This window comes from Microcaecilia unicolor, chromosome 4 (genome assembly GCF_901765095.1).
Source record: "Microcaecilia unicolor chromosome 4, aMicUni1.1, whole genome shotgun sequence".
Taxonomy (NCBI): Eukaryota; Metazoa; Chordata; class Amphibia; order Gymnophiona; family Siphonopidae; genus Microcaecilia; species Microcaecilia unicolor.
The window spans coordinates 1,090,770-1,379,127 of record NC_044034.1 but is presented as its reverse complement, the minus strand read 5'-3'; the positions used below and the strand labels follow the sequence as shown (position 1 = coordinate 1,379,127).

The window sequence follows — 288,358 nt, the reverse complement described above, 5'->3', positions numbered from 1 at the left end:
AGACCAGAGCCCCTGCGCTGTCCTTCCCAAGCAGTGGGCTCCCCAGCCCGACAAAGAGGCGTCCGTCGTGACGACAATCCACTCCGGGGTCACCAGAGGCATACCTGCAGACAACTTGTCTGTCTGCATCCACCAGCTCAGCGCCTTGCGCACTGCTGGGTCCAAGGGAAGGCGCACAGCATAATCCTCCGACGTCGGAGTCCAGCGCTGCAGCAGAGAGTGTTGTAGTGGTCTCATATGAGCCCTGGCCCAGGGCACTACTTCCATCGTGGCCGTCATAGAGCCCAACAGCTGCACATAGTCCCAAGCCCGAAGAGGAGAGGCTACTAGGAACTGGTCCACCTGAGCCTGAAGCTTGACAATCCGATTGTCTGGCAGGAACACTCTGCCCACTTGGGTGTCGAATCGAACTCCCAGATACTCCAGGGACTGAGTCGGGCGCAGCTGGCTCTTCTCCCAGTTGATGATCCATCCCAGGGAGCTCAAAAGAGCAACCACCCGGTCCACAGCTTTGCCGCACTCTGCATAAGAGGGGGCTCGGATCAACCAGTCGTCCAGATAAGGATGGACTTGTACTCCTTCCTTTCGCAGGAAGGCCGCGATGACCACCATTACTTTGGAGAAGGTCCGCGGAGCAGTAGCCAACCCGAAAGGGAGGGCTCTGAACTGGAAGTGTCGGCCCAGGACTGCAAAACGCAGAAAGCGATGATGAGGAGGCCAGATGGGAATATGCAGGTACGCTTCCTTGAAGTCCAAGGAAGCCAAGAACTCTCCTGCTTTCACTGCCGCTGTAACAGAGCGGAGAGTCTCCATGCGAAAGTGCCGCACTTTCAAGGCCCGATTGACCCCTTTGAGGTCGAGGATAGGCCGGACAGAACCTCCTTTCTTTGGTACCACAAAGTAAATGGAGTAACGTCCCTTGCCAGTCTGATTTTCTGGCACCGGAACGACCGCACCCAGGCGGATCAGGTTGTCCAAGGTCTGCTGCACTGCCACAGCTTTGACCGGAGACTTGCAGGGAGAGAGTACAAATCCGTCTCTTAAGGGTCGGCAGAACTCTAACTTGTAGCCGTCTCTGATGACTTCCAGCACCCAAGCGTCTGAAGTTACTTTGGTCCACTCGCCCAGAAACGAGGACAGGCGTCCTCCAATCTGCACTGGGCCATGGACCAAGACCCCGTCATTGGGTACGAGACCCTGGGGGAGGACCGGAGGGCGTACCTCCGGGACGGCGGTCTCTGCGAAAGGAATGCTGCTTGGGGGAGAAGTTCCTTTTGAAGGAAGAGGGGGCAGAGGAGCCCGACTTGCCCGGGTGGTACCGACGGGCTTCTTGAAACCGTCCTCTGGAGATACCGGGGCGAGCACTGGCCCGAGCCCTGACCTCTGGTAACCTCTTGCCCTTAGACGTGCCGAGATCGGTCACGATTTTGTCCAGCTCCACCCCAAAGAGCAGCTTGCCTTTAAAAGGCAACTTAGCCAGGCGGGACTTAGAGGCGTGGTCCGCAGACCAATGTTTCAGCCAAAGCCAGCGCCGCGCAGAGACTGTCTGAGCCATGCCTTTAGCCGAGGCTCTCAAGACATCATACAGTAAGTCTGCCAAATAAGCCAAGCCCGATTCCAGGGCCGGCCAGTCAGCCCTCAAGGAAGGATCGGAGGGGGAAGCCCGCTGCACCAACGTCAGGCACGCCCTGGCCACATAGGAGCCGCAAACTGAGGCCTGCAAACTTAAGGCAGCCGCCTCGAAGGACGACCTTAAAGCCGCTTCCAATCTTCTGTCTTGGGCGTCCTTTAGTGCCGTGCCACCTTCCACCGGCAACGCCGTTTTCTTAGTCACCGCAGTGATTAAAGAATCCACGGTAGGCCAAACAAAGGCCTCACGCTCACTTTCAGGCAAAGGATAGAGGCGGGACATAGCCCTAGCCACTTTGAGGCTCGCTTCCGGGACATCCCATTGAGCCGAAATTAAGGTGTGCATGGCATCATGCACGTGGAAGGTTCTAGGCGGGCGCTTCGTCCCCAGCATAATGGCGGAGCCAACAGGGGCTGAGGGAGAGACGTCCTCCGGAGAGGAAATCTTCAAAATGCTCATGGCCTGCATTAACAGGTTGGGAAAATCCTCTGAGCGAAAGATCCGTGCTGCAGAGGGGTCATCCGCTCCATCCGAGCGGGAATCCGTCTCCTCCAAGGAATCCCCAAAGGACCGTTGGGAGAACTCAGATACGCTGCCCTCATCTACATCAGAGGAAACAGCGTCCTCTAAGGCCTGGGCATCCACCCGAGGGCGTTTACTTCCGGGGGCCTCAACCCCTTTATCGGACAAGGGAGAAGGGGCAGCGTTCTGCATAAGGAAGGCCTGATGCAGCAGCAAAATAACTGGGGGAGAAACCCCCCAAACTGTGCAATTCAGCAGCCTGGGCCACAGCCCTAGACGCACCCTCAACCGGCGCTCGCAAGAGCGGGGGAGAACCATGCTGCGCATCCAAGATGGTGTCCGGCGCGACACTCCGCGAAGGAGCTGCGCGGGAAGAACGGCGCTTAACTTTAGCCGCTTTTTTGCCGTCGCCTAAATCAAGGGCGGCCATGGCAATGAACGTCTCCCAGCTCAAGGGCGGCCCAAGAAGAAGCCGTCCGAGCAGAGTGGCCGGCCAAGATGGCGGAGGCGAGCAGCGGGGGATGGGCGTTTATGGCGGAAAAAACCGCCGCGCCGGAGGAAGACCCGGGACACTGACCGGCCTCCAAACTGACACCCAACAAGGGCGAATCAGACTTTAAAACCCCCACATCCCCGCTAGAAGCGCACACGCGGTCCGGGGAGCGATTCTTCGCGCCCTCGCCCTCCGATGCCATAGGCCACGTGGAGATCAATCGGGGAACCCCCTGCCCGCTATAAAAAGGTAAAAATTACCTGCTTCTCGCTCCGAGCTGTAACGACCTGGTGTCCCAGTGAGTAGCTGCAATAAACGTTTAAATAAACGTCGAAATAAACGCCCTTAAGGACGTCCAAAAAAATTTTTTTTTTTTAACGGAGCCAGCGGGAGGGGGGAGAAAAGGAGGGACCTGGCGCCACCAGGTTTGCACTTGCTCAAGAAGAGCCCTCAACCCCAGGTACTCAACAAAACCTAAAAATTAGGCTTGGAGGCCTAGCCAGAGCTGCTGCTGTGTGTGACCACCACCTGCTGAGATAGAGAACATACTGAGGAGTTTCCAGCAGCACATGACCACATATAGGGAGGCAAAAGTTTGCTCTCTATCTCCACCTACTGGTAGATGGACACAACCCACCAGTCTATGGATTGATCAGCTTGATGATATGGAAGGTAAAATTATGTATCATACCTGATAATTTTCTTTCCATTAATCATAGCTGATCAATCCATAGTCCCTCCCAGATATCTGTACTGTTTTTATTCTGGTTGCATTTCAGGTTCAAGTTTAGTCTTCAGTTACTTCAGAAAGACTTCGTGTTCAAGTTTTTTCACTTGGATTCTTCAAGAGTTGAGACGAGTTTGTGTTACAGTGAGCTGCTGCATTCCTCTCCCCTCCGTTTTACGGGGCTGGATTGAGATTTAAATTCTGCCGGCACTCCCTCCCGCTTCGTGCGGCTGTAGGGCAGCTTTGTACCCCTCCCGCTTCGGCGGTGTTAGGGTCAGTCAGCTCCTCCCGCGGTTGCGGTTGCAGGATAAGCCAGATCCCCCCGCATCGGCGGGTGTGGTGTCCCTCCCCCGCTCCGCGGGGATGAGCTGGACGGATTCCCCTCCCCCACTTGTGTGGGGATGAGCTGGGTTAATTCCCCTCCCCCGTTTCGGCGGTGGTGAGCTGGGCAGAGTGTCCCTTCGTGGGTGTAATTCTCTAAGTGCTGAGTCCTGCGGATGGAGCTTTGATATCGACATACTGAGGAGTTTCCGGCAGCACATGACCACATATAGGGAGGCAAAAGTTTGCTCTCTATCTCCACCTGCTGGTAGATGGACACAACCCACCAGTCTATGGATTGATCAGCATGATGATATGGAATGGGCATTGAGCTTTGATGTATAATAAATAATAAAAGAAGGCGATGTAGTGTTAATTTGAGTAGGATTTAGCACAGTAGAGCCCCAGATTATTCGAATTCAAATCACTATTCGGTCAAATTCGAATAATGTAATTGGAACTGAATCGAATACGAATGTTCAGTACAGCCCTAATTACATTGTTTTCTACTGAAGGATTATATACAGAGAGGAGGCCTAAATACTTGCAAGCAATTTTGGAGGGGGCAGTAATGAAATCAATATTAAGAGCTATTCCTGCAAACACCAAGAGGAGAATTACCTGTGGGGTTTGCAGAGTGTCCTACCCTGTGTGCCTTTCTGGCAGTGTGTGAGGAATATAATATATACTGCCCTTAAAAGGGATGTAACGTATGTTGAAGGCAATATTTAGACCCCTTTCCATGGTTAAACAAGGATTTTACCAGTGGAAATCAGTTAATACAGAATTGTCCAGGGGTGGATGGGTATGGTTGATCATCCGATGCATGCACATGCAGACTCCAATGGTGGCCCCACAGTGGGGACATGCACAATTTGGATTATCTAATCAATGCGCATGGAGAGAAAAGAGAGGTGTATATTGCTGTGTGTCCCGTGTCCTAAGGAATGAAAAAGAAAAGCTCTGGTGCACAGCCCTTGGATGACTCTCAGTGAAAGTATGTAAAAACAAAAAAACAACCCTGTGCTTTGAAAAGCCGGTGTGTGCTTTCCCCCTCTGTGGGCAGCTGTACAATTACCCCTGAAATGTACGTATTTCTGAGGTTCTGTAGAGACTGGTGTAGTGCATATCATGCAGGTAATGTAACACACAAATATTGATTCTTGACTTCATGATGTGTATGTCTGTGTGCTAGTGTGAGACAGGGCCACGTCAAATACATTACAACACTGTGTCTCTGTGCCAGCATGTGTCTACGTTACACTTATACAGCAGAACGTCTGGATGTGTGAGAGTGTTTTATATGCATTCAAATCTGCTGTTTGTGTCCTTTCTCCACTGCAGTACGTATTACCTGTCCCTGTATTTCTTTCTGTGGCAGTGCACCAAGCAGATGATTTCTGAGCGCTTTGGTCGAGGATCTCGCACGGTGGATCTGGAGCTTGAGACACAAATTGAGTTATTACGTGACACAAAGCGAAAATACGAGAGTGTTTTACAACTGGCCCGGTCTCTGACAAATCACTTCTACAACATGGTACAGACGCAGCGAGCCCTTGGGGATGCTTTCTCAGATCTCAGCCAGAAATCTCCAGAGCTGCAGGTATTGACTGAACCCCCTCACCACCACCACCACCTTTTCATCCTCAACTGAGCTCCTTGATAGAAAACTTGGGTTCTGATGGTGGCCTTAATTTTTGTACGAGGATTTTGAGTTTTCTGTTATTACATTACGTACTGAAGCAGGCTGTATTCTACTAGGCCAGTGTCTCATAATTGTACACGTACCACGATGAGAATGAACCTCCCTTATAAGTCAGGGTGTATTAAGTAAGATCTAGCTAGTGGACGTCTTAATACATCTGAAGTTCATCTGGCAGTTGTAGTACGTAGAAGCAACATATCAAGATGTGCTTGAGTAGAGAGGTGTGGTAGCCGTGTTAGTCCACTCTTAAAGGTTATCAATAGAAATCAAACAAAATAAAACATGGAAAAGAAAATAAGATGATACCTTTTTTATTGGACATAACTTAATACATTTCTTTATTAGCTTTCGAAGGTTGCCCTTCTTCGTCAGATCGGAAATAAGCAAATGTGGTAGTAGATAATATATAAGAGAAACATCAAAGCATTACTTTGACAGTCTGACAGAGTGGGAGGGTGGGGGTATGCATGGGGACATCAAGATGTGCTTGGAAATTCTTTTAAACAGGCTGGTGCCCTCCAGTCTGTATCTTTCCACCACATTTTCTTGGTCTCTAATTGCAGTGTTTGGTATTTGAAGGTCTTCTCGTTCTCCACACATAGTACAGAGTAAGTCAATTGATACAGCATTTCTATTATTAATGCCATATATTCTTGTGCTTTTCTTCATTACCACGGTATCTGGGCTTTTAATAACACTGAGCTTTCAGATGGAATGAGAATGGTCCCATGATCACAACTTCATCATTATCCGCAGTTCTCTCTGGGTAGTGCCAGTGGTATTTGGATGTCTTACAGGCTTCATGGTTCTGGTATCAGCCCCCATTCTGGCTGGGAGATGTTTGGGTTCTGATAGAATCCCTGTTCCTTAGTGTCCTTTGAGTCCAACCCAAGTGGATGGCTTTTGCATTCCTTCCAAAGTGTTGGTGGAGACTGAGAACAGCAGGGGCGAGCCTGTGTAGTCTCGATTGGTCTGGTAGGCCTGAGAATTCCTAGTCCTGGGGGAGGGAACGGCCCCCCCCCCCCCCCCAAAATCTCTAAGTGATAGAGCTTTCTTCTTGGAGAGTAGAAACATCTCATTTGCAGCAGCTCTTGCTGTTTGAGGCAGCTGCTTCCTTTGCAGTGCAGTGTTCCTGCACATCATGTGGGATTTTGAATCCATGGCAGAGAAGGGTTAGGGGAGATCTGTTGGCTCTTATTCTATTTGTTAGTTCTTTCTGCTTGTTACGTTCATGGGTCTCACAGGTAACTTATAGTCTCCACCAGAATTCTGTAGTTCTCAGTCTCCACCCACCTACTGGTAAAAGTGCATAATCCTTCCGTCTAGGCCAGTCTGGAGGGACTAAAGGAAAGCAAATTAGCAGGTAAGGTCTAACTTCTCCTTCTTTTCTATAAGGTAGATGTATAGTTTTTGAATAGACTCGGCTCTTCTCTTTGTGAAAGGTAATTGGATAGTTTACAGGCTTCATTTTGTTCTGTGTGGTGCATGCATGGGTTCTGGTGTCAACCCCTGTTCTGTCTGGGAGATGTTTGGGTTCTGACAGAAGCTCTGTTTTTTCTCTGTGGAAGATGTTTGGCCTTTAGCAGCAGGAATGGTTCTTCATAGGAGATGTTTAGGCTGTAGCACCAGCTGCCATTTCCTGTGGAAGATGGTAGATTTTTAATACTGGCCTTTTTTTCCAGGAAGAATTTGGATATAATGCAGAGACCCAGAAGTTGCTCTGTAAGAATGGAGAGACACTCCTAGGTGCTGTGAATTTCTTTGTCTCCAGCATTAACACACTTGTAAACAAGACCATGGAGGATACGCTGATGACGGTGAAACTATACGAGACAGCCAGGTTGGTATTTCCTATATACGGTTTGAAGAGCAGGGAGGGTAGAGAGATGTCCGTGGGGCAGGGATACAGACACACATATTAAAGGGGGATTTGGATTTAGCTCATGTGTTTTGCAGATGTTCACAGCAAATTCTATTCAGGTATAGAAGGTATTTTTCTGTGTCCAGAGGGAGTAGGAATTAATTATTTTCTACACATTCTTATGCCGATTTATAAATTGTGAAATGAATTCATTTCCACAGGATTTACTAAACTGCTGTAACTGAGCATGGCAGTTGTACTAATACTGGACAGCTTATCGCTCTTATTCCAAAGTCACTTCAGTTAATGCAGTAGAAGCAAGAAAGGACAGCTGAAGATTTATCACGAAAAGTCAGCTGTGAAGGATCAATAAAAAGTGTACTTCACATTTTTGTATCTCACGTACATTTACAAGAATATTTAAGGCGCTCTAGGTGCCGTGCACCGTTCTCTTTACATCTATTTTTCTCCCAGTTACTACTTATGGCTCCAGTACACTTTTTCTTCTTGGCACTGTCCCTTCCTAATTTGTTTCTCCATCTTAAAACCACTGTACACTGCAGGAACACAATTTCCACCATCTGTATTCGTCATCTCACCATCTCTTTTTTTTCCTCTTCCTTTTTCTCAGCTCTCAACCTTAAACATTTCCTTCCTTCTATTCCTCCATCTCCTTTCTATCTGAGTACATGTCGGCTTCGTCGCTGTCGTCATACCTCTCCTACTCTTCTCCGTACTCTCTTACTCCTTCTCCTTCTCTCCACTGAGGACATTAATCCCAATCCTGGTCCTCCACACCTGTCCTCGTCCTATCCATGCAAACGATTCCGGGATGTCTCCAATCTCATCTCTATTCTCCTCCTCCCCCCCCCCTTCCCTCCCCTTCTCGTGTGCCCTGTGGAATGCCCGCTCGGTCTGCAACAAACTTCCCTTCACCCATGATCTCTTCATCTCCCGTTCCCTTCAACTTCTCGCCCTAACTGAAACCTGGCTCACCCCTGACGACTCTGCCTCAGTTGCAGCCCTATGCCATGGAGGTTATCTTTTCTCCCACACTCCCCGCCCAGTTGGCCGCGGAGGAGGCGTCGGGTTTCTACTTTCGCCCTCCTGTAGTTTTCAACCCCTTCTCCTCCCGCAGTCTCACTGCTTCTCATCCTTTGAAGTTCACTCCATCCGTCTATTCTACCCGCTGCCACTCAGAGTTGCAGTCATTTACTGCCCCCCTGATAAGTCCCTCTCTTCCTTCCTTACCGACTTTGATGCCTGGCTCTCCGTTTTTCTTGAACCCTCATTTCCGTCCCTCATTCTTGGAGACTTTAACATACACGCTGACGACCCATCTGACTCTTACGCTTCTCAGTTCCTCACTCTGACATCCTCCTTCAACCTCCAGCTGAGCTCCACCACCCCTACTCACCAAACTGGCCATTGTCTTGACCTCGTCCTCTCCTCTACCTGCTCACCCTCCAATTTCTGCGCCTCAGCTCTTCCTGTCTCCGATCATCACCTGATCACCTTCACACTTCATCACCCTCCCCCTCAGTCCCGCCCAACACTAACCACTACTTTCAGGAATCTCCAGGCTGTCGACCCTCCCACCTTATCCTCTAGTATCTCTAATCTCCTCCCTTCCATCATGTCCTCCGAATCTGTCAACAAGGCTGTCTCTGCTTACAACGCCACTCTCTCCTATGCTCTGGACACCCTTGCACTATCCATCCCCCGTCCCACAAGGCGTACTAATCCCCAGCCCTGGCTGACACCTTGCATCCGATACGTTCGCTCCTGTGCCCAATCTGCTGAACGCCTCTGGAGGAAATCTCGCACCCATACCGACTTCATTCATTACAAATTCATGCTATCCTCCTTCCAGTCCTCCCTATTCCTTGCCAAACAGGACTGTTACACCCAATTGACTAATTCTCTCGGCTTCAACCCTCGTCATCTGTTCGCCACCCTCAACTCCCTCCTCAAAGTGCCCTCCGCTCCCACCCACTCCCTCACTCTCTCCTCAATCACTGGCTGACTACTTCCATGACAAGGTGCAGAAGATCAACCTCAAATTCACTAACAAGCCACCTCCTCCTCTTCACCCTTTAACCAACTCCCTCAACCAACCAACCCAGGCCTCCTTCTCCTCTTTTCCTGATATCACCGAGGAGGAAACCGCCCACCTTCTTTCGTCCTCGACATGCACCACCTGTTCCTCTGATCCCATCCCCACCAACTTACTAAACACCATCTCTCCTACTGTCACCGCCCCCCATCTGTCATATCCTCAGCCTCTCTCTCTCCACTGCAACTGTCCCTGACAATTTCAAGCATGCTGTTGTAGTCACACCACATCTCAAAAAACCATCACTAGACCCTACCTGTCCTTCCAACTACCGCCCCATCTCCCTCCTACCCTTCCTCTCCAAGATACTTGAACGCGCTGTTCACAGCCACTGCCTTGATTTTCTCTCCTCTCATGCCATTCTCGATCTGCTTCAATCCGGTTTTCGCCCTCTACACTCGACAGAAACGGCACTCACTAAAGTCTGTAATGACCTGTTCCTTTGCAAAATCCAAAGGTCATCCTCATCCTCCTCGACCTATCCGCCGCTTTTGACACTGTCAATCATAATCTACTCCTTGCCGCACTATCCTCATTTGGATTCCAGGGCTCTGCCCTCTCCTGGTTCTCCTCTTATCTCTCCCACCGTACCTTCAGAGTACATTCTCATGGATCTTCCTCTATCCCCATCCCGCTCTCTGTTCATGTTCCTCAGGGATCTGTCCTTGGACCCCTTCTTTTCTCAATCTACACCTCTTCCCTGGACTCCCTTATCTCATCTCATGGTTTCCAATATCATCTTTATGCTGATGACACCCAGCTTTATCTCTCCACACCTGACATCACTGCGGAAACCCAGGCCAAAGTATTGGCCTGCTTATCCGACATTGCTGCCTGGATGTCCAACCACCACCTGAAACTGAACATGACCAAGACTGAACTCATTGTCTTTCCACCCAAACCCACTTCTCCTCTCCCTCCACTCTCTATTTCAGTCAATAACACCCTCATCCTCCCCGTCTCATCTGCCCACAACCTCAGAGTCATCTTCGACTCCTCCCTCTCCTTCTCTGTGCATATCCAGCAGACAACCTGTCGCTTCTTTCTCTATAACATCAGCAAAATTCGCCCTTTCCTCTCTGAGCACACCACCCATACTCTCATCCACTCTCTCATTACCTCTCGCCTTGACTACTGCAACCTACTTCTCACTGGCCTCCCACTTAACCATCTATCCCCCCTTCAATCCGTTCAGAACTCTGCTGCACGTCTTATCTTCCGCCTAGACCGATATGCTCATATCACCCCTCTCCTCAAGTCACTTCACTGGCTTCCGATCAGGTACCACATACAATTCAAGCTTCTCTTATTAACCTACAAATGCACTCAATCTGCATCCCCTCATTACCTCTCTACCCTCATCTCCCCTTACGCTCCTACCCGTAACCTCTGCTCACAGGACAAATCCCTCCTCTCAGTACCCTTCTCCACCACCGTAGCTCCGCCCTTTCTGCCTCGCCTCACCCTATGCTTGGAATAAACTCCCTGAGCCCATACGCCAAGCCCCCTCCCTGCCCATCTTCAAATCCTTGCTCAAAGCCCACCTCTTCAATGTCGCTTTCGGCACATAACCATTACACATCTATTCAGGAAATCTAGATTGCTTCAATTTGATTGACTGCACTTTTTTGTCTTTTAGATTGTAAGCTCCTTCGAGCAGGGACTGTCCTCTGTGTTAAATTGTACAGTGTTGCATAACCCTGGTAGCGCTTTATAAATGTTAAGTAGTAGTAATTTACAGTACCCTACACTGAAGCAAAACAACAAGCTAACATAGTAAATGATGGTCCATCCGGTCTGCCAATTTCAATTCATGATTGAACCAGCAATGAATGTGGTATAAAATACTTGATCATGGTCTTTGGCATTTCTGGGACATAGACTGTAGAAGTCTGCCTGGCACAGTCCTGTCAAAGCCCACTCCAGCCTCTCTGAACCAGGATATAGACCTCGCATCCCAATTACTGGAGTTGGTGTTGAAAGCCCTCTCCAGACCATCCTGAACCAGATTGCTGTATACAGGTCACAGACCCTACAAATCTGCCCAGCACTGGCCTTAGTTCTTCATAGCTGGAGTTGCCATATGTGCCACTTGACATATCAAACGCACACCCAGGCTATTAAAGTTTGTTTTATATACTATTCATTTTCTAATTAGCGATCCTCTTTGTTCATCTCATGCCTTTTTGAATTCTGTCACTGTTTTTGTCTCTACCAGGAGGGCATTCCATGCATCAATCACCCTCTCAGTAAAAAATAATTTCCTGACATTATTCCTAACCAGCTTATTTTCGAAAGAGAAAAACGCCTATAGTGCGACCTAAATCGGGAGGTAGACGTTTATTTCGCAAAGACGCCCAAATCGGTATAATCGAAAGCCGATTTTGGGCGTTTCCAACTGCACTCCGTCGCGGAAACGAATAAAGTTGACGGGGGCGTGTCGGAGGCGTGGTGGAGGTGGAACTGGGGCGTGGTTATCGGCCGAGGAGAGATGGGCATCTTTAGTTGATAATCGAAAAAAAAAAAGGCGTTTTTACCGCGATTTTGGGTCACTTTTTTTGGACCCTTTTTTTTTTTTCACGAACAAGTCCCAAAAAAGTGCCCCAACTGCCCAGATGACCACTGGAAGGAATCGGGGATGACCTCCCCGGACTTCCCCAGTGGTCACTAACCCCTTCCACCAAAAAAAACCCACTTTACAAACCTTTTTCCCAGCCTGTATGCCAGCCTCAAATGCCGTACCCACCTCCATGACAGCAGAATGTGTTCAATCCTGTCACAGCCTTTCCCTGGGTCAGATGTGGCTCTCGGGTGCAGTACAGGGTCACATCAGCATTGCATTGTGGTGGGTGTAGGGTATTGGGCTCCGTGATTTCATTAGCTTGTGTTACAGTCTCACGATGTTGGTAGTTGGTAGGCTCTTCTGCCATGGTGCTTTTCCCCTTGCCTACTGGATCAGAGTGTGCCCTGTTGTGTTTCCTGTTGTAGTCCATGCGGTAGTGGCCATTTTTGTAAGCTAGTTTTAGTTCCCTTTCCTTTGTTAGCCACGTTACAGAACTTAGTTCTTCCCTTGAATGTGGCTGAAAGAGGGCATTATAGTCTTCAGGTGTCAACTGGTGTGCCAATGTTATATAGCAGCAACCAGTCCTAGAGGCCTGCGTGTATGCAGGTCCCTGGAGCACTTTTAGTGGGTACCGCACTGCACTTCAGCCAGGTGGACCCAAGCCCATCCCCTCCACCTGTAACACTTGTGCTGGTAAATGGGAGGCCTCCAAAACCCACTGTAACCATATGTAGGTGCCCCCTTCACCCCTAAGAGCTATGGTAGTGTACATTTGTGGGTAGTGGGTTTTGGGGGAGGGGGGTTGGGTGCTCAGCACCCATGGTAAGGGAGCTATGCATGTGGGAGCTTTTTCTGAAGTCCACCGCACTGACCTAGGGTGCCCAGTTGGTGTCCTGGCATATCAGGGGGGCCAGTGTACTACGAATCCTGGCCCCTCCCACGACCAAATGGCTCGGATTAGGACGTTTTTGAGCTGGGCGTTTTTAGTTTCCATTATCGCTAAAATATACAAACGCCCAGCTCAAAAACATCCGTTTTTTGGAAAATACGGTTCGGCCCGCCCCTTCACGGACCCGTTCTCTGAGATAAACGCCCATGGAGATAGGCGTTTCCGTTCGATTATGCCCCTCTAAGTCTACCACTTCACAACTCAATTCATGTCCTCTAGTTTTACTGTTTTCCCTTCTCTGGAAAAAATATTAATATAGAAACATATCTTTCAAATATTTAAACATCCAATCTGGGAAAACACAAATATTAAGTCCATAGGAGAGAGCATCTCTTTGCCTAAGACATTAATCATAAGAATAGCCATACTGGGTCAGACCAGTGGTCCATCTAGCCCAGTATCCTGCATACGAGACTAGCAGAATGTTTAGCACTTCAGTTAAATATTTCCTGAAATAGTCTTTGGACTCAAATTATATGTTTTAAGAACATTTATAAATCATACATTCTTCCTCTAAATAATAAAGTTTCAATTTTATTATGAAATACAGCTGCATATTCTATCAAAGAATTCACTTCAACTTCCACTGCTTGTAAGTTTTTACTAAGCTTCCCAGACTCTCTTCTCATAAGAACATAAGAATAGCCATACTGAGTCAGACCAGTATCCTGTTTCCAGCAGTGGCCAATCCAGGTCACAAGTACCTGGCAGAAACCCAATTAGTGGCAACATTCCATACTACCAATCCCAGGGCAAACAGTGGCTTCCCCATGTCTGTCTCAATAGCAGACTATGGACTTTTCCTCCAAGAACTTGTCCAAACCTTTTTTAAACCCTGATACGCTAACTGCTGTTACCACATCCTCCGGCAATGAGTTCAACAGCTTAACTATTCTTTGAGTGAAAAAATATTTCCTCCTATTTGTTTTAAAAGTATAAAGAACCATTACCAGGAAGAGTTTGTAACTGGAAATTGAGCTGGGTATGTTGATCCACAAGTAATTTACCCAGCCCCTCAATCACTGCCCACACAGGGAAAAGTACTTCAGGACATTGCAGTTTAAATTCAAAAAAGGTACCACTTGCTTCACTCATCTTTAACCTGAGCTCCAGATGCTGGACTCATGAACCAAGAACTTCAGGAGTTATAAACCCTTCCATCACAGCTACTAGACATCTCAGCACCTCTGAGTTCCAAAGTGCCACCACTGGGCTGTATATGTACATACTAGCCGTTAAGCCCGTTAAAACGGGCAAGTATTGGTATGCTCTATTTTGATGTATAACTCCCTCCCTCCCTCCCCTCGGCTCCCCGCCCTTCCTCCTTCCCTCCCTCCCAGCTCCAAGGCCCGATTCCCTCCCAGCTCCATGGGCCCCCCCTCCGTCCCTCCCAGCCAGCTGCAAGGCCCCCCTCTGTACATCCCTCCCAGCTCCAAGGCCCCCCTACTTCTGACCTCCTATGTCCAGCATCCTCCCTCCTTCCCTGCCAGCTTCAAGGCCCCCAGTCTTTCCCTCCCTCCCTAGCTCCAAGGCCCCATTCCCTCCCCTCCCAGCTCCAAGGCCCTCCGTCCCTCCCCTCCCTCGCAGCTCCAAGGCCCCCTCCTCCTTCTGAGCATTTATCCTGCCTTCCCCTCCCCCCCCGAGGTCGCTGTTGTCGCCGCTACCGCTCCCCCCCCCCCCCCGAGGCGCCACCGGCCCCTCCCTCCCAGCTCCAAGGCCCGATTCCCTCCCAGCTCCAAGGGCCCCCCTCCATCCCTCCCAGCCAGCTGCAAGGCCCCCCTCTGTACATCCCTCCCAGCTCCAAGGCCCCCCTACTTCTGACCTCCCATGTCCAGCATCCTCCCTCCTTCCCTGCCAGCTTCAAGGCCCCCAGTCTCTCCCTCCCTCCTAGCTCCAAGGCCCCATTCCCTCCCCTCCCAGCTCCAAGGCCCCCCGTCCGAGCCAGCTCCAAGGCCCCCCTCCGTCCCTCCCTCCCTCCCAGCTCCAAGGCCCCCCTCCTCCTTCTGAGCATTTCTCCTGCCTTCCCCTCCCCCCCCCGAGGTCGCTGTTGTCGCCGCTACCGCTCCCCCCCCCCCCCCGAGGTTGCCACCGGCCCCTCCCTCCCAGCTCCAAGGCCCGATTCCCTCCCAGCTCCAAGGGCCCCCCCTCCATCCCTCCCAGCCAGCTGCAAGGCCCCCCTCTGTACATCCCTCCCAGCTCCAAGGCCCCCCTACTTCTGACCTCCCATGTCCAGCATCCTCCCTCCTTCTCTGCCAGCTTCAAGGCCCCCAGTCTCCCTCCCTCCTAGCTCCAAGGCCCCATTCCCTCCCCTCCCAGCTCCAAGGCCCCCCCGTCCAAGCCAGCTCCAAGGCCCCCTCCGTCCCTCCCTTCCCCTCCCTCGCAGCTCCAAGGCCCCCCTCCTCCTTCTGAGCATTTCTCCTGCCTTCCCCTCCCCCCTCCCCGAGGTCGCTGTTGTCGCCGCTACCGCTCCCCCCCCCCCAGAGGTCGCCACTGGCCCCTCCCTCCCAGCTCCAAGGCCCGATTCCCTCCCAGCTCCAAGGGCACCCCCCCTCCATCCCTCCCAGCCAGCTGCAAGGCCCCCCCTCCTCCTTCTGAGCATTTCTCCTGCCTTCCCCTCCCCCCCCGAGGTCGCTGCTATCGCCCCTCCCCCCCCCCCGAGGTCGCCGCTACCGTTCCCCCCCCCCCCCCCCCCGAGATCGCCACCGGCCCCCTCCACCCGGGCCCTCTGTTCTACATTTAACTTACAGCGCCGAAACCGCAGGCAGATCAGCTCCGTCGGCCTTCCTTCTCTGCCTGTGTCCCGCCCTCGTGTGACGTAACGTCAGCGAGGGCGGGGGACACAGGCTGGGAAGGAAGGCCGACGGGAGCTGATCTGCCTGCGGTTTCGGCGCTGTAAGTTAAATGTAGAAGAGAGGGCCTGGCCTGGTGGAGGGGGTTGGCTGCGACCTTGGGGGGGGGGACGGCAGCGGCGACCTGCAGGGGGGGAGCGGCGACCCCCGGGGGGGGGTAGCGGTACCATTAGCGGCAGCGTCGACGTCCGTGTGGCAGTGACTGCACTCCTCCTCAGCGCAGAGTTTCCCTCTCTGTTCCGTCATCACGTCTTGACGTGGGGGCGGGACAGAGAGGGAAGTCTCTACTGCGCATTTGCAGGTGAGTCGGTCACTTGCCATTTATAGGTTTGATGTTTTTATTTGTGAACTGCTTTAATGTGTAGACTTTAGTGGGTTCAATCAGTAAATAAACCAGCCTGTATTCAGAATGCAAACAGTCTTCCTCATGATGATCTGAAAATTTGCTTTTGGCATATATTAACATTATTTTAATCAAATTCTCAGGCATGTTCATTCAATGATCTAAACATTAAACACAGACGATTACGTGTAAGCCAAGCTCTATTTTATTTATATATTCACCAGCACTATCCAATATATCTGGCTGAGCCTATTTTTTCTACTTCCTGCGTCCCCACACTCCGTAGTTCAGCTTCTACCTGACATGTCATCTGCTCTGACATGGCTTCATGCCTGATTCACACCTCTCCAAGCCAGCATAGCTTGTTTTCTTTGTTACTCATTTGTCCCACTTATATGATATGATATATGACACAGTATTTATAGTCTGCCAACTCCCAGCAAAGTTGGTTCAAAGCAGATTACAACTGACTTGAGAAGTACGTAGGTATAGTCTTAAGCTCTAAAGGTAAAGAATTCCAAATCTGGACCACTTGATGTATAAAAGAAGAACTGTAAAGTTTTTTATATTTGACTTCTGATATAGAAGGAAAATAAAGAAGGCGTGAACTTCCAGCTCTGGAAGTAGATGAAGATACAGGAAAAGTGAATAGATAAGTACATAAGTACATAAGTAGTGCCATACTGGGAAAGACCAAAGGTCCATCTAGCCCAGCATCCTGTCACCGACAGTGGCCAATCCAGGTCAAGGGCACCTGGCACGCTCCCCAAACGTAAAAACATTCCAGACAAGTTATACCTAAAAATGAGGAATTTTTCCAGTCCATTTAATAGCGGTCTATGGACTTGTCCTTTAGGAATCTATCTAACCCCTTTTTAAACTCCGTCAAGCTAACCGCCCGTACCACGTTCTCCGGCAATGAATTCCAGAGTCTAATTACACGTTGGGTGAAGAAAAATTTTCTCCGATTAGTTTTAAATTTACCACACTGTAGCTTCAACTCATGCCCTCTAGTCCTAGTATTTTTGGATAGCGTGAACAGCCGCTTCACATCCACCCGATCCATTCCACTCATTATTTTATACACTTCTATCATATCTCCCCTCAGCCGTCTCTTCTCTGGCCGTCTTCAAATCTATGCTAAAAGCCCACCTTTTTGGCGCTGCTTTTAACTCCTAACCCTTATTCACTTGTTCAGAGCCCTTATTTCATCATCCTCACTTTAATATTCCCTTATCTCTTGTTTGTCCTGTTTGTCTGTCCTAATTAGATTGTAAGCTCTGTCGAGCAGGGACTGTCTCTTCATGTTCAGGTGTACAGTGCTGCGTACATCTAGTAGCGCTATAGAAATAATGAGTAGTAGATGTACTTGCTCAGGAAGTCTATTCCAGGCATATAATGCAGCAAGATAAAAGGAGCGGAGTATGGAGTTAGCGGTGGAGGAGAAGGGTGCAGGTAAGAGAGATTTACCCAGTGATCGGAGTTCCCGGGGAGGAGTGTAGGGAGAGATGAGAGTGGAGAGGTACTGAGGAGCTGCAGAGTGAATGCACTTTCAGTAAGAGGAGTTTGAACTGTATGCAGAAATGGTTAGGGAGCCAGTAAAGTGATTTGAGGAGAGGGCTAATATGAGCATAGCAGCACTGGCAGAATATAAGTCGTGCAGCAGAATTTTGAACAGATTGAAGAGGAAAGAGATGGCTAAGTGGGAGAAGCAAGTTGCAATAGTCTAAGCGAGAGGTGATAAGAGTGTGGATAAGGGTTCTGGTAGTGTACTCAGAAAGGAAAGGGCGAATTTTGGTGATATTATAGAGAAAGAAACATCAAGTTTTAGCAGTCTTGAATATGTGCAGAGAAGGAGAGAGAGGAGTCGAAGATGACCCCGTGGTTATGAGCTGATGAGACAGGGAGGATGAGAGTGTCATCCACAGAGATAGAGAATGGGGGAAGAGGAGAGGTGGGTTTAGGGGGAAAGATAAGAAGCTCAGTCTTGGTCATGTTTAGTTTCAGATGGCAGTGAGACATCCAGGCAGCAGTGTCAGACAGGCAGGCTGATACTTTGGCCTTTATTCCTGCTGAGATTTCTGATGTAGAGAGGTAGATTTGGGAGTCATCAGCATAAAGGTGATACTGAAAACCATGGGATGAGATCAGAGTACCAAGAGAAGAAGTATAGATGGAGAAAAGAAGAGGTCCCAGGACAGATCTCTGAGGTACACCAACTGGTAGTGGGATAGAAGTGAAGGAGGATCCACCAGAGTATACACGGTGGGAGAGATAAAAAGAAAACCAGGAAAGAACAGAGCCCTGAAATCCAAGTGAGGACAGCGTATTAAGGAGTAAGCTGTGATCAACAGTGTCAAAAGCAGCAGATAGATCGAGAAGGATGAGGATAGACTAGAGACCTTTGGATCTGGCCAGGAACAGGTCATTGGTGACTTTAGCATGCGCTGTTTCAGTTTAATGAAGAGGGTGAAAGCCAGATTGAAGTGGATCAAGAATAGTTTGAGATGAAAGAAAGTCAAGACAACGGCGGTGAACAAGCACGTTCAAGTATCTTGGATAGGAAAAGGAGGAGGACGATGGGGCGATAATTGGAAGCACAGGTAGAGTCCAATGAAGGTTTTTTAAGGAGTGGTGTGACTATGGTATGTTTGAAGGCATCAGGAACAGTCATAGTGGAAAGTGAAAGATTGAGGATATGACAGATAAAAGGGATGACAGTAGGAGAGATAGTGCTAAGTAGATGGGTGGGAATAGGATCAGAGGAAGAAAGAAGATGTTCAGTTTCCTCTTCAGTAATTTCAGAAAAGAAAGAAAAGGAGGCAGGGGTTGGAGGGTTGAGAGAATGGACTAAGGGAAGGAGAGGTGGAGGTGACTTGATTGAGAATTCAAGTTTAATCTTGTGAACCTTATCATGAAAGTATTCAGCCAGAGTACTCGACCCAATTACCTTTCCCACTATGGATTAGGATCTAACCCATTTTCAACCACCCCACCCAAATATAACTTGCTGTATGCTACATTTCCCATCCTTTTATATGACAACATCTGTCCTGTCTTGTCCAGTTCATTATGACTTGGTGTCTCACTCATTCCTCCCTATCAATTCAAGCATGGCTCAGTTTCTATCTTGCTGTTGATTCTCCCGTGTGTGTTTCTTCATGTCCATTGATGCAGATTTTGTTCTCTTTTAGACTAGAATATGATGCATATCGCACAGACTTGGAAGAGTTGAACTTGTGTCCCCGCGATGCTACCACCTTGTCACGGATAGAACTAGCACAGCAGAACTTTCATACCCACAAAGAGAAGTATGAGAAGCTTCGAGGAGATGTCGCTATTAAACTGAAGTTCTTAGAGGAGAACAAGGTAAGGAACATTGGATGTGGGGGCTCTCAGATGGATGGTGTAAGTTATGAAGGATATAGGATTGGCTATTAAATGTGCTGTATTGGAGTTACTGTCCTGTGAGTTACAAATGCTTGTTAGCACACACTCTATTTCACCTCTCTACACACACTTCCTCTCTCGTTCTAGTTGTTAAAACAGTATAAGCATGATATGAATTTAACTAGGAGAACTTACTATTTGACAACAGTGGGTTTAGAAAGCCCTAACCTCAGAAAGAAGTTTGGATTATTGCATCATAATTTAACATTGTCTCTTTCATCCAGTTCTATTCAGCCCTCTGCTGAGGCGCTGGCTACTTATTTTGCTTCCAAAGTAAACACTATTTATCATTCATTTGATGGTAGCTTAGTGATGAGTTTCATTTTGGTTGTAGAATGGACCCAGCTGATAGATTTTGGGCTACTTTTAATCCAGTTTCTTCATATACTATGCTCCCTTTGATAAACAGACTATCTCGCTCTAATTGCCTTTAGTTAGAATGCCGCACTTTCTGCTGAAAGAGCCTTCTCTTGATTTACTGAATTGATTAGTGACTTTTGTTAATACTATTCTTGCCTTGGGCTGGTTTTCCCATGATATGGGGAACATTGTATTGACTCCAGTTTCCAAGCAGGTAGAAGCTGATTTATCTCTGGCCTCTTACTTTAGACCTGTTGCTAATATCCTATTTCTCACTAAATTGATTTTAGTGTGCGCTAATGATTAGGACATGCTAAATGCTAAGTTGCCCATAGAAACAAATGGGCAGCTCTAGTGTTTAGCTTGAGCTAAAAACGCTAGCTCTTTATTCCCTTACCCTTAATTGTTCTGTCTGTCTGCCTGTCTTATCTAGATTGTAAGCTCTTTGAGCAGGGACTGTCTTTTTTGTGTATGGTGTACAGCGCTGCGTATGCCTTGTAGCGCTCTAGAAATGATAAGTAGTAGTAGTAGAATTTTTAGTTAACTCCTAGCTATCTGATTATATTAATAGATTTGACTTGTTTCATGGTTCTCAACATGGGTTCCGCTCTTTCCACAGTACGGAAACCTTACTATTGTCTCTGACCTCTGTGATCAGGCAGGTTCTTTGTCAAGGTGGTGAGATGGTGTTGTTGCAGTTTGACATCTCTGCTGCCTTTGACACAGTTAACCACAAAATATTATTAAATTTATCATCTGCAAACGAGGCCTCCTCAGTTCTCTTTTTTCCGCATGAGGAGAAGGTGCTGGTTTTTTGCCCTTTCCTCATTTGTCCAGTCTGAGAGCTTTTTTGTGCCTTCTGACTGTAATTTTTCCCATTTTCTTTGTGACTTCTCTTATAGGACCTCTTTTTTTTTTTACCTACCTCTAGTTTCTTAAATTCTTTTTGCCCAGTTTTAGGTTTACTTATTTTTTTCGCATCATCGGGCCATTTTTAGGCCCTGACTTTGGCTGGGCCTTTTTCTCTCTGTGCCTTGCCTCTTTTTTCAGGCACCATCAAGTCATTTGATTTACTACTACTACTACTATTTAGCATTTCTATAGCGCTACAAGGCATACGCAGCGCTGCACAAACATAGAAGAAAGACAGTCCCTGCTCAAAGAGCTTACAATCTAATAGACAAAAAATAAATAAAGTAAGCAAATCAAATCAATTAATGTGAACGGGAAGGAAGAGAGGAGGGTAGGTGGAGGCGAGTGGTTACAAGTGGTTACGAGTCAAAAGCAATGTTAAAGAGGTGGGCTACTGTTTACTACAGGGTCTTGTCTCTAAGAACCAGTTGAAAGCATTGATTTAGCTGACAAAGTTTTCCCCTCCATGTCCATGAAGACTCCCAGTGGCTTCAAGCGCTGTGTCTGGTTCAATCGGACTATCTCGGGAAAGGACACCCATTCTTGGTGTCTGCAGTGTCTTGAGCCTGACCATAGCCCTGCTAACTGTGTTCTCTGTGTTTGCATGAAGAAAAGGACCCAGGTTTCCCCGAGAGGCTCAGCGAGAGAGAATTTTTCGAGCCAAGTCCAGTTCCTCGACGTCTGCATTGAGGTCGGAGGCGTCAGCAATGATGTCGAGCATCACACCAGCATCAGGAGCGTTGGTAAGCATGGCTGCTTCTAGACCCTTAGACACTGGGAGCAGTGAAGCATCAACTGGGTCTCCACCTGTCTCGAGGTCTCCTGCTGTACAGGCCCCCTGGTGGTCGTCCATCGACAAACCCGACCCCAAGGCAACATGAGGATTCGACGACATCCTCATCAGCACCGAAGAGCCTTGGTGACACGCTTCAGGCGAAGACAAAGAAGCATAGTCATTGGTCACCCTTAATGCATGGTGCCGGGAGCTCCTGGGTATTGAGGGATTTGGCACTCAAGAAGCGTCAATGCCAGGAGGATCGCTTCCCCTCCATACAGGAGGTTCCAATGCACCTGTCTCCAAGTAGCCGAGATCCCGGTCCCACATCGACCCCCGTAGTTCTGCAACCTGCATCTCAGCTGGCACCCCAGCTTTTCCCAGTGTCGTCTCTTGATGAGCGCATCTGGCTCCCAGAGCAGCTGGATGGCCTTATGCAATAGTGTGCATTGGTGTCGGGAGTGCTTATGCCTACCCTACCTCCCATTGCGGCCCTGCCTGGCTCTCAGCCTGCGGTGCGGCATCTGATGCTGGCGCCGCTTGTGGCCCCAGTGTCAACTGCCACCAAAGCCGGCACCCTTCCGAAGTTGGTGGAGGAAGCTTCGCCGGTGTTGAGGTTGGAGTTGACTTCTCAACGCCACTCTCAAGAACATGGTTCCTCGGCCTCGAGGCAGGTTCGGTCTCTGCAATCTCATAAGGAGATATATTGTCCGACACTGAGGAAGAGCACTCATGGGATTCAGAGGAGGATCCCAAATATTTTTTCTCAGATGAATCTTATAGGATTCCCTGTGAACCCTCCCTTCCACCTGAAAGGAGACGGTCTACCCAGGAAAGCCTTTCATTTCCATCTTTTGTAAAAGAAATGGCTGAGACTATTCCATTTCCTTTGGAAATGGAGGATGAGCCCAGGGCCAAGATGCTCAAGGTCCTGGACTGCACATCTCCTAAGGATGCTGTGACTGCACCTCTTCATAAGGTACTCAAGGAAGTCCTCATCAGGAACTGGGAGTACCCTCTGTCAGTCCCTGTCATGCTGAAGATTGACACCCAGTATCAGATCCATGGTACATCTGATTTTGATAGGCCTCAGTTGCCTTACAATTCCATGGTGGTGGAGTCTGCTCTCAAGAGAGCCAGGAGTACTAGAGACAATGCCTCGGCACCCCCAGCAGAGAAGCTAGAACCGTGGATTCTTTTGGGAGGAAGGTGTACCAGGCTTCAATGCTCATCTCCCATATACAGTCCTACCAGCTCTTCATGAGTGTCTACTTGCAAAACTCGGTATGACAGCTGTTGGACTTAGTGGATGCACTCCCTCCAGAGCACGCTGAGCCATTTCGCCGGTTGGCAAGCAGCAGAAGGTGTGTTGAAAGTTCTTGGCTAGGGGCACTTACGACAGGATCTCTGCTCAAAGTATAGCAATGCGCAGACTCTCTTGGCTGGTGTTTCTGACTTTGAACACTGTTCAGCAGTGGTTTGCAGATGTCCCTTGCTGGGGGGATAACCTTTTTGGAGAGAAGGTTGAGGAGGTAGCTGACCAAGATACATACGGAAACAATCTCTTCTCTCTTCCACCGGGCGCGTTCTGCATCCACCTCCTCAGCTAGGAGGGTTTTTGGTAAGCCACAGAGCAGTTCCTACTACTATTCTAGGTGTAGGTACACTCTGTCTCACCAACCTACTCAGGCTCAGCCTCAGCACGCTCATTCACATCAACAGTGTGCACCAAAGGCCCCTGCTTCTCCCAGCCAAAACAAGGGACAGGTCTCCTGTATACTTATCCTCCAATACCTCTAGTAGGAAAAACTTTGTTGAAACTCAAGCAAGACCGTGGAACCATGATTCTGATCGTGCCATACTGTCTGCGGCAGATATGCTTCCCTCCTTTTCTGGAATTATCCTCTGAAGAACCATGGAGATTGGAGTGTTTTCCGACCATCATCACAAGGAACGAGGGGTCGCTTCTAAATCCCAATATCCAATCTCAGACTCTCACAACTTGGATTTTGAGAGCCTAGAATTCACTTTCTTGGGTCTTTCGAAGGGTGTCTCCCGAGTCTTGTTGGCTTCTAGGAAAGATTCCGCTAAGAGGTGTTATTCTTTTAAGTGGAAGAGGTTTGCCGTCTGGTGTGAGAAGGCCTTAGATCCCCTTACTTGTCCTACACAAACACTGCTTGAATACCTTCTACATTTATCAGAGTCTGGTCTCCTTAACTCCTTAAGGGTTCACCTTAGTGCAAAGCCCTCTGTCAAACCGCCACTAGTGTCATGGGATCTCAACATCGTTCTCACTCAGCTGATGAAAGCTCCTTTTGAGCCACTGAATTCCTGCCCCATCTGAATTACTTGACCTGGAACGTCATTTTCTTGTTGGCTGTTACTTCAGCTCATAGGGTCAGTGAACTTCAGGCCTTAGTAATAGATGCATCTTATACTAAGTTTCATCACAACAGAGTAGTCCTTCACACACAACTTAAGTTCCTGCCGAAGGCGGTGTCGAAGTTCCATCTGAACCAGTCGATTGTCTTGACAACATGCTTTTCCTGACCTCATGCCCATCCTGGCGAAAGTAGCTTGCACAAATTGAATTGCAAGAGAGCACTGGCCTACTACATGGAGCGGACAAGGCCCCCAAAGTCCACCCAGCGTTTTGTTTCTTTTGATCTCAACAGGATGGGGGGTCACCATCGGGAAATGAACCATTTCAATTTGGCTGGCAGATTACATTTCCTTCACTTAAGCCCAGACTAGACTGGCCTTGGAGGGTCATGTCACGGCTCATAATATCAGAGCCATGGCTGCATTGGTAACCCACTTGAGGTCAACTTCCACTGAAGAAATTTTCAAGTCTGCGACGTGGTCTTCAATCCACACATTCACTTCACACTGCTGCCTTGAGGAGGATACCAGATGCGACAGTCGGTTCGGGCAGACAGTATTGCAGAATCTGTTTGGAGTCTAGAATCCAACTCCACTCTCATAGTCCCGTTTTATTCTGTTCCAGGCTGCACTTTCATTCAGATTGTATATAGCTTCAGGTTAATCTGTGTTATGTCCTCACCGTTGCAAGGCCCTATTGACCAATGTTTGTTGTTTTTGGTGAACCCTGGATGCTAGGGATCCCCCACTTGTGAGAATATAGGAGCCTGTTTGTCCTTTGAGAAAGAGCTATCTGTAGCAGTTATTCTCTGAGGATAGCAGGCTTCATATTCTCACAATCCTTCCCACCTCCCCTTGGAGTTGTCTCCTTGGTTATTTTTTACTTTATTTTTTGCTTTAGTATTAAACTGAGAAGACTGCATTTACGTGACGGGCTGGAAGGCACTCACGTATGCGCGGTGGAGGGCGGCTCATGCTCCACAAAATTCTCTTTTTAGCTTTGACAAAATGCCGGACTAGGTGACGCGGATTGGCGTCACCCACTTATGAGAGTATGATGCCTGTTGTCTCGGAGAATACTCCAATTCTCCCATCTTATGCTTAAGGCTTCTATCATTAGTATATAGACACTTCATATGCTAGAAGTCTTAAACATAAGATGGGAGAATTGGCATAAATAGCATTAAATGAAGAAGTAGATATAATAGGCATTTCAGAGACCTGGTGGAAGGAGGACAGTCAGTGGGACACTGTGTTAGCAAGGTAGAAATTACCACACAGGAACAAGACTGTGGCATCACTGAGGACAGGGCACTGAAATTGTCAGCTCATAATGCAGTGGCAGTCAAAAAAGCAAATGGAACGAGGATCAACAAGATGCAGCCTGATTCCAGCAATGGAATTTTGACACTCTTTATGTGCTGCAGCAGCAAAGACTGTAAAGCTGAGGGATTCCCTGACTCCAGCTGGCAAAGAAAACAATGGTAGTATAACATGTGAAGAACTCAAATTCCGAGGGGAGATCTCCCTTTCAGCAGAACCAGACAGGAACTACTCACCAGCCCGCTTATTGATTTGAAATGATCTGTCTGGCCCTTTTCTTGCAATAGAATATTAGGGATTATTGGCAAATGTTACAGTCTCCTATATAAATGATTGATGTGATTGCATCTTTAATATTGTGTGCAGCTCTGGTCACCACATCTCAAAGATCCTGCAAAAGTAGAAAAGATTTAGAGAAGAGTGATCAAAATGATAAAGGGGATGGACCGGCTCCATTGTAAGCCACATTGAGCCTGCAAATAGGTGGGAAAATGTGGGATACAAATGCAGTAAATAAATGAATTATGAGCAAAAGCCAAACAGGTTAGGGCTCTTCATCTTGGAGAATTGATGGCTTAGAGGAGATATAAAGTGAAGATACATACCTGTAGCAGGTGTTCTCCGAGGACAGCAGGCTGATTGTTCTCACGATTGGGTCATCGTCCGTGACGGCCCAGGAGACCGGCAAATCTCTAAGCAAACAAAAACTTTCTAGAACGCACCGGCTCGCGGGCAGAGCGAACTGCGCATGTGTGAATGGCTTCCTACGTGTGGCGCAAGCATGCCCTCCTCAGTTTAATAAAAAACAAAACAGAGAACTAGAACAACGCCAAAGGGGAGGAGGGTGGGTTTGTGAGAACAATCAGCCTGCTGTCCTCGGAGAATACCTGCTACAGGTATGTATCTTCACTTTCTCCGAGGACAAGCAGGCTGCTTGTTCTCACGATTGGGGTATCCCTAGCACCCAGGCTCACTCAAAACAATGAACATTGGTCAGTTGGGCCTCGCAACGGCGAAGACATAACATAGATTGACCTGAAAAGAAACACAACTAAATGAAAGTGCAGCCTGGAAAAGAACAAAATTGGGCCTAGGAGGGTGGAGTTGGATTCTAAACCCCAAACAGATTCTGCAGCACCGACTGCCCAAACCGACTCGCGTTGGGTATCCTGCTGAAGGCAGTAGTGAGATGTGAATCTGTGGACCAATGACCACGTTGCAGCCTTGCAAATCTCTTCAATGGACTCTGACTTTAAGTGACCCACTGACGTAGCCATGGCTCTGACATTGTGAGCCGTGACATGGCCCTCTAGAGTCAACCCAGCTTGGGCATTAGTGAAGGAAATGCAATCTGCTAGCCAATTGGAGATTGTGCGTTTTCCGATGGCGACTCCCCTCCTGTTGGGATCGAAAGAAACAAACAATTGGGCGGACTGTCTGTAGGGCTTTGTCCGCTCCACGTAAAAGGCCAATGCTCTCTTACAGTCCAAGGTGTGCAACTTGCCTTCACCAGGGTGGGTATGAGGACGGGGAAAAAATGTTGGCAAGATAATTGACTGGTTAAGATGGAACTCCGACACCACCTTCGGCAAGAACTTAGGGTGAGTGCGGAGGACTACCCTGTTATGATGAAACATGATATAAGGTGCATGCACTATCAGGGCTTGCAGCTCACTGACTCTACGAGCTGAAGTAACAGCCACCAAGAAAATGACCTTCCAGGTCAAGTACTTCAGTGGCTCCAAAAGGAGCTTTCATCAGCTGGGTGAGAATGACATTGAGATCCCATGACACTGGTGGAGGTTTGACAGGGGGCTTTGACAAAAGCAAACCTCTCATGAAGCAAACAACTAAAGGCTGTCCAGAGATAGGCTTACCCTCTACACGTTGATGATAAGCACAAATTGCACTAAGGTGAACTCTTACAGAGTTGGTCTTGAGACCAGACTCTGATAAATGTAGAAGGTATTCAAGCAGGGTCCGTGTAGGACAAGAAAAAGGATCTAGGGCTTTGCTGTCACATCAGACTGCAAACCTCCTCCATTTGAGAGAATAACACTCTTTCGTGGAATCTTTCCTGGAAGCAAGCAAGACTCAGGAGACACCCTCTGAAAGACACAAGGAGGCAACTTCTAAACTCTCAACATCCAGGCCGTGAGAGCCAGAGACTGGAAGTTGGGATGTAGAAGCGACCCCTTGTTCTGGGTGATGAGGGTCGGAAAACCTCCAATCTCCACGGTTCTTCGGAGGACAAGTCCAGAAGAAGAGGAAACCAGATCTGACGAGGCCAGAAGGGAGCAACCAGAATCATTGTTCCGCAGTCTTGCTTGAGTTTCAGCAAAGTTTTCCCTGCTAGAGGTATGGTAGGCCTGTCTCCCAATGCAGGAGAAAAGCATCTGACGCTAGTCTGTCGTGGGCCTGAAGTCTGGAACAGAATTGAGGGACCTTGTGATTGATCTGAGTGGCAAAAGGATTCACCGAGGGGGTGCCCCACGCTCAGAAGATCTTGTGGACAACGCCCATGTTGAGCGACCTCTCATGAGGTTGCATGACCCTGCTCAACCTGTTGGCCAGACTGTTGTTTACACCTGCCAGATACATGGCTTGGAGAAACATGCCGTGACGGCATGCCCAAAGCCACATCCAAACGGCTTCCTGACACAGAGGGCGAGATCCGGTGCCCCCCTGCTTGTTGGTGTAATTACATAGCAACCTGATTGTCTGAATCAAAATAATGTGGTTGGACAGCCGATCTCTGAAAGCCTTTAGAGCATTCCAGATCGCTCGTAATTCCAAGAGGTTGATCTGAAGACCCGTTTCCTGAAACGACCAAGCTCCTTGAGTGTGAAGTCCATCTACATGAGCTCCCCACCCCAGGAGGGATGCATCCATCGTCAGCACATTTTGTGGCTGAGTAATTTGGAATGGACGTCCCAAGGTCAAATTGGAGCGAATGGTCCACCACTGAAGGGAACTGGAAAAGTTGGTGGAGAGATGGATCACATCCTCTAGATCCCCTGTGGCCAGGCACCACTGGGAAGCTAGAGTCCATTGTAGGCGTGCCATGGGAGTTACATGAACTGTGGAAGCCATGTGTCCTAAGAGCCTCAACATCTGCTGAGCTGTGATCTGTTGAGATATTCGAGCCATGGACACTAGGGCCAGGAGATTGTCTGCCCTTGCCTGGGGAAGATAAGCTTGAAACATCCATGTGTCCAACAGAGCTCCAATGAACTGCAATTTTTGAACTGAGACAAGGTGGGACTTGGGATAATTGATCACGAAGCCCAGAAGTTCTAGCACCCGAATAGTCATCTGCATGGACTGTAGAGCGCCTGCCTCCGAGGTGCTCTTCACCAGCCAATCGTCAAGATAAGGGAACAACACATGCACTCCCAGTCTGCGTAGCGATGCTGCGACAACTGCCAGGCACTTTGTGAGAACACTGGGCACAGGCGCGAGACCAAAGGGCAGTACACAGTACTGAAAGTGCCGAGTTCCCAACTGAAATCGAAGATACTTCCTGTGAGCTGGGAGTATCGAGATGTGGGTATAGGCGTCGTTTAAGTCCAGAGAGCATAGCCAATCGTTTTCCTGAATCATGGGAACAAGGGTGCCCAGGGAAACCATCCTAAACTTTTCTCGGACTATGAAATTGTTCAGGGCCCTTAGGTCTAGGATGGGACGCATCCCCCCTGTTTTCTTTTGCACAAGGAAGTACCTGGAATAGAATCCCAGCCCTTCTTCCCCTGGTGGAACGGGTTCGACCGCATTGGCCTTTAGAAGGGCGGAGAGTTCCTCTGCAAGTACCTGCCTGTGCTTGGAGCTGTAAGAATGAGCTCCCGGTGGGCAATTTGGAGGTTTGGATATCAGATTGAGGGTGTATCCTAACCAGACTATTTGAAGAACCCATTGGTCGGAGGTTATGAGAGGCCACCTTTGGTGAAAAAATATCAACTTCCCTCTGACCGGCAAGCCGTCCGGCACGGACACTTTTCTGAGGATATACTGCACTGGAGCCAGTCAAAAGCCTGTCCCTTGCTTTTGCTGCGGAGCCGCAGGGGCCTTAGGCGCACGCCGTTGATGGGAATGAGCGTGCTGGGACTGAGCCTGGACAGGCTGCCGAGAAGCAGGAGTGTACCTACGCCTATTATAGGAATATGGAGCACTCCTCTTCCCTCCAAAAAACCTCCTAGATGTGGAGGTGGTAGCAGAAGACGCCCGGTGGAAGAGAGAATCCAAAGCATCATGGTGCTTCTTGATCTGATTGACCATATCCTCTACTTTTTCGCCAAAAAGGTTATCCCCCAGCAAGGAACATTCGCCATTCGCTGCTGGGTCTTATGATCCAGGTCAGAGACGTGCAGCCATGAGAGTCTGCGCATCACTATACCTTTAGCAGATACTCGGGATGCCACATCAAAAGTGTCGTAAGTACCCCTGGCCAGGAATTTGCGACACACCTTCTGCTGCCTGACCACCTGGTGAAAAGGTTCGGCGAGATCCAGAGGAAGTGCTTCAACCAAACTGGACAGTTGCCTCACCGAGTTCCGCAAGTGGATGCTCGTGTAGAGCTGGTATGTTTGAATCTTGGCTGCGAGCATAGCGGCCTGATAAGTCTTTCTCCTAAAAGAATCCAAGGTACTACTACTACTACTACTATTTAGCATTTCTATAGCGCTACAAGTCCTAGACTCTCTGCCTTGGGGCGCCGAGGCATAGTCCCTAGTACTATTGGCTCTTCTGAGAGCAGAATCCAACACCATGGAATTGGGAGGTAGTTGAGACTTCACCATTACAGGCTCTCCATGGACTCTGTACTGGGAGCTTTTCTGGGGACCACTGGATTAGCGTCTGTTTACGCTTTCCAAAAATACTAGGACTAGGGGGCATGCGATGAAGCTACACTGTAGTAAATTTAAAACGAATCAGAGAAACTTTTTCTTCACTCATCGTGTAATCAAACTCTGGAGTTTGTTGCCAGAGAATGTGGTAAAGACGGTTAGCTTAGCGGAGTTTTAGAAAGGTTTGGACGGCTTCCTAAAGGAAAAGTCCATAGACCGTTATTAAATGGACTTGGGGAAAATCCACTATTTCTGGGATAAGCAGTATAAAATGTTTTGTACTTTTTGGGATCTTGCCAGGTATATGTGACCTGGATTGGCCACTGTTGGAAACAGGATGCTGGGCTTGATGGACCTTTGGTCTTTCCCAGTATGGCAATACTTATGTACTTATGAGAGGGAACGACCAGTTTCGCATAAGAACTTCCCTGAGTGTGTTATGCAATGTAGGTGGAGAAGGATAATCCAAGACCTTGAGCATCTCGGCCCTGGGCTCATCCACAACCTCCATAGGGAAGGGAATATCCTTAGACATTTCCAGAACAAAGGAGGAAAAAGAAAGACTCTCAGGCGGAGACATCCTTCTTTCAATTGGAGGAGTAGGATCAGAGGGGACCCCATATGACTCTTCTTCAGAAAAGTATCTAGGATCTTCCTCTTCCTCCCACGAGCGCTCATCATCAGTATTGGACAAAAGCTCTCTAAGAGCAACCTGAACCCGAGCCTGTCTCGACGTCAAGGAACGACGACCTCGAGGGGGATGTCGAGAAGTCGACCCCTGCCTGGACTGCGGCAAAGCTTCCTCCGCCGACGTCAAAGGAGAATCGACCCGCAAGCGGTACCGAGGACGGGGACCTCATCACAGGCGAAGGACCAGATGCCGCTTCAACAGTCCATGCAGAAGGCACAAGCACCTCTGGCACCAAAGTAGACTGGCGCAGCAATCCCTCCAGAACCTCTGGAAGAAGGGCCCTGATGCGCTCGTCGAGAGCTTCCATCAGAAAAGCCTGAGGGGCCAGCACAGGAGTCGATGGCAGAATCTGAGAGGGCTTGAGAGCCGGTACCAGGCTGCCAGAAAACTGACGCATCGGCACCTCCTGTATAGAGGGTGAGCGGTCCTCTCGGCGCCGACGCTTCTCGGGTGCCGAATCTCTCGGCTCCCCAGAGCTCTCGGTACCGCGCATGGAAGCAGATCAATGACGGTGCTTCTTAGCCTTCACTCAACGCCCGTCATCGAGACTCCTCGGTACCGAAGAGGAGGACGTGGAATCTTCAAACCTCCTCAGGGCCGGGTCCGATGCCGCCGACCTCGGTACAGATGCCGACTTCGAAGGACCGGACCGATCCGCAAAAGGTTTTTCACGTTGCGCTTCCCGAGACACTTGGGTCCGTTTTTTCATTAAAGAACACAGCTTACATGGAGCTGGCAAATGATCGGGCCCAAGGCACTAGAGACATCACGTATGGGGGTCGGTACTCCAGATGGCCCGGTTGCGCCGAGTACAACGCTTGAAGCCGCTGGGTGTCCTCGATGACATGGACGGAAAAATGGCAGCTGCGAAATTAAAGGACGCAATTGTGCCTTTTAAAAAGGCACAAAAAAGGAAAATAAAACCCGTTCGAGCAGCCTAAAAGCCGGCCGCGACGAAAAAAGAAGGAAACTTGAACTTTAGTGGGAAAATTAAATTGTTTTTTTTTTTTTTAATTCTACGAAAACACAAAAAGAAGAAAAAAAATAAGAAAAAGGGAAGCGGTAATGCTAGAAGAAGTCTCCTGGGCCAAAAATGAACACAGCGGAACACCGTGTCACTCCAGACATGGATGAAAAAGAACTGAGGAGGGCACGCTCGCACCGCGGGCGGGAAGCCGTTCACGCATGTGCGATTCACTCTGCCTGCGCACCAGTGTGTTCTAGAAAGTTTTTGTTTGCTTAGAGATTTGCCGGTCTCCTGGGCCGTCATGGACGATGACCCAGTCGTGAGAACAAGCAGCCTGCTTGTCCTTGGAGAACAGAGGTTTATAAAAACATGAGTGGCGTAGGTCAAATTAATAAGGAATGGTTAATTACTCTTAGCCCCGTGCAGACTGTGTGAAGCTAAACAGTAGCTGATGTAAAATTAATTTATAAAAGCATTTTTTTAATCAGTTGACATTTTAAGATGTAGAATTTGTTTGCTAGAAGATACTTTCTTTTTTTTTTTTAATAAATTTTTATTGAATAAAGATCAAACATACAAATGTAACTGCAAATATTCAGTCGGGTACTTTCCAACCTAATAGTGTAACATCTTCAAAATAGCTTTAACCAACTGTTTATATCCCCCTTTCCCACCATCCCCCCACCCCTCCCTCCCTCCTATTGAATTGCCAAGGTAGAGTCCGGTTGTGCCAACCACTCCGTGTATGGATCCCAAACTCGATGATAGGGTAGCAGGCGACCCAGTCGCATAGCAGTCAGCTTAGACATCAGCTGAATATTGTCCAATTTCCGCAGAATCGTCTTTAGTCCCGGTAGAGTCTGTTGCTTCCATGCCGCTGACAACACTAGTTTGCTGGCCACCAATATCTGAGTGGCCAATTGATGCGCGTACCTTTTGCTGCCCTGAAGTCTTATCTGTAGCAAGCAATGGTCCATTTTCATGGGAAAAGCAATTTTTGTTATACTAGCAATCAATTTCAGAACCCTCGTTCAATACTGTTGAGCCTGTGGGCAAGCCCACCAGATATGGACCATGTCTCCCTCCATACCACATTGATGCCAGCAGAGAGCAGACCCCCCCTTAAACATCTTAGCTAGTCTCTGTGGTGTGTAATACCAACAATATAGTATTTTATAGCCATTTTCTACTAAAGCATTAGAGACTGACACTTTAAGTAACGATGTAAACACCCTTTCCCACAGTATTTTTTTCCCCACTTTTGTGTATAGTGCAGGATGGGCTGTGACTGTAGTAGGAGTGCTTTAAATAACCTAGATATCCCTCCTCTTCCTCCTCCTCCAGCCAATGCCCACTCCAATTGTGTTTCCTCCATGCTCAGCTCTTCTTTTCTACGTCGCAAAATAAAATCTCTTAATTGACGAAATTGAAAGGCATTGGAGGCAGGAATCCCATATTCCTCCTGCACTTCCTCGAAAGTGAGACGTTCCCCATCCTCCCACACTTGACCCAACTCCCATAGACCCCTCTGCTCCCAATTCCTAAAACATTGGTCTGAGGATCCTGGGCCAAATCCTGGTGCGTATCTAATTGTCGTATGTAAGAAAAATGTGCACCCTCGGAAAAAAATGGTGCAAATTTTGCTCCATATGGTAAGTGGCCACCCCACAATTGGGGGGGCCTCCTTTATTATCTCTTTTATCTCTCTGTCAGGTAGCCAAGGTATAGCTTTCAACGGATCGGACTTACACCAAGACTGCTCCATAGCTTTCCAGGCCTTCGCTGTCCCATGGTGCCACTCAGCTAGTATGCGAAGGTGGGCCGCTTTATAGTATAGCAAAAACGAAGGAACTCCCATCCCCCCATGTGCTCGTGGCTGATGCATTACTGACCTGCGCACCCGTGGTGGCTTTCGCTTCCAAATGAAGGAGAAGACCCTTTGCTGTAGACCTCTGAAAATTTTTTCGGGTAACGAGATAGGGAGCGCCATGAATAAATACAACATTTTGGGTAATAGGATCATTTTAACCGCACTGCTAGAAGATACTGTCAAGGTTAATAATACAAGCTGTGTTTTTTTTTATTTTTTATTTTTTTTTAATTTTTTTATTTATCATTTTTACAATTTTACAAGCATTTTTACTACTTGAATAGGTAACACAGTTAGCAACTTGCCACATAGAAGCAAAAAAGAAAAAATAGGTAAATATTACATAACTTATATTAGACCACCAAATGCGAGGGGCTAAAAGCCGTTAAGTTGAGAAAAAGAATATTTACTTAATATAGTAAAGCTATAGCAGATTATTGTTATATTATTACAAACCCCCCCAAAAAAGTTTACATTCCCAACATCCTAATCTTTAAGACGAGACATAACGGTTTAAGGTCAAAAAGCATTTATAATAATTTTTTCTGAGAAATAAATTGTTTTAAATGTTCGGGTTCAAAGAAAACATATTTTACCCCTAAATATTTCACATTGCATTTGCAAGGATAGTTCAAGTGAAACGAAGCTCCTAAAGACAAAGTTTCAGCACGAAGTGCTAAAAAATCTTTTCTTCTACTTTGAGTTTGTTTTGTAACATCTGGGAATACCCAGATTTTTCCCCCATAAAATGGGGTTTGCAGATTCTTCAAAGCCATTTTCCTGACTGATTCTAAATCTTGGAGAAATATAAATGAGACCAACAAAGTTTGCCGTTCAGTTATGTCAGTTAATGATGTTTCCAGTAATTCTGATACATTTAAATCTGATTGTTCCAACAATTGTGTTGATTTTCTCGTAGGAAGGTAATAAATTTTATTCAGTGGAGGCACATTTTCTAAAGTAAATTTTAAATTTTCTATCAAATACCTTTTGAAGATTTCTAATGGAGAATATATAGAAGTCCGTGGAAAGTTCAAAAGTCGCAAGTTTAGCCTCCTGTTATAATTTTCAAAGTGTTCCATTTTTCTATGTATCAGCATATTATCCTGTATTAATTTAACTGAAGTTTCTTTCAACTTAGTGGTTTCAATTGACAAATTTTGAATCTTTTCAGTCACCTCGTCTTTCATAGAAGCAAATGCAGTTGACAATTCTTGCACATTACCCAATAACGGCTCTATCTTGCTTGTTGATTCCATTACCGTCTGTAGTGTCTCCCATATCTCCTCAAGAGTCACCGCCGGCGAGGAGACTAAGGATTTTTCTGGTCTCTGTGCCATCTGACTCTTAGCCTTTGCTATTGCACTGGCCTCAGCTACAACATCGATGTGGGGGCCCAGTAGTAGCTCTCCTCTTCCGTCACCGCGGTTAGAGGCTACTTCACCCAGATCGATTTCAGCCGGTTGCGGTGGGGGTGGGCGCGCCGGGGGGGACAAAGAAACGTCCTGCCCCTGGAGTTCAACCTCTCCTCGGGTATCGAACTCAGCAGGGCTTCCCGGCGTCGTAACAGGGGTTCTCGCGAGAAAACCTTGGATAGAGAGCTGTGTTGGCGTCGAAGTTCGAACCGGCTGGGATCCAGTTCTCAAAACCCCCTTCCTCTTAGTATGCGGCATCGTAGAAAGAAATAAGGTAAATCTTTAAAAAGGAAAAATCTACCAAGAGGTATAGGTATGGGTTTGACACAGCATTATCCAAAGGTTCATTCGCGGTTTGGTGTTGCTGCCGCCATCTTGCTCCGCCCCCTGGACATCCCTGATTAATTTTTTTGACTGAGTGACTAGAGACTTGGATTGAGGGAAAGCATACAAGCTGTGTTTTAAATATGTGCGGACTAGTTTCTGGAGTATAGATCCAATAATAATTGCATTTATATTCATTGAAGTTTATTATACCACCTTTCCAAAGTGGTTTACACTTAAGACGCAAAAGAAAACTCCATTTAAATTAATAGGAAAGAATAAATACAAATGTTACGAGTAGACAGGTCAGGCTACAAGGAAAATACAGATGTCGTAAATCCTTCCAGCCAAACACCCAGCCAAATAAGTTTAGGGATCATCACATCTTATTTTTAGGCGTGAACAATATGAAATGGATCCCAACCTGTCAGTAGCAGAGATAGGATGTTGGGCTTGACAGACTATTGGTCTGACCGTTCTGGGTGAGCTGAAAGGTTTGTGATGTTCTGAGCCAACCTTTGCAGTGGTGCCTCCCCCTCCCCCACACCCACTACAGCTTCCTTTCAGCCAGCCTGCCCACACCAGCTCCCAACCAGCCTGCCCCCACATACCCTGACCCACCTCAGGGTGACAGGGTAGGAGCAATCCCACTTGCTCTTCCCCAGTTGGCCGCCTTCTTCAAAATGTCACCGCTGGCCCTTAGCGGAAGTCTTGCTATATACTGCTAGGGGTTCAAGCTACCATATAAGACCTCAAGACTCACCTCTTCTGGAAAGCCTAATTCATGAACAATGCATCACATCTATCGAACAAAGAAATGAACAATACCTCTTCCACATAATCCTATTACTTCAAACTGTACGAATTTTACCACTCCAGTTATATTTAAGTGTACTTATACCCTTATCCTACTCTGTATTGCTCACTAGAAGCTGTAGTCCCATCCCTGGAGACTTATCAGCCTCATTGGGATTAATTCTCTCTATATGCCACTCAGGGCTTTTTTTGAGGGGGTACTTGGGGGTACTGAGTACCGGTACCTTTTCCATTGTCTGCTAAAATTGACTCATGGTCCCCAAGTTTTAATGAAAGAGCCTTGTCATAGATTCTATGACTGGTTGTAGAGGGCCTGTCTATTGTGGGGTGGGTCCCTCAGTGATTACCCCACCCCTGAAGGGTGGCCTGCCATTTGAGTACCAACACCTTTTTCGCTAGAAAAAGCACACTGATGCTACTATATATTCGTCCCAGAGTTGTATTCTCTTTTCCGGAACCTTATCAGCTTCCTTGCACCTACTTTTACTCTATATTCAACTCTGTATATATTCCCGGAGTTGGTTCTCTCTCCTCTCCAGAACCTGTAAGCCACATTGAGCCTACTGCTATGCAGGAAAATGTGGGCTATGAATTGATTTGCACTTTTCTGACAACTCAGTTATGACCCATGAACTGCATAGCTAAAAGCTCAAACTTTAAAATGCCTAAGAACTGCATTTTCTGTATTTTTGCTAAGAGCTGTGAAAGCTGTGCATCCTGATCTAACAAGGAGCGCTCTTCCCCTCCCGTGATAGTTGGTGCCACTGACTCTAGCTCAGCAAGGACACAAAGGATATGTAAACAGTTTGAAAGAGAAGATGTGTGGAGGTTTTTAGACAAAACAATGATAAAGTCCTGAGTCTTGGAAAGATTCCTGTAGCAAAGTGGCAACTGCAATCTTCTGTGAAAGGAACCTTGGACTTCTGTTTTTCGTAAATATCGTGTTCTGTATTCCATAACATTCAGATAGTGTTTTTCATTTTATGTAATAAATAAATAAATATAAGGGAAAAAAGTCCTTATATGGCAACTTGAACCCTCTGGCATTAGTAGCATGAGATTACTGCTAAGGATCGGTGGTACCATTTTGAAGAAGGGAGACACTGAGGCAGGAACGAGAGGGGATCACTTCTACCCCCCGGACCCTTGAGTGAGTCAGTTCCTGGGAAGGGTTCACATCAGGCCCACTGGACCACCAGAGATTTAAGGTTCCCTCTCCCCTCCGCTCCCCAGAGAGAGGGGATGCCTGGGGACCTCAGATTTAAATAAGAGAACAGGCAGTAATGGGATTTGATGTACTGCCTTTCTGTGGTACAATGAAAGCAATTCAACGTTTATTATATGCAGATACTTTTCTCTGTTCCTGGTGGGCTCACAATCTAAAGTATTGTACCTGGGGCATTAGAGGGTGAAGTAACTTGACTAGAGTCACAAGAAGCTGTAGTGGGAATCAAACCCATTTCCCCAGGTTCTCAGCCCACTGCCTGTTCTCATGTTTAAACCTCTAATTATGCCAGTGGCAGCACAAGACGGGCACAGCACCCAGACCAGAACACCACACTGACCGCTGTGAAGGGTGACCCAGTGAGGCTGGTTTTTGGGACCTTTGAGCTCATACCTTAAGGCACCCCTGCCTGACATGGTGTCTCTTGCTTCTGCTGGGGAGGAGGAAAGTGGAGGATGGCAATGCATTATAGGTGATAGGGCAGATGTAAGACGAACTCTCTGTCACCACCACTGATCTTTCTCTCTTGCGGCTATTTAGAGGAGGTGGGGGAGGGGAGTTCAGCGCATTGAGTGAAGGATATGGGGTCCTTCTGACGTCTTCCCCTCTCTCTTGCAGATTAAAGTGATGCACAAGCAGTTACTTCTATTCCACAATGCCATCTCTGCATACTTCGCAGGGAACCAGCAACAGCTTGATCAAACCCTCAAGCAATTCAACATCAAGCTGAAAACCCCTGGTTCAGACAAGCCGTCCTGGCTAGAGGAACAATGAGGGGAAAGACTGCCATTGGAGAAATAACAGAACCAAACCAATACGCCATGAGCCTGATGCATCCAAGATCTGGACTCGGGGTTGACCTGCTCTCTCAGTTTGGATGTACGTGTTTATGCATGAATGATTGCCTGGATGTTTGTGTGCATGGGTGTGTGTGTACGTGCACACACATGTGAGTGAGTGTATGTATGTTTGTAAGCATGTGACATAGCAGACATTTGTGTAGGAATGAGTGTATGCAGGCATGTTGGTGCTCTGTGGGACCATGCCTTTACATGTGTATCAGCATCATGCTGTATACAGATATGCAGTGTGTGTAGGGGTACACATTCATACCATGACACTACATACATGGACCTACAAGCATAAATATGGACATGCATTGTGCGCTGTGTTGTATCTGCTGCTGTCTGAGAATGGACATTGCATTTCAGATTTTAAAACAAAGCATTCTCCACTTCTGTAAAGTAAAGCTGATATTTTTGGTAGCCCTAGGACTGGGCCCTCAGAGCCTGAGTAAGTATGGCGTACAGCACTTTTGTGTAAGGGAGAAATGAGCGCACATTTTACTGTGTGAATGTGTGATAGGAAATGCGTTTGTATGCTTGATCTTACTTATGGTGCTGTGTGTTGCTGTAAAATTCAGATATGTACCCTATCATCACTTGGGTGACACTCCTTCAGGGGTTAAAGGGAAGTGTGACCTTAGAACATTTGACCCCTCATTGGGTCTCTGGCACATTCCCGACCTTTGACACTCCGCAGTTTACATCTGTATGAAGGAACACTTCTGCCCTGTCTTGACTTAGACATACACTCCTCTTCTATAAATGTACTGGAGAATAAAATGGTGCAGGGCAGGTTCTGGCAGAGACCAAACAAGTGGATCAACTCCTATGTTACGCAAGATAAGAATTGTACGTGAACAGTACAGTGGAGGTGCCTGGATCATCAGAAACTAGGGAGAAGTACAGGTACGATGATATGATCCTGATTCTGTGGTGGTACGGGGGTCATTGAAGCATTAATACTGAAAGGGACATGGAAAAGCACTAGGAAGTGGCTTCGTTACTGGGGTTGAAGTGGTGGGACGAGAGAGGAAGATACATTAGGAGGGCAGGGAAAGCTGGGCTAAATTCTGCATAAATAACTCATTCACTTTTAGAAAAACAGGACAGAACTGCTGCTTGTCCTTCAATCTGAGGGGAGGGGTGTAGATGAAGGGGAAAGATAGCTTATCTATGCCTTCAGTTGGTGGGGAGGGGGGTTGATGGAAGGGATTGAGGAGAAAATTCAGTCTTAACTCGCTAGTTTGCAAAGACAGAGGAGATGAGCCACACACTTCAGTCAGATGAGCTGAGGGGAAAGAGAGAATTCATGCACATTCCTCCAGTCATGAGGAAAGTGTGGGGGTGTGAAGGGGAAAGACCATTTGTTCTCACCTGTACTTGCAAGAGTTAGGGTTGTAAAAGGGAGCAAGACTGCCTCTCCAAGCCCTTCACTGTGTTTTTGGAAGGGATATTGGTGGAAAGGGACAAATTGTCCATGTTCTCCATTCTATGGGTGGATGGATTTAGATATTTTGAATTTTTATTATTTGTTTTTTCAGAATCTAAGCTTAAGGCATGTTACAAGGTCAGGTACATGAGTTATTTCCCTGCTCACACTGGCTTAACTGAGGCAATGGAAATAATTTGCCCAAGGTGAAATTGTGTCAGTGGGAGAAGTGGGATTTAAACATTCAAATAATGGAAATTGGCAGTACTTGGTGAGGGGGTTCTTGCTCATATGGTTTATCTGAATTGGTAGGATAGTGGGGTGGGGGGTGAATTTTATTGTAAATGCAATTTGAGCTTTTTTGGTGAGGCATAATGTCAATTTAGTAAAGCAACCTTCCTTGGGTTATAACCTGCTTCTCAATCCACTGAGATACTCTCACTTCTCATCCATTCCCTCCAGACTATGGGGAAGGGGAGAAAAGAGAGGAGAGATGAAGTCTGTACACCTTCCTGTCTATGAGTGGATGGGAAGAGAGGTGATGTGCATGCCTTCAAGTCTGTAGGAGAATGGGGAAGAGAGATGGCATGTGTACACCTTCCAGTCTGGTTGGATGGGAGGAGAGCTGGCCTGTCCATGCCCTCCAGTCTGTGGGTGGACGGGAGGAATGACAGCTTGTCCACACCCTCCAGGCGTGGGTCTCATAGGAGAGAGATGGTCTTCCTAGCATTCCATTGTTCTAAGAGAGAAGAGATTGATGATGGGATTGTAAAACCATAGCTCATCCCTAATACTTCATTCTGTGGAAGAGAGAAATGAGAAGACAGAGCCCATATACTGGAAATGGGGAGAGCCAGTTCACGCTAGTACACAGTAAAGGGGCTTGGAGGGATACGTCTCATAACGTATGCACTGGCACAACATGTTCAACATCACAGTGAAACTTCTTAACATAGTAACACAAGTAGATGGTGGCTGATGAGGACCAATTAATTAGCCCACTCAGCCTCAGCCATTGGTAAGGATGTCTCTGGGCTGTCTGTCATACAGTTTTAACTGCTTGCAGGATATTAATCTAGGTTAGGTGGCATTTCCCCTTGATCTGTCTGCAAAGCAACTACAGCCACTGCAGATTTCACTCTAATCCTGATTGACCTTACCGTGCAGAGAAAATGCTTCCTAAGCCTAGGGCTGCTTGAACCCCACCTCCCCCCAGTGCTGGTCCTACATAAGCCCCATGTGTGCAAGCAGAAGAAGGCCCTCACCCAGGCAGAGAGAGAGAGAGAAAGACCACAAGCAATGCTTCTGTAGAACAAGGAGCCTGATAAAGAGGACCAAACTATTAATTTCCAGCTCAGAGCAGGGAAGGACTCAGAGCGTCAGATATCTTTCTGATTTCCATGTCTCTTGTCTACCAGGATCATTTTAAGACACTATTTTCACTCCTGTGTTTGCATATGTTTGTGTGTGTATGTGCGGGTGTACTGACTTATGCACATATGTGTGTGTGTGTAGTAAATGGGAGAAAAACTGTTTTTATTTATAACAATATTTAGAACTGCAATCTTAGTAGAAAAGCCCTCAACATTTCTGTAAAAATCTGCAAAAATTTTAAAAATGATGAAGATAAAATTGTGAGATAACTAAAAGAAATAAATGACATTAAAGAGTATCATCTGTTTCTGTGTTGCTTCACCTCTCAGGTGTTATTGAAATTCTGACAGAATACTGGGTCAGACTAACGGTCCATCTAACCTAGTATCCTGCTTCTAACAGTGGCCAATCCAGCTCACGTCCTGGCAGAATCCCAAATAATAGTAACATTTCATGCTGCTGATGCAGCTGAGTGACTAAAATGTTTTCTTCATTCAACATGTAATTGAACTCTGGAATTCATTGCCAGAGAATGTGATAAAGGCGGTTAGCTTAGCGGGATTTAATAAAAGTTTGCACGGCTCCCTAAAGGAAAAGTCCATAGACCATTATTAAAATGGCTTGGGGAAAATCCACTTCTTATTTCTGGGATAAGCAGCATAAAATGTATTGTATTGTTTTGGGGTCTTGCCAGGTATTTGTGACCTGGATTGGAATAGTTCCCTTCAGAAGGCAAGCCTACTTGATAAGATTCTGTACCTTTTCTAGAATATAGGAGGAGCCCAGGAAGGGTGGGATTGGTAGGAAGCAGCCCTTTACAAACGCCTTTTCCCAAAAAGAGAACAGAAGCCCTCCAAGAAGAATGCCAAGTGACTGATGACGGGACACTAAAGGAAAGGGTCCATAAAGATGGGCTGGAAACCCTGGAGCTTGGACCCCAAAGGAAGATCTCTAAAGAAAGACAAAGTACTTACCAGAAGTCCAGAGTAATGAGGAGGATAAGGAACTTTGATTTGGCAACAGTGTGGTAGCAACACTGAGCCTTGAAATAAGACTAATATCATCAGCTGGGGGTGGAGGACAGGATTGTACAGTTGAGAAATAAAGTCCTATCCAAGGGGTGGTGGCAGTTTTTATCAGAGACCCTCATCTCCCAGTGGAGGGCTCAGTTGAAGAGAGTGTAACAAATTGTTTGTTGAAAGAAGAGTAACCCCTACAGAGTGGTTAGCAGAAGCTAATTGGAGTGGATGTGCATTTAGAATGGTTAATTTGCATATCCTGGGAAACTGGCTGAGTATTGAATAACTGACCCGCATGTTCCCCAGTGGCGGGCTCAGGTCATGAGTGCTTGCTAAACTGGTGCAAGAAGACTACCCCTTCAGAGTAATTAAACATATAGCCTGTGAGAGAAGATTTGCCTTCTGAGTGGTTAATTTGCATATATTGTGAAACCTGTTTTTCAAGTGGTATTCCCAGATGGAGCATCAGGCAGTGCAAGGAGGGTAACAGAGATGTGACATGTTACTGGGGAAAACTATCAGAGGAAGGAATGTTGAACAAAATAAGATGGCTTATGATTATTCACCCTGAGTTAAAGGGGAGCCTTGCAGATTGACTTTGAAAGAGAAATAAGACAAAGTATTGGAAAGCAAATTTTCTTATAGATTTATTTTCTTGTGGAAGAGTTCATGTTCCCTAGCATCTCCTGAAGGGAATGCTATATGGTCATCTCCTGTTAAAAGCAAGGAAAAGCCTATTGGAGTTTCCATCATGTTACTCTGGAGGAGGGGAAGAGTTGGTGGGAGGAACTCAAGACATCACTTTCTCTTGAAAGGGGTGATTTTTAGAGTATGCTAAAAATTAATGGGTGCCTCTGGCATTAGAATGCACTACTCTTTAGTGCATGCTAAAAATGCTAGCGCACCTTAGTAAAGAGGGCCCTAAGTATTTAATTATATCTGTTCCTAATTCAAGTTTTACTGGTCTAACATTATATGATGTATTTTACTTTCTGTTAATATAGTTTGAACATGTTGTGGAAGCCACATGAACCTGAGTTCTACTCGGGCTAATGCGGGATATAAATAAATAAAAATACATCATAATCATTATGTATTTTGGAGGGGCTGCATAACGAAATACCTAGCCACCCACCTGGGGTTACCCTGCAGCCACTTAGAGGGTCTATCCCCAGCAGAGCTCATGTCTACCTGCACCTGCTGCTTGTGCTCTACACTAGCACCCTCCTCCCACCGACTGGGTCACAACTGCCTCTGGGTGAGTCTTCCACTCTCAAATTATCCCCAGTGATTTCTAGGTTACTGGGGCCACACTACAAGTGGTCCCACAGTTCCCAGAAAGCACTCACAGACCCAACACACAAACCACCAGGATTCTTTATCAGTCCAGACCAACAGGGCAAACAATTATGTTTATTCTCTTAAAAATATTGAACAATGGAACAAAATAGTGCAAATAGCAAATAATAGGTAACTGAAATATGGATCAATTATAACACTAACTAAACATCTGTATACTGCCTAAACAGTACCTGGGAAGATCAAGAAATATAATTCACCAAGCCTCAGCAAAGAGGTCTGTCTCTCTTTTCTCCTGAAGTAGCAACCAGCAACAACTGCTGGGTAATTTCAAACTCCAGGTCAATCAGAGCCCAGTCAACAAGTTTTAAAAGTATACTGCTCACAGTACTGTAGATTCACTTCTTCACTAAGTGAAACTAAAAGAGGGCATGCACTTTTCTATAACAGCTTTTTCTATAACAGCTTTAACAAAACATACACCACCTGCTGGCCAAACTAGAGAAATGCACATCAAGAGTTAATAAAGGCAATTTTACAGGTTTAAAACACACCGTTCTGTCACAGGCTAGTTATAGGGAGTCCCTGTATTTGTGAAGAGATGTTTTCACCTAGTAAATTGCCACTAAAACAGAGATGTTATGAGAATCAGGTGCTCAACAATTAGAGTTAATATTTATAAGTACAAAGTATGCTTTTAAACATTAATTAGGTTGAAACCTGGGAGCATGTAACACCTTTTTTTCATGTGTGTACATCAAAAGAAAAACATGGGATATGGGAACTTTCTCCTTTTTGTTTTGTAGAATGTAGTGGTATATTATAAAAATGCACTTGTTTTTTTATTACTAGTATTTCACTGAGAGATATTGAATAATGAGGGAAGAGCTTCCTTAATGCTGAAGTTCTGTCCAGAGTCAGTCTAAATATGCCAACATCGTCCAGTTCAGCACACTATTAGCCACTAAGTTCATACACAGCTAATTATGTTCAGTGGAAAATAAGTCTGTTGGCCCAAGCTGCCTGTTATGTGAATATTCCATCGCTGCTTCATCATTGTTACCAAGTATTACATATTATGGACATTTGCTTTAAACTTTGTTTTAATTAGTTTATCCAGACCTTACATGGACATGGTTTTGCTTTTTAAACTCAAAGGTGAATCCTAAGGGTGGTTGAACAATTAGGTATAAGTTGTGTTGTTTCTGACTACTTTGGGTCTTACTGATATGAACATCTGCTGTCTAGAATTTTGGTCAAAAATATATATGTCTGTGAGAAGAGAATATAACCAATGTAGGCCCAAATACTCTTCACTTAATTCATGTATCATGTTTTGTGATCCATGAAGCAATACATGAAATGAATCTAGAAATTTGGAACATGGAAATGAGAAAATAAAAATTAAGTTTGGATATACTCTGTAGAAGTTGTTTACTTTTGCAATGTGTGTATGGATGCCTATTCTGGTGGGTGCATGTGATAATGTTTAACTGTTTCTACTTACGGCTATGATTTCTGAACATGTGGCATCATTAAAGGACAGTCTTTTAAATGCCCAGTTGGGTATATATGCTAATCTCAACTTTATTAAATGTTTCATATCCATTTAATTGCTCCCATGATATAACTGAATTCTATTATTCTGCCTCACTGTGTTTTCAAATGTAAGCCACATTGAACCTGAGGTTTTTCCTTTATCCTCCACGTTTTAAGACATTGTCTATTCAGCTGGATGGTGATGGCACAAGGAAAGCAAGTTTGGTCCAGTGAAGACTAACTCAAAATAACCTGTTCCTTAGCTGGGCTGTAGTATTACCATATTGAAAATGCAGCCATACCATGCCTCTGTGGTTATGTTTCACTAAAAAGTTAAACGATTAACTGACTTTCTTGAAAGAATTATGGGGCTCATTTTCAAAGCACTTAGACTTAAAGTTCCATAGGTTACTGTGAAGCTTTGCAAGTCTAAGGGGTCCTTTTACACAGGCACGCTAGCGTTTTTAGATCACGCTAAAAATACGTGTGCACTAAACACTAGAGATGCCCATATATTCCTATGGGTGTCTCTAGTATTTAGCACGTGCCAATCAGCACATGCTAAAAACGCTAGCATGCCTTTTGTAAAAGACCCCCTAAATGCTTTGAAAATACACCTCTGTATAACCTTTTGATGCATGACTAGGAATACAAACATCCACTTATTTATTCAATATCACAGTTCCTCATGTACAGCCACAAAACAACCTTTTAGGGTGGATAGCAAGAGAAGCTCACCAATATAGTTCATCAAATGCCTCCCATGCATGTTATCAAAAGGACAATCTCAAAAGATAAAGGCGAAATGGTACTCACACCAATTCCCAAGAACACAACTAGCAAGATTAGTGATCTCATAAACTACAGACCACTGGCCTCAATCTCTGACCAAAACGATAGAGGGTCTGGTAGCACAACAATTAATGGAATACATGCTAAAATTCCCAATTCTCCATAAATACCATTACCAAAACGGTCATAACCACTCTGATAGCGAAGTTCAGAAGCCTAATAAGCCAAAGTCCGAATACAGCACTGCTTACGTCTAGTAGTGCTATAGAAATGATCATTAGTAGTCATATATTATTGCTAAATATGACTTCCTCAGCGACCCTCCAGACCGGTCAAGACGCTTGGGTTATGCTCGCCTACCAGCAGAGGGAGACTGAGAACACTAACTTCAAACTATGTACATATAACCTGTGCCCAGCCCACAATAGCCAGCAGAGGGTAGACAGGCAGCCTGTGCAGCTTGTCCGGTTTGGTAGGATTTAGCTATCCTTTTTGAGAGCTTAGTTTGTCTGTTCCTGGGAGTGAATCCCTGTGCCTGGAAAGCTTGGTGTGCTGGGGCTTGGTGGGGCCTGCCATTGTCCCCTCTGGGGTGTCACACCTGGGTGGCTGGGTCCCTCCCCCTATCTGGCTCTCCCGTTTGGGCAGCTTTGTGCCTCGGCTGCAGTTTTATATTGCAGCCTTGAGTGCCGAGGATTTGATAGCAGCAGCAGGGCTCAAATTAGTGCTGCAGTAAAGTTTGAAAAAAAAAAAAAAGAGAGTAAGACCCAGACGGTGTTGAGAGATTTGGAGCTGCACTCCGGAGTCCGGAGCTGTTCAGCTGTTGAAGGAGAACTGAGAGTGGCTTGCCTTTGGGGAGTTCCCTTTTTCTTTTTTGCTGGGATTTGTGCTTAGCGCTTTGCTATCGGGGAACGAGGATGTCGGGGAAGCTGCTCCGGTGTCGGTCTTGTGCACGTTGGGGGGTCGACGCAGTTGGCGGTTCCTGCCGTTTCTGTGGAGAACTTAAGGCTCAATTCCCCCGCGCCGCCGGTGTTAGCGGTGGAGCTTCCCGCGCCTGCCTTGCAGGAGGTTGCAGGGTCTCAGGGTAGCAGTTCAGCGGCGGTCCCGATTTTGGCGGGAACCACCGCCATCTTGGATTCGGCCCCCGAAAACCCCGGACATGGAGAACCTCAGGGCAGTCTGGTTTCAGGTTTTTCTGCGGGGTACATCTCGGGAAGGATAGGCTCCCCCCCCCCCCGGAATTTATTTGGAGTTTATTCCAGGCCTGGCAGGCAGAGCCCCTTAGTCTGGGGACGGGGCAGGGGCTAGCGCTAAGAGACCACATGTTGAGTGGGCTGATGATTTAGAGTGTTTTTCTCCTCCGGAGTCGGAGGGCAACTTTAGTCCCCTGGAGGAGGAGGAGGAGGGGTCGTTGGCTGGGCAAGATAAGGAGCTTGCGTTGCCCGGGGCGGACCCTTCGGTGGTTCGCATTTTTCACAGGGATGAATTGGCGGATCTTATTGAGCAGGTGTCTGCAACACTCAAGTTTGATCCGGCGGTGGCACCAGACGATAAGCAGGATCTGCTGGTTAAGGGGATCAGACAGGTTTCTCGTACATTTCCTATGAATGCGGATCTCAGAGAAATGGTTACGCAGGAGTGGCATTCGCCGGAGGCTCAGTGTAGAGTGGCTCGGGCCATGGCTAAGCTCTATCCCCTTCCACAGGAGGATAGAGATTCTTTAAAGCCTCTGACCGTGGATGCCGTGGTGACGGCGGTGACTAAGGCTACAGCGATTCCTGTGGATGGGAAGGGGGGGGGGCTGCGTTGCGGGACCCTCAGGACAGAAATGTTTTTGGAACAAAGCTCTCACTGGTACTAAGCCATGTAGACTACTGCAATGGACTATATGCGGGATGCAAAGAACAACTCATTAAGAAACTTCAAACCGCTCAAAACACAGCAGCCAGGCTAATTGGGAAAATGCGATTCGAAAGCACCAAACCCCTCCAAGAAAAACTACACTGGCTACCAATAAAAGAACATATTGCTTTCAAAATATGCACACTGATCCATAAAGTCATCTACGGTGAAGCCCCGGGCTACATGACAGACCTTATAGACCTACCAACAAGAAACACAATCAGATCAACATGAACATACCTAAATCTCCACTTCCCAAGCTGCAAAGGACTCAAATACAAACTAACATATGCATCCAGCTTCTCCTACATCAGCACACAACTGTGGAGCGCACTACCAAAAACCGTGAAAACGACGCACGACCACCTAAACTTCCGGAAATCACTAAAAACTAATCTGTTCAAAAGGCATACCCCGTCGACCCAACCTAGATGCCTAAACCAAAGCCTGAAACAGACATTGCATAACTCTTCCACTCTACGAATCCCCAACGTGTCTAAAACACGTGAACCCTCTTTGACCACTATAACTGTTTGTTTCTCTACCGGAGATGGCGAACGCCTCTACGGTATTATGTAAGCCACATTGAGCCTGCAAATAGGTGGGAAAATGTGGGTTAATACAAATGTAACAAATAAATACATAAAAACTGTTGCTTATACCAGAGATAAACATATTCACCCTCCACTACTCATGGAAGAAAAGGCGAAAGATATAATTCAAAGAATGTCATTTACATTATAATTTGTCTGTGCAAATTGATCTATGTAGGCAAAACAATTAGAAAGCTAGGGTTAGAATGTTGGAGCAAAAAAGTAAATTAGACAGACAAGTGCTGACAGCGCCTTTGCTTCATCACTGCGCATCCTTTAATCGCAGTTTCACTGATTTCATTTTTGGTTTTAAAATGCTGCCCCTCCCTTGGAGAGGAGGCAATTTAGATAGGAGGAACAACATATCATCACCAAATAGTTTAAATAGTGAGATAGATTATTCTTCTTTCTGTGATACGCTCAGTGGTGTGCATTTTTTTGCATGTGGTTTTAATACTTCATTATTTTTTGTAGGGTATGCAAAAACATTTTTGGTAATCTTTGTAGGAATGTGTTTTTTATATACATACATGTCTGATATTTACACTGTTTATACAGCTTTGTAATAACAATTACATATTTGTTCTGTTTTGAAGGAAAACGTATTTGTTACCATTTTGGCTCCGCTCTTGATTTGCTGCCTCATTTACTGTAACAGCAGGTTCACATTGTCTCGGCAGTGACATATATTTATTTATTAGCCTACTTTGGGGCCCTTTTACTAAGCTGCAGAAAAAAGGGACCTGCACACCACAGCGGGTAAAAAGGCTGAAAACAGACATGGTCATGCAGTACGATTGCTCTTACCACGGGGCCATAGGAGAGAAGGACTTACCACCACCCAGTGAGGTGGCAGTAAGGGCTCCTGCGCTGAGTGGGTAGCGCACAATGCTGCCTGATTACCACCGGGTAACTGCTGCATTAGAAAATACTGCCCTAGTTTTCCTAGTGAGAAATAGCATGTGCTAGGACTGAAACCACTGCCAGCGCCAATGTTGGGTTGGCCATAGCTCTGTATTGGCGTGCGGTATGCCTGTGTTGGGCTTACCATCGCTTTGTAACAGGGTCCCTTTGACAGTAATTGCACCTAGTAGCATTCATCATGGGTAGCTGATGTTTGATATTCAATCTAAAGGCTATGATGCCATACATATTTATGGTTTCAGTGCAGATTTTATTTAAGTTTGCCACACTGGGTCAGACCAAAGGTCCATCAAGACCAGAATCCTGTTTCCAACAGTGGCCAATCCAGGTCACCAAAGCAGTGGATTTTCCCCAAGTCCATTTTATTTGAAAACGATTTTTATTGATGAACAGACATTTAAAACAGAATTATTGAAAGCAAATATTCTGTAATCATAATTACATATCTTGTACATTAACTTACATCGTATCTGTATCATCAATTTTTTTTAAACATTTACCCCCCACCTACCCACCCCCCCTATAACCTCTTTACTTTGAGCTTCATACTTCATGGTAGCAAGTTCTTCCGTAATTTATCAGCAACCTTTTACCCAACTAACACAAGGAGTGTATGTCCACTTGGTTCCCAATTTATTAAGTACGGCACTTCTTGCTTTATGAGAGACATTTTGCAAATATAGGTTCCATATATTGATAAAATTCTTTCTTCTCTTTGGGTTACCATAAGCCTCCCTAGCCTCCCATAGCATTAGCTCGTGGAGCCTGTTCCTCCAAAGCCAAACAGAGGGTGGTTCTGCCTGCATCCAGTGTCTCAGTATACATTTTTTCCCCACTGCAAATGCCTTACATAAAAATAACTCCAAATATTTATCTGCGATCCCTTATGCATTGCTTTTATTCACAAGCACTCCTCTCCAAGAGGGGAGTATCCTTTGCCCTAATACTTGTTCTAAGTATTTCTGTGTCGCTTTCCAAAATGATTTTATTCTACCACATCTCCAAAATGCATGTAAAAAGGTATTCCTCTCTCTTTGGCATTTAGGGCATTGGGCTTCAGAGATCCAGCCCGCCCTTGCTGCTTGTGATTGTGTTATGTATCCCCGATGTATAACCCTAAATTGGCTCTCCTGCAGCTCAGCCCCCCCCCCCCCCCCCCCCCCCCCCCCACCACCACCACCACTTGCCTGGGTATATCTTTGATCAGTTTTGCAAAATTTATTCCTTTCAACTCGTATCCCAAATCTTTACTCCATGTATCTTTAAGCTTCTCATATGTACGAGAAGGGCTGAGCGACACCAGAGCTCTATGTAAACTCGATATTGAGACCTGTCCATATGCATCCCCTTTCAGAAATTCACGCATCCTATGACCCAATTTCGTGCCCAAAGCTGCCTGATCCAAACTAAACCAATAATGACATAGTTGTCTGTATATGTAATGATCCTTGTTGGCAAGTGCAAGTCTCTGCTGCAGGGCCTGAAAGCCATATAGGCCTCCATCTTCGTTCATTAAGTGTTCAAGCAGAGTAATTCACATTTCCGACCATCTAGCAATTATCCCTTTCTCTAACCCCGGGGAAAAATCCCTATTCCCCCGCAATGGGAGTTGATGGCTAACATTGGGATCTTGTCTCCAGGATTGCATAAGGAATTACCAAACACGTCGCAGTGGTTGCAGCAGTATGCTTCTCCTACAGATAATTGGCAAGCTTTTTGTTTTAGCCTGCAGAAGAAAATTCAAATGCCAAGGACCAAAGAATGCGTGTTCCCAGCTAAGCGGCGTATGTTGATTTGTATTAAGCAACCAATCCCTGAGATGTCTCAAAAGGCACGTCTGATTGTATCACTTAATACAAGAGAATCCTAGCCCTCCCTGAGCCCATCCATCGTATAGATATTCAAATCGTAATTTAGACTTCCGCCCCCCCCCCCCCCCAATAAGAATTTCCGACTCATCCTATTTAACTTTCGTAAATCTTTACCCAGTATATGTATTGGCAACACCTGTAAAATATAGAGCCACCTCGGGAATATGATAATTTTAATAGGTTGATTCTGCCCATTAATGATAAAGGCAAATGGCTCCATCTCTCAAGAGAGCGTCTGGTGTCCCGTAACAGCTTTTCAATATTAATCTTATAAAGTGTGGTGGTATCCATAGTCAGCCGCACTCCTAGATAACTAAAGGATTCCTCCGCCCATTTCAGCGGGAGCTGTCTTTGCCAAGCTCCAGCTTGGTCTCCCTTCCTCTGCAAAGCTTCAGATTTCTCCAGATTTAGCTTAAAGCCAGAGAAATCACCAAACTCTGCCATACATTCTAAAAGCGCTGTCAGCGATGTTTCAGGATGTCACATGTGTCAGCAAATCATCAGCGAAGGCTGCTATTTTAAAAATATCTGTGCCAATCTTGACTCCTTGTACATTTCCCCAAGTCCATTTTAATAATGGCCTATGGACTTTTCCTATAGGAAGCCAGCCAAACCTTTTTTTAAACCCTGCTAAACTAACTGCCTTTACCACATACTCTGGCAACGAATTCTAGAGTTTAATTACATGTTGTTTTTGTTTGATGCAGAACACAGTGCTGCTTGAGACCAGCAGCACGTATAACTAGCTGCAGGTCTCAAGTAGCAGCATTGGGGTCTTTTTGTTTTGTTTTAATCTATGATGTCATACAAACCCATATTCATGTTTCTAGTGCAGATTTTATATATTTAACAAAATATTTCCTTTTTGGTATTTTGCAACATTACTCTAAAGAATATTATCATGGTTTCTTTTTAGGTGAGCATCATTTGCCGGAGAATGTAGTGACAGCAGCTGGCCTTACGGAATTTAAAGGGGGTTTGGACAGATTCCTGAGGGAAAAGTCCATTGAACATTATTAATTTTTTTTTTTAAGCCTGGATTGGCCGCTGTCGGAGACAGGATGCTGGGCTTCATGGACCCTTGGAGGCATATTTTCAAAGCACTTAGCCTTCCAAAGTTCAATAGAACCCTATGGAACTTTGGAAGGCTAAGTGCTTTTAAAATATGCCTCTTGGTCTTTTCCCAGTATGGTGGTGTTTATGTACTTATTTGTTAGGTTCCTGAGGTGGATTTTATCCACCAACAGCAAAAGTAATGCTTATAGGGGTGCTTTTACTAAGGTGCACCAAAAAATGTCCTGTGCTAGTGTAGACCAGGGGCGTAGCTACATGGGGCCACGGAAGCATGGGCCCCCATAGATTTGGCCCTGCCCCCCCCCCCCCCACCGCCTACTCTCCCCCGCCGCCATCAGGTACCTTTGCTGGCGGGGGTCTCCAACCTCCGCCAGCCGAAGTCCTCTTCTCCAGCGCGGCCGTGTTGCTGATCTGCAAGGGCAGGCTTCTGGTTCTGTGAGTCTGATGTCCTGCACGTGTGTGCCGTACGTCAGACTCACAGAAAATGAAGCCTGCCCTTGCAGATCAGCAATGCAGCCGCGCCGGAGAAGAGGACTTCGGCTGGTGGGGGTTGGGGACCCCCGCCAGCAAAGGTACCCGACGGCGGCGGGGGAGGGTTGGCGGCAGTGGGAAGAGGGGGGGGTCAAAGGTGGTGGTGGCAGCGGCGGGGAGGTCAAAAATGGGGGGGGGGTTTGGCGGTGCCCGGGGGGGGATAAAATGTGCCCCCTCACCTTGGGCTCTGGACCCCCCTCCCGCCGAAGTCTGGCTACGCCCCTGGTGTAGAAGTGTGTTTTGGGTGCGCGGAGGTCCATTTTTCAGCTCGCCTGCAAAAAAGGCCTTTTTTTTTAAAGCAAAATAAAAATTGGCGCACATCCATTTTGGGCCTGAGACCTTACTGCCACTCACTGACCTAGCGGTAAAGTCTCACGCATTAACCAGGCAGTAATCATTAGTGCGCATACAATGCTGATTACTGCCCGGTTAGCGCCACGCACCAGAAATTTTCCAGGGTGTGTAGTGGGCGTGCGTAGAAAATGAAATTACTGCCCAGGCCACAATTCAAAACTGATGCACGCAGGATGCAAATACTCGCCTCTGTGGCTTAGTATAAAGGCCCCATAATTGCTTTTTTTACCCAGCACTGCTGTGTTAGTTGCCCTGTATTTTTCATTTGTATTGTTCACAGATACTGTCATACGGGTGGCCTCCTTGCCATTTTGGTATTAGCTTATTCAAATGATTGTGATGTCAGCACTTAATTTTACTATTTTACTATTTGCAGCATACACATTACGAAACAGGAAGCTGCTATTGCTGTTTGCAGCAATGAGGACATTTTTCCTTGGTCACTCTAATATATTCATATTTTGCTGTTTGAGTGACTCAGTGCTGGTCCTGTTACAAAAGCACATAAGGCCTAGGCTTGTCCAGCGTGCATTAAATCGCCATTACTGCCCAGCTACAGCCTGCCCCAGGTGGTTAGTCTCAATTTGGCATGCGTCTACTTTCTACCCGGTGGTAAACAGCAGTGGGCACACACTGCATGCTTACCACTCAGGTAGCATGTGAGACCTTACTGCTAAGTCTATGGGTGGTGGTAAGGTCTCAGGCCAAAAATGGACACACACTGGTTTTAATTTTGCTCCAGGACGCGGTGAAAACTGGTCCAGCCTGAGCCCAAAAGACGCCCTTGCACTGCCGCAGGCCACTTTTTGCCATGGCTTAGTAAAAGGGCCCCTGAATGCTTAGCTTTGTGTTCCAGCAGTAGCAGTTTGGGCAATTTAAGAAGGTAGCATGTTTCACAATTCTCCACTCCCAGACCCACCTCTCTCCCCTTCAATCTGTTCAAAATTCTGCTCCACGACTTATATTTCGCCAGTGTCGCTATGCTTATATTAACCTTGTCCTCAAGTCACTTCATTGGCTCCCTATCCATTTCCACATGCAGTTCAGACTTCTCTTGTTGACTTACGAGTGCATGCACTGGGCAGCTCCTCGGTACTTCTCCACTCTTATCTCTTCCTACACTCCTCCCCAGGAACTCCGTTCACTGGGTAAATCTCTCTTATCTGCATCCTTCTCCTCCACCGCTAATTCCAGACTCCGTTCCTTTTATCTTGCTGCACCATATGCCGGTACGTCAAGCTCCATCTCTCTGGCCGTCTTCATACCTAGGCTAAAAGCCCACCTTTTTGATGCTGCTTTTAACTGTTAACCCTTGCTCGCTTGTTCAGTACCCATATTTTATCATCCCCAGCTTAGTAATTCCCTTATCCTTTATTTGTCCTGTTTGTCTGTCCTAATTAGATTGTAAGCTCTGGCATGGAGGAACTATCTCATCACGTCCAGTGTACAGCGCTGCGTACGTCTAGTAGTGCTATAGAAATGATAATTAGTTGTAGTAGCATTGAAAAATAAATGTTATTTTTTAGTGTGTAGGTAGCCTGCACCAATCCCAAAATTACCGCGAGACGGCTGAGCGTGCCCCATGGTAAGGCATTTTTTGCTGTGGGAATCTTATGGCAGCTTAGTAAAAGGACCTCTTAATAATAAAGCCATACTAATAATATGTAATGCATCTGTTATTCTCTTTTGTGTTGATGGTTCATCCATAATACAAAAATAATTTTTGTCTTCACAAGCAGATTCCTGCACTTTTTCTTCTTCAAATATCTGGTACATCATTAACTAATTTGCTGATTTATTGAAAGAGGTGTGAGGAGAGAGAGAGGTTGTTCGCATGTAAAGGATCCAGCAAGAATATTGCCTTGAAGCTTCACTACCCATACTTTCTGTTGTTTTGTTTTTTTTAATTTTTTTTTTAGCATGGTGAGATACTCCCAGCATGGTTTGTACAAGATCTGACTCACCTGTTTGTTACAGACTCAGCAGCTCACCCTTCAAGTGGTAGACAGACATGATTCACCAACTCCACAGAAAGCTGGGGAAAGCGGAACTCCAGATTAACCACTCATCCAGGCCAGAGCTTTCTTTAATCATTTGTTTTTTATTTTATTTGCAGCTTTTAATTACATGGCACATCAATTCAGGTGGTACAGTAAAAACTCTTCCACCCAAAACAAAATCCACCCAAACCACCAGTCATGTTCTACTGTTTTTATTTAACTGAGTTTATGATTTGAAATCCCAAATTGTAATGGGGTAGACAAGTAAGACTGAAATAAGTATCCAAGAGTGACATTGCTGATGAGTATAAGAGATGTGTTCTGTCTGTGTAAGAAATAATGGGATGGATAGGGGAGAGAGAAGAAAGGAAAGAGAGTTGCACACTTCCCTTAAAATGATGTAGAAGAAAAAACTGTATAACCCTGGGGAAAGAGGAGAAACAGAAACAAATACATTTCCTCCTCTAATATGTAAAGGCAAAGAGATCAAAGATGCACATTTCCTAAAACTGAGAAGGAACAGTAACTGCTGAGTTCTCAGGGGCAGCAGTCAACATGCCTTTGGAAGACATTGAGACATATTTTCAAAGCACTTAGACTTACCAAGTTATATGGTGGGGGGGCTCATTTTATTCCTAGGGCCCTGCTGCAGATAACTCGAGCTAATCTTTAGTAAAGACCCCCATAGTAGCCTATGGAACTGTGTAAGCGCTTTGAAAATGAGCCCCATCGTGTGAAGCAGGACCTTGAGCATCTGTTTGTTTTAGAAGACTCAGGACCTGTCTGGCCTTGAACATGGATGCTCAGAGCTTCATGGCCTGCCCTGAGCCAACTGTTGCTCTGGCGCTCTCCCCACCCCCTATCTATATCAACATCCTGCCCTGCCCCATCGTTGCCCTCCCTACTCTTTTACATTGCTGAGAGCGTGAAGCTTTGCTCTCATGACTGTGCTCTCCTCCACGCTCGACTGCTGGCTCTGCCTCATGTTTAAGCATGAGAACAGGAAGTACTTGTCCTCATGTTTAAACCTGCGGCAGTGCCAATGGCTGTGCTGAGGACAAAAGGAAAGGAAAGGGGGTGGAATTTAATATACCACTTTTCTGTAGTTACAATCAAAGCACCAACAAAAACACTCTTGTCCTGTCCTGTGAAGTCTGAGCCAGTGAGGCAGGGTTTGACATCTCATCTGGCTCAGGCCTTGAGCGGCTATGGAGGAGTGGGGAAGGGAAGGGAAGGGGAGATGCTGATGTGTATGAGGTTGAGGGGAGGGCCTTGAGCCACCCTGGAAAGCAGGTGAGAGGAACATGGCTGGAGGTTTTCCTAGGGTGTCAGATAAACCCAAGCTGGTCATTGTGGATCCTATCCCTAGGCCAGAAATGTATCTTTACCAGGCAGGGGCATCTCAAGGCAATCTGGTGCCTCCCCTCATGGAACTCAAAAATGAGGGCATCTGCAAGGAGCAGGATGAACCCTTAACGCAGATCATCAGCCAGGCAGTATCCCATGGTGAATCTCCTCATAAAGGTAACTTACTATCTAATCCTATCCCTGTAATCTATAATCAGTCTAGAAAACCCTGTACTAAGAAACACCCTAATTGTAATGTCAGATACCTGCTAGACAACGCCAATATATACCCTCAAAATACTACTACGGTTACAGACCAGAACAAAATAGCTAACATTCAATGTCCTAAAAAACTTCTTTACCTTTCGCAATTAAGACAACTCTCCCCTTTGGAATACAAGTCTCAACTCACTCCTGTCTCAGCCATCTATATCAATGCCGGGTCTGCGGGGAACAAGGCGCTCTTACTCAGGGACCTGCTAGAATCTTCAGATCTGGGTTTTCTGTTTATCTCAGAAACATGGCTCACAGAAGTTGATAGTCCAATACTGCCCCACATCTATCCACCCGGTTATGGTATTCTTCATGCTCCAAGACAGGGTAAAAAAGGAGGTGAACTTGCTCTTACCTTTAAGAATTTTTTTCCACGTGTCTTTAGTTAGTTCTGGGGTTTTCCCTGAACTGGAATATATGCTATGCAAATTCTGTAAGAGACTTGGGGATTTTATGTACATAAAAATTGTTTCTCTTTTTACGTCAGAATGCCCTTTTGAAACGCCTCATCCACTAACCCAACTATCCGACGTTGAGTATCTGCCTTAGGACCCAGAAGGAATCGCTGTATGTTTAAGAACGACACACATTCAAACAAAGTGTAACTTCACTAAGTTAACCATTTCTAATCATTACTATAACATTAAAAACTAAACAATGTAGCTTATCATGGTGGCCATAATTCTGAGTCCGGAATGAAGCGCCTCCTAAACAGGAAATCTACTTACGTCTCTCCGCGCTTCCCAATTTAAACCCAGCACAAGGTTACATGATCCAATGATTTAACAAGACCAATCCCACATCATATCCACTCCACCTCTCTGTTTAAACCCCCAAGATGTGTTGTGCCCCACTGGTAAATGAAACGCTGCTCCTTTGTTGGAAACCACCCCTCTTCCCCACCACTTGAAGTAATACCACATATTGTAAATCAGATAGCTGATGATTATACTGAGTCCAGTGAGTTGTAAGGGAAGCCACCCTTTTCTTAGTTTTGATATTACTTATGTGGTCACCTATTCTTAGTTTAACTTTTCTGGTCGTTTGCCCTATGTAATATAACCCACAAGGGCATTTAATGAAGTAAATAACACCATCTGACTCACAGCTAGTCACTTTATTTGAATGCTTTGTGTCGTTCTTAAACATATAGCGATTCCTTCTGAAGAAGCAATATGGCAAAACTCTGCATGAGTAAAGGAATGCTTTAAAAGAAACAAATGTGCAATGGCAGGAGCCAGAAAAGGAAAAGGGACAACATTTAAGCCTAAACTGTGGGATCAGCACATTTTGAGGAGTTTTTCCCTGTGGACATACATTGTGGAGAACAGAGGTGCAAGACAAGTGCAAGCTTATATGGACCTTAGAAGTGTCCAACAGTGATAGTGCATTACGCCTAGGCAAAGAACTTACATATTTATGAATGCAGGCTGATTAAAAACTGTATCTAAGATTGATTAAGATATTGTAATTTAACCTAGGTGTTTTGTAAGGTTGAACTGATAATGAAACAACATTGTATGTGCTAGGTCATTTCGGTTAAGGCAGTTAATAAATCATGTTTATAACATTTATGTTCATAGTTTCATTCAAATTAAACTAAATTTTCAATATGGCATATAAATAGATATAGGGTTATATTGTTTCAGCGTGTGCTTTGTTAGTAGAGTATAGAAATTGCACACTATTGTGTATTGAATTCCCAGATATTGTGGGATTAAGTTTTACCTTCCAGACCCTTGACTATTCTTCCAACTGCTTATAAATGTTTTCTTCTGTGAACGGTGTAATATCCACCCCATTCCCCCTCAGCAGCCAACCGTGATCCTTCTCCAGGGTTTTCTTCTGTAAACACAGAAGAGAAATATTTGTGTAGCACATTCACTTTATTCTCATCATTCTCTACATAGCTATTCTCAGCATTTTTCAGTCTTACAATTCCCTTCTTATCCCCAATATATCTGAAAAAGGTCTTGTCACCTCTCTTTACATCGTAAGCCATTTTTTCTTCCATCTGTGCTTTCGCTTGCTGTATTTTCCTCTTGGCTTCTTTGAGTTTAAACTGGTAATCTATTCCATGATTCTTCTGTTACATTCTTCTGTATTTCTTGAACAAAGCCTCATTTGCCCTTATTTTTTCAGCCACCTGCTTGGAGAACCATATAGGCTTCCTGTTTCTCTTGTTTTTGTTTACTTTCGTTGTGTAAAGATCAGTTGCCATACTTATAGCAGCTTTTAGCTTGGACGACTGCTCTTTCACTTCACCTGTGCTTACCCGTGCCATCAGCTCCTTCTTCAGGTATTCCCCCATTTTACCAAAATCAGTATCATGATCTTTCACGGCGGTCACGGTGACTGCAGCTGATTGTGAGCCCTTGTGCTGTTCCAAGACCAGAGGTACTAGACCAGATGGTGCGGGTTCTATCCAGAATCAACTGCCGGAAAGTCCAGTGCTTCACTTGTGATGACCACTGTTCCCCAGCAGTTGAGCCCCTGAGTGCTGGCAGCTGACAAGACTTGATGAGGGTCTGGGCAGGTATGGGACGTAGATCTGAGCAGCAGAGGAACAAGGCAGAGCAGCATCCTCAGACAGAGGGCCACTACCAGTGGGTAGAAACGTAAAGGCAGGCAGCAACAGAAGGCAGAGTCGGGTTCAGGCTTACAGGTTCAGGCAAGTGTCTATCAAGAGGCACAGTCAGGTTCAGGCTAGAAAAGACAACTGGGATAAAACGCACCAGTTCAACCACACCCTCACAAGGGAAAGAGCCGCGCATGCTGCAGCTCAAAGACACTCCCCAGAAGAGAAGGCAGGAGACGTGACCAGGAAGAGAGTTGCTCACATCGATGCAGGTGCACTGGGGAAGGAGGAGTTAAGGGCACCACATCATCACGTCAGGGGAATCAGTGGCATCACGGTTGCATTAGCCGGGCACACCGTGGACGATTCTGGGAACTGCGTTGAGATTGTGACAGTCAGCACATCTGAAATCCAGTACTTTGAGTTTTGAGCTTGATCTTATATCAAACCATATCGTGTTATGATCACTATTGACTAGGTGGGTACCCACCCGGACATTCATTTGTGAGCACTAGATCCAGCATCGACCCTTCTCTGGAGGGTTATGTCACCATTCATCTGAACAAGGGACTTTAACAGGCATCCACAATCTCTCTACTTTCTTCTAATTCTGCCAACGGGATGTTCCAATTCACATCAGGCAAGTTGAAATCTCCCAGCAACAACGACTCCCCTTCTTTACCAAGCTTATGGATATCTTCAATCAGATCCTGGTCTAGTTATCTGTAAGACTTTACAAGAGGAGAAGATAATCACTGGAAAGAGATATTACAGAATATAGACTATATAACACCTCATATACCCACAGTACAGACTCTAGAGGAGGAGGGAGATAATCACTGGAAAGTGATATTACAGAATATATAACAACTTATATACCCACTGGGAGACTGGAAGACTGGGTATCTAAATGGCAGATGACGTTTAATGTGAGCAAGTGCAAAGTGATGCATGTGGGAAAGAGGAACCCGAATTATAGCTACGTCATGCAAGGTTCCACGTTAGGAGTCACGGACCAAGAAAGGGATGTAGGTGTCGTCGTTGATGATACGTTGAAACCCTTTGCTCAGTGTGCTGCGGTGTGTTATGATTCTACTCAGACAGGCAGGGGACTGACTGGGACTCGCTTCTGATTGGCCTGTCAGGGATTGAGCTGATGTCTGAGGTAGCAGACATCAGACCTTATTTAAACTTACCTCTCCCTACAGTGGACGATCTAGCGTTATCTCTTGCAGATGTGAGCTCTCATTGTTCTGCTTGGTCTGTGCTTGTGGCAGAGTGTATTCTCTGTAGTTTGCTTGCTCATCTCTTTGTCTGTGGTTTCTGTGTGTGCTGGTTGTTACTAGCTTTTCCCTGATTACTTCACTGCAGTGCAGCTGGGTCTGTTGTCTCTCCTCTGCCTCGTCTCTCCCTGCCCAGCTGTGGAGTTGACTTTTCCCTGGTAAGCTCATTCCTGCTTTGTTTGCTTAGTTTTCCCTCTAGTCTGTTTAACCCTTTCTGTGCAGTGTTTGGTATTTGGCTCTTGTGTAGCCCTGCCTTCTTAGGAAGTCTTTATTAGTATCTGTTTTAACTGTTAGCATTGTGAATGACCTGTGGTCCGTTCCCCGGTTGGGATTGTGACACTGTTTTTGATAATTGGGGTGGAATGGGGGGGGGGGGAGAGAAGAGGGTGGGAGGGAGGGGAGGGGTGGGTGTGGGGCAGATTTGGCTGGAATGGAGTGCGGGAGAGTATGTGTATGCAAGTGCAAGTTTGTAGTAGACTAGAGAGCATGGCTTGGTGGCTCCTCACTTTGGCAGAAATGGGCACATCCCTGGGGGAGGCTGGGCTTCTGGGGATTTCTTTGAGAAGGTTGGGACAGTTTTGTGGTTTCTTTGCCCAGAGAGAGGATGGGTAACTCCAAACTTCGCATAGTGTCTTGGAATGTAGCGGGAATTACCTCTCCGGTAAAGCGTTACAAGATACTATCGCAACTCTAACATCACGGAGCCACTATTGCCTGTTTGCAGGAGACTAAACTGTCAGATATTGAGCATGAGAAATTGCGCCAACAATTCATCTCCTACAGGTTAAAAAGAACAAGTTACACTGCAGATATTACCCTGACCCTGTAATTTCAATTCACCTCCTACAGGAAAAAGAGAACTACTACTACTACTTCTGTAACTAACTTCCGCAAACTACTGAAGACCCATCTCTTTAACAAGGTATACCACAAAGATCAACGAACTCCTCTACCTATATCCAGAATTGTCTTATAATATTTGCTTGTTATACTACTATCATGTTTATCATTATAATATTAACCAAGATCCTTCTATAATACTAAATGTCTATTTTCTCATATAATTCCATTATTCATGATGTATTGTAAGCCACATTGAGCCTGCAAAGAGGTAGGAAAATGTGGGTTACAAGTGCAATAAATAAATACTTATTTCTATAGCGCTACTAAATGTACGCAGCGCTGTACAGTGAACATGAAGAGACAGTCCTTGCTCAACAGAGCTTACAATCTAATTAGGACAAACAGGACAAATAAGGGATAAGAGGTGGGAATCATAAAACATGGGTACTGAACAAGTGACTTAAGGGTTAGGAGTTAAAAGCAGCATCAAAAATGTGGGCTTTTAGCCTGGATTGGAAGACGGCCAGAGATGGAGCTTGACGTTCTGACTCAAGAAGTCTATTTCAGGCATATGGTGTAGCAAGATAAAAGGAACAGAGTCTGGAGTTAGCAGTAGAGAAGAAGGGTGCAGATAAGAGAGATTTACCCAGTGAATGGATTTCCTGGGGAGCAGTGTAGGGAGAGATAAGAGTGGAGAGGTACTGAGGAGCTGCACAGTGAATGCACTTGTAAGTCGATAAGAGGAGTTTGAACTGTATGCGGAAACGGATAGGTAGCCAATGAAGTGACTTGAAGACAAGGCTAATATGAGCATAGCGACACTGGCAGAATATGTCGTGCAGTAGAATTTTCAACAGATTGAAGGGAGACCTGTGAGAAGCAAGTTGCAATAGAGTAAGTGAGAGGTGATAAGAGTATTGCGTTCAGTTCTGGTTGCCATATCTTAAAAAAATATATAGTGGAATTAGAAAAGGTTCAAAGAAGAGTGACCAAAATGATAAAGGGGATGGAACTCCTGTTGTATGAGGAAGGGCTAAAGAGACTAGGGCTCTTCAGCTTGGAAAAGAGACGGATGAGGGGAGATATGATTGAGGTCTACAAAATCCTGAGTGGTGTAGCAGAAGAAAATTGATTTTTAACTAGTTCCAAAATAATAAAGACTATGGGACACTCGAGGAAGTTACATGGAAAAACTTTTAAAACAAATAGGAGGAAATATTTTTCACTCAATGAATGGTTAAGCTCTGGAACTCTTTGCCGGAGGATGTGGTAACAGCGGTTAGTGCTTCTGGGTTTAAAAAAGGTTTGGACAAATTCCTGAAGAAAAAGTCCATCGTGTGTTATTGAGGCAGACATGGGAAGCAACTGCTTGCCCTGGGATTTGTAGTATAGAGTGTTGCCACGATTTGGGTTTCTGCTGAGTACTTGACCTGGCTTGGCTACTGTTTGGAAAACAGGATACTGAGCTAGATGGACCATTGGTCTGACCCAGTATGGCTACTCTTATCAGTGTGGATCAAGATTCTAGTAGTGTGCTCAGAACGGAAAGGATGAATTTTTGTGATATTATAGAGAAAATCTAATCCAAATACTGCTGAGTAAGTTGCTTAATTACAGTGTGCTGCGTATGGAGATATTTCTTAAAACGAGGAAAAAAGGCTTCAGATGCTCGGTCTACTATTGCAAGATATACTTTGCTTTTGCTGGGCGGGCTTCTTCATCAGCCTTTTAAAAACCTCCTGCCTCCATTTTAATATATTTTTTTCTTTTTTATAATGCAGTTTGCCTAATTCATGTATCTTCATTAATAATGTATAACCATATCTGTGTATGTTTTCAAGATACAAAGTTTACAGTTACTTGGCTTTATTTTCTTTATATTCAGCATAGGTTTGCTCACCAGAGCGTCTCTGTTTTGGTTCTTCCTCAGGAGTTAAATCATGCCTTTCAGTTTTTCTAAGTCCTGCAAGTAATAAAACAGACCATAAGAATTCAAGGATTTATCCCGCTATGTTCATAAGCGAAGTTATCAATTCTTACCCTTTGTTTCTCGCCAAACTGTTTTGTGGCAAATGTTTGTATTAATGGCACCAATTTATTTTAAAGGGACGCCTTTATGTTGTGTCCAATTAGCTTGGGGTATTCTACACTCTTTTCCTTTCCCCCCGGTTTTGGCTACCGTAAGTTTTTTAGTTGGAGGGCATTATAAAAAAATGCATTCCATTCTATTTTGATATTTAAGCCTTTTGGAATTAAGGTTTGCAACTTGAATATCCATCGTTGTTCTATTTGTGTCAGACAGTGATCCAGGTATCCTTCTCGTTCTGATTGTTTTATTTGATCAATGACTAGACATTTATAGTCTTCAAATTTTTGTTGATGACAAATACTATGGTTAACTATTGGAGCTTCTGTTTTTTGGTACTTCAAATTGTGTTTGTGCTCACTGAGGCGCTGTTTCAGCGGTCTTACGGTTTTACCCACATACAATTTTGGGCATGGACATATTAGTATGTATACCACACGTGTACTCTTGCAATTTGTTTCTGTTTGTAATCTGTTTCGTTTATGGTCTGCCGGACTGATAAATTCCTGTGTTGTTAGCATATTTGGGCATTCCCAAGGAATGTTTTCCGTAACCTGGTACAATCAATGGTGCTCAGTCATCTAGATTACTGCAACGCACTCTACGCCGGCTGTAAAGAGCAAATAATCAAGAAACTTCAGACAGCCAGAACACTGCAGCTAGACTCATATTCGGCAAAACAAAATATGAAAGTCAGGGCCGTGCCTAGGGTCTCTGGTGCCCCCTGCAGACTATCGGTTGGCGCCCCCCCCCCCCCCCCCCCATCCAGCAGAGCAGGAACAGAAGGGAGCAGGCAAGTAAGCCGGACCTCAGGAAAAAATAGCACTGTATGTATCCCTCATTGATAAGTCTCTGACTCTAAAGTTTAGCAATTTCATTAAAGCAAAATGTATTTTCACATATCACATCCTATCCAAGGAGAATGTTTTATATATGTCACCCGTCTGTGGTAAAACTTCACACAGTATCAAAATACCTCTAATATGTAGTCGTGCCAGCCGAGGAAACTAACTGTGCTCAGCTCACAAGAGACAGAGTGAACATAAAATAAAACTTCATTCTTAAAAGATAATATCGGATGAATGCATGAAGGTGAATATGAATTCCTGTGAATGGAATCAATTTGATTTACAATAAATCCAGATACTACTCCCTCATATATATAACAAAAAATTATTTAAGTGGAATGGAATTATTTGACTGTACTGGTAAACAGAAAGAAATACTAATCTTTGCACCAAAGGATATAATTCAGATCAAACATTTATCTCTGATCAACTATCTCAGATCAAATATTTATTTCAGATCAAATATTAAGGTTTCCTTGCTTACAGTCACTTAAATCTACCTAGCCTTTATATAGCTTATGGGATTTAAACACTCTTAAACTGAAATTCACCCTTTTCTATTCTTCATAAACTTCAAGTAATCCTGAAATATTCAGATCCTTTTCTCACTAGAGAAACTTCAATCGCCACCAATCTCTTTTCACTTATATTTTCTCATTTACCACAATCAGGCACTCTTTTATAACTTCAGTCAACAAACACAGGAAGTCACAGCTGGATGTCTCTCTTGGCAAAGGACAGCTCTCACTCTGTTCACTTCCGGGCAGATTTCTTAACAGAAGCTGATCATCCAATCAGAGAGCTCTATTTGAATGCAGATTAACATACAGACACTCATGGGAATGTTTAGTGAAAAACACCGGACTAATTTGCATATGATTTAAACAAATCTGAGCATATGACAACCAAGTACAGACTCCCAGCACCTGAATTCTGCAATTAGATTTAAGGCAAATACTTTTAAAACTTATTTTTAGCACTTTTAAAATTTCAGGTTCTCTTTAATTTGAATGCTGTTTCAAGCTCTGAAACTCACCCTGACTGAGGAGCTAGCCCCAAACTGAAGCATAAATAGCAATCTGGTTGTATTCTCACGTAACTTGAAGAGCGTGCCTGCCTCAATTAATACTGCTCCTTTGCATGAAAAGGGGAGGGCAGCGGAAATAGGAGAATCACAAGTTCAGGTGAAAGATTTTGCAAGTGAGCAGACGGACGGCAGGGCAGTGGCGCCTGTGCTAAGCCTCTACAAGAAAAACTACACTGGCTCCCACTCAAAGAACGCATCACATTCAAATTTGCTCCCTAGTTCACAAAATCATTCATGGAGATGCACCAGCCTACATGTCAGACCCGATAGACTTACCACCCAGGAATGCCAAAATATCATCCCGCACATTCCTTGATCTGCACTTCCCTAACTGCAAAGGTCTAAAATACAAATTAATGCACGCGTCAAACTTCACCTACTTAAGCACACAGTTATGGAATGCACTGCCACGCAACTTAAAAATGATCTACAAACTAACGAACTTCTGAAAACTATTGAAGACCCATCTCTTTAACAAGGCTTACCACAAAGATCAACCAATGTGAATATACATAACTCCTCCACACATAGTTAGAAGTGTCTTATAAAATCTGCTTGTTATACTACTATCATGTCTTATAATTATCATGTTGCCAAAAATGTTCTGTAACACTAAAGTCTATTTTCTATTATATTTCCACTACCCATGATGTATTGTAAGCCACATTGAGCCTGCAAATAGGTGGGAAAATGTGGGATACAAATGCAATAAACAAACAAACAAATAAATAAATATTTACATGACCCACAGGTTTGATGTCCTGTTGTTTCTTGTTATTAAGATCTGGCCAGGAACAGGTCATTGGAGACTTTAGCAAGGGCTATTTCTGTTGAATGAAGAGGGCACAAGCTAGATTGAAGTGGATCAAGAATAGCTTGAGATGAAAGAATGTCAAGACAACAACGGTGAACACCATGTTCAAGTATCTTGGATAGCAAAGGGAGGAGGGAGATGGAGTGATAGTTTGAAGGACAGGTAGGATCAGATGAAGTTTTTTTCTGTAAATCTGTACAGCGCTGCGTAACCCTAGTAGCGCTCTAGAAATGTTAAGTAGTAGTAGTAGTCAGGAGTGGTGTGAGTACGGCATGTTTGAAGGCATCAGGAACAGTCGCAGTGGAAAGTGAAAGACTGAGAATATGACAGATAAAAGGGATGACAGTAGGAGTGATAGTTCTAAGTAGATGGGTGGGAATAGGATCAGAGGAACAGGTAGTTAGTTTCAAGGAGGAAAGAAAATGTGCAGTTTTCTTTCCAGTGATTTCAGAAAAGGAAGAAAAGGAGGCAGGGGTTGAAGGAGGGTTGAGAGAATGGACTAAGGGAAGGTTGAGAATTCAAGTTTAATCTTGTGAACCTTATCATGAAAGTACTCAGCCATTCTGGGAAGAAAGTGAAGGGGGAGTTGGATGTGAAGGTGCTTTGAGGAGAGAGTTCAGACTCGCAAAGAGACGTTGAGGATTTGAGCCATGAGAATTTGTCAACTTGATGTAGTAGTCCTGTTTGGCAAGTGAAAGAGCAGACTGGAAGGAGGTCAGCAAGAATTTGAAGTGTATAAAGTCAGCATGGGCACAGGATTTCAGCCAAAGGCTGGGGTTTGGTACGTTTTACAGAACGGGGAATGGGAGGTGTGAGAGTATCAAGAGCAGAGAATAGTATTATAGGAAGAGACAGCCTCATTGACAGACTTGGATAACATAGTGGTTGTGAAGAGATTTGAAACACTGGAGGACACAGTAGAAGGGTCAATAGCCTGAAGATTCCTAAATATATTGGGGGTTTTTTTTTTTGTTACATTTGTACCCCACGCTTTCCCACTCATGGCAGGCTCAATGCGGCTTACATGGGGCAATGGAGGGTTAAGTGACTTGCCCAGAGTCACAAGGAGCTGCCTGTGCCGGGAATTGAACTCAGTTCCTCAGTTCCCCAGGACCAAAGTCCACCACCCTAACCACTAGGCCACTCCTCCACTTGAGATTGGACGTGACTTGTGGGGGGTGTTTAAGTGTGAAAGTTATCAGATGATGGTCAGAGAAGGGAAGAGTTGAGGCACTGAAAGTGGAGAGTGAGAAGAAGATAAGATCACCACAGTGGCCATTCTGGTGAGTGGGGGTAGTAGAGCACAGTTGAAAATTGAAAGAGGATGTTAAATCGAGAAACTGAGAAGCATAAGAGTCAGAAGGATCATTAGCATGAATGTTAAAATCTCCAAGAATGAGGGGGTTCAAGAAAGAAGGAAAACCAGGTGTCAAGAAGGGGACTTATCACGGGGTCAATAAATGACTGCTCCTCGGAGAGGCAGAGGAGTGAATAGACGGATGGAGTGGACTTTGAAGGAAGAAAAGAAGTGCGACTGAGGTGGAAGAAGAGGTTGAAATTTACAGGAGGGTAAAAGTAGTAGCCCGACACCACCTCTGCGGATAATCAGGTGAGGAGTATGAGAGAAAAGGTACTACTGCTACTACTATTTGGCATTTTTTTTTAGTGCTACAAGGCGTACGCAGCGCTGCACAAACATAGAAGAATGACAGTCCCTGCTTACAATCTAATAGACAAAAAATAAAGTAAGCAAATCAAATCAATTAATGTGTACAGGAAGGAGGAGAGGAGGGTAGGTGGAGACGAGTGGTTATGAGTCAAAAGCAATGTTAAAGAGGTGGGCTTTCAGTCTAGATTTAAAGGTGGCCAAGGATGGGGCAAGACGTAGGGGCTCAGGAAGTTTATTCCAGGCATAGGGTGCAGCGAGACAGAAGGTGCGAAGTCTGGAGTTGGCAGTAGTGGAGAAAGGGAACAGATAAGAAGGATTTATCCATGGAGCAGAGTGCATGGGAAGGGGTGTAGGGAAGGACGAGGGTGGAGAGATACTGGGGAGCAGCAGAGTGAGTACATTTATAGGTTAGTAGAAGAAGTTTGAACAGGATGCGAAAACGGATAGGGAGCCAGTGAAGCGACTTGAGGAGAGGGGTAGTATGAGTAAAGCGACCCTGGCGGAAGACGAGACGGGCAGCAGAGTTTTGAACCGATTGGAGAGGGGAGAGGTGACTAAGTGGGAGGCCAGCAAGAAGCAGATTGCAGTAGTCTAAACGAGAGGTGCAAGGGTGTGGATGAGGGTTTTGGTAGAGTGCTCGGAAAGAAAGGGGCGGATTTTACGGATGTTGTAAAGAAAGAAACAACAGGTCTTAGCGATCTGCTGGATATGAGCAGAGAAGGAGAGAGAAGAGTCAAAGATGACCCCAAGGTTTCGAGCTGAGGAGACAGGGAGAATGAGAGAGCCATCAACAGAAATAGAAAACCAGGGGAGCGGGGAGGTGGGTTTGGGGGGGAAATGAGAAGCTCGGTTTTGGTCATATTTAATTTCAGGTAGCGTTGAGACATCCAGACAGCAATGTCAGACAAGCACGCTGAAACTTTGGTTTGGATGCAAGGTGAGATATCAGGGGTAGAAAGGTAGATTTGGGAGTCATCAGCATAGAGATGGTAGGAAAAGCCATGGGATGAGATTAATGAACCAAGGGAAGAAGTGTAGATAGAAAAGAGGAGGGGACCAAGAACAGAACCCTGAGGTACGCCGACAGGCAGAGGGATAGAAGTAGAAGAGGATCCACCAGAGTGAACACTAAATGTGCAGAGGGAGAGGTAGGAAGAGAACTAGGAAAGGACAGAGCCCTGGAATCCAAGTGAGGACAGGGTATCGAGAAGTATGCTGTGATCGACAGTGTCAAAAGCAGCGGAAAGATCAAGAAGAATGAGGATGGAATATTGACCTCTGGATTTAGCCAGTAATAGGTCATTGGAGACTTTAGCGCAGTTTCGGTTGAGTGGAGAGGGTGAAAACCAGATTGTAGTGGGTCAAGAATAGCATGTGAGGAGAGAAAATCAAGGCAGCGGTGGTGAACAGCACGCTCAAGTAATTTGGAGAGAAAAGGGAGGAGGGAGATGGGTCAGTAATTAGAGGGACAAGTAGGGTCAAGTGAAGGCTTCTTAAGGAGAGGTGTGACCACAGCATGTTTAAAGGCAGTAGGGAGAGTTGCAGTGGAAAGTGAGAGGTTGAGAATGTGACAGATAAAAGGAATAAGAGCAGGTGAGATGGCATTAAGAAGGTGGGTGGGAATGGGATCAGAGGAACAAGTGGTACATTTTGAGGAAGAAAGGAGAAGTGTAGTTTCCTCTATAGTAACTTCAGGAAAGGAGGAAAAGGATTGAGGGGAAGGAGAGAGAGGGGAACGGACTGTGGATGGAGAGGTGGCGAGGTAGAGAATTCAAGGTTTATCTTTCGAACCTTGTTGTGGAAGAATTCAGCAAGGGTCTGAGGAGATAATGAAGGTGGAGTTGGGGGAGGGGGCACCTTGAGGAGAGAGTTCAATGTGGTGAAGAGAAGTCGAGGGTTAGAGCCAAGAGAGTTGGTCAGTTGGATATAATAATCTTGTTTGGCGCGTAAAAGAGCAGATTGGAAGGAGGTCAGCATGAACTTAAAGTGTAAGAAATCAGCAAGGGCCCGAGATTTCCGCCAGAGGCGTTCGGCGGAGCGGGTACAGGAACGTAGGTAGCGGATATTAGAAGTCAGCCAAGGTTGGGGTTTTGTACGCCTTATATGGTGGGTCATCAAAGGTGCAAGAGTGTCTAAGGCAGAGGATAGAGTATTGTTGTAAGAAGAAACAGCCTCGTTGACAGATGTGGATGGTGCCACAGTAGAGAGGAGGTTTGAAACATGGGAGGATAGAGATGAAGGGTCAATATTGTGAAGATTCCTAGATAAATTAGTTAAGATAGGACGGGACTGGGAGGGAGGAGATTTAAGTGTGAAAGTTATAAGATGGTGATCAAGATGGGCACCATTTTGGGAAACCTTGACCCCAATGGTCCGGAGCCAGATATTGAACCTATAATCCCCGTTGCTGCTGCTCCTGTAACCTCTGCTTGTTATTGGATATATAAGGGAAAAAAGGGAGGGGGAGGCTTTAGGGAGGGAAGGGGGGTAGGGAACAGGGAGGGGAGGGGGAGTAGTTTAGGGGGGGGGAAATCCTAATATCAATAAAAATACAAAATGTGAAGATATGCCAATTGCTGTTATGGAACTTGCTTATGTAATGTGAAATGTTACAGCTGATTATGTTCACTTAATAAAAATGATTGAAACATAAGATGGTGATCAGAGAGGGGAAGATCAGAAGCAAGGAAACTAGAGGGTGGACAGTTGGAGGAGAAGATGAGATCAAGACTGTGACCATTTTGATGAGTGGGGGAGGTGGAGCATAGTTGGAGATTAAAGGAGGATGTTAAAGCGAGTAACATGGAAATATAAGAGTTAGAAGGATCATTAGCAGGAATATTAAAGTCACCAAGGATGAGAGAGGGGGAGGAAGGATCATGGAAGAAGGCAAGCCAGGCATCAAAGTCACTGAGAAAGGATGAAAGGGACTTATCAGGGGGACGATAAATGACCGCTATTCGAAGAGGCAGAAGAGAGAAAAGGCGGATAGAGTGGACTTCAAAGGAGGAAAAACAGTGAGATTGAGGTGGAAGAAGGGGTTGAAATCTGGAGGAGGGAGAGAGAAGTAGTCCAACACCGCCCCCGTGACCAGCAGGGTGAGGAGTATGTGAAAAAATATAACCGCCATGGCAGAGGGCTGCGACTGAAGCAGAGTCATCAGGGCAGAGCCAGGTTTCTGTTATGGCGAGCAGATGGAGGTGACGCGAGATAAAGAGGTCCTGGATATAGGGGAGTTTGTTACAGATAGGGCAGGCATTCCATAGGGCACAAGAGAAGGGCAGAGAAGAGGAGGGGAGTAGAGGAATAGAGATGAGGTTAGAGAGGTCGCGGTGAGATCTATAAAGTTGGGATAATAGTTGGTGAGGAGGGCCAGGATTGGGATTGATGTCACCGGCTGAGAGTAAGAGAAGGAGTAAAAGAGAGCGGAGGAAAGTAGGAGAGGTGTGGCCACGAAGGCATCGAAGGCGAGAGGTATTTAGGTGGAATGAGGAAGGCAAAATGGATGGAAGAAAGAGACGGAGATTAAAAGCCAAGAGGGAGAAAGAGGGTAGGAGAGAAGGTGAGGTGATGAAGTTGATGGATGGGCAGCGAGTTCCTGTAGTGGAGAGAGGTAGGGGGTGAGGGAAAAGATTAGGAAGGGACAGGGCTAGGAAGAGAATGTGACTGAGGTACTTTAGCAACTGGGAAGAAAATTAGATGTAAAGAGAAAAATGCCCCGCACGCCTAATGGCACCTAGAGCGGAGGCCCTGAGTGGATCGGAGTGGACCTGGGTGTCACCCTGGAGAAGGCTGTAAGGATATGACACAGGGCTGCGGCTGAAACACAGTCTTCAGGGCAAAGCCAAGTCTCAGTTGGCACAAGCAGATGGAGAGTACGAGAGATAAAGAGGTCGTGGATGTAGGAAAGTTTGTTGCAGACAGAACGGGCATTCCACAGAGCACATGAGAAATGCAGGAAAGAAGGGGGAGGAGAGGAGCAGAAATTAGATTGGAGACATCACAGTGTGACCTGCACGAATAGGATGAGAGCTGATGTGGTGGACCAGGATTGGTATTGATATTCCCAGTGGAGAGCAGAAGAAGCAGCAAGAGATTACAGAGAAGAGTAGGAGAGGCATGACAACAGCGACGAAGGCGAGATGTACTCACATAGAATGGAAGGAAGGAAATGTTGAAGGTTGAGAGCTGAGAAGAAGGGAGAAGACAAAAGAGATGGTGAGATGATGCAAACAGAAGGTGGGCAATGTGTTCCTGCAATGCAGTGGTTTCAGATACAGAAAGAGATTGGGAAGGGACAGTACCAAGAACAGAAAGTGTACTGGAGCCATAAGAAGTAACTGGGAGAAAATACAAAGTATATAGAGAAAATGTTTTGGTGCGTAGCACCTGGAGCGAAGGCCCTGGGAGTCTCCGGGGTGGACCTAGGAGTTACCGCAGAGAAGGCTGTGAGGATATGCAGATGGTCTGCAAGTACTCCACAGCATCTGGAATGCAGTTGGTGGGACAGCTGGGGACCTCCCAGCCAAGAAAAGGCTTACCAGGGGTTAGGCTGAAGCCAGCATTCCTCCCCCTGAGAGTCACCTGATCTGCAGATATTACCGTGACCCTGTAATTTCAATTCACTTCCTACAGGGAAAAGAGAACATGCTGCAGTGCAGATATTATCCTGAACCTGTAATATCAAATTTTTATTTATTTATTGGGCTTTATTAACCACCTTTATAAAGTGATTCACCCAAGGCGGTGTACATCAGGTACAGTTTAACATAAAACTTACAATTTTGTTAACAGCAAAACAATTGTAAAATAACCAAGAATAAACATAAATACAATAAGTGAAGTAAACTTGAAAACAGTAAATTTTAACCTAATAATAGACCTGCCGTGAAACAGTATCATAAATGTACACATTTAACAGCACTGGAATTCAAATACCAGAGATATAATACAATGATAGCATAATACTAATGATACACCTAATAAGCATGCATTAGAGTATTGAACTAACATAGATACGATGCTGAATAGTTTCTCCAATATGGCTTTTACCTTATAGCTGAGGGAACAAGATGCGTAGTACAGAGTCAGTTGAGATAATTTGATGGTTAGCTAAACTCAAGGCAAGTTCATTGTATAGTTAAGCAAGAGATAAGGAACTGATGTAAGATACAGTGTGTGTAGAGGCTAGTCCAGAAGGAGTGTCTAGTCAGTCACCCTATGTATTAAAGGCTTGGGAGAAGAGCTAGGCTTTCACCTGCTTCCTGAAGTAGAGGTAGCCCCTCAGAGTAAATTCCAGAACATAGGAGCTACTCCTGAGAAGGCTCGCTGGCAGGTATCACATTGTACAATTTCTTTTGATGAGGGTACAGATAGTGATGATCTTTGACAGGACCTTAGAAATCTTAAAGGTAAGAAGCCTAAATTTTTGTTTTGCTAATTTTGTTAATTTCCAATTCCTCTTGGGTTATTCTTTAGGACATCTTGGGTCTCAATACGTGGACTAATTCAGAGCTTTGAGTCAGCTGATGTACGTATTTGAAAATGATTTTTTGAAACTAAGTGTATCATATGCCCTGTAATATTTCCTCAAAGATATTTATCTTTGTAAACCGTATGTTTAAAATAAATTTAAAAAAAAAAAGAAATCTTAAAGGTGTGTAAAGGGTTAACTCATTCTTTAACTTAAATTCACCTCCTACAGGGGAAAGAGAACAAGCTACATGGCAGATATAATCAGGGCTTTTTTTGAGGGGGTACTGAGTACCGGCACCTTTTCCATTGTCTGCTAAAATTGACCCATGGTCCCCAAGTTTTAATGAAAGAGCTCAGGCTCTACACAACAATTCTGCCTTGCCATAGATTCTGTGACTGGTTGCAGGGGGCCTGGCTATTGTGGGGTGGGTTCCTCAGTGATTACCCCACCTCTGAAGGGTGGCCTGGCATTGGAGTACCAGCACCTTTTTTGCTAGCAAAAATGCACTGGATATAATACTGACCCTTACAATGTCAATACACCTCCTTTGAGAAGGATTGGAAGGGATAGAGCAATACTGGACAGCGGGGTGTTGGGGGGGACTAGAAATCACTTATAGCAGAGATGAAGGGCAGAGTGCTATGCTGCCCCTGATTGTTTTTCATTATAGGTTAGTAAATGACAGCAGATTATTTAGATTTGCTCACACCTTTTTCAGTAGTAGCTCAAGGTGAGTTACATTTCTGTACTCTGGATATTTCTCTGTCCCAGGAGGGCTCACAATCTAAGTTTGTACCTGAGGCAATGGAGGGTTAAGTGACTTTGCCCAAGATTACAAGGAGCAGCAGTGGGATTTGAACTGGCCACCTCTAGATTGCCCCACTGGTGCTGTAACCACAAGGCTACTCCTCCACTCCATAAAGACCTGCATGCTCCATGCAGTCTGCTCAACAGTCAAATCGTAATTGAACCAACAATCCAAAAGTATTATTACAACCCCTTTATGATGTTTTCCCCTCTTCCACTGAGATATTTAGCACCCGCACGCATAGTGTACTATATGAATGTGGTATGGGCTTTCTCAAGACTAGACCTTACCAAGTAAAAATGTCTGGAATTACGTCCTCAGCATGATTCCCAGATTGTGGTGTGCTTCAAGGTTCTCCAATCTCCCCTATCCTCTTTAATATTATGATGGCACCATTAGGTTGATTCTTTGGGGCCAAAGGCCTTAAATCCTTTACTTACGCAGATGATGTCACTATCTATTTACCATTTGTGAACCAAATCCAAAGCATCCTAGATATAATCCTGAAAATCCTGGGCCTGATGGAAAATTGGGCTACTACTTTTCACTTCAAAATTCCTAGTCATCTCCAACCCTCATAATACCCTCAAGCACAACATTTTCACTATTGAATAGACAACTTAGTTCCTAGAAACTACATTAAAAATATTAGGAGTCATCATTGACCAACACCTGAATTGTGCAGATCAGGTTAACTCTGGTCACTAAGGCATTTGATACTATCTGAAGACTAAAAAGACTAAGACCATTCTTTGCAACTAATACCTTCCGTTCACTTATTCAAACAATGGTATTAACACAGACTACTGTAATACCATCTACCTAGGGAATAAGGAATTACTAATCAGGAAATTACAAACAAAATACTGCTGCTTGACTGCTTTTCAAAGTCATTAAATTTGAAAGGGCATCACCACTCCTCATTAGACTACATTGGTTACCTATTAAAGCTAGAATCATTTTCAAAACATGCACTTTTATTAACAAAATCATTTACGGGATGGTTCCAGACTACACGTGTGACATGATAGATCTCACAACTCAAAAACTCAACTAACTGCAAGAGGTTATCTCATTCTACACTTCCCTAATTACAAAATTATCAAATACAAATTCATTCTAACTCTAGATGTTTCTCAATTAGGCAGTAAATAGTGGACTTCTATCCTAAGGGAAATAATGCAAGTGAATAACTATCTGACCGTTCACAAATTCCTGAAGGTTTTTCCTTTCAACAAATTCCTTCACTAGATGTTGAGTGGAGGAGTGGCCTAGTGGTTAGGGTGGTGGACTTTGGTCCTGAGGAACTGAGTTGGATTCCCACTTCAGGCACAGGCAGCTCCTTGTGACTCTGGGCAAGTCACTTAACCCTCCATTGCCCCATGTAAGCCACATTGAGCCTGCCATGAGTGGGAAAGCATGGGATACAAATGTAAAAAAAATCAGTTATAGCCAAGATCTTTCTCCTCACACTACTTTTTCAAGAATGCGCCTTTACCTCTTACAGTTTTCATAACGTATTGTAAATTAACTTCTACTGTTTATTATTTATGTAAGCCACATAAAGCTGAATAATTATATTTGGATAATGTGGGATACAAGTATCAAATAAATACGATAAATAAATAATTAAAATAAGCTTATTTGATGCTGATCAGTTCTTGCCATTTTCAGAGCTCATGATGTAAAATTTCTGTCAGCATATGTAACACTATGGCATCTGCACAGATGTCAGATGAAGATCTCTTCAGCTGTCAGTGCTGTATTCTTGCTTTACCTGTAGTAGTGTTGTATCTGCACAGGGCTCTGATGGAGATCTGCTCTCATTTATCCATGCTGTATTCATGCTTTACATGTATCAGTGTAGCATCTGCTTGGAAGTTAGGTGAAGATTTGCTCTTCAATTGTTTATGCTATATTCATGCTTTACATTTATCAGTCTAGCATCTGCTTGGGAGTCAGGTGAAGGTCTGCTCTTCAGTTGTCTGTGCTGTATTCATTATTAGTGTAGCATCTGCATGGGTTGAGTTGAAGATCTGTTCTTCAGTTGTCTGTGCTGCATTTATACTTTATATGTATAACACCTGTTCTTTAGTTGTCAGTGCTGTATTCATGCTTTACATGTATTAGTGTAGCATTTGCACAGGGCTCAGATGAAGATCTGCTCTTCAGTTGTCAGTGCTGTATTGAACTACTACTGTTACTACTTCTTATCATTTATCTAGCACTTACCTGCTCTTCAGTTGTCAGTGCTGTATTCATGCTTTACATTTATTAGTGTAGTATCTGCACAGGGCTGTTAAAGATCTGCTGTCTTCATTCTTTGCATGTATCAGTTTAGCACTTGCTCGGGAGTCAGGTGAAGGTCTGCTGTTCAGTTCTCTGTGCTGTATTCATGCTTTACATGTACCAGAGTGATGCGTTCATGGGGTTCTGATGAGGATCAGTCTAGCAGTTTGTTTAGATTTCTGGATGGAATGACTAAGGACGGAAGAAGCTTAGAATTGCTACTGAGAGTGCAAACGTTTTTGCCTTGCTGTTAAAAGCTTTCTGTCTGCCAGCACTGCAGACTCATCACACTTGTAATGATTGTATGGGGGAGGATTACCCTTCCTTTCTCTGGGTGTGTCTTTGCACAGGTGTGAGAGAGGGAGGGACATTTTTCTTTTGCTGGGGCAGTGAGTGGAGTTTGAAGATTGACTCACTCATATTCGGTAATGGTAACAGAAGGATGAGATTCCAGCATGTTTCCTTGAGTAAGTTGAGTATTTTCTCTGCTTTTCAGTTTCTGGTTAGAGTTTTGCACCCTTTTGGATTACCTGAAAGTTTATGTGTAAGAGGTAGGGCTTTTAACCAGCCCGCATGGCTGGAGGGAGAGGGTTAATTCAATCGTTTACTCAGCATTCAGGGACACTTTGTACTTGCTGAATGATGACTTTCAAAGGAAACAAGCAGACCAAGCTGTAGAGGGTTAACTTGGTCTGAGGGAGAATCATTTCTCCCCTGCTTGAAAAGGGGAGAGGGAAAGAGGTTATGTAGGGTGAATTCCTTTTCCCAACCTATGCTGAGCATGCTGGAGGGGGAGAGAGTGTCCCCCTCTCAGGATGCTGCTTGGGGGGGTGCAGCCTTCATTTGGAAAATTCTCTGTTCGTGTGGATGCTGCAAGAGGCTATTTTGGAGGGATCTGGGGACCAATGAGGAAGTTAAACCTGCCCCGGGTAGGAAATGTCTTACAGCTGGGAGATATTCAGTGTGAAATAAGGTACGTAGGTATTGCTGATGGACTGTTTGTTTTTTTGTGTCATCGTTTACTGCTGTTCTGACAAGTCCAAACCTCTCTCCTATTGTAGCTGCTGGGCTGGGGGAACAGGTGATATGAGGGATTTTCCCTTTTCTTCAGGATAGTAATAGGCTTTCTATGGTGAGGATTAGGAATGGGGCTCTGTTTTTGTCCATGGGAGGGAAAGATATAGACTATTCTGTGTGTATGTGAGATGAACTTCATACGTATTGAGTGTTGGGGGAAGGGCCTATATGAGAGAGTCCTTGTCGGTTGAAGTTTTTGGAGGAGGGGAAGGAGAATTTGGCGTCTTAATTCCTCAACTGGGTTACTGCTGTGTTTATCGGGACAGGGTAGGAGATGGTGCTATTCAATGAGAGGGTATCCTGGAATTTAAAAAGTGTAGTGTATATGGGCAACAGATCAAGCTGTGTTTGGAATACTTTAGGCTGGTGGCACCGAATACACAATTGGGATGTGTATATTTTTCACCATATTTTTATGGGTTGATAGGTAGAGAGAGAAATTCCTTTTATTATTGCCATTTTTTTTTCTGTTCTAATCCATTAACGTTTGATTTTCCTGTATCGAGTTTTTATTTTATTGGTATGAATGGCTGCTTCATTCTTCACAGTCCTGTCTGGGTTTTCATCTTGGTGTGTTTTTGTGCTATGACAATGCTCCACAGTTTGTGCAAATACTGGTGGATGGGATTATGCTACTTCGGCACATCACACCCACTGATGACATGACTGTTTTCCAGTTCAGCCCAGTATAATCTGTATTTGTTTTAACCAGTTTCTGTGATGGCAGTGAACCTGTACTGCAATCACCTCTTCTTAATCATTCTTATTTGCTTTAAGCAGCTTTTTTGTCTTGTTTTGATGGATTCCTTCTGTTCACTGGAATGCTTGATCAGTATCTCCGTTTTTAAAGTTGGACATGCACATTTTCAGTTTTTAAGTCTGATGCTGTTAAAAAGTACCTGGAGGCCTCAGTAGCTCTATTTATGTAATCGGTTTTTATAAGGTTATGCCATGGCACACACTGGATTTTATAGATTATCTGGTGGACATGAAGACATTTTCTTGTTCTTTCATACAATCTGAGACCAGTCTACAATTCCACAGTTATACATAAAATACGAATTGTAGGTTGATAGCTTCTAATTCTGTGCTGTTTAATGCACTTTTTTCAATCACCTTCAGTAGTATACCCATCTTTTCTCACAGTAACTTGTTCTGGATGATTTGCACCTTCTATACACAGTTTCCAGCACAAGCTCTTCCTGGAGGAGTAGCCTAGTGGTTAGTGCAGCAGACTTTGATCCTGGGGAACTGGGTTCGATTCCCATTGCAGCTCCTTGAGACTCTGGGCAAGTCACTTAACCCTCCATTGCCCCTGGTACAAAATAAGTACCTGAATATATGTAAACCACTTTGAATGTAGTTGCAAAAACCTCAGAAAGGCGGTATATCAAGTCCCATTTCCCTTTCCCTTATGACATCACAATATCAGAAGTGAGCCAAGTATTGGGCAATCAAGCCATTGTGACATCACTGATGAGGTTGGCTCTTATTGGTGGAATGAGTGGAGGAGTAGCCTAGTGGTTAGTGCAGTGGACTTTGATCCTGGGGAACTGAGTTTGATTCCCACTGCAACTCCTTGTGACTCTGGGCAAGTCACTTAACCCTCCATTGCCCCTGGTACAAAATAAGTACCTGAATATATGTAAACCGCTTTGAATGTAGTTGCAAAAACCTCAGAAAGGCGGTATATCCAGTCCAATTTCCCTTTCCCCCTTTCCCTTATGACATCACAATATCAGAAGTGAGCCAAGTATCGGGCAATCAAGCCATTGTGACATCACTGATGAGGTTGGCTCTTATTGGTGGAATGAGTGGAGGAGTAGCCTAGTGGTTAGTGCAGTGGACTTTGATCCTGGGGAACTGTATTGGGCAATCAAGCCATTGTGACATCACTGATGAGGTTGGCTCTTATTGGTGGAATGAGTGGAGGAGTAGCCTAGTGGTTAGTGCAGCGGACTTTGATCCTGGGGAACTGAGTTTGATTCCCACTGCAGCTCCTTGTGACTCTGGGCAAGTCACTTAACCTTCCATTGCCCCTGGTACAAAATAAGTACCTGAATATATGTAAACCGCTTTGAATGTAGTTGCAAAAATCTCAGAAAGGCGGTATATCAAGTCCCATTTCCCTTTCCCCCTTTCCCTTATGACATCACAATATCAGAAGTGAGCCAAGTATTGGGCAATCAAGCCATTGTGACATCACTGATGAGGTTGGCTCTTATTGGTGGAATGAGTGGAGGAGTAGCCTAGTGGTTAGTGCAGTGGACTTTGATCCTGGGGAACTGTATTGGGCAATCAAGCCATTGTGACATCACTGATGAGGTTGGCTCTTATTGGTGGAATGAGTGGAGGAGTAGCCTAGTGGTTAGTGCAGTGGACTTTGATCCTGGGGAACTGTATTGGGCAATCAAGCCATTGTGACATCACTGATGAGGTTGGCTCTTATTGGTGGAATGAGTGGAGGAGTAGCCTAGTGGTTAGTGCAGTGGACTTTGATCCTGGGGAACTGTATTGGGCAATCAAGCCATTGTGACATCACTGATGAGGTTGGCTCTTATTGGTGGAATGAGTGGAGGAGTAGCCTAGTGGTTAGTGCAGCGGACTTAGATCCTGGGGAACTGAGTTTGATTCCCACTGCAGCTCCTTGTGACTCTGGGCAAGTCACTTAACCTTCCATTGCCCCTGGTACAAAATAAGTACCTGAATACAGTGGTGGAAATAAGTATTTGATCCCTTGCTGATTTTGTAAGTTTGCCCACTGACAAAGACATGAGCAGCCCATAATTGAAGGGTAGGTTATTGGTAACAGTGAGAGATAGCACATCACAAATTAAATCCGGAAAATCACATTGTGGAAAGTATATGAATTTATTTGCATTCTGCAGAGGGAAATAAGTATTTGATCCCCCACCAACCAGTAAGAGATCTGGCCCCTACAGACCAGGTAGATGCTCCAAATCAACTCGTTACCTGCATGACAGACAGCTGTCGGCAATGGTCACCTGTATGAAAGACACCTGTCCACAGACTCAGTGAATCAGTCAGACTCTAACCTCTACAAAATGGCCAAGAGCAAGGAGCTGTCTAAGGATGTCAGGGACAAGATCATACACCTGCACAAGGCTGGAATGGGCTACAAAACCATCAGTAAGACGCTGGGCGAGAAGGAGACAACTGTTGGTGCCATAGTAAGAAAATGGAAGAAGTACAAAATGACTGTCAATCGACAAAGATCTGGGGCTCCACGCAAAATCTCACCTCGTGGGGTATCCTTGATCATGAGGAAGGTTAGAAATCAGCCTACAACTACAAGGGGGGAACTTGTCAATGATCTCAAGGCAGCTGGGACCACTGTCACCACGAAAACCATTGGTAACACATTACGACATAACGGATTGCAATCCTGCAGTGCCCGCAAGGTCCCCCTGCTCTGGAAGGCACATGTGACGGCCCGTCTGAAGTTTGCCAGTGAACACCTGGATGATGCCGAGAGTGATTGGGAGAAGGTGCTGTGGTCAGATGAGACAAAAATTGAGCTCTTTGGCATGAACTCAACTCGCCGTGTTTGGAGGAAGAGAAATGCTGCCTATGACCCAAAGAACACCGTCCCCACTGTCAAGCATGGAGGTGGAAATGTTATGTTTTGGGGGTGTTTCTCTGCTAAGGGCACAGGACTACTTCACCGCATCAATGGGAGAATGGATGGGGCCATGTACCGTACAATTCTGAGTGACAACCTCCTTCCCTCTGCCAGGGCCTTAAAAATGGGTCGTGGCTGGGTCTTCCAGCACGACAATGACCCAAAACATACAGCCAAGGCAACAAAGGAGTGGCTCAGGAAGAAGCACATTAGGGTCATGGAGTGGCCTAGCCAGTCACCAGACCTTAATCCCATTGAAAACTTATGGAGGGAGCTGAAGCTGCGAGTTGCCAAGCGACAGCACAGAACTCTTAATGATTTAGAGATGATCTGCAAAGAGGAGTGGACCAAAATTCCTCCTGACATGTGTGCAAACCTCATCATCAACTACAGAAGACGTCTGACCGCTGTGCTTGCCAACAAGGGTTTTGCCACCAAGTATTAGGTCTTGTTTGCCAGAGGGATTAAATACTTATTTCCCTCTGCAGAATGCAAATAAATTCATATACTTTCCACAATGTGATTTTCCGGATTTAATTTGTGATGTGCTATCTCTCACTGTTACTAATAACCTACCCTTCAATTATGGGCTGCTCATGTCTTTGTCAGTGGGCAAACTTACAAAATCAGCAAGGGATCAAATACTTATTTCCACCACTGTATATGTAAACCGCTTTGAATGTAGTTGCAAAAATCTCAGAAAGGCAGTATATCAAGTCCCATTTCCCTTTCCCTTCCCTTTATTGGAATTTAATATACTGCTCCAACTAACCACAAGATAATACCAAATCAAAAGAAAAGTAAGAAAGGAACTCACTATAAGACAGGAAAGATGTATCTCATTCATACTAAAGAGGGGTTGGTGGTTGAGAGGCTAGGATGGGGGAGGGCAGACTTATACGGGGTCTGTGCCGGAGCCGGTGATGAGAGGCGGGACTGGTGATTGGGAGGCGGGAAATACTGCTGCACAGACTTATACGGTCTGTGCCCTGAAAAAGACAGGTACAAATCAAGGTAAGGTATACACATATGAGTTTATCGTGGGCAGACTAGATGGACCGTGCAGGTCTTTTTCTGCTGTCATCTATTATGTTACTATGGGGCTCATTTTCAAAGCACTTAGCCTCCCAAAGTTCCATAGAAACCTATGGAACTTAGCCTCCCAAAGTGCTTTGAAAATATGCCTCTATGTCACACAAGAATCAAACAAAATATAAAAAATCATGAGGGAAGGGCATAATCAGGAAGAAGGAAAATAAGATAAAAAGTTGGTCCTGTGAGCAACACCCCCCCCCCCCCCCCCCCCCCCCAAATCTTATTTAGAAGTTTTATGTTATAGGTTTGTTGGTATAACCATTTTCAATGGAATTTTGAAGTTTTTAAAAGATGGTTCAGCCCTAAAAGATGGAGGGAGAGAGTTACAAAGAAGGGGTGGGAAAAAAAAAAGAAAGCACGGTGACAAATTCAAGTTGGGCAGATATAGGGCCTGGGAGTACCAGGCTTCTTTGTTTAGAGACTTATTTTATTGTATAAGCATCTCAAATATATAAAGAGTTTCTGATTTTAACTCGGGACACATTAAAACACCCCCAATGGGGTGTTGGAGACTTCCTTAAGTCTTCATTGGCCTCTTGCACATTTATCTAGATCAAAAGTCAGCTTGTCATCTTCTGAGAAACTTCATTACCTGGAGAGCTCTGCAGCTTCAAATTAGCCATGAAACACTAGGAGCAATCTTTTCTGTATTGAGTTAATGAGAGTATTTTGATTTTAGTGCCAGACAAAACAAGAGTTGTGATGGGGTCCCTGACTGAAATATTCCTCACCTTAGATTTTGATGTTACAAATTATCTTCATAATTCAGAAGGAGCTTGATATTAGGAGTTAGAGGAGTAGGCTGTAGGGAAGGATCTCTCTAGCTGATGATATGGTGGGATAGGCTCTATGTAGTTGAAAATAAAATTGAGTGATGGCACACAGACCTAATGGTCCATCCAGTCTGCCCAACAATCACATTAATTTTCAATTCTAGATTAAAATCAACAATGAACGTGATATTTAACATGGTCTTTCTTTGTTTCTGGGACATAAACCATAGAAGTTCGCCCAGCTCTGGCCTTATAGTAAATGACGGCAGAAAAAGACCTGCATGGTCCATCCAGTCTGCCCTACAAGATAAACTCATATGTGCTACTTTTTGTGTATACCTTACCTTGATTTGTACCTGTCCTTTTCAGGGCACAGACCGTGTAAGTCTGCCCAGCACTATCCCCGCCTCCTAACCACCAGCCCCGCCTCCCACCACCGGCTCTGGCACAGACCGTATAAGTCTGCCCAGCATTATCCCCACCTCCCGCCACCGGCTCTGCCACCCAATCTCGGCTAAGCTCCTTAGGATCCATTCCTTCTGAACAGGATTCCTTTATGTTTATCCCACGCGTGCTTGAATTCTGTTACCGTTTTCATTTCCACCACTTCCCGCGGGAGGGCATTCCAAGCATCCACTACTCTCTCCGAGAAAAAATACTTCCTGACATTTTTCTTGAGTCTGCCCCCCTTCAATCTCATTTCATGTCCTCTCGTTCTACCGCCTTCGCACCTCCGGAAAAGGTTCGTTTGCGGATTAATACTTTTCAAATATTTGAACGTTTGTATCATATCACCCCTGTTTCTCCTTTCTTCCAGAGTATACATGTTCAGGTCAAGTCTCTGCTCATACGTCTTGTAACGCAAATCCCTTACCATTCTCGTAGCTTTTCTTTGCACCGCTTCAATTCTTTTTACATCCTTCGCAAGGTACGGCCTCCAAAACTGAACACAATACTCTAGGTGGGGCCTCACCAATGACTTATACAGGGGCATCAACACCTCCTTTCTTCTGCTGGTCACACCTCTCTCTATACAGCCTAACCTTCTAGCTACGGCCACCGCCTTATCACACTGTTTCGTCGCCTTCAGATCCTCAGATACTATCACCCCAAGATCCCTCTCCCCGTCCGTACCTATCAGATTCTCCCCGCCTAACACATACGTCTCCCGACTACTGGAGTTGCTGTCAAATCCTATCTGAAGCCATCTTGTCATTTGTGGTTCACAGACCATAAAAGTCTGCATGGCACTGTCCTCGCGTTCCAAATTACTGGAGTTTACGTTGAAGCTCTCTCCAGCCCATCCTAAACTGGATTGCTATATGCGGCACTCGGACCACACAAGCCAGCCCTGCACCAGCCAGAGTTGCCAAGAGCATAATGGAACTGCATTGACTATCAATTCAACCCAACCACGAGGTGGAAGAAAACAAATCTTGGATTTGTTTTCTTCCACACTGTGGTTGGTTTGCTTGTGTTTCTGTGGAAGAAGTGGACCCCCCTTTCTCCTTTATTTACATTGACTATCAATTCACCATCATGGAGGTGGAAATGTGACTCTAAGGCCTATGTTGTCTGGCCAATGTACTCCTGTTATGAAATGTTTTTGCCTCATTTGAGATGAATTTTAAGAGGTAAGTCTGGTTTAAAGACTTACTACTTCTCCCTGGTATTTTCTGATATGTAGTTCAGGGTTCTTTTGCAGAAATTTTACTGGTGTACACTGGAAGGCTTGTTTCAGACATGGACTAATGACATCGCCATCTTTCATTAGTAGCTGTTCCTTTTTCTGGTAATGCTTTTGATTTTTGTTTTGAAGATCAGTATAGTGTATCAAACATCAACATTTATTACTTTAGGGCTTCTGTTTTTTTTTTAGATGTAAAAATAGGTGCTTGTCTATACCCTTAAGTACCTCCACCCCCCTCCCCCTAGTTAGATGAAAAAATAATTTGCGGTTTTCATGGAGCAAATAATATGGACACCTTTTTTTCAGTTAAACCAAGTACATACACTTTTTAATTAAACATATTTTATAACTCGTCAATCACTTTGGGCCCTTTTACGAAGTGCCGCTAATGCATGCTTACCACACGCTAAAATGCACTACGGTGGGGCATGTGAGCTAGTTCTGGGATCAGCACATGCTAATCCTGCACTAAAAAATATAAAACCTTTTAGCATGGGGGCACATCCTGCACTAACTGGAGAATGCAGGGAAATCGGCGTGGGGTTAGGGTAGGAGCCTTACCACCTACTAAATACGTAGCAGTATGGACTCGTTTGCTAATTGGGGGAACTAGCGACATGCCATTAAGGGGAAAATAGAAATTGTGACTGTAAAAATAGCCTCGGTGCATGGGAAACCCATAAACTACAAATTTACTAGTGCAGCTGCACTATCGGTTCTAGGGAGCTTCCAAGAAATATGAAATGTGAGGAATAATACAAACATAAAACCTAGACTTACTCAACACCTTCGGAAACATCATCCGAACACTGTGAAAATCTGTGCTCATCTATTGAATCACTAATCCATGTAAGTTGTGTATAAAATAAAAGGTCTTCAGGGGAGGGGAGAGAATTAGGCCAATGGATATGTATGAGAGAAATCTGCACATAGTAATCTCATGCATTTTCATTAGGGGAATCCTGAAAACCCGAGTGGCAAGTGTGCCTCCAGGAGAGGGTTGAAAAGCAGTGCTTTAGGGTAATCCAATAAATGTGGGTGTTTTATCAGTGTCCTGAGTTAAAATCTGAAACTCTCTAACTATATATTTGAGAAACCATAAACCCCAATTCATCTCTGGCTTTCTCTTCACCACTTCTGCCAGGGCAACATTTATTTTTTTTTTTTTTTCATCTTCAGTTGTCTGATTTTTGCCTCCAGCCTTCCCTGAAAGGCTGTTCCCAGAGCTAAAAAAATGTTTGGAAAATTGAAAATGCCACCAATTGTATTTATTTTTATTTTTAGGAGCCAGGTTACAAGAACAGGCTTTGTAGCAATTTTTGCCATTTCCCCCCTAGTGGGTATATGTGTTAGTGTATAGTATTGGAAGGCATTCCTATCCGGCAAAAGGGAGATAGTAACATAGTAGATGACGGCAGAAAAAGACCTGCATGGTCCATCCAGTCTGCCCAACAAGATAAACTCGTATGTGCTACTTTTTGTGTATATCTTACCTTGATTTGTATCTGTCATTTTCAGGGCACAGACCGTAGAAGTCTGCCCAGCACTAGCCCCGCCTCCTACCACCGGCTCCGCCACCCAATCTCGGCTAAGCTTCTGAGGATCCCTTCCTTCTGAACAGGATTCCTTTTTGTTTATCCCACAAGATATTGGGTAACACACCAAAAATGAAATCTCCACTAATCACAAAGATTACAAAATTAGTCATGTTCAACTCTTGTCAAAGGAGGAAAAGGGATCTCGGGGAACCTTACAGACTTTGCATTTCAAACTGGTAAGAGTCTGTGCCGCCAGGTTCAGGTCTCAATCATTGATTCCTAATGTACTTAACTTGTTCTAACATTTATCCAACAGAAAACTTCAAGTAATTGAAAACTTAAAAGCAGGTACTTGGCTTTCAGCAAAAACCTGATCTGATGGGACCCGTTTCACCAGCATAAACTGGTTTCTTCAGGGTCCATGGCATTCAATGTGCTGAGCATAGCTTCACTGCAGGCTGTTGACTTGAAAATGGTGCCACCAAGTGTTTTTTAGGAGGCAGGTTATGAAAACAGGCCTTGTAGCGTTTTCTCTCTCTCCCCCCCCCCTCTTCCCCCACTCTGCCTCCTCTCCCATCTAGAACCTTCCCTTTGGTGAGTAGACCACAGAAGCTGCTCAGTCAAGCCTCTCTTACCACTTCTTTTCCTGCCTGTGCTGTCCTGATCACTTTCCTCTGTATTGACTCCAATCGCTTTCTCCTTGGCAAGATATGGCATCCAGAACTGCACACAGTGCCATACTCCAAGTGAAGTTATGCCTCTCATTATATAGCCTTGTATCCTTGCTACAGTCACTGCCTTGTCATATTGTTTTGTCAGCATGAACTAGTATCTGACAGTGATCCCAAGGTCTCTTTCCTGGTCTATGCTTATCAACCCTCCCCCTCCTATTTGCATATAGTTTTGGGGTTTGTTGCACTTAACATTTAGTGCATCTGACCCGACACCATAGTGTCTCAAAATTTCTTCTCATATTTTTGCCTCCTCCTTCCGTACTGTCTGCTTTGTTGCAGATCTTTGTGTTATGTGCAAAAAAAGGTGAACTTCCCTTCTAACCCTTCAAAGGTATTTTTCATGAATATATTGAACAAAATCAGGCCCCAGAACCAACCCATGAAGCTGATTCTGCTCAACATCTTCATGAGCAACACTTCTGACGTGTTAGGGGAAATGATGATGAAAGAATCTACAACAGAGCAGACACTCCGGAGGGAATAGACAAAATATGAGAAGTGATTTTGAAAAACTAGGTCTGGCCGGATGCATTTCAGGTGCTTTACTTCTTGGGCTCCTGAAGCTTTATTTTGGTTTTCACTTAGAGTATTTTCCAAGCTGTGATGAGACAAGCAGCAGGAAAAGGAAGGGGGGGGGGGGGGGCGCTCTTGTCCTACCTTGTCTGGCTGCTCGTGGTTATACTTGGATTTTTATTTGCTCTGTGTAGGAGGTTATTGATATTTGGATAATTTTGAACATTGGATACTGTTTTTGGTTGCTTTATTTAATCATTTTTAGCTTGTTCCTTTAATTTCTTGTTAAATAGTACATACCAGCAAGGAGTCTAGAGTTGTACGTTTAGGATTGTGCAGGTTCATTCTTATTTGATCCATCTTCTGTGTGTGTGTGTGTGTGTATATGTATGAGACCTTACAAGATTGGGAGACTGGGCGTCTAAATGGCAGATGACGTTTAATGTGAGCAAGTGCAAAGTGATGCATGTGGGAAAGAGGAACCCGAACTATAGCTATGTAATGCAAGGTTCCATGTTAGGAGTCACCGACTAAGAAAGGGACCTTGGCATCATTGTTGATATGTTGAAACTCTCTGTTCGGTGTGCGGCAGCCGCTGCTAAGAAAGCAAATAGAATGTTAGGGATTAGGAATGGAAAATAAAAATGAGGATGTTATAATGGCTTTGTATTGCTCCATGGTACAACCGCACCTTGAATATTGTTACGTCTGGTCACTGCATCTCAAGAAAGATATAGTGGAATTTGAAAAGGCACAGAGAAGCGTGATGAAAATGATAAAGGGGATGGGATGACCTTCCTGTGGGGAAAGGCTAAATTAGCTAGGGCTCTTCAGCTTGGAGAAAAGATGGCTGAAGGGAGATATGATAGAGGTCTATAAAATAAGTGGAGTGGAACAGGTAGACATAAATAAACTACTAGACACCACTCCAATCACTGCAACCAACACAGACATCCCATCCGCAGACAAACTTGCAAATTACTTCAATGAAAAAATAATTAAATTGCGTAACACACTTCTTCAACACAATATCCACTGCAAACTGGATACCTGTCCCAGCCATCTATTTAAATCTGCCCCCGACTGCTTCATAGCAGACCTCGCATCCCACCTAAACTACATGCTCCAACAAGGTCTCTTCCCTGAGGATTATGGCAACATCCTACTCATCCCAATACCCAAAGACACCAAGAAAAAAAACAAATGACCTCGCCAACTACTGCTCAGTTGCATCTATCCCACTAGTAGTCAAACTGATGGAGAGCCTGGTGATCAAACAGCTTACCGACTACATGGACAAGTTCTCAATACTACATGAGTCACAATCGGGATTCCGCCCCCTCCATAGCACTGAAACTGTCCTAGTCACCCTCCTGGCCAAATTCAAGCAGGAAATAGCTACAGGTAAAAGTATACTTCTCCTCCAATTCAACATGTCGAGTGCATTTGATATGGTAAACCACAACATACTACTAAGACTCCTAGACCACTTTGGGATTGGTGGAAACATACTTAACTGGATCAAGGGTTTTCTTACCACCAGAAAATACCAAGTAAAATCAAATTCAAACATATCACCACCGTGGAAAGCAGCCTGCGGAGTACCTCACGGATCACCATTATCACCAATACTCTTCAACATAATGATGATCCCACTGGCCAAGTCCTTATCAAGGCCTCAACTCGTTTATCTACGCAGACGATGTCACAATTTACATTCCCTTCAGATACGATCTGACAGAAATCACCAATGAAATTGAGCTTGGCCTGAACACCATGGACTTATGGGCAAACTCATTTCAACTGAACACTGAAAAAACACACTGCCTCATCCTCTCTTCTCAACACAATAAGTACAAACCCACAACCATAAACACCCCAGACCACACCCTCCCTATCTCAGCCTAAAATTAGTCGGTGTCCCAATCGACCGCAACCTTACTCTTGAGAGCCAAGTAAACTCCACAACAAAGAAAATGTTCCACTCAATGTGGAAACTTAAACGTGTCAAACCTTTCTTCCCAAGGGAAATATTTTGTAACCTAATACAATCAATGGTTCTAAGCCATGCAGACTACTGCAACGGAATCTATGTGGGATGTAAAGAACAACTCGCAAAGAAACTCCAGACTGCCCAAAACACAGCAGCCAGGTTGATATTTGGTAAAACATGATTCGAAAGTGCTAAACCCCTCTGAGAAAAACTGCATTGGCTCCCAATCAAAGAATGTATTAGCTTCACAATCTGCATTCTAGTCCACAAACTTATCTATGGAGAAGACCCACAATACATGAGACCTCATAGATCTACTAACCAGAAACAGAACCGAATCATCACGAACATTCCTGAACCTCCACTACCCAAATTGCAAAGGTCTCAAATACAAAGCAACCTATGCATCCAGCTTCTCCTATATAAGTAACAATTTACAACCATCTAAACTTCAGGAAATCATTAAAAAAACCAACCTGTTCAAAAAAGGTATGCCTTATCGACCCAACATAAATGCCTACACTCAGCAACACATCAAAAACAATGATCGTACTGGACTATACACAACCTTCCCTCTCTTAGACCCCCCATTGTGCTTGAAACACACCTACCTTACCCGACCATAACATAAACTTGTATTTTTTTCTCTACCGGACTTGGCGAATGCCTTTACGGTACTATGTAAGCCACATTGAGGCTGCAAATAGGTGGGAAAATGTGGCATACAAATAAATATACATGGAAGAGTGATCTGTCCAGGAATCATCCTGCTGTTAAGCGCCACTTCACCAGTGTACTGATTGTCTCTGCTTTCACCCCTCTTCCTGGCCACTTGAGAAAAGGCAACAGGCATCGAGACCCCTGATGCAGGCGCTGTGTGCGGAAACACGGCTCATGTTGGGTCCACGTTGGAAAGTTGGTTTTTATAATAAAAGGAACTGTCACGTTTCTGAAGGCTCTTGGTGCTTTTTGTTGTATCTTGGACTTTGTTCTGTACTTTTGACCCTCTCTTTGTTGTTGAACCAAAATGTTAATTAAGGTGAGAGGGAGACCCTTGAGGCACACACTGCATCCCAAGGGTCAGAAAGTTCATCTTGCATCTTTACCTTATATGATCTAGCTAGAAAGCCCTGGAACCAGGATAATACAAAGCCCTGAATCCTCAGTGAATCAAGGAGTGACAACAGAATACCATGATCCACCTGGTCAAAGGCACTGGACAAGTCAAACTGAACAATAATGCGACTTTGACATTTTTTATTTATTGCATTTGTATCCCACATTTTCCCACCTATTTGCAGGCTCAATGTGGCTTACAGAGTTTTGTTATGTCATAGTCATTACAGGATATCACATATGATTAGTAATATACAAAGATTAAGTATGGGAAGAGAGAAGAAGGTTGTAGGCAGGATAGTATAGAAGGTGGACATTAATAGTTGAGTGGGTTGGTGAGGTAGTTTTGTAAGGTTATGGGTTCTCTTTGTAGGCTTTGTTGAAGAGATGTCTTCCGAAATTACTGAGCCAATGAGCAGAATACATTCTCGGTACTAAAGCCCTGCCGAAAACCTGACTCAGCTCTGTGCAATAATTGAAACATAACCAAAAAAAAAAAAAGTTCAGCTTTTCAGTTACTCATCTCTCCATCACCTTGATGAGCAAAGAGATGGATGCTACTAGTCTATAATTTGTCATATCTGATACACTAACTTTAGAATTTTTTAATATTGGGGTCAAGAGAATACCACCCTGTAGAGGGGGGAATCTACCTAACTGAAACTGCAGCTAGAAAGAAAACGTATGACCTTTATAAGGTAAAAGGGACAACTATCCAAATGATGCGAACTTTAAAAAAAAAAATAAACTAGTGACCTCTACAGCTGTTGGTTGAAAAACTTCCTATAAATGATCAGATGGTATACCATTATCATTAAACAATCAAATAGGATTCAATATCATGGGTATCAGGGAAGTGCATACTTTATTTATTTATTTCCTTAAAATAGCCAAATTAGAGGCAGACGGGAGACTTTTTCTAACATCACCAGTACAGTCAGTGACTGGAAAAAGTGAATTAATTAATTTAAACAATTTAGATGTATCCAGTCGATCTGGCTCCACTAAGTACTCCCTTTTTGTTTTAACCAAATGCTGTCTATAGGAATTAATTTTCAGCCTCCAATTCTGCCTGTTACATGTGTAGGATTTTTCTTCCATAACCTCTCCAGTTTCCTACACTCTTGCCTTTATTAGCAGAAGTTCCTTTGTAAACCATTTATGACTACCTAACAAGTTGCCAATTTGGTTTTTAATGAAGCAATGTCATTCAATACCTGAGCAGTAACAGTCCCAGTAATCAAGTGAAATATTTTCCTTGGTGATACCATTGGATAAAATTCACTTTTGATGATCTTCTATTTTCACTGCGCAATTAAGACCTTTATACTTAGAGACTTTGCTTTTGCAAACGTGTTAGTTTTTATACATTATCATTATCTGGTTGAGGTGAAATGGCTGTAAAATATATGTTGTGAGAACAATATGATCAGCATTGTGGATGGTGGTTATTGGATTTTTTTAATGAATGATATGATGTATATTTGATCTAATAAAGTACTGAAAGCTTATTTTGGTGTGTGGCTTTTCTATTTCATTCCCACATGTACCTTTGTCAATCATTTGCAGTCCTTGTCTAGAATTTTCTTCTGTGAACACCAAACAAAAGTATTTGTTTCGCATTTCTGCTTTTCTCATTACTCTCCACACGTCATTCCTCAAAATCCTTGTCTTCCAGATCCACCTCTGGACCTTCCGCTTTTACCTGAAAAGTCTTGTCGCCTCACTTTACATTTTTAGCCAATTTTGTTTCTTCTGCATGTTCTATTTGCCAAGCTGATTTCTCTCTCAGCTTTGTCTGCTGTTCCTTTTTCCTTTTCCTTTTATTTTCCTTACATAAAGATCTGTTGCCTTTTCAGTTCATCCAGTTTTATTCCACTTCCCTTAACTTCTCCATTTTGCAGAAGTCAACATGTTTGAAACATAGGACTTTGGTGTGATTGGACTGTACCTTAGCTCTTGTATATCAAACCACACTGCGGTGACTACTCGCCACCCAAGTGGGCGCCCACTCGGACATCTGACGTACTTCCTCCCTTCTTGAGTGCTAAATCCAGTGTCTATGCTCAGCTAGTGAGTTCTACCATCATTTGCCTAAACGAAGCCCCTTGTAAGGCATCCATGATCTTTTCTACTTCTCTCAGAATTTGAGATGGGATACTCCAGTCCACATCTGATAGTCGCCCAGTACCATCACTTCTTTTTTTCATTCCCACTTTGATCTTTGATATTGGATCCTTGTGCAGCTCTTTGAGTTGTCTGTAGAATACGCTTTCTCTTATCAACATGATCCACAAGGCTTCCTCTTCTTTCCCTCCAAATAGATTATAACCAGGTTTGCTGATTACATATTCATGTGACTCGTTGAACCATGCCTCCAAAATGGCCACAATGTCTAAGTTTTATTTGTGCTTATGACCGTCCAGCACTTTTTGGTTCACTTGCTTGGATTTTGTATAGTTGCATGTGTCTTAAAATTCCAGTCTCACCGTTCCATTTTTGTTGATGACTGATTTAGGGTGGTTCCCTTTTTTTATTTGAGCTACTATGTAATGCTTTTGCTGAGGTGACATCCTGTACTCTTTTCCCCATCTGCCACCCCCTCTCTAGCTTAAATAACTATCCACATATTGCTTGGATTTTTCACTTAGGATCTTCTGCCATAGAAAGATGTAGACTATCATTACAGTACAGCCTCTTGGTTTTTCCATCTCTTGTCTCAATCCACCTATCTTAAGCTTTCTTGAGCGGTTGTGTTAGTTACCCGCTTCTAAATCTTATCAGCTAGCGGAGACTCTGAACACACGAATGAATTGTTTGGCGGCAGAAGTTAATGATGACAATTACTGTAGTCTTTTGGAACCTAGATTGTTGTTGCAACTGGATCTTAAGAACAAGTTAGTATATTTTAATGTATGTTTTATTGTAGAACTGTGAATAGTTTGTGAGCTATGAACATGCAGACAATAATCTTCTGATTTTATAGAGAAGTCACAACACAACTTGTGAAAATCAAAAATTGTGCTAGTTGTCCTGTGTTGAAATTGAATTTGTCATTCAATTTTATGGTTAGGAAATTTCTCATCCAACTACTCCTTTTAACTGTTTAAAAACTGATTCATTAGCTATTGATATTTTATTTATTTATTTTATTTTTGTTACATTTGTACCCCGTGCTTTCCCACTCATGGCAGGCTCAATGCGGCTTACATGGGGCAATGGAGGGTTAGGTGACTTGCCCAGAGTCACAAGGAGCTGCCTGTGCTTGAAGTGGGAATCGAACTCAGTTCCTCAGGACCAAAGTCCACCACCCTAACCACTAGGCCACTCCTCCACTAACACAACAGAATAAGCTCTCATAAACTGCAAAGTACTTCATAAGATACTAAGTTCCTATGGAGTACAAGATCCTAATAATGAGAGAGGGGGAAAAGCCTCTGTACCCAACCTGCACCCAATATTTTAATTCATGGGATAAGGAGGAAAACATCTGGGTCCACTTCATCAGCATAAAAAAAAAAACCTTAACTTTTATTCTTGTCTAAAATCTTCATAGGAATACTGGATACAAAGAAAAATAGAACCACTTGTGAAGACAAACGTGCAGGAAAAGTCAGTCACACAACAGGGGTCAGTGTTTCTATATTGTAATCTGTTTCAAGGCGTGTATGACATCAGTGATTTAGGTGCGATTGTCTTCAATTCAGAAATAAGCAGTGGATTTTCCCCAAGTCAATTTAATAATGGTCTATGAACCAGTGGCGTACCAAGGTGGGGGCGGTCCGCCCCGGGTGCACGCCGTTGGGGGGGTGCCGCGCGCCTGCCGGCTCTTCGTTTTCATGCTCCCTTTGCCCCGGAACAGGTTACTTCCTGTTCCGGGGCAGAGGAAGCATGAAAACGAAGAGCTGGCAGGCGTGCGGCACCCGGGGGGGTCTTTCGCCGTGGGGGGGGCAGGGCGCATCGGCGATCCGCCCTGGGTGTCAGCCCCCCCTAGGAACGCCACTGCTATGAACTTTTCCTTTAGGAAGTCATCCAGACCTTTTTTTTTTAAACCCCGCTAAGCTAACCGCCTTTACCACATTCTCTGGCAACTAATTCCAGAGTTTAATTACATGTTGAGTGAAAAATGTTCTCCAATTTGTATTAAACTTACTACTTTTTAGATTCATCGCATGTATTTTTGGAAAGAGTAAACAAATGATTCACGTCTACCCGTTCCACTCCACTCATTATTTTATAGACCTCGATCATATCTCCCCTCAGCTGTATTTTCGCCAAGCTGAAGAGCCCTAGATGCTTCAGCCTTTCCTCATAGGGAAGTTGTCTCATCCCCTTTATCGTTTTCGTCGCCCTTCTCTGTACCTTTTCTAATTCTACTATATCTTTTTTGAGATGCGGTGACCAGAATTGAACACAATATTCAAGGTGCGGTTGCACCATGGACCGATACAAAGACATGATAATCTCCTTTTAGTTTACCATTCCTTTCCTAATACCTAACATTCTATTTGCTTTCTTAGCCACCACAGCACACCGAGCAGAGGGTTTCAACGTATCATCAACAATGATGCCAGGATCCTTTTCTTGGTCGGTGACTCCTAACATGGAACCTAGCATTACGTAGCTATAGTTGGGATTCCTCTTTCCCACACGCATAACTTTGCACTTGCTCACATTAAACGTCATCTGTCATTTAGACGCCCAGTCTCCCAATCTCGTAAGGTGCTCTTGTAATTTTTCAAAATCCTCTCATGATTTAACAACTTTCGATAACTTTGTGTCGTCAGCAGATTTGGTTACCTCACTAGGTATTCCCATCTCTAGATCATTTATAAATGTTAAAAAGCAGAGGTCCCAGTACAGACCCCTGGGGAAACCCCACTATCTACCCTACCCTTCTCCATTGAGAACACTGACCATTTAACCTTACTCTCTATTTTCTATCTTTTAACCAGTTTTTAATCCACAATAGAACACTACCTCCTATCCCATGACTCTCCATTTCCTCTGGAGTCTTTCATGAGGCATTTTGAACATCCAGATACACAATCAACTGGCTTGCTTTTATCCACGTGTTTGTTCACCCCTTCAAAGAAATGCAATAGATTGGTGAGGCAAGATTTCCCTTCACTAAATCTAGGTTGGCTTTCTCATTAATCCATGCTTTCTATAGCGTCCCTCAGATCAATCCAGAGACTGCCAGCAGGTGGAGATAGAGAGAACTTCTGAGGATCCCTATATGTGGTCATGTGTCACCACCCACACCTCAGTATTCTCTCTATCTAGCAGGCTATCGACTTATAGTCGGTGGGGTCAGAAGTAGATGACAACAGAGTGTCAGAGATTTCTCAGCTCACCAGGTCTGAATCTTTGGAGGAAGGTGAGCTGCCAGCAGAAGGGGGAGATGATCCCACGGCGGCACGGATGTTTTGCAGGGAGGAGTTGCCTAACCTTAGAGCTTTGGAGGTTTTGAATATCTCTTCGCCGGGTAGCGATCTCCCCTCTACTTCTGTTCCCTCGATTATGTTGGGAACTAAGCGGCCGACTAGAACCTTCCATATTCACGAGGCTATGAAGGTGCTCATTGCAGCACAATGGGTACTCCTGAGGCAAGTCTCAGGGTGGTGAGAGCGATGACCCGACTTTATCCGCCGCTGGAAGCGGAGCGGGAGGCCTTGCGCCTTCCCATGATTGATTCTTTGATCATGGCAGTAACTAAGAGAACTACGTTGCCGGTTGAGGGAGGCACGGCTCTTAAGGATCCGCAGGACCAGAAGTTGGAGGCTTCTTTAAAAATGTAATTTGAAGTGGCGGCATTATGCTTGCAAGCATCAGTCTGCAGTTCCTATGAAGCTAGGGCGTGTCTTTCCTGGGTCCACAAGGTGGCTTCTGCGGAAGAACTGGTGGCGGCTTTACCATCTATTGAGTCTGGCCTGTCTTATTTGGCGGATTTGCTGTATGATATTCTTAGGGCATCCGCAAAGGAAATCTCTCTGTCGGTGACGGCTCACTGTTGGTTATGGTTGCACCACTGGTCGGCGGACACGGCGTCTAAGTCGCGCCTGGCTTGGTTGCCTTTCAAGGGCAAATTGCTGTTATGTGAGGAGTTGGACAGGATTGTTAAGGGTCTGGGCGATTCTAAAGGCCGGCGGTTGCCTGAGGTTAAGGCCAAGTCGTCTTCCCGTACAGGTTCTTCGTGGGCCCGATTTCAGGATGCGAGGCATTATCACCCTCGCAGGGCTGTTGCTTTCACTAAGCCGAGGTTTCGTCAGAAACGGCAGTCCTTTCGTGGGGACCGTCGTTCAGGCAGAGCTTCCTCGAGACTGGTCTCCGGGGCTCGTACCCAATGATGGGGCCTTGGTCCATCTTCCAGTGTTGATAGGAGGATGGTTGTCCCTTTTTCAGGGAGAATGGGCCCAGGGTTACTTCAGACGAGTGGGTGCTACAGGTCATCTGAGATGGCTACAAGCTAGAATTTTGTTGACCCCTGAGAGATTTTTCGTGGAGTCTCCTTGCAAGTCAGAGAAACTTTGGATGATCTAAAGCGCTTGGGAGCTGTGGTGCCTGTGCCGAAGGCACAGTGGTTTCTGGGCCGTTATTCCATCTATTTCGTAGTGCCAAAGAAGGGCGGTTCCTTTCGTCCGGTGCTCGACCTCAAGGGGGTAAATGGAGCTCTACGGGTACGGCATTTTCAGATGGAGACTCTTCGCTCGGTGATAGCGGTGCAGCCGGGGGAGTTTTTGATTTCCCTAGATATCAAGGAGGCTTATTTACATATTCCAATTTGGCCGGGTCATCAGTTTCTCAGGTTTGCCGTTCTAGGGCAGCATTTTCAGTTTCGGACTCTTCCCTTCGGGTTGGCAACTGCCCCCAGAACCTTCTCCAAGGTCCTGGTCGTGATTGCGGCATTCTCTGCAAAGAAGGGGTGCGAGTGCATCCGTATCTTGACGATTGGCTGATCTGGGCACACTCCTTTCGGGACAGTGTTCAGGCTACAGACAAGGTAATCAGCCTCCTGCGTTCCTTGGGGGTGGGTCATCAACATGGAAAAGAGCTGTCTGATGCCTTCTCAATCCCTTGAATATCTTGGGGTCCTTTTCAATAGCTGATTGGGCAGAGTGTTTTTACTGGAGAATCGGAAGCTGAAGCTTCAGGCACAGATTCAGAATTTGTTGCACATCCCAGCTCCCAAGTCCTGGGATTATGTTCAGGTGTTGGGTTCTATGGCAGCCACACTGGAGGTAGTGCCATGGGCGAGGAGCCACATGAGACCTCTTCAGAGGACCTTGCTGAGCTGGTGGTCACCGGTGTTGGAATATTATGCGATTTGTCTTCCCTGGGAACCGGTGGTCAAGCTGGGGATGCGCTGGTGGCTACGATCTGACAAGCTGGGTCTGGGGATGCCCTTGGCAGTCCCAGAGTGGGTCATAGTGACTATGGATGCCAGTTTTGTTGGGTGGGGAGCTCATTGCCAGGGTCTTGCGGCACAGGGCTCTTGGACTCCGGAGGAAGCTGTTTGGTCCATCAATCGGTTGGAGCTGAGGGCGATTCGTCTAGCTTTGAAGGCTTTTTCCAAGATCGTAGCGGGGAAGCCTGTTTGGGTTCTTTCCAACCATACTTCAGCGGTGGCTTATGTCAAGTGCCAGGGGGGCACCAGGAGTGCTCCCTTGGCCAGGGAGGCGATGTACCTGTGCCTTTGGGCGGAGGAGCATGTGGCTCAGCTGTCGGCGGCCCACATTGCAGGATCGTTGAACGTCGAGGCAGACTTTCTGAGTCGGCATGTCTTGGATCCAGGGGAATGGCAGCTTTCCGATCAGGCGTTTGCCTTGATCACCAGCCGTGGGGTGGGGGGGGGGTTCCGGCTATGGACCTCATGGCACGCTCAGACAATGCCACGGTGTCTCGGTTTTTCAGCAGAGGCAGGGATCCCCAAGCGCTAGGGATCGATGCACTTCTTCAGCCTTAGGCCTCTGGTGGATCTCCTGTATGTGTTTCCGCCGTGGCCCAAGGTGGGCAGGATTTTAGGTCGGGTGGCTCAACATCCGGGACGCATAATTCTGGTGGGTCCAGATTGGCCAAGGTGTCCGTGGTATGCAGATCTGGCTCGTCTTCTGATCGACGAACCGTTGAGGCTGCCTGTAAGTCAGGGGTTGTTGCATCAGGGTCCTATTGTGATGGAGGATCCATCCCCGTTTGGTCTTACAGCTTGGCTATTGAGAGTTTGAATTTGAGGAAGAAAGGTTATTCGGACAAGGTTATTGCCACTGTGCTGCGAGCGAGAAAACGCTCCACCTCGATGGCGTACGCCCTAGTGTGGCGAGTTTTTGAGTCTTGGTGTTGGACAGCAGCGATATCTCCTTTTTCGGCTTCTGTAGCATTCATTTTGACTTTTTTGCAGGAGGGGCTTGAGAAAGGACTGTCCTTCAACTCGCTGAAAGTTCAGGTGGCAGCTTTGGCGTGGTTCATCTCTTGCCTCTCACCCGGATATCGTTCGTTTTTTACGAGGAGTTAATTATTTGCGTCTGCCGCAGAGCTCAGTGTTTCCTACGTGGAATCTTCATCTAGTACTGCGGGCTTTCCAACGGCCTCACTTTGCGCATCTGTCTACCTTGTCGGTCAAGGATTTAACGTTGAAGACAGGTGTTTTTGGTGAGATTCAGGCCTTGTCCTGTAGGGATCCATTTCTGAATTTATGGAGGCTGGAGTCACACTGTGGACGGTTCCGTCCTTTTTGCTCAAGATTGTCTCGCGCTTTCATTTGACTCAACTTTGTTTTCCTTCTTTTCGGAGGGAAGATCATCCTTCTGAGTTTCGCTCTCTCAGGTGTCTGGATGTGAAGCGAGCTATCATCAGATATTTGGAAGTTATGAATGGTTTCCGCTGTTCGGATCATCTGTTTCGGCGATGCATTCCTTTGTGAAGTACTATCGTTTGGATGTGGCGGCTAGGGCTGACGCTGCATTCGGGGCTTCAGTTCTGCAAACTGGGATCTCTGGGTCCCACCCTACTTAGATACTGCTTGGGTACATCCCACCAGTCTCTGGATTGATCTGTCGGGACTAATGGAAAGAGAATTATCAGGTAAACATAATTTTACCTTTGAATATGCTCTGTAATTTTGTTCTTACATTTTGCTCGGCACCAATGTCAGGCTCACCGGTTTATAATTTCCCGGATCCCCTCTGGATCCTTTTTTAAATATCGGCATTACATTGGCCACCCTCCAATCTTCTGGTACCACGCTCGAGTTTAAAGATAAATTACACATTACAACAATAGTTCCGCCAGTTCATTTTCAATTCTATCAGTACTCTAAGATGAATACCATCTGGTCCAGGAGATTTGCTACTCTTCAATTTGTCAAATTGTCCCATTACATCCTCCAGGTTTATAGAGATTTCATTCACTTTCTCCAACTCGTCAGCTTCGAATACCATTTCTGGCACTGGTATCTCTCCCAAGTCTTCCTCTGTGAAGACCAAAGCAAAGAATTCATTTAATATCTCTGCTATGGCTTTGTCTTCCCTGATTGCCCCTTTTACTCCTCGGTCATCTAGCGGTCCAACCGATTCTTTTGCCAGCTTCTTGCTTTTAATATACCTAAAGAGAATTTTTGTTGTGTGTTAGCCTCCAACGCAATCAGTGCTTTGCATTTGACTTGACATTCCTTAAGTTTCTTATTTTCAGTCAGATCCTTCTTCCGTTTTCTGAAGGATTTTCTTTAAGCTGCAATAGCTTCCTTCTCCTCACTTTTTAACCATGCCAGCTGTCATTTGGTCTTCCTTCCTCCTTTTTCTTATTTTCAGTCAGGTCCTTCCATTTTCTGAAGGATTTTCTTGTAACTCTAATAGCTTCCTTCACCTCACTTTTTTTACCATGTCAGCTGTCGTTTGGTTTTTCTCTCTCCTTTTTTAATACACGGAATATATTTGGGCTGGGCATCCAGGATGGTATTTTTGAACAGCATCCACGCCTTATGTAAATTTTTGACCCTCGCAGCTGCTCCTCTTAAGGTGGGTTTTTTTTTTCCTTTTTTTCTTTTCACTGTTCTTATTTTGTCAGTCTCCTTTTTGAAAGTTAAACACTAACATATTGGATTTCCTGTGTATACTTATTCCAAAGCTAATATCAAATCGGATCATATTATGATCACTGTTATCAAGCAGCCCCATTACCTCCCGCACCAGATCATGCGTGCCACTAAGGACTATGTCTAGAATTTTTCCTCTCGTTGGCTCCTGTACCAGCTGTTCCATAAAGCAGTCCTTGATTTTTGTTGAGGAATTTTACCTCCCTAGCATGCCCTGATGTTACATTTACCCAGTCAATATCGGGGTAATTGAAATTGCCCATTATTTTTGTGTTGCCCAGTTTTAGTCTCTGGTATTACAGATCTTTCATGGAAAAGATTTCAACTCCTACAAAACGCTGCTGCCACTTTTTTTAGTTTTTTAAAAGAAAGTTTTGATCATGTATCTCCTGTTTTTTTGAATGAGCTTCACTGGTTTCCCCTTCAGGCTCAAACTACTTTTAAACTAATTTGCTTTGTTTTCAAAATGTATAAATGGTTTGGCTCCTGTGTGCTTTCCTTTTCTTGCTGCTTTCTCTCATGGCAGTAAAATCTTCCAGGTTAAATGATTTTCTCATTATATTCTTTCTCTACATCTGTTTGTTTGTTCTACAGTTCTTATAAACATTTCTCCTACAAGGCAATTCAAGCATAGAATGATTTCCCTATGTCAATTAATATTTCCTCTTTCAGTATCTTGCAAGCATCTAAAAAAAAGTTTTTCAAAAGTTCTTAAAACAAATCTTGACATTAACACTTAGTTTTGGTTTTCATCTTTTAGCCAGTCTTTCACCATTTGCTTTGAGATCAGTTTTGTGGGGTAGAGGCAGTCTAGAAATGTTAGTATTAAATTATAACCCATGTGTACTTTTTCCTCCCCAGCTCACATACTCCATTAAATGCCATTTTTTCAATAGGGATGAAAGACAGCTACACTTGATGCAGTTCAGTCTGATTTTACATAGGGAAAATATTTATGCTTTTCATTGTCTGATGGAGGTTTTTTTGTTTTCTGTTACATATTAACATGGTAAATGACAGCAGATAAAGACCTGCATGGTCCATCCAGTCTGCCCAACAGTCGTATTTCATTACCAAAGCAGCTTTGAACCAATAAGCCAATAGTATTAAAAGATTTTACTTGCTGAGTCCCACTATACGATGTCTTACCCTCCCCTACTAAGATATGAATTTGGTATAAAATGCACATACTTGCTCCTGATCCATCCTTGCCATTTTCAGGTCTGCCCTGCACTGGCCCTACTTCCCTGCTACTGGAGTTGCTGTCGAAGCCCATCCTTATCTGTCGCCATGTACGGTACACAGACCGTAGAATTCCATCCAGTATTGGCTTCCCCACTGCTGGAGCTGCAATTTAAGCATCTATTCTGCCCACTATAAAATTTCCGTTGTTGTGTTACATTTTGATACTCTTTTCTTTGTATTTAGGGATCCTTTGCCTATCTCAGAATTTTTGAACTCCTGTCACTATTTATCTCCACCACCTTCACCGGGAGAGCATTCCAGGCACCCTCCACCCTCTCCGTGAAAAAGTATTTCCTGACGTTACTCCTGGTCTACCACCCCACAATCTCAAAATTTTTTTCTAGTTTTATCAGTTCTCTGTCTCTGGAAAAGATTTGTTTGTAGCTTAATACTATACAAGCATTTAAACATCTCCATCGTATTTCCTCTATTCCTTTCCTCTACGGTATACATATTCAGGTCTTCAAGTCTCTTTTCAGATGTCTCTTGGTGCAATTCTGAAATTTTCATTGCCTTCCTCTAGACTGCTTCAAATCTTCTTATGTCCTTAGCAAGATGGAACCTCCAGAATTGAACACAATATTCCAAGTGGGGCATCAACACCTTCTTTTTTTTTTTTTTTTTTTTCTACTGGTGATTCCTCTCTATGCATCTTTCTAGCTATGGCCACCACTCTGTCACATTGTTTCACAGCCTTGAGATCCTCCAGACATGGTTACTCCAAGGTCCCTCTCCTGGCCTGTAAATATCAGCTTTTCCACCCCCTACCACATTCAGCTCCTTTTGGATTTTTACTCTCCATGTGCATCACTTTGCACTTGTTTGCATTAAATGGTCTAATGCTAAGCATTAGACCAGTCTTCTAATGTTTACAGATCTCATGTTTTCTGTTCCCTCCAGCGAGTCAACTCCTTTGCAAATCTTTGTGTCATCTGCAAAACAATGCACTATTTTTTTCTTTCTAATCCTCCAGCAATGTCACTCACAAATATATATTGAACAGAATCAGCCCCATGTTGAAGCCATGTTGTCTTAGATCTTGTAACCTGTTAGATCCCATGTAGTTCACTATTCTTTCCTTCAGCAGAGCCCACCTCCATTATTTTTCCAGCCACTGAAGTAAAGCTTACCGGCCTGCAGTTTCCCACTTCTACTCTGTTCTTTTGAGAAGAGGGGCCATGTTTTTCTCTTCTCCAATCCCATTGAGAACCTCTCCCGTCTCCAAGGATTTATTAAACACATCTTTGAGGGGACCTGCAAGAACTTCTCTGAGCTCCCTCAATATTCTAGGATGGATCTCTTCCGATTCCATGGCTTTATCCATTTCTAGTTTTTCAAGTTGTTTGGAACATTATGATATCTACTCCATTCCTATATATATATATATATATATATATATATATATATATATATATATATTTCTCTAGACTTGTTGTTTGACTTGGTTAATTCCAATTCTTTTTATGTACCAGTTGCTTAAATGTGGTTTCAAACTGCTTTGACATATGAAAGACAGTATACCAAATAATTCTTTTGGGGGTGGGGATAGGGAGGTAGTGACTATAATTTCCAATAGTTTGGGATCCCTTGTGTGGCCAGTGTAGGAAACCTCCCCTGTAGAACACTTGGGGATTATATATTAGGTTGCCAATCCAGTCCTGATTTCACCATATGCATTGACATGCAGTTTGGGATAGAGGAGATGCCTAACAGAGCAGTGGCAAAGAACCTTGGAAGCCTGGATTAAAATCCTGCTTCTCCCACTGATGATGCTGCTTCTTGTGACTTTGAGCAAGTTGCTTCACCCTCCATTGCCTCAGGCACAGCTTAGACTATAAATTCACTTGAACTGTGAAATAAATAACTTCTGCACATGAATAACTTCTCACCTTTAGCCTGGATTTGAAAAAGGTGAGTAATGAATCTAAAAATCCTAATCTAGGGCTTAAATCAGTCTTTGAGGTGACCTAAATGAGCTGGCAACATTTAATTATGGGTGGTATCACTGACACACCATTCAGTTTCATGCAGGTATGGAGGAGTAAGCTAACCTTTTGTCTATTTTTCTCAGAAAATAACTCTCTCTCTTTTTCCTCTAGTCCTCTCATGCCTAAGGAATTTCTACATATCACAGAGCTGGCACCTGTGACAGACCTGGCCTCTTGGTAATCTTCTGGCTCCTCAGTATTTGCAAGATGCTGGTCTCCTCTTTCCATGGGTTCTGCGGTCCTGACCAATTCAGATGCGCTCTTTTGAGAGAGAGATGAAGGGTGGTATAATTGTAACCATGGTGACAGTGAAGAGCCCCGTTTCCAGCCCCCCGATTTCACCTAAAGCTCTTGCAGATGCTTCTTTGCCTCCACCTCAGTCTCTTCCCCCTGCATCATCCTTTTCTGAAGGAGATGCTGCTCTGCCTCCCCCTCCTCCTCCACAACCACCCTCTCTATCTCCATCTCTCAATTGTGAGTTTGCCTGGCCACCTCCACCGCCGCCGCCGCCTCCTCCTCCCCCTGTGAATAACTCTGGTGTTGGCTCGCTTCCAGCACCTCCTCCTTCTCCACCACCACTTTCACTTCCCACAAATAACTGTGACATGGGCTGGCTCCCACCACCACCACCCTCTGCCCCTCAGCTCCCTCCTCCTCCTCCTCTACTTCCCACAAATAACTCTGACATGGACTGGCTCCCACCACCATCTGCCCCTCAGCCCCCTCCTCCACCACCACTACCACTTCCCACAAATAACTGTGACATGGGCTGGTTCCCACCACCATCCTCTGCCCCTCAGCCCCCTCCTCCACTACCACTTCCCACAAATAACTCTGACATGGACTGGCTCCCTCCACCACCCTCTGCCCCTCAGCCACCTCCTCCACCACCACCACCTCCATCTCCACCACCACTACCATCCTTAGTAAGTACTGGACTGGCTTGGCCTCCTCCGCTTCCGCCTCCTCCTCCTCCTCCTCCTAGTTGTAGAGTAAGCCACCTCCTAACTCCAAACAGGGAACTAAAACAAGGTGGAAATATCCGTCGCTCCAAGCTGCGCAACTTCAACTGGGATGCTATCCCCGAAGAGAAGGTTAGAGGCAAACAGAACATCTGGACTGTGAATAAATCAGGAGATGACTTCCAGCTGGATGTGCAGCATATGGAGGAACTCTTCAGTCGGCAGGAGGAGCTTAGCAAGGCCAGTGTGAGACGCAGCTTCCGCATGTCCTCTCTCGGACCCTCTGGGTGCATGGTAAGTGTCCAGTACCATCTTAAATACACAATACTTTTTCATACAAACTAAAGACTGTGAGGTTCATCTAATTATCCTGTTTCCAAAGCAAAACACAGTTTTGCCTGCATTAAAGATACTCTGTGTTTTTCATGAATTCCAATATTATTTTTGCCTTGACTACCAAGTATTTATTGTATTTCTCAAATAATTTTGACAGGAACCAACTGGTAATTACTACAATTTAATGATTTCTAAACCAGTTAGAACTGTAACTTTTACACACTGTGAGAGAAACAATCAAATGATTTTATTAACCATGAAGCAAATTTTTATCACTGGTCCCAATATTTTCATTCAACCGGGTAAAAAAAAAACAAACAAACCAAAAACTCTTTATAGAGAAAAATCATTGGTCTCACAGTAGTTGTGGTGGTTTATTTATTTGAACGGGTTTTTTGAAAAAACAATGATTTTTCTCTATAAAGAGTTTTTTTTGTTTTTTTTTTTAAACATTGGTTTGTTTTTTACCCGGTTGAATAATAATATTGAGACCAGTGATAAAAATTTGCTCCAAATATAGCTCAAGTGCTCTTTTAAGGAGCAACTATTCTGTTTGGAATTACTGGACTTGGAAGCTTTGAGGTTAATAAATCTATGCGAAATAACCAAAGTTCTAACTGGTTTAGAAATCATTAGTAATTGAAGTATTTTTTTGTATCATAAGTACATAAGTATTGCCATACTGGGAAAGACCAAAGGTCCAGCATCCTGTTTCCAACAGTGGCCAATCCAGGTCACAAATACCTGTATTGGCCACTGGTTGAAGGATAGGAAACAGAGAGAGAGTGGGGTTAAATGGGCAGTATTCACAATGGAGAAGGGTAGTTAGTGGGGTTCCTCAGGGGTCTGTGCTAGGACCGCTGCTTTTTAATATATTTATAAATGATTTAGAGATGGGAGCAACTAGCGAGGTAATTAAATTTGCTGATGACACAAAGTTATTTAAAGTCGTTAACTCGCAACAGGGTTGTGAAAAATTACAGAAGGACCTTACGAGACTGGGCGGCTAAATGGCAGATGATGCTCAATGTGAGCAAGGTGATGCATGTGTGAAAAGAACCCGAATTATAGCTACGTCATGTAAGGTTCCACGTTAGGAGTTAGGGACCAAGAAAGGGATCTGGGTGTTGTCGTCGATAATACACTGAAACCTTCTGCTCAGTGTGCTGCTGCGGTTAGGAAAGCGAATAGAATGTTGGGTATCATTAGGAAAGGTATGGAAAACGGGTGTGAAGATGTTATAATGCCGTTGTATTGCTCCATGGTGCAACCGCACCTTGAGTATTGTGTTCAATTCTGGTCGCTGCATCTCAAGAAAGATATAGTAAAATTGGAAAAGGTGCAGCGAAGGGCGACTAAAATGATAGGGGGGATAGGACGACTTCCCTATGAAGAAAGACTAAGGAGGCTAGGGCTTTTCAGCTTACAGAAGAGACGGCTGAGGGGGGAGACATGATAGAGGTATGTAAAATAATGAGTGGAGTGGAACAGGTGGATGTGAAGCGTCTGTTCACGCGTTCCAAAAATACTAGGACTAGGGGGCATGCGATGAAACTACAGTGTAGTAAATTTAAAACGGAGAAAATGTTTCTTCACCCAACGCATAATTAAACTCTGGAATTCGTTGCCGGAGAACGTGGTAAAGGTGGTTAGCTTGGCAGAGTTTAAAAAGGGGTTAGACTGTTTCCTAAAGAACAAGCCCATAAACCACTACTAAATGGACTTGGGAGGAATCCACAATTCCAGGAATAATATGTATCGAATGTTTGTGTGTTTGAGAGGCTCGCCAGGTGCCCTTGATCTGGATTGGCCGCTGTCGTGGACAGTATGCTGGGCTCGATGGACCCTTGGTCTTTTTCCCAGTGTGGCATAACTTATGTACTTATGTAAGATGCCAAAAAAGTACAAAACATTTTGTACTGCTTATCCCAGAAATAGTGGATTTTCCCCAAGTCCATTTAATAATGGTCTATGGACTTTTCCTTTAGGAAGCCGTCCAAACCTTTTTAAAACTCCACTAAGCTAACCGCCTTTATCACATTCTCTGGCAATGAAATCCATCCTGAAGAAATACTTTCCTACCTTAATACTTGAAACTATCCTTCTTCAGCCTCAGAATTCTAGAAGCAGTTTCACTTCACAATATTTAAATTTATATCTGGTCTGTAACAAAACAGCTCACGCAGCTAATGGACATTTTGAAATAGAACAGTCATGTCCTATAAGGTATAACAAATGTAAAATGGCAAAATAGCGCCACAAACAAATCGCATTACAAAAGGGAACTTCACTTAGGCATTGGAAAGAAGCTAGCAGGTAACTTTTTTTTCAGATGAGCTTTTCTGTTAATTTTCTAGAAGCTATCGTGTGCGTTGTGCAGTCTGGCTTAGAGAATCATCTACCACCTTGCCACAGAAAAGTTAAAAAAAAAATACCAAACATTAAAAAAAACAAAAAAAAAACTGTATATCTTTATGGACCAGCTGTAAGAAAACCTACTTATTTAGCAGACATATGGAAAATTTGTAGTGCATGCATCGGGATGTAACCCGCTTTGATTCCAAGTTGACACAGAATAGAATAATGATCCAAGTACAGAGGGCTGTCCAAAGTATGGAGGAAGTTATGCTGTCCTGGACTTCAAACATCAGTTTAACCTCTCAAAAGATTAGTTCAGCAGATAGAGGTTTTGGCATTTTAATTACCACATTTTTCAAGAAATTTGTCAAGTGTAACCTGGATGTAGGCAAACAATAGAACAGTGTAATATTCAAAGAATAGCATGTGTGACCCACAAAAGTAGCTTTTACTATGCACATTATAAAGGTAGATGCATAAGTCAGTGTCTGCATATTACCTGCCCCTTTGAACATGTAAAGGCAAAGAATAGAGCACTTAACACACAAGCATTTGATTTCCTGCAAACAGCCATGCATGTAATGGGGGGCTTTTCTGAAAGGCTAAGCTCCACCTGAACATGTGTGGAACCAGGTTGCAGGTGCTGACCTTGAAAAAAGGGGAGTAGCTTTTTTTTTTTTTTAACTAGATCTTGGGGGAATGTGACGGTCACTTAGAAGTGCGTGATTCAGAATGATGCCCCTTTTGAAGGACACCAAGGGGCCATTGTACAAAGCTGCTGTAAAAGGTGGCCTTAGCCTGCTCTTATGATGGTCTTTCCCACGTGCTAAGGCTATTTTTTTCTGTGGCCAGAAAATGGTCAAATTTTCTATTTTTGGCATTAATGTCCATGCACGAATGTTTCCAGAAAGGCAAACGTAGTCTAGGTGTCTCTTGGTGAAAGCTGGAAGATTCCAAAACTGCCCCCCCCCCCCCCCCCCCCCCCCCACGGATTAAACAGGATGCAAATGTTAATCATAAACGTATTTGTTTGAACATGATTTATCTTGTCTGTTACATTTTTGAATATTGTATACTCTAGTTCCTGTTATCTTTTGATTTTTATTATATATGTTGTAGGCAGACTAGAAATTTTTAAATAAAGTAAAATACAAATTCTAGAAGCCTAAAATATAACAGGAGAAGTAGATATAAGAGGCATCTTGGAGATCTGGTTGAAGGAGAGTAACCAATGGGACACCGATACTGGAGTACAAATTCTCATTGCCATATGGGGTACAAATTCTCATATGGTAGATCAAGCTAGGGAGGGGGGTAGAACTATATATTAACAAGAATATTGAGTCAAACAGAATAAAAGTTACTACTACTACTTATTTCTATAGACGTACACAGAACAAGTAAGAGGCAGTTCCTGTTCGACAGAGCTGACAAACAGGACAAATAAGGGAATTACTTAAGGTGGGAAAACAGACATGGTGAATAGGAGTTGGGAGTTAAAAGCAGCCTCAAAAAGATGGACTTTAGCCTAGATTTGAAGAAGGCCAGAGATTGAGCTTGACATACTGATTCAGGAACTGTCTTCAGGCATATGGTGCAGCAAGATAAAAGGAACGGAGTCTGGAGTTGGCAGTGGAAGAGAAGGATACAGATATGAGAGATTTACCCAATGAACAGAGTTCCTGGGGAGGAGTGTTGGGAGAGAAGAGTGGAGAGGTACTGAGGTGCTGCAGAGTGAATGCACATGTAAGTCAATAAGAGGAGTTTTAAACTGTATGCGGAAATGGATAGGAAGCCAATGAAGCAGGGGCGTAGCTACGGGTGGGCCTGGATGGGCCCAGGCCCACCCAGTTTTGTCTCAGGCCCATCCTCACCTTCTCCCACCCCCGCCGTAGCGCTGCCTCCTCTCCTGCACTTTGCGGTCTCTGTCTCCCACCCTCACGGCAGCGCTTTCAATTTGCTGTCAGCGCTGCCTGCCTGACAGCTGACAGACGCGGCGCGACATCCTCCTGCTCCGGGGCCTTCCCTCTGCTGCGTTGATTCAACTTCCTGTTTACGCAGGGTGGATTGCACGCGGCAGAGGGAAGGTCCTGGAGCAGGACGTCGTCGCGCAGCGTCTGTCAGCTGTCAGGCAGGCAGCGCCGATAGAGCGCTGCCGAGGGGGTGGGAGATGGAGACCATGAAGTGCAGGAGAGGAGGCAGCGCCGATAACTTTAAATGTGCTGCGCGCTGCATTGGGGGGGGGGGTTGGGGTTGTAGTGCCCACCCATCCAACCCGCTGGCCCACCCAAAAATTGTCTTCTGGCTACACCACTGCAATGAAGTGACTTGAGGAGAGGGCTAATATGAGCATAGCGACATTGGCGGAATATTAGTTGTGCAGCAGAATTTTGAACAGATTGAAGAGGAGAGAGATGGCTAAGTGGGAGACCTGTGAGAAGCAAGTTGCAATAGTCTAAGCGAGAGGTGATAAGTGTGGATAAGGGTTCTGGTAGGGTCCTCAAAAAGGAAAGGACTAATTTTGGTGGTGAGAGAGAGAAAAAAACGACAGGTTTTAGCTGTTGAGTAAGTGCAGAGAAAGAGAGAGAGGAGTCGAAGATGACCCCTTGAGGAGATATGACATATGAAACATTTAAATTAGCATAAGTGCACAAGAGGCAAGCCTTTCAATTGAAAGGAAGCTCTGGAACAAGGAGGCTTAGTACAAAGGTGAAAGGGGATAGACTCAGAAGTAACCTAAGGGAATACTTCACAGAAAGGGTGGCGAAATGATAGAGACAACAAAAGAAATTCCAGTTTCTGAATTCAAAAGAGCTTAGGACAAGTACATGTGATTTCTAAGGGAGTGATAAGGAGAGTAGATGGTATGGATAGACAGTATGGTCTTTATCTGCCTACAGTTTTCTGTTTCTATGTTACCTATGTAATACTGGTGTACTCCTCAGTCAGGAACTCGGGTCAGGATTCACAAAACAGATGTACACTTGAGCTGTGTGCAGGCTGGGGCTGAAGAACATCTCCGGTAGGCCGAAGGGTATTCCCACCCTGAGGGATGCAAAAGTTCACTTTCAAATAACGACCAACAGACACAGTAGGTAAACTTAAAACTTTCTTTTACCGGATTAACTCAAACCAACAAACGGTTCATAAACCAACCCTCATTTCTTCTTTGCAAGTGCACAAGATGCCAGTCACATCTGATCAATGTCTATTATATGTCTGTCCCATCTCAGATTAAGGATCCTCTGGCTGGCAAAGTCCTGCCGGGAGTGTCTTCCCCCGCTTCCCCACCCCACCCAGGCACTCCTTTCCTCTCACAGTTCCCCTCGACAGGGACCCAACTTGGACCCCTCTCTGCCTTCCAACAAAAATTTCAACAACCAGCCATGCCAGAGTCCACTGCCTCAGTACTTGGTCTCGGCATGGGTAAAACAACCTAAGATCCAGATCCACTTTTCACTGTTTTTAATTGCTTCACTGCTGTACCTCCAGTTGCTGAGGTTGGTCTCTCCTCACATCCACTTAGCAGACCAGCTTTTCCAGCCCCCATTTCCATAGTGACTCCCAGAAAATCCTTATGCCTGCAGTAGAGACATTTCTGTGGGAGCCTAGGTCACATCTTTATGTGGCTTTTCTGTGATTCACAGTTCTTATACACTCTGTCTACTAATTAAAACAACAAGCATTTTATTCATTCATAAGTAGAGGAGTGTGGTAGCCATGTTAGTCCACTCTTAAGGTTATCAATAGAAATCAAACAATTTTTATTTTATTTATTGCATTTGTACCCCACATTATCCCACCTTTTTGCAGGCTCAATGTGGCTTACAGGGTGTTAATTTGGTATGATCGTTACATAGTGTTAGATACAGTTGGTAATGAATTGGAAGTAAAAAAAAAGAATTAATTAGAAGGTAATGGGTAAGGTCGTGTCGAAGTGTTTTAGAGCGTTTGGGTGATGTACGGAATAGTTTGATTCATCAGGATTGTTTTTGTAGGCTATGTTGAAGAGAAATGTCTTCAAAGGTTTGCGAAAGTTGGTTAAGTTGTCCGTGGTTTTCAGGGTCTTGGGTAGTGCATTCCATAGCTGTGTGCTTTTGTACGCAAAGGTAGTAGCGTATGCCTGTTTGTATTTGGTTCCTTTACAGCTGGGGAAGTTCAAGTTGAGGAACTTACGGGCTGATCTTCTGGCATTTCTGGGTGGTAAGTCTATTAGGTTCAGCATGTAGATTGGGGCCTCTGCGTGAATGATTTTGTATACGGTCGTGCAGATCTTGAACTCAATTCGTTCCTTGCGCGGGAGCCAGTGTAATTTCTCTCTTAGGTGTTTTGCACTTTCGTATTTGGGTTTTCCAAAAATAAGACGGGCTGCGGTGTTCTGGGCTGTTTGGAGTTTTTTAATGGTCTGTTCTTTACATCCTACATACAGAGCATTGCAATAGTCCAGGTGACTTATCACTAGTGATTGTACCAGGGTGCGGAAGACGTATCTAGGGAAAAATAAAACATGGAAAAGAAAATAAGATGATACCTTTTTTTATTGGACATAACTTAATACATTTCTTGATTAGCTTTCGAAGGTTGCCCTTCGTCAGATCGGAAATAAGCAAATGTGCTAGCTGACAGTGTATATAAGTGAAAACATTCAAGCATTACTATGACAGTCTGACAGGGTGGGAGGATGGGGTATTCATTCATAGTAATTAAGGGCCATGAGATTTCCAGGTTAGACAATGTAATTTATCTTGAAACATGGCCTCTAGGTATAAATATCATACTGGATGCCACAGAAACATGTCAGCAGATAAGGGCCAAGTGGCCCATCCAGTCTGCCCATCCTCACTAACCACTAACTCTTCCTTTCCTAAGGGATCCCACATGCCTGTCATACGCTTCTTAAATTCTGACACATTCCCCGTCTCCACAACCTCCACCGGGAGGCCATTCCATGCATCCACCAATCATTAGCTCACGGTAGAAATCAGCTGGTGGTAAACACATAGATACCTATAGGAATATAGTGGGCGTCTCGGCTTTTACCACCAACTGAAAACGCTACTGTGGCTTAGTAAAAGACCCCTAGTGGAAACCTGCAGTAGTGGAGCTCATGTACCTGTAGTTGGGATTATTTTTCCTTATGTGCATTACTTTGTACTTGTCCACATTAAGGAGGTAAAATCTTTCCATAGGCAGCTTGGTGTCTCTCGCAGATTTGAATATTTTTATTCCTGTAATTGTCTATTGCGTATGTTTAATTTATTACTGTACACTGCCTCGAGTGACTTCTTTCAAAAAGGCGGTAAATAAATCGTAATAAATATGCTGACCCGCTAGGTTCTCTGTGGCCCCCAAAGTTGGACACAGATTGCAGATTTGTGCACAAACTAATTAGCTAATTAGGGGGTCCTTTTTTACTATGCTGTGGGGGAAAAAGGGCCCTGTGGTAGTGGGGGGGGGGGTGTGTGTTCCCTGCGCACTAGGGCCCTTTTTGCCGCAGCTGTCAAAATGCTCCAAAAAATGGCCACACAGCAGCAGGGAACACTGTAAGGGCTCCCATGGTAACCTGGCAGTGTGTAACGATGCCCAATTACTGATGGGTTAGCACTGCGCCAGAAATGGCATATGCTGCAGCCAGAACTAGCACTGGGGACTGCCGATTTTTGTAAAAGACCCCTAGATGCTTTCAGTTGGTTTAGTAATTTAGGACTTGGTGGCTGCTGTATGCACCTAAATTTCATAACATGTGACTTCAAAGAGGGTGCAGCCATGGGAGGGGCATTCCTAGAAATCGGGTGCTATCATCGAATACAGTCACTTGGGCACAAGCATATACGCCAACTTTAGGCAGGTGTGCTCGTACCTGAAGTTAGGCATGACATTCTGTTAAGACTTTTATGTGCAGAGCACACTTCACAGAACACTATCGTAGTGCATATCACAACAGCGCTTAACTTCGGGCACTGCAGGTACTATAAGCATATCCTATGAATATTCACATGTGTCGAAACTCAACAGAGCTCTGCCCAAGTCCTGTCTCCAGAAACATCTGTGTGTGGCGTGTGAAGAAGCATATTTAACTCTGCAGTTTATTAGAACCATTTTTCATTAATGATGTGGAAATATTAGTTTCCATTCAATTCCAAGCTTTCCTCCCACCCCCCAACCCAGTCTCACTAAATCGTGCCTTATGCAAACTTTTGACCCTGGCAACAGTTCCTTTTTAATTAATTTTTGCTTAACTAGTTTCCTCATTTTCACTGGCTTTTTTTGTTTGAAGTATTTTCACTTTTGTTTCTGCCTTTGAGTGATTTGTTAAACTTAATTCCTTTATTATGAGGTTTACCAAGTGGATTTGCCAATTTTATGCCTTGCATCAGATACTCCACACCACAAAGAGCTAGAACGAAAGTGCCATTCTGCTGCAGTGTCTCCACGCAGGCTCTCCTTCTCCTCTCCCACTCTCCACCTACTTCCCATTCTGCTTCAGGGTTGTAGCTCTCTATGCAGATTATCCTCTTTCTATTTAGGGATCTTGTGTGTTCTTCCCGTGCATTTAATTCCATTACCATTTGTCGTCTTCACCAGGACCACTTTCTAGGCATCCACCACCCTCTCCATGAAAAAGTATTTCCTGTTGTTACGCCATGTCCTTCACCCTATAACCTTGGTTCACGTCCTCTCATTCTACCACTCCCCATCTCTGGAACAGATTTGTTTGTATATTAATACCTTTCAAGTACTTAAACATCTGTATCATATGAATAGACAACAAACCAAGATGTGCCTGGAAGTTGCTTTTAATTAGGCATATGACATTCAATAAGCTGGAAATTATTTCGGTATCTTTCTGCCACATTTTCTTCTCTCTGACTGCATTGCTTGGTACTTGAGGATCTTCTCTCTCTTCACTTGATGAACAGACTCACTTGGCAACTGACCTCTTTATCAATCGGTGATGATCCTGTTTTTTTCCCTTGCCTCGTGCTAGTTGTGATAATTGAGGTTCTTCCTAGTCCAACTGTTAGTTTTCCAGCATTCTCATAGAATCATGATCCAGAGCTTTTTTGGTACATCCATATAATACTGTTTACAAAGTTGTGTTTTTTTTTCAATAGATGAGGCATGCCACTTTGTTTTTGTGTATAAACTTCTTCCCATCAGAATTTTGCAGCCAGCTATGAGCTCTTTCTTACCATATTTACATAAGTCTGTTTTTTTTTTCTATGCTTGATGTGAATCACCTTGTTTGTAATTCACTGTCCTGGGCTACAATGGTTACTATCATTAGGTTTCAATTCACCTCTCCTCCTTGACATTCACGTGTCCAGGTTTGATCAATGTAAGGTTCCTGGAATAACACTTAGTACATATTATAGAAAATACAAATGCCTTAGGTTTTTTTTTTTTGCAAATCCTGTTTTTCTTTTCCCATGTCTTCTGGACAATTCATGTTCCTTTCTTCTATTTGTTGGAATGTTTTTCCAGGTCTGATGATGAAGATGGATTCTGGATATTTCATACCTCAATTCTTTACATATTTGAGTCTGATGCTATTAAGTAGGGATAGAGGACTAGGCACCAATCATGCAACCCATTATCAACGTCTGACCACCATAAAGGCAGGAATGGACTCGGCAGTATTCTATAATGGTAAAACAGGTGTGCACATATGTGTGCAAAGGGAGTGTGTTTAGGGCAAAGTGGGCATGGGTGTAATTATCTGTTCCATTTTTTTGTTTCGCCAATCACAGTTAATACTGTTTGTATTTTATATTTTGATCACTAGTACCTTAAAGGTTTGGACAAGTTCCTCGAGGAAAAGCCCATAGTCTGTTATTGAGGTGGACATGGGGGATTGTTGCTACTAATTGGGTTTCTCCCAGGCAGAGCTGTAGCGAGGGGAGCTGACACCCGGGGCGGGTTGCTGCTGCGCACCCCACCCCCCGGGTGCAGCATGGCGCACCCTCCTCCCGCTGGAGTGCATACCTCCCCTCCACCGGAGCGCATACCTGCGGCGAGGGACGGGCGGGAGGGCCGATCTGCCCCGACTGCACGTTGCTGGGGTGTGTCGGCTCTGTGCTGGTTCACTGCTCTCTCTGTCCCGGAACAGGAAGTAACCTGTTCCGGAGCAGAGAGGGCAGTGCACCAGCGCGGACCGCCCCCCACCCCCCCTTCCTACGCCACTGCTCCCAGGTACTTGTAGCCTGGATTGGCCATTGTCAGAAGCAGGATACTGGGCTAGATGGAACATTGGTCTGACTTAGTATGGCTATTTTTGTTTTCAACAGTTTTTATTGATGACAAATCCACAAATACAACTTAACTATAACACCATGATATCGTGACTATAACACAGTAATACCATGCTTGACATAAACACCACAAATATCCATCCTTATTAATAGTCTGCAAACTTTTACATTTTACTCCTCCCCTGTCCAATTTTATTGAAAACATTTTTAGAAAGCTTAGCCAATACAAGCCCAACAAGATCACACATCACATTTTCATCAATCCCTACCCCCCTCCCTTCAACTTGCGCTATCAAAGTGGTTATAAATGCAAAAGGATTCTCCTGCGTGCCACTGGGTGGAGTGTAGTCAAAAGTCTGCACGATGTGCTGTCAAACTGTTTCTTAGCCATTACAGAGGAGGCCCCGCGTACTCCACAGTGTTCCAATTTCAACAAATCTATCATGGTCGTTCTCCATACACTCATGGAAGACCTCTGGGTCTCTCTCCAACCCAACAGGATCACTTTTTTTCCCCATTAATATTGCTTTATGAAGGAATTGTCTTAAGCCTGATGGGGGTTTATCCCCCAGCTGAAACTCATCAAAAAGGATTAAGGAGGAAACTGTTATAACTCTCTTCCAAAGCTGTGACACTGTATCCACAACTTGTCCCCAAAATTCTTGTACAGGCGGACAGTGCCAAAACATGTGGCCAAGTGTAGCCTGCTGTTGTGAACATTTTGGACAACTGCCATCTGATCCCATCTTTGCTCGGAAAGCTCTCCAGGGGGAAATATAAAGCTGCAGTGCAAATTTGTATTGCAATTCCCACAACCTGGGGAGTGTCTCTTGTTTCTGGATGGTAAGTAGGTGGGACCGAAACTGTTCTTCAGTTAGTGCATTTTGTAAATCTGCTGTCCAACTACCTGTAAGATGTGTAAAATTCAGTTCCTCTGTCGTATCTTTAAGATATCTATGGTGGAAGCGCAGAGGTATTGCGTCACTTGCTCCTAGCGTTAATGCTTCATTTAATACATCTTGCGCGTCTTCCGTCAAATTAATCCAGCCCAAAGAAGATATGTAGTGCTGGATCTGCAGGTACGCAAACCAGTCTGTGCTTAGAAGTCCAAATGATTGCTTAACATCTGCAAAGGGCTTTATAAGACCATCTTCTGTTAGAAGTTGACTGATGTATTTCAACCCTTTCATTTCCCAACTTCGGAACACTTTACAGTTTGTACTAGCCGGAAAATCCGGGTTCCTGTGTATGGGCAGATATGGGGTACTTGTCGCGGAGAACCCATGTCTCCACAAGTTTAGGTTTATACCCACCCACCCCAAGACTGACACTTCCTAAATCCCTATTCTAACTACACTACTTATCACAACTTAACTCCACCCGAATTACAGCTGTCTCAAATTGCTGAGGAGTAAAGTTAATCTTGCACACTGTCAAGCCCCATCATAAAATACCTATTTATACCCATTCCAACAAATCAGGATGACTTTTATTCTCTGTAATAATTGTGGAGCTTTAGTTTCAAGGCCAATCATCTGGAAACTTAAGGCTTGTCCTATCTGTAATCAGCTCGCTAGTTTAAAACAAGAGCTCAGTAAATTAAAGCAGGAATTAGATGCACTTAAAGCAACTTCTAAGACTGCACAAAATCAAACCAAATTCACACCCACTGCCTCAAAGGATAAAACCACCTAAGAATAGATGGTTCTCAGTAGGCTCAGGCAGACTTCGTCATGTGACACAGAGGCATACACCCTCACAAGTGTTACCCCTACAGAATTCTTTTGCTCCATTAAAGCACTGTGAGGTTCCTAAAAATAGAACTGAGCCAGAAGAAACAGCAAAAGAAATTAAGGTGGAACAAAAAGATATGGAGGGACCCAAAGACAAAAAACACACCAAAATATCAAATGTTGAAACACATACCAGGAAATGTAAATGGAAAGTGATGACCACAAATGCTCGCAGTCTTGGCAACAAAGTTCATGACCTTCAAGCCCTGATGTTGGAGGCAGACTTAGACGTTGTTGCAATCACAGAGACATGGCTCAATGGTTCCCATGAATGGGATGCAAACATACCAGGCTATAATCTATTTAGGAAGGATAGAGAGGGTCGTAAAGGTAGAGGAGTAGCTCTATATGTGAGAAATGATATCACAGCAACCGAAATGACAGGGACCTGGGGTAAGGAAGAAGCGATATGGATCACCTTAAAAAGAGATGATAGAACCTCTGTCCACTTGGGTGTTGTCTACAGACCTCCAACACAATTGGAAGAATTAGATAAAGACCTGATCGCAGATATTCAAAAGTTGGGAAAGAAGAGAGAGGTGCTGTTGCTGGGAGATTTCAATCTGCCGGATGTAGATTGGAAGGTTCCGTCTGCGGAATCGGAAAGAAGTAGAGAGATTGTGGATGCTTTCCAAAGTGCTCTACTCGGACAAATGGTCATGGAACCCACGAGGGAAGGAGCGACACTGGATCTGGTGCTCACAAATGCGGATAGCGTGTCAAATGTCTGAGTGGGTGCCCACCTGGGCGGCAGTGACCATCAAAAGGTTTGGTTTGATATGACGGCTGAAGAGGAGGGTGGCTACTCAAAACTCAAAGTCCTGGATTTCAAGCATGCTGACTTTAGTAAAATGGGGGCATACCTAAGGAAGGAGCTGATGGGCTGGGAGGACATACGAGAAGTGGAAGGACAGTGGTCCAGACTGAAAGAAGCTATAAATAGGGCCACAAACCTTTATGTAAGGAAAGTAAATAAAAGCAAGAGAAAAAGGAAACCGCTATGGTTCTCCAAGCAAGTGGCTGAGAAAATAAAGGCTAAAGAGTTGGCGTTCCAGAAACACAGAAAAACTCAAGACGAGGAACACGGGGAGGAATACCGGAGGAAACTGAAAGAAGCCAAGAGAGAGGTATGTCTGGCGAAAGCGGAAGAACAAATGGCTAGAAAGGTAAGGAGGGGTGACAAAAATTTCTTCAGGTATATTAGTGAAAGGAGAATGACTAAAAAGGGAATTGTGAGACTAAAAGATACTGCAAACCGCTATGTAGATAATGATGAAGAAAAGGCAAATTTGCTAAATAGATACTTTTGTTCTGTTTTTACCGAAGAAAATCCAGGAGAAGGACCACGATGGACTGGCAAAAGTTCATTTGAGAATGGAGTGGATATAGCACCGTTCACGGAAGAGAGTGTGTATCAACAACTAGAAAAACTAAAGGTGGACAAAGCCATGGGACCAGATGGGATCCACCCCAGGATATTGAGAGAGCTCAGAGAGGTTCTGGTGGGTCCTCTTAAAGATTTGTTTAATAAATCCTTAAAAATGGGAGAGGTTCCGAGGGATTGGAGAATGGCGGAGGTGGTCCCTCTTCACAAAAGTGGTGATAGGGAAGAAGCTGGAAACTACAGGCCGGTAAGCCTCACTTCGATTATTGGAAAAGTAATGGAAGCGATGCTGAAGGAAAGGATAGTGAATTTCCTGGAAGAAATTGAGTTGCAAGATCCGAGACAACATGGTTTTACCAAAGGGAAATTGTGCCAAACTAATCTCATTGAATTCTTTGATTGGGTGACCGGAGAATTGAACCGTGGACGTGCTATAGACGTAATCTACTTAGATTTCAGCAAGGCTTTTGACACGGTTCCCCACAGGAGGCTCTTAAATAAACTGGATGGGCTGAAGATAGGACCCGAAGTGGTGAACTGGATTAGGAACTGGTTGACGGACAGGCGCCAGAGGGTGGTGGTGAATGGAGTTCGCTCGGAGGAGGGAAAGGTGAGTAATGGAATGCCTCAGGGATCGGTGCTGGGGCCGATTCTGTTCAATATATTTGTGAGTGACATTGCCGAAGGGTTAGAAGGTAAAGTTTGCCTATTTGTGGATGATACTAAGATTTGTAACACAGTGGACACCCCGGAGGGAGTGGAAAACATGAAAAAGGATCTGAAAAAGCTAGAAGAATGGTCTAAGGTTTGGCAATTAAAATTCAATGCGAAGAAATGCAAAGTGATGCACTTAGGGAGTAGAAATCCAAGAGATGCGTATGTGTTAGGTGGTGAGAGTCTGCTAGGTACGGTTGGGGTGATAGTATCTGTATCTGAGGATCTGATGGCGATGAAACAGTGTGACAAGGCGGTGGCCGTAGCTAGAAGGTTACTAGGTTGTATAGAGAGAGGTATGACCAGCAGAAGAAAAGAGGTGTTGATGCCCCTGTACAAGTTGTTGGTGAGGCCCCACCTGGAGTATTGTGTTCAGTTTTGGAGGCTGTATCTTGCTAAGGATGTAAAAAGAATTGAAGCGGTGCAAAGAAAAGCTACGAGGATGGTATGGGATTTGCGTTACAAGATGTATGAGGAGAGACTTGCGGACCTGAACATGTGTACCCTGTAGGAAAGGAGGAACAGGGGTGATATGATACAGACGTTCAAATATTTGAAAGGTATTAATCCGCAAACAAACCTTTTCCGGAGATGGGAAGGCGGTAGAACGAGAGAGCATGAATTGAGATTGAAGGGGGGCAGACTCAAGAAGAATGTCAGGAAGTATTTTTTCATGGAGAGGGTGGTGGATGCTTGGAATGCCCTCCTGCGGGAGGTGGTGGAGATGAAAACAGTAACAGAATTCAAACATGCGTGGGATAAACATAAAGGAATCCTGTGCAGAAGGAAGGGATCCTCAGGAGCTTAGCCTAGAATGGGTGTTAGAGCTGGTGGTTGGGAGGCGGGGCTAGTGCTGGGCAGACTTATACGGTCTGTGCCGGGGCTGGTGGTTGGGAGGCGGGACTAGTGCTGGGCAGACTTATACGGTCTGTGCCGGGGCTGGTGGTTGGGCGGCGGGACTAGTGCTGGGCAGACTTATACGGTCTGTGCCAGAGCCGGTGGTGGGAGGCGGGGGTTGGGAGGCGGGGATAGGGCTGGCCAGACTTATACGGTCTGTGCCCTGAAGAGGACAGTACAAATAAAAAAAGTAGCACATATGAATTTATCTTCTTGGGCAGACTGGATGGACCGTGCAGGTCTTTTTCTGCCGTCATCTACTATGTTACTATATGTTACTATGTTCGACAAAGCCACTTCCAATTCGTTCTTGCAGACAGCAGTAGTGGGTTCCTCACCAGTCCTTGTATGCGTCTGCCCGGTATTGTGTGTAGTAACCAACTTGAATGTATTTCCGGTATTAGGGCCTCCTCTATAGCTCTATCAGAAAAATCACTAGACCCAACTATCCCTGTTCTTTTGGTTTCTGCAAAATAGATATAGGCAACCGGGGTCTTTTTCTCCTCCACAAAAAACTCTGTAGTGCTCTGTGGAGCTCCCGCTCCTCCTTTCTTCTCAACGCTATTGGTAGCATTTGAAACGTGTAGAGCCAGCGAGGTGCATCATATTAAACAATGAAATGCGCCCCACCAGCGTTAAGGGGCAATCACGCCATAGTCCCAGTGTTCTCTTTGTTTCAAGAAGTAAAGGGTGAATATTCTGTGCATACAGTTTAGTAAGATCGACTGGTATAGTCACCCCCAGATACACAATTTTGTCTATAGCCCATGTCAGGGGAAAAACTCCCCTCCAGCATGTGCGGATCCTTTCTTGAAGGGGCATGGCTAATGATTTATTAAGATTCAATTTGTACCCTGAATAAACCCCATATTCTGTTATAACTTGGTTATAACCTTGGTAAGGATCCCTGTGGGTCTCCCAGAAGTACAAGAAGATCGTCTGCATAAGCTAAAACTTTCAGAATATGGTCTCCCATACACACTCCTCTTATGCCCCTTTCTGCTCTTAACACACATAACGGCGGTTCCAACACTAGTAAGAACAACAGGGGTGAAAGGGGACTCCCCTGTCTTGTGCCCCTATTGATAGAAAAGGAAGCCGTTCTCACTCCATTCACCAGCAAACTGGCTTGTGGTTCACAGTACATTGCTTGGATCGCATCATAAAACCAGCCGCTGATCCCCACCCATCGTAAAGTTGCAAACAGGAAAGGCCACTCCACCCTATCGAACGCTCGTTCTGCATCCAAACTTCCAATCAAGTATGAGTATGGCTATTTTTATGTTCTTATGATTTGTGCATGATTTACTTGCATTTCAAGCTGCTAGATTTGGGAAGGAAATTTTTGCATTTTTTGGCAACATCTACAAGTTTAAAAGAAATATTTTTAGAAAGAATATAACACATTCTTTTCATAAATTTTGTATTGCAAAATTTATAATTTTTAGGTAGGAACTTTTTTGATATATTTCTAATCATTTTATAATTTCTGGTTTGTCCAGCCTTATATGCAATCCGCTTAGACTGTGAGGTAACAGTGAACTGGGTTCTGGTAACAGTGGTTGTGCTCTGGAGTTTGTTGCCAGAGAGTATGGTGAGGGCAATTGGCTTAGCAAGGTTTGGATGTTTGGATAGTTTCCTAGCGGAAAGGTCCATGGGCTATTGTTAGGATGGACTTGGGATAATCCACTGCTTGGTTTTGTGATGAGCACTGTGAAATTTGTTTTGCTGTTCTGGGATTCTGCCAGGTACCTGTGACCTGGATTGGCCTCTGTTGGAAGCAGGGTGCTGGGCTTGATGGCCCTTCAATCTGTCCCTGTGTGGCAATGCTTATGTTTTTTAAAAATTATTATTACTATCAAATATGTGATGGCTCTTTTCTGTGCAATTTCTGATCAGGAGGAAATAACACCTGTTTCCTTTTAGTACTTTGTTGCAATCTCCCAGATACTTGTTTCTATCATTCCTCCTTTCCCGTCTTCCTTCAAGAGTCCACTGTCGGCTCCCTCGGTTGCTCTATACACAACTTATAGCAGAGTCTGTCCACATTTGGTGGCTTGTCAATGTCTTTTCTGTATGTGTAGCCTGCACAACTGAACAAAGTACTCAAGGTGGGGGTTTAACTGGAGACGTGTAGAGAGGGAACATTTGGTTTAATTTAAATAATAAATTTCCCCTTTCCTGCCAAAGGCAATCAAGATGGATTACAAAAATGCTTACAACAATTAGATTACAACAGTCTACCTCCTTTCACTCTAATCCCATTAATCCTCCCTCTGGAGTCCTCTTTCTACTGAAAGATCTACCCCCTGTGCATTTGTACTTTTAGAGGTGTTTAGTGCCATATAAGTGTCTTCATACCCTTGCACAGTTTCACATTCTGCTGTCTAATGTGAATGAACAATTTATTTATTTTGACATTTATACCCCACATTATCCCGAACACACTCGTTCAATGTGGTTTACCATAAATAAAATGATAGGCATGGTTTACAATACCATAAACAAAAAATCAAGTATGAGCAGAATAGCACAAATAACTAAATATAAATCATTGATGACCAGTTGCAATCTAACACACAATTTTATAAAAATATTCAAAAAATTAAGAAAAATCATAATTGCATAAGTATTCACGTGCTTTGTGGTAGTAAATCCAATCCTTTTCAGCAGGAAGAAAGAGTAATCTTGGATTTATGCCAAATTTTAGGCAGTATTCTCTGTTAGGATTCTTGACAGATGACGACACCCTTTAATCTTGCTCAAGAGCCCAGATGTCTTAAGAACTCATGTTGTAGCCTGGATCTGCTTCACACTTTCAAGCTCTCATGGTGAAAAATGTTCAAACTGCCTTGATAACTCAGTGCAGTAGGTATGGTCTCCAACAGCCATAAGCTTTGCAGGCAATTTAGGGCTTGGTAGCTTACAGGTGACTAACTGTGTGAGTTTTTGGGCAACATCAAGACCTCAAATGAGGTTCCATATTGCATAGCAACACTGAAAGAAGTCAAGCCCACTGGGTGTCTATTCCCAATGGGAGCAGTGCAGCCCAATCACCTGACTCCCCCCCCCCCCCCCCAAGAACTGTTTCTAGAGTTCTATACACTTTCTGTTCGTACATGCTAAGGATGCTGGTTGGAATCCACATGAGATGGAAAGTGGCTCTTGTGAAGCTTTTTTTATATGCTACTTCTTTTGTCACCATGATGAAGAAAATGCTTCTTGAGTATTGCTTTGTCACTAGTATGAGTACTCCAACCATCCCACCTCTAAACCTTTCATACACACATACGCCCCCTCTCCATTCCTGTATGCTTCAGAGCCCACACCAGCGCTGTCATTGGGAAGAAAAGGCTTCACTAATTAAACCTGGAAGGGGACGAATGTATTGGATCTAGTGTTGGTCTGTAAGTTATCACAGGGAACAATGAAGAGATCTGAAGAGGCTTCCAGTGGAGGTATTGGAGGCTAGTACTGGGAAGGTCTTGGGACGAATAGAGAGGGTACAGAACAGTGGTGGGGAAATGTTGAAAATAAAGGTGAAGACAAAATGGGGCTGAGGAGGAAGTTGGGCTAAATATAGCGATTTTTCTAGGTTTATCTATCCTGGATGGAAGCATTTTCCTTAGCAGACTGGAACAATTTGAGAGTTTTTTTTCAGCTCTTATCTTACCATTAGGTTAGTGGTTCCCAAACCTGGTCCAGGAGGCACCCCAGTCAGGCAGGTTTTTTGGATACCCACAATGAATATTCATGAAAAAGATCTGTATATACTGTCTGTAATGCATGCAAATCTATCTCCTTGGGTTCTCAGACTGAAATTCTTTAGTCCTAAAGAATTTGAGTCTGAGAACCCAATGAATTGAACTATATTTCGTCGAGAAGGGGAAATATCATGCATTCACAAGAGCTTTTGCACTGCACCTGGTATACAAGTAATTAACAACCAGCACCAGGAAAGGCGTTATCCAAGGACTAACAACCCTGAGATTAATTTATTTGAACATATGCGGGGCCCGTAGGGGCTGGTTTAGATTATCAATAGGAGATAGGGCAGGTTGTACTGCAAGGTGAACGTTATCACCGAGTGCCGAGCTAAGCCGGTGTAATGTATAGGACTGAGCACCACTACGCACATTTATAAATATATTAAGAGCATTAAAAAAACAAAAGGATCAAAATAGTTTGAGAAATACCTAGGTTTCAGTTATTAATATATAATTAAATTTTAACTGCCAGACCCTCGACCATTCTTCTAACTTTTGGAGATCCCTTCTCATTGTTTCTACTCCCTCCAGGGTATCCACTCTATTGGCTATCTTTGTGTCATCCACAAAAAGGCAAACCTTTCCTTCCAACCCTTCAGCAATATCTCTCACAAATATATTAGAAAAGGCCCCAGCATCGACCACTGAGGAACTCCACTTCTCACCTTCCTTTTCTCCAAACGGATTCCATTTACCACCACCCTCTGTCACCTGTTGGTCAACCAGTTACCTATCTAGTTCACCACTTTCGGTCCTAAGTTCAGCCCTTTCAGTTTATTCATTAGTCTTCTGTGGGGGACCGTATCAAAGGCTCTGCTGAAATCCAAGTAGATTACATCTAGCACACGTCCTTCATCCAGTTCTTTGGTCACCCGGTCAAAGAAATCAATAAGATTCGTTTGGCAGGATTTTCCTTTGGTAAAGCCATCTTGCCTCGGGTCCTGTAACCCGTTGGCTTCTAGAAAGTTAACTATCCTTTCTTTCAGCAGCAACTCCATTATTTTTCCTACCACCGACGCAAGACGTACCAGTCTGTAGTTCCCCACTTTTGTGAAGAGGGACCACATCCGCTCATCTCCAATCTCGCAGAACCTGTCCTGTCTCTAAAGATTTATTAAATAAATCTTTAAGAGGTCCCGCCAGGACCTCCCTGAGCTCCCTCAGTATCCTAGGATATCCCATCCAGGCCCATAGCTTTGCCCACCTTCAGATTCTCCAGATATTCCCTCGGCAGCCAACCGCAGCCCTTCACCAGGATTTTCCTTCGTGAACACCAAAGAGAAGTAATTGTGTGGCAGGGTGGATAAGAGGGATATGGTTTCATTGTTGGGGGAGGGGGAGCTAGCCAGGGATGGTAATGTTGAAGGAGGAAAATTGGGTATGTGTGTGGGAGTGCAGATGGGGATTGGATAGCAGGGGCATTGATTTTAAAACAGTGAGATTGGGAAGATGCACCACTGTGGGAATGGCCTGTTGGCCTCCTTGCTACGTCTGTTGTAGCATTGCAGAACTTAACTACCTCCTCTTCAGGTGGTAGTAATCGTGGCTGTGCTATTGGCAGTTGGGACAACAGTGTGCAGTAATCTGTGCACTACCTATCGGGAAAGGCCACTATCTGCTATGCTCTGATAACATCTATTGCTGCATTAAGCACTTCAGCCATGTGGGAAAAAAATGCCACGATATCTTAACCCATAGAATTATGCAGGTTGGCAGTAACATTTACTACACGTTAAAACCCACTCTAAGTGGCTTCCCCCAGGTTGATCTCAATAACAGACTATGGATTTTTTCCTCCAGGAACTTGTCAAAACCTTTATAACTCAGCTATGCTAACAGCTGTTACCATATCCTCCAGTAGAGCTTAACTACTCTTTGAGTGAAAAAATATTTCCTCCTCTTTGTTTATAGAAGTATTTCCATGTAATTTCATTGACGGTCCCCTGATCTTTGTACTTTTCAATCATAACCCCCCTCAGCCGTCTCTTTTCCAAGCTGAAGAGCCCTAACCTTTCTTCATACAGGAGGAGTTCATCCCCTTTATTATTTTGGTCACTCTTCTTTGAGCCTTTTCTAATATACTGATTCTGTCCCATTAAACCATGTCTGTGTTCCATAATTTTATTCTTTATAATAGTTTCAACTGTTTCCCACAGCGCTGAAGTCTGGGCTTACCGGTCTGTAATTTCCCGGTCCAACCCGGAACCCTTTTAAAAAATTGGCATTACATTGGTCACCCTCCAATCTTCAGGTACTACGGATGATTTTAATGACGGGTTACAGATCACTAATAACAGATCAGCAATTTCTTTTAGTATACTGGGGTGTATGCCACCCGGTCCAGGTGATTTTACTACTACTACTATTTAGCATTTCTATAGCGCTATAAGGCATACGCAGCGCTGCACAAACATAGAAGAAAGACAGTCCCTGCTCAAAGAGCTTACAAACTAATAGACAAAAAATAAAGTAATCAAATCAATTAATGTGTACAGGAAGGAGGAGAGGGTAGGTGGAGGCGTTACAAGCAGGGGCGTATCTGCGTGGGGCCACAGGGGCCTGGGCCCCCGCAGATTTCGGCCCGCACCCCCCTACCGCCGTCACCTACCCCCGAGGTCCGCTTCCTCCTGCCGGCTTTTAAAATATTGCTTCAGCTGGCGGGGGACCCCAACCCCCCCCACCAGCCCAGCCGCGGTCTTCTTCTAACTTCTTCATCCTCGTCGTGCTGTGAAAGCTGCATGCATCCTTAGTTCCAGTTGGACGGAGTCTGACATCGCAGCACGTTGACGTTACAACGTGCTGCGACGTCAGACTCCGTCCAACTGAAACTAAGGATGCATGCAGCTTTCACAGCACGACGAGGATGAAGAAGTTAGAAGAAGACCGCGGCTGGGCTGGCGGGGGGTTGGGGTCCCCCGCCAGCTGAAGCAATATTTTAAAAAGCCGGCAGGAGGAAGCGGACCTCGGGGGTAGGTATAGGCGGGGGAGGGAGGGAGGGTTAACGGCGGTGGGGGGGGGGGCTATAATGTGCCCCCTCACTCTAGCCCCTGCCCCTCCTACCGCTGAACCTCAGATACGCCCCTGGTTACAAGTGGTTACGAGTCAAAAGCTCAGTACGTCTTCCAGGTTCATTGAGATATTTATTTCAGTTCCTCTGCATCGTTGCCCTTGAAAACCATTTCTGGTACAAGTAGATCGTACATTTTCTTCTGTAAAGATTGAAGCAAAGAATTCATTCAGTCTCTCCACTGTCTTTATCGTCCCTAAATGCCCCTTTTCCTCCTTCGTGATCTAACTGTCCCATGGATTCCCCCATTGGTTTTCTGCTTCTGATGTACCTGAAAAAGGTGTTACTATGAGTTTCTCCACAGCAAGTTTTTCTTCATATTCTTTTAGCCTTCTTTATCAGCGCTTTGCATCTAGCGTGACACTGCTTGTGTTGTTTCTTATTTTCTTCATTCAAATCCTCTTTCCGTTCTTTGAAGGATGCTCTTTTGGCTTTAATAGTCTCCTTCCACTTCACCTTTTAACCATGCTGGCTGTCATTTGCTCTTCTTTCCATTTTTGTTAATGTGTGGATTATATCTGGTCTTGGCTTGTATGATATTTTTAAAAATCTATTCCTAATTTAAAGTCCTAACCTTTGTGGTTGACCATTTCAGCTTCTTTTTAACCATTTTCCTCATTTTGCCATAGTCGCCCTTTCGAAAATTGTTTTGTAGAATCAAAAAAACCCCTAAACTAGTATCCGATAGGTAGAGATTTACACATTTCAAGAAATATATAAATTCCAGAGCAACTATGATGCAGGTTCAAAACTAATAAAGCTTTCTGTTGCATTTGAGTCACCCTAGATAAACTGGGGAAATATTATGCACTATAAATAAAAAGCATCTTCCTTTTGAGAATAATAGTTCATAACTGTGATTTTATTCCTCTTATCAAGGAAGGGTCACAGTTCTAACGTCTTCACCTTTGCACGATTATGTTTGACTCATCTTTAATTTGGAAAACACTTGTCTGTCATCATTTACTATGTTACTATGTTACTTCCTTCTGGTGTGTTGAAGCATGCAAGAGGTTTGAATGTTCTGATCTCCTCTTTCCCTTTTTTTTAAATCTAAACAGAACTCCGATTCTTCACTCTCTCTGGACTGATAACCAAAGTTAATTAAATGCTGTTTGGTGGCTGATGAACTTTCTTTCTTTCTTTTTTTTTTTTTTTTTTTTTTTGTTCCATAATTTTTATTCAAAAGAAAAAAAAAATCAAAGTAGTACAAGGCAGCAAAGCTCACAAATCCAAAACAAGAAGGGTAACAATAGTTTGAAGTTTTTATTTCATATATATATTTTTTGTGTGCATCCCAGCCACCCCACCCCATTTCTTCTAACAAGTAATAACTTAAGAAGGTCCACATCCAATGACCCCCTCCCCCTAAAAAAAACTTAACAAAAAATAAGATCTGAGTTATTAAGAACCCAGCTGCATGCCCTATGAGTCATCCCTCTCTAGATGGGCTCCTGTATTTTCTTTTTTAAACTTGGTCCAAGTTCTGACTTCATTCCAGCCCACTCTATGCCTCTTAAAAACCATCATAGCATAAACCAAGTTCAACCATTGTATTATATTTGGCGGGCTTAATCTACGCCACTGCAGAAGTTGGATGTAGAAGTTGAATGCCTGAAATCATGAAACAAAAAAAAAAACTGTGGCCTATGTGAAATTAGTTTGTACAAAACTCTAATTATGTAACAATGTATTATTATTATTATTACATTTGTACCCCGCGCTTTCCCCACACAATGCAGGCTCAATGCGGCTTACATAGTAATTTGAAATACAAAGTTAATAGAATTTTAATAAAACAGTAGTAAAACAATGTAAAGTTGGGCTTAGTAGTGTATGATAAGTTGAGCTAGATAATATATGACTAGGATAAAAGAGGGTAGATAAGGTAGTATAATTTGGGAGAATGGGTAAGGAGGGATAAAATTAAAGAGTGATGGAAAGAGAAGGATGGGAGGTTGGTATTTAAGTCAGAACAGAACTGGGGGTGGAAGTTGGCGAGATTAGGTTGGGGCATTTGGGTAGGCTTGCTTAAAGAGATGTATCCACTCCCAAAACTTTGCTTCCAGAAGATCAAAACAGATGGCCCAATATGGCCCCTTGTATGCCACATTTTGGACAATTATTATCAGTAGCAATGCCTATCTTTCATTCATAATATAGGCTTGAAAAACAAAAATGTATAAAATCTGTACCTTGAGATTAGCATTCACCAGTTTAACCAAAGAAGGACCAACCCCTTAATCAGTATAGGAGTAACCTCCAAGCCCAAGACTTGAGTCTACTTCTGGACCCAGTGTTCCTAAGAAGGGGAGAGCTGCTTAGCCTGCAACATATTGTGGTAGAGATACTAGTCTGTTCTTCCTTAGCAAGTAAATAAGCCTCTTCAGTTTGTTCTGCCATAAGACATTGGGAATCTAAAGAATGAATATAATGTTTAGCCTATAAATACACACACTGGTCCATAGGCTTCTGTTGGTAGGCATCTTATAACTGAGGGGTCCTTTTACTAAGGTGTGCTGAAAATGTCTTGCAGTAGTGTAGGCATGGGTTTTGGGTACATGCCAATCCATTTTTCAGCTCGCCTGTAAAAAAAGCCCTTTTTAAAATATATTTGTGAGAGATATTACATCGATTTGTTTACACTTTTCCAAAAACACTAGGACTAGGGGACGTGCAATGAAGCTACAAAGTAGTGAATTTAAATGAATTTGAAAAAATATTTCTTCACGCAACGTGTAATTAAATTCTGAAATTTGTTGCCAGAGAATGTGGTAAAAGCAGTTAGCTTAGCGGCATTTAAAAAGTTTGGATAGCTTTGTAAAAGGTATCTTTAACCTATTATTAAAATGGGGAAAGTCCACTGCTTTATTTCTAGGATAAGCAGCATAAAATATATTGTACTGTTTTGGGATCTTGTCAGGTACTTGTGACCTGGATTGGCCACTGTTGGACTACTACTACTATTTAGCATTTCTATAGCGCTACAAGGCGTACGCAGCGCTGCACAAACAGAAGAAAGACAGTCCCTGCTCAAAGAGCTTACAATCTAATAGACAAACAGGATACTGGGCTTGATGGATCTTTGGTCTGTCCCAGTATGGCAACACTTATATACTTAGAAGTGAACACGGTACTCAGTGGTATCTGAGAGGGATTATTATGCGCCTTTTTCTACCTTTCCCAAATGCTTATTATTGATGATCATTGCTAGCTTTTTCTGTTTAGTGATGGCTGGTTCTTCCCTTTCAAAATAGTATCTGGTCCTTGAATCTCAGTACCCTAGAAATGTGGAGTGTTTCTATTTGAATTAAAGTGTAGAAACTAAAACTCCCCTCCCCCCCCCATGGAAGTTCTTTTTCATGCTTGGATGTGTCTGGCTCTGGGGCTTTGGCACAGGCTGGGTGTGGTGTACTTGGCTGGGGTGTTTTTTTTTTTTTTTGTTTGTTCTTTTCCAGATGTGCAAGACATGGATTAGATATGACAAAGGAAAGATTTCCTGTCTGCTATGTATGATTTCTTTTTTGCAGTTTGGAAGTAGGTCAGGCAGTTCCCAGTTTCAGGCATGAAAGGGATGTATTAAGAAAACCTGCTCTACCTGTTGGAAGTTGCCTGGTTCAGGAGTGCAGGCGTGAGGAGTGTAGAAATGATGTGCTACTCACAAAAACTGTGTTCATACCTCATATTACCCTTTTTAAATCCTGCTAAGCTAACTGCTTTTACTATACTCCCTCTGGCCACAAATTTCAGACTTTAATTAGACACTGAGTGGGAAAAATATATATATATTTTTTTATTTCAATTTACTACTTAGTAGCTTAACTGCATGACCCCTAAGTCCTTGTATTTTTGGAAAAAGTAAACAAATGACTTGCGTCTACCCATTCCACCCCACTCAGTATTTTGTAGATCTCTATCATATCTCCCCTCAGCTGTGTCTGCTCCAACCTGAAGAGCTCCAGCTTTGTTAGTCTTTCCTCATAGGGAAGTTTTTCTATCTCCTTTATCATTTTGTTGCTGTTTTCTGGACCTTCAATTACAGTATAGGGCTCATTTTTGACAAAGAAAAATGGCATAAAGCAGCATTTGGGCGTATTTCTCACAAGTCCAAATCAGTATTTTCAAAACCTATTTTCAGACGTTTTTCTTTGCTTTTCATCTGCAGTGTACCCAATCTCAAGGGGGTACACTGCAGATGAAAAGCAATCTCAAGGGGGTATATCGGGGGCATGTTAAGGGTGGGATTTGGGTGTGCCTAACACTTGGGACATTCTTCAGCTACAAAGGAACAAAACAAACCGTCCAGGACTAAAACTAAGACGTTTGAGCTAGACCTGTTTTTAAATCAAGGCACAAAAAGGTGCCCTAAATGACCAGATGACCACTGGAGGGAATCAGGGATGACCTCCCCAGTCTCAGATATTTATACTGGGGTTCATCAGAGCAGCATTCAGGTCCCTGGAATAGTCTAATGGTGGGTGGAGTGCACTGCAGACAGTTGGACCCAGGCCCTTACCCCACTTATGGTAGAAACTGCGAGACCTCCAAAACTCACCAGAAACCCACTGTACCCACTTATAGGTGTCGACCATTGCCCATAAGGGCTACTGTAATGGTTGTACAGTCGAGGGTAGTGGGTTTTGGGGGGGCTCAGCAGACAAGACGGGATATATTTCTGTGGTTACAGTCAAAGTGGTTTACATATTATATACTGATACTTAATTTGTACCTGGGACAATGGAGGGTTAAGGGCCATGTTTACTCAACAACGCTGTAGGCGCACACACTTTTTAGCATGCACTAACGATAGACACCTATATTATATTCCTATGGGTGTCTCTAGTATTAGCACAGGCTAAAGGTTCTGTGTGGCTTAGTAAATAGGGCCCTAAGTGACTTGCCTAGAGTCGACTACTACTACTACTTATCATTTCTATAGCACTACTAGACATACACAGTGCTGTACACTGAACATGAAGAGACAGAGCTTACAATCTAATTAGGACAAACAGGACCAATAAGGGATAAAGTAAATACTAAGGTGGGAATGATAAAACATGAGTACTGAACAAGTGAGAAAGGAGTTAAAAGCAGCATCAAAAAGGTGGGCTTTTAAGACGGCCAGAGATGGAGCTTGCTGTACCAGCTCAGGAAGTCTATTCCAGGCTTATGATGCAGCAAGATAAAAGGAACGGAGTTTGGAGTTAGTGGTGGAGAAGAAGGGTGCAGATAAGAGAGAGTTACCCAGTGACAGGAGTTCCCGGGGAGAAGTGTAGGGAGGTATTGAGGAGCTGCAGAGCGAATGCACTTCTAATTGATAAGAGGAGTTTGAACTGTTATGTGGAAGTGGATAGGAAGCTAATGAAGTGACTTGAGAAGGCTAATAATATCAGCATAGCGACACTGGCGGAATATTAGTCGTGCAGCAGAAGTTTGAACAGATTGAAGAGGAAAGAGATGGCTAAGTGGGAGAAGCAAGTTGCAATAGTCTAAGTGAGAGGTGATAAGAGTGTGGATGAGGGTTCTGGTACATAAGCACTGCCAAGCTGGGAAAAGACCAAAGGTCCATCAAGCCCAGCACAATGTCTCCGACAGCGGCCAATCCAGGCCCCAAGAACCTGGCAAAAACCCAGAATTTAATAACGATCAATGGACTTTTCCTTCAGGAATCTGTCCAGACCCCATTTAAACTCAGCAAGGCCAGCTGCCATCACTACCTTCTCCAGCAATGAGTTCCAGAGTCTAACCACACGCTGAGTAAAGAAACTTTCTCCAATTTGTTTTAAACCTACCACATTCTAATTTCATCTTGTGTCCCTTAGTTCTATTATTGTTAGAAAGTGTAAACAAACACTTCACATCTGTCCGCTCTACCCCACTCATTATTTTGTAGACCTCTATCATATCACCCCTCAGCCGCTTTTTCTCCAGGCTAAAGAGTCCTAGCCGTCTTAACCTCTCCTCATAAGGTAGTCGTCCCATCCGTTTTATCATTTTCATCACCCTTCTCTGCACCTTCTCCAATTCCTTTATATCTTTTTTTTTATGGTAGTGTGCTCAGAAAGGAAAGGATGAATTTTAGTGGTCATATAGAGAAAGAAACAGGTTTTAGCAGTCTGTTGAATATGTGAACATAAGGAGAAAGAGGAGTTGAAGACCCCAAGGTTTTGAGTTGATGAGACCGGGAAGATGAAAGTGTTATCCACAGAGATAGACAATGGAGGAAGAGGAGAAGTTGGTTTAGGGGGCAAGATAAGAAGCTCAGTCTTGGTCATGTTTAGTTTCAGATGTCAGACAGGCAGGCTGATACTTTGGCCTTTATTCCTGCTGAGATTTCTGGTGTGGAGAGGTAGATCTGGGAGTCATCAGCATAAAAATGATACTGAAAACCATGGGACGAAATCAGAGTACCAAGGGAAGAAGTATAGATGCAGAAAAGAAGAGGTTCCAGGACAGATCCTTCAGGTACACCAACTGATAGTGGGATAGAAATGGAGGAGGATCCACCAGAGTATACGATGGGAGAGCTGCAGTGAGAATCAAACCCAGGTTCTCTGGCCGCTGCACTAACTAGACTACTCCTCTACTCCAAGGAGCAACGGTGAGATGTGTATCTGGGAGCACTTACATGAAGTGCACTGCAGTGCCCCTTAGGTGCCCCATTGCTCTCCTGGGATGTATGGGGGACCAGTCTACTAAAATTGCTGGCCCCTCCTACATCCCAATGGCTTGATTGGTTTTTCTGGCAGACTAGATGGACCGTGTAGGTCTTTTTCTGCCGTCATCTACTATGTAATTAAAAAAAAAAAAAAAAAAACATACAAAGCACAAAACCTAGTTTGAAACATTTTTGAAAGGCATTTTCCCTTTTTTTTTTTTTTTAATGACCTTCTTTCCTATTCAGATTTTGGACATTTTGTGCAAAACATCCAAAGTCAGACTTGGACGTCAAATCGAAAATGCCCCTCCACATCTTTTGTGATGATGTGACCAAAATTGCACACAATATTCAAGGTGCAGTCACAACATGAAGTGATACAAATGCATTATGATCTGTTTTGTTTTCCATTCTTTTCCAAATAATACCTAACATCCTATTTGCATTCTTAGCCACTGCTGCACACTGAGCAGAGGGTTTCAATGTATCATCAACAATGACAGACAGATCCATTTCCTGGGTGGTGACTCCTAATATTGAAGCTTGCATTACATAGCTATAGTTTGGGTTCCTCCTTTCCCACATGCATCACTTTGCACTTGCTCATATTAAACTTTGTCATTTGATGTGAGATGGCAGCCCCTGGTATGTGCTGTGGGGGTAGAAGCCATGCACTGCATTCACTGCTGCTGTGGTGATCCTGCAGAAACTGTGCTAGAGGGTGTGACAGCAGCCTAGCTATGGGTATTTCCTTGTCATCAAGCAGATGCAGCCATTACAGATGGGTTGTGTCCATCAACCAGCAGAGGGAGATAGAGAGCGCACTTTTTTCAGTGCCTCATACCAGCTTGCTCCACTGCCTCTCTTCAGTATTCTCTATCTCCCCTAGCAGAGTGGCTGCAGCTTCTTCGCGCTCCATCTAAAATCTGCCTGGAGGTTGCTCCTGTGCTTTTGCCAGTTGTTAGCATGGGTGTTGGAGGCTATAGCAGCTTCACTTTAAAGGCACAAAGGTTCGCCCTTTCCCTGCCTTACCCATACCTCCGTGGATGTGGACACAGGCACATAGGTTCGCCCTTTCCCTGCCTTTCCCACTCACCTGAGCATCCGGAGTTCTATTTACCTCTGCTTTCCTCACAGCGTAAAAAAAAAAAAAAAAAGTTGCGTCGCGCTTTGGCGCTTACGACGCTGGAACAGAGGTTTTTCCTTGCCTTTTTCTGTGGGACCGGAGCTGTGATACTCGGTCCATTGAGGTAAGAGTGTTTTCTGACTCCTCCGGGGTGGGCTCGCGATTGGGGCGATTTTGGAGCGAACCATTTTGAATCTTACCGCCGTTTTCGGCGATGGCTGCGGAGACAGTAAAGCGCTGTTCAAAGTGTGGCAAGTGCAGATCAGCAGCGGGGCTCTGTAAATCATGCTGTACAGACATTAGAGCCGGCCCGAGCATGGCGAGCGACGATTCTTCGCGCTCTGAGCTGGCAGCGGGCGCCATTTCAAATTTACCACATGGCACGACCTCCGCTGAGACGGAGAGTCCTGAGCCCGGGGGGGAGGCCTCTGAGTGAGGCTGATATGGGAGCTACTAGCCCCGGCAGAGATCCGGGTGTCCAGGGTGAGTTTTTCTCCCCTGATTTTGTCTTATTAATGCATAAAGCATACATGCTTAAAAGAGCTCTCCCACAAAGCCCGGCATGGGCCTCTTCTAATGCCCCCCCGGTGGATTCTATCCTGGGTATGCCCTCTGAGGCGTTATTCCCTGATAATTGGCAGAATAGGAAGCGCAGAAGGGCTCATTCCCCTTCAGAGAGTGCTGCACCTCCATTTTCCCCCCCATGCGAGGATTCGGAGGACTGTGACAGGCCTTCATGGTCTGAGGAGCCAGAGTCTGGTGCAGAAGTGACTCAGGATCTGGACGATCCCTCCGCGGTGAGGATTTTCCACCGTGATGAGCTGCCAGCGCTTATTTCTGATGCCCTGCAGGCTCTCTCTATTGAGGACCCTGCCAGTGGCACAGCCTCCTCTGTGAATCCTAGGATGGCTAGTACCAAAAAGCTTGCTCGAGCCTTTCCTTTGCATGACTCCATCCAAGAGCTTATTTCCGCTCAGTGGGCTGACCCCGAGGGACCTTTGAAAGTTTCCAGGGCTATGGGACAATTATACCCTCTGAGTGAGGAGCATATGGCTCGCTTTGCTATGCCTAAAGTGGATGCCCTAGTCACAGCTGTGACAAAGAGAACTACCCTCCCTTTTGAAGGAGGTGTTGCCCTGAAGGATATTCAATCCGTAGACTGGAATCAGCACTGAAACGGTCATTTGAAATTGCAGGTCTCACTATTCGGGCATCTGCATACAGTTGTTATGCTGCTAGAGCCTGCCTGGCTTGGTTGCAGCAGGCAGTGGAACAGCCCGGTGATGGAGCGGAGCCCTTTTCAGATGTGGCTCCACGGATGGAGTCGACCTTGTCCTTTCTTGCTGACGCCCTTTATGATATTGTCAGAGCTTCGGCTAAACACATGGCAGTAGCAGTGGCGGCTCGCCGTCTTCTTTGGCTACAGCATTGGGCGGCGGACATGGCCTCTAAGCAAAGGTTGGTGAAGTTGCCCTTTCAAGGCCTTCTCCTGTTTGGTGAGGAGTTAGAGAAAATTGTGAAGGGCCTGGGTGACGCTAAACCCCAGCGCTTGCCCAAAGATAGGCCTCGGCCTTCCTCTAAGGGTCAGGCGGTCCACTCCTCTTACAGACCTCGCTTCCGTGAAGCTCGAAGGTACCGCCCGGGGCGTTCTGGGTTCACTTCTCGTGCCCGTTTTCAGCAGAGGAACTCCTTTCGCTCGGACAAACGTTCCACAGCCACTGGCTCAAGGCCTGGAGTTCAGGGGCGACCCTCTCATTGATGGTGCGCCGGCCCTCTCCTCGAGTCCTGTCATCGGAGGACGTCTTTCCCTCTTTGCCTAGGAGTGGGCCAACATTTCCTCAGATCAGTGGGTCTTGGACCCGATCAGAGATGGTTACAGAATAGAATTCGACGCCCCTGTAAGAGACGTGTTTGTGGAGTCCCGATGCGGTTCTGCCGCCAAACGGGCGGCAGTAGAGGAGACTTTACGAGGTCTGATTCAGATAGGCAGTGTCCCCGGTACCTCCCGCGGAACACGGCTGCGGCCGCTACTCCATCTACTTTGTGGTGCCGCGAAAAGGAGGGTCTTTTCGCCCTATTCTGGACTTAAAAGAATTAAACAAGTCCCTGAGAGTGCGGCATTTTCACATGGAAACCCTGCGCTCCGTCATTGCGGCGGTACAGCCAGGAGAGTTTCTCACGTCTCTGGACCTGAAAGAAGCTTACTTGCACATTCCAATTTGGCCCCCGCACCAGAAGTTTCTGAGGTTTGCGGTGATGGGAAAGCATTTCCAGTTCCGGGCCTTGCCTTTTGGCTTCGCCACAGCTCCCCGCACCTTTTCGAAGGTTATGGTGGTAGTAGCTGCCTTTCTAAGGCGAGAGGGTATTCGGGTTCATCCGTACCTGGACGACTGGCTCATTCGAGCAAACGCTGCTGCAGAGAGTCAGCATGTAACAGCCAGAGTGGTCTCAGTACTTCAGTCTCTGGGCTGGGTCGTCAATTTGGCCAAAAGTCACCTGACCCCCTCGCAGTCTCTAGAATATTTGGGGGCCAGGTTCGACACAGCCTCGGGGTATGTGTACCTACCTGAGCAAAGGCGGTGCAAGCTTCAGAATCAGGTCCGTCTGCTCCTGAGGATGCCCCGCCCGCGAGCTTGGGACATTGTCCAGCTGCTTGGATCGATGACGGCCACCATGGAACTGGTGCCCTGGGCGAGAGCGCACCTGAGACCTCTACAGTATGCTCTACTCCAAAGATGGTCTCCAGTATCTCAGGATTACCAATGCAGACTCTCTTGGCTCCCTGCGGCCCGACTCAGCATGCAGTGGTGGCTCTCGGACAGCATGCTGCGGCGAGGAATGCCGCTGGCGCTCCCCGATTGGTGCCCAGTGGTGACAGATGCCAGTCTGAAAGGCTGGGGCGCACATTGCAAGGGGAAGCATGCCCAGGGTCTGTGGACACCCGAGGAGTCGGAGTGGTCCATCAACCGCCTAGAGTTGAAAGCGGTGTTTCAGGCGCTTCTGGCCTTTCAAGTGACCCTGGAAGGATTGGCTGTCAGAGTGATGTCGGAAAACACGACAGCAGTGGCCTACATAAATCGACAAGGCGGCACTCTGTGCAGAGCTCTAGCCGCGCAGGCCGAACAAATTTGCCACTGAGCCGAGCTGCATCTACAGTTTCTGTCGGCAGCTCTCATTGCAGGTCAGAGCAACGTGCAAGCCGATTATCTGAGCAGGCATCAGATCGATCCAGCGGAGTGGGAACTTGCAGACGAAGTGTTCTTGCAGATATGTGCCAAGTGGGGCAAGCCCGTGATGGATCTAATGGTGACAAGCTCCAATGGCAAAGTCCCGTGCTTCTTCAACAGACGGAGAGATCCTCACGCGGCGCGGTTGGATGCCTTGGCTCAACCCTGGCCTCCGGGCCTACTGTATATGTTCCCTCCGTGGCCCTTGATAGGGCGAGTGCTCCTGCGGATTCGGCTGCATCCAGGGGAAGTGGTTCTCGTCGCCCCCGGATTGGCCCAGGAGGCCTTGGTATGCGGACCTCCGACAGATGCTCGTAGAGGATTCCCTTCAGTTACCTCTGGTTCCCAACCTGTTGTCACAGGGTCCGGTGACCATGGAGGACGCCGGCCGATTTGGTCTTATGGCCTGGCGATTGAGAGGGCGCAATTGAGAGGCAGAGGCTATTCCAATAAAGTAATTACCAGTCTCCTGCAAGCGTTCCACTTCCATGGCTTATGCCAGGATTTGGCGCCAGTTTGAAGTCTGGTGTGCTTCCAGAGAGATCACACCCCTGTGGGCTCCTGTCTCGCCGATTCTGGACTTTTTGCAGGATGGTGTACAAAAAGGCTTGGCCTATAATTCCCTGCAGGTGCAACTGGCAGCATTGGCTTCCCTGTGTGGCAAGGTTGAAGGCATGTCTTTAGCAGCTCATCCAGATGTGGCACGGTTTCTTAGAGGGGTGCTTAGGCTCCGTCCTCCCGTGCGTGCACCTTGTCCAGCTTGGAACCTGGGGCTAGTGCTGAAGGCCCTTCAGGGTGCTCCCTTTGAACCGCTTAGGCGTGCTTCAGAGAAAGATTTGACACTGAAGGCCGTCTTGTTAGTGGCCATTACTTCGGTGAGATGGGTGTCAGAGCTCTAGGCGCTGTCCTGTAGAGACCCTTTTCTGCAGTTTTCAGAGTCCGGGGTCACGGTTCGGACTGTGCCTTCCTTCTTGCCTAAGGTGGTTTCAGCGTTTCACCTAAACCAACCTATTTTCTTGCCCTCCTTTGTTGAGGAGGAGTTTCCAGAATCTTTTGGGCAATTGCACCTGTTGGACGTGCGCAGGACTCTGCTGCAGTATCTGCGAGTTACTAACTCTTTCAGGACCTCTGATCATCTGTTTTGCTATCAGGTCCTCTCAGAGGGTCTACAGTGTCTAAAGCCACTATTGCTCGCTGGCTTAAAGAATCTATCTTTTCAGCTTATTTGCTTGCCGGGTGGCCTCCGCCTGATGCCTTTAAGGTGCATTCCACTAGAGGAATTTCCTCTTCTTGGGCTGAAACTGGAGCACTCTCTCTTCAAGAGATTTGTAGTGCAGCAACATGGGCTTCTAAGCTCTCTTGCCCGACATTACAGGCTGGATGTGGCTGCCAGGAGGGACACATTTTGGAGCGCAAGTGCTGGCGCGTGGTGTGGCTTGTTCCCACCCTATCTAGGGATTGCTTTGATACATCTCATCTGTAATGGCTGCATCTGCTTGATGACAAGGAAGGGAAAATTAGGTTCTTACTGTGATAATTTTCTTTCCTTTAGTCATAGCAGATGCAGCCATGATCCCTTCTTGTCTGATGCTATCTGCTGTAAATCTACTTCAGGTTCTGTTCGTGTTTCCTGGAGATTCCGTCCTTGGGAGAAAGTCAGAAAACAGTCTTCAGGATTCTTGTTCAATTAAAGGAGGATGACTTAATTCCCTCCAGTTTCATGTTTTGGAGGATGAGTTTATTCCCTCTGGGAGGATGAGTTTATTCCCTCCAGTTATGTCTCAGTGGAGGATGAGTTTATGCCCTCCGGGAGGATGTTTCATTCCCTCCATTCTGAGTTAATGCCCTTTGTTGTAGGGCCATCGTTCGCTGTGAGGAAAGCTCATGTTATTCCCATTGCGGTTTGCCATACTGCTTTGGAAGCTTCAAATACTGAAGAGAGGCAGTGGAGCAAGCTGGTATGAGGCACTGAAAAAAGTGTGCTCTCTATCTCCCTCTGCTGGTTGATGGACACAACCCATCTGTAATGGCTGCATCTGCTATGACTAAAGGAAAGAAAATTATCACGGTAAGAACCTAATTTTCCCATATAGGGTTACCATATGTTCGGGTTTTGCCAATTTGCCCATTTGTCCGGATTTCTGGACAAACGGGCAGATTGCTAGCCTCCCCTCCCCTCCCCTTACTACTGCCCTTGTGGTCTAGTGACCTCTTCTGCCTTCTGGGCAGGAAAGAGCCCCCTCTTTCCTGCCCGGAGCGCTTTCCTGCATGCTTCCTTCCTGCTGCTGATCTCAGCGCCGATTCAAAATGGCCGCAGAGAGTTGAAGTGACCTCGTGAGACTGCAACTCTCTGCGGCCATTTTGAATCGGCGCCAAGATCAGCAACAGGAAGGAAGCATGCAGGGCAGCGTTCCGGGCAGGAAAGAGGGGGCTCTTTCCTGCCCTGCAGAGGTCACTAGACCACCAGGGAAGTAAGGTAAGGGGGCGGGGGGTGACGGGGTGTGTGACAGGGGGCAGAGCGAGGGCATTAAAAGGGGTGGGGTGTGTGGTGGGGGCGGGCATGTGTCCTTTTTGGGGGACAAAATATGGTAACCCTAGGTATATGGAGCGTGTGCACACATGTTGTTTCGATGTCCAGCTGTCATGTTGGAAAGAGGCATAATCAGGATGATGAGTGAGGCTGTGCAAGGGGAAGCACAAACGGAGGGTGAGTGAGGCTGTGTGTATGTGGAAGGAGCACTAGAGGAGGCCAAATGAGTGTTTGTTTTCATTCTGTTACCATATTTTTTGAAGGAGGTTTCACGAATGATAAGGTAAAATGATTTGAATGCTCATTTTAAAATACAGCCTTGCATATAAGCACTGATAATACATAAAGTAGACATACACATGCACGGATATTGTGGCATGTAATGCAGATTGTGTGGGGAGGGTGCTGGGGACCTCATCGGTGGCCCTGTCTCCTTGTTAATACCATTTGTAGCCAACTATAATAAAGTCCGTCTCTGTCCTGCCGCTACTTCTGAAGAGGCGGGGCCCAGCGCCGAGGAAGCAGTCGCAGGCAGCATACACAGACAGGCCTGGGAGCGTGCGGTTCCGGAACCGCTGCAGATAAGCAGCAGAAGAGCAAACAAAGGTCACCCGGAGCCGGAGGGCAGAAGTAGCGGCAGGACAGAGACGGACCCGGTGCGGTACAGCTTTGCTCAGCTGTAGCGTTAGACTGCGGCGCTGCCCGAAGGGGGGGGAGGGAGGGAGGGGAAAGAAGGCCTGCAGCATGCCGGCGGCGGATCAATTCTTTTGGCGTCTCTCATCGTCGCTGGGTGGGCCCAGGCCCACCCGTGGCTACGCCCCTGATTTCCTTGATCTCTCAAGTCTTTTGGAAGTGCATTCCATAGTTGCGTGCTCATGACACTTCGATTGTCTCGCATAATCCTGCACAATGTAATCCATAACCAATCTGTAACAAATTGTACTTCCATCATTCATTTCTTATTGTAAGCCACATTGAACCCGCAAAAAGGTGGGAAAATGTGGGATACAAATGCAATAAATAAAATAAATGTAGGAGAAGCTGGTTGCATGTGTTAGTTTGTATTTTAATCCTTTGCAGTTAGGGAAGTGTAGATTAAGGAATTTGCGGGCTGATCTTTTTGCATTTCTGGGAGGCAGGTCCACGAGGTGAGCGCCATTCCGCAAGGTAATCCGGTAAGGGCCTGCAACGCCATGCGTCACCTGCTCGCCTTTCTCACTCACACTCTGACTCGGCCCAGTCCCAGGCTGAAGCCCAACATGCACATTCTAAAAGGGGGCTATCGACTGACTTAGAAGCAATACATGCTGAGATTAAATACTACAAGGAGGAAATTTTAGAGCGCATGGATGCCATTAGTACTGACCTTCGTGAATTAGGGGCCATGTGGAGGACCTGGAGGCGCGCATGGGAGATCACGCAGAGCAGATGAGTACCACTGATTCTCGACTTTCACAAGCTTTGGCTCAATATGAAGATCTACAGTACAAGGTCAACGATTTGGAGAATCGGGGACGCCGTAATAATCTCCACTTCCGAGGGGTCCCTGAGTCGGGTGATTCAGAATATGTCCCAACTATAGTGCGTATGCTTTGTGATAAATTGGAGGTTACTGAGCTGGATCCGTACGAGTGTGTGATTGAGAGAGCGCATAGAGCCTTGGGGAAACCGGCGTGATATCATAGCACGTTTTGCCTCTTACACTTTTAAGGCACGCATGCTGCAATGTGATCATCTGATATCCTTGGTGGAGTACAATGAGGCCAAAGTTGGGGTTTATCAAGGCTTATCATTGTTTACTTTGGGTCAGAGGCGAGCCATGAAACCTGTTTTGGATATCCTGGTTAAAGAAAAGATTTCTTACCGCTGGGCCTTCCCTTTTGCACTCTGTTTTACTATCAAAGGGAAATTGCATCGTGTTAGTCATTTTACTGAGGTGTGGAAGATTCTGCATGTCTCTGGTTTGACATGGAACTGGCTCCTTTGACAAGGGCCAAGCTGCAGAGATGAAAGCATGTTACTCACAAAGCGAAGAAATCTGTTGTTCCTACTTGATTTACCTCTGCTGACTTATTTTGACTAATGCTTGCTGCTCTGGATCGATTGGAATTTGAAGGGCACTTTTGATATAATATTTGAGTCTGGATGGTGTGTGTGTTGTGGCTATGGGGAAGAGGGGTGTAGGTTTTTTTTTTTAACCTGGTAGATTGGGTGTGTGTGAATGTGGGGGGGGGGGGGGGGGAAGGTGGGAGGGGATTCGAGTCACTTTTTGGGGCACCTGGGGGCTTACTCCTAATTTCCCATTCAGTTGTCCTTGTTGACTTCTGTCTGGGGTGGGGGATGGGCAGGGGGCTGGGAGGCGGGGCGAGGGGTATGGTTCATTTGGGTGGGGGAATTCTGTAGGTTGTATTGGTTTGGATGGGTTCCCATGGTTTTCATTGACATTGAACTTGTGCTTAAATGATTTATTTCATATATATGGATTTAAAGTTTTTGCCTTATAATATTAAGGGTTTGAACTCTCCTCAAAAGCGTCAAAAGTTATTCAAAGTAATGTATTTTAATCCTCGTGGTATTTTTGCAGGAAACACATTTTAAGAGGGAGCATGAGATTTCTGTCACATCCTTGTTACCCCCTTGTTTTCTGTGCCTCGGCAGCTGATTCATTCCTCCTTGCAGGTGCAAGTTGAGAAGATTAAGAAAGACCCGGAGGGAAGGTACCTTTATTTTGAATTTGCTGATGAATAATGTGGCTTTCACATTGTCTTCGGTATATGCCCCTAATGACTCGCAGGAGGTTTTTTTTTTTTTTTTTTTTAACCAGGCTTAGCAAAGGCTTTTTGTCCTGTTCCTATGGTACGACTGTGGTGGGTGGGGATTTCAATGCCACTTTTCACCCAACGTTGGATAGGTCGGGGCGATGCCTCGGTTGCTGGGGTCTCTAGGGCGTTGGTGAGTTTTGCTCGTGACTTGGGAGTGTGCGACTCGTGGCGGGTATCCCATCCAACATCTCATAATTACTCGTTTTATTCCTTTTCTCATGACACACATTCTCAGATCAATTACATTTTAGTCAATATCTCTTTGGTGCATGCTGGTTGCATGCTGGACCTATAACAATCTCTGATCATGCTCCTGTTTGGGCTCAGATTCCTTCTTTTTATGAGGAGGGGAAGGATCGGAGATGGACCTTAAATACTAGCCTCACAAGACTCCCCTCCTCCATCCATGATGGAGGCATGGATTGCATTGATTACCAAGCCAGGTAAAGATAAAACTGAATGTGCCTCTTATCGTCCCATATCGGTTCTTAGTTCTGATGTCAAAATATTAGCTAAGGTGCTCTCAAATCTGGTTTCCCAGGTGCTGCCTGACCTGATTCATCCAGACCAAGTTGGTTTTGTCCCCCCAGAGACAGGCTATGGATAACGTTCGTCGCATGATTTAACTTGCTGCATGTAACACGGAAGGACAATCTTTCGGTATGCCTCCTTGGTTTAGATGCTGAGAAGGCATTTGGTAGGGTCCATTGGCCCTTCTTGATGAGGGTGTTGGAGGGCTTTGGGACTGTGTTTTGTGGTTGGATTCAGGCTCTTTATGCTTCTCCCCAAGCCTGTGTTCGGGTGAATTGCGGCAACTCCTCTGTTCTCTTTGACTAGAGCAGGGGTAGGCAACTCCAGTCCTTGAGAGCCGCAGGCAAGTCAGGTTTTCAGGATATTCATAATGAATATGAAGATAGATTTGCATACCATGGAGGCAGTGCTTGCAAATCTATCTCCTGCATATTCATTGTGGATATCCTGAAAACCTGACCTGCCTGCGGCTCTCGAGGACCGGAGTTGCCTACCCCTGGACTAGAGGAACTCGTCAGGCCTGTCCTCTCGCTCCTATGTTATTTGCCCTAGTAATGGAGCCTCTAGCTATAGCTGTGCGTCTGACCCGAATGTTTCAGGTATTACTGTAGGTGGTCGGGAATTTAAATTAGCTTTATTTGCTGACGACGTTCTCCTTTCCTTGACCAAGCCCATGATTTCCTTGCCTAACTTTTATGCAGCTCCTCCATGCATATTCTTTGGTTTCGGGCTTTAAACTTAACATGAATAAGTCAGAGGCTTTGGCTATTGGGATTTCCTTTGCAGGTTTTGAATTCCCTCCAACAGTCCTTTTCATTTCGATGGGTAACTTGAGGAATTAAATACTTGGGAGTTACGTTAACCCCATTACTCACAGATTTGTTTTCAGCTAATTATCCCCCTCTTTTAAGGGATCTGTATAGGGATCTTTCGAGGTATCGGTTTGGTAGAATTGCTACTTTAAAGATGAATATTTTCCCTTGTTTGATGTTTGTATCTTTTTCAGGTTCTCCCTCTTCGCTGAGCTGGGGGGGGGGGGGGGGGGGGGGGGGGTTGTCTGGTGTACAAGATCGTTTTTTCTGCTTTGGTGTAATAAACGTCCACGTTTGCCCTGCTCTCTTTGTCGGGACCAGAAGAGGGGAGGCTTGGGGGTCCCTAATGTTCTTTGGTACTGTAGAGCTGCCCAGGCGCGTGCTGCGCTTGAATGGTTCCACGCTAACCCGAGAAAAACTTTGGATACATTTAGAACCAAGCTTCTGTTGGGTCTTGCCCCCTTCATTTCTTGATGTGGCTTCCAGGTAAATACCGCAGTTTTCAAGGGGACATCTGCCCTTCAGTATATGCTACCTTTAGTTATTGGGATAGTATGTTTGCTAAGCCTGACCTCCTTCTGTCCAAATTGTCCCCCATTCTGCATAACCCACTTTTTCCTCCTGGTCTTGTAACTGGGCCCTTCACCCGTTGGGCTTCATTTGGGCTGGCTACAAGGGATTTTTTTTTTTTTTTTTGAAGATGAGGGGGTTGATGTCATTTTCTGCTCTGGCGGAGGAATATCCTGTTCTTCTGCATGAGGTCTTCGCCTATACCCAGCTACGGCATTTTCTTTCCTCTTCTGAGGTGAAGGCCAGAGTATTGAGGGAGGATTCTTTTTTTGAAGATTTTTGTGAAGATTCTAGAGGCACAAGGGGGCTAATATCTTGTTTTATATAAATATCAGAGGGGAAAATTGCATCCCCACTTGTTACATCGCCTGCATTGGCATCAGGAATGGGGGGGGGGGGGTGTAATTGGGGATGATGACTGGAATCTCTTGGAACGAGCCTTATTGAAGGTGTCTATCTGTTCCCTTCAAGGAAAATGCTGTTAAAGTATTATATAGATGGTATCTAACTCTGGTTCGTTTACACCACATATTCCCCACTGCTTCTCTGATGTGTTGGCGGGGATGTGGGCAGAGAGTTACGATGGGCCATATTTGGTGGTCTTGTCAAGGTGCGTACCTACCGGAGGGCCATTCAATTCAAGCTTCAGCGATGGCTAGCAAAACCAATTAAGTGGCCCCCAGAATTCTTTTTATTTCAAAAGAATCCCCCTGGCCTCACAAAATCTGAAGCCCTGTTGGTGAGATGTGCAATGTTGGCTGCGAGGGTGACTTTGGCTTCAGTGGAAATCTCCTTTAGTCTCCTCCCATGTTCGTCGGTTGAATAAACTTTGCTACATTTGTGAAATGGAGACACTTTGGGTATTCGCTGCCATATCCTTACTAAGTGGGAAGCCATATGGGAACCTTTCTTGATCAACTGCTCTTGTTAATTGGATGTGAGGGGTTAGGGTGAGGGGTTTCGATGGGTGTGGGTGGTTGTCTGGATTTGGTAAGGGTGGGGGCGTGTGGGTTATTTATAATTCTGCTAAAAATGTTAGAAGTTTGTTTTTGTTGCTACAATTCTCGTGTTGAGATTTCCTAAAAATGTGGGGGTCTGTACTTTGTCCTGTAAAACTCTGAATTGTAATTGTTTCAATAGCTGTATTTCTCAATACTTAAGACTTTTAAAATTAAAAAAAGTCAGGAGTGGCTCTGGAGGACTGGAGAAGGGTGGCCATGATCCCACTCCACAAAAGGGAAAGTAAGGAGAAGGTTGGGAAACTCCAGGCCTGTCAGTCTGACCTCTGTGTAAATTAATGGAAATGCTATTAAAATAGAAAATAGTGAGGTTTGTGGAGTCCAATGGATTGTAGGGTCCATGGCAACACGGTCTTACTAGAAAGAAGTTTTGTCGGATGAATCGGATCAATTTCTTTGGTTGACAAGAGTTGAATTGAGGGAGAGTGCTAGACTTGGTGTACTTTAGAAACTGGTTGAGCAGCAGGTGACAAAGTTTGGTGCTAAATATCCACAGCACACCACAGGTAATAACCCTTATCCTCAGAGTGAAGGGCATCTGTTCTTGGTCTGGTTCTTAACATTTTTGTAAGCAATATTGTAGATGGACTCTGGGATAAGACTTGTCTTTTTGCAGATTTATACCAAAATTTTGCAATAGAGTACACACCATGAAAGGTGAGGATAACGGGAGGGGGAACTAGTGAAGCTTGAAGAATTGTTTGGAATTTAAGATTTAGGGCTGGATTCAGTAAAGGGCACTCCAGGATGAGGGTGCATTTACAGAATAGTGCCTAGCAGAATTTCCCACACCCAGCTGTGGGTGTGAGGACTTGGTGCACCAGGTTTCAGTTGATGTACGTTGAGCACAGATCCCCAGAATTCTATAACACTACCTGCATCTTTACAGAATGCACATGATCCACTCATGCCCCTCCCATAACCACATCCCATTTTGGGTTAGGCACTATGGGATTTGGGTGCCTGGGCTTATAGAATAGCTACCCAGTCAGATGCATGCACCAACCCTAACTGGTGTCAATAAACATTAATTAGCATCCAATTATTCATATTCGCTTGTTAACCAGGTTGCACCCACATCTCTGGATCACACCCAAATTGTGCAGATATTTGGGCACCCTTTATAGAAACTGGGGGTTAATGCTAAAATATGGAGGATCATAATTACAGTATGGGGAGAGGGGGTGGTAAAGTACTTCTGTCCATGAAAGAAGAGTGGCACCACGGGATAACTGTATCTGATGATATTCAGGTAGCTAAATGGTAAGAAAGACAGCAAAAGCCAGAAGGGTGCTTGGGTGCATAGGGAGAAGAGGCCAGCAAGGGAGAGGAGGTGATGATGCCTCTGTATAAGTCTTTGAAACCACATTTAGAGTATTATGTACAATTAAGCATATCCATACTGGGTCTGACAAACGGTCCATCTAGCCCTGTATCCTGCTTCCAACAGTGGCCCAATTCATATGACGCAAATACTTGGCAGAAACCCAATAAGTTGCAACATTCCTTGCTACCAATTCTGGGGCAAGCAATGGCTTCTCCCATGTCCATCTCAATAACAAGAATATGGACTTTTCCTTCAGGAACTTGCCCAAACCTTTTTAAACCCTGATACACTAACTGTTGTTACCAGATCCTCTGGCAACGAATTCCAGAGCTTAACTATTCTTTGAGTAAAATATTTCCTTCTATTTATTTTAAAAGTAATTCCATGTTATTTCATTGAGTGCTCCCTGGTCTTTATACTTTTTAAAAGACTGAAAAATCAATTTACTTTTACCCATTTTACTCCACTCAGGATTTTGTAGACTCTAATCATATCCCCCCAAAGCTGTCTTTTTTTCAAGGGGCCTAGCCTTTCCTCATACAGGAGAAGTTTAACCCCCTTTATTATTTTGGTCACTCTTCTTTGAACCTTTTCTAATTCTGCAATATATTTTATTTATTTATTAGATACAGTGACTAGAATTGAACGCAATACTCCACCATGGAGCGACAGAGGCATTATAATAATCTTGGTCTTATTGTGTATCCCTTTCCTAATAATTCCTAGCATCCTGATGGCTTTTTTTGGCTGCTGCCACACAATAGGCAGAAGATTTTGGTGTGTTGTCTACAACGATACCTAGATCTTTCTTGATCTCACTTAAGGTAGACCCCAGCATTGGATAACTACCATTTGGATTATTCTTACCAATGTGCATCACTTTGCATTTGTCCACATTAAATTTCATCTGCCATTTGGATGCCCAGTCTTCCTGCAATTTTTTACAGTCCCATATGTGTTTTGACAACTTATATAGTAACATAGTAGATGACAGCAGATAAAGACCTGTACAGTCCATCCAGTTTGCCCAACAAGATAACTCATTACATATAGTATGATTTGATATATCATATGTATACCTGATTATAATCGATCCTTGTCATTTTTAGGGCATAAGACTGTAGAAGTTGGTCGTCTTCTAAAATTTCTGAAGTTGTTGTTAAAACCCCTGAAAAACTCCACTCCAGCCCATCCAAACCTATTCAGCCTAGATCAGGGCACAGACCATAGAAGTCTGTCCAGCTTGAACCTCTGTGTTCCATAATCTTAGTTTCTATTTTGCTTGACATGGTCAGGCTTACCGGTCTCTAATTTCCTGGAACCCTTTTTTAAAATTGGTGACCACACCTTCAAAAAGATATTAACAAGATGGAGTCAGCCCAAAGTGTGGCTATTGGTCATGGTCTCTTGCCATAAAGCATAATGAGATGGTGGTGTACAAGGGTTGGAAGGTGTAAGTGGTCCACACCAGGTGAAGGCAATAAGGGGGTGCATCATGAGTTATGGGGATGCAGTCTCCACGCATGCACTGTTGGCTTTGTTGGTCCCCTGCCCCTTCTGACATCAACTTCCTTGTCTGGGGCAAGGGACTAGTAGAGCTGACAGCATATGCATTGGGGGGGGGGGGTAAAAAAATTAAAATCTCAGAATGTACACTTTACAAGAAAGGTGGGAGAGATGAGATGGCCACATTTAAACACCTCCATACACAGGAGGTGGACCTTTCAATTTGCAAGGACACAGGATGAAGATGAAGAGATACAGGAGTAATCTAAATAAATACTTTTGAATGGAAAGGTTGGTGGATACATGAAACAACCTACCACTGGAGATGGTGGAGACAGAGACTGCATTTGAATTAAATGCATGGGACAAGTTTAGCAGATATGAGGAAGAAAAGATTGTAGAGATCAGTAGTTGGTATGAATGGGTAGACTTGAAAGGCAATGCAGTCTTTATCTGTTACCATTTTCTGTGTAATTTGGGTAGCTAAGAGGCGTGGTTCTGTTTTTCATTCTTGAATACTGTGATTAGTGCAGGGTAAGCGCACCTCATTCAAGTAAAACATTGAGGGATTTCATTAGTAGAGAGGAATAGTTGCTTTAGGCTATTGAATGTTGAAGTTCTCTCTTAAGACCCATAGCGGGTAGGAAGGAATCACATTCCTAGTTGCTTATTTGCTAAGATTCTAAATTCTTCTGTATATCTGACAATGAAGCTGGACCACAGTTCCGGGAAAAAAATTGTCTACCATCAAGTGATATTGTTACTTTTATAGGAAATCCTGTTTCCAGATAATAGGAAGGTCTTGCTTTAATCTCTAGCTGATTCCCAAACCTGGGGGCTCCCCAGCCAGTCAGGCTTTCAGGATATTCACAATGAATATTTATGAAAGATTTGCATGCACTGCTTCCACTGTAAGAAAATCGGTCTCATGAATGTTCATTGTGGATAGCATCAAAAACTGAGTGGGTGGTGAGCCCCCAGGACAGGTATGGAACCATGAGTGGAGGAGTGGCCTAGTGGTTAGAGCACTGGTCTTGCAATCCAGAGGTGGCTAGTTCAAATCCCACTGCTGCTCCTTGTGATCTTGGGCAAGTCACTTAACCCTCCATTGCCTCATCTATAAAATTAGATTGTGAGCCCTCCTGGGACATAGAAATATCCAGAGTACCTGAATGTAACTCACCTTGAGCTACTACTGAAAAAGGTGTGAGCAAAATCTAAATAAATAAATATAGAGAGACAAATCCATACCAACTCCTCTGTCCCCTCAGCCTGGTGGTCTTATATGTTCCTTGGGATATAAGAACAAAAGTTTTTCCTACTGCTCCGGACTATATTTTATTTTCTAGTGCTTGTTTTCTATCCTCTTGCCCTTTATGGATCAAGTGTCTGTATCCTACTTCTTTCATTCTGTTGCTATTTTGGTTTCTACCATACCTTCTGGACAGCATTCCAGGTTTTCACTACTCCACACAAAAAATATTCCTATTGTTGCTTTTGAATACTACTTTCTTTTTATGTTTGTTTTTTTCATTTCCTCTAATTTTAGAGCTTGCCCTCAGTAATCTCTCAAGTATGTAAATCTGTATCCTGTCTCCTCTAGGGTGTCTCTTTTCATGTCTTCTACATAAATACATAAGTATTGCCATACTGGGATAGACCAAATGGTCCATCAAGTCCAGCATCCTGCTTCCAACAGTGGCCAATTCTGGTCACAAATACCTGGCAAGATCCCAAAACAGTATAATATGTTTTATGCTGCTTATCCAAGCAGTAGATTTTTTCCGTCCATTTTAATAGTGGCTTATGGACTTTTCTTTTAGGAAACTGTTCAACCATTTTAAACCCTGCTAAGCTAACTGCTTTTACTACATTCTTTGGCAACGAATTCCAATTACATGTTGAGTGAAGAAATATCTTCTCTGATACGTTTTAAATTTACTACTTTATAGCTTCATTGCATGCCCCCTAGTCCTATTATTTTTGGAAACAGTAAACAAATGATTCACATCTACACGTTCCATTCTATTATTTTATAGACATCTATCATATCTCCCCTCACCCATCTTTTTTTCTCCAAGCTGAAGAGCCCTAGCTGTTTTAGTCTTTTTATTATAGGGAAGTCGTCCCATCCCCTTTATCATTTTCATTGCCCTTCTCTGTACCTTTTCTAATTCTACTAAATCTTTTTTTGAGATGCGGTGACCAAAATTGCACACAATATTCAAGGTGCGGTCACACCATGGAGCGATACAAAGGCATTACAACGTCTTCATTTTTGTTTTCCATTCCTTTCCTAATAATACCTAACATTCTATTTCCTTTCTTAAGCCACCGCCGCCGCACAATGAGCAGAGGGTTTCAACATACCAACTATGACACCTATATCCCTTTCTTGGTCGGTGACTCCTACTGTAGAACCTTGCATGACGTAGCTATAGTTCAGGTTCCTCTTTCCCACATGCATCACTTTACGCTTGCTCACATTAAATGTCGTCTGCCATTTGGATGCCCAGTCTCCCAGTCTTGTAAGGTCCTCTTGTACATAAGTATTGCCATACTGGGACAGACCACAGGTCCATCAAGCCCAGCATCCTGTTTCCAACATGGCCAATCCAGGTCACAAATACCTGGCAAGATTCCGAAAAAGTTAAATAAATTTTATGCTGCTTATTCCAGAAATATCAGTGAACTTTCCCAAAGTCATTTTAATATTGGTCTATGGACTTTTCCTTTAGGAAGCCATCCAGACCTTTTTTTAAACCCTGATAAGGTAACCACCTTTACCACATTCTCTGGCAACAAATTCCAGACTTTACAAGTTGAGTGAAGAATAAGTTTCTCAGATTTCCATTAAATTTACTACTTTGTAGCTTCATTGCATACCTCCTAATCCTAGTATCTTTGGAAAGAGTAAACAAATGATTCACGTCTACCCATTCCACTCCACTCATTATTTTGTAGACCTCTATCCTATCTCCCCTCAGCCGTCTTTTCTCCAAGCTGAAGAGCCCTAGATGCTTCAGTCTTTCCTCATAGAGAAGTCATCCCATCCCCTTTATCATTTCCGTCGCCCTTCTCTGTACCTTTTCTAATTTCACTAATTCCACTATATCTTTGTGATTTAACAACTTTGAATAACTTTGTGTCATCAGCAAATTTTAATTACCTCACTGCATAGTAACATAGTAGATGACGGCAGAAAAAGACCTGCACGGTCCATCCAGTCTGCCCAACAAGATAACTCATATTTGCTACTTTTTGTGTATACCCTACTTTGATTTGTACCTGTGCTCTTCAGGGTACAGACCGTTTAAGTCTGCCCCACCTCCCAACCACCGGCTCTGGCACAGCCACAGACCGTATAAGTCTGCCCAGCACTATCCTCACCTCCCCACCACCAGCCCTGCCTCCCAACCACCGGCTCTGGCACAGACCGTACAAGTCTGTCCAGCACTATCCCCGCTTCCCACCACCGGCTCTGGTACAGACCGTATAAGTTTGCCCCGCCTCCCGATCTTGACTTAGCTCCTGAGGATCCATTCCTTCGGCAAAGGATTCCTTTATGCTTATCCCACACATGTTTAAATTCCGTTACCGTTTTCATTTCCACCACCTCGCGCGGGAGGGCATTCCAAGCATCCACTACTCTCTCCGTGAAAAAATACTTCCTGACATTTTTCTTGAGTCTGCCCCCCTTCAATCTCATTTCATGTCCTCTCGTTCTACCACCTTCCCATCTCCGGAAAAGGTTCGTTTGCGGATTAATACCTTTCAAATATTTGAACATCTGTATCATATCACCCCTGTTTCTCCTTTCCTCCAGAGTATACATGTTTAGTTCAGCAAGTCTCTCCTCATACGTCTTGTAACGCAAATCCCATACCATTCTTGTAGCTTTTCTTTGCACTGCTTCAATTCTTTTTACATCCTTAACAAGATACAGCCTCCAAAACTGAACACAATACTCCAGGTGGGGCCTCACCAACGACTTATACAGGGGCATCAACACCCCCTTTCTTCTGCTGGTCACACCTCTCTTTATACAGCCTAACAACCTTCTAGCTACGGCCACCGCCTTGTCGCACTGTTTCGTCGCCTTCAATCCTCAGATACTATCACCCCAAGATCCCTCTCTCCGTCCGTACCTATCAGACTCTCCCCGCCTAACACATACGTCTCCCGTGGATTTCTACTTCCTAAGTGCATCACTTTGCATTTCTTCGCATTGAATTTTAATTGCCAAACCTTAGACCATTCTTCTAGCTTCCATAGGTCCTTTTTCATGTTTTCCACTCCCTCCGGGGTGTCCACTCTGTTACAGATCTTAGTATCATCCGCAAATAGGCAAACTTTACCTTCTAACCCTTCGGCAATGTCACTCACAAATATATTGAACAGAATCGGCCCCAGCACCGATCCTTGAGGCACTCCACCAGGGGCGTATCTGAAAGTCGGTGGTAGCGGGGGCCGGAGCCAGAGTGAGGGGGCACATTATAACCCCCCCCCCCCCGCCGCCGTCACCTACCTTTGCTGACGGGGGACCCCACCCCCCGCCAGCCGAGGTCCGCTGCCTCCTGCCGCTTTTAAGTTCTTCTTCATCCTAGGCTCCGTCACTCCGTGCTGTTCAAAGAAGCTGGCGCTGCTACCTCAACCAATCCACTTTCGGAGTCTGACGTTGCTGCACGTTGTACGTGCAGGACGTCAGACTCACACTCTGTTTCTGTGAGTCTGGGTTGGGGTCCCCCGCCAGCAAAGGTACCCACAGCAACGGCGGTGGAGGATTGGCGGCGGTAGGGGGGTCCAGGGCGAAATCTGCAGGGGCCCAGGCCCCTGTGGCCCCTGCACTCCACTCCACTACTTACCTTTCGCTCCTCCGAGCGAATTCCATTCACCACCACCCTCTGGCGTCTGTCCGTCAACCAGTTCCTAATCCAGTTCACCACTTCGGGTCCTATCTTCAGCCCATCCAGTTTATTTAAGAGCCTCCTGTGGGGAACCGTGTCAAAAGCTTTGCTGAAATCTAAGTAGATTACGTCCATAGCTCATCCCTGATTCAATTCTCCTGTCACCCAATCAAAGAACTCAATGAGGTTTATTTGGCACGATTTCCCTTTGGTAAATCCATGTTGTCTCGGATCTTGCAACTTATTGGCTTCCAGGAAATTCACTATCCTTTCCTTCAGCATCGCTTCCATTACTTTTCCAATAATTGAAGTGAGGCTTACCGGCCTGTAGTTTCCAGCTTCTTCCCTATCACCACTTTTGTGAAGAGGGACCACATCCGCCGATCTCCAATCCCTCGGAACCTCTCCCGTCTCCAAGGATTTATTAAACAAATCTTTACTCCATCTCCATCTCTAATCATTTCTAAATATGTTAAGCAACGGTTCTAGCACAGATCCCTAGGGAACCCCACTATCTACTCATTGAGAATACTGACCATTTAACCCTATTCTGTTTTATTTTAACCAGTTTTTAATCCACAGTATTACACTACCTCCTATCTCATGACTCTCCAATTTCCTCAGGAGTCTTTCTTGAGGTACTTTGCAAATTACTTTTGAAAATCCAGATATACAATATCGACCGACTCGCCTTTATCCACATGTTCACCCCTTCAAAGAAATGTAATAGATTGGTGAGGCAAGATTTCCCTTCTCTTAAGTTCATGTTGGTTTTGTCTCATTAATCCATGCTTTTGAATATGCTCTGTAATTTTGTTCTTTATAATAGTCTCTACCATTTTGCCTGGTACTGACGTCAGGCTCACCGGTCTATAATTTCCCTGATCACCTCTGGAACCTTTTTTAAAAATTGGGCTTACATTGGCCACCTTCCAGTTTTCTGGTACCATGCTTGATTTTAAAGATGAATTACATATTACTAACAATAGTTCTGCAAGTTCATTTTTCAATTCTGTCAGTACTCTGGGATGAATACCATCCGGTCCAGGTGATTTGCTACTCTTCAATTTGTCAAATTGCACCATTACATCTTCCAAGTTTCATTCAGTTTCTCTGGCTCATCAGCTTTGAATATCCTGGCACCAGTATCTCTCCCAAATCTTCCTCCATGAAGACTGAAGCAAATAATTCATTTAACCTCTCTGCTGTGGCATTGTCTTTCCTGAGTTCCCCTTTTACCCCTTGGTCATCTAGTGGTCCAACTGATTCTTTTGCTGGCTTCTTGCTTTTAATATACCTAAAAAATTTACTATGCAAGTGGGTCTCATAGCTTTTCCTCATATGAGACCATACCAGGTGATTGCAAGCCCTTAAATAAGGAATAAACAACAGTAAACTTTAACACCATGAAATGGATGAAAGCCATCTTGATAATGAAGAACGGTCATCACAATAAGGCATCAAGTTGGTTTGAGGTTCTCATGCTCAAGAAGCTAGGGTTTGGCTGACTAGGTAGGATGTAAGGTGTCCAAAGCAGAGCTTTTCAAGACAGGCAGGACACTTGCCCTTATAAGTTGAGAGAGCACTATACCTGTTGTAAAGAGGGGGGGGGGGGGTCCGCTTCCTCCTCTTGGGTGGAGCCAGCAAGCCTGCAGGCTCCCAGGGTTCCAGGACAGAATGCTGCTGATACTGGGACTGAGGGCCAAAGTATTTTATCAAGGCAATTTCATACCAAAAATCATAATATATTCTTCAAAGCAAAAGGTACAGTCTTCAAAAGAAAAAGGTACAGTCCTCATAAGATAATCTTCAGAAGAAAAAAAGGTACAGCCCAGGTCCCAAACTCCCTCAGCAAATGCCCAGCTCCTCAAGACCTCAGGTCTTCTATTAGGGCATTAGCTTTCCCTTCCCCCTCCTTCAGATGGGTTTAGCAAGAGTTCAGCACACTTCCAATATAGCACAGTTCAGAACAAATCTTCATGGACAGGTTTTGCAGATCAAACTAATACCACAAATCACCTACCTTTTCACAGCACAACGAGAACCCTGTAAGGAGCAGGGTTGGCAGTTTCTCCCACCTCTCAGCACCACGCCCGGTGTGGCCTCCTCCACTGCCTTCAAGTGCTGGGCAGGGCAACCTTTGAATTCTCCCATTCCATGGTAGCTGGCTCCTCTCCCTTAGGCAGCTCTAGTGGCAGGCTACTTCCTTCTTCCACATACTCCATGGAATCTCTCTCTCCATTTGTCTCCCCTTTCTCCTGGTGACTGAGAGCCTCCAGGAAATCTGTTCTCCCCTTCTCACAGCTGGGGGAATTATATACTGATGGCGAAGCCAGAGAAACTGAGCTTCATCCTTCCCTCTCCCTCTAGTGGGGAAGAGAGTAACAGGCTCACCCTGCCTCGAGCCATTGCTCCCCCTGCTGGGGCTGGGAATCCATTCCATTTTTTTAGGACTACTCTTTTCTCTCATTCTTGCAAGGACTTCTGGGACCCGTAGTTCTGGGCTCAACTGCTTCACTGGGGAATCTTTGGGGTTTGCCTTGTCACACCTGTAGACAAGGAGAGATGGACAATCCTAGTGAAGAATTCTGCAAACTCTTTACGGGCAATTCTTATCCAGCTAGTAGGACTAGGAATCCAGGGCTGAGGTGGTAGTGCATAAGTCTACAATAACCTTGATACCCTCTTTTCCAGGAAGAGTAAAGACTGGCCCTGCTGCCCATGTCTGGCACAGAGAATCAGAGCTCATAATTGCCATAATGTCATGATAAAGAACATAGGAATTGCAAAGGAACAGGGACATTTATCAGCTCTTGGACAATCCAGGACAATCTACCATGATTGCTTTCTCTGTCCTGTTTGATACTGGCATTCTTTTCATGTACTTTATTTTTATTTTGTAATTGTAAGTTGCTGAAACCCAATCTCTTTGGATTTGGCGGGTTGTCAAATATTCAATAAACATAAACAATTCAGTGCCTTGTCTAGATGGGTAGTAAAATAAGATTGTTTGGCCTCTGCTACTGCATGTCTATATTAAGATGCAAATGATTTCTTTTGTGAGATGTAGCAACTGGAATTGCACAGAATACTCAAGTTGCGGTCTCATTATGGAGTAATAGACATTATGATATTCTTTTGTTTTACTCTTCCTTTCCTAATATTTCCTAACAGTTTGATTTTCTGGCCATTTCTACACCGTGTGTAGAAGATTTCAATCTATTGGCCATGATGACACCTAAATTATTGGAATCCAGCATCATTCAGTTATAATGTGGGTCATTCTTCCAAACATGCATCACTTTGCACTTGTCCACATAAAATTTCATCTGCCATTTTGGATGCCCAGTCTTCAGTCTGCAATTTCTCACAGTTCACATGTGACATAACAACTTTGAATAGTTTTGTCATATGCAAATTTGAACACATCACTCATTGTTCCCCTTTCCAGATCATTTATAAATGCTAAAACAACAAACAATTTTGTTGAAAACCCCCACTAGTCCCAGTACAGATCCTTGCAGCACTCTACTATTCATGTTCCACCATTTAGAGAAATGGCCATTTAACTCTTTATTTTCTCTTTTTAAACTGCTCCCAGTCCATAACAGAACATCGCCTCCTATCCCATGGCTTTAATTTCCTCAGGACTTTCTCACGAGGGACTGTCAAAAGCTTGAAAATCTAGCTACATTACTTCAAATAGTTCACATTTATGCAAATGTTTATTCACGCTTTCAAAAAAGGTAGGATATTGAGGCAAGATTTCCCAACTTTTAGATCCTCCACCTGAGGTGCAGGTCTGTAGAGAAAAGCTCTGTGGATATATTGTAGTCTCTTTTTCCAAGACTGTCCACACTGCATCCTTTACCTATGCTCCCTGCATTTCAATTGTGGACACATAACTACTCCTCCTGGAGGAGTCAAGATGGCAGTCTGGTGGTGTAAGCAAGGTGATGCATGTTGGAAAAATGAACCTGAATTATAGCTACGTCATGCAAGGTTCCACATTAGGAGTTACGGACCAAGAAAGGGATCTGGGTGTCGTCGTCGATAATACACTGAAACCTTCTGCTCAGTGTGCTGCTGTGGCTAGGAAAGCAAATAGAATGTTGGGTATTATTAGGAAAGGTATGGAAAAGAGGTGTGAGGATGTTATAATGCCGTTGTATCGCTCCATGGTGCGACCGCACCTTGAGTATTGTGTTCAATTCTGGTTGCCGCATCTCAAGAAAGATATAGTAGAATTGGAAAAGGTGCAGCGAAGGGCGACTAAAATGATAGCGGGGATGGGACGATTTCCCTATGAAGAAAGACTAAGGAGGCTAGGGCTTTTCAGCTTGGAGAAGAGACGGCTGAGGGGAGACATGATAGAGGTATATAAAATAATGAGTGGAGTGGAACGGGTGGATTTGAAGCGTCTGTTCACGCTTTCCAAAAATACTAGGATTAGGGGGCATGCGATGAAACTACAATGTAGTAAATTTAAAACAAATCGGAGAAACTTTTGCTTCACCCAACACATAATTAAACTCTGGATCCAGAAATGGCTGTTGGGAGCTGGAGATGTTGGGAAGGTTCCCACAGTGGTGACTCTCAATGAAATCTGGAAGGTGCTTCAGAGGCTTGAAGGCAGTGTTTCTAAATCCACTATCGAAGTTTTATAAGTAAAATGGATTTATTCAAATCAGTTTCTAATATTATAAACATGAAAGTTTTTAAGCCAAATATTTGAAGTTCAAGAAGAAATTCTCATTGAATCAGTGTCTGATTCAGTTTTGAAAGTAATGTTTTGTTCCATAGAAAACTTTACAAATGGAGAACTATCATGGTGTAAATAAAAACAGTCGAAGAAGGAAGGCCTTTCTGTCCTTGAGGTGGGATACTAGAAATGTTGGGGCTACCTTCTTTTAGCATATCCATGTAAATGTTTAGTCCATTTTGTCGGTGTGAAGTATGTGTTATTTATGCCGGAACAGCTAAAGGCCTTCATATATTTAAAGAAGATCTCCATTGGGACTAGTGGTGTTAATGGATAAACAGCGGTCCGAGTACTCAAATTAAGGCTCAATATTTGTAATAGATTTTTATTTATATTCTGTTTATTCGTACTCCTCTCCCTGCACTCCCTTTATTGTGGTCTAAGTAAAATGGTAGATATTTCTTGAAAGTTTAGTTCACTATTCTCATATTTTGATTTTTGTTTTTTTTAACAAGTGTATACGTGTGAATGTATTTTCAAAGTTATAAATAAAGGAGTCCTCCTCGTCAGCTATCTGTATCCCTCTGATCCCTGGCTATATCTAATTGTATCTGTATCCCTGGCTATATCTAATTGATAGGACTCGTTAAACCATGCCTCTGTAATAAGTCCTCTTCCATCCATAGGGCTTGCAAATCTGGACTTCTGTTGATTTAGACGTATTTGTACTCGTCGCTTTCTAGCTGTGTTCTGTTTAGCCTTGTGCCTGGTTTCCTGTAATTTGTTGCAAATGAGTGAGTTACTGTGGACACTTTTTGTCTGTCTGCAGTACCTGCATCTATGACTTTACTTAAATCTTGCTGTTAACATACTTACTTTTATCCTGAACTTCGTGATTCCTATCCTATAATGTGTCTCAGATCTTAGTCACTTTGTTTTGTCAGGTTTCTGTCCTGGATGCGAAGAAGAGTATGAACATGGGGATTTTTCTGAAGCAGTTCAAAAGGTAAGTGCAATTCTACACATAGATGTTGTTGCAGAGCTTGGCTTGTCTCCTTAACAGTCTCGTAGTGCAAACACCTTCATCAAGGTTGCAGCTTCAAAAATATGACTCAAGTCTACTTAAAAAAAAAAAAAAAAAAAATCCAAGTCTATTTCTGCTAATTCAAATTTGGCCTAGAATAATCCCAATTTCTGGAGCGAGAGAGGAGGATGCTTTGAAGATTATCTCTGAGTCTTAGTAAGAGGAATACCTGCATTAAATTGTTTCTGTAATAGGTAAGGAAAGAATTTTCTTATTGGGAACATAAGAATTGCCAAACGGTCAGACCAAGGTCCATCTAGCCCAGCATCCTGTTTAGTGGCCAGTCCAAATTCCACAGTACTTCCCCTTTTTCTTTCAGGAATTAGTCCAAACCTTTTTGAAATTCTGTTATGCTAATTGCTTTACCACATCCTACTACTACTATTAAACATTTCTATAGCGCTACTAGACTTGTGCAGCGCTGTACAAATTAACATGAAAAGACGGTCCCTGCTCAACAGAGCTTACAATCTAAATTGGACAGACAAACAGACAGCTAGGGGTGGGGAAATTGCAGTGGTAGGGGTGATAAGTGAGGGTGTTGAGTAAGAGTCATGGTTAGGAGTCAAAAGCAGTAGCAAAGATGTGGGCTTTAAGCCTAGACTTGAAGACCGCCAGAGACTGAGCCTGACGTACTGGTTCAGGGAGTCTATTCCAGGCATAGGGAGCAGCGAGATAGAAGGAACGGAGCCAGGAGTTAGCAGTGGGGGAGAAGGGGGACGACAGGAGACATTTACCCAGCGAACGGAGTTCACGGGGAGGAGTGTTGACATCCTCTGTCAACGAGTTTCATAGTTTATAACTATACGTCAAATAAAACGTTTTCTGATTTTTTTTATGTTTAATGTATTTTTATTAGTCAAAGTATGATGTGAAAATGCTCTTATAATAGCAACAAACAGCCAATCAAAACAGAGGGCTAAAGAGCTACACAGGTAATTGGCTTAGTTTATAATATTACTCTAAGATAAGTGTGTTACCCCACCTTGCCCCCAACAACCCAAAAAGAAGCACCCAGGAGGGCAGGATTAATGAAAAGGTCAGGATACATGATTCAACTGATTTTGTTTTAAACGTACTAGCTAATAACTTCATGGCAGGTTCCCTAGTTTTTGTACTTTCTGAAAGAGTACAAAACAGATTTGTATTTGTTTTTGGATTTAGTACACATCATGTCCTAATTTCCACATCATTTATAAATGTTATAGCACTGGTCCTAGTACAGATCCCTTTCTCTGGAGGGCTTCCAGTGTAAATTTGTACCTTTTCTAATTCAGCCAATATATTTTTTCTTAAGAACATAAGTGTCGCCATACTGGGACAGACTGAAGCTTCATCAAGCCCAGTATCTTGTTTCAAACAGTGGCTAATCCAGATGGCAAGTATCTGGCAAGATCCCAAAAGAGTAAAACAGATTTTATGCTGCTTCTCCTAGAAATAAGCAGTGAATTTTCCCACTTAATAATGGCTTACGGACATTTCTTTTAAGATATTTTAAGAAATTATACAAACCTTTTTAAAACCCTATTAAGCTAAGTGCTTTTACCACATTCTCTTGCATCGAATTCCAGAGTTTAATCATACGTTGAGTAAATTATTTTCTCTGGCTTGTTTTAAATTTAATACTTAATAGCTTCATTGCATGCACCCTAGTCCTAGTATTTTGGGAAGCGTAAACAAATGATTCACATCTACCTGTTCCGCTCCACTCAGTAATTTATAGACCTCTATCATATCTCCCCTCAGCCATCTTCTCCAAGCTGAAGAGCCCTAGCCGCTTTGGCCTTTCGCTCACAGGGAAGTTGTCCCATCCACTTTATCATTTTTGTTGCCCTACTCTGTACCTTTTCTAATTCCTCTATTTTTTTTGAGATGCGATGACCAGAATTGCACAAAGTATTCGAGTTGTGGTCGCATGGAGCAATACAAAGGCATTATAATAATCTCATTTTTGCTTTCCATTCCTTCTCTCTACCTTTTTCTAATTCCACTATATATATCTATATATCTATTTTTTTTTATAGATCATATTACTTCTCTGTTGCATGCTGAACACTGGTTGTAATGTACATAAGTATTGCCATACTGGGACAGATGGCAGGTCCATCAAGCCCAGCATCCTGTTTCTAACAGTGGCCAATCCAGGTCACAAGTACCTGGCAAGATCCCAATAAAGTAAAATACATTTTATGCTGCTTATCCTAGAAATAAGCAGTGGATTTTCCCCAAGTCCATTTTAATAATAGTCTATGTACATTTCCTTTAGGAAGTCATCCAAACCTTTTTTTAAATCCCACTATGCTAACTGCTTTTACTACATTCTGTGGCAACGAATTACAGAGTTTAATTACACGTTGCGTGAAGAAACATTTTCTCCAATTTGTTTTAAATTTACTACTTTGGGACTTCCGGTGACGTCATGAGCTGAGGAGCAGCGTTACTGAGGCTCCGGGACCCCGACTCCAAAACAGCGACGTTAGCAGGAATAAAGATTCCCTAAAACGATCCCCACTTTATGGAGAAGTACCTTAAAAGTACCCCGACGAGTATGGCACAAAAAAACGGCAAAAAAGAAAAGAATAAAGCGGGCAGCGGCAACACCAAGATGGCGGAGGAAGTACCTCAGTCAGGAATGGCGTTCACGGAGATGCAGCTCGCACAGTTAACCCAAGCGGTGGAAAAAGCATGGAGTCCAAGGTGGGCAGAATTCACGACCAAACTAGAAAATTACCAAACGGCGCTTGACGGACTGGGAGGCCAGGGTGTCAGCGATGGAGGACAACTCGCGAGGTTATGGCCCTGACATAGCGAGTTTACAACAACAAACCCTGATGTTGAGATACGTTTCTGTGTTGTGTTAATATCTCCTTTTGGTCGTTCATCTGGAAAGATCTCTGCTACTTCTACGATATCTCGTACCTGGTGTTGCTTCCCATCTTTGTAAAATCTCAATACAAATGGATGACCCCATCTGTATTTAATGCCTTTATCAGACAAGAATCTCGTGAAGGGTCTGAGCTCTGCTCGTCTTTTCAATGCAGCTGCAGCTAGATCCTGGTAGCATTCAATATGGTATGAGTCCCATTGAAATCCTGGGGTGGATCGCGAGGCTTGCATGATCTGTTCTTTAAGCTTAAAGTCACCAAAACAAGCAATAATATCTTTAGGGCGGTTTGAATTAGCACTGCCCAGGGCCCTATGCGCTCGTACCAGTTGTATTTCTGCAGGTTCTTTAGTGATTTGCAGCTCCTGTAGCAAAGCGCTAGCGATTTTTTGCACAATTATCTCGCAGTCTGCATAGTGTGGTGTGTCCAGGAGACCACGGAACTGCACATTACATCGGCGGCTCCGATTCTCAAGATCTTCAACTTTATCCCATACCTGTTGGGTTTCTCGTCTAGCCTCCCGAATCTGCGCGTCCAGACTTTGGAGCGATTCCGCTTGTTCGTCTAAACGGTCCTCCGTCTCTGCTACTCGGATCCCCAGCGCGCCAATTTCTCCTCGCAGTTCCGCCCCCAGTGCTGTAAGGTCTGCTCGCACCGCCGTGATTATTTCTGTCTTTATTTCCTGGAGCCACCCACAGAGTTCTTGCATGCGGGCCTCCTCTTGCAGTTGTCCCTCACCCGTCGCAAATAGTGGTGGGGAAAGCTGCGTTGGGCTCCCTATGTGGGAATCAGACGGGCGGTGTTCGGGGTCTGTCGCGCTCATGGTCACAGCTGGGCCCTGATACGCGAAGACTTCTAAGTTGGGTATCGGAGTCCGCGAACTCTTCATAGATCTGCAACCGCAAGTTTCAAACTCTGTTTCCAGCCGTTTTAAGATCACGCTGATGTTGTTTATGCGTGGGGAGTTTCTTGTTTGCTAAGGGCTTGTTGGAGCTCGTGGTTCAGGCAGCCATCTCGGGTGGTGACTTCACTTCCTCCATTTTACAAGGTTTTAAGTTGAAACGAGACACCTTGAAATACAATGGACAAAATAATTTAATATTTCAAGATTATTCCACCCTAGTCCAAGAAAGGAGGAGGCTATTCCACCCATTATGCTCTGCTTTGGCACAAAAGAACATTCGCTTTCAATTACAATATCCAGCTCAGCTAAAAGTTTACTTCCAGGACAAGTGGCAAATGTTCACAACGGCAAAAGAAGCCCAATAGCAGCTGCTGGAAAATAAAGTAATAGACGCTGTTTGACTTTAGAGCACTGTGATACCTGGTATGTGGGACATGTTAAATTTATAATATATGAATGTAATGGGGATATAAGGAATATTGAGGAGTTGGGGGTCCTAGGCATTCACCGAGGTCTCTCTTAACCTCCCACCAGACGAGGTTGGAGGATGAGACGGTACATGTTTGGAAGAGGGGATCTGATATTCAGGAGGGGAGGAGGGAGAGAAATCTTTAATTGTTACTTACTCATTGAATAGGGGTTATCAGAATGTTGCAAATAATATGTAGGAGTTTTCCTGTTAAAAACTTTAATAAAAAGATTAAAAAAAAAAAAAAAATCCTAATGAGGTAAACAATAACTAAATTACAGGCGTGGTCTTCACTACCTCTTTCCCTATTGGGGCGGGTTGCTCTTTACAACATGATAGTAGCCCCCAAGTGGATTTACATTTTCCAGACTCGCCCAATATATATGAGGCGGGAGGATGAGCAAACCATTAATAAAATATTACAATCCTTTCTTTGGAAAGGGAAAAAGGCGTGCCTCCCGACAGCGATTTTAAGCACTCCAGTAGAATATGGGGGATTGGGCCTTTTAAATCTAAGATTTCTAAATATTGCTAGCGGTATGAGAACTATAAATGATTGGTATAGGGGCACCAGTGCATATACAAATACGGAATTGGAATTAAATCTTACCCCGAGGGTTCATTTCAGTAGCTACTTACATAGTGCCGGAGTCCAGATTCCCTACACCCTGAATCACTCTTGGATTATGAAGACTGCAAAGGCAGTCTGGGGGTGCGTATGCCATCTACACCATTTCACTACTAAGGTAACCCCATATTTATCAATTTGTGATAATCCAGCTTTTAAACCAGGAACTATGTATTCTGTATTTCAACGATGGAAGAAACAGGGACTGGTATATCTACTACAAGCAGTGACAAGAGAGGGCCGTGTGAGGCCGTTTCCGGATTTACAAAAAGAATACAATATCCCTGCAAAAGAGAAATTTTATTATGAACAATTATGTCATTACGTCACATCTTTACCGTGGACATCCTTGACGGAGGATGTGCAAGAGGAACTCTCATCGGCCTTTACCTTAGAATTCCAACAAAGGGTGCCAATGTCCTATCACCACAGACATATATGGGACACGGCCATGGAGCTGGATTACCCGGAACTGGCACACCGGTGGTCACTGGACTTAAAAGTAATGGTTACAGCACCTCAGTTAAAAACTCATATACTATCGATTCGCAAGGTTATGAATATGGCCTCTCACTGGGAAGTGCAGTATAAAATGGCATTGAGATTGCATATTCCCCCACGAAGAGCCTTCCACATGGGGCTCTCCTCTTGGGGAGAGTGCCCAAAATGTGGGGAAGAAGGAGCAACTTTAGGCCATATGCTGTGGAATTGTGACAGAATAAAGGGATTTTGGGAAATGATTACCAGATATTCTTCAGATATTTGGGGACAGACATGGCACTGTGATTTGGCACTTTTGTTTGGACATCCTAGTTTGGGACCTTCCCCGAAGAGAGGGTATACCGCATTCGCTAAGAGGGCAATAATTGTGGGTAAACAGACAATATTAGCAGAATGGATATCTTACAAACATCCCACGTGGCAGCAGTGGCGCACCCGAATGATATCTTTATTGCATATGGAACGTATGGAAGTGAAGAATATGAACTCTGCCCCAGGGAAGCAATTTCAGCAGAAGTGGAGTAAGTTTTGGGACACTATGAGCCCGAAGACAAGAAGTTATTTGATAAATGTTTAAACCTGACTGGACTATATTACTCAAGTAATAGCTGCAGAGGGTCGGGGGAAAGGAGAGAGGGAATGGAAAGGGGGGTTACATGTTGGGTTGTACAGTTGAGATTACGAAGGGGAGGAAGAAGACACCTTGTTACTGTAAAACTTTTATATGTAAAGTAGTAGGCCCAAGACACTGAAATGTTCTTGTTTATTGTTGGAAAGTATATATCTAATTGTAGTAACAAGGATGGTTATTAATAAAATACACAATGGTAACAATAGGGGAAGAGGGGGGGAGAAATAATAAGAAAATTGGTGATTTGAAATGAACCAAACTGCTGATTTAAGCATTGATATCTGTACTGAAGTTTAGAAAATTGTTTAGCTTTTATTACCAATAAAACAGAATTAAACATAAATTTACTACTTTGTAGCTTCATCATGTGCCCCCCCTAGTCCTAGTATTTTATAGACCTCTTTCATATCTCCCCTCAGCCATCTTCTTCAAGCTGAAGAGCCCTAGCTGCTTCAGCCTTTCCTCATAGGAAAATCTTCCCATGCCCTTTATTATGTTTGTCACCCTTCTCTGTACCTTTTTCTAATTCCACTATCTTTTTTTTTTTTTTTTTTTTTTTTTTGAGATGCGACAACCAAAATTGAACACAATATGCAAGCTGTGGCCGCACTATGGAGCGATACAAAGGCATTATAACGTCCTCATTTTTGTTTTCCATTCCTTTTCTAAAAATACTTAACATTCTATTAGCCATCGCTGTATACTGAGCAGAGGGTTTCAATGTATCATCAACAACGATGCCTAGCTCCCTTTCCTGTTTGGTGACTCCTAACGTGAAACCTTGCATTACGTAGCTATAATTCGAGTTCCTCTTTCCCACATGCATCACTTTGTACTTGCTCACATTAAATGTCATCTGCCATTCAGATGCCCAGTCTCCCAGTCTCATAAAGTCCTCTTGTAATTTTTCACAATCCTCTTGCAATTTAACAACTTTGAAAACCTTTGTGTCAGCAATTTTAATTACCTCACTAGTTACTCCCATCTCTAGATCATTTAAAAATATATTAAAAAGTAGCGCTCCCAGCACAGATCACTGGGACCTATCTACCCTTCTCCATTGAGAATACTGACCATTTAAACCTACTGTCTGTTTTCTACCTTTTTAATCAGTTTTTAATCCACAATAGGACACTACCTCCTATCCCATGACTTTCCAATTTCCTCTGGAGTCTTTCGTGAGGTACTTTGTCAAACGCCTTTTGAAAATCCAGATACACAATATCGACTGGTTCACGTTTGTTCACCCCTTCAAAGAAATGTAATAGATTGGTGAAGAAAGATTTCCCTTCACTAAATCCAGGTTGGCTTTGTCTCATTAATCCATGCTTTCGAATATGCTCCGGAATTTTGTTCTTTATAGTAGTCTCTACCATTTTGCCAGGCGGCAGCATCAGGCTCACCGGTCTATAGTTTCCCGGATATCCTCTGGAACCTTTAAAAAATTGGCGTTACACTGGCCACCCTCCAATCTTCCGGTACCATGATCAGACAGCATTTGTCCTGCAAAAAACTCCTTGTTAATGAATTCGTATTTTTTTTTTTTACTGTCAAGGCCTTTTAAGACTTGATCTCTGTAAAGCCTTAATATCCTAAAGTGTAACCTTGGTACACCTGAAGCCTCTTTATTTTCTGAAATGTCCTTTGAGTAAATATAGATAGTTTACTCAGTCAGATGGTCTACTGAAGGGAATGACTTGTCTTTACTGAACTCTTTGTTCATTATGTTCAGGAACTCTTTATCTTCTATGGAGAAGGCAGGTTTGTCTTTGTCTTTGGTGGTCTGGAACACTGAACTTCCCAGATGTTCTCTTAAGCCTACTGAAGAGACTGTTTTGAAGAGTGTTGGGTCAATGCTCTGTTCCTTGTGGGCAGGAGCTGCTTTAGTGGTTAGGTGGTTGGTACATGGCTTGAAGAAAGAAGTGCACCCAGACTTGGGATATAGGGTGGTTGTTGGCAAACTGGTTTTGTGGTTTCTAAGGTGTTCAATGCCTACCAGAGAGCTATATATGGGGTCTGAGTGTGCAATGTTTGTTGGATGGGTTTCTGGCAGTTATAAGTTAATGCAACCTGGAGAATCTTGCACACACAGACACACCGGAAATTATTAGGAACAGAATGGAAAACAAAAAAAAAATTCTTCAAACTTGTACAAATTAGCTCGAACTGAGATGTGGAGGCTTTGGTAAACTGAGACCCCTAAGGAACCAATAACTCACTGAATGTGAAGTTTAACTTATTATTCACATGCTGAAATGCTTCAGTGAACTGCTGTCGTGTAAAATCAGGTTCAGTTTGTACTTCACAGTACTGAAGTGCAGGTGGAGGTACTAAATCTTACTCGAGTGTTTGTTTTGTAAAAACTGACAAAGGAATCTGGGACGTAATATTTTCCTGCTAATTGGGAACACTTCAGAAATTGTCAAAACTCCCTAAGCAGGTTTTCTAAGAGAGTCTAATTGTATGAGGTTTAATCTGTGAGAGGGGTGTGGCACCAGGGAAGGGGAAGGAGATATTACAGAACAGCACTGAGGATGAGGCTCACACTAGCCACACGCTTCGTGCTGTCAAGGGAGGGGTTATATAAAGGGAAAAAATAGAAATAGAAGCAGCAAGAATGTGCAGAGCCAAATTCCTTGATGATCTGTGCACTTCACTGTGATACCCACCAGCAATATACTGGGTGGAAGTTCCTTAATGAGGACATTAAGTAGACTGGAATGAGGAAAGAAGATGCATGTGGGGCAGGCTTAGGTAGTTCAGATAGCTGGCAGTGACTGTTCCTGATTTATCCTAGGCTTGTTCTATCACTAGTAGGACTTGTTGCTGCCTATCCTTATGAGGAAACAGTTCTGCCAGTTGATAGTAACCTGGAGCTGGTGCTCAGTTAACAGCTGCAGACTGACATCTTTGGTTTCTCCAAGGATTTATGCTGGAGCAGAGTGTGAAGAAGAAAAATCTGGGGGCAGGATTCAGGTGTAATTGCTACAGTAGGAGGCTGTGTGTGTGTGTGTGTTTGTAGGTACATGAGGAAGGAACACAAGGGGGGAGGGAAGAAGATGTCCGTAAGAGAGCAGGAGTGGGTGATAGCCTGGGGTGAGCAGACAATATGTCCGGGGGGGGGGGGGGGGGGGGGTTTGCTGGGAATAGAAGATAACCTGTGTGCGGAGGTAGGTAAGACGTTTTGTGTATAGAAGCCTAGATGCACACACAGCCCTTTGCCTTGGACTTGTCACTGTAGGGATAGCAACTAATGAAAGATATGGACCTACAGAGTCCATCCAGTCTGTCCAGCTAGGCAGCCACAGCTCCACCTGCCATTCTGTGCAGGTTTAAACTCCTTCATGATTGAATACTAGCATAATGATCAGGGCAGTTGGCAATTTACAATGCCACAATTTAATTTATTTATTGGGATTAATTAACTGCCTTTATGAAGAGATTCACCTAAGGTGGTGTACAGCAGGTACAGTTTAACATAACTTACAATTTTGTTAACAGCATAACAATAGTAAAATAACCAAGAATAAACATAAATACAATAAATGAGGTAAACTTGAACTGAAACCTAATAATAGAACTACCGTGAAATAGTATAAAAAATAATGTACATTTAACAGCACTGGAATACTGCACCCCCATGATAAGAGAAACATTACACCTACGCTCATGTTAGATATACATGTGATATAAAATATGCAGACTTGACCTGTCTTTATCATTTTTGGAACAGACCATAGATGTTTGCCTTGTGCTGGCCTTTACTTCCCAGCTACTGGAGTTACCATTGAAGCCCGCTCCAGCTCATCCTTATCCACCTTAGCAATTTTGGGGATATAGACCATTAGGAGTCTGTCCAATTACTTTGTCTAATTTCATACATTGATAAGAACATAAATGTTGCCATACTAGGAGAGACTGAAGGTCCATCAAGCCCAGTATCCTGTTTCCAACAGTGGCCAACCCTGGTCATAAGTACCTGGCAAGATCCCAAAACAGCAAAACACATTTTATGCTGCTTATCCTAGAAATAAGCAATGGATTTTCCCATGGAAATCACATTCTCTAGCAACAAATTCCAGAGTTTAATTACACATTGAGTGAAGAAATATTTTCTCAAGTTTTGTGTTTAAAATTTACTACTTAGCTTCATTGCAGGCTCTCCTAGTCCTAGTATTTTTGGAAAACATAAACAAGCATCATTTGTAGGACTGTCATCTAAGAATTTAGAGAGACTTCAATGTGTTTAGAATGTGGTAGCTCAGCAGTTGACAAATTCTGGATTGCGTGGTCATATTACACCAATTCATTTTCCTTGCATTGAAGCGTTCTTTTAAAATGTTAGTTTTAGCGTTTTTCCAAGGATGGTGCCAAAACTCTTTTTGAAAAAGCTGCCACTCTGTCCTTTATGCTCCCACAATGAAAAGTTTTTTTTTTTTTTTTCTTGTTCCTTCTGCTAGATCTTTGTCATGAGTGCGCTCGTTCTTGTGCTTACTATTCTGAAATAAGTACCTTCTGTTGAATTGATAAATGATTTATTCAAGTTTCGAGGAGTTATTAAAATCTTTTTATTAAGTCAGTCAACACAATTCCAAACAGTTCAACATTGGTACAATAATAAATGCCCCATACATCCTCCCACCCCCTTAAGAATTATTCCAGAAAGCCTGAGAACAAGAGTCGAAGAGCTATTGAAACTTTTTGAATTTTATTTGATACAAAGGCTTATGCAACTTCTTGTAATTTCAAGATATTTACTATATTAAGTTGTTTTGTTGTGTTTGTCTGTTATATTTATTTTAAATTTTTTGTAACCCATTCTGCACATTATCGGAAGGATGGGCTAATTATCAAATTTAAGAATTGGCCTTGCCAAATTTTGGAGTAGCTAACTAAACACCACTCCTGCCTATTATAACACATCAGCCATGCGGTCATTTTAAAGTTGTTGGTTTTTTTTTTCCATTTTCTATTTCATCCACTTTCCATATAGGTATCCCCTGTGTTTTTCCCCACAAGTAATGAGTGATAAATTGATGTATGGCAAACTAAAAAAGTTATCTAATATATTCATTCACATTAATGCTGCAGACCAGCTGGTGAAGAAACTAGCAAGGATCGTGTCCAGCACTAAGGGGTCCTTTTTGCAAAGGTGCGCTGAAAAATGGCTTGCGGTAGTGTAGGCGTGGGTTTTGGGCATGCGCTGATCCATTTCTTAGCACGCCTGTAAAAAAAAAAAAGGCACTTTTTTGCCAAAAATGGACGTGCGGCAAAATCAGAATTGCCACGCGTCTGTTTTGGGTCTGAGACCTTACTGCCAGCCATAGACCTAGCAGTGAAGAATCTAGGTGGTAATGACCTACGCACGTCAAATGCCACTTGGTATGCGTCCGTTACGTTCGCCAGAAAATAAAGTGAAGATACTTGTAGCAGGTATTCTCCGAAGACCGCAGGCTGATTATTCTCACACGTGGGTCAATGTTTGCGTCGCCCTGAGAACCGGCGTTTGCCATAGCAAAATTAAAAAAAAAACTTTGGTAAAGCCTTCTGGCGCACATGCACGGACTGACTTCCTGCCCACTGCATAAGCACGTACCTCAGTTAAGTCTAAAGCATAAACAAATAACAAAAAGCAAATAACTCCAAGGGGAGGTGGGTGGGATTTTGAGAATAATCAGCCTGCTATCCTCTGAGAATACCTGCTACAGGTAAGTATCTTCATTTTCTCCGAGGACAAGCAGGCTGAACTATTCTCACACGTGGGGTATCCCTAGCATCCAGGCTCACCCAAAACAATAAACATTGGTCAACTGGGCCTCGCAATGGCGAGGACATAATGTAGGTTGACCTAAAACTATATACAGCTAGCTGAGAGTGCAGCCTGGAACAGAACAAAAACGGGCCTAGGTGGGTGGAGTTGGATTCTAAACCCCAAACAAATTCTGCAGCACTGACTGCCCAAACAGACTGTCGTGTCTGGTATCCTATTCAAGACAGTAATGTGAAGTGAATATGTGGACTGAAAACCACGTTGCAGCTTTGCAAATCTCTTCAATAGAGGCTGATTTTAAGTGAGTCACCGATGCAGCCATGGCCCTGACATTATTTTATTTATTTGTTACATTTGTATCCCACATTTCCCACCTTTTGGTAGGCTCAATGTGGCTTACGTAGTTCTGGAGAGGTTGTTTCTGAGTCCGGTGTGATCAAATACAAAAAGTGGATAGTACAAATTAAAGATTGGACGGTTCGCTCCATGTGGTTTGCGAGGGTGGAATCGTTCGGTGAGGGATTGAGTGTTATCCATTACTTAGTTAATTGTTATCCTCCTATATAATAATACTCCCCTCCAACGTTCTAAACCTGCCTGGGACTGTGGATCCCTCAGAGGTGGTCTGCTAAGCCACTTAGAACATAATGACGACAGTGAACCCACACAGCTGATCGGAGGAACTGTCACGTGCAAAACAAAAAAAAAACCTGAAAAACAAAAAGACTCGAGACCCACTCCCAAAATTGCCGCGCTCAACAACCACCCTGACAACGCTCGCCCCTAACGAGACTGACGCCCTCCCAAACCGGCCGCCCACCTGAACAGACTACCGCCGCACCGACACTGCCACCCTCTCAAACCTGCTGCCCAGCTGACGACACTACCGCTGGCACGAACCGCCCTCCTGAACCTGCAGCACTAACAAAACAAACAAAACAGCTAGAGAGATTGCCACCCTCCCGGCGCCTCAACAGGGGACGTCGACCAAAGCAAAAAGCCTTCAGCAGGCTGCGCACGAAGCTACAACGAACTGCAGCCTTCTCTGGACGAGGTTCACGCCGCCCCGAACCGCCCTCCCGAACCTGCAGCACTAATAGCGCAACCTAAATGAGGTTCACAGACAGCAGTGCAACGTCTAAGCGAGCCGGTACAATTAATGGAGGGAGGGGGCAAGAACTTGAAGGCGGGGGCCAGGAACTTGAATGGGGGGGGGGGCAGAAATTTGAAAGGAGGGGGAGGGGGCATGGAACTTGAAGGGGAGACAGACAAAGAGACATGGAGAGGGGGGGAGAGAACAGAACGGGAGGGAAGGGGAGAGGGCAAATGATATGGATGGAGGGCATGGGAAAGAGAGCACAATCGCTGGATAAAAAAAGGAAAAGGAATTCAAAAACTAAACACGGTAAGGGGGGGGGGGGGAAGACCCTTACATTGCTTCACACAGAAGGAGGGGGGCATACACACACACACTCACACACACACACTTTCACTCTCTGAGTGTCACGGGGCCACCCTGGAACTGGGGGGGGGCACACACTCTCATTCTCACACACACACTGTTGAGAATTGGGGGGTCCCGAGCCCCCCCAAGAAGGCTGGAGTGACCTTAAATCTGACTCCATCTCTAAATAGCACTAGTACTGAGGTACTCGAGGAGTTATTGCCTCTAAGGGAGACGTTAGGTCTAAGGAAAAGATACCAGCCTTATGACAAACTGGATTTAGACTACAGGTTATACAATGCAGCGAATGATAGCCTGATGTAGCAAAAGCATTTATACTTACAGCCTTTCATCATTAAGTGAAGCCCACAAATCATCATTTGGAATGAGGAGTTTATTTGCTAAGGTATAAGTCAAATCAGTGATTGACAACAGGCATGTACAATCAATTCATTATAGGAATATAATAAGCTGCAAACAGGTGTTAATTATTTGCTAATCTTTTATAATTTCTTTTACCAATTAGAGGTTTTACAAGGGAAAGCAATTAGGTAATTTGTCAATTCTGCTGGACACATTGGTTTCCCTTGGAGAGAGAGTGGCAACCCTATTCTCTCTAACTTAAACCAGGAACTACCCTGAATTTTATAGGCGCCCTCAGGATATGGATAATATGACAGTAGATATACCTGATTGGATCTATGCTAATGTCATGGTTGTCACTGATTGGCTCATGCTAATGAGTAGCTTCTATCTTGCTACGCCTTTCCTTTCTCACACCAGCTGACCACAATCCTGCTCACAGGAAGTCTCCCTCCTCTCTGGAACAGCTAGTTCCCTATTTTCTTTGCACCTGCTATGACTCACTTATTTCTCAACTTGTTTTTCTAACTTACATTAGAGAAAATTCCACTTTGTAACAGATACGGGCTTCCATTTTGTGTTGAAATCCTCCATTTTGTTTCCATATCTATTGACTTAACTTTTTAGGCCTCAATCTGGGCTACAAACTAGGCCATACTTTTCCAGGAAGCTCCCAGTTATGTTAGCCATCAGATTTCTGACTCAGCCAAGGTCTGTAATGGCCTGAGCTCTATGACTGGGCCCTCCACCATTCCAGTGGGGGGGTCTCTGGCTGTATCATAATTATACATTCCCCACTTGTCACCCCCTCTGGGGAGGGGTGACACAAAGCTCGTCAAGCTTGTCATCATCCATTCCAGAAGGTAGCAAGCTATCAAACGAGAGGGGGAGTTTTGGTCTTACAAATTGCTAGAAGGTATGGTGCAAGACAGGAAACTTCATTCTTAGATGCTATATTTTTGGGCATATGGAATTCCCCTTATATTACCCCACCCCTTGGGCTTAATCCTGATGTCATCTCTCTTGAGGTTTTATGAATGGGACAAATTCATGAGTTCATCTACAAAATCTCATGAAGTATCGGTATGTGGGTAATAGCAATTTCAGGTGGATCGTACTAATAACCACTTTCAGGTCTTTCTAGGCTTCTATTGTATCTGTTGCATAGTGCATGGGGAGATAATCTAATGTATCTATCTCAGTGGTCTTGAGAAGGAATAGTGGTTTTGATTAAGCATTGTTATGGTGGCTCAACAAATATATGGTTAGTACTCTGTTTGCAGGCTGTTTTAGGTTGTAGGTATTCAGAATCCTTAAACAGGTCGGAATTCCTGGACCTTACTATTACTCATCATTAGCATCCAATCATGAGCACTAAAAAGTGGATAGCAAGTATGAGGTTGCCTTATACAGCAAAAAGGGTCAATCCTAGGAAAATTTATATTAACAAAGGTCATGCATGGATCTTGACATATGCATAATGACCTGGAAGTATGGGAAGCATTTTATATATCCGTTACCCCACTTGGAGCTCAGTCAAACCTACAGAAAGACATGCAGCTTAAGTAAGCCTACACCAAAGTTAAACAATTGCATAACTGGTTGATACTAACAGGGTTTACACCTACATTATGATATCATAGCCAGTATTAGGGTTTGATGTTACCCTTGTATCTGAGCAATATCAACTTCAATTTAAATTACATAAACAGAAATAACGGGGAAACTCTTAGAAAAACAATTAGAACAATAAAGGAAATAATAGGAAAATAAAACCTTTTCAATATATAGACAGGATTACTGCTAAACTGAAAATAAAACAAAATATGAGTCTATAATGTCCATAAACAGCAACTGTAAATCTCAAATGAAGTATCAGTTCTTAATCCTCTTTCATCGATCATGGTTGAGGCGGTGGAAGTGCAGAAGAATCTGGACAGAGATCTGGAAGATCTAACAGGGCTGGATTTTCACAGCAACTTGGGCACGGAATCAGTAGAAGTGACAGTCTTAATACTAGGAATTGGGATTTGCAGAATGTATCCCCACTTCTGGCTTGCATAGTATGCAAGACAGATTGGTAATTACTACGAAGAGATGATCAAATAACAATAGTTAAGTATATGGAACAAAAGAAAAGGGTACCAAAAAAAACAATATAAATTAAAATTTAGAGATGATGTTGATTGTTCAAGTTATTGAGGTATGGAGGGTCAGGAATATGGTGCACAAAAATAGTCAAAAAGCACAGGCAATGCATTGAAATCTATTGCCAATAGGTATGGAATCTTCACCTGCGATGACTAACATTCACCAAGGGTTGGGCCCTCAGCTGCAGGAGGCCAGCAGGACTTACGAGTTAGATGATTCAGAAAGAAGGGTAGCTTAGGAAATAGTCATAGTCAAAGCAGAAGACTAATGTGCAGAAATTTAAAACTCATAATTAGTCCAGGTGATGGAAGTATCTTCTGGAATCACGGTCGCTGTCTGTTGTAACAGAGAGCTCATACGTAAAGTGCCATGTATGTTCTGGAAAAGATGAGCCTGTAAAAATATTTAATACAGCAGAATATTTAAGAGCATAACCAAGAAGGTCTAAGTTAATGACATCATCTGGACAAAAGAAATTTCTCATTGGAGAAGGTAGCGCTTCTTTTTCTTGTCAGAGGTCAGTTGTAGCAGAAGTACCAAACCGGAATAGGCGGTAGATCAGAAATTGGATTAGCAGTCTTCAATCAACCTACAGTCAAATCTCAGCACAGGACCATTAGAAAGAAAAGTCAAGGAATGCATTGTTAGTTCCTTGGGGCACCAGTAGGTGGAGCATAGTCTCAATATATAAAATCACAAATTACAAGTAGAAAACAATTTTTTTCTCTGAAGAGTATATTGTGCTGGCATAGGAAGTCAGCAGAGTCTGAGGAAACACTGTGGTCAGAGTCTGCTCCAGGAAAATACAGCAGCCTTTAATATGATATGTAGAGAGATAGAGAAAAGCCAATATCAGAAAATGTAAAACTATATATTTCTACGAAGGCTCCTCACGTGACCTTTACAAGGTTCAAATAGGCCAAATGAGAAGGACAATAACCTATAGTCCTCTGTAATAGTTCAGAGCCAATTTGGAAAATAAAAATTATATTAAAATTGAAACTGATCCTTTCTATGCTTTCACAATTTGGGCCCTAAATTATGACAGCATATCAAGATTCATATTCAGAGGGATAGCTAAAAATAAGCTTATATATTCCCAGGAATCAATTTACAATTTAGAGTATATTTTAAATACAGAGGAGGAGCCAATTTATAAGCAGGAGACAAGTAGGAGCATTTCTTAAAACATTTTAGTAGAATTCAAAAATTCAAGGATATAATAACAATTTTTATTAATGCAATAAATGCACAAATTGACCAGTAGGATATGTTCATATGATATTGGAACAGCTTGTAAGCTTACATTGTAAATTGAATTCTAAACAAAGAGTAGCAAGGATAACACAGAATCATAGAAAAACCCATCTGGTTATTAAAAAAATCTGAAACACGTAATGTTTTCCTTGCATCATATACTGAGTTCAAAGCTTTTGTAAAGATGAACTTTAGAGAAAATAAGAACTACAAGGGTTAATCTCTGTTATTCGGTCCTAAGGAAATCACGAAATAACGGTGTTTCCTGTGTTTAATTTGAGTTTACTGCTCACTGCAAGCATTGGATATAATGGTGACAGAAAATAGGGCTATACATCGGACAAAAACTGTAAGTTGAAATTTTTATATTAATACTTCATGCTGGTGTAATTGGTCTTCATAGAATTAATACTTCAGGAGAGGAAAAGGAGGAAAAGAAGGTTATTACTGTATCTGCTTCCAGAGGTACGGTTCTCAATTGTAGCTAGTCTTATCTGAACATAGCTCTGAAATAATAGCAACCTAAATTTCTTTAGTTCTGATTTTAAACTGTGCCATTTGGGGTTTGAGAACCAAAAATGCTGGAACTCTATACAATAATATACAAAACTATAAATCTTTAAGAGAATTGGGGGGTCCCGAGCCCCCCCAAGAAGGCTGGAGTGACCTTAAATCTGACTCCATCTCTAAATAGCACTAGTACTGAGGTACTCGAGGAGTTATTGCCTCTAAGGGAGACGTTAGGTCTAAGGAAAAGATACCAGCCTTATGACAAACTGGATTTAGACTACAGGTTATACAATGCAGCGAATGATAGCCTGATGTAGCAAAAGCATTTATACTTACAGCCTTTCATCATTAAGTGAAGCCCACAAATCATCATTTGGAATGAGGAGTTTATTTGCTAAGGTATAAGTCAAATCAGTGATTGACAACAGGCATGTACAATCAATTCATTATAGGAATATAATAAGCTGCAAACAGGTGTTAATTATTTGCTAATCTTTTATAATTTCTTTTACCAATTAGAGGTTTTACAAGGGAAAGCAATTAGGTAATTTGTCAATTCTGCTGGACACATTGGTTTCCCTTGGAGAGAGAGTGGCAACCCTATTCTCTCTAACTTAAACCCTGAATTTTATAGGCGCCCTCAGGATATGGATAATATGACAGTAGATATACCTGATTGGATCTATGCTAATGTCATGGTTGTCACTGATTGGCTCATGCTAATGAGTAGCTTCTATCTTGCTACGCCTTTCCTTTCTCACACCAGCTGACCACAATCCTGCTCACAGGAAGTCTCCCTCCTCTCTGGAGCAGCTAGTTCCCTATTTTCTTTGCACCTGCTATGACTCACTTATTTCTCAACTTGTTTTTCTAACTTACATTAGAGAAAATTCCACTTTGTAACAGATACGGGCTTCCATTTTGTGTTGAAATCCTCCATTTTGTTTCCATATCTATTGACTTAACTTTTTAGGCCTCAATCTGGGCTACAAACTAGGCCATACTTTTCCAGGAAGCTCCCAGTTATGTTAGCCATCAGATTTCTGACTCAGCCAAGGTCTGTAATGGCCTGAGCTCTATGACTGGGCCCTCCACCATTCCAGTGGGGGGGTCTCTGGCTGTATCTCGCACCCAGTCTCACTCTCTCTGTCACACACACTCTCGCACCCAGTCTCACTCTCTCTGTCACACACACTCATACATTCACTCTCTATCATACACTCACTCTCACACTCACACTCCGAGGAAAACCTTGCCAGCGCCCGTTTCATATGTGTCAGAAACAGGCCTTTTTTCCTAGTGTTTCATAGTTCGGTGTTTATGTTGGTTGAGTGGGTATGCCTTTCTGAAAAGGTGAGGTTTTTTTTTTCCGATTAATTTAGGTGGTTACTTGTGGTTTTCAAGACTTTTGGTAATGTGTTCCAGATTTGTGTGCCCATATAGGAGGAACTGGATGCATATGTTGATTTATACTTCTGTCCCTTGCATCTTGGCAAGTGAAGGTTTAGATAAATTTGTGCAGATTCAAGTGTGTTTCTCTCTGTGAGGTCGATTAGTCCAGCCATTTATTTGTTACATTTGTATTCCACATTTTCCCACCTATTTGTAGGCTCAATGTGGCTTACATAGTACTGGAGAGGCGTTTGCAGACTCCGGTGAGAACGAATACAAAGTAGTGTTGTGGTAAGATGAAGTTCATGTGGCATAGCCGCATTAGGGAAATGTACTTCGGAAGATGCAGCCATGGCCCTGACATTATTTTATTTGTTACATTTGTATCCCACATTTTCCCACCTTTTGGTAAGCTCAATATGGCTTACATAGTTCTGGAGAAGTTGTTTCTGAGGCCAGTGTGATCAAATACAAAAAGTGGATAGGTTCTTCAAGTCGATCTTTTCAGTGCCTTTGAGCTGGTTAATCACGATATACTGTTACACATTATGGAAAAGATAGGCATCACTGGAAAAGTATACAACGGGTTTCAGGGTTTCCTAGGGAGCCGTTCTTATATGGTTAAAATGGATAATTGCCTTTTAGATAAGTGGAGTGTTCCTTGTGGTGTACCCCAGGGTTAATCTCTATGCCCTCTATTTAACCTTTTTCTGTCTTCTCTTGGTCCTGAACTGGAAAAATTGGACATTGTTTTTTACAGTTATGCGGACAACACATCTGTAATTCTTGTTCATGGGCCAGTGTTATCTGCCTCTATTACTAATGTCATTACTGTTCTAGAAGGCTGGATGAGAAAATTTTAAATTAAACCTCAATACTGAAAACCCCCCCAAAGTTTTTGCTTATTACCTCATCAGCCCCAGAACAGACTAATGTAACGGTTAATCACATAGCATATCAACTCCTCCGACTGTATCAATAATTTTAAGTATTTACTTGTGTTCCACTTTTTCTGTACATATGCAAGTAGTCTGATTCAAAGATCTTTTCTTATTTTACATACCCATCATCGTGTACATAAATATATATTCCTCCTCCAATTTGACATGTCGAGCGCATTCGACATGATAAACCACAGTATACTTTTGGGTTTACTTGAACACCTCGGGATTGGAGGTAATATACTTAATTGGATCAAGGGTTTCTTAACCACCAGAACATACCAAGTTAAATCAAAAACAAACATTTCATCACCGTGGAATGCACATTGCGGAGTACCTCAAGGTTCTCCACTATCACCAATACTCTTCAATATAATGATGTCCCCTTTGGCCAAATTCTTATCCAGTCAAAGACTTCACTCATTCATTTATGCAGACGATGTTACAATTTATATCCCCTTCAGACATGACCTTTCTGAAATCTCCAATGAAATCGCGCTCTGTCTGAACATCATGGATTCTTGGGCTTACTCATGTCAACTAAAATTAAACACCAAAAAAACATATTGTCTTATCCTCTCATCCCCATACAATAATTATAAACCCACAACCCTAAGCACTCCTGTTTATTCTCTTCCTATTTCTGATAACCTCAAAATCTTAGGTGTTGTTATTGATAGTCATCTTACACTTGAGAGCCAAGTTAACTCCATTGTAAAGATGATGTTTCATTCTATGTGGAAACTTAAACGTATAAGACCTTACTTCCCGAGGGAAATTTTCCGTAACTTGATACAATCAATGGTTCTGAGCCACGCAGATTACTGCAATGGATTATATGCAGGATGTAAAGTACAGCTTATAAAGAAACTCCAGACAGCCCAAAACACAGCTGCCAGACTGATTTTCGATAAAACACGATTCGATAGCGCTAAACCTCTCTGATTAAAATTGCACTGGCTCCCAATCAAGGATTGCATTACCTTCAAAATCTGCTCTTTGGTCCACAAGATTGTCTACGGTGATGCCCCAGGATATATGATTGATAGATCTTCCGACCAAAAACAGAACCAGAGCGTCACGTACTTATTTGAACCTCCACTATCCAAGCTGCATTGGACTTGGATACAAATCAACATATGCATCGAATTTTTCTTAAGTACACAAATGTGGAATGCACTACCAAAGAGTGTGAAAACGATTAACGACCATCAAAACTTCAGGCGATCATTAAAGACCTATCTGTTTTGGAAGGCCTAACCTACTGGCCCTACTTAAATGCCTCAACTCTGCAATACATCAATACCTTACATCGCATTGGACATTATATATTTCTTTATTTCCTTGTCCCTTTTTGTACCTGTTTAACTTTACCTGACCCTTATTTTAAACTGTTTGACATCTACTGGACTTGGCGATCGCCTTTACGCTATAATGTAAGCCACATTGAGCCTGCTAATGGGTGGGAAAATGTGGGATACAAATGTTTAAATATTTTGACCAAGGCCACTTCTGTTTAATTGTTCAGGCCCTATTATTGAGTCTTTTGGACTACTGTAATATCTACTTGGGTTGTTAAAACAGCACTTAAAAAGCTCCAAACAACTCAAAATACAGCTTTGCAATTTATTCTTTGAAGAAAACAGACCATATATCTGCATATTTAACCTATAGCCACCAGAATCCAATTTAAATTTCTCTGCATACTATGTAAGGTTCTAAATGGCTTAGCTCTGTATTATTTGGTAAGTCACTTCGTATTTTGTACCTTTTGATTGGAGTATAGCGATTACCCAAAATATTTACTTATTCTTCTTTGAGGGGAATGAAGAAGATTAAACTATTGGATTCTTTGCGTTTATTTCAGGCTGCTAGCCTTGATAAAACTATTTTAAATTTGAGTGCCTTAAATTATAGGCATTTTCAGTAATTTGATCAAAACTTTTTTTATTTAGAAACTTTGTACTCTGTGATAGGGTTTGATCTGATGCATTGTTACAATTTTTGATCAAAATGTTAAAAAAAAAAAATCTTTCTGGTATTGTCCAGTTAATTTTGTAATCAGCGTAGAACCAAGAGGTTAACTGTGGAAGAGGGATTACATCCATTCTCCAATTCCATGGAACCTCTCCTGCTTCCAAGGAATTATTAAACCAGAACATCTCTGATCCCATCTGGTCACTTTGTTTTTCAAATTGTTCATAGACACTTCTCTTCTGTGAACACAGAACGGAAGTATTTATCTTAGCAAGCCCGCTTTATCCTTACCACTCTCCACATACTGGTTTTCAGAATCTTTGGCTTCCAATTCTAGTTTTTGCCTTCTTCCTGATCAATAATATATCTGAAAATTTCTGTCCACTCTTTACAGCTTTAGCCATCTTTTGGTTAGTCTGTAGGTCTGTGGCCCCTTCATTCCCTTTTTTGTTTTCTATAAGCCCCTCTTCTTTTCCTTTCCCAGTTCCCCATCCCTCCTCCCTTCTTCCCCTACCCTTCCCTTAAGCCATATTGTTATAGAAGTATTTTTTGTCATGCTACATAAATCCAAAAGAAAGCAATAGCTGCCATTGGGTGAGGTTTTTTGTGTGTGTAGGGTGAGGTTAATTCACGCAGTAGCTATTGGCTTTCTTTTAACTTCACAGCTACATCGTTTAGATACGACAGTTTGTTCATGAGGCTATTCACCATGTTCATCAAAAACTGTTCTCTCTTTATCAGGTTTGCTGTTTATTATTTGAGCTAATACCACAATCACCTTATTCTCTTTCCCTTCCCCACATTAGTTCTTATCTAACACAGCAGTTCACAAGATGTTAGACGCTCCTGTATAAATCTTGATGCAATGGAGCAGCCATTCAAATACATTTGCAGAATTACATCAAACACAAAATTTGAATAGTAATTAGATTACAAAAATAGGAAAAGCAAATCTTCCATAAAAGAAAAAAATACCTAATGTATAGGCAACAAAAGTTTGCATCCTTTAGCACAAAAAAGAGTAATCCAAGTGGTAAGGGGAAAAAAAAGGAGTTAAGAGGAATTGTTATTGAGATGGACATGGGGAAAGCTACTGCTTGCCTTGGGATTGGTAGCATGGAATGTTGCTACTAATTAAGTTTATGCCAGGTACTTGCGACCTGGATTGGCCACCACTGGAAGCAGGATACTGGGCTAGATGGACCATAGGTCTGACTTAGTATGGCTATTATGTTCTTAACAAAAGAACCTGAAACGGGGGGAGGGGGAGGAGACCCAAACCCGTATCTTTGCATTAAGCATACAAGCACTAAACTACATTGCCTCAGTAGTTCCAATAGAGACCAGTGGGCCTTTATGAGAAAGTAATTTCTTCTTCTAGGAAACATGAAAATTGCTCAAAAAATACATATTTTTGGGATTCATATATTGCAACATGTTTACAAGGAAATCTAATTACAACTTGCATACCCATAGATTTTGCCTCTTGGGCTGCAAGAAGAAACTTTTTTTTTCATCCATTTTGTATAGTTTTACATAAATCAGAAAAATAAATTCTTATTTCCCAAAAAATGTACGAAACAATTCTTAAACAAATTCAGTACTCTCTATCTTGCTCAAATATATATGAAATGAGCAAGGTAGTTCGTTCTGATACTACTTCAGTGAAGTTTCTAAAATAGTTGTAACATCCAATCCTAATCCAAGAGCCTACACTGGCTGTTGCTCCTTTTCCTGCTGTGTTCTAACTAGCAGGAACAGCTTCTTGGGGGAAATTCTCAAAACAGTCGCAGAACATTTCTTTCAAAGTATCTCTTGGTAGTTCATAAAGGACCCTCTGAAAGTTCACAAACTTTAAATTCAAATATCTTAATTTATTTTCCATAGTCTCCATGGGAAACAAGTTGGTCTTGTGCCATCACACTAGTCAAAGTGGATTGTTGATCTAAACATGGTACCATACTTTCTACCTTTTGTGATAAAGAAGTTAGTTTCTCCCCTTGTTGAATCATATTAGTATCCAATTTACTAGACAAATTCTCAATTTCTCCAGAACATAGCAGCCAAACTCACCAAGGCCAACAACACTGAATCTAAAGTCAAAACCAGGGGTGAATTTTGGTTGTATAGCTTTAACCACCCCAGTAGGCCACACCCAAAAGGAGGCACTTCCCTACCAACAGTATCTGCACCAACCTTTTAGATTTTCATTGGGGTGACAAGTTGTAGTCTCCACCGGAACAAACAATTCCAGGTTGAATCTTTAAAGCAGTTGACGATCCACCGGAGGAGCTCATCGCTTCCCCACTTTCCACTCCGAGCAGTTATTTTTATTTTATTTTTTTTTTGTTACATTTGTACCCCGCGCTTTCCCACTCATGGCAGGCTCAATGCGGCTTACATGGGGCAGTGGAGGGTTAAGTGACTTGCCCAGAGTCATAAGGAGCTGCCTGTGCCTGAAGTGGGAATCGAACTCAGTTCCTCAGTTCCCCAGGACCAAAGTTCACCACCCTAACCACTAGGCCACTCCTCCACTCCACGCACACGCTCATCGGGTGTTCATTAAAAACTAAAATGAAAAATGGTTATGTTCAATCAAGTCATAATGGGGGATATTCTATATATGGTGCCTAAAAAATCGGCACTGAAATCGGTGCTAAGCGTATTCTATAATCTGTACCTAGATTTAGACGCAGTATATAGAATATGGTTAGTTGATATATCAGAACATAACCATTTTTCATTTTAGTTTTTAGAGAACACCCGATTGAAAATAGGATATATATTCTTTCCCACTACGTTTCTGGTTTAGTTTTAGTGATTCCAGACATAACTGTATTAAAAATTTGAAGGGACCCACAATTTATATATATTTAGGAATAACTTGTTTTAATATTTTCATGAAACATACCACTTGATGTTACTTCCCCATTTATGAAGACTAGATCCAGTGTCGCCCCTTCTCTCATGGGTTCTGTCACCAAGCAGTGCACTTTGGCGTGTCTATCTGCTTAATTAGAAAAAAAAGTGATAGGCATATATGCTATTTCTAATCTATATCCGGCATATTAAAATCTTCCAGTAACACCTTTCCTTTCATTCATAACCTTTTGAATATCTGACCAAATCTTTGTCCAACTTCTCTGTTTGTGTTTGAGATCTGTAGACAATTCCTGTGTGGATAGAGGTTTTGTCTTTCTAACCTAAGAATAGCCATACTGGGTCATCTAGCCTAGTATCCTGCTTCCAACAGTGGCCAATCAGGTTACAGTACCTGGCTGAAAACCCAATTAGTAGCAACATTCCATGTTATCAATCCTGGAACAAGCATTGACTTCCCCCATGTTCATCTTAATAACAGACTATGGACTTTTCCTCCAGGAACTTGGCCAAACCTTTTTTTAAAGCCGGATACCACATCCTCCAGCAGCAAGTTACAGAGCTTAACTATTCTTTGAGTGAAAACCTTTCCTTCTATTTGTTTTAAAAGTATTTCCATGTAATTTTATTGAGTGTCCCCTGGTCTTTGTGAAAGAGTGATAAATCAATTCACTTCTACCCATTCTACACCACTCAAGATTTTACAGACCTCAGTCATATCTTGTGATTTTTCTTTTGAGCTTTTTCTATTGGCTCTTAGTTCTGAAATGCAGGGGGTCTTGTGGGAAGGAAGAAGTGATATGGATTGGTCACCGAATCAAAAAAAAAAAAAAATATATATATATATAGTAACATAACATAAGGTGTGTAGAGGAGTGGCCTAGTGGTTAGGGTGGTGGACTTTGGTCCTGAGGAACTGAGTTCGATTCCCACTTCAGACACAGGCAGCTCCTTGTGACTCTGGGCAAGTCACTTAACCCTCTATTGCCCCATGTAAGCCGCATTGAGCCTACCATGAGTGGGAAAGCGCGGGGTACAAATGTAACAAAAAAAAAAAAAAAAAATAGTAGATGACGGCAGAAAAAGACCTGCATGGTCCATCCAGTCTGCCCAACAAGATGAACTCATGGTGTATACCTTACCTTGATTTGTACCTGTCTTTTTCAGGGCACAGACCGTATAAGTCTGCCCAGCACTATCCCCTCCTCCCAACCACCAACCCCTCTTCCCCCCACCGGCTCCGCCACCCAATTTTGGCTAAGCTTCTGAGGATCCATTCCTTCTGCACAGGATTCCTTTATGTATATCCCACGCATGTTTGAATTCCGTTACCGTTTTCCTCTCCACCACCTCCCGCGGGAGGGCATTCCAAGTCAGTGTGTAGCTAGACACTGAAGGAGAAGGACATACTACAGGAGGCTCTGTGGTTGGAGGAAGGGAGGGGAGTAAGGCCTAGCTCCCTTCCCAGCCATGAGGCAGGGCTCTGGGGAGTGCTCCTCAGGGCAGGGCCCGGCTCGGAAAACGGCCGGGCCCAGCTACCAGGAGAGACGGAGAAGCAGCTCTCAGCCGAGCCTGGCCCCTGGGAGAAGAGAGCGGAGTCCCCTGGACCGTGGAGCCTCGAGGTCCAGGGGGGGACAGTGGACCCAGCACCCCTCCCATGACCCAGCGGTTACCGGGTAAGGAGCACGAAGAGCATGGGAGGGGGAGGCAGAGGGTGAGAGTCCCGCAGGCCCAGAAAGTGGCAGAACAGAGGATGGAAGAGGGTCAGGAGCTTCAGCCGGTGCTGGACCCGTTGTACAGTGAGGATGAGTGGTCTGAGGAAGAGGAGGAGGAGGGGGTAGGGCAGCTGGGAAGCAGCAGCCCTGATTCTTCAGCCAGAGGTATCGTGGACAGGGTGAGGAGGATTGAGGCCCTGGGGAAGGAGGTGGAAGTGCTGGGGAAAAAACTAAACAGGGCTAGAACCCTGCAGAAGTTGGTCCCAGCAGCACAGAAGAGTCTGTATGGAAAGGAAGAAGCTCGTTTGAGAAAGCAGCTTTGCCTGAAAAGAAAGGTGTTGGACTCCCTGAAGAAGGGCTCTGATAACCCTTTAAGGGAACTCTATATTACCAGGGAAAGATTTCAACCCAGGACAGTGCCAAACCAGAATCAGCCAGAGGAAACAGGAGAGTTGGTATCTAAGGATTGTTTTACAAAACACCAGGTTGCAGTAGATAATGTGGTGGGGACAAGCAGTCAAGACACTTTACAATTTATGAAGAATCTAGCAACTCAGAACCCTGCAAACCTTACCTTAGAGGCAGCTGCCAGGGAAGAGAGGGAAGGAGTTGAAGAGACCTCAGTTGGTGCTGCAGAGACTATGGCTGAAAACACAATGGAGTTGGAACTCAGTCAGCCTACACATTCTGCTGTCTTTGAAACTGAGGACGGTGACTTGGGGTTTTGTGTTATTTCACAAAAAGTGCCTGCACTACCCAACACTGATGCAGGCAACAGTTTGACAGGGAAGGTGAACACTGGAAAGCAAGCTGGAAAGCATACTGACATTGGGAGTGTAGAGACTAATGAACAGCAGGTCTTAGGGCTGCAGACACAGGTGAGCTTAGTTAGCTCCCTGATTGAGGTACCAGGTTTTCAGCCACAAGTGGTGGATTCAGCAGCACAGCCAGGCTCAGGGAATCCCAGGCACAGAAGGGAAGATGACATAAACTCTGGCTCTGTAAAAACTGTAAGCAGCCTCACGCTGGACCTGCCGGTGCAGGGAGAACAGAGCTCTCCTCTGAGTGTATCAGCAGTCTCTCTGACAGAAGATATTGCTGGGGGATCGGCAGCCCAGGCAGAGGGAGCTCACTCCCAGGGAAGCATTGTGAAAGCTAAGGACTGTTCAGAACTGGTTATAGATTCCAGGGGGCTCAGTTCTCTGGGCACTGACTGTGGGCAGGGGGAGGGGGAGGGGATGATGTTCAGGATATGTTGATTTGTGATGTGAGGGAGGGGGGTAAGGGGCAGAGGGTTTGGGGAACTGTTCTGTTGGTGAAAAGGTTGGTGAACGGGTTGCTGTTCCAGTTTGTGGAAGGGGGGGAGGGGGTTGATGGGGAGATGGTAAGGGAAGGTAAAGGGGGTGGGCAGGATCAGCAGGTGGGGGGGAAGGGATCTTCAGGCAAGGAAGGGATAAGCTCAGGGAGGAGGGGAAGTCAGTGGAGGCAGGGTCAGCCCTCCTTTGCAGATGTGGTTAATAGGGAAGGAGGAAGAGGGAAGGGGCAGTTTTCCTTTAGTAATGACACAGATGCTGGGTTCAGGGGAGGTAGGGGTTATGGGCAACCGCCCAAGAGAAGGAATGTGGTCCAAATCAAATGGGTGGGGGAGGGGGGAATGCCTTCACGTGATACAGTGTTGAAACTAGTTTTGGGGTTAGGGTTTGTCCCAGAAGACCTCTATGCCTGTATTCATCCAGTTAATCTCCCAGAATACGATGTCAGTTTTCTGACCCAGAGAGGCATGGAGGTCTTCTGGGAAAAGTATGAGGGGGTAAGAGGAAGGGGGGATTGGAAATATTATAGGGTAGTTCCCATCAGTCGGCCAGATCTGGTGCAGGTGACTCTGCTAGTCCGTAACGAGTCCATCTCAGGGGCAGACTTGGCCTTTTGGCTGCACAGGTATGCCGAGTTGAGGACTCCATTGACCAAGCTCCCGGATCCCAGTAGAGTCTGGGCGGGGGGGTGGGGGGCTTTGGTTAAACTTCACCAGGTAGGGCAGGTAGTACAACACATTCCTTCAGCGGCTTTTATTGGAAGGGACAGAATCCTGTGTTTTTACAAGGGACAGCCAAGACAATGTTTTCGGTGTGGGTCTTTCCGCCATTTCAGCATGTCCTGCCCAGTACAGCAATGTGCTAAGTGCGGATCGAAAGATCATCCCACCGAAGAGTGTTCTTCGATCAGGTGCAATCTTTGTGGTGGTCTGGGGCATGCCTTCCGGGACTGCCCTAGGGCGTCGCATAATGGGGGGAGGGAAGAGGAGGTGCAGGAGGAGGGGGTGGGGGGAGGGGGGGGTTCAGGGTCGGGATCAGGGGGCAAGGGGGGCACAGAGGGAGGTTGTGGAGGTGGGGGTTCCAGAGGCAGCAGCACAGGTGAGGAAACAGGGGCAAGGGCTGGAAGGGGTAGATGAATGGGCCCAGGTCCCCAAGAAGCAGAAGGGGGTGAAGGGGAAGGGTAGAGGGATTTCAGGGGGGTCAGGAGAGGGGGCTCGGCAAGAGAGGGAGACAGGAAACCGGTTTCAGGTTTTGGCAGAGGAAGAGGAGGTGGTGGAAGAAGAAGGGGAAGGGGTCGGTGGGGTTGTGGGGGGAGGGGAGGAAGGAAAGAGGAAATTAGAGGGGGTGAAGGGAGAGGGGGTAAGCGTAAGAAGAAGGGGGGGGAAGGTTAGGAGGATGGAGATTAGTGTGGAGGGTGGGGGCGGGTTGGACGGGGAGGGGGGAAGAGGGGGGGCAGGAGAGGGGGAGAAGCTTATGAGGCGATCGGATAGAATTCGAGCTCTACAGGGGAAGGATCACGGGAGTGAGAGGGGGAAGGTTCAGGGGGGTGGGAGGGGATCAGAGGGGGGAGGGGGGGGCAAATAGAGGAAGGAGGGCGGGGGGGTTTGTCTTTGTCTGAAGAGGAGGGGGGGTTGGATGAGTCTAAGAAGAAGAAGGGTGGGGAAGGAGGGAGGTTTTGAAGCCGGGGTTAGGGATTGGGCGGAGGAAGAAGTGGTTGAAGAAGGGGTCTGGGCTCTAGGTAGGGGTGATGTGAAGGAAGCAGTTCAGCAGGAAGAGGTTGGGAGACAGTCATCTTTCCCTACATAATGGCAGGTATTATATTATTATTTGCCACTCTGAATGTGGCGAGTGTGGCCTCCCAGAGGGCGCAATGTTTGGCCTTTGAGGGCCTCTCCACGATCCAGGCAGACTGTTTCCTAATCCAGGAAACACGCTTGCAAACTATGGAGGCAATCAGGCGTGCGAGGAGGGCCTGGAGATGGGGGCCTTCGGTTTGGGGCTTGGCAGGGGACAGGTATGGGGGGGTAGGGATATTATTTAAAACACATAAGGTACAGATTCAAAGGGTGATGGAATTAGGAGTAGGGAGGTGTTTGGTGGTGGATGTTTTGTGGCACGGGGTGGCTTCCCGGATTATTAATGTTTATGGGCCACAAAGTAAGAGGGAACGTTCACGGTTATTTGGTAAAATTAAACCCTATTTATACACGGCACGTCAGGTGGTTTGGGGGGGGATTTTAACACCATTTTGAGGAAACAGGATAGTGGAGGAAGGGCAGCGCAGGTGAGGTATGATGGGATACGGCTAGCTGGGATAATGAAAGGGGCAGGGCTGGTAGATGTGCACCTTGAATTTTCACCAGAGGTGGAGGGTTTCACATTTGCACGGGGACAGTGTAGGAGCAGGATAGACAGATTTTTGGTCCGGGAAGGGGCATGCGTTCGGGGGCCCAGGTTGGTGGACGTGGACTTCTCGGACCATAAACTGGTGTTGGTGGAGGTGGGGGGTTGGGCGGGGCATAGGCCGGGGAGGGGGTTATGGCGGCTTAACCTTAAATGGGTTACCGATGAGAAGGTCAAGGAGGAATATCGGGCCTTTTTGAGTGACCAGCTTTCGATCCAGGGTATTTTTCCCTCCATTGGAGAGTGGTGGGAGTTAGTGAAGAGGCGGACGAGGTTTTTTTTCACCCGTCAAGCTCGGAGAGAAGGAAGGGAGAGAACTCGGCTGGGGACTGCCATTAAGAAACGAAGGGACTATCTACTCTCCAATGGAGGGAGAAAGGAGGATATTCTGGATTTGCAGGAGCAACTTGAAAAGGTCCAGTATGATCGATATGCCTCCTTGGTCTATGAACGGGACTTTGGGAAATTGGTCAGCCCAGACCCATTTATGTGTTGCAAGGAGCGGAGGGAGCATAGGATTGTGGGGGGTTTAAGGGACATGGGAGGGGTAGTTCAGGTGTCGAAGGAGGGGATTCTAAAGGTGGTGGAAGAGCACTTTGCACGATTTTTTTCAGATAAGCAAGTGGATAAGGAAATGATGGGTCACTATATTGCGGGGACACCGGGGGGTGGGAAGGGGGGGCCCGTCTCTTCAGGCCCTGTTGCGCCCCTGGTCGCTGGGTGAGGTAGAAGAGGCCATTGGGGCCTTAAGGAGGAAGACAGCACCAGGGCCAGATGGACTCACAACAGAGTACTATCAGGCATTTAAGCACCTTCTGGCCCCAATCCTGCTGCAAGTCTGGGAGGCTGCACGTCAGCAGGGGGTTTTACCCCAATCCCTGACCGAGGCAGCGTTGATTCTTCTGAGTAAGGGAAAAGATCCAGAGTCCTTGGCCAACTGGCGTCCGATTGCCCTGCTCAATGGTGATCGGAAGATATTCGCGCATATGCTTCTGAATAGGATGAAGGAGGTGGTGGGGGGGGGGGGTGTTGGCAAGTTCACAGGCCTGTGGGATTAAGGGGAGGGGGGTTCTGGAGGCAGTGGCTTGGGTAAGGGAAGGGGTGGAACATAGTCGGGGGGAAGGAAGACTAATGGTGGCATTAGATCAGGATAAGGCTTTTGACAGGGTACAGTGGGCGTTTCTTTGGCAGGTTTTAGAGCACTATGGGTTTCCTAGGGAATGGGTGGCTCAATTAAGTTTATTGTACACGAGGGCACGGTGTTTTCCCCTGGTGAACGGTTGGAAAGGGAATAGGTTCGGGGTGACAGCAGGGGTGTGGCAGGGATTTCCTTTAAGCCCGGTACTTTATGCTTTTGCAATTGATCCCTTTGTTAGGCGGTTAGAGCAGGGAGGGAAGGAGGGACTTCGGGGGGTGGAGGTGTGTACAGGGTCTCAATTAAGGGTGGTGGCTTACGCTGATGATGTCACGGTGTGGGTGGCGGACACAACAGAGGGGGAGAAATTGAAAGGGGTCATTTCTGGGTACTCACAGGCTACAGGGGCTTTGATAAACTTCCAGAAAAGTCAGAGTCTGTGGGTGGGTCCTCCAGGGGGCTCTTTTGATTTGGGAGGGGAGTTTCCGGAGGCCATTAGCAGACTGCGGGTATTAAGGGTATATTTTGAACAGGGGGATTATGCAACCTTTAATTGGCAGCGGTGCATACAGGGAGCTAAGGAAAAGGTTGACAGATGGAAAGGGTGGAGGATGTCCATGACTGACCGGGTTCAGCTGATTAAATCTCACCTGGTGCCTATGTTTTTGTTTATCAGTTATATTTGTTTGTTGCCAGTGCATTGTTATACCACTCTATATAGTGTTTTTTTTCAGATGTTGTGGGGGAATCGGCTGAACCCGGTCAAGCGTAACATCACATACTTGGCCCGGGAAGAGGGGGGGGGTAGGGATGGTAAACCCTGTACTTTTCTTTAGCTCCCTGTTTATTCAGTTTAACCTGGGACGGGCACTGGACAGAGATCCGCCAGGATGGGCAGGTAGCGTTCTGTCTTGGTGGGAGAGATTCTGGCTCCCGTGGAAGTTGGGAAGGAGGGTGCGGGTGGTAAGGAAGGGGGCTCTGGACCAGGTTGGGTACTATAGGCCCTTAGTTCGGCTGGTACGAGTTTGGGGAATTTTGGCAGAGGAAATAAAGACAGGGAGGAGGGAGGTATGGGTGGAACGGGTGAGGTCCCAAACATTCTCATCGCCCCTGGTACTGAAGGATGCACCTGGTCCAGTGCTGAGGCAGGGCTTGCGGTTGGTGGCCTCACGGAGGATCCCGCCGAAATACAGAGACATTGCTTGGCTGTCTTTTCACGGGAAATTGTATGTCAGAGGGAATATTAACTACAGGAATGTGCAGGAACGGGATTGCCCAAGGGGGGGAGTGCGTGGGGAGGGAGGAAACGATGGAACATTTTTTACGGGAATGCCCTTTTACACGAATGGTATGTGGCAGGGTAGCAGCATTATTACACATCCCGAGTTTTAACTCATATTCATATGCAGATTGGGTTTACGGGCGGCAGGGGGGAGGTGGGTGGTTAGATCCGGTGACGGAGTTCCTCATCTCGGTGATACTCCGGTTTAGCCTCTGGATGGCTCGGTGTGGGGTCTCCTTGCACCAGGACTACCGATCAGCCGACAGCGTTAGTTGGGAGGTGGTTCGGGCGGTCCAGGGGGTAGCCCAGTGGGAACGGGTGGCGGAGGGGATAGCAAGAACCAATGTTTGGTGGAGGCATGTGCACTTGAAACCTCCATAGAGGGGTTGGACAGTTTATTTTGAATTGGCTTCGAGTTTTATTTGAATTTTATGTTCATTTAATTTCATTTTAGGATGGGTGGGGGTTGACAGTGTATATAGGTAGATAGGTGGATTTAAGGTGGGGGACTTGTTTGTATATATTTGGTTTGGGGTTATATGTTTCTGTATGGCTTTGCGTTTCTTTTTTAATAAAAGAGTTCTCCAAGCATCCACCACTCTCTCTGTGAAAAAATACTTCCTGACATCTTTTTTGAGTCTGCCCCCCTTCAATCTCATTTCATGTCCTCTCGTTCTACCGCCTTCCCATCTCTGGAAAAGATTTGTTTGCGGATTAATACCTTTCAAATATTTGAATGTCTGTATCATATCACCCCTGTTCCTCCTTTTCTCCAGAGTATACATCCATATATATATTGACCAATCCATATCACTTCTTCCTTTCTACAAGACCCCCTGTATTTCTGCTGTTTTTATATATTTTTTTTCATATACTCTAACTTTTCGGTCATTTCTATCCTTTCTAAATAGATTATAGCCTGGTAAGGTGTGTCTTCGTCATGGAAAGTCTTTTGAACCAAGTCTGTGTGGTAGCAACAATATCTGCCTCTAGCATGAGGTCTTGTAGCTCCTTCACTTTGTTTAGACCTACAGCATTTGTGCCCATTGCTTTCCAACACTATTTTGTTGACTCATCTGCCATATATCTTTTTGCCTTGGCTTCCTTTCTACCTTTTAGCTAAGATTGACTGATTTTTTTTTTTTTATATTAACTTAACTTTCCCCACGGCTTTTATACTTTTTCTTTAGCTAGGGGTAACTTCCTGAATGTGGGGGAGGGGGGACTGCATGATGTATAAGAATGTGTGTGTGTGCAGAGGAGGAAAAGTAATTTTTAAAGAGTTGACAGTTACAGCTTGTGTGTGTGATGGTGGAGCAGGAGAATGAATGTGAGTAAAGCTTCTGTGTGGGAAGGGGATACATTATTTATAGGACCTTTATCACATTTAATGAGATTAACTGTTTAGTTTGCCAGAGGTGGAATGCTAAGTAAATAAAATCAATTACCTCCCCCACCCCTGTACAGTATCAGAGATAATGGTTCCCTTTTTCCCCCCCCACACACCCTTATAGAGATGATATTCAGTCCCTCCTAGCCCTTCATTAATCTGACCAAAATTACCTCCTCTTTCTTCCTCCAACATCACCGTCCTTCAGGAAACACTCCCTCTCTGCTTTTACACTCATTCTCTTTCCTGGTGTCAGAACAGCTGCTGTTCTTCCTCCCATCCTACCCCTCTGTGTGACATGTTTTAACTACTCTTTCCTTTACTTTAGACCTGTTCAGCAGGTTGTGGAGGATATCCAGCAAGGAAGAGGGGCTGAATATGGAGCAGAGAAGCTTATCGAACTCATGAAAATGCTTCCCAACAATGAGGAGGTATGAAAAATGGAGTATCAGAGTGACTAAAAAAAAAAAAAAAAAAAAAAGTTGGATGAGGGCTCACCTAGAAGTGGGATGGGGGTGTTGGCTGAAGTTGTAGGAATGAGATCAGGGGTAAGGATGGAAGGGAGATGGTATAGAGGGTGTTGAAAGGAGGTAGCGAATGGGGTTGAGAGCTGGAAATGGTGGGAACATGGGATAATTGATCAGAATGGAAGTGATGGCTGAGGGGATTGTGGTGATGGAGGATTTGAAAAGTGAGTCAAGGATGGAGATGAGATAGCAGAAGATGATGGGAGATGAAGGTTGAAGATGGAGTGGGATCATAGGTGGAATGGAGGTACAAATGTAACAAATCAATCAGGAATGAGGTTGGAAGATCTCTTCTATATGTGGTGGACATTCTTGCATACAGCAGAGCATATTGGTTTTGTAGTAACATATGAACACCTACTGCAGTGATTTGGACGTAATCAGTATTGTCTTCTCATGTCTGTTTCAAAATGTGCAGGGTATTCATGTTTCAGAGACCCAAAAGCTAAATCCAGAACCTTTCCCGATTGATTGTCTTTCATTCTTGCCCTTTCTCCTCCCCCACGCTTATCTGGAAGGAGACCATTGAGCAGGTCATCTTCCCTTGCCCCTCACTGTTTCTTCACATCCCACTTTGCCTCATATGACCACTGACATTATAGGCTCTACAGGGTCCAGGGTGACTATTTCATAAGCATGCTAGGTGAGAGTGGATTGGCTGCTGTTGGAATTTAAAGGGGGTTTGGACAGATTCCTGAGGGAAAAGTCCATTGAACATTATTAAATTTTTTTTTTTTTTTTTTTTTTTGGGGGGGGGGGGGGGGGGGTTGCCGGGTTCGTGAAGCCTGGATTGGCCGCTGTCGAAGACAGGATGCTGGGCTTGATGGACCCCTGGTCTTTTCCCAGTATGGCGGTGCTTATGTACTTATGAGTGTAAGATCTCTATGTGCCTCGTGCATGTGTGCCTTGAAAGAATTTAACCTAAATTTGTTTATTCTCATCTAAAGAGTGTTAAGGTGTGTGGATTTCAAATGTTGCTTTCTGTAGTACAATCAAAATGGTTTACATTTATTATACACATAGATGCAATGGATGGTTGGAAGGGCAACAAAATGATAGAGGGGATAGGACAACTTCCTTATATTTCTCATGCCGGAATGAACTGATTACCTAACTTAATCTATAATTCACTCTATCATTACTTTGTATTTCTCATTCTGGAAATGGCGATCGCCATTACGGAATAATGTAAGCCACATTGAGCCTGCAAAAAGGTGGGAAAATGTGGGATACAAATGCAACAAATAAAGTGGTTAGGGCTCTTCAGCTTGGAGAAAAAACAGCTGAGGGGGAGATATGATAGAGGTCTATAAAATGAGTGGAGTGGAAAGGGTAGACATGAAGTGTCTGTTTACTGTTTCCAAAAATACTAGGACTAGGGGGCATTCAATGAAGCTACAAAGTAGTAAATTTTAAAAACGAATCAGAGAAAATATTTCTTCACTCAATGTGTAATTTAAACTCTGGAATTCATTGCCAGAGAATGTGGCAAAGGCAGTTAGCTTAAGAGGGTTTAAAAAAAGGTTTGGATGGCTTCTGAAAGGAAAAGTCCATAGACCATTATTAAAATGGACTTGGGGAAAATCCACTGCTTATTTCTGGGATAAGCAGCATAAAATGTAGTGAACTTCTTTGGGATCTTGACAGGTATTTGTGACCTGGATTGGCCACTGTTGGAAACAGGATGTTGGGCTTGATGTACCTTTGGTCTGTCCCAGTATGGCAACACTTATGTACTTGGGATTCTGAATGGAATCTTACTACTCTCTGGGGTTCTACATGGAATGTTGCTACTCTGGGATTCCAGAATCTTGTTATTCTTTGAGATTTCCGCCAGGTACTTGTGACCTGGATTGGCCACTGTTGGAAACAAGATACTGGGCTTGATGGACCTTCAGCTGTTCTTATGTAAACTGTTGGCACTTAAGACAGATGGGGGGTGGTGGTGGGAATTCTGTAAACAGTGCTCAAAATGGGTGCCAAAACAAATTGGTGCCAGGCACTATTCTATAAAGGATGCGTGTATAGCACTGATTCCCACTCCTAACTTTGGGTGCCAAACTTACACCTGCTGAAACTCAGGGTAAGTGCATTTACTCAGTATTCCATAAGTATGCACATAAACATTTTGGAACACCCCCGATACACAGCGAATGCTACATACCTGTAGAAGGTATTCTCCGAGGACAGCAGGCTGATTGTTCTCACTGATGGGTGACGTCCACGGCAGCCCCTCCAATCGGAATCTTCACTAGCAAAAGCCTTTGCTAGCCCTCGCGCGCCGATGCACACCACGCATGTGCGGCCGTCTTCCCGCCCGAAACCGGCTCGTGCCGGCCAGTCTCATATGTAGCAAGACAAAGACTAGGGAAGACACAACTCCAAAGGGGAGGCGGGCGGGTTTGTGAGAACAATCAGCCTGCTGTCCTCGGAGAATACCTTCTACAGGTATGTAGCATTCGCTTTCTCCGAGGACAAGCAGGCTGCTTGTTCTCACTGATGGGGTATCCCTAGCCCCCAGGCTCACTCAAAACAACAACCATGGTCAATTGGGCCCCCGCAACGGCGAGGACATAACTGAGATTGACCTAAAAAATTTACCAACTAACTGAGAGTGCAGCCTGGAACAGAACAAACATGGGCCTAGGGGGGTGGAGTTGGATCCTAAACCCCGAACAGATTCTGAAGCACTGACTGCCCGAACCGACTGTCGCGTCGGGTATCCTGCTGCAGGCAGTAATGAGATGTGAATGTGTGGACAGATGACCACGTCGCAGCTTTGCAAATCTCTTCAATAGTGGCTGACTTCAAGTGGGCTACCGACGCTGCCATGGCTCTAACATTATGAGCCGTGACATGACCCTCAAGAGCCAGCCCAGCCTGGGCGTAAGTGAAGGAAATGCAAGCTGCTAGCCAATTGGATATGGTGCGTTTTCCCACAGCCACTCCCCTCCTGTTGGGATCAAAAGAAACAAACAATTGGGCGGACTGTCTGTTGGGCTGTGTCCGCTCCAGATAGAAGGCCAATGCTCTCTTGCAGTCCAATGTGTGCAGCTGACGTTCAGCAGGGCAGGAATGAGGACGGGGAAAGAATGTTGGCAAGATAATTGACTGGTTCAGATGGAACTCCGACACAACCTTTGGCAAGAACTTAGGGTGAGTGCGAAGGACTACTCTGTTATGATGAAATTTGGTATAAGGGGCCTGGGCTACCAGGGCCTGAAGCTCACTGACTCTATGAGCTGAAGTGACTGCCACCAAGAAAATGACCTTCCAGGTCAAGTACTTCAGATGGCAGGAATTCAGTGGCTCAAAAGGAGGTTTCATCAGCTGGGTGAGAACGACATTGAGATCCCATGACACTGTAGGAGGCTTGATAGGGGGCTTTGACAAAAGCAAACCTCTCATGAAGCGAACAACTAAAGGCTGTCCTGAGATCGGCTTACCTTCCACACGGTAATGGTATGCACTGATTGCACTAAGGTGAACCCTTACAGAGTTGGTCTTGAGACCACACTGAGACAAGTGCAGAAGGTATTCAAGCAGGGTCTGTGTAGGACAAGAGCGAGGATCTAGGGCCTTGCTGTCACACCAGACGGCAAACCTCCTCCACAGAAAGAAGTAACTCCTCTTAGTGGAATCTTTCCTGGAAGCAAGCAAGATGCGGGAGACACCCTCTGACAGACCCAAAGAGGCAAAGTCTACGCTCTCAACATCCAGGCCATGAGAGCCAGGGACCGGAGGCTGGGATGCAGAAGCGCCCCTTCGTCCTGCGTGATGAGGGTCGGAAAACACTACAATCTTCACGGTTCTTCGGAGGACAACTCCAGAAGAAGAGGGAACCAGATCTGACGCGGCCAAAAAGGAGCAATCAGAATCATGGTGCCTCGGTCTTGCTTGAGTTTCAACAAAGTCTTCCCCACCAGAGGTATGGGAGGATAAGCATACAGCAGACCCTCCCCCCAATCCAGGAGGAAGGCATCCGATGCCAGTCTGCCGTGGGCCTGAAGCCTGGAACAGAACTGAGGGACTCTTTGGTTGGCTCGAGATGCGAAGAGGTCTACCAAGGGGGTGCCCCACACCTGGAAGATCTGTCGCACTACGCGGGAATTGAGCGACCACTCGTGAGGTTGCATAATCCTGCTCAACCTGTCGGCCAGACTGTTGTTTACACCTGCCAGATATGTGGCTTGGAGCACCATGCCGTGACGGCGAGCCCAGAGCCACATGCTGACGGCTTCCTGACACAGGGGGCGAGATCCGGTGCCCCCCTGCTTGTTCACGTAGTACATGGCAACCTGGTTGTCTGTCTGAATTTGGATAATTTGGTGGGACAGCCGATCTCTGAAAGCCTTCAGAGCGTTCCAGATCGCTCGCAACTCCAGAAGATTGATCTGCAGATCGCGTTCCTGGAGGGACCAGCTTCCTTGGGTGTGAAGCCCATCGACATGAGCTCCCCATCCCAGGAGAGACGCATCCGTGGTCAGCACTTTTTGTGGCTGAGGAATTTGGAAAGGACGTCCCAGAGTCAAATTGGACCAAATCGTCCACCAATACAGGGATTTGAGAAAACTCGTGGACAGGTGGATCACGTCTTCTAGATCCCCAGCAGCCTGAAACCACTGGGAAGCTAGGGTCCATTGGGCAGATCTCATGTGAAGGCGGGCCATGGGAGTCACATGAACTGTGGAGGCCATGTGGCCCAGCAATCTCAACATCTGCCGAGCTGTGATCTGCTGTGACGCTCGCACCCGCGAGACGAGGGACAACAAGTTGTTGGCTCTCGCCTCTGGGAGATAGGCGCGAGCCGTCCGAGAATCCAGCAGAGCTCCTATGAATTCGAGTTTCTGCACTGGGAGAAGATGGGACTTTGGATAATTTATCACAAACCCCAGTAGCTCCAGGAGGCGAATAGTCATCTGCATGGACTGCAGGGCTCCTGCCTCGGATGTGTTCTTCACCAGCCAATCGTCGAGATATGGGAACACGTGCACCCCCAGCCTGCGAAGTGCCGCTGCTGCTACAGCCAAGCACTTTGTGAACACCCTGGGCGCAGAGGCGAGCCCAAAGGGTAGCACACAGTACTGGAAGTGACGTGTGCCCAGCTGAAATCGCAGATACTGCCTGTGAGCTGGCAGTATCGGGATGTGTGTATAGGCATCCTTCAAGTCCAGAGAGCATAGCCAATCGTTTTCCTGAATCATGGGAAGAAGGGTGCCCAGGGAAAGCATCCTGAACTTTTCTTTGACCAGATATTTGTTCAGGGCCCTTAGGTCTAGGATGGGACGCATCCCCCCTGTTTTTTCTTTTCTACAAGGAAGTACCTGGAATAGAATCCCAGCCCTTCCTGCCCGGATGGCACGGGCTCGACCGCATTGGCGCTGAGAAGGGCGGAGAGTCCCTCTGCAAGTACCTGCTTGTGCTGGAAGCTGTAAGACTGAGCTCCCGATGGACAATTTGGAGGTTTTGAGGCCAAATTGAGGGCGTATCCTTGCCGGACTATTTGAAGAACCCACTGATTGGAGGTTATGAGAGGCCACCTTTAGGTGAAAAGCTTTCAGCCTCCCTCCGACTGGCAGGTCGCCCGGCACTGACACTTGGATGTCGGCTATGCTCTGCTGGAGCCAGTCAAAAGCTCGTCCCTTGCTTTTGCTGGGGAGCCGAGGGGCCTTGCTGAGGCGCACGCTGCTGACGAGAGCGAGCGCGCTGGGGCTTAGCCTGGGCTGCAGGCTGTCGAGAAGGAGGATTGTACCTACGCTTACCAGAAGAGTAGGGAACAGTCTTCCTTCCCCCCAAAAATGTTCTACCTGTAGAGGTAGAGGCTGAAGGCTGCCGGCGGGAGAACTTGTCGAATGCGGTGTCCTGCTGGTGGAGCTGCTCTACCACCTGTTCGACTTTCTCTCCAAAATATCCGCACGGCAAGGCGAGTCCGCAATCCGCTGCTGGATTCTATTCTCCAGGTCGGAGGCACGCAGCCATGAGAGTCTGCGCATCACCACACCTTGAGCAGCGGCCCTGGACGCAACATCAAAGGTGTCATACACCCCTCTGGCCAGGAATTTTCTGCACGCCTTCAGCTGCCTGACCACCTCCTGAAAAGGCTTGGCTTGCTCAGGGGGGAGCGCATCCACCAAGCCCGCCAACTGCCGCACATTATTCCGCATGTGTATGCTCGTGTAGAGCTGGTAGGACTGAATTTTGGCCACGAGCATAGAAGAATGGTAGGCCTTCCTCCCAAAGGAGTCCAAGGTTCTAGAGTCCTTGCCCGGGGGCGCCGAAGCATGTTCTCTAGAACTCTTGGCCTTCTTTAGGGCCAAATCCACAACTCCAGAGTCGTGAGGCAACTGAGTGCGCATCAGCTCTGGGTCCCCATGGATCCGGTACTGGGACTCGATCTTCTTGGAAATGTGGGGGTTAGTTAATGGCTTGGTCCAGTTCGCCAGCAATGTCTTTTTTAGGACATGATGCATGGGTACTGTGGATGCTTCCTTAGGTGGAGAAGGATAGTCCAGGAGCTCAAACATTTCAGCCCTGGGCTCGTCCTCCACAACCACCGGGAAGGGGATGGCCATAGACATCTCCCGGACAAAGGAAGCGAAAGACACTCTCGGGAGGAGAAAGCTGTCTTTCAGGAGAGGGAGTGGGATCAGAAGGAAGACCCTCAGACTCCTCGTCAGAGAAATATCTGATGTCTTCCTCTTCTTCCCACGAGGCCTCACCCTCGGTGTCAGACACAAGTTCACGAACCTGTGTCTGCAACCGTGCCACGGCCACGTTGGGAGCGTCGAGAGGTAGACTCCTTCGCCCGCACCGGCGAAGCTCCCTCCGCCGACGTAGTCGGGGAGCCTTCCTGGGAGGCGACCGCAGTCGGTACCGCACGCGGCACCGATGCCGGAGACCTCACCCCGGGCGATGGACCAGCCGGCGCCTGGCTCGACGGTACCGGTGGCGCAAGCACCCCTGGTACCGGAGGGGTAGGGCGCAACAGCTCTCCCAGGATCTCTGGGAGAACGGCCCGGAGGCTCTCGTTCAGAGCGGCTGCAGAAAAAGGCATGGAGGTCGATGCAGGCGTCGATGTCAGAGTCTGTTCCGGGCTGTCCAGAGTGGAGCGCATCGACACCTCTTGGACAGAGGGTGAGCGGTCCTCTCGGTGCCGATGCCTGCTGGCTGCCGACTCCCTCGGCGACCCAGAGCTCTCGGTGCCGACACGGGAAGGAGACCGGTGTCGATGCTTCTTCGATTTCTTGGAGCGAAGCACGTCACCGGCGCTTCCCAGCACCGATGAGGAGGACGTAGAATCCAACCGTCTCTTCCTCGGGGCCGAGACCGAAGAGGGTCGGTCTCGGGGGGGCTGTACCGCAGGAGTCCTCAGGGTAGGGGGAGACCCACCCGAAGGCTCACCGCCACCAGCAGGGGAATGGACAGCCCTCACCTGCACTCCAGACGAAGCACCACCGTCCGACGACATCAGCAGACGAGGTCCCGGTACCACCGACGTCGACACAGTCGTCCGATGTCTCAGCGCCGATGCAGAGGGTCGATGCCTCGATACACTCGATGCACTGGCGGCCGAGGATGAAGGTCTGGACGCTGGAGACGTCTATGCACTCGATACCCCCGGTGCCGATGCCGACGAAGAGCCCGAGAACAAAATGTTCCACTGGGCTAACCTCGCTACCTGAGTCCGCTTTTGTAAAAGGGAACACAGACTACAGGCCTGAGGGCGGTGCCCAGCCCCCAGACACTGAAGACACGACGCGTGCCTGTCAGTGAGCGAGATTACCCGGGCGCACTGGGTGCACTTCTTGAAGCCGCTGGAAGGCTTCGATGTCATGGGCGGAAAAATCACGCCAGCAAGATCAAAACTCGAAATGGCGAAGATTGGCACCACAAAAATGGGAGAAGAAAATTTCGACCGAGGCCTAACTAAGGCCTACCCCGACGACGAAAGAAAACTTACCGGGGCGAAAAGCTCGAAATACGGGAAGGGAAAAACCAAAAGTATCTTCCCGAAACACTTCTAAACTTTCTTAGAAAAACGAGTCGAAAACGACGCGCGAGGTCAACTTTCCAGGGCAGATACGGCGAAACACGACCGTACCGAGTGCGGACAAAAGAAGACTGGCCGGCACGAGCCGGTTTCGGGTGGGAAGATGGCCGCGCATGCGCGGTGCGCATCGGCGCGCGAGGGCTAGGAAAGGCTTTTGCTAGTGAAGATTCCGATTGGAGGGGCTGCCGTGGACGTCACCCATCAGTGAGAGCAAGCAGCCTGCTTGTCCTCGGAGAACCATAGCTACGACCCCTTTTGGCATATGTGCTATGGGAGTTAAGCGCCTGCCTTATAGAAAAACTCACAGCTACATATGTGTGCAAATTTTAATGCATGCCAGTTAACTGTTTATTAGCACCCAATTATTGGTGGTTAACAGCTCATTAACCAATACATGCAAATCTCAGCAGTGCACCCAAATTTGGATGCCATATATAGAATCTAGGGGATACTGTATGTGGAGCCCGATCAAAGTTTGGGTTTCAGATGAAAATGCAAATGAATTTTTGGCTGAAACTGAACTCCCTCCCCTCACTATCACTCTCCACCTGACATCTGCCCCCACCCCTTCCCGCCTTGTGCCCCACTCACCACCCAAAGGCCCAAACCTCCCGATGATCTAGTGTGGTATATCCCAAGTCAGTCCTAGAGTATTCCTTTTCAAGATATCCACAGTATGCATGAAATTGATTTGCGTACACTGCTTCCGTTATGTGCAAATCTCTCATGTATATTCATTATGGATACCATGAAAATCTGACTAACAAGGGGGTACTCCAGGACTGACTTGGGAAACACTACACTGGTCTAGTGGGTCTTCAGGACAAGATTGATAGCCAGTCACTCTTGCCCTATGGGTTCCGCAGATAAAATGGCTGCCAGGTTGTCCCAGAGCAGCCTCATGAGACTGCCGTGGGTGCTCCTGGTGGACATCTTGCGATTGGAAGCAGCATACTTACTTTCCCATTCTTATATCCCACAGATAGTATACAGCTCAAAGCAGGTCACGGAAGAAACTGGGAACATCCCAGGAAACACAAAATACTGGCAGAGAATTAACAGTCCAAAGTCACAGTTTCACACTACCTGTGTATATTATTACAGGAGACAAGAATCAATTGTCACCCACAATTCTATGCAAATCTTTCAGCATAAGTGGAGAAAAAAAGGGGTTTCAGTAAACCACCCAGCCAGCCCAAGATAAATGTACTATAAGGCATGGGCCCGGTGCAGAATCATCCAGCCCCCAATAATTGCAAGCTTGAGTGTATCATTAGAGAATTACCAGTATCACATTTACAAAACTTTTTAAAAAATCAATCCAATATTCCCTAGACAAAAAGGGAATACTGAGTTAAGAGTGGAATGGGTAGACCTGAATCGCTTCATTACTCTTTCCAAAAATACTAGGACTAGGGGGCATGCAATGAAGCTATTAGGTAGTAAGTTTAAAACAAACCAGAGAAAATATTTCTTCATGCAATGTATAATTTAACCCTGGAATGCGTTGCCAGAGAATGTGGTGAAAGTAGCTTAGCAGGGTTTAAAAAAATGTAGTTCTTCGAGCAGTGGGGTTGCTCTTTTATTTTTCAATTTCTTGAAAATCAGTCTTGCTGCTGTGTTTTGGACCGTTTGCAGCAATTTTACTGTATTTTTGCACCCTACGTATGCTGCATTGCAGTAATCTAGTTGTGATAGTATCGCTGATTGGACCAGTATCCAGAAAGATTGTCCAGGGAAATGGTCTTATTATTTTCAGTTCCAGAGTGTTCTGAAGCATTTTGGGATTCTGAAGTTATTCAAAGTCGTTAAATCGCGGAAGGATTGTAAAAAATTACAAGAGGACCTTACAAGACTGGGAGACGGCGTGTAAATGGCAGATGACGTTTAATGTGAGCAAGTGCAAAGTGATGCATGTGGGAAAGAGGAACCCGAATTATAGCTACATCATGACCTACCTCTCCCCCGTCCCTCCCCTATCACCTTCACATTCCCTACCAGCATCTACACCCCTCTGTTAATATCACTGTTTAAAAAAACAGTTATCTTTCAGTAAATTCCACCCATTTTTCAATTTTAGCAGAGTTTCTCCAGATAGCAGGCGGTTTCCTCCATTCAATGAATATAACTCAACTTATTTTTTTCAGAGATGCAGGGAAGGGACTCCCACTTCTTCTAACAGCCAATGGTGGTAATTTTTAAAGCATTTAGGAACTTTGTCTAAGTGATTGATTTGAAAATACACCTCCTAGTCAATTTTGCTGCATTCAAACAATGCCTTACAAGTTTTATTTAGGCTTAAGATCTGGTATGTTCTTATTAAGCAAAATAGTTCCTGGATTCCATGGGACTGACAATCCCATTACTCCTTTTATTCAATACAATACACTTTCAAAATGCTTTGGCTTTGAAGCAACCCCACAAAATACATTCAGATATATTCAAACATAAGATACATATAGAAGAGGCAGGAAAAAAGTAGGGGAAAGTCCTCATTCTACCTTGAAGATTCCTTTATTGCTCAAAAGGAAGAGAAAAATTGATCAGAAAATGGCCTTCCATTCTATGACTGAGTTCAGACCTTGAGGCTCACAGGATTGCAATATATAAATTCACTGTTGCTCCCTTTGCAATAGCAGCTGATGAAAACCACTTCATGTTCAATTATTCAGCAATGCAAATTTGAAAAAAATGTTTGAATACAGTGTTGCACTATCAGTGCTTCCAGTTTACCATGGGCTATGTAACTCTTATGCTCACTCATATGGATTTTAAATGGGTGAGATGTTTGGCCAATATATAATTTATCGCAGGGGCAGCACATGGCATACACCACTCCAGCTGTATTACATGTAGTTCATTCACATAAAAAGTAGAACTTATTGTCCAAAGGATTCATAAAGCTTAAACTCTTAGTGCAAATCAAATGGTGCCCACATTATAGTGCCCAACCCTCCCACCACATACAGATTCATATTGCTGAACTTCTACTTTCTTGGACAAATGTTCTTGAATATTATTTCTTCTGAAAGCTGTAGTCATTTCTATATTTTCAAAGCATTCTTTAATATATGCCAATGTTTCTTTATAACTTTGGTATAATGTTTTGCTTGCTGCGTGTGCTGTAATATGCACACCTATGTGTTTCATCTGCATCCTTATCCTGATATTCAAGCAAATGCTCTTGATGGACGTCAGCAGGGTAACCCCTATTTAATAACTTTTGGTCAAAGATTTAGATTGCTGCTTATATTCTTCAGTTGTAAAACAAATCCTTCTGTACCTAAAACTGAGAGAAGGGTAAACTGTTCTTCAGAGGTAAAGGATGAGAACTGGTATTTGCAAGAAGGCATTACAATGTTTTCTTTGTAAAAATAGTAGTGAAGAAAGTATCATCCCTATTGTAATTGTCTATCTAAGAAGGAAATCAGTGTTACTCCAAGTCATTGTAAATTTAATATTTATTTATTAGGATTTACCGCCTTTTTGAAGGAATTCACTCAAGGCGGTGTACAGTAAGTATAGATCAAACATGAGCAGGAGGCAATTAGAGCAGTAAAAATATTCGAATACAAAGTATGTCATGGTATTCTACTTGCAATGACAACACAATGGGGCTCATTTTCAAAGTACTTAGACTTACAATGTTCCATAGGTTACTATGAAACTTTGTAAGTCTAAGTGCTTTGAAAATACGCCTCAATATGTACTAGAACATTATAATTGGTAGTGAAGGGTAAGGCAAAGTCGTAACATATGAGGTCAGAGAGATGGTTAAATATTATCTCAGCTAGGGTAGGAGTGGATAAACATGTCTCGCTGCAGTATGTGCAGCCCGAGTCAATCCTTGTGTGTGTGAGTGAGACAGTTTGTTACTTCTTCCATTAAAGGCTTAGTTGAAGAGCCAAGCTTTCACCTGCTTCCTGAAGTAGAGGTAGTCTTGTGTTAAGCGGAGCCTTTCAGGCAATGAATTCCAGAGTGTGGGGGCTACTCCGGAGAAGGCTCGCGGGTATCACATCATGTAATATCTTTTGGAGAGGGTGTAGTTAGTGAAAGTCCTTGGGAGGACCTTTGTTTCCTTGGCGGTGTGTGGAGGATCATCCTGTTCAGATACTTGGGGCCATTTCCTTTCAAGGCCTTGAAGATCAGAAATAGAGTTTTAACTTTAGCCCTGTATTGTACTGGTAGCCAATGAAGTTTTTGCAAAAATGGTGTGATGTGGTCACGTCTATGAGTCTTGCTGCTGCATTCTGAATCAACTGGAGCTGGTGCAGGCCCTTTGTAGTCAGACCATTGTAGAGTGCATTGCAGTAATCCAGTCTTGATGTTACCATGGCATGCATAACTGGGTTAAGATTTACCTTCTCGATGTAAGAAGAGAGGCAGCGTAGCTGTCGCAAATAGTAGAAGAAGCTCTTGAAGGTTGCTTGGATTTGGGGAATCAGAGTAAGTGTTGAATCTAACTGTATTCCAAGGTTCCTGACTTGTGATTTGAAGGGGGAGTTCATACTTCCCAAAAGGGATTTTGATGTCAGGTATGTATCCACTTGTGTTAGGGACCCAGAGAAGCTCGGTTTTACTCCGTGGCCTAGTGGTTAGGGTGGTGGACTTTGGTCCTGGGGAACTGAGTTCGATTCCCACTCCAGGTACAGGCAGCTCCTTGTGACTCTGGGCAAGCCACTTAACCCTCCATTGCCCCAGGTACAAATAAGTACCTGTATACAATATGTAAGCCGCATTGAGCCTGCCATGAGTGGGAAAGCGCGGGGTACAAATGTAACAAAAAAAAAAAAGGTTGTGTTTAGCCCATTCTTGAATTGATGTTAGACAAGTGATCAGTTTATTCAAGGTAAGTCAAGTTCAGTGGGTATGAGTAGCTACACATCATCCACACAGATGTAGAACTGAGTGTCCATTGACCGAATTAGCTCAGCTAGTGGCTTGAGGTAGATATTGAACAGAATAGGTGACAGTATCGATCCTTGTGGTACCCCGCAGGTCAGTGTCCATGGTGGTGATGAGTTGCTGCCAATCATTATGGATTGTTGCCTGTCTGATAGGATTTCAACCAGGCAAGTACTGTTCCATTGATACCTGTTTGTCAGTCGTGCTAGCAAGATATCATGATCCACAGTGTCAAAAGCTGCTGAGAAATCTAGCAGTACTAACATCGAGGCAAATCCCTTGTCTCGGTTTCTGTGAAGATCTAGCAGAGATACGAGGACCATTTCTGTTCCATAACCAGGTCTGAATCCAGATTGACATGGATCTAGCCAGGTACTCTTTTCTAGCCATTCATTAAGTTGAACACAGACCGTTTGGTTCTATGAGTTTCCCTAGAAACGGGATGTTGGATACTGGCCTGTAACTTTCAAGTTTGTCCTGGTCAAGGTTGGTTTTCTTCAGCAGAGGGCGAGCCACTGCCCATTTTAATGTTGTTGGTAATTGCCCATTAGAAAGAGAAGTGTTCACAATTTTTGTGGCACCTTCTGTAAGGCCTATACTTGCCTGCTGCACTATCTTTGATGTGCAGGGATCGAGGGAGCAGGTAGTTGGTCGAAGGTCTCTTAGCATTTTGTCAAGGCTCTCCTCTGTCATTAGGTTGTGTTCCATCTGTCTCTGTTAGGAGGGGGCAAGTTTGTGCACCCCTGGTTGACTGGTTGGGCACTGGGTGGGATTCCCTGTAAATCCTGGTGGAGACTTTTAATTTTGTTGGCAAAGTATGCAGCAAAATCACTGCAGTTCAGTTTAGACTGGGCAGGCTGGTTTTGTTGTTCTGGTTGCAGTAGGCTGTTTACTATACTGAACATCTGCTTGGTTGAATTGGCAGCCTGTGCAATGCATTGAGAGAAATACTGTTTTTTTGGTTGCTGTTAATGCTTGGCGGTACTTTGCCATGTGCTTCCTGCAGTTTAGCCTGTCTTCATCCAGGTGAAATTTGCGCCATCTCTTTTCCAGTTTTCGTCCTTTTGCATTTAAGGATCCAAAGTTCTGGAGAAATCTAAGGTGAGCGTTTGTGAGTGGGGCATAAGACCTTTTTTAGTGATGCTGTTTTCTCTAAGGTCTTGGCTAGGTGTGTATTCCAGATGTCAACTTGTTCTGACACTGGTGTCTTTTCATCTATATGCGGATAGTCCAAAGCTTCTAGGAAATACTGAGCGGTCAGCTATTTTTTGTCTCTGATCTCCTTCCAAACTCTGGGAGGTGCCATTTGTTTCAGGTGGTCACTTAGGGAGAATTTAATTAGAATACCAGGTCTAGTATGTGACCCCTTTCGTGGATTGGAGAATTGATCACCTGTGTAAATCCTAGTGCTGTCATTGTGTCCAGAAATGCAGTTGTGGAGGTATCTGGGGGCTCGATGTGTAGATTGAAGTCTCCCATGATCACCAGCCTAAGGTAATTCAGGGCACTTGAGTAATCAGGTCTAGGAGTTCTTGCACAAATATGTTGTTACGAGGTGCTCTGTAAAATCATGAGCAGCCAGATTGGCTTCTCCTCTTCAAGTTGGATTAAAAGAGATTCTGATCCATGTAGCTGGGGGATGGATATTCTGCGCAGTTTGATTGTGTCCCGAATCAATACTGCTACCCGTCCACCCTGTCCTGGTCTTGGTTGATGTTGGATATTGAAACCTGTTGGGCATAGTTCAGCCATAGTTGATCATCTTCAGTTCAAGATAAAAATTCTTGAAGTTCCTCATTGCAGTCTTCCCATAAGACAAAAATGTCTTCAATGTAACGACACCACAGGGACATTTTCGCAGAAAAATGTGTTTCATATACAAACTATGGTTCAAATGACACCATAAATAAGTTGGCCAATGATGGGGCACAAGTAGTCTCCATTGCTGATCCTGAAATTTGTTTATATGGTTCAAATGACACACAAAGTAATTCTTCAATGATGTAGATAATAAATTCACTAAAAAGGATGTTGGAACTAAATGTAGATGAGAACGGCCACTTAGATGGTTCTGAATCACTGGAATTACATCATCTTGTGGCATACTAGTAGTGTATAGCAACTGAACATCAAAAGTCACCAGCAAAGTATTTACAGACTGCTGGTGGTGTTGCAAGATCTTCAAAAAATGCATTGTATCCTGGACACGTGATGGCATATTCAGGACCGAAGGAAGTAAATGTGAATCTGTTCAAGTAAAGAACCTTGAGCTGAAAGAATTGGGCAACCAGGGGGAGCTTGCTGATTCTTGTGGATTTTCAGGAGAATATAAAAAAAATGGCAAAACATGGTGTGGAGGATTAAAAAACTTACTCTCACTGCGTCAAAAAAACTTGTTTGAAGAGCAGTGGAACACTTTTTAATTTGCTGTTGAAGTTTAGAGGTTGGATCTTCCACCATCGGTAAGTAGTGGCAAACCAAAAGGCTACCCAAGGGAAGCATTTGTTAGTGGTGTGGGCTTCACCTTCAAGACAGACTGAGGTCTTTTCTGCACATTTTTTCTGCCTCTTCTATATGTATCTTATGTTTGAATATATCTGAATTTATTTTGTGTGATTTTGTGGTGTTAAACATTCAGCAATTTTTTTGCAGTATATTTTGAGGCAGCCCCACCATATATGTCTGACTGTCCCTTGAGCGCCACAGTGCTGCAGTAGGCAGGAGATGCCCTTGGGTACCAATCAGTGGCGTAGCCACAGGGGGAGGCCTTGAGGTCTTGCCCCCCCCCCCCCCACACACACACACACTTTGGGCTCATACCCCCTTCAAAACTGCAGTGCTCCTTTACCTTTTGCTAGTAGGGATGCTGAAGCCCAGCCAGCCAAATAGTGTCGCTGCTTCTCTCCTCCTTGTGCTGCTTCCTGCCTGTAGATGTCAGTGGCGTGCCTTCAGCTGCTGATGCTGGGATTTCTTATACATGCTCCGAGGATGACAAGAAGGCTTGGTCTCAACGGGCCGATGTCTGCAGGCAGGAAGCAGTGTGAGGGGAAGGGGAGCAGCTCGGGCACTGTATTTGCCTGGTGGGGCCTTGGCATACCTGCCAGCAAAGGTATTGTTAATGCACATGCATGTTGGGGGGGGGGGGGGAGGAGGAGGAGGAGAGAAAGGAATGCATCCCCCCCCCCCCCCGGGACTCCCAAAATTGGAGGCCTGGCTGCAGCCCTGGTACCAGTAACTGATCTGTCAGGAGTTAAGTACCACAGAACATCATTTCTTTTTGAAAAGTAAATTATATAGTAAGAAGAAATTCTTATTAATAAAGGCATCCTATCAGACCTGGTAAATCGGTCTAAACCCTCATAATTAGCATATAATAAAGATTTTACAAATGTAAGTATCACTGTTGCTTACCCATTTCAAGGAGAATCAGTAGTGTACAGCAAACAATAAAATACAATACTCCCATTCTTCCTCTCCCAGCCCTACCCAACTCTGAAAAATAATTAACGAGGTCAGGTCTGTCAGTGTAAATGCAATGATTAGTACCAAAGTTTGACAGTTATTACACGAAAAAGAGAGGCTCATGGCATGGTTCAAGATTTATTTAACAGCACAAGGCTCTATTGCACTTAAGGAGGGAAATGGTAACAGAGTTTGTGTGCAGATCAGAAACATGGTAGTCTTCTTTACAACACTGTCTAAACATCTCACATCGATATGTTTAGACAGAATGAAGTATGATGTTACAGTTTCCTGTATGAAATACGTTATTTAAGAAATAATGGGAGCATTTGGAAAGAGACAGGACTATGAGCATGTAACCATTTAACAATTAAGAGCAAATGTGTATCATTTGCTTAGTTAAGAGAAACCTGTAATTTACCAGTTTCCCAAAATCACAGATGGATTGAATTAACACTGTTTGTAGTCATGGCACAAAGATGTCTGAAATAGCTGAATTCCAGAAGCAATTAGTGTGGTGGTGGTAGTGTATGGCTGCAAGGAGTCATGCAGCGGGTTTGTATACAGTTCCTAAAAATACAGGGGCAATGGTATGAAAAATATGGGACTAGGAACTTAATAAAACTGCGACTAAAGAACAGTGATTGTGCCTGGGAACAAAGTAGGTGGCTTTCACTTTTACTATCTTCATCCTACTCTTTGGGTTCTGTTGCCCTTGGAGTGCTCTGTAGGTCTCTTGAATTACAATAGATGTGGAAAGTAGTCTAGGGGTTAGAGCAGCATTTCATCCTTTAGACTGTAAGCTCCTTGAGCAGGGACTGTCCTTCATTGTTAAACTGTACAGCGCTGCGTAACCCTAGTAGCGCTCTAGAAATGTTAAGTAGTAGTAGAACTAGAGAAGATCTGCTCAAATCCCACTGACGCTTCTTATGATCTCTTTTCCCCTTTCTTCACACTTCTCCCTGGGTATATACTTTTCCCCTCCCACCACCCTCCAGGGACAGGGAAATACATTGAGGGTAGTAGGTAACTTGCCTTGAGTTTCCACTGAATTTGTGAGCAAAAAAAAAGGCATATTTTGGGTAAAAGTTGAAACCATATTGAAGATCTACGCAGACATTTCTTATAAAACAATACAAAGTATCAGTTTTCTTTTTATTAAGATTAAACACTTTTATGAAGAGATTTAGCCAAAGTGGTATAGAACAGGTATAGCTTGACAGAGGTAGGTTACATTTAGAGTTTACTGGTGGTCTCATTTTCAGAAGAGACTTTTGGATGCTCGCCATGTGACTCCACAATATTATCATTTTATATTTGTGTGCAGATAGAAGCGTGGAATAAAAGATTACTTGACTTACTGGGGAAAAAAGTGTAAAACTGAACATTTTTGGGCCTCCAAGTCCTACTTTGAAGGGCCTGCCCTGGTGGTGCAGTGGCCTCTGCGGTTGCAGAGGCAGAAAAGAATCCCATTCTTTCCTGCCTGCTGCCACTACTCCGTCTCTGCTCTTCTCTTCTGCATCACAGCACTGCCATGTTTTAAAAATGACTGCTGAGGCTTCCGGCAGTAGTCTCAGCAGCCATTTTGATAGCACAGCGGCACTGCGATGCAGAAGAGCAGAGACAGAGTAGCGGCAGCAGGAAGGAAAGAGTGGGATTCTTTCCTTCCCCCACAGCCACAGAGGCCACTACATCACCAGGCGGGCCCTGCAAGGTAGGACTTGGGATGGGGGAGGGATTTGGCCCTACGCTTAAGACCTTTCTCCTGGGGAAGCAGCACTGGGATTTTTTGCTGCTCTCTTTGCAGCTTCAAGTCCCAATGTTGTAAACTGTTTTGGGGGTTTTTTTCCCCCACACAGAATAGAAAGCTCAGGATGTGTTTGGATATGTTCTGTAACCACCGGTTATAGGCGGGATTCATTTTTCTAAACACATGGGGAAACTCATAGATTACATGATACAGAGTGTGGATTCTATGTTAGTATACTTTTAAATGTTAATAAATATAAATAAAAAATAAGACACCACATTTTTATTGGACGAAATATTTTGACTAACTTTCCGAGGTTATAACCTCCTCCGGATCAGGGCAGTAGGGGCTGCTGGCTAGCTGGCTCTTCTTGGCTGCAGGATTTCCTTTTTTCAGAACCCCAGAAGGGGAAAAACTATATCAGGGTCAGATTACCTCCCCCAACTCTTTTCATTCAAATGCATTATCACTTTTTAGAGAGTGGAGAATATTTTCTGGGATGAGATCTTCTCTTAGGAAGGTATAAGGTGCACTGCATGGACTGATATGCTAGGAGGGGGGCTCCAGGAGTCTCATGTTAAATTAGTGAAAAGTGTCTCGCTAAATGGAACAGATGACAAATTGTTACCACCTCTGACTGCGTAGAGGAAAAAGGTTGTTTTCTGCACCTTTGTCCCTATAGAAGGGATGGTTGTGGGGTGGGGGCGCTGCCCCTAATATAGAGAAGGTGCCTTTCCTATATTGGATGCATTAGATATAGTTCTGTATGTGTGTAGCAGCTATTTCAGGTTTTTGCTCAAAGAGGAAATGAGTATATATATTTTGGCATTCATATAGTAAAACCCATCATGTATGTAGTTGATAGTATCTCATTGGGAAGGGGAAAACCTACAGATCTTGGCTTGAGCGCGCCGTTCACAGTCGCTGCCTTGATTTTCTCTCCTCTCATGCCATCCTCAATCCACTTCAATCCGGTTTTCGCCCTCTACATTCAACAGAAACAGCACTCTCTAAAGTCTGCAACGACCTGCTCCTCGCCAAATCCAGAGGCCACTATTCCATCCTCATCCTCTTCGATCTATCCGCGGCGTTTGACACTGTCAATCATGATTTACTTCTTGCCACACTGCCCTCTTTTGGGTTCCAAGGTTCTGTCCTCTCCTGGTTCTCCTCTTATCTCTCCCACCGCACCTTCAGGGTTCACTCTCATGGATCTTCCTCCACTCCCATCCCACTATCTGTTGGAGTTCCCCAGGGATCTGTCCTTGGACCCCTTCTCTTCTCAATCTACACCTCTTCCCTAGGCTCACTGATCTCATCTCATGGTTTTCAGTATCATCTTTATGCTGATGACACCCAGCTATATCTCTCCACACCAGATATCACCGCAGAGACCCAGGCCAAGGTATCTGCCTGCTTATCCGACATTGCTGCCTGGATGTCCAACCGCCACCTGAAACTGAGCATGTCCAAAACCGAGCTCCTCGTCTTTCCACCTAAACCCACTTCTCCACTCTCTATCTCAGTTGATAACACCCTCATCCTCCCCTGTCCCATCTGCCCGTAGCCTCGGAGTCATCTTCGACTCCTCCCTCTCCTCTGCGCATATCCAACAGACTGCCAAAACCTGTCGCTTCTTCCTCTTCAACATCAGCAAAATTCGCCCTTTCCTTTCTGAGCACACCACACGAACTGTCGTCCACGCTCTCATTACCTCTCGCCTTGACTACTGCAATTTACTCCTCACCGGCCTCCCACTTAGCCATCTATCCCCCTTTCAATCCGTTCAGAACGCTGCCGCACGTCTTATATTCCGCCAGAACCGATATACTCACATCACCCCTCTCCTCAAGTCACTTCACTGGCTTCCGATCAGATACCGCATACAATTCAAGATTCTCCTCCTTACCTACAAATGCACCCGGTCTGCGGCTCCTCACTACCTCTCTACCCTCATCTCCCCCTATGTTCCCACCCGTAACCTCCGCTCACAGGACAAATCCCTCCTTTCTGTACCCTTCTCCACCACTGCCAACTCCAGGCTCCGCTTATTCTGCCTTGCCTCACTCTATGCCTGGAACAATCTTCCTCAACTCCTACGCCAAGCCCCCTCCCTACCCATCTTCAAATCTCTGCTTAAAACTCACCTCTTCAATGCTGCTTTTGGCACCTAACCTTTCGAGAAATATAGTATTTCTCTACACTTGTCTTTTAGATTGTACACTTGTCTCTAGATTTACACCTGTCTTTTAGATTGTAAGCTCCTTGAGCAGGGACTGTCCTTCCATGTTAAATTGTACAGCGCTGCGTAACCCTAGTAGCGCTTTAGAAATGTTTAGTAGTAGTAGTAGTAGCTAGTATGGACGGAACAGTCAGGGGCATGGCTGGACATAATGGGAACTTGCTGGCCAGCCAGGAGGAAATACATAGAAATAACACACACAGGGGGGAGGGAGGAAGAGAGAAAGAAGACGCTGGATGGGGGGGGGGGGGGGGGTGGCACTGACAGTTTGCAGGGGGACGCCACAGACCCTAGCACCAGCCCTGATATATACTGATGAAAAATGAAATGCAGGTCATGTTTGCAAAGGTATTTGTGAGCTAATAAGTCAGTATTCTCAATCTGATACCCAGTGCTGTCATGATTGTACAAACCCTTCTAGCTCTCTCGTTTTGGATGTGCACAAGATTCAGTTTAACTGCAACACCCTATTCAGTGGAATGCTGTTGCAGTGTGTTTTGTATTTCTTATTAATTTTTATGTTCTGTAACAACTCTGTTCAATGTAATCCATAACCTAGTCGTAACAAATGAATTTCTATTATTCAAGTCTTATTGTAAGCCACACTGAGCCCGCAAATAGGTGGGAAAATGTGGGATACAAATGCAATAAATAAATTAAATAAATTATAAAGCATTAAAAATTGAACATTAAAACTCTTTTCTGGAATAAACTGCTAATACTGTCATCTGAACTCTTTGTAACCTGCTAACATGTAGTAATTTCTACACACAAAGTGGTTCTGAAGTGTTCTGGGTTATCTGTGAATGGAAGGCATAATTGAACAAGACTAGATAATGCGATGTACTCAAAATAAATTCTGCCTGTACTGAGCAGATATCGCATAGAATATCAGAGAGCGACAGTGGTTTGCTTAAAAATATCTTTTTAAATATTCATAATTGATAAAATGTGGCATAGCAGAAGAGCTCCACAGACACGTCATTAAACATAGACATGGCTCCACCTGCAGCAACATGCTTATGGCCACCCACCTGATCAAGTCCACAAGACTTTCACTCTGCCTGTGTTCAAGAAGATGTGGGATGGAGTTGATGATTAGGTTTAGATTCATGGATTTGATTAATGCCCCTGACATATTTAAATGTTTCTATCATATCTCCTCTTTCCCTCCTCTCTTCCAGCGTATATATGTTGAGGTTCATAAGCCTGCCCTTATGTGTTTTATGTCCAAGATGCTTACCAATTTTGTAGCCGCCCTCTGGACAGACTCCATCCTGTTTATCTTTCCGTAAGTGCAGTCTCCAGAACTGCACACACTACTCTAAATGGGGCCTCACAAGGGCATTATCACCTCTTTCTTCCTGCTGGTCATCCCTCTCCTTATGCACCCAAGCATCCTACTGGCTTTGTCGATTTTTCTACCTGTTTGGCACTTTAAGGTCATCAGACACAATCGCACCCGAGTCCTGCTCCTCCTTTGTACACAGAAGCACTTCACCCCCTATATTGTACAGTTCCCATGGATTATTGTGATCCTGCATGTTTTAGCATTAAATCTAAGTTGCCAAATATTGGACCATTCCTCAAGCTTTGCTATGTCCTTCCTCATGTCATCCAGACCCTCTGGTGTGTCCACCCTGTTGGAGAGTTTGGTATCAATGGCAAAGAGACAAACCTTACCAGACAGCCCTTCCGCAATATCACTCATATCACAAAGATGTTAAAAAGAGCCGGCCCTAGGACCGATCCCTGTGGTATTCCACAGATAATATGCTTCAGAGCAAGCTCCATTTACCACTACTCTCTCTCCTTCCATTCAACCAATTTTTAACCCAGTCAGTTACTCTAGGTTCCATACCAAGGGAACTCAGTTTGAGTCGCCTGTGCGGAACCATGTCAAAGGCCTTGCTGAAATCCAAATACACCACATCCAGAGCCCGTCCCACGCCCAACTGTTTGGCCATCCAGTCAAACAAATCAGTCGGATTCGTCTCACACGACCTGTCTCTAGTGAAGCCATGCTACCTCGGGTCTTGCATTCCATTCAATTTGAGAAACCTTACAATTCTCCGCTTTAGAAGCATTTCCATTAGTTTACTCACCACTGAGGTCAGACTGACAGGTCTGTAATTCCCAACCTCCTCCTTACTTTCGTGTGCAAAAGGACCACATCTGCCCTTCTCCAGTCTTCCGGGACCACACCAGACTGTAAGGAAGCATTGAAGAGGTCAGTCAGCCTCACCGCCAGAACTTTTGAGTTCCTTGAGCACCCTCGGATGTATCCCATCAGACCTATCGCTTTGTCTACTTTTAGTTTAGTAAGCTCCTCACGAACACTGTTCTCTGAGAATGGGTCTTGGTCTATCATATATCCATCCCCTTTTGCATTTGTTTTCTGTGGTCCTACCCCCGCCCTTTCATCCGTGAACACAAAACAGAAATAATTGTTAAGCAGTTCAGCTTTATCCTTATCAGCTTCCACATATTCCTTCCCTTCTGCTTTTAGCCTCAATGCTATTTTGGCATTTCCTCCTCTCACGTACTTATCTGAAAAAGTCTTATCCCCCAGTTTTACTGTATTAGCTATCTTTTCTTCCATTTGCCTCTTCGCTTTCCTGACAGCTTTTCCAGCTTCTCTTAGCTTCTCTGTCATCTTCTTTTTGAGTAATCTTATATCATATGAAGGCTAACCTCCTTTCCCTTACCTTTTCTGCTACTACATTCGAGAACCAGAGCGATCTTCTTTTCCTCTTTACTTTATGTAATTTATTGACATAAATGTTAGTTGCCATTAAAATAGCTCCTTTCAGTCTTGTCCACTGCTGTTCTACTTCCTTTAGCTGTTCCCATCCTGCTAACTCTTCCTTGAGAAATTCTGCCATCTCGGCAAAGTTAGTTCTTCTGAAATCCAGGACCTTCAATCTCGAATAAACTCTCTCCTCTGTCTTAATATTGAACCACACCATTCGGTGATCACTAGATGCCAAATGGTCTCCCACTGTGACATCAGAAACATTCTCTCTGTTTGTAAGCCCCAGGTCCAGAATAGCTCCATCCCGCGTTGGTTCCATTACCCATTGCTGAAACAATTGTTTCTGTAGGGAATACAAGATCCCTTTGCTTCTGGATGACCCCACAGCAGGAACGCCCCAATCGACATCTGGCATATTATGTCGATCAGTACTACTTCCCCTTTCCTAGCAATCTTGTGGATGTCTTCAATTAAGTCTGTCCATTTCTTCTAACTGTGAAGGTGACTTGTATATTACTCCGATGTAAATACATTTTCCTTTTCCTCTTTCCAGTTTGACAAACAGTGCTTCTTCCGTACCCCATGTATCCTGCCATTCTGTCACTTCAATAATATTCTTGGCATATAATGCCACTCCTCCACCCTTTTGTCCTACCCTGCCCTTCCAGAATAGATTATAGCCAGGTCTAGCTATATCCCAGTCATGGTTCTCCGTGAACCACGTTTCCATGCTAAGAATAAAGTGACAGAACTGTAGGACATGTGGAGTAAGGAAGAAGCACTGTGGGTCAAACTAGAAAGCGGGAAAGGAAAATCTATGACTTAAGCTGGAGGGAGAGTAAACGATAAAGGTCAAAGCACAAATGGACACCAAAGGATATAGTTAAAGAAAAGCACTTTTACTGAAGATCTCAACAAACACGGTATGTATATTCCATAAAAGCCCAAATTAAAAGTAGCAGATCTTGGATTTGACACTTCTGCTCCTTGTTGGTTATCTGTCCTCTGGGTCTTCAGGTGGATGCCTTATTCCTTTGTACCCTCTCTCTTCATAAGAGACTGCAGGTTACCCTGCAGATCCAAGTTATAATGTTATGTTACAAGATATTAACCATAAAATAAGGGAAAGGACTTGTTATGGGAAAATTAGGTTCTTACCGTGATAATTTTCTTTCCTTTAGTCATAGCAGATGCAGCCATTACAGATGGGTTGTGTCCATCAACCAGCAGAGGGAGATAGAGAGCACACTTTTTTCAGTGCCTCATACCAGCTTGCTCCACTGCCTCTCTTCAGTATTTGAAGCTTCCAAAGCAGTATGGCAAACCACAATGGGAATAACATAAGCTTTCCTCACAGCGAACGATGGCCCTACAACAAAGGGCATTAACTCAGAATGGAGGGAATGAAACATCCTCCCGGAGGGCATAAACTCATCCTCCACTGAGACATAACTGGGGGGAATAAACTCATCCTCCCAGAGGGAATAAACTCATCCTCCAAAACATGAAACTGGAGGGAATTAAGTCATCCTTCTTTAATTGAACAAGAATCCTGAAGACTATTTTCTGACTTTCTCCCAAGGACGGAATCTCCAGGAAACACGAACAGAACCTGAAATAGATTTACAGCAGAAAGCATCAGACAAGAAGGCATCATGGCTGCATCTGCTATGACTAAAGGAAAGAAAATTATCACGGTAAGAACCTAATTTTCCCTTCCTTGTCATCAAGCAGATGCAGCCATTACAGATGGGATGTATCAAAGCAATCCCTAGATAGGGTGGGAACAAGCCACACCACGCGCCAGCACTTGCGCTCCAAAATGTGCGTCCCTCCTGGCAGCCACATCCAGCCTGTAACGTCGAGCAAAAGAGAGCTTAGAAGCCCATATTGCTGCACTACAAATCTCTTGAAGAGAGAGTGCTCCAGTTTCAGCCCAAGAAGAGGAAATTCTTCTAGTGGAATGCGCCTTAAAGGCATCAGGCGGAGGCCGGCCGGCAAGCAAATAAGCTGAAAAGATAGATTCTTTAAGCCAGCAGGCAATAGTGGCTTTAGACGCTGGAGACCCTCTGCAAGGACCTGATAGCAAAACAAACAGATGATCAGAGGTCCTGAAAGAGTTAGTAACTCGCAGATACTGCAGCAGAGTCCTGCGCACGTCCAACAGGTGCAATTGCCCAAAAGATTCTGGAAACTCCTCCTCAACAAAGGAGGGCAAGAAAATAGGTTGGTTTAGGTGAAACACTGAAACCACCTTAGGCAAGAAGGAAGGCACGGTCCGAACCGTGACCCCGGACTCTGAAAACTGCAGAAAAGGGTCTCTACAGGACAGTGCCTGGAGCTCTGACACCCGTCTCGCCGAAGTAATGGCTACTAACAAGACGGCCTTCAGTGTCAAATCTTTCTCTGAAGCACGCCGAAGCGGTTCAAAGGGAGCACCCTGAAGGGCCTTCAGCACTAGCCCCAGGTTCCAAGCTGGACAAGGTGCACGCACGGGAGGACGGAGCCGAAGCACCCCTCTAAGAAACCGTGCCACATCCGGATGAGCAGCTAAAGACACGCCTTCAACCTTGCCACGCAGGGAGGCCAACGCTGCCACTTGCACCCGCAGGGAATTATAGGCCAAGCCTTTTTGTACACCATCCTGCAAAAAGTCCAAAATCGGCGAGACAGGAGCCCGCAGGGGTGTGATCTCTGTGGAAGCACACCAGACTTCAAACTGGCGCCAAATCCTGGCATTAGCCACGGAAGTGGAATGCTTGCAGGCTTGCAGGAGACTGGTAATTACTTTATTGGAATAGCCTCTGCCTCTCAATTGCGCCCTCTCAATCGCCAGGCCATAAGACCAAATCGTCCGGCGTCCTCCATGGTCACCGGACCCTGTGACAACAGGTTGGGAACCAGAGGTAACTGAAGGGGATCCTCTACGAGCATCTGTCGGAGATCCGCACACCAAGGCCTCCTGGGCCAATCCGGGGCGACAAGAACCACTTCTCCTGGATGCAGCCGAATCCGCAGGAGCACTTGTCCTATCAAGGGCCACGGAGGGAACATATACAGTAGGGCCGGAGGCCAGGGTTGAGCCAAGGCATCCAACCGAGCCGCGCGAGGATCTCTCCGTTTGCTGAAGAAGCACGGGACTTTGGCATTGGAGCTTGTCACCATTAGATCCATCACGGGCTTGCCCCACTTGGCACATATCTGCAGGAACACTTCGTCTGCAAGTTCCCACTCCGCTGGATCGATCTGATGCCTGCTTAGATAATCGGCTTGCACGTTGCTCTGACCTGCAATGTGAGCTGCCGACAGAAACTGTAGATGCAGCTCGGCCCAGTGGCAAATTTGTTCGGCCTGCGCAGCTAGAGCTCTGCACAGAGTACCGCCTTGTTGATTTATGTAGGCCACTGCTGTCGTGTTGTCCGACATCACTCTGACAGCCAATCCTTCCAGGGTCACTTGAAAGGCCAGAAGCGCCTGAAACACCGCTTTCAACTCTAGGCGGTTGATGGACCACTCAGACTCGGGTGTCCATAGACCCTGGGCATGCTTCCCCTTGCAATGTGCGCTCCAGCCTTTCAGACTGGCACCAATCGGGGAGCGCCAGCGGCATTCCTCGCCGCAGCATGCTGTCTGAGAGCCACCACTCAATGCTGAGTCGGGCCGCAGGGAGCCAAGAGAGTCTGCATTGGTAATCTTGAGATACTGGAGACCATCTTTGGAGTAGAGCATACTGTAGAGGTCTCAGGTGCGCTCTCGCCCAGGGCACCAGTTCCATGGTGGCCATCATCGATCCAAGCAGCTGGACAATGTCCCAAGCTCGCAGGCGGGGCATCCTCAGGAGCAGACGGACCTGATTCTGAAGCTTGCACCGCCTTTGCTCGGGTAGGTACACATACCCCGAGGCTGTGTCGAACCTGGCCCCCAAATATTCTAGAGACTGCGAGGGGGTCGGGTGACTTTTGGCCAAATTGACGACCCAGCCCAGAGATTGAAGTACTGAGACCACTCTGGCTGTTACATGCTGACTCTCTGCAGCAGAGTTTGCTCGAATGAGCCAGTCGTCCAGGTATGGGTGAACCTGAATACCCTCTCGCCTTAGAAAGGCAGCTACTACCACCATAACCTTCAAAAAGGTGCCGGGGAGCTGTGGCGAGGCCAAAAGGCAAGGCCCGGAACTGGAAATGCTTTCCCATCACCGCAAACCTCAGAAACTTCTTTGCGGGGGCCAAATTGGAATGTGCAAGTAAGCTTCTTTCAGGTCCAGAAACGTGAGAAACTCTCCTGGCTGTACCGCCGCAAAGTTTCCATGTGAAAATGCCGCACTCTCAGGGACTTGTTTAATTCTATTAAGTCCAGAATAGGGCGAAAAGATCCTCCTTTTCGCGGCACCACAAAGTAGATGGAGCAGCAGCCGTAGCCGTATTCGGTGGGAGGTACCGGGGACACGGCTCCTATCTGAATCAGACCTTGTAAAGTCTCCTCTACCGCCGCCCGTTTGGCGGCAGAACCGCATCAGGACTCCACAAACACATCTCTTACAGAGGCGTCAAATTCTATTCTGTAACAGTCTCTGATCAGGCCCAAGACCCACTGATCTGAGGAAATGTTGGCCCACTCCTCGGCAAAGAGGGAAAGAAGTCCTCCGGTGACAGGACTCGAGGAGAGGGCCGGTGCACCATCATTGAGAGGGTCGCCCCTGAACTCCAGGCCTTGAGCCAGTGGCTGTGGAACGTTTGTCCGAGCGAAAGGAGTTCCTCTGCTGAAAACAGGCACGAGAAGTGAACCCAGCAGAACGCCCCAGCCGGTACCTTCGAGCTTCACGGAAGCGAGGTCTGTAAGAGGAGTGGATCGCCTGACCCTTAGAGGAAGGCCGAGGCCTATCTTCGGGCAAGCGCTGGGGTTTAGCCTCACCCAGGCCCTTCACAATTTTCTCCAACTCCTCATCAAACAGGAGAAGGCCTTGAAAGGGCAACTTCACCAGCCTTTGCTTAAAGGCCATGTCCGCCGCCCAATGCCGTAGCCAAAGAAGACAGCGAGCCGCCACTGCTACTGCCATGTGTTTAGCCGAAGCTCTGACAAGATCATAAAGGGTGTCAGCAAGAAAGGACAAGGCCGACTCCATCCGCGGAGCCACATCTGAGAAGGGCTCCACTCCATCACCGGGCTGTTCCACTGCCTGTTGCAACCAAGCCAGGCAGGCTCTAGCAGCATAACAACTGCATGCAGACGCCCGAATACTGAGACCTGCAATTTCAAATGACCGTTTAAGTGCTGATTCCAGTCTACGGTCTTGAATATCCTTCAGGGCAACACCTCCTTCAACAGGGAGGGTAGTTCTCTTTGTCACAGCTGTGACTAGGGCATCCACTTTAGGCATAGCAAAGCGAGCCATATGCTCCTCACTCAGAGGGTATAATTGCCCCATAGCCCTGGAAACTTTCAAAGGTCCCTTGGGGTCAGCCCATTGAGCCGAAATAAGCTCTTGGATGGAGTCATGCAAAGGAAAGGCTCGAGCAGGCTTTTTGCTACTAGCCATCCTAGGATTCACAGAGGAGGCTGTGCCACTGGCAGGGTCCTCAATAGAGAGAGCCTGCAGGGCATCAGAAATAAGCGCTGGCAGCTCATCACGGTGGAAAATCCTCACCGCGGAGGGATCGTCCAGATCCTGAGTCACTTCTGCATCAGGCCAGCCAGAGTCCTCCAAATCCTCGCAGCCCGACCAAGGGGGGGAAAAAGGAGGTGCAGCACTCTCTGAAGGGGAATGAGCCCTTCTGTGCTTCATATGCTGCCAATTATCAGGGAATAATGCCTCAGAGGGCATACCCAGGCTGGAATCCACCGGGGGGGCATTAGAAGATGTCTGTGCCGGGCTTTGTGGGAGAGCTCTTTTAAGCATGTATGCTTTATGCATTAACTAGCCGTTGAGCCCGTAAAAACGGGCTGGTATTGAGGTTTTCCTACCCCCGCGGTCACCATAGCTCCCCTCCCCCCCGCGAAGTCGCCACCGCTTCCCCCCCCCCCTCGAAGTCGCCGCCGCCGCCACCCCTCCACCTGGCCCGGGCCCTCTCTTTACTTTTGAACTTACACATCCATTCGCCGAACGCAGCAACGCACATCAGCTGAGCTGCCCCTTCCTTCTCTGCCTGTGTGTGTCCCGCCCTCGCTGACGTTACGTCACAGGAGGGCGGGGCCACAGGCAAAGAAGGAAGGGCTCAGTGCAGCTCAGCTGATGTGCGTTGCTGTGTTCGGCGAATGGATGTGTAAGTTCAGAAGGGAAGAGAGGGCCCGGGCCGGGTGGAGGGGTGGCGGCAGCAACCTCGGCGGCGCAGTTTCCCTCTCTGTCCCGCCCCCCCCGTCATCACGTATTGATGCGGGGGCGGGACAGAGAGGGAAGTCTCTACTGCGCATTTGCGAGTGAGTCGGTCACTCGCCATTTATATGTTTGATAAGACAAAATCAGGGGAGAAAAACTCACCCTGCGCACCCAGATCTCTGCCGGGGCTAGTAGCTCCCATATCAGCCTCACTTCGAGGCCTCCCCCCGGGCTCAGGACTCTCCGTCTCAGCGGAGGTCGTGCCATGTGGTAAATTCAAAATGGCGCCCGCTGCCAGCTCAGAGCGCGAAGAATCGTCGCTCGCCATGCGCGGGCCGGCTCTAACGTCTGTACAGCATGATTTACACAGCCTCGCAGCTAATCTGCGCTTGCCACATTTGGAACAGCTCCTTACTGTCTCCGCAGCCATCGCCGAAAATGGCGGTTCGTGCCAAAATCGCCCCGATCGCGGGCCCACCCCGGACGAGTCAGAAAACACTCTTACCTCACTGGACCGAGTATCACAGCTCCAGTCCCACAGAAAAAGGCAAGGAAAAACCTCTGTTCCAGCGTCTAAGCACAACGCAACTTTTTTTTTTTTTTAACACTGTGAGGAAAGCAGAGGTAAATAGAACTCCGAAGGCTCAGGTGAGTGGGAAAGGCAGGGAAAGGGCAAACCTATGTGCCTGCATCCACTGTTGGTGGGGAAGGACAGGGAAAGCTAAGCAATGTGTCCACATCCACGGAGATATGGGTAAGGCAGGGAAAGGGCGAACCTATGTGCCTTTAAAGTGAAGCTGCTATAGCCTCCAACACCCCTGCTAACAACTGGCAAAAGCACAGGAGCAACCTCCAGGCAGATTTTAGATGGAGCGCGAAGAAGCTGCAGCCACTCTGCTAGGGGAGATAGAGAATACTGAAGAGAGGCAGTGGAGCAAGCTGGTATGAGGCACTGAAAAAAGTGTGCTCTCTATCTCCCTCTGCTGGTTGATGGACACAACCCATCTGTAATGGCTGCATCTGCTTGATGACAAGGAAACCGCCTTTGTGTTGTTTTTGCAACTACATTCAAAGCGGTTAACACAGTATATACAGGTACTTATTTGTACCTGGGGCAATAGAGGGTTAAGTGACTTGCCCAGAATCACAAGGAGCTGCAGTGGGAATTGAACCCAGTTTCCCAGGATCAAGGTCCACCGCACTAACCACTAGGCTACTCCTCCACTCAAATAGAAAAATTTAGGAAGGAAGTTAAAGAAATCAAGAATGTTAAAAGAAATGAGGCAGATTACAAAAAGGGGTTCTATATATACTTATTCAAAAGCAAGACCTCACTTTTCTCAAAAGAAGGACAAGAATTTCATTCCAAATAAAGGAAACAGCACACACAATGCAAAGGGTACGAAAGACCAGACTCCTACTGAACAAAGACAAAAGACAGTAAGGTAAAATTATGTATCATACCTGATAATTTTCTTTCCATTAATCATAGCTGATCAATCCATAGACTGGTGGGTTGTGTCCATCTACCAGCAGGTGGAGATAGAGAGCAATCCTTTTGCCTCCCTATATGTGGTCATGTGCTGCCGGAAACTCCTCAGTATGTCGATATCAAAGCTCCATCCGCAGGACTCAGCACTTAGAGAATTACACCCACAAAGGGACACTCTGCCCAGCTCACCACCGCCGAAACGGGGGAGGCGAATTAACCCAGCTCATCCCCACACAAGTGGGGGAGGGGAATCCGTCCAGCTCATCCCCGCGGAGCGGGGGAGGGACACCACCCCGCCGATGCGGGGGGATCTGGCTTATCCTGCAACCGCGGGAGGAGCTGACTGACCCTAACACCGCCGAAGCGGGAGGGGTACAAAGCTGCCCTACAGCCGCACAAAGCGGGAGGAAGCGCCGGCAGAATTTAGGTTTCAATCCAGCCCCGTAAAACGGAGGGGAGAGGAATGCAGCAGCTCACTGTAACACAAAATCGTTTCAACTCCAGAAGAATTCAATCGAAAAAGCTTGAACACGAAGATCCTCCTGAAGATTAACTGAAGACTAAACTTGAACCTGAAATGCAACCAGAATATAAACAGTACAGATATCTGGGAGGGGCTATGGATTGATCAGCTATGATTAATGGAAAGAAAATTATCAGGTATGATACATAATTTTACCTTCCATATCATCATGCTGATCAATCCATAGACTGGTGGGATGTACCGAAGCAGTACTCACCCAGGGCGGGACATAGAAATCCCTGACCGCAACACTGAAGCTCCAACCCGGGCCTCCGCCCGCGCAGCCACAGTCAAGCGGTAATGCCTGGAGAAGGTATGAGCCGATGCCCAAGTTGCCGCCTTGCAAATCTCTTCCAAAGAGACGGACCCGGCCTCCGCCATCGAGGCCGCCTGAGCTCTAGTGGAGTGAGCCTTCAGCCGGATAGGCGGCACCTTCCCTGCGGCCACATAAGCCGCTGCAATGGCTTCCTTGACCCATCTTGCCACTGTAGGCTTAGCAGCCTGCAGACCCTTACGAGGACCTGCAAACAGGACAAACAGATGATCCGACTTCCGGAAATCATTGGTCACTTCCAAGTATCTGATGATGACTCGTCTCACATCTAGATATTTGAGAGCAGAGTACTCCTCTGGGTAGTCCTCCCTACGAAAGGATGGGAGACAGAGCTGCTGATTCACATGGAAGCGAGAAACAATCTTGGGCAGGAAGGAAGGCACTGTGCGAATAGACACTCCTGCCTCAGTGAACTGCAGAAAGGGCTCTCGACATGATAGCGCCTGGAGCTCGGAAACTCTTCTGGCTGAAGTGATAGCCACCAAAAAGACTGCTTTCAACGTCAGGTCTTTCAGAGATGCCCTCGACAAGGGTTCAAAAGGTGGCTTCTGCAAGGCTCTTAGCACTAGATTGAGATTCCATGCAGGTACCACTGAGTGCAGAGGAGGGCACTATCATATCTATACTCTGTAAGCCACATTGAGCCTGCAAAAAGGTGGGAAAATGTGGGGTACAAATACAATAAATAACTGCGATTTATCTGGCCGGATTTCTGGCATTGGAGGAATCGCCTGCATGAACTGTTAATGTTGGAGCGAAGAGTGGTAGGATCTTCCCCAAAGAGAAGGAAAGCGTTCTTGGAAATTTGGGAACCCTATATACAAAACCTAGCACCCAAAGCCCATAGTTTTATTTTAAACCGTCTCTGAAGTATAAAATATTTTTTCTCTACCCCTTTTCTTTTCTTTCCTCCTCTTTTCCTGCTTTCCCATGGTTAAGATTGTGAAAAAAGGGGGGGGGTGGTGGTAATCATTTCTAAGACACTGTTGCATAGTTTACTTTGCTCCTCTTTCTCATAGAAAAAGAACACGACATGGGAAGTGGGTGGGCAGGGAAGGGGGGGGGGTCACGGGGAGAGAATAGTATGAAAACCAACACCAATTTTAGTGGAACTTCTGCAACCAGCACCATTGTGGCAATCTTGACACCCCCCTTTTTCTTTCTCTCTCGCTCTCTCCAGATAAATTACAACTGTACACATTTACATCTCTCCTGTCCTTTACCCATCTGTTTCCACTCTTTCCAGTAGCAATCTCAAACCCTTTAGGCTGTTGTCCTTCTAGCAGTGCATCTCTCAGAGCTACACTCCAGCCTTTGGCAGATTTTCTCTGCCCCAATCCTTCTCCCAGGTTGGACTCCCCTTGTCCACCTGAAGCTCAACTTCCTTTGGGACAGCAATGATTCTTATGCTCAGCCTGTATTTATTTCTTGCACTTCAGAATCCCCCAGTACCTATGCTCCCTGCATTTCAATTGTGGACACATAACTACTCCTCCTGGAGGAGTCAAGATGGCAGTCTGGTGGTGTAAGCAAGGTGATGCATGTTGGAAAAATGAACCTGAATTATAGCTACGTCATGCAAGGTTCCACATTAGGAGTTACGGACCAAGAAAGGGATCTGGGTGTCGTCGTCGATAATACACTGAAACCTTCTGCTCAGTGTGCTGCTGTGGCTAGGAAAGCAAATAGAATGTTGGGTATTATTAGGAAAGGTATGGAAAAGAGGTGTGAGGATGTTATAATGCTGTTGTATCGCTCAGTGTGCTGCTGTGGCTAGGAAAGCAAATAGAATGTTGGGTATTATTAGGAAAGGTATGGAAAAGAGGTGTGAGGATGTTATAATGCTGTTGTATCGCTCCATGGTGCGACCGCACCTTGAGTATTGTGTTCAATTCTGGTTGCCATAGTAGAATTGGAAATGGTGCAGCAAAGGGCGACTAAAATGATAGCGGAGATGGGATGACTTCCCTATGAAGGAAGACTAAGGAGGCTAGGGCTTTTCAGCTTGGAGACGAGACGGCTGAGGGGAGACATGATAGAGATATAAAATGAGTGGAGTGGAACAGGTGGATGTGATGCATCTGTTCACACTTTCCAAAAATACTAGTACTAGGGGGCATGCGATGAAACTACAGTGTAGTAAATTTAAAACAAATTGTAGAAAACCTTTCTTCACTAACGCGTAATTAAACTCTGGAATTTGTTGCCGGAGAACGTGGTGAAGGTGGTTAGCTTAGCAGAGTTTAAAAAGGGGTTAGACGGTTTCCTAAAGGACAAGTCCATAAACCACTACTAAATGGACTTGGGAAAAATATACAATTCCAGGAATAGCATGTATAGAATTTTTTTTTTTTTTAATGTTTGGGAAGCTCGCCAGGTGCCCTTGGCCTGGATTGTCCGCTGTCGTGGACAGGATGCTGGGCTCGATGGACCCTTGGTCTTTTCCCAGTGTGGCATTACTTATGTACTTATGTACCTTCTTACAACTTATTTATTAAACTCAAACTCCACCCCTGCTGTTACTCTCCACAGGGGAACACTTTCTTTCTGCAGCTTATTCCAAATCCACTCTCCTTGGGCTGGGCTTCCACCCCCAGAGACATCCCAACTCTTCAACCCACTGGCAGGGTCCCCCACCCTCAGAGAGTCTAACATGGTAACTCTAGTAATACCAATACCATGGGGTATTACACTGGCTAGGGTATCAGCATTTATAATTAACTGTGCCTTGCTAGCCTCATGAGCACCATAAAAGCTATTTAAAAAAAAAAGCCAGGCAGGAGTAGGAAGCTGCCCTGCCCTGGGTGTTTGGGGAAGTGGGCGCCCCTTCATCCCTCTGAAAGAGTGAAGGAGAGAAAAGGAATAAGCTGTTTCCAGCTATGCATAAATCCTGGGACCCAGCTATACTTTCACTGGTCCCAGCACCATCTCAAAGCTGAGTTGGAAGAAAACACATGCATTGTTTCAGGATCAGAGGAATTTCCAATTGATGTCACTACAGCCTTGAGACTCGGGTATCCTAAACCCCCTAAGCCAGAGGAAGAGCACCAAAATTGTGTGTTCAGCAGAGCTTTGAAATAATGATGGAAGTTTAGTATTGTATCTTATGAAGTGGAGTGACGGAGAACATCACTGTTCTCAGCGTGGGGCATAAAGGACAATATGGATATTGTAAATAGTTGAAAGCCACCCCCCCCCCCCCTGCTAAAACACTGTCCAATTAACTGATTGGCTGAGTTCCTCAGTAAAGATTTTATTTGGTTCAGAGCACAACAGCTGGTGTGTTGCTTGAGAGTGAGACTATTGAAGTGTGTGGTAATTGCCTTTCGGTCTCCTGAAGTAGTCTTCAGTCCTGGCTCATACCCCTAAATAAATCATTGTGAACCGGGAGAAAGCTAATGCTGAGCTTTCACCTAGGCAGCTGCATAGAGTGATTTTAATGGTTACCAAGAACCCCAGGGTTACATTAGTAATGCTATGTACTGAATTAAAACTCCAATACACAGGGAGGGTAGTTCATGGAACAAGCTTGAAGGTACCTGAAGGCACAAAGTATACAAGTGAAAACTGTTTAATAAGTTGCAGGGATTTCAGAATGGGGGAGTCTGGAACTAAAGAAAAGAGATCCCGGACATTCACTCTAAGGCAAGACATGCAGGGATTTTAGTGCAAACTCTCTTATCTGTAGTACTACTACTACTACTACTTAACATTTCTAAAGCGCTACTAGGGTTACGCAGCGCTGTACAATTTAACATAGAAGGACAGTCCCTGCTCAACGAGCTTACAATCTAAAAGACAAGTGTACAGACAAAGTGGGGCAGTCTAGATTTCCAAAAGGTTAGGTGCCGAAGGCAGCGTTGAAGAGGTGAGCTTTGAGCAAAGATTTGAAGATGGGTAGGGAGGGGGCTTGGCGTAGGGGTTCAGGAAGTTTGTCCCAGGCATAGGGTGAGGCGAAGCAGAAAGAGCGGAGCCTGGAGTTGGCGGTGGTGGAGAAGGGTATTGAGAGGAGGGATTTGTCCTGTGAGCGGAGGTTACGGGCGGGAACGTAGGGGGAGATGAGGGTAGAGAGGTAGTGAGGAGCAGCAGACTGAATGCATTTGTAGGTAAGGAGAAGAAGCTTGAACTGTATACGGTATCTGATTGGAAGCCAGTGAAGTGACCTGAGGAGAGGGGTGATATGAGTATATCGGTTCTGGCGGAATATAAGACGTGCGGCAGAGCTCTGAACGGATTGGAGGGGGGATAGATGGCTAAGTGGGAGGCCAGTGAGGGGTAGGTTGCAATAGTCAAGGCGAGAGGTAATGAAAGCATGGACGAGAGTTCGGGTGGTGTGCTCAGAAAGGAAAGGACGAATTTTGCTGATGTACGGACAGTTGTCCTGGATTATTCATCATACCTTAAGTACTTAAGTACATAAGTATTGCCACACTGGAACAGACCAAAGGTCCATCAAGCCCAGCATCCTGTTTAACAGTGGCAATCCAGGTCACAAATACCTGGCAAGATTTCAAAGCTCAATACATTTTATGCTACTTATCCCAGAAAATAAGCAGTTTTCTGTTAACTAGTTTTTAATCCACAATAGAACACTACCTCCTATCCCATGATTCTCCAATTTCCTCTAGTCTTTCATGAGGTACTTTGTCAAACGCCTTTTGAAAATCCAGATGCACAATACTGACTGGCTCACCTTTAGCCACATGTTTGTTCACCTCTTCAAAGAAATGTAATAGATTGGTGAAGCAAGATTTCCCTTTACTGAATCCATGTTGGCTTTGTCTCATTAATCCATGCTTTTGAATATGCTCTGTAATTTTGTTCTTTACAATAGTCTCTACAATTCTGCCCGGCATCGACGTCAGGCTCACTGATCTATAATTTCCCGGATCTCCTCTGGAACCTTTTTAAAAAATCGGCATTACATTGTCCACCCTCCAATCTTCCAGTACCACAATCAATTTTAAAGATAAATTACATATTACTAACAATAGTTCCGCAAGTTCAGTATTCAATTCTGTCAGTACTCTGGGAAGAAGACCATCCGGTTCAGGAGATTTGCTACTCTTCAATTTGTCAAATTGCCCCATTACAACCTTCAGGTTTATAGAGATTTCATTCAATTTCTCTGACTCAGCTTTGAATACCATTTCTGGCACCGGCATTTCTCCCAAGTCTTCCTCAGTGAAGACCAAAGCAAAGAATTCATTTGCTTTGTTTGATTTTGTGCTAACATTTGTCTTTGAGATGGGATGGCAATTTTTCAGGATGTTATGATGGGTCCTGTGCTACTTCACCTGTGACTGTTCCTGTTTTTATGAACCTCAGTTACTGTGTCCTTCTGACCAATTCACTATTTTCAGCTTTATTTTCCTGTTTATATCAAATAAAATTATACTGTCTCTTTTGTTTTTTTTTTTATTCAACCAGGTGAAGAAATTGCGGTCCTTCCAGGGAGATAGATGTCGTCTTGTGGAAGCTGAGCTATTCCTTGTTCTCTTGATTGATGTTCCTAGGTGAGGTTGACTGAATTTTGAAAATGGCAACAGATGGTGCATAACAGGAGGCCTTGAAGGGAATGGTGCAGGAGCACTAGCTGTGGGGAAAGCTCTCAGCTCTTCCAGAGTCTGTCTCTCCCAGTAGCATAAAGGAGGCACTACATGCAAATCCTATCTCATCCATATTCATTGTGGATATCCTGAAGAATTGACTGGCTGGGTGATTTGAGAACCACTGCAGTAGGGAAATAGTACAGGAGTACTGACTAATGGGGACTCGCAGCTCCTGCAGCTTTGCCTTGTTCCAGTAGGAGGTGCTAGAGGGAATGGTGCTGGAACACTACGGAGGACAGTCTACAAATGGCACTGAGATTTTGGGGCTGAAAAAATCTGTGAGGAAAGCTATTTTCTAAACAGTATTCCAAGTTCAGCACCGCCTGCAAATCCAGGCATTTTGTCATGGAAATGAGGCTATTCTATAACCCTGAACACAACTTTTTGGAATGTCCTTGGCCACGTGCCCTTTTGAGTTGTGAGCTAGGGGATTTACGTGCATGGTTATAGAATAGGGTGCTGGAGATGCAGGCCAAACTTCAATTATTGCCAATACTGCAATAATTAACATAAATTGCAATTAATTGGCTCATAAGCTAATTAATTTGCATGCAGATCTTTGATCCACTTACAAATTTCAGTGTCAAAATCTCAGCACCATATATAGAATCCAGGCGTATGTGTATGGGTGGACATTCACAGCTCCTGCAGCTTTAGCCTCTCCTTTAGGAGGCACTATATGGAATGTTGTATGAACATTGTTGGGGAAAGCACTTAGCTTTCCCAGCAGAAGGAATAAACATGGTTGAAAGTATAAATATGACTGTGACTTCTGTTGTTCTCCTGAGATGGCAGGGGTTATGCTGGGATACAGTGATTTCATGAGATGGCAGGGGTTATGCTGGGATACAGTGATTTCATGAATTCTCTATTTTACAGTTATGCCCAAAGGTTGGATAACATGATTCTGAAGGAGGAATTTTCCCCACAATTAAATTCCTTGAAATCTTCTATTAAGATCATGACACAAGCAGCTCGAGGTATTATGGCTTACTGCATTGGGGGGGGGGGGGGAGGTGCAGCCAGAAGTGCCGCAGGTCAGGTAATTTGGGAGGGGGGAGGCGGAATCCTGAACTAACAGCTGCATTCGTTTGAAGGGGAGACTGCTTGTGTATTGTTTTGTGTACTTAGCACTGTATACTAGTAGCAATATAGAAATAAGTTGCAGGGTAGCAGAGTTAGGAGCATTTTCAGGAAACCCTTTTTCACAGAAAGGGTGATGGACACCTGGAATGCCTTCCTGCTGGAGGCTGTGAAGACTAGCGGAGACAGAATTCAAGAATGTGTGGGATAAACATAGAGGATTGCTATATAGAAAAAGGATGGAATCCAATTAAAACAAAGCTTAAATGACCTCATAACTGGAGGGAGCTTTGATGGCAGCCTCAGAAGTTAAAAAGTATGACACATGTCGGGCAGACTTCTATGGTATGGGTGCCGTAAATGGCAAAGATCAGGATTTAGACTGGAGTGGGCTTTGACAGCGACTCCAGTAGTTGGGAAGTGGGATAGAGATTAAGTATACCAGTTTTAAATCATGAAGTGGAACCTGTGCAGAGTGCCAGATTCAACTTTGGCCACCTTGTTGGGCAAACTGGATGGACCATGCAGGTCTTTATCTGCTAACATTTGCTATGTTAACTGGCAGTAGTAGTAAATTATTAGAGACCGATCAGATGCAGCCTGAAGTATTTTGCTAGATACTTAAATATCCTAGAGGCTGACCACTGCATTCTTGTCCTGCCCCGCCCCCGAATCCCTGGCTTCCTGATCAGAATTGCTGAATTGCGAGGAGCTGCATACCATCATTCGATTAGTTCTGAAGGCTGGAAACTACATGAATGCGGTGAGTTCTGGTCACATCTCAGTTCTTGGATGAGTTCAAGACTTGATATCAGTTGCTTCAAACTTAAATCTAAATGTAATGCTACAGCCCCATTGCTTCCAGTAGCCCCATTGCTTCCTGTCACAGTTGTCCTTACCTGAACTCTCGGGTACAGTCACAGACCCTGATGTCTGCCCGTACAGTTTCCTCAAGTTCACCTTGATACGAGAAATAAACAGCAAAAGACAAATTGTCCATAATACCAAATAAATTCATGGCAACATTGGTTATAACATTTCAAGAAATTTTACAAGGTCTTATTGAAGAAACTTCACTTCCCACTCCAACATCTCCCATACACCGGGTGAGTGGTAGATATAACTCCTTACTCTTTAGTATTAGTTCCAAATCCCTCCCAGCTATCTTATACATAAGAACATAAGCATTGCCATAAAGGTCCATCAAGCCTTGTATCCTGTTTCTGACAGTAGCCAATCCAGGATCACAAAAACCTGGCAAGATCCCAAAACAGTAAAACAGATTTTATGCTGCTTATCCTATAAATAAGCAGTGGATTTTCCCCAAGTCCATTTTAATAATGGCTTATGGACTTTTAGGAAATTATCCAAACTTTTTTTTAACACCCTGTAAAGCAAAATGCTTTTACCACATTCTCTGGCAACAAATTCTAGAGTTTAATTACACGTTATGTATTAGATGGTGAGGCTTTCAGCTAATGCATAACTGCTTAATTGATGATGTTTGAGGCTTGATATACCACTTTTTTTTTAATTGAATACCAAGCAATGTGGTTTATTTATCGGTCAATTAATATAGAAAGAGAGGAAAAGGACTTCTAGCAGATAGAAAAGAGGAAGAGAGAAGGCAGTGAAGTTAGAAAGCAAGGACTGTATAGTTTCATATTTTCTCTTCTTACTCTCCTTGTTTACAGATATCTTTGTGGTATACATTCTCTACTTACGTCTTATGTTGGAGTAACAGCTTAATTCTGTGTCTGTCCTGTACCCTTGTTGCTGGTTCCTTTTCAGGTATTAGGGCCACACAAGTGCTCTGCATAAACAGAACAAGGACGCAGAGTTTAATATGGTTAAACAGGATTTCCAATTGCTTGAGCTCAGCCACTACTACTACTTATTTCAATAGTGCTACTAGATGTAAGCACTGCTGTACTTGTGAACATTAAGAGACAGTCCCTGCTCGACAGCTTGCAATATAATTAAGACAGACATATAGCACAGATAAGGGAATTAATAAAACAGACATGGGTACTGAACAAGTGAATAGGGGGTTAGGAGTTAAAAGCAGCCTCAAAAGGTGGACTTTAGCCTAGATTTGAAGACGGCTAGAGATGGAGACTGACGTACTGGTTGGGAAGTCTCCTCCAGGCGTATGGTGCGGCAAGATAAAAGGAACGGAATCTGGAGTTGGCAGTGGAGGAGGAGGACACAGATGAGAGATTTCCCCAATGAATGGAGCTCCCAGGGAGGAGTGTAGGGAGAGATGGGGTGGGTGGGATGGAACTTGATTTACTGCCTTTTTGTGGTTATAATCAAAGCGGTTTACATATTATATTCAGGTACTTATTTTGTATCTGGGGCAATGGAGGGTTAAGTGACTTTGACCAGAAATAAGAGTGGAGAGGTACTGAGGAGCTTGCAGGGTGAATGCATTTGTAAGTCAATAAGAGGAGTTTGAACTGTATATGGAAAGTGAGCCAATGAAGTGAATTAAGAAGGCTAATAAGAGCATAACCACACTGGTTTTGATAGTGTGCTTAGAAAGGAAGGGCCAAATTTTGGTGGTGATAGAATAGACAAGTTTTAGCAGTCTGTTGTATATGTACAGAAAAAGAGAGGCATCAAAGATGATCCTATGGATACGAGCTGGTGAGATGGAGAGGTGGGTTTAGGGGGAAAGAATAAGCTCAGTTTTGGTCATGTTTACTTTCAGATGGCGGTGAGACATCCAGGCAGCAATGTCAGACAGGCAGGCTGATACTTTGGTCAGGATTCCTGCTGAAATTTCTGGTGTGGAGAGGTAGATCTGGGAGTCATCAGCATAAAGGTGATACTGAACACCATGGGATGAGATCAGAGCACCAAGGGAAGAAATAAAGATGGAGAAAAGATGTCCCAAGACAGAGCCCTGAGATACACCAACTGATAGTGGGATAGAAATGGAAGCGGATCCACCAGCGTATACACTAAAAGTGCAATGGGAGACAGAAGAAAACCAGGAAAGAACAGAGTCCTGAAATCCAAGTGAGGACTGTGTATTGAGGATTAGGCAGTGATCAACACTGTCAAAAGAAGCAGATAGATTGAGAAGGAAGAGACCTTTGGATCTGTCCAGGAACAGATCATTGGAGACCTTAGCAAGGGCTGTTTGTTGAACATTGAGGGAGAAAGCCAGATTGAAGTGGATCAAGAATAGCTTGAGATGAAAAAAAGTCGACAACAGCTGTGAATAGCACATTAAAGTAGCTTGGATAGAAATGGGAGGAGGGAGATGGGGGTGATATTTGTAAGGACATGTGGGTCCAATTAAAGTTTTTTTTGAGGAGTGGTATGGCATGCTTGAAGGCATCAGGAACAGCTGCAGTGGAAAGTGAAAGATTGAGGCTATGACAGATAGAAGGGATGACAGTTGAAGAGAGTGCAAAGTAGATGGGTGGGAATAGGATCAGAGAACAGGTACTCAGTTTGGAGGAGGAAAGAAAATGTGCAGTTTCCTCTTCGGTGATTTCAGAAAAAGAAAAGGAGGCAGAGGTTGAAGGAGGATTGAGAGAATGGACTAGGGGAAGGAGAGGTGGAGGTGACTTGGTTGGAAACTCAAGTTTAATCTTGTGAACCTTATCATGAAAGTACAGGGTGAAGGGGAGAGGTGGAGGTGAAGTCACTTTCAGGAGAGAGTTCAGTGTGGCAAAGAGACTTCGAGAGTTTGAGTCAAGAGAGTTTGTCAACTGGATATAGTAGTCCTGTTTGGCAAGTGAAAGAACAGACTGGAAGGACGTCAGCAAGAATTTACAGGATTTCAGTCAACAGCATTCAGCAGACCAGGCACAGGATTGGGATTCTAGAGGTCAGCCAAGGCTGGGGTTTGGTAAGCGTTAAAGAATGGGGAATGGGAGGAGTGAGAGTATCCAGAGGAGAGAAGGGAAATGGGACTTGATATACCGCCTTTCTGAGGTTTTTTGCAATTACATTCAAAGCAGTTTACATATATTCAGGTACTTATTTTTTGTACCAGGGTTAAGTGACTTGCCCAGAGTCACAAGGAGCTGCAGTGGGAATCGAACTCAGTTCCCCAGGATCAAAGTCCACTGCACTAACCACTAGGTTACTCCTCCACTATAGTATTATAGGAAGAGACTGCTTCATTGACTGACTTGGATAACATAGTGATTGAGAAGAGGTTTGAAACACTGGAGGAGAGAGTGGAAGAGTCGATAGACTGAAAATTCCTAAATGTATTGGTGGAGATTGGATGGGACTGGGGGAGGGGAGGGTGTTTTAAGTGTGAAAGTTATCAGATGATGGTCAGAGGGGAAGAGCTGAGGTGTGGAAACTGGAGAGTGAGTAGTTGTAGATGAAGATAAGATCGAGATGCTGGCCATTCTGGTGAGTAGGGGGTAGTAGAGCACAGTTGAAGACTGAAAGAGGATGTTAAAGCGAGAAACTGAGAAGCTTAAGAGTTAGAGGGATCATTAGCATGGATCCGCGTTAGGAGTTACGGATCAAGAAAGGGATCTGGGTGTCGTCGTCGATGATACGCTGAAACCTTCTGCTCAGTGTGCTGCTGCGGCTAGGAAAGCGAATAGAATGTTGGGTGTTATTAAGAAGGGTATGGAGTCCAGGTGTGCGGATGTTATAATGCCGTTGTATCGCTCCATGGTGCGACCGCACCTGGAGTATTGTGTTCAGTACTGGTCTCCGTATCTCAAAAAAGATATAGTAGAATTGGAAAAGGTACAGCGAAGGGCGACGAAAATGATAGTGGGGATGGGACGACTTTCCTATGAAGAGAGGCTGAGAAGGCTAGGGCTTTTCAGCTTGGAGAAGAGACGGCTGAGGGGAGATATGATAGAAGTGTATAAAATAATGAGTGGAATGGATCGGGTGGATGTGAAGCGACTGTTCACGCTATCCAAAAATACTAGGACTAGAGGGCATGAGTTGAAGCTACAGTGTGGTAAATTTAAAACGAATCGGAGAAAATTTTTCTTCACCCAACGTGTAATTAGACTCTGGAATTCATTGCCGGAGAACGTGGTACGGGCGGTTAGCTTGACGGAGTTTAAAAAGGGGTTAGATAGATTCCTAAAGGACAAGTCCATAGACCGCTATTAAATGGACTGGAAAAATTCCTCATTTTTAGGTACAACTTGTCTGGAATGTTTTTACGTTTGGGGAGCGTGCCAGGTGCCCTTGACCTGGATTGGCCACTGTCGGTGACAGGATGCTGGGCTAGATGGACCTTTGGTCTTTCCCAGTATGGCACTACTTATGTACTTATGTACTTATGTACTTATGATGTCAAAATCCCTATGAATGAGGGAAGGAGATGAGGAGGGTTCAAGAAAGAAGGAAAGCCAGGAGTCAGTCAGTGAGAAAGGAAGAAAGGGACATATCAGGTCAATAAATGACTGACTGCTACTCAGAGAGGCAGAGGAGTGACTAGATGGATGGAATGGACTTCTAGGGAAGAAAAGCAGTGAAATTGAGGTGGAAGAAGAGGTTGAAATCTACAAGACGGTGAGAGTAAGTAGCCCAACAGTATGGGAGAAAAGTTAACTTTCATGACGCAGGGCCATATACTAATGTGGAGTATGCCAGATACTGGGATTGTTGGGATAGTAAGGTGAATCCTGAGCTCTTGCCTTCTTACTTTTTGAGAGTTGACATATCTCTTCCTCTGTCCTCAGGGTGGTTATGCAGGAAATGCCATTGGGTTCCGAATGGCATCGCTTCTGAAGCTAGCAGATACAAAAGCCAACAAGCCTGGGATGAACCTCATGCATTTTGTTGCCATGGTAAGAAGACATTATAGATGGCTGGAGCATGAAGGGAAGGGGACAGCAGGTGCAATTTGTGAATTGGCAAGAAAGGGGATGGGATTTGATTTACCGGCTTTCTGTGGTTACAATCAAAGTGGTTTACATACAGATACTTATTTTGTACCTGGGGCACTGGAGAACCAGATTTGTCCAGAGTCACAAGGAGCTGCAGTGGGAGTCAAACACAGTTCTGGTTCTCAGCCAACTGCACTAACCATTAGAATGCTACCTCTTGGGAAATTCTTGTCTTTTAAGTTCTGGGTTTTGTTTTTTTAGGAAGCAGAGAAGAAAGATATGAAACTTCTGGGCTTCATGGGTAAGCTTGAACACATAGGACTAGCTTCAAGGTAAGAAATGGAATCCAGTTTCTGAGAATTGCTTATCTCCCTGCCCCAAGTTATAACTTCTGCTTGTACTTCCTCTTGTTTTTCTTATTCCCTTTTCCCCGTCTCTGTTCTCAAATTTTACTGTGGTGACTTGCTGCTCAGGCTTTTTGCTCAGGAGCTGGAGACTGAGTTGCTACGCTTGTCTCAGAAAATATCAGCTGCGTGGAAGTGTCTTGAGGAGGAAGAAGACGTGAGGCAGCAAATGGAGACCTTTCTACAGGTGAGAAGAACTTGAACCACACTACATTTTCCTCTCCTTGATGCCATCTAATCTCTCCCTAAATACAAAAATAGTTAGTGAATGGCCAAAGCATTATTATAATGTATTTATAAATGACCTAGAGATGGGAATAACTAGTGAGGTAATTAAATTCGCCGATGACACAAAATTATTCAGGGTCGTCAAGTCGCAGGAGGAATGTGAACGATTACAGGAGGACCTTGCGAGACTGGGAGAATGGGCGTGCAAGTGGCAGATGAAGTTCAATGTTGACAAGTGCAAAGTGATGCATGTGGGTAAGAGGAACCCGAATTATAGCTACGTCTTGCAAGGTTCCGCGTTAGGAGTTACGGATCAAGAAAGGGATCTGGGTGTCGTCGTCGATGATACGCTGAAACCTTCTGCTCAGTGTGCTGCTGCGGCTAGGAAAGCGAATAGAATGTTGGGTGTTATTAGGAAGGGTATGGAGTCCAGGTGTGCGGATGTTATAATGCCGTTGTATCGCTCCATGGTGCGACCGCACCTGGAGTATTGTGTTCAGTACTGGTCTCCGTATCTCAAAAAAGATATAGTAGAATTGGAAAAGGTACAGCGAAGGGCGACGAAAATGATAGTGGGGATGGGACGACTTTCCTTTGAAGAGAGGCTGAGAAGGCTAGGGCTTTTCAGCTTGGAGAAGAGACGGCTGAGGGGAGATATGATAGAAGTGTATAAAATAATGAGTGGAATGGATCGGGTGGATGTGAAGCGACTGTTCACGCTATCCAAAAATACTAGGACTAGAGGGCATGAGTTGAAGCTACAGTGTGGTAAATTTAAAACGAATCGGAGAAAATTTTTCTTCACCAACGTGTAATTAGACTCTGGAATTCGTTGCCGGAGAACGTGGTTACGGGCGGTTAGCTTGACGGAGTTTAAAAAGGGGTTAGATAGATTCCTAAAGGACAAGTCCATAGACCGCTATTAAATGGACTTGGAAAAATTCCGCATTTTTAGGTATAACTTGTCTGGAATGTTTTTACGTTTGGGGAGCGTGCCAGGTGCCCTTGACCTGGATTGGCCACTGTCGGTGACAGGATGCTGGGCTAGATGGACCTTTGGTCTTTCCCAGTATGGCACTACTTATGTACTTATGTACTATGTACTTATGAGTGATAGCTAAAAGTGCCCATAGCAATAGGCTAAAAAAAAGTCTACATCAAGTACCTTAAAAACAGTTAAAAAGAAAAAGTACTAAAATAATTCCTCTGACTAGCTTACATAGAACCAATTATGGTTAAGATACTGTCATGGAATGTGGGGGGAATAACATCACCCATTAAACGCTCAAAGATACTACAAGCGCTGAATAGACACAAGGCACAGATAGTCATGCTTCAAGAAACGCACTTGAACGCAGATGAACATAAAAAACTGTGCCGCTGGTGGGTAGGAGATCTAGTGGATAGCCCCACTTCAAACAAAAAAGCGGGGGTAGTCATCTTATTTAGGAAAGGGCTACAATGTGTGATGCACCGAAAGGTTCAGGACTCCCAAGGTAGATATATTATTCAACATATTACACTAAACAGTAGGCCACTGTTATTGGTTAATGTATATGCTCCAAATCAGTATGACAAACAATTTTTTCAGGCAATTCTAAGACATGTACAGAGCTTTGAACAGATGCCGATAATAATCGGAGGAGATTTTAACCAGGTATTTGATCCTCTGGTGGATAGCACTGGCCTCTCCCGGATTAGACCGGTGAATTATTCAAGAGGAGTGCCTTGGGTGTGCTCGGAGCTGGAGCTCTTGGACTCCTGGTGCCTGCTGCATCCAGGGGACCGTGACTATACCCACTTATCAAGAGCCCATGGTACGCAGTCACGTATAGATTATCTGTTAATATCACAGCGCACGGCGACTCTCCTAGAGAAGGCAGAGATTGGCCCCACCCTTGTGTCTGATCATGCAATGATATGGGTGACCTTGAAATGGGAAGCTGAACCAAAGGGACCTTACTATTGGAGGTTCCCAAGAGCTCTATATTATGATTCCCAATTTCACATATTTCTGAAAGATCGATGGAGGGAGTATGGGGAACTTAACAGAGAAAGCTATGAATTAGACCCAATACTTTTTTGGGAGGCAGCTAAAGCCGTATTGAGAGGGCACATATCATATTCCACCCACAAAAAGAGAATGAGAGAAGCCGAGTTACGATTAGAGAAAAGGGTGCGAATGCTTAGACAACTGTATGATATAACGCAATCCAATGCCCATAAGAAATTATTGCTGCTGACACAGGTAGAACTCAATCAATTGATTCACTCCCACACACAAAAGTCTTTGGTGTATTACAAGTATCAGCTATACCAACATGCTAACAAACAAGGGAAGCTTTTAGCGAGATTGGTTTGCCAGGTGGGGGGGAGGAGATGGGTGACACAAATACAGGATGAGCAAGGTACTAGATTTCATACTAATGAGGATATTAATAGAGTTTTTGAAGCCTTTTACACCCGCTTGTATTCTCCACCAGAAGATGAGGGCCTGGAGGCGGCATCATATTTAGGGGGACAGGTACTGCCACAGCTCAAAAGTCATCAACAAGACATTTTAAACGCGGCCATAACAGAAGAGGAAGTTCAATGGTGTATACGGGATAGCCCACTATACAAATCACCAGGAGTGGATGGATTCACCTCAGAGATGTATAAAATTCTAATCGATGATACTGGGACATGTGTAACAAAGGTCTTTAACAAATATGTAGAAAGAGGTGAACTCCCAAACTCGCTGAAAACGGCGCAAATAATTGTTTTATTGAAGCCGGGAAGAGACCCAACTCAAACAGAATCTTATCGACCTATATCTTTAATAGCTTATGAAGCTAAACTGTTTGCTAAGATTCTGTCAAATAGACTAGCTAGATTCTTGCCCCACTTGGTATTAGATCCACAAGTGGGGTTTGTGCGAGACCGCTCAGTAGCAAAAAATTTGAGAACTTTTACTAGCACTGGAACAGATAACACTGGGTAAAGACCCATCCATACTGTTCAGCTTCGATGCCCATAAAGCATTCGACCGAGTGCGATGGGACTTTATGTTTGAGGTATTGGGGGCATATGGGATCAATGGTTTTTTTGGGGAGGCCATTAAAACATTATATAACGGCCCCATGGCGGAGGTGATGATAAATGGGCTGACATCCAGACGATTTGAGGTAGCCAGACCTTAAATTTATATCTCCAATAATAAATTGAAAGCAGCAGAATCGCACAGATAGAGAAATGAAGAAAATACACAAAAAAGATACTGAAACTTATTAGAGAACTCAAATGAGTTGTACAAGAAACTGGGAAAAAGTATCAGTGAAGGAAGGCCAAATGACAGCTGGCATGGTTAAAAAGTGAAGTGAAAGAAGCTATTAGAGCTAAAAAAAAAAAAAAAAAAAAGTCCCGCAGAAAATGGAAGAAGGATCTAACTGAAAATAATAGGAAACAGTATAAGGAATGGCAAGTCAAATGCAAAGCGATGATAAGGAAGGTAAAAAGAGACTTTGAAAAGAAGATTGCTTTGGAGGCAAAAATATATAATTAAAAACTTGTTTTGGTGTAACAGAAGTGAGAAGCCAGTAATAAAATCAGTTGAAGCGCTAGATGACCTAGGGGTAAAAGGAGCACTCAGGGAAGACAAGGCCATAGCGGACAGATTACATGAATTCTTTGCTTTAGTCTTCTTCGAGGAAGATGTGGGAGAAATACCGGTAAAAGAAATGGTATTCAATGCTGATGAGAAGAAGAAACTGAACTAAATCTCTATAAACCTGGAAGATGTAATGGGACAATTTTGAGAAATTGAACAGTAGCAAATCTACTGGACTGGATGGTATACATACCATAGTACTGATAGAATTGAAAAATCAAATTGCAGAGCTATTGTTGGTAATATGTAATAATCTTTAAAATCGAGCATGGTACTGAAAGATTGGAGGCCAATATAACACCAATTTGTAAAAAGGGTTCCAGAACTGATTCAGGAAATTGTAGACCAGTGAGCCTGGTGTTGGCACCGGGCAAAATGGTAGAGACTATTATAAAGAATAAAATTATTGAACATATGGGGCTGGTGGTTGGGAGGCGGGGTAGTGCTGGGCAGACTTATACGATCTGTGCCCTGAAGAGGACAGGTACAAATCAAGGTAGGGTATACACAAAAAGTAGCACATATGAGTTTATCTTGTTGGGCAGATTGGATGGACCGTGCAGGTCTTTTTCTGCCGCCATCTACTATGTTACTATATGCATACACATGGATTTGTGACAGAAAGCCAATGTGGGCTTAGCAAAGGGAAATATTATAAGAATGTGGATAAACGTGAGCCGGTCAATATTGAGTATCTGGATTTTCAAAAGGTACCTCATGAAAGATTCCAGAGGAAATTGGTCAGAGTCATGGGATAGGAGGTAGTGTTCTATTGTGGATTAAGAACTGGATGAAAGATAGAAAACGGAGAGTAGGGGTAAACTGTTAGTATTTTCAATGAAGAAGATGGTGGGGCTCCCTAGAGGTCTATGCTGGGACTGCTGTTTTTTTTAAACATATTTATAAGTGATATAAGTAGTGAGGTAATTAAATTTTCTGATGACAGTTATTCAAAGTTGCTACATCCAAATGGCAGATGATTAATGAGATCGTGCAAAGTGATGCATGTGGGAAAGAGGTACCCAAACTATAACTACATGATGCAAGCTTGCACATTAGGAATCACTGCTCAGGAAAAGTATCTATATGTCATTATTGATGATATATTGAAACCCTATGCTTGGTGTGCAGCGGCAGCTAAGAAAGCAGATAGAATGTTAGAAATTAGGAAAGGAATGAAAGACAAAAATGAGAATACTATAATGCCTTTCTATCACTTCATGGTGTGACCGCATATCAAATACTGTGTACGATTCTGGTCACAGTATCTAAAAAAAAATATATATAGTGGAATTAGAAAAGCTACAGAGAAGGGCAACAAATGATAAAATGGATGGGACGACTTCCCTATGAGGAAAGGCTGAAGTGGCTAGGGCTCTTCAGCTTGGAGAAGAGATGGCTGAGGGAAGATATGATAAAGGCCTATAAAATACTGAGTGGAACAAGTAGACAATCGCTTGTTTACTCTTTCCAAATACTAGGACAAGGGGGCACGCAATGACGCTACTAAGTAGTAAATTTAGAACAAACTGGAGAAAATATTTCTTCAATCAACGTGTAACTAAACTTTGGAATTCATTGCCAGAGAATATGGTAAAAGCAGTTAGCTTAGCAGGGTTTAATTAAAGTTTGGATAATTTCCTAAAAGAAAAGTCTATAAGCCAGCAAGCAACAGTCTTTTTTTTTTTTTTTTTTTAATTCAAAACTAATATATGCTCCGAAAGCCAGTTCAAGACTAAGTCTAGATTGAATGAGTTTGTAGGGAAAAGTAATAGTTAAATCGCAAGAGGATTGCGAAAAATTACAAGACAACCTTACAAGACTGGGCATCCTAATGGCAGATGATAATTAATATGAGCAAGTGCAAAGTGATGCATGTGGGAAAGAGGAACCCAAATTATAGCTGACTACCCTTCTCCATTAAGAATACTGACCATTTAACCCTACTCTCTCTGTTTTTTTAAATTTTGTAATCAGTTTTTAATCCACAATAGGACAGTACCTCCTATCCCATGACCCTCCAATTTCCTCTGGAGTCTTTCATGAGGTACTTTGTTTAATATATTTGTGGGAGATATTGCTGAAGGGTTAGAAGGAAAGGTTTGCCTTTTGCGGATGACACAAAATAGCCAATAGAGTTGGATACCCTAGAGGGGTCTGGCAGTTAAAATTTAATCTCACTATAATAAACTTGGATTCAAAATAATTTATCTTTTTTTATATATGCACTTTAAAATGCTATAAATATTATAAAGTGTTTTAAATGTGCTCAGACCATACCATTTACACCCATTATATCCCCAAGAGGAATATGTGGTGGTGTCACAGTGGAACCATCATTGCACATACGATGTTCCGCCTCCTAAAGGGAGCAGTTATTGTGATGGCAAGATTGGAATGGATGAATGATATGTGATTTTAATGAAGCACGAGCACAATATACCCCAAGGGAAGTGAAATAACTGTGAATATATGTGTATATCGCATTGTGGGTTGGTTTATGTAAGATATGTGGGGGAAGTGAGATCAGGGTGTCATGAACTTAACATATACCTCCTTTAGGTTCAAACAAATGTTGTATTGTATGTTCTATTATCTATGTATTGGATGGTAATATGGAATGCACCATAATGTATGGGTGAAGGTTTGAGCTCAAGCCTAACAGTATTTAATGTGAGTAGTTTATGACCTATACATATTTATTATAGATATATGCATACACTGGTGATAAAGATCTACTTGGGCTCAGCTGTATGTACATACACAAATATTAGGAGGCGGAACATCGTATGTGCAATGATGGTTCCACTGTGACACCACCACATATTCCTCTTGGGGATATAATGGGTGTAAATGGTATGGTCTGAGCACATTTAAAACACTTTATAATATTTATAGCATTTTAAAGTGCATATATAAAAAAAGATAAATTATTTTGAATCCAAGTTTATTATAGTGAGTTTATGGTTTAACTTGGTTTGTTGGATTTGTTCTTCCTGATCTCTCTATATAAAACGCACCTCCAACGTTCTGAAGCCTCTGTTAGCCAAAATTCTAAGTGAAGGGGGTGAGATCGCATTGTGTCTGCCCCGCCCACGCATCAAACGTGATGACGTCGAGGGCGGAGCAATGACACTCAACCAATCGCAACGCTCGGCAGCGAAGCGTCAGGGAAGGAGGTGGCGCTCTCGACGTCTAGCCTTCCCTTCGCTGTGTTCCGCCTTCTTCTGACGTCAAGGATGACGTCAAAAGAAGGCGGAGCACAGCGAAGGGAAACCTAGACGTCGGGAGCACCGCCTCCTTCCCTGACGCTTCGCTGCCGGAACCGCCACGGAGGTAAATTTAAAAACAAGAAAAAAAAAAAAAAAAACATGTTAGGGGGAGAGAAGAGGGTGGCCACTAAAATACAACAATGGAAGCGGGAGGGCAAGGGAGGAACGACAGCATGGATGCGAAGGGGGGGGGGGGGGGGGAGAAGAGGGCGGCCCAGGCTGGGACATGGGGGAGAGAGGAGCATGGATGTGAGGGGGGGTCATGGAAGGGAGACAGGGGACTTGCTGGAAAAGGATGAATGGAGGCGGCAGGGGACAGAGGAGCATGGATGGGCATGGATTGGGAGGGCAGGGCTCAGGGAGAGAGGGCAATTGCTGGAAAGGGAAAAATGGAGGGGGCAGGGGACAGAGGAGCATGGATGGGCATGGATTGGGAGGGCAGGACTCAGAGAGAGAGGGAAATTGCTGGATAGGGATGAATAGAGGGGACAGATGGGCATGGATGGATATGGATTGCAGGGCAGGCCTCAGGGAGAGAGGGCAATTGCTGGATAGGGAAAAATGGAGGGGCCAGGTGACAGATGAGCATGGATGGGCATGGATTGGAAGGGCAGGACTCAGGGAGAGGGGAATTGCTGGATAGGGATGAATGGAGGGCACAGATGGGCATGGATGCATATGGATTGCAGGGCAGGCCTCAGGCAGACAGGGCAATTGTGGATAGGGATGCATGGAGGAGCCAGGTGACAGAGGTGCATGGATTGGAAGGGCAGGACTCAGGGAGAGGGGAATTGCTGGATAGGGATGAATGGAGGGGACAGATGGCCATGGATGGATATGGATTGCAGGCCAGGCCTCAGGCAGAGAGGGGAAATGCTGGATAGGGAAAAATGGAGGGGCCAGGTGACAAAGGAGCATGGATGGGCATGGATTGGAAGGGCAGGACTCAGGGAGAGGGGAATTGCTGGATAGGGATGAATGGAGGGGACAGATGGCCATGGATGCATATGGATTGCAGGGCAGGCCTCAGGGAGACAGCGGAATTGCTGGATAGGGATGAATGGAGGGGCCAGGTGACAGAGGAGCATGGATTGGACTCACACTTTCACTCTGACTCTCAAACACTCACTCTCACATACACTCTCCCAAACATACACACTCCGAGGAAAACCTTGCTAGCGCCCGTTTCATTTGTGTCAGAAACAGGCCTTTTTTACTAGTTTTTTATAATTAGTTAAAATTTAATGCCATTAAGTGTAGAGTGATGCAGTTGGGGTGCAGAAACCCAAAGGAGAGATACTAGATAAGAGGGGAGAGACCTTGGGGTGTTGGTGTCCGAGGATCTAAAGGTGAAGAAACAATGTGACAAGGCAACGGCCATGGCCAGAAGGATGCTAGGCTGCATAGAGAGGGGCATAACCAGCAGAAGAAAGGAGGTGTTGATGCCCCTCTACAAGTTATTGGTGAGGCCCCACTTGGAGTATTGTGTTCAGTTTTGGAGGCCGTATCTTGCTAAAGATGTAAAAAGACTGGAAGTGGTGCAAAGAAAAGCTACAAAAATGGTATGGGATTTGCGTTGCAAAGCGTACGAGGAGAGACTTGCTGACCTGAACTTGTATACCTTGGAAGAAAGGAGAAACGGGTGACATGATCCAGACATTCAAATATTTGAAAAGTACTAATCCGCAAACAAACCTTTTCTGGAGAGGGGAAGGCGGTAGAACAAGAGGACATGGGATAAACACAAAGGAATCCTGTTTAGAAGGAATGGATCCACGAAATCTTAGCAGAGATTGGGTGGCAACACCAGGAATTGGGAAGCGAAACCAATGTTGGGCAGACTTCTACAGTCTATGCCCTGATCGTAACTGAATAGATATGGGTGGGCTGGAGTGTAAATTTCAAGGGGCTTTGACGTTCGCTTCAGAACGTTTGGTACAAGTAGGGTGCTGGGCAAACTTCTATGATCTGTGCCGTGAGAATGGCAAGGATAAATCGGGTATACATATAAAGTATCGCATACCATGTAATGCGTTTATCTTGTTGGGCATACTGGATGGACCGTACATATCTTTAGCTGTCGTCATTTACTATGTTACTATGTAAATGCACAGGAGGCGAGTCTTTCAATTGAAAGGAAGCTCTGGAATGAGGGGGCATAGGATGAAGGTGATGATATAACCTGGTAAATGTGAGCCCTTGTGCCCCGACTGAGCACGGCGAGGATGGAGTGACACCGCACTCGGTCAGGCAGCCAGACAACCCCTAGCTTCACCTGGGGAGCGACCGCCTTTCCCCAAGAGTTGAGCCCCCAGCTGCAGGCGGCCACCAGGACTTCTGGAACCGGTGGGGTTGCATGGCCACTGACCAGACAGGCGGGCAACAGACACAGTCCAAGAGCCAGGTAAATGGTATAGCTGAGAATAGTCAAAACACAGTCCAAGGTCAAAGGCAGGCAGCAACACAACGCGTGGTCAAGAAACAAGCCAAGGTCTGGAACACAGGAAACACTGGAAGCAAGATAGTCGACAATGGAACACGGATGTGGACCTCTACGCAGCAGAAGCCGAAGCAACAAAAGAGAGGAGGCAGGGCTTTAAATAGGGTAGGAATTAGGCTCAAATATGTGCAGCTGATCCAAGATGGCTGCCCCATCAGCAAAGAAGCCCTACGCCCAAATATGGGCTTCCTTCCTGCAGTTGCCCACTCCAAGATGGCTGCCACAACCTGATATGCCCATCCCAAGATGGCCACCTTATCCTGGAGATGGCCAACCTATCTCCGCCGAACCGCGAATCGGCCGCGCAGGCCTGGAGCCAGGTGAGGAACATAACAGGTGAAAGGGGACAGACTCAGAAGTAATATGAGGAAATAATTTCTTCATGGAAAGGGTAGCGAATTTGTGGAAGGACCTCCTGGTGGAAGTGGTTGAGACGAAAACTACTACTACTTATGGAATCCTGTTCAGAAGGAATGGATCCTCAGAAGCTTAGCCGAGATTGGGAGGCGGGGCTAGTGCTGGGCAAGACTTCTACGGTCTGTGCCCTGAAAATGGCAGATACAAATCAAGGTAAGGTATACACAAGAAGTAGCACATATGAGTTTATCTTGTTGGGCAGACTAGATGGACCGTGCAGGTCTTTTTCTGCCGTCATCTACTATGTTACTATGATTTCTATAGCACTACTAGATATACAGAGCTTGGGATAAGTACATAGGATCTCTAAGGGAGTGACGGGGAGAGTAGATGGCATGGATGGGCAGACTAGATAGGCCATATGGTCTTTATCTGTCTACATTTTTCTATGTGATCAATGTTAACCGCTGTTGACAGGTTACTAGAAGAAAAGAACCCAATATCAACAGAGGGGGTGATCTCTCCACAGGAGAAACGAAAGCCAACACAATCAAACAGTGGATCCAAGAAGAGTCCTCTCACAGAAGGTGTTTCCTAAACAAGGTCTTTATTTCAAATTAATAAAAGTAACCCGACACGAGTCATGTTTCAGCCATAAAGGCCTGCGTCAGGGGTCTATAAACAAACATAAATATATTACATAAATAGAAGGCACACATATAAAACGAACAATGAAACATCATATCTACTGTAATAAAACTCACCCTCAACGTTCTGCGGACACTGATGTCACTGCAGGCACTCACACACCGGTTCGTAACTTCATGGTGGTGAAGCCACAACACTCACCATGTCTGCATGCCCCGCCCTCGCATCACACATGATGACGTCGAGGGCGGAACATGAAAACAAGGCAAATCAACGCACGGGGAGCAGTACCCTACTCCTCCCCTTCCAACAAATCCCAGCCGCAAACGACGTGCCCATCACCCCAGCCCCTTTCACCACATCGCCCCGCCCCTTTCAAGGTACCGGCCCGCCCCCGGTACCACTCTCTTCCCCTCATCACCTTCCCTCCCCCCTGTCACCTCCCATCCCCTTATGCCACTATCCCTGGTGGTCTAGCGGTACCTGTTCGCTCGGGCAGGAACGAAGGAACCCCTGCTTTCCTGCCCGGAGCGCTGCTGCTAGCTGCCCGGCTGCATCGTGTCTGAGTCCGGCTCTCGGCGAATCAAAATGGCCGCCGAGAGTTGAAACGCCAAGAGTCGGACTTCCACACGATGCAGCAAGGAAGCTAGCAGCACCGCTACGGGCAGGAAAGAGGGGGCTCTTTCTTTCCTGCCCCGACTGAACAGGTACCTGTAGACCACCAGGGAGACAAGCGTAAGGGGAGGGGATGGGAGTCCGGTGCCGGCTAGGGCCCGTTTCATCAGCGGCAGAAACGGGCCTTTTTTACTAGTATTTATATAAATGAACGTACCTATCAGGTACCTATAATCTTGCAGAACAAATAACACACAGTTAACTTTCTGCTGAGAAATCTATAGCAAAAAAATGATAAAAACCTATGACAAACCATATCATAAAATCAATTTGTCATACTGACATATAATAGTAATATGAAACTTGTATCAACAATATTTTTAAAAAATATATATAAAACCATATATATATATATAAAGTAAAATAAATAGAAGAATGATATACGTAAACTTTAAAATTATTACAAATATATATACATATATATCATAAATAAAGCAAAATGTTTTATTTTAATGAGGAGTACCGAATAAAGTTTTTAAAGTCACACTACTCAATTGAAAGGTAACAGACATGAAGATCACTATGTAAATTAGCATAAATAGTAAAAAAGGCCCATTTCTGAGAGCAATGAAATGGGCGCTAGCAACGTTTTCCTCGGAGTGTGTTTCACAGAGTGTGTGTGATGGTGACGTCATGAACTGAGGAGCAGCAGACATCCGAAGCTCCGAGGCCCCGACCCTACAAAAACTTAATCTGTGCAGATTAAAACGTTGCAGCGCGGCCTCAATATATGGAAAAATACCTTAAAACATCGCCCCTAACTATGGCGCAAAAATCCGCAAAGAAAGGGAGTAAAGCGGGCAGCGGAGATACTAAACTATCGGAGGAGACCGCAACGCCGGGGCCTGCATTTACAGAGACTCAATTACAGCTCACGCAGGTGATTGAATCGGCCTGGGAGCCAAAGTGGATAACCCTGAACAATAAATTGGAGAGTTACCAGACAACCTTGTATGGCTTTGGCATCCGACTGGGAGACCTGGAGACCAGGGTCTCAGCGGTAGAGGATGACTCCCGCGGATATGGACCCGACATTGCAACCTTGCGACAACTAGTGGATCAAAGCAGCCTCCTCGACAACTACGAAAACAGGGCGCGCAGAAATAATATCCGCATTGTGGGGCTGGATGAAACACTGCCAGAACGAAACCTCGAAACATGGTTGGAGTCATGGCTATCTAAGGAACTAGCACTTACAGATACGATGGGCCCAGTTGTTATTGAGTGGGCGCACCGCATGGGCCGCAGAGCGGAAGATCGAGCCCGACCACGTGTAGTTGTGGCAAAACTGCTGAAATATCGCCACAAGGTTGAAATTTTGCAAGGTTTCAAAATTAAGCGAGAATCACTAAAATACAATCACCGAAATGTTCTGGTCTTTCAAGATTACTTAACAATTGTACAAGAGAAACGTAAGCAATTTCACTCACTGTGTTCAGCTATGGCGCAAAAGAATGTGCGGTTCCGACTACAATACCCAGCCCAACTAAAAGTGTTTACGCAAGAGAGATGGCATTCATTCTCCACAGTGGCAGAAGCAAAGCAGCACCTGATTGATAACAGGATACTCGAAACTGCCTGAACTGAACTTATTCTAAGGACTGGTGAGACGCGCTGCAAAACGTATATTGTGAATGTTTGTTTATATAGTTAAAGTATATAATGTTTTGGAGACTTGTGGGGTTCGGGGCCCCGATAGTTCACTGGGGTACCATACCATCCGCCTGGCATGGCTAGACTGCTGGAAATAGGGTTCATGTGTGGGTGGGAAGTTGGAGGGATGGGAGGGGGGAGTGGGAATATTGGGGGGGAAGGATCTACTCCAGCAATCAAGTATTGGGAATTGGGCAAGGAGTCATTAAAGGGAAAGGATATAAAGATTATGCGAGGAGAAACACTTCAAGATAAACAGGAGGGGTTTGTCACACTAACACGTTTGTTCAGAAAAGTTCTCTAAATAAGCAATTTTTTTTCTTATATATATATCCAGGGCTAGATTTCTTTTTAGGCACGTACATAGAAGTCAAAAAATTGTGATTGTAAAAAAAATATGAAATTGTCCCCGCTAGTCAAATCAAATGTAAGGGGGACCACTTTTTTTTTTTTTTTTTTCTTTTTTGAGGTTATTTGGTAATCCTCCTAATCCTCTGTGATACAGCCTGTAGTTTGGCAAAACATAGTCTGTCGTAGGCATTAGCACTTCATTAGAAGCAGCAGTTATAGCAGTTATTTGAATCAAAGAATTGTCTTCATGTTAGATGGTAGAACTTGTAACCACTCGCCTCCACCTACCCTCCTCTCCTCCTTCCTGTACACATTACTTGATTTGATTTGCTTACTTTATTTTTTGTCTATTAGATTGTAAGCTCTTTGAGCAGGGACTGTCTTTCTTCTATGTTTGTGCAGCGCTGCGTACGCCTTGTAGCGCTATAGAAATGCTAAATAGTAGTAGTAGTAGTAATACCCAAAAGACAAAGGGAGTTAAATAAGACAACACAGACATGCCAATCAGAATAATAACATGGAACGTAGGGGGCATAACGTCCCCTATAAAACGGAGTAAAATATTAACAGCCCTTAAAAGACACCGAGCGGACATCGTCTGTTTACAGGAAACACGACTTAACGATGTAGAACATGCCAAATTACAACGGTTCTGGGTAGGCGAGTGTTATGCAGTCGCTGCCACAGGACGAAAAGGAGGAGTAGCAGTGCTCTTCCATAAGGGTTTGGCATGTACTACTACTACTACTACTTGACATTTCTAAAGCGCTACTAGGGTTATGCAGCGCTGTACAATTCAACATAGAAGGACAGTCCCTGCTCAAAGGAGCTTACAATCTAAAGGACAAATGTACAAATATAAGGTACAAGTAGTACAGAAAGGGAAACAGGGGCGCTCCATAATATTATGAGTATGGGTACAGGGCTTTGAATTGTTACTGGTCGGAGTGTATGGCCCCAATGAACATGACAAAGAGTTCTATCATACTCTGGGGAGTAGGTGCCTTCAACATTCAAAGGATAGGCTGGTAATACTTGGGGACTTTAATTTAGTTCTTGATCCCAAAGAGGACACCACAAACCCTCAGTCGGTACATTACTCAGGGCAGAGGGCTTATGGAGACGCTGGGCTTAGTAGACGCATGGAGGGTACTGCACCCAGGAGAGCACGATTACACACATAGATCTAGGGCGCATGGCAAACTATCGAGACTAGATTATATTCTCTTAAAGAACCATATTTCATCAAGTAAGGGCAGCCTGTATAGGTCCGGAGGAGATATTGGACCACGCTATGGTGTGGGTTGACCTAGAGGTACCAGGGGATAGTGCAGGAGGCGCAGGATGGAGATATCCAGTATACCTGGGTAATGACCCTCAATTCCAAGAGTACCTGGTGGCAAAATGGGGAGAATATGCACTTCACAAGGAGCGCGCTCAGGCAGATCCGATTCTGTTCTGGTCGGCGTCAAAAGCAGTTCTTAGAGGGGACATCCTTGCTTACTGTAATTTGAAAAAGAAACGCCGAGCGGCGGCAATATTGCAGTTGGAAAAGCAACTTACTAGTGCTAAGCGTGCCCATATTCGTAGACCCTCCCAGGCCACTCTAGAACAATTGAAGACCTTACAAATTACTCTTAACACCCTGTTACACGAAAATGAGCTTAGATCCTCGATATATTATAAATATAGATTACACCGCTTTGGGAACAAGGCAGGACGACTCCTTATTAAAGTTATAAAGAACTGGGGAGGACCCAGGGTAGTGGCAGCACTGCAGGACGCACAAGGCAAATTAACAGTAGAACAAAAGGAAATCGGGAAAATTTTTACTCAACATTTTGCAGGGCTGTACTCCGATGGGACACTACCAAACGAGAAGTCGATACAAGAATACTTAACGCAAGCGGGTCTAGCAACACTAAATCCAGAGGACCTTAGAATGCTTAACGCCCCACTGACCTTAAAGGAACTTCAACAGGCAATCAAAAAATTAAAATATCGATCCACACCGGGCCCTGGTGGTTATACTGGGGAATACTATAAGACCCTACCCCTGGAGGCGCAGATAGCATTATTGGCACACTATGAGGAAGTAATAGAGACAGGGGCATTTCCAAAGTATGCCAATTCAGCATTAATTACACTAATACCTAAACCAGGGAAGCCCCTGAATAGAGCAGAAGATTTTCGTCCTATATCTTTGTTAAATGTTGACACTAAAATACTAGCAGGAATGCTGGCAGAAAGATTGGCAAAGTGTCTACCTAAATTGATCAGCCCGGAACAAGTAGGCTTTATTAGAAATAGACAAGCAACACATAATGTTCGACGCCTACTATTGGCCATGGCATCTTGCCAAGAAAGGGAAGTCCCATCAGCAGTAGTGAGTATAGACGCCGACAAGGCGTTCAATAGTGGGTTGGGGATACCTATTCCAGACTATGAAAGCGATGGGAATCGAGGGGTGGTTCATGCAGGCAGTTAGAGCCCTTTACTATAAACCAAGAGCCAGAGTACTAGTTAATGGGATAAAAGGAAGTGAATTTGACATAAAGAGGGGCACCAGGCAGGGCTGTCCCCTCTCACCGGCACTATTCGTGTTATCTCTAGAACCGCTGCTGTGCACACTGATGAGTAAGGAAAAAATTTCAGGGGTGTCGGTGGCGGGTCAGACCATAAAGGTGCTGCCCTTTGCTGACGACCTATTATTGACGGTGACAGACCCCACTAGATCCATGGACCTTTTGTTACAGGAAATAGAAAACTTTGGTAGGATTTCGGGGTTTAAATTAAACTTAGCTAAATCAGTAGCCCTCGAGATAGTAAAGGGCATACATAAGGGCTGGAAAGATAAAATTGCCCTTACCTGGGAACAGACCTTTATCAAGTATTTAGGAGTACGTGTCCCAGCAGATCTATCCCAGCTCTACGAGCTTAATATTCATAAACTACTATATGAGACTAAACAGACTTTAAAGGCCTGGAACGCACTTCCTGTATCCCTATTAGACAGGATTGCGTTGTTTAACATGGTTATTGCTCCGAGATGGATATACACTTTTCAAACAATACCACTGTACTTGAAAAGGGGGGGGGGATGAACGTTTATTGCATCGCCACTTACAACATTTTCTTTGGAAAGGGAAAAAAGCCCGGCTCCCTATCTCTTTAAGTATACCGGTGGAATATGGGGGATTGGGACTGTTGAATATAAGGTTTCTGAGTATCGCCTGTGGCATGAGACACATAAATGATTGGTATAGGCACACCAATGATTATACTAACACGTCCCTGGAGTTGGGTTTAACACCAGGGATACATTTTAGTAACTATCTGCACAGTGCAGGAGTGCCCATGCCCCAGGCCTTGAGAACTTCTGGGATAATGACCAATGCTAGGGCAGTTCGGGGATGGGTATGCCGTTTGCACCATTTTTCAGCTAAAACAACACCATATTTGTCTATATGTGATAACTGTGCCTTTACACCTGGGCAAATGTATTCCGTATTTCGGAGATGGAAAACCAAAGGTATTAAATATCTTCTTCACGTGGTGAATAGAGAAGGCCACATTAGACCATTCGGGGACTTGCAAAAAGAATATGGTTTGCCAGCAAGTGATAATTTCTTTTATGGACAGTTAAGACATTACATATCAACACTAAAGTGGACATCGCTGACGAGGACATACAAGAGTAGCTCTCTTCTGCATATTCTTTGGAGTCACAGCAGACAGTACCCAGACATACCATCACAGACACATAAGAGAGACAGCCCTGGAGCTGGGCTATCAGGGATTAGCGAAGGCCTGGACTAAGGATTTACAAACTACAATCACGGTGCAACAGCTACAAACCTGTTCTCCATATAAGAAAAGTTACAGACTCTGCTGTGCATTGGGAACTGCAATATAAGATGGCCCTTCGTTTGCATATCCCACCGAAGAGAGCATTCCACATGGGACTCTCACCTTGGGGTGAATGCGCAAAATGTGGTGCTCCAGCTGCAACAGTGGGTCATATGTTTTGGCATTGTGTGGGTGTCCAGAAGTTTTGGAAAAAGATTATAGCCAATGTGGTTAATGTCTGGGGACAACAATGGCATTACGACGCCCACATGCTATTTGGCCACCCACAATTGGGGAAGGTGGCTAAACGAGGTTATAAAGTATTTGTACTCAGAGCCATTCTAGTTGGCAAACAAACATTCTAGTTGGATGTCATACCAACCCCCTACTTGGCAACAGTGGCGCACACGAATGATACTTCTGATGCTCATGGAATGCATGGCCATAAAGGACCCGGACTCAAAGCTGGGTAAGGCATTTCAGCAATGATGGAGTCCATTTTGGAACACAATGACTCCGGCAGCAAGACGTCACCTACTAAACTTCTGAGAATGTAATTTTATATGACAAAGGATAATATGCTAGAAATTGGAGTAGAGAGGTATAGGGGAGGGTACAGGGGAGTTAAGGGAGGGAGGAACCTAGGGGAGGGGGGAAGGAAGGTGAAAAATAAATACTAATTTGGTAAGCCACAGAATGTTGAGATAGCGAATGCTACATACCTGTAGAAGGTATTCTCCGAGGACAGCAGGCTGATTGTTCTCACTGATGGGGTGACGTCCACGGCAGCCCCTCCAATCGGAACACTTTACTAGCAAAGGCCTTTGCTAGTCCTCGCGCGCTCATGCGCACCGCACATGCGCGGCCGTCTTCCCGCCCAAACCGGCTCGTGTTCGTCAGTCCCGTATGTAGCAAGACAAAACAAGGGAAGACACAACTCTAAAGGGGAGGCGGGCGGGTTTGTGAGAACAATCAGCCTGCTGTCCTCGGAGAATACCTTCTACAGGTATGTAGCATTCGCTTTCTCCGAGAACAAGCAGGCTGCTTGTTCTCACTGATGGGGTATCCCTAGCCCCCAGGCTCACTCAAAACAACAACCATGGTCAATTGGGCCTCACAACGGCGAGGACATAACTGAGATTGACCTAAAAAATTTACCAACTAACAGAGTGCAGCCTGGAACAGAACAAACAGGGCCCTCGGGGGGTGGAGTTGGATCCTAAAGCCCAAACAGGTTCTGAAGAACTGACTGCCCGAACCGACTGTCGCGTCGGGTATCCTGCTGCAGGCAGTAATGAGATGTGAATGTGTGGACAGATGACCACGTCGCAGCTTTGCAAATTTCTTCAATAGAGGCTGACTTCAGGTGGGCTACCAACGCTGCCATGGTTCTAACATTATGAGCCGTGACATGACCCTCAAGAGCCAGCCCAGCCTGGGCGTAAGTGAAGGAAATGCAATCTGCTAGCCAATTGGATATGGTGCGTTTCCCCACAGCCACTCCCCTCCTATTGGGATCAAAAGAAACAAACAATTGGGCGGACTGTCTGTTGGGCTGTGTCCGCTCCAGGTAGAAGGCCAATGCTCTCTTGCAGTCCAATGTGTGCAGCTGACGTTCAGCAGGGCAGGAATGAGGACAGGGAAAGAATGTTGGCAAGACAATTGACTGGTTCAGATGGAACTCCGACACAACCTTCGGCAAGAACTTAGGGTGAGTGCGGAGGACTACTCTGTTATGATGAAATTTGGTGTAAGGGGCCTGGGCTACCAGGGCCTGAAGCTCACTGACTCTACGAGCTGAAGTAACTGCCACCAAGAAAATGACCTTCCAGGTCAAGTACTTCAGATGGCAGGAATTCAGTGGCTCAAAAGGAGGTTTCATCAGCTGGGTGAGAACGACATTGAGATCCCATGACCCTGTAGGAGGCTTGACAGGGGGCTTTGACAAAAGCAAACCTCTCATGAAGCGAACAACTAAAGGCTGTTCCGAGATCGGCTTACCTTCCACACGGTAATGGTATGCACTGATTGCACTAAGGTGAACTCTTACAGAGTTGGTCTTGAGACCAGACTCAGACAAATGCAGAAGGTATTCAAGCAGGGTCTGTGTAGGACAAGAGCGAGGATCTAGGGCCTTGCTGTCACACCAGACGGCAAACCTCCTCCATAGAAAGAAGTAACTCCTCTTAGTGGAATCTTTCCTGGAAGCAAGCAAGATGCGGGAGACACCCTCTGACAGACCCAAAGAGGCAAAGTCTACGCTCTCAACATCCAGGCCGTGAGAGCCAGGGACCGGAGGTTGGGATGCAGAAGTGCCCCTTCGTCCTGTGTGATGAGGGTCGGAAAAGACTCCAATCTCCACGGTTCTTCGGAGGACAACTCCAGAAGAAGAGGGAACCAGATCTGACGCGGCCAAAAGGGAGCAATCAGAATCATGGTGCCTCGGTCTTGCTTGAGTTTCAACAAAGTCTTCCCCACCAGAGGTATGGGAGGATAAGCATACAGCAGACCTTCCCCCCAGTCCAGGAGGAAGGCATCCGATGCCAGTCTGCCGTGGGCCTGAAGCCTGGAACAGAACTGAGGGACTTTGTGGTTGGCTCGAGATGCGAAGAGGTCTACCAAGGGGGTGCCCCACACCTGGAAGATCTGTCGCACTACACGGGAATTGAGCGACCACTCGTGAGGTTGCATAATCCTGCTCAACCTGTCGGCCAGACTGTTGTTTACGCCTGCCAGATATGTGGCTTGGAGCACCATGCCGTGACGGCGAGCCCAGAGCCACATGCTGACGGCTTCCTGACACAGGGGGCGAGATCCGGTGCCCCCCTGCTTGTTGACGTAGTACATGGCAACCTGGTTGTCTGAATTTGGATAATTTGGTGGGACAGCCGATCTCTGAAAGCCTTCAGAGCGTTCCAGATCGCTCGCAACTCCAGAAGATTGATCTGCAGATCGCGTTCCTGGAGGGACCAGCTTCCTTGGGTGTGAAGCCCATCGACATGAGCTCCCCATCCCAGGAGAGACGCATCCGTGGTCAGCACTTTTTGTGGCTGAGGAATTTGGAAAGGATGTCCCAGAGTCAAATTGGACCAAATCGTCCACCAATACAGGGACTTGAGAAAACTCGTGGACAGGTGGATCACGTCTTCTAGATCCCCAGCAGCCTGAAACCACTGGGAAGCTAGGGTCCATTGAGCAGATCTCATGTGAAGGCGGGCCATGGGAGTCACATGGACTGTGGAGGCCATGTGGCCCAGCAATCTCAACATCTGCCGAGCTGTGATCTGCTGTGACGCTCGCACCCGCGAGACGAGGGACAACAAGTTGTTGGCTCTCGCCTCTGGGAGATAGGCGCGAGCCGTCCGAGAATCCAGCAGAGCTCCTATGAATTCGAGTTTCTGCACTGGGAGAAGATGGGACTTTGGATAATTTATCACAAACCCCAGTAGCTCCAGGAGGCGAATAGTCATCTGCATGGACTGCAGGGCTTCTGCCTCGGATGTGCTCTTCACCAGCCAATCGTCGAGATATGGGAACACGTGCACCCCCAGCCTGCGATGTCATGGGCGGAAAAATCACGCCGGCAAGATCAAAAGTCGAAATGGCGGAAAAGGCACCCGAAAAACAAGGGGAAGAAAACTTCGACCCGAGGCCTAAAAGCGGCCTACCCCGACGACGAAAGAAAACTTACCGGGGCGAAAAAGCTGGAACTAGCGGGGGGAAAAGAGACTGAAGAGTCTCTTTGCACACACAGAATGGATTTTTTTTTTTTTTTAAAACACGAAGAACGCGCGAGGTCTACTTTGCGGGGCAAGACACGGCGAAAACATGACCGTACCGAGCGCGGACAAAAGAAGACTGACGAACACGAGCCGGTTCGGGCGGGAAGACGGCAGCGCATGCGCGCGCGAGGACTAGCAAAGGCCTTTGCTAGTAAAGTGTTCTGATTGGAGGGGCTGCCGTGGATGTCACCCCATCAATGAGAACAAGCAGCCTGCTTGTCCTCGGAGAAACCCTGTTATATTAAGTGAATGTCATTGAATGTTTTCATTACCTGTAATTTCCTAATAAAAATGAGTTAAACACAGAGTGTGTGTGAGAGTGAGTGTGTGATAGATAGATATGATTACTTGATAAAGTGTTTAGGTTTTTTGTAAAATCAACAAAATTGTTGGACATAAAAAAAAACCTTTTCTTTTCTCTGGGCCCTGGGAACCCAGCATTCACCCTGCCTTTCAAAACTGGTAACAGGAAAAAAGAAATAAAAATGTTGTAGTCCACTCAGAGTCAGTTCTCCCGGCAGCTGTAGGATGTAGAAGGGCAAGTGGCCCAGATCGGCTGAGAAGTGGAGCTGTGAAACTTAACAGGGAGAAGTTTGCTGAAGGGGGAGGGGGCAGGCCCGTGCCAACACGGTAAGCGGGGTAAGCACTGCAGGGGGGCGCCTGCCTTCAAGGGCGCCACGCTTACCCCGCTTACCGTGTTGTACTAGACTCCCGACAAACAAGACCTACGCTGAACCTCTGCTGCCGCCAGCGCCGCTTCTTTCCACAGCCAGCATAACAAGAAAAAGAAGCGCGGAGCCGCCCGCAGCAGCCTTCAGACATGCGCTGTCGGCTCTGCCGGTTCTCTGCCCTCTGACGTCAATTTCCCGTTCCAGGGGCAGAGGACCGGCAGAGCCGACAGCACATGTCTGAAGGCTGCTGCAGGTGGCCCCGTGCTTCTTTTCTTATGTCTGCGCCTTCCTCTGCCAGGTACTGCCATATGCCTTCCTGTTTTTTGGGGGGCAGAATTGGAGACAGCCCGGGTGGAGTGCTGCCACCGCCATTAATTTAAAGCAAGTTTTGAGTGGGGGAGGGAGTGAGATGACTGGATCAGTGCAAAGCAGAGAGTGAGAGATTATTGGACTGGGGGGGGGGGGGGGCAATGATGCTGGGACCTGCAGGGGACATACTAGACCCACAGAAGGAGGGGAAGTGGGAACAGGAGAGAGAGAAGAGATATGGATATTTATTGGATCCCAGGAGGAAGAGAGGAAAGACAAATAGTTGCTGAACTCCCAAAGAGAGGGGTGGGAGCTGGGAGGGAAGGAAGAGAGAAGAAGACATGCTGGTCCCAGGGTTGGGATTGGGAAGACAGGGGAGAGAGAGAGGGAGGGAGAGAAAGAGGGGGCATGGAAAAGAGCAGGGGAGAGCCAGAAAGAGATGGGGAGAGAAAGAGGGGACATGGAAAAGAGCAGGGGAGAGCTAGAGAGAGATGGTGAGAGAAAGAGGGGACATGGAAAAGAGCAGGGGAGAGCCAGAAAGAGATGGGGAGAGAAAGATGGGCCATGGAAAAGAACAGGGTAGAGCCAGGGACATGGAAAAGAGCAGGGGACAGCTAGAGAGAGATGGTGAGAGAAAGAGGGGACATGGAAAAGAGCAGGTGAGAGCCAGAGAGAAGATGCTGGATGGAAGAGGGGTACAGAGAGAGAGAGAGAGAGAGAGATGAGTTTAAAGATGGAGAGAGAAAGAGGGGACATGGGCAGGAGAGAGAGCGTAGCTGCTGGGGAGAAACTGGGGAGAACCTAGCAGCCAGACTGAGAAATGCTGGATGAAAGAAGGGAGAAAGAGGAAAAATACTGAAAGGAGGGGGCAGAATGAGGGAAGATGCTGGTAGGTAGGGAAAGAGGAAAGACACTGGAAGGATGGGGTGAGAGAGGACATGGTGAATGGAAAAGGGTCGAGATAGAGACAATGGATGGAAGGATTGGGAGAGGGTAATGGGTGGAAGGATGGAGAGAGAAAGAGGGATGACACTGGATGGAAGGGTAGGAGAGAAAGAGGGATGGTGCTGGACATGGATGGAGGGGAGGGAAGTATATGCACATGGATGGAGGGGAGTGAGGAGAAATGCTGGATATGGATGGAGGGTAAACTGCTGAATTTAAGAGCTGGATCGGGACACTGAAGGATAGGGACAGGGCTACAGATGGTAGGCAGTACACATAAGGACACAGGAGGATGATGGACACGGTGAGAGAAAGAAGAGACTGCATAAAACAGAAGACACTGGGACCAAAGCGAATAGAAAAACTAAATGATCAGACAACAAAGGTAGAAAAAAGTATTTTATTCAGAATTTATTAACTGGAATATGTCAGCTTTTGGAAATGTGCATTTTGCATGTAAGTTTCAATTTTTCTAGTATTGCTGCATGCTGAGTCTGACTTCTTGAGGTAACTAGCGTGTAGTATTTTCAGCCCATTTTGGTGTTTTTTTTTTTCACTAGGTTGTGTACTGGTGTTTTAAAGCCCGGTGTAATTACAGTGCTGCCTTTCCATGCATAAGGTTGTAGCTCATTCTGTCCTTGGAATTAGTGCTGTTATGGTTTGGTGAGGTTGAGCGTGTTTTTGCACAAGTTTGTGTATAGTGTTTTGCAGTTGAGCAATTGTGGTTAGTATATGCTTTGAGCAGCCACTTTATTCTTTGACATCCACATGCCTTTGAGCCTCGCTAGCGGATGCGGAGCACATTGCCAGGCAGGTCCGGGGGGGGGGGGGCGCCAACTGATAGTCTGCAGGGGGGCGCCATAGACCCTAGGCACGGCCCTGGGAGGGGGGCTTCGTCTTCAGTTTCTTTTTCTGTTTGTTTACCTTTCTGAAGACCAGCTGAGAAGTGGAGCAAGGTAACGGTTCATATTTTTTTGAAGTTGCTGTGTGGAGGTTTAGAGAAGTCACAGATGCACAGGATGGGTAGGCTCACCCGGTGTAACGTGGAGTGGTTAGGAAAGGGATACCCTGAAGACCTGCAGTTTAAAACAGCTGACGTGGGACTGAGGGAGAGGGAGGGAGTGGCGGCGATGTGTGGAGGAGGGTTTAGTAGTGGGTGCGGCGATGCGATTCGCTGTCATAGCCCCGCCCTCAATGTCATAACGTTGTGATGCGAGGGCGGGGCAGACAGTCATGGGGGAAAATTCTGATCTATGCCACCTCAAAACAGAAGTTGCAGCTTCATTTAGAACGTTGGGGTTGTGAATTATGTGCGGAAGGGGCGTGGCTGAGGGCAGGTCTATGAGTGACAGTGAGTGGTGCATGAGTGACAGTGAGTGGTGCTGACAGCCTCAACAGTGCAGGGCTTCATTGTTTCCCTGCCACAGAGTGAGCTTCAGAATGTTTGAGGTGAGAATTATTTATATAGGTGTTCCAAACGGAAGCTGGACAACAACGATACGGATTTCAAAAATATATGAACGCAAAAAATGTAAAAAAATGTGTAGTGTGTACACAAGACTTGTATATGATAAAACAAAAAAGATATTAAGTGTAGTAATATGCATATCTAAAGTATTATTTAAAAAGTAAAGAATAGTAAAGAAAAAAGGGAAAAATATTGCGATGTCAATCACTAAACTATTTCACTGGCAAAGTAAGATGTTCAAAAATGATAAGTCGATGTTGTGTGTTCATGTGCTAATATAACATAGGGCACTAATTAACAACCATTGGTCTAGATGGACCATCGCTCTGCCCTAGTTTGGTTATTCTTATGTTCTAATGAAAATAATGGAGATCCAATTAAAAAAGACAAGAAATGAATTGGATGGTAAGTCATGCCAAAACATAGCTGTGTTGGGTTTTCCCTTGTTTTCAGCAGCTGAGTATATTAAAGAATCATCTGGTTCCTATATTCATTGACTCCACTTGTTTCATTGACTTTTGGATGATAAGTGACATCATACAAATAGTCAAATATGTAGTTGGAAATATCTGTACGGTGTAGACACAAGACACTAAGTGGAAAATTCTATTTAAAATCATTAAAAAGGTGCCAACAATTAGGCACCAGGAACATGTGTAAATGATCAGAATATTGGTATTTACATGCATTTAAGCACATGTGTGTAAGTGTATATTTGGCTTCGTTCTATTTTATAATGGGCCACTAAGAGGCTCATTTTCAAAGCACTTAGCCTCCCAAAGTTCCATAGAAACCTATGGAACTTAGCCTCCCAAAGTGCTTTGAAAATATGCCTATAAGTGTGATGGCATATAATTTGAAGGTAACATCAATATTGGTGGAGTCTGAGGGGATTGTGGTCCTAATGTGCTGATGTCCTCTCCTGCTGCACCCTCCTTGGATGCCTCTCATGTGTCTTTCTCTGCAGGTTGCTGAAGTAGAGCTGAGAGAGGCTCAGGCATCTTTACAACATATGAAGGTGGCAACAGCAGCTCTGATCGAGTTTTTCTGTGAGGATGAAGCACTCTTTAAACTGGAGGACTGCTGTAATACATTCAGAACCTTCTGTAGCAAATTCCTTACTGCAGTCCAGGTAAAATAAATATCAGCCTTCCATCCCTCACTCAATCTGTCCATAACACTGTTCCAGTTATTACTCCACCTCTCTATAACACTGGGACATGTGTAAGCCCATTAGGCTCTGTAGGCAAATCTTCAGCCCTGCTCACACCTCTCCACGAACTTTCAGGTACAAAGGCCACCTGCCCCTACACATACCCTAAGATGACCCCCTGCCAGAGCTATGCTGTAAAATGCTTAATTTTCAAAAGCTATTTAAAAAGGACTTTCAAAAATGTCCTAACCTAAAGTATGCAGGATTTAAATGTGGCCTCCTCTGTATCCTTTTAAGAATTAACAAAAAGCTGTGGCTGGGCCTAGGGTGTTTCCCTTTACTATTCATCATACAAAACATTTTCAAATTGTTTTGTTGCCTCAGTAACAAGGACCCAGATTCCATTACCAAGCACGTTGTGAACTTAAATAAAACCATCTATTATATTCTAGTTAAGGATTTATAATCCGTCTTTAAGCCATAGGTGCAAGGCAGAGTACAATAAAGATACTTCACAATAGGAAGGAAATTACATAAGATTTTAACAATAAAAATATAAATTTACAATGCTAAAATTAACACCATAGTTAGGATCAAAACTCTTGTCCATTGAAGAGTTAAGTCTTTAATTTCTTCAGGAAGTTGAATATATTAAAATCTGGGTTTGGATTTCAATTGGAATACTGTTCCAAATTCTACTCGTTTGAATACGGAATGACAGCTGCCAGCATAGTGACTATTCCCTTTACTGAGGGCATAACAAGTAATACATTTGTGCTGCTACTTAAATGATTTCTATGACTAACGAACTGAAGACTTCTTACCACAGCTTGAGTTTTGGCCATGAAAACATTTAGGGCCCTGCTTACTAAGCTGCACTGCAGGCGCGCAAACTTTTTAGCGCTACAGCACGGCTTAGTAAACAGCCCTAAAACACCAGACATGCAATTTTAAAATGTATCCTGGAATCTATTCTAAGCCAATGTATCTGATTTAGTAAAGTTTTCCCCCTTGTTAAAAATCAGTCTCGCTGAGGTGTTGAACAAAAGTGGAATCTGCTTTCTCTGTTGGATATTAATAGAATAATAAAATAATTGCAATAATCAAATAAGGGCAATAATATTGCTTGTGCCAGTCCTGAAACTTGAGGGACTTAAAGATTCAAATTTTAACGATACACCTCAACTTAAATTTATTGAATTTTCCAAGACCTGTTGCCGAACTATAATAATTTGGTCTTTTAAACATACAATTTAAGAAAGCTAGATCAAGCCTAGTTTTCATTAATTGAAGTATAATTCTTTACAGCAAAAAGAATTTCATCAATAGACATGTTCAGGACAAAGGATGAATATATCATCCGTATATGAAAGGAAGTAGATGTTTCTCGTTTCCAAATAAGCCTCCAGATTTATATCTCTATATATATCTATATATATAGATATATATATAGATATATATAAAAAAGTTAAGACAATAGGAAACAGGAGGGACCCCACAGTTTGATCACCAGCATTCAGATTTAACCCCATTTTTCAGAACAGAATATGATCTATTTTTTAAAAGAACAGAGAACCAATTGATTGAACCGCATATTCCCATTTTGCTAAGTCTACCAAGGAGCAAATCATGATAGCATCAAAAGGCCACTGAAATATCAAAGTGAAGAGTTACATCTTTTCCAAAAGCCAAATACCTTCTACTACTAGAACAGCATTGATTCCAGAACTCAGACAATACCCCTTTACATGAAAAGGTGATATTGCAAATATTTTTGTTTGTTAGGATTTATTTACTGCATTTTTGAGGGAATTACAGTAAGTATAAGTGAAACATGAGCAATAGACAATTACATCAGTAAAAATATTCAAATAACTACAAAGTATGGCATAGTATTCTTCATTACAATGTCAACACAATATGCAGTAAAACATTTTAATAGCATAGGGTGTAAGCAAAGCTGGAACATATATAGGGGCCCTTTTACTAAGTCGCGTAGGCGCCTATGTGCACCCAGTGCATGCCAGTTCGGAACTACCACCCAGCTACCACATGGCCTGGGTGGTAATTTCATTTCTTATGCGTGCCCACTACGCGTGTTGGAAATTTTCCAGTGCACGGCACTAACCACATGAACATTACCCTATCACAACCTCACCTTGTATTTGTACACACCGGAGTCTGCAACTGCTCTCCAGCACTATGTAAGCCACATTGAACCTACAAAGAGGTGGGAAAATGTGGGGTACAAATGTAACAAGAAAAATAACCAGGCAGTAATAGGCATTGTACGTGTGCACTGACGATTACCGCCCGGTTAACGCATGAGACCTTACCGCTAAGTCAATCAGTGGTGGTAAGGTCTCAGGCCCAAAATGGACGCACAACAATTTTCATTTTGACGTACGTCTATTTTCGGCCAAAAAAGAAAGGCATTTTATGCAGGTGCGCTGAAAAATGAACCTACGTAACTTTACTCAGAAAATAACTTTGGTAGAACAAAAGATGGAAAAACAAAAAATTTACTTTGATAAGACTTCTCGAATAGATAAAATGGAACAGGAAGTAAAGAAAATGGATAATATTCAATCTTTAATTTTGAAAGATGTTTCTAATTTAAGATCTAAATCTGAAAATTTTGAGAATTTTATATTAGAAGTCATAATCTTCGCTTTATTAATTTTCCTTTGATTCCAATGGTGAAACCAGGTGATATGTTAAAAGATACAAGAAATTTTGTGCATAGCAGAGACAAATTTACCACCTTTTACAAAAGTTTATTATCTACCAAAAAAATTAACTGATCAACAACAACAAGTTCAAAACTTGGATATTTCAGCTCTCTTAAAGACATCAGATACAGAATTAGCTACGGCAGCAACATTAGTTGCTACCGTCGCTTTACTTCCAGATAAACAATGGCTATTCCAATTGTGTTTTAAACATAAGGAAAAACCATTTTTGGGTTTATGTATTTCCTTATTTCCAGATTTGTCGAGAGAGACTCAAAGAAAAAGGAAACAATTTCTCATACTGAAACCGGCTGTTTTGCAAGCAGGGGTACCTTTTTTTCTGAGATACCCCTGCAAGTGTATAATCAGATTTGGTACTATTAAATATATATTTATGGATTTGTCTCAGCTTTCAACTTTCATCGCCTCCAAAAGATCTACAGGAAGCTCAAAAGAAGATGTAGCATCCTCTTCGTAGATGCTAATTATCTTTATCCTTGATTTCTTATTAATCTCCTCAGTTTTGATTCTTTGATCCCTCTTAATTGTGGACTTGAGTGATAATTTTGAGTAAATGTAAAAAATGTCTTTTCTTACTTGATTTCCTTTATAAAAATTACTATCTCTTCAAGGGTTAATTCTTGATATTATTGTTATAAATTATAAAAAATAAATAAGAAAAATGAACCTGCGCAGTCCAATATATGCGTCTACATCAGCGCAGGCCACCTTTCGGTGCATCTTAATAAAAGGACCACATAGATAACACAGAGTAACAGGAATAAGAAAATAAGGGGACTAATTTTAAAGTTGCAAATGAGGTCAGAAAGATGCTTGAATATTACCTTAGGTTAGGAATGGATAAACATATCCTGCTAAAGTATGTGCAGCTGGTGTCACTCCTTGAGGGTGTGATTAGCAAGGTAGTTACTACTTCCATTAAAGGCTTGGTTAAATTCTTTCCTTCTTTCTTCACCAAGGAAGATGTGGCAGAAATACCGGTGCCAGAAATGGTAGTCAAAGCTGATGAGTCATCCTACTATATAAATGAAGAGTGATCGACGTGCTGCACATGATGCGCGGCACGTCACACATCTCTTCCGACGTGCCACATATTGCTGGGCGGGGGCTCGGCCATCGCACCGACTACCATCTCCTGACAGCCAGTAGTCCGTTGGTTTTCGCCAAACGAGCGAAGAACTCGGCGAACAAGAAAGGCGGTGTGGCGGTGAAAGCCAACCCCCCCCCCCCCCCCACACACACAACATATTAGCAGCACCCCCCCCCCCCCCCCCCCGAAACAGCGAGGTCAGATGGGGTCACATTTTTAGAAAATGAAAGGTAGGGACGTTGAAGCTCCGGGGGCGTGCAGGGGGAACAGCTGCGGCTTTGCACAGCTCTCTTCTCCCAGGTTGCAGTTGGCAAATGTGTGCAGCCTGCTGCTTTCCTCTCACCGACGTACAGGGGTGGCAGTGGCTTCGTTTTTGTATTTTTTCCCCTAGTGCTTACAGTGGAACAGCTCCCCCTTCCCACTCCCAGAACTAACCACTGGGTCCGGTGCAAGACTGGAGAGGCTGTAGGCAGCAGCAGTGGTTCTCTCTCCTTATACTTGCTCCTGTCCGCCCTCCGATTTTTGCCTTTAGCTCTGCAGCTATGAAGGCATGCTGTTCCTTTCAGCAGCTCAAAGCCTTTCTAGTGTCCTGCCTCTTCTGACAGAACTTCCTGTTTCAGGGCAGGACGCTACAGCGGTTTTGGGCGATTGAAAGGAGAAGCATGTCTGCAGCACTAAGACGAAGTCGGAGGGCTGAGAGGAGCAGGTATAAAAAGAGAGAACATGGACTGGGGGGGGGGGGGGGGAGGAGTGATGGTTCAGGAGTGAACAGAGAGAGAGAAAGGGAACCACGGGGAGGGGTAGGGATTCAGGAGAGCAGGAAAAATTACTGGTAGGAGGGCAGAGAGAGATGTTTGAGAGGGACAGATGCTGGAAATAGGGGATGAAAAAAAACAAGGGAGACTGTGGTCATGGAGTGGAAGGGAGAAATGGTGATCGTGGAGGGGGAAGTAAAGGGAAAAGAGGAGAAAACAGGAGAGGAGACTGTGATCAGGAAGGGGAGAAATGGTGCCCATGGAGGGGAAGGGACCTGGAGAGAAGAGCCAGGAGGAGATGGTCATCAACACTCACACTCTCTCTCTCTCTCTGAACTCACTCTCGCACTCTCTCTTTCAGACAGGCACACACACACAAACTTTCTCTCCCTCACACACACTCTATCTCACACACACACAAAATATTACCTCCTGTAGTTTTACAAGACAAACAGAAGCAGGGAGAAATTTATCTCCTCTTTCCTTGACTCTCTCTCTTGCAGACAGACGCGCGCACATACACACTTTTTCTGTCTCTCTCTCACACACACTCACTCTCTATCTCTCTCACACACGCCCATACACATACACACTTTTACTCTCTCTCTCTCACGCCCATACACATACACACTCTCACTCTCTCTCTCTGAACTCACTCTTTCAGACAGGCACACACACACAAAATATTACCATATGTACTTTTACAAGACAAACAGAAGCAGGGAGAAATTTATCTTCTCCTTCCTTGACTCTCTCTCTCTTTCAGACAGGCGTGCGCACACACAATCTCTCTCTCTCAGAACACACTCACACTCTCTCTCACTTTCAGACTCTCTCTCTCTCTCACACACACACTGTTACAATAAGGGAATTACATTTCACAAATAAAAAATGTTGCCCGTTTTAATGGGCTTAACGGCTCACATTAATATATAAGAATCGATTGGTAACTCCTCTTGAAGATTAGCAAAAAATCTTCCCACAGGGACTCCTACCAGCTCTCTCTCTCACATACACACATACACACACTGTCGCGCGCTCTCTCTCTCTCTCACACTCACACACACACACACATACTATTAGAACAATAAACAACTGCCTATAAGGAGTGACTGACCCTCCACTGTCACAGGGACTCAGGGACATTGGAAATCTTGTCCCTAACAATAACATGGTTCAAATTCTGAAGGATCTAATGATGTTTGCACAAAGAACATAGTATATAAAACTGTACTATACACATCAACTGACAATTACATTCAACTTTTAGAAATAAAAAATCTTCCCCATTTTGCTCTTTCATTACATACAACAGAAATTTTACCCGTAGTAACGGGCTTTACGGCTAGTAAGTACATAAGTATTGCCACACTGGGACAGACCAAAGGTCCATCAAGCCCAGCATCCTGTTTCCAACACTGGCCAATCCAGGTCATAGATACCTGGTAAGATCCAAAAAAAGTTAAATACATTTTAAGCTGCTTATCCCAGAAATCCCCACGACATTTTAATAATGGTCTATGGACTTTGCCTTGTTTCATTTTTTAAACCCCGCTAAGCTAACTGCCTTTATCACATTGAGTGAAGACAAATTTTCTCCAATTAGTTTTAAATTTACTACTTAGTAGCTTCATCACATGCCCCCTAGTCCTAGTATTTTTGGAAACAGTAAACAAACTATTCACATCTACCCGTTCCACTCCACTCATTATTTTGTAGACCTCTATCATACCTACCCTCAGCAGTCTTTTCTCCAAGCTGAAGAGCCCTAGCTGCTTCAGCCTTTCATCATAGGTAAGTTGTCCCATCCGCTTTATTATTTTCGTTGCCCTTCTCTGTACATTTTCTATTTCCTGTAAATCTTTTTTGAGATACGGTGACCAGAATTGAACACAATGTTCGATACAAATGCATTATAACATCCTCATTTTTGTTTTCCATTCCTGTCCTAATACCTAATATTCTATTTGCTTTCTTAGCTGCAGCAGCACACTGAGCAGAAGGTTTCAACGTATCATCACGACGACACCTAGATCCCTTTCTTGGTCGGTGACTCCTAAGGTGGAACCTTGCATTATGTAGCTATAATTCGGGTTCCTCTTTCCCACATGCATCACTTTGCACTTGCTCACATTAAACCTCATCTGCCATTTACATAGTAACATAGTAGATGACGGCAGAAAAAGACCTGCACGGTCCATCCAGTCTGCCCAAGATAAACTCATATGTGCTACTTTTTGTGTATACCCTACCTTGATTTGTACCTGTCCTCTTCAGTGCACAGACCGTATAAGTCTGCCCAGCACTAGCCCCGCCTCTGGCACAGACCGTATAAGTCTGCCCAGCACTATCCCCGCCTGCCAACCACCAGCCCCGCCTCCCACCACCGGCTCTGCCACCCAATCTCTGCTCAGCTCCTGAGGATGCCCAGTCTTCCAGTCTCATAATGTCCTCTTGTAATTTTTCACAATTCTCTTGTGATTTAACAACTTTGAATAACTGTGTCATCAGAAAATTTAATAACCTCACTAGTTACTCTCATCTCTAGATCGTTTATAAATATTTTACTCTCTGTTTTCTATCCTTTAACCAGTTTTTAATCCACAATAGGACACTACCTCCTATCCCATGACTCTCCAATTTCCTCTGGAGTCTTTCATGAGGTACTTTGTTGAACGCCTTTTGAAAATCCAGATACACAATATCGACCGGCTCATCTTTATCCACGTTTGTTCACCCCTTCAAAGAAATGTAATGGATCCTCAGCTCAAAACCTTGGGGTCATCTTTGACTCTTCTCTCTCCTTCTCTGCTCATATCCAGCAGATTGCCAAGACCTGTCGTTTCTTTCTTTACAACATCCGTAAAATCTGCCCCTTTCTTTCCGAGCACTCTACCAAAACCCTCATCCACACCCTTGTCACCTCTCGTTTAGACTACTGCAATCTGCTTCTTGCTGGCCTCCCACTTAGTCACCTCTCCCCCCTCCAGTCGGTTCAAAACTCTGCTGCCCGTCTCGTCTTCTGCCAGGGTCGCTTTACTCATACTACCCCTCTCCTCAAGACCCTTCACTGGCTCCCTATCCGTTTTCGCATCCTGTTCAAACTTCTTCTACTAACCTATAAATGTACTCACTCTGCTGCTCCCCAGTATCTCTCCACACTCGTCCTTCCCTACACCCCTTCCCGTGCACTCCGCTCCATGGATAAATCCTTCTTATCTGTTCCCTTCTCCACTACTGCCAACTCCAGACTTCGCACCTTCTGTCTCGCTGCACCCTACGCCTGGAATAAACTTCCTGAGCCCCTACGTCTTGCCCCATCCTTGGCCACCTTTAAATCTAGACTGAAAGCCCACCTCTTTAACATTGCTTTTGACTCGTAACCACTTGTAACCACTCACCTCCACCTACCCTCCTCTCTTCCTTCCCGTTCACATTAATTGATTTGATTTGCTTACTTTATTTATTTTTTGTCTATTAGATTGTAAGCTCTTTGAGCAGGGACTGTCTTTCTTCTATGTTTGTGCAGCGCTGCGTACGCCTTGTAGCGCTATAGAAATGCTAAATAGTAGTAGTAGTCCATGGTGCGACCGCACCTTGAGTATTGTGTTCAATTCTGGTCGCCGCATCTCAAGAAAGATATAGTGGAATTGGAAAAGGTGCAGTGAAGGGCGACTAAAATGATAGCAGGGATGGGACGACTTCCTTATGAAGAAAGACTAAGGAGGCTAGGGCTTTTCTGCTTGGAGACGAGACGGCTGAGGGGAGACATGATAGAGGTATATAAAATGAGTGGAGTGGAACAGGTGGATGTGAAGCGTCTGTTCACACTTTCCAAAAATACTAGGACTAGGGGCCATGCGATGAAACTACAGTGTAGTGAATTTAAAACAAATTGGAGAAAATTTTTCTTCACCCAATGCGTAAACTCTGGAATTCGTTTGCGGAGAATGTGGTGAAGGCGGTTAGCTTGGCAGAGTTTAAAAAGGGGTTAGATGGTTTCCTAAAGGACAAGTCCATAAACCGCTACTTATATAGGCTTGGGAAAAATCCACAATTCCAGGAATAACATGTATAGAATGCTTGCACGTTTGGAAAGCTTGCCAGGTGCCCTTGGCCTGGATTGGCCGCTGTCGTGGACAGGATGCTGGGCTCGATGGACCCTTGGTCTTTTCCCAGTGTGGCATTACTTATTGTACTTATCAAAGCTCATAATGAACACTATAGTAACACAGTAGGTGACGGCAGAAAAAGACCTGCACGGTCCATCCAGTCTGCCCAACAAGATAACTCATATATGCTACTTTTTGTGTATACCTTACCTTGATTTGTATCTGTCTTTTTCAGGGCACAGACCATATAAGTTTGCCCGGCACTAGCCCCGCCTCCCAACAACCAGCCCCTTGATTTGTATCTGTCTTTTTTCAGGGCACAGACCGTATAAGTCTGCCCAGCACTAACCCCGCCTCCCAACCACCAGACCCGCCTCTGCCATCCAACCTCCGCTAAGCTCCTGAGGATCCCTTCCTTCCGAACAGGATTCCTTTATGTTTATCCCACGCACGTTTGAATTCCGTTAACATTTTCATCTCCACCACCTCCCGCGGGAGGGCATTCCAAGCATCCACCACTCTCTCCGTGAAAAAATACTTCCTGACATTTTTCTTGTCTGCCCCCCTTCAATCTCATTTCATGTCCTCTAGTTCTACCGCCTTCCCATCTCCGGAAAAGTTTCGTTTGCGGATTAATACCTTTCAAATATTTGAATGTCTGTATCATATCATCTTCTTCTCTACGATTCCCTAATGTGTCTGTAACACATGACTCTCATTCGACCATAACATCACTTTGTATTTATTTCATCATCGGAGGTGGCTAATGCCTCACAGTACTTTGTAAGCCACACTGAGCCTGCAAATAGGTGGGAAAATGTGGGGTACAAATGTAACAAATAAAACCACTCTTCCGTAACTGCCCTATTTATTATGCCAGTTTTGAGCATGACGGCATGTAACCTGCATGGAGTGGCAGGTGCAGCTCTGGCAGGCTTATTGGGCAGACTAGATGGACCATATGAGTCTTTATCTGCTGACATATACTATGTAGAATACAGAAAAAGCCTAAAAAAAGAATAAGTGAGCACAAATTATAAATAGAAATATGTAAACCAAAATCTTGTTCATTCCAGCCAGGTCAGGATGGAAGGGGGAAATGGGCAGAAGGAGCTAGATTAGGAAGCAGAGTGGTGCTTCCTCATTGTATTCTGACATCTCTGGCCTCACTCTTTCCTCCTTGTTCTCTATATAACAGCAAGAGGGGAAACAGGAGATGGGTACTGTATTTAGTAGTAGAGTGGTTCCTCTATGGTTCTGTTCTTTCATCCACTCTAGTTGCTCCCCCCTTTAAACCCCCTAACTCTGTTCTCTACATACTGGTTGGCACAAGAAGCAGAGACTTGCTCTCTGCTACATGAGATGTGGGTCATTGACTAATAGTCATCCAGCAGTATAGCTAAGTCCTTGGTGCTGCTCCCACAATTGTGCTGTAGGCTCTTGCTTAATTTGGCAACCAGCCCCACATAGCATTACAGCTGTAGTCCAACTACTTCATAATGACCTCTCGGCCATCACCCAGTCCACATAAATAATTGTATAGTATTAAATTTTGGCTAAGTTTATTTCTGCTGATGAATGATGGATAACTCCATTTTAAATGTTTTTTTTTTTGTTTGTTTGTAGGAGAACAAAGACCGGGAACAGGCAAAACTGAAGAAGGAACGGCTGGAGAAACGACGCTCCATTGCCACCTGCTCATCGCTGGACAAGGATCTACAAAATGTGGAGCTGGAATTCCTGCTGCTGAGAAACTCTCGGCCTAGTTGGAGAAGTCGCAGCCTTCGACCTCCAAAATCCTCTCCAGTCCCAGAGTCCCAGCAGAAATCCAACGTTTCTAAGGAAATCATCAGACTTCCTATTGCTCAGCCTTATGCAACTGAGGTTTCCAAGGAGATCCCCAACTGTAAGCTGAGCATCCCTAAGAGATGTGGCAGTTCACGAAGCCCAGAAGCATTAGTGCAAGGAACTTCGGTCATTAAAGAGGAGAATTTAACTACTGTTGAGGCTAGTAGTGGTCAGCTGGAAACTTCCAAACTGCAGAGGCATAGATTACCTAGGGTAAGCCATGATATTGGTGCAACAATGGAACCTTTTGTGAAGATGAGCCGTCGGCATACACTCAATGTTATTCCTTTCCAGAAAGAAAATGGTGACTATCTGCTCCCTAGCAGGTCTTCATGGCTTCTCCCTCCTACACCAGTTCTTACCAGAAAGGAACATTCTATGGATAGAGACAGGCTGAACCATGAGAATCTACAGTCACTGCAGGTGTCACTCTCAGAGCTAAGCCTGTGTGATTCCTCCCATATGCCAATACAAGAGACCTCTGCAGCTTCCCCTGGTACTAAAAAGGTTGGTATTTTTGGCCAAGGATTGACTACGTGGATCCCAGACAAGATCCCAGCTCCACAGACTTTGACTTTGAAGGATGAGAGTTCCACTGATATTTCTCCATCGTTCAGGTTTGGAGACCTTTTCCATAAAAAAGGCAGCTCAAAAATGACAGAGGCTGTAAAAAGCTCACCTGGGAAAGTAGGCCGCGATCTTACAAAGGGGGTATCTGAAGGTTCGGGCATAGTGAACTTTTTCCGTCGCTTCAATGAAAATCCTCAGAAATCTCCAAAGTCCTGATAAATACCTTTCTGTGGAGCAGAGCTGGGTCTGGTCGTTTAATGAAGTCATTAACTCAGTTGAACCCCATCCTGTTTCTCTCGCAGGCCTGCTAGATGTTGCCCCAGTGCCTGGGAACTTATAGCGGGGAGAATGGTGGTCATTTGTGAAATAACGGAAGATTTCCAGTGTCCTGGGATGTTGGCTGGATAGACTCCCCCTCCCCCTTTTTAAATACCATCTTGCTCTATGGGATCTTTAGTTCAGACTTTGCTGTCATACATCTCAGAAATCTACTACCATGGAATTGCCTAAGTCAAAAATATGGCTGATTTAGCTATGTGTATTTAGGCTCTGAAGCTGAAAGAAGAAAGAGAATATGTTGTCTTCAACCTTTGTGTTTCTATGTACTTGTAGCAGGATAAACCCTCTCCTAATAAGGAATGTCAATGCTGAGTTATCACAGTTTGAATTTTTTAAAGCTGCTCCCCTATAGTTCCACTGAACTTAAGATTGCAGTAGTGTTGCATAGACCTTTCAGGGACTGGGATCTGACTGTTCATGTAGACTGTTATGTCATCTGTGACATCTTAATCAATATGGCCCAATTGGATGGAATGGGTCAGGTAATTTATAGCTGCCTCTACCACATAGGACCTCAGGAACAGTACAAAAGTTTGGCATCAAGAATTTGGTAAATGCTTTAAGTGGTAGGATGAGAATTACACCTTACTGTTATGTACCTTTAGAAATAATGCAATACATAAAACTATGCAGTATTTTAAAAAGTGCATTGCCATCCATGAAGACTTGTCCACAAGGATGACTATACCAGAGAGGCAGGGAAGGTGTGTTAATGTGCATTTAACTAGACAGTGTGTGACTTCTGGAATTAGGATGGTGAGAAAGAAGGGAAGGATGTGACTAAATGATGTCAAAGTGTAACACTTGTATGGTCTCAAATGACATTAGCATAAATTTTGCATTAGTAAGATACATATTGCATGAAGAAGAGAAAAGGGGTGTTGGAGGGGAAAGTTTAGGAATAATCAGAGGTCTTGGTTAACCATTGAAGTGCTGAAAGGTTCTCACTCTGCCACCAGTTGTGTGATGTTGCATATTCAACAAATGGACACATCGATCAGCACTTCCTGGTGGTGGGAATACTGCTCTTTGCATGCACTTTTATTAAAAAAAAAAAAACGTTTCAAGTGCTTAGCCTTTTTAAAATCAAAGTAAAATTTAATGTAATTAAAAACACTAGGCCTGAAGTCTTTGGAAAGTGTTGGCGCCACTGGGCTTGGCTTGGATCCAGGAGTTATGAGGTGGGCTCAGCTCATGGTATTCCTGGAGTCTCTTGTCTGCCCAGGGCCCTGGTACATGGTGCTCAGAGATACCGCTCTGTGTTGGACCTTGATGCATTGCACTCCGGGAATTTTTATATTGATGTTTTGTGTTTTAATGGACTGAGGATTTGTAAATAGACCAAAATAAATTAAATTACATTTAATATGAATGCTGATTACAATGCTCTTTTGTATCCTCAATATTTTTAGTGGAAGAATTAAAAATTGAGTGAGATGGAGGGGTTAGGAAGAAATATTTGTTTTGTAGATGACAATAAGATGTACAAAAGAATGAACATACTTGGAAAGTTATCAGAGATCCTGAGGACTGTTCAACGGCCTTACACCAGTTATCAGTACTAACATATGCAGAAATGCACTTGGTGTTCAAAAGTTTGAGGGAGCAGTGCATGACAGAGTAAGATACAAACATCTATGAAGCAGGAAAGAGACTAGTAGAAAAATGGCATAATCTGCTTTCTTCCACTGATTAGTAGATACAAAGGAAATGGTTATGCTATTACACTGATCATCAGTACTCATCTGGAGCATTGTTCATTTCTGGAGGCTGTTAACGCCAAAAAGGATATAACATGGAGGTACTCCAGAAGGTCCACCAAAGTGGTGTGAGATCACATCAGAAGCCTAAGAATCTAAATGTGTATAAGCCTAAAGGGGAGGAGATGGGAAAATCTTTTTCAGAATTTTGAATATTTTTAATAATTCATTTGTTTTCAGAACTAGCTCATGCCATTTCAGTTGTATCTCAAGGTGAATTGCATTCAGTTATTTCCCTGCCCCTAGAGCCCTGATGGCGAACCTATGACACGCGGCCGCATACAGAGAAGCAGCGGAGTTCCTTGCTGACACCCGGGGCGGATCGCCGATGCGCCCCCCCCTCCCCCCCGGTGCAGCGCGACCTCCCCCCCCCCCGGCGAAATCACCCGGTGCATGTTTACCCGCTGGGGGTGTGCCGTGTGCGCTCCTATTGGCTCCCTCCCTGCTGCTCCCTCTGCCCCGGCTCCTCACTTCCGGCCGGCGGAGCAGAGAGCAGCGGAATGCCGTGGGGGACGCATCTCTGAGGGCCCTGTGATCACCATTACCAGCAACCATCATCCAATCTACTGTTCTGGGGTGTCGTGGATTTGTAATTGACCACCATTACTGAGATAGGTGAGGGGGAGGCTGGGAGAGGCGAGGGCATGTGCTATGGGTGCCGTTTCCCGCCATTAGAAATAGCGGCAGCCATCTTAATTTACATAAGGTGGTCAGTTAGGCTAGTTAGGGCTAACAGGCTATCTATAATTCTATCTTCTGTCTCTGCCCCCCTGATGGAGAACTCAAAAATAAAAAACCAAGGTTAAGTAAAGGAAGTGGTAGTAGCAGTAGCCGACCCTTTCAAGAGACATGGACCGAGATGTATGGCATTATAGAAAAAAATGGCAAATCATTTTGCGTTCTATGTACTGAAACGGTAGTAAGCAGAACGTGGAATATAAATAGACATTTTGAAACTAATCATTCCCAGCTCTTGAAAAAAAGTGAGGATGAACGGAAGGAATACATTTCCAGGCAGCTACACTTTTATAAGAGCCAATCTAAGTCCATCCTTAAATTTGTAAAAGGTTCTACAAATTTAACATCTGCAAGTTTGAGCATTGCTCACTCCATAGCTCAGCATGGAAAAGCACTCAGTGAGGGAGAATTTATTAAAGAAACTCTCCTAAGATGTGCACCAGTTCTATTTCACGATATGCAGAATAAAGATGCAATTATTAAGAGAATATCTGAGTTACCAGGAAATTTGGAGTGCCTGGATCCGATTACCAGACACTCTTAGCACCCTGAAAAATATAGCAATGGCTTTACTCACAATTTTTCCCTCTACGTACTTTTGTGAAACCTTATTCTCAGCGTTAAATAATATCAAAACCAACAAAAGAAACAGATTGACAGATGAAGTTAGTAGCGCTTGCTTGGGCTTGAAGTGTACAAAATACCAACCTTCAATTGAAGATTTAGCCAATGAAATTCAGCAACAAAAAAGTCACTAATAGGCAGATTAGTTAAAGAATTCCCCCTCCCCCTCACTTATCTTAGTTCACGGCACCCCACACAAGTTAAATAATATCAAGACCAACAAAAGAAACCGACTGACAGATGAACAAAGAAGTCACTAAGTAGGTAAGTTAAATAATTAGTTTTTGGTTTATTAAATACAGTTTTATATTACAATTATACATTTTTGTTATTTAAACTATAAATATCGCGAAATTATGGTTTTTTTTCTCGAAGTGACACACCACCCGAGTTATGCTCGGTTTTTTTGGCGAATTTTGACACACCAAGCTCAAAAGGTTGCCCATCACTGCCCTAGAGGAAGAGAGAAGGGGGTTGGAGGAGAAGGTTTAGGAATAATCAGTGCTGGAAGGTTCTCAATCTGCCACCAGTTGTGTGGTGTTGCATATTCAACAAATGGACATATTGTTCAGCATGTCCTGGTGGTGAGAATACTGCTCTTTGCATACACTTTTATTAAAAAAAAAAAAAAAAAGTTTCAAGTGCTGAGTCTTTTTAAAATCAAAGTAAAATTTAATGTTGTTAAAAACACTAGGCCTGAAGTCTTTTCTGAGAAGTTCCGAGAGAAGAGGACATTTCTCTGGTAAGTGAACGCTATTTTGCTTTGTGCTTTGGGAACTTAAAGATTGGGGTTTAAAGAAGGAATTGTAGGTTAGTGTTAGGCAAAATAAAAATATAAAAAGCAAATTTTATCAACTAATTTCCATAGTCTTTTCCACTTAGTTTTAAAAACTTTGTACCACAGCATTAACAGAATCTAGCAGGCACTGCAGGATCTAGTTTAGTCTTCTCGCCCACCCCTAGGACAACTCTTCATTTATAGTCATTTAATGTAATTAGGGTAACAAGCAAGGAGTGCTCTTACAGAATTTTAAATACATTTCATTACCATCTAAGAAGGAAACACGCTAGAGTAGCAGACTTGGTGGAGCTGAGGGAGACAGAGAGATACATAGAGGAGACCTACAGGGATGATGTAGAGAAGTCCCACCTCCAGTCTGGTAGCCCCACCTCCAGTCGTAGCCCCTGTGCTACCTTGGAGGAGGGAAGTCTCCTGGTGCAGCTGGAAGTACTCCTGTAGCCAGGACCTGCCCACCAGGGGGTGTACTATTCTCTCACACCGAGGATATGTCTCCAAGTGACATAGTAACATAGTAGATTACGGCAGAAAAAGACCTGCACGGTCCATCCAGTCTGCCCAACAAGACAAACTCATATGTGTATACCTTACCTTGATTTGTACCTGCCTTATTCAGGGCACAGACCGTACAAGTCTGCCCAGCAGTACTTCCCGCCTCCCATCGCCGGCTCTGGCACAGACCGTATAAGTTTGCCCTCCACTATCCTCGCCTCCCAACCACCAACCCCTCTTCCCCCCACCTGCTCCGGGAGGGAAAGGTTAGGACGGTTGTTGTAGTTGGTGATTCAATCATTAGGCATATAGATAGCTGGGTGGCTTGTGGACATAAGGATTGCATGGTCGCTTGCCTGCCTGGTGCAAAGGTGGCGGACCTCATGTATCACCTAGATAGGATTTTAGATAGTGCTGGGGAGGAGCCGGCTGTCTTGGTACATGTGGGTACCAATGACATAGGAAAATGTGGAAGAGGTTCTGAAAAGGTAGAAACCTCAAATCCAGAACCTCTAGGGTTGCATTTTCTGAAGTGCTACCCGTTCCACGTGCAGGGCCAAAGAAACAGAGCTCTGGAGATAAGACGATGGTTCAGGGAGGAGGGTTTTAGATTTGTTAGGAACTGGGCAACATTCTGGGGAAGGGGGAGCCTATTCCAAAAGGATGGGCTCCACCTTAACCAGGGTGCGACCAGACTGCTGGCATCAGCATGTAAAAAGGAGATAGAGCATCTTTTAAACTAGAAACGGGGGGGGAAGGCTGACAGTCGCTCAAAAGCGCATGGTTCGGGATAAGGTATCTTTCAAAGATATCACCAAAACAGGAAAGATAGGGTATCCTGATATGTTACAAAAGAGACCGTAGTAGAACAGGTATCTTTAAATAAAAATAAAAATCAGACAAAAGATTGCAAATTAATACTGTCAAGTTCTAAGCATGATGTAAATGGGAACAACAAACATAGTTTGAAATGTCTCTATGCGAATGCCAGGAGCCTAAGAAATAAGATGTAAGAGTTAGAATATATTGCACTAAATGAAAAATTAGATGTAATAGGCATCTCTGAGACCTGGTGGAAGGAGGATAACTAGTGGGACACTGTCATACCGGGGTACAAATTATATCGTAGTGATTAGGTGGATCGAATTGGTGGAGGGGTAGCACTGTATATTAACCAGAGCCTTGAATCAGATAGATTGAAAATTCTGCAGGAAACAAAACACTTCTTGGAATCACTGTGGATTGAAATTCCATGTGTAAAGGGGGACATAGTGATAGGAGTATACTACCGTCCGCCTGGACAGAATGAATAGACGGATGCAGAAATGCTAAAGGAAATTAGGGACGCAAACAAACTGGGCAACCACTGCAGGTTAATGTAGCCAGCAACCTTGAAGCTCGCTGTTAGCTACGGAGCAAGGACACCTGCTCCCTGTCTAACAGTTCAGCTGCACTGTGAAATGACTGTACAGTTTAATGAAAAGTTTAGGTAAAACAAATGCATTAAACTATAATAATGGGTGATTTCAATTACCCCGATATTGACTGGGTAAATGTAACATCGGGGCACGCTAGGGAGGTAAAATTCCTTGATAAAATCAAGGAAAGCTTTATGGAGCAGCTGGTACAGGAGCCAACGAGAGAAAAAAAATTCTAGACCTAGTTCTTAGTGGAGCGCATGATCTGGTGTGGGAGGTAATGGTGCTGGGGGCCGCTTGACAACAGTGATCATAATATGATCGAATTTGATATTAGCTTTGAAGTAAGTATACATAGGAAATCAAATATATTAGCGTTTAACTTTAAAAAAGGAGACTATGAATAAATGAGAAGAACAGTGAAAAAAAAACTGAGGAGCAACTGCGAGGCTCAGAATTTTACATCAGGCGTGGATGCTGTTCAAAAACACCATCCTGAAAGCCCAGGCCAAATATATTCCGTGTATTAAAAAAGGAGGACGGAATACCAAACGACAGCTGGCTTGATTAAAAAGTGAGGTGAAGGAAACTATTAGAGCTAAAAGAAAATCCTTCAGAAAATGGAAGAAGGAACTGACTGAAAATAATAAGGAACAGCATTAGGAATGTCAAGTCAAATGCAAAGCGCTGATAAGGAAAGCTAAGAGGGACTTCGAAAAAAAGATTGTGTTGGAGGCAAAAACATAGTAAAACTTTTTTTAGGTATATTAAAAGCAGGAAGCCGGCAAAAGAATCGGACCGCTAGATGACCAAGGAGTAAAAGGGGCGATCAGGGAAGACAAAGCCGTAGTGGAGAGATTAAATGAATTCTTTGCTTTGGTCTTCACCGAAGAAGATTCGGGTGGGATACCAGTGCCAGAAATGGTATTCGAAGCTGATGAGTCGGAGAAACTTAATGAATCCTCTGTAAACCTGGAGAATGTAATGGGAAAATTAGGTTCTTACCTTGGTAATTTTCTTTCCTTTAGTCATAGCAGATGAAGGCATTACGTATGGGTTGTGTCCATCAACCAGCAGGGGGAGATAGAGAGCACTCAACTTTTCACAGAGCCTCATGGCCAGCCAGCTCCACTGCCTCTTCAGTATTTGAAGCTTCCAAAGCAGTATGGCAAACCGCAATGGGAATAACATGAACTTTCCTCACAGCGAACGATTGCACCTTAACAAGGGCATGAACTCAAAAGGAGGGAATGAACACATCCTCCTGGAGGGAATAAACTCGTCCTCCTTATTGTATAACTGGAGGGGATACACGCAACCTCCTGGCGGGAATAAACTCATCCTCAAAATATAAACTGGAGGGAATGGACTCATCCTGCTATAAGTGAACATGAATCCTGAAGACTGTTTTCCAACTTTCTCCCAAGGAAGGAACTTCAGGAAACAAGAACAGAACCTGAAACAGATTCACAGCATACAGACAATCATACAGGGAGGGCTCATGGCTTCATCTGCTATGACTAAAAGAAAGAAAATTACCAAGGTAAGAACCTAATTTTCCCTTCCTTGTCATCAAGCAGATGAAGCCATTACGTATGGGATGTAACAAAGCAATCCCTATATAGGGTGGGAACAGGTCACACAGTGCGCTAGCACTTTTGCTCCAAAACGCGCATCCCTCCTAGCAGCCACATCAAGCCTGTAATGTCGGGCAAAAGAGAGCTTAGAAGCCCATGTTGCTGCACTGCATATCTCTTGACGAGAGAGTGCTCCAGTTTCAGCCCAAGAGGAAGAAATCGCTCTGGTAGAATGCGCCTTAAAGGCTACAGGCGGAGACCGGCCGGCAAGCAGATAAACTGAAAAGATAGTTTCTTTGAGCCAGCGGCCAATAGTGGCTTTAGATGCTGGAGACCCTCTGCGAGGACCTGAGAGCAAAACAAACAGATGATCAGAGGTCCTGAAAGAGTTAGTAACTCGCAGATACTGCAGCAGAGTCCTGCGCACATCCAACAGGTGCAACTGCCCAAAAGATTCTGGAAACTCCTCCTTATCAAAGGAGGGCAAGAAAATAGGCTGGTTTAGGTGAAACGCTGAAACCACCTTAGGCATGAAGGAAGGCACGGTCCGAACCGTGACCCCGGACTCTGAGAATTGCAGAAATGGGTCTCTACAGGACAGTGCCTGGAGCTCTGACACCCGTCTCACCGAAGTAATGGCCACAAGAAAAACAGCCTTCAGTGTCAAATCTTTCTCCAATGCTCGCCAAAGTGGCTCAAAAGGAGAAGCCTGCAGGGCCTTCAAAACTAGCCCCAGGTTCCAAGCTGGACAGGGTGTTCACACGGAAGGCCGGAGCCGAAGCACCCCACTAAGAAACCGTGCCACATCCGGATGAGCAGCTAAGGACACGCTTTCAATCTTGCCACGCAGGGAGGCCAACGCTGCTACTTGCACCCGCAGGGAATTATAGGCCAAGCCTTTTTGTACACCATCCTGCAAAAAGTCCAGAATCGGCGAGACAGGAGCCCGCAGGGGTGTGATCTCTCTGGAAGCAGGTTCCAAGCTGGAACCGAAGCACAGGATTACGTTTAGGTGGTCGTGCAAGGTTGGATAATTGATTCCGACTGCGGCAATTTCAAGTTGGGGGAGTATGGATTCGGCTATAGTTGTGATGTTAAATTGGGTTTTATAGCTTATGGCTATGCCTCCTCTTTTTCCGTTCCTTGTCCAGTGGCTAATTTTGTACTCTGGAGGGCATAAATCTACAATTATGGGATCTTTAAGGTCATGAATCCAGGTTTCACTTATGAGTAAAAGATCACTGTTGTCTGTTGTTGTCGTTTTGTTAACTACCGATCTGGCATTTATATAACCCAGTTGGATTGTTTGGTAGGCTTCGTTAGGGGATGAAGATGTGTTAATTTTTATTATTTTATTTAAACTATAAATCCACCTCCCCTGATCACCAACAGTACAAAGACCCAGAGACATTACTGATCTCAATAGCCCAAAGCTAAGACGAAAATACACATAACACAAGATTCTAGACAAAGCCAAGACGAAATCACATAAAACTCACAAGACCAGAACACAAGATTCCAACCAAAGAACAAAGACCTACCACACCCCATCTAACACGGCATACTAGTAGCCCTAAGCGAACTGATACCTTTATGAATACTGGCAAGATGCTCCTAATAATCTACTCCTTATCCTTGATCCATCTAACACTAACCACCCCACGCGATGAAAGCAACATCATACCCATACTTCACAACCATCAAAGTAAGACCAGACACACCACACCTCACCAAACTGACAACAACCAAAGCAAAGGAAGAACACCAACACGTGGACAACCTCAAGGGAAAGAAAGGTCATAACAAACCCATTGGCAACTGACAAAAATCCACATAACACCAAACTTAGATGACCCTTACCTAACAATTCAAGTGGGTTACATTAATGCCAGATCCATAGTAAATCAGCAATAATAACAGACTGGATCACATCAGAAACAACTCAAGATAGAAGGAAAACATTTCTGACTTTCAGAGAAGAAACTAGAGCTATAGGGGAAACGTATTTATTAGCATATCCCTGCAAATGTTTAAGTATATGGGTAATAAGTATATTTTTTTTTAGCCAGATCACCTCAAAACATTTTTAGAAATGAAAAAGCTAACTGTTAAACCTAAAGAGTAAATGAATGATAACCGACTGATTATCAAGAGATATATAGGGAAAAACCAGGCCATTTTCTTTATTAACCTTTAAAGGGAAAAAATTGTTTTGATCTCCTATTGTCTTTATCACCCGCCTTCTGTTTTATTTGTGGTCTAAAGAACTGAATGATTTGATTTAAGACTATTTTTTTCCTTAAAATAATTACTTGACTATTTGTACTCATATTATTCAATGTATTCCAATACATGTTAATCATGTAAAGAATGTAAAATTTATAAATAAATTAAAAAAAAAAAAAAGAAAACCAAAAACACAGCAGCCAGGCTTATATTTGGAAAAGCGAGATTCAAAAGCACCAAACCCCTACAAGAAAAACTGCATTGGCTCCCAATCAAAGAACGTATTGCGTTCAAAATCTGCACCCTGGTTCATAAAATCATCTACAGCGAAGCCCCGGGATATATGACAGACCTCACAGACCTACCAACCAGAAATACTTCAAGATCAACACGAACATATCTAAATCTCCACCACCCAAGCTGCAAAGGCCTCAAATACAAATCAACCTATGCATCCAGCTTCTCCTATATAAGCACACAACTATGGAACGCGCTGCCAAACGCCGTGAAAGCAACATATGACCACCTAAACTTCTGGAAGCTACTAAAAACTAACCTGTTCAAAAAGGCATATCCTAACGATCCAACTTAAACGTCTTAACTCTGCAGCAGAACATAACTCTTCCTCCTTACGATTCCCCAATGTGTCTGTTACACATGAATTCTACTCTGCCACAATATCACTCTGTATTTGTTCATACCGATATTGGAGATCGCCTTTACGGTACCATGTAAGCCACAATGAGTCTTTAAATAAGTAGGAAAATGTGGGATACAAATTTAACAAATAATAATTGTAATCTAATTTTGTACATGAGGCAATGGGAGGGTTAAGTGACTTGCCCAAGATCATATACTTGGGAAAACTCTAGACAAGGCAGCTCACATTGTTTCAACCAAAGTAAAACAAAATATAAAAAACAAAAATAATTGAGTTTTAGTAGAATTTGATATACTGCTCACTCCAACCAGGAATAGGTGGTGCACAAACAATAAAGTAACAAACATCTAGCTGGAAAAGTGTACCATTTGCAGATAGAAAAGGGTAAAATCACAGGTCAAAAAAATAAAGATGCTTCACAGGTACACCCAATGGCTCATGCATACCTCCATTTTGACAAAAAAAAAGGTAGATAGAAAAAAATACTTCAACAACTTGAACTGCAAATAAGACAACTCCTACGCCACAGGTAGGCCCAGGTCCACTCAAAATTCTGGCACCTTTGTTATGGCTGGCTGGGATCCTCAAGTTCCACCAGCTGGAAGATGTCCTCAGGTGGCCAAACAGGTCATTCCATACTTGTCGCAGCTGGCAGCACTGTTCACGCATTACTACTGTGCTGTCCCCCTCCCCCAATACATGCTCAGTTTTCATGCATGCATGAAAACCGAGCATGCGCAAGACAGAAGAGTCCAGTGCAGCAGCACGCAGATAATGCCGCCGGCTGCAGCAAGTAGGGGGAATGACCTGTTCTGGCCGCCAGAAGATCTTTTCCAGCTAGTGGGGCTTGGGGATCCCTGCCAGCTCAGGTATTTTATTAGTTGGGGGTCATTGGTGCAGGGGCTGAGGTGGTGACAAAGTGTGGGGGAATTGTGTTCCCACCACTTTGGGGTCAGGCACACCCAAATACCATGTCTGGTTACAACACCTGCTCCAGAGGCAGCAACAATGGCAGGGCATTCTTATAGCTCAGGGCCTACATGGAAGGAGAATGAAGCAGGACCAACACACATTAAACTTCTTATTTAATCTTTGCATTTTATACTGCTTTTTCTGCCCAAAAATGGGCATAGATAGTTTACAAAAAATGTAAACAAAAATAATCAAAAAAAAGTTACAATGTTCAAAATAAATAATCTTCAGATTCTTTCAAAAAGTGCGATAAGAGCCCATATTTCTCACTTGAACAGGAAGAGCATTCCAAACATGAAATGTTTTACAAGAGAAATTTTCCACAATCTACTTAGTGACTAACTTTAAAGAATGGAAAAATTAACCTATTGTCCTTCAACCGACTGTCAATATTGCCACAAGGAAAATAACTAGGTGGAACGATATGATAAATTAGTCTTATATCCCACTAATACTGCAACAGTTCAAAGTGGGTAACACTATCTTAAGAAACCAGAGACAAACCCCTGGGAATAAACATAATGTAACAATCAGATCAAGAATTAGAGGCTAAAACATATTGTTGAAACAGGAGAGTTTAGAGTTTCCTACTGAATTCTAAATAAGAAGGGCAGACTTAAATATAGCCTTTAATGTTGCCCAATTTCTGGCTGCTTGAAATGCC

General features: G+C 44.6%; 2 protein-coding genes across 8 annotated transcripts in view; both read left to right on the top strand.

The window, feature by feature from the left end:
- The window catches only part of ARFIP2 (ADP ribosylation factor interacting protein 2), a 127,977-nt gene extending 87,458 nt beyond the window's left edge, over positions 1-40,519 (top strand). For all 5 annotated transcript variants that reach the window (XM_030199771.1, XM_030199769.1, XM_030199770.1 and 2 more), the window contains 4 exons: positions 5,075-5,296; positions 7,081-7,238; positions 19,274-19,448; positions 38,052-40,519. In XM_030199771.1, coding sequence (XP_030055631.1) covers positions 5,075-5,296; positions 7,081-7,238; positions 19,274-19,448; positions 38,052-38,207 — 711 coding nt within the window. In that variant the 3' untranslated portion in view covers positions 38,208-40,519. The remainder of the gene's footprint in view (positions 1-5,074; positions 5,297-7,080; positions 7,239-19,273; positions 19,449-38,051) is intronic.
- A 36,251-nt stretch (positions 40,520-76,770) lies between these two features.
- Positions 76,771-277,764, top strand: LOC115468234 (FH2 domain-containing protein 1-like). Of its 3 annotated transcripts, none has more exons than XM_030199766.1 (12): positions 76,771-76,844; positions 103,984-105,128; positions 160,084-160,145; positions 194,493-194,595; positions 231,948-232,033; positions 233,009-233,109; positions 233,905-233,975; positions 238,900-239,007; positions 239,308-239,378; positions 239,520-239,637; positions 264,775-264,939; positions 275,297-277,764. In XM_030199766.1, the coding sequence occupies exons 2-12, from the start codon at positions 104,127-104,129 to the stop codon at positions 276,302-276,304; spliced, it is 2,895 nt and encodes a 964-aa protein (XP_030055626.1). In that variant the 5' UTR covers positions 76,771-76,844; positions 103,984-104,126; the 3' UTR covers positions 276,305-277,764. The 3 variants fall into 3 exon arrangements, with proteins under 3 accessions (XP_030055626.1, XP_030055627.1, XP_030055628.1); XM_030199767.1 differs by lacking the exon at positions 76,771-76,844 and adding an exon at positions 77,395-77,458; XM_030199768.1 differs by lacking the exon at positions 76,771-76,844 and adding an exon at positions 86,356-86,429.
- The last annotated feature ends 10,594 nt before the right edge of the window (positions 277,765-288,358 follow it).

Excerpts from the sequence above, each read along its gene's own strand:
- LOC115468234 (XM_030199766.1), top strand. The coding sequence starts at position 104,127 with ATGCGCTCTTTTGAGAGAGAGATGAAGGGTGGTATAATTGTAACCATG. Across the intron at positions 232,034-233,008 it reads CTCTTGATTGATGTTCCTAG|TTATGCCCAAAGGTTGGATA; the intron begins GTGAGGTTGACT and ends TCTATTTTACAG. Across the intron at positions 239,379-239,519 it reads CACATAGGACTAGCTTCAAG|GCTTTTTGCTCAGGAGCTGG; the intron begins GTAAGAAATGGA and ends CTTGCTGCTCAG.